At 44.6% G+C, this 204,998-nt stretch overlaps 3 protein-coding genes across 5 annotated transcripts; 2 read left to right on the top strand and 1 right to left on the bottom strand.

Annotated features, from left to right (window-relative positions):
- The first annotated feature begins 3,441 nt into the window (after positions 1 to 3,441).
- On the top strand, positions 3,442 to 38,414 carry FBXO21 (F-box protein 21). 3 transcript variants are annotated; one of them, XR_008598099.1, is made up of 13 exons: positions 3,442 to 3,670; positions 11,615 to 11,750; positions 13,104 to 13,198; positions 17,973 to 18,094; positions 19,797 to 19,943; positions 20,624 to 20,763; positions 21,058 to 21,194; positions 23,696 to 23,872; positions 25,098 to 25,230; positions 27,550 to 27,740; positions 31,058 to 31,215; positions 33,935 to 34,246; positions 34,875 to 38,414. XR_008598099.1 is itself a non-coding variant. In XM_054996148.1 (12 exons), the coding sequence occupies exons 1-12, from the start codon at positions 3,444 to 3,446 to the stop codon at positions 34,111 to 34,113; spliced, it is 1,842 nt and encodes a 613-aa protein (XP_054852123.1). In that variant the 5' UTR covers positions 3,442 to 3,443; the 3' UTR covers positions 34,114 to 38,414. The 3 variants fall into 3 exon arrangements, 2 of the variants coding, with proteins under 2 accessions (XP_054852123.1, XP_054852124.1); XM_054996148.1 differs by having other exon boundaries at positions 33,935 to 38,414; XM_054996149.1 differs by having other exon boundaries at positions 3,583 to 3,644; positions 33,935 to 38,414.
- Positions 38,415 to 63,434: 25,020 nt separating this feature from the next.
- On the top strand, positions 63,435 to 103,399 carry TESC (tescalcin). Its single transcript, XM_054996151.1, has 8 exons — positions 63,435 to 63,705; positions 85,417 to 85,486; positions 96,761 to 96,841; positions 97,113 to 97,252; positions 98,364 to 98,425; positions 98,521 to 98,628; positions 101,730 to 101,777; positions 103,043 to 103,399. The coding sequence occupies exons 1-8, from the start codon at positions 63,648 to 63,650 to the stop codon at positions 103,118 to 103,120; spliced, it is 645 nt and encodes a 214-aa protein (XP_054852126.1). The 5' UTR covers positions 63,435 to 63,647; the 3' UTR covers positions 103,121 to 103,399.
- A 1,479-nt stretch (positions 103,400 to 104,878) lies between these two features.
- FBXW8 (F-box and WD repeat domain containing 8) lies at positions 104,879 to 201,531 on the bottom strand. The gene is made up of 11 exons (XM_054996150.1): positions 201,205 to 201,531; positions 196,751 to 196,855; positions 186,508 to 186,672; positions 185,248 to 185,336; positions 164,525 to 164,682; positions 147,108 to 147,304; positions 144,771 to 144,980; positions 122,127 to 122,254; positions 110,894 to 111,067; positions 108,919 to 109,035; positions 104,879 to 108,049 (listed from the first exon to the last, which is right to left on the bottom strand). Exons 1-11 carry the CDS (start codon positions 201,529 to 201,531, stop codon positions 107,905 to 107,907), a joined length of 1,815 nt encoding a protein of 604 aa, XP_054852125.1. The 3' UTR covers positions 104,879 to 107,904.
- Between the last annotated feature and the right edge of the window lie 3,467 nt (positions 201,532 to 204,998).

Below are 204,998 nucleotides of genomic sequence, written 5' to 3'. Positions count from 1 at the left end.
TATCAGATATGAAACCTCTGCATCGCTGCCATTCAGCTCTTCTGTACAACAGACAGGATTCTATGAATACAAATTTTGTGAGGAATTAATTAGAGTTGCCACTCTGGCTTGGGAAATTTCTGCAGATTTGAAGGGGCGGGTCCTGTGGAGGGCAGGGTTTGGGGAGGGGAAAGACCTCAGTGGGGTATATAATACTATAGACTTCACCCTCCAAAGCAGCCTTTTTTTTCAGGGGAACTGATCTTTGTAGTCTGAAGATTAATGGTTAATTCCAGGAGATCTCCAAGCACCTGAGGATGGCAACTCTAGAATTAATTGAAGGGTGTATAATCTGAGTAGTTTGGGAAATAGCGGGACAGAACTTTTTATTTTTCTGATCAGTTGGCAATCTTAATTCTGAGCAATATTTCTAAATGTGAAGTTCAGTGTCATAGCAGAGCAAGGATTTGAATCTGGTTTTCACTCATCCAGGGCCACTATACTGGCTCCTTATAACTGTGTGTGAGAGAGAAAGAGAGTGAGTGAGTGTGTGTATGAGAGAAAGAGTATTATACACTATTCACACTAAATAAATTCATTTCATCCTCCTACTGTTATGCACTCTCCAGAACTGGCAAGAAATTCCAGACGGGTTTGGTTTCCTTTCCATGTGCTGAAAACTTCTGGCATTCCCTGCCCCCAGTGTAATATTTGCTTAATTCACAAACTAGCAACAGACCCTGTTCTTTAAAAAGGGGCCCTAGAAAACGGAGTGCCAGAATGCTGGTCTTCCCGCCGCAGTAGCACCCCCCGGAGGAACGGGCCAGCTTGCGTGGCCTTCCCACCATGGCAGCACCCTCCAGAGGCCATACTGGCAACGACTCAGACGCACCAGGATAAAAAGCGAGTTGTCGCCAATAAGGCTTGCCTTTTATATACACTATTCACACTAAATAAATTCATTTCATCCTACTGTTATGCACTCTCCAGAAGTGGCAAGAAGTTCCAGAAGAATCAGGGTTTGGTTTCCCTTTGATACACTGAAGACTTCTGGCATCCCCACCCCACCACATGTAATATTTGCTTTATTTACAAATATAAAAATCGAGAACAGATGAAAATGCTCCTAAAAGGCCACAGAACTGGTATATGCCGCACATGTGATGCTGAAAAAGGGCAAGCCTGCATGCCAAGCTGATTCACAGGGACGGGCCACAGCTCAGTGGTAGAGCACGTCCTTGGCATGCAGAAGGTCCCTGGTTTAAACCCTAACATCTCTAAATAAAAGATCGGGTAGAAGGTGATGTGAAAAACTGCCAGTCTGGAAAAACAATACCAACCTTGCTAGATCAACGGCCTAAGTCAATATAAAGCAACTTCATGCAATCGCTCTCAGCTAACTCACAGTGCGATCTCTCGGTCTCCTCCATAGTTCAAAACCTCTATTTTTGAATTCATACTCAAGAGTGCAAGTGTGGAGTAGTGGTTAGAGCATCAGACTAAGAATAGAGAGATCCAGGTTCGAATCCCCATTCTGCCATAGAAGCTTTCTGGGTGATCTTGGGCCAGTCACACACTGCCTAACCTACCTCACAAGGCTGTTGTGAAAATAAAATAGGAGGCGAGGATAATGATGTAAGCTGTTTTGGATCCCCGTTGGAGACAAAGGTGAGATATACATGAGGCAAATAAATGCTGACATACCTGCCCTCCTTTCGGAGAAGAGGCATAAATGAACTAAAGAAATCTTCAAGGTTTCCTAAAAAAGGGATCAGGAGATCATCTCCTAACAACTAATTCCCATTGTAGAACCAGCAGCCATTAAAGAACATTAATGCTTTTTCAAGAGTCTGACTCTGGAGTGCCACTTGAAGAAAACCCAGAGCACCAGACCCATTTGCAGCTCTCAGACAGCAATTTTACAATATATTGGATGACATTCACTATGGTACCCAATGCCAAGCCTGAGAGAACTGTTAGATAAAAGCTGCTGATAAAAGCTGATAGTAGCCAAATAGTAATGCCGCTCCCCCCTCCCAATGCCAATTCCAAAGGAGTTCAAGGAGTGATAAGATGCAAAGAAGCAGGAAAAAGGATGGTGGAATATGCACTTTTTGATCAGTAGATGGCTGTCCCATTTACAAGCAGAATGTACACAAAGCTGTTCATTTACCACCAATGGATTTCTCAACGAAACTCTACAGGGTAGGAAGGCCAAAGGGCCATAATAAACCAAATAAAGCAAAGGTACGTTCAGGAGGAAAATAACTCTTCAGTTTGCATCCATCATATAAAAGGGAAAGTGAGGCAAGGACCAGGATGAGGCCTCCTCATACGGCTCTTTATGAATTTGGCAACAGACCCAACTTTACCATAGTTTCTGTTTCCAAAGTGCATCCTTGTCATTATCTTAGCAGAGTTACCCGAATTGTCACTTTCAGGCTTGCATTTCCTCTGAGTGAGTTCAGGGAAGCCCACCAACTGGATACCAAGGCAAAAGCCCTGCTTGGTTATCGACTACAATGGGTTCAGAGTGGTGAAGTGTTTAGTGTCAGAATTGTACTGGGGTGTCCTAGGTTCAAATCTCCATTCTACCATGAAATTCACTAGGTGACCTTGCCCGAGTTGCTTCCCTTCTCAGACTAATCCACCTCTCAGGTTATCATGAGGCTACTTTTTAAAGGATGCTTTTTAAAGGCCCAAGCTCGTAGAAGAAAAATCCAACCTCAAAAATGTAATTGATACACTGCTTCTGAACATGGAGGTTTTATCACGGTACCAGTGTTTGTTCTTCCTCCAGATTCTGCCCCCCCCCCAAAATCCTGCGAAGATTTGATAACCATTGTTTCATGCAGAAGTGAAGGGGTAACTTCCTTCCTTCCTTCAAGGAGCTCAGGGTGACTTACATGGATGAATGGGACTGTATTGTTCCTACCCCTCCTCTCACAGCAACCCTACGAGGTTAGATAATTCCTGGAGATCTGGAAGGTGAAACCTGGAGAAAGTGGGGTTTGGGGAGGGAAAGGACCTTGGCATGGCATAATTCCACAGAGTCCACCCCCCTAAAGTAGCCATTTTCTCCAGGTGACTTGATCTCTGTGGCCTGGAGTCCAGTTGTAATTCCGGGAGATCTCCAGTCACTATCTGGAGGCTGGCAACCCTAGCGGAGAGTGGTGCAAGATCATCTAGAGAATTTCATGCCAAAACAGAACATTTCAACCTAGGACAACCCCAAAGTCAGCCTCGTGGGCTTCTCCATCATCTCAGCTGTGATTTGTAGCCCTTTTTCCTTGCCCGACGCGCTAATCATCAGAACGCATTTAGTAGCCTGTTGTGCGCCTCTCGGAGAGAATGGCCCTTTTTAGACGCTCCCTTACACCCCCCCTCCCTCCTCCTGTGCGGCTGCGCCGGAGCCTGTCTTTTCGGAGACGCTCCCTGAGAGGTCACTCAGGTAAACAGCCAAGATGGCGGCGCCGTCGCCGGGCCAGGAGGGGGAGCCGGGCCTGGAGGCCGAGCGGGCGGCGCCGGCCCCGCTGATCCTGACGGCGCTGCCGGGGGAGCTGCTGGAGCTGATCGCCTACTGCGGGCCGCTGAGCGCCGCCGACGTGGGCCGCCTGGCCTGCACCTGCCGCCGCCTCAGGGAGGCCTGTCAGCCCCGCGGGAAGGTCTGGCGGGAGCAGTTCCGACGCAGGTGGGGGGGCCGGAGGGGGGCGGGGCCTGCGGCGAGGCGGGATGTGGGTTGCCAACCTCCAGGCGGAGGCTGGAGACCTCCCGGAATTGTAATTGATCTCCATGCCGCAGAAATCAACTCCCCCGGAGAACATGGCTGCTTTGGAGGGTAGACTCTATGGGATTACATCCGGCTAAGATCTTCTCCAGGCTTCACTCCCAAAATCTTCAGGAATTTCCCAGCCTGTAGCTGGCAAGCCCAAGGAAGGCTGACTGCCCAGAGCCACTTGAGACCGACCCCCGCAAGGGCCAAGCCCCGTCCAAAGTTCTTATTTATTAATGCATTTTTAAAGGTTGCTCTTCCTCCAAGAAATATCAAGGCGTGTAAGAGTTAAAGTGTCGGGCTAGGAGGACCCAGATTTTTAAAAAGCCAATTTGCCACAAAACCAGGGTTGCCAACCACCAGGCGGTGATCTCCGGACCACGGAGATCAGCTCGCCTGGAGAAAACGGCTGCTTTGGAGGGTAGACTCTATGGCATTATACTCTGCTGTGGTCCCTCTCCTCTCCAAACCTCACCCTCTTCAGACTCACTCCCCAAAATCTTAAGGAATTTCCCAACGTGGAGCTGGCAACCCTACATGAAACTTGCTTCGCGACCTTGGGTCAGTCATTCTTTTTCAGCCTAACCTACCTCAAAGTTAGTTTCAGGGAGGTAGCTATGTTTGTCTGCAGTAGAACAGCTGGATTTGTGTCCAGGGGCACCTTAGAGACCAACAAGGTTTTTAGTGCATAATCTCAAGAAGAGAACATTGACTCTCGAAAGCTTATACACTAACATTTTTGGTATCTGAAGAAGTGAGCTGTGACTCATAAAAGCTCATACCCTCCCACCAATTTTGTTAGTCTTATAGGCACTACTGGACTCTTGCTCTGTTCCACTGCTACAAACAAAGACGGCTACCCCATCTTGAACTAAAAATCTTGTGGGGTTCTAAGGTACCACTAGATTCAAATCCTGCTGTTCTACCTCATAGGGTTGTTGTGTGGATAACGTGGAGGAGATGAGAAGCAGGTACACCACTCTGAGCTCCTCAGAAGAAGGGCAAGATAAAAATGTACTCAAAGATAAAATGTCAGTTTCTCTCTATTGACCCTCCTAGCTCAGTGCTGTGATCTCTGACAGGCTGTGGTTTAAGTGGCAGTTGCAGGGATTGAGTTTGAGGCTTTCTGTATTGTAAGCATGTTCTCCCTGAAAGAAGGCCATGTATCTGAGCATGAACAGAGTGAGTGGGGGGAGAAGGACCCAGGTCTTAGGGCCCACAAGGAATTTCCACTGCCAGGGCTTTCTGCACCTGGGACCATGTGTAGTAGTAAATAGTAGTTTTTGTAAGGAAGATAGGGCTTCTGTGCATGAACAAAGTGAAGGGGCAGGGTTGCCAACTCACCAGAGAAAAACAACGTGAAACAAAGCTTTAAAAATTGATGTGGACTTTTTTTAAAAAAAGCACACTGATCCGTGGTATGAATCTTGGGCAGCAATCCTTTGCACACTTAGTTGGGAATAATTCCCATTGCCTTGAGTGTGATTGACTTCTGAATAAATACAAATAGGGATGGATTATACATTTTTTTTAAAAGGATACATATCACACCCTAGTGAGCTGATTCATTTAACCTAAAAATTACTGCTTTTCTTAATTGGTTCTCAAAATATGTTTATGTGAATATAAATAGATGGCAAATGCTATCTTATATAGCAAGTTCAATTGTTACTGTTGCCTCTCATGCTCTTCCAACGTTTTGGAAGCTGCCCAACATGGCCTACTTCTGACACCAACTTGTTCAATCTTGTCTACAAACTAGAGTCATGTACTTCAGGTAGTCATGTTACAGGCTGCTACTTCATCTTCATCTTCAAGGCCCAGGTTCAAATTCCAACTCTGCCATTGAAGCTTGCTGGGTCACCTTGGGTCAGTCACACACACTCATCCTAACCTACCTCACAGGGCTGTTGTGAGGATAAAATAGAGGAGTGGAGAATGATGTAAGTCGCTTTGGATCCCTGTTGGGGGGGAAGTGGGGTATAAATGAAGTAAAATAAATAAAAATAAAGTAGACCATTGCCTGTAAGCAGGATTGCTGTGACCCTGACCTGGATCTGACCTTGTCAGATCTCAGAAGCTAAGCAGGGTCGGCGTTGGTTAGTAATTGGATGGGAGACCTCCAGCAAAGACCAGGGTTGCAGAGGCAGGCAATGGCAAACCACCTGTTAGTCTCTTGCCATGAAACCCCCACCAGGAGTTGCCATAAGTCAACTCTGACTTTAGTGCACTCTCCACCACCTCTCCATGCTTGCTGTGATCATGTGCATGTGTTGCCTAAAAACAGAATACTTTCCTCCTGCAGAATTGTTGGTTTAATCATATGCAGCTTTATGCAAACCAATTCATTAAAACTCATATGATGAATTAACAAAGATTTCATTGTGTGATAGACCTAATTATACTATTAATAGAAACAGACTTAAACAAACCCCACAACGAAAGAGTGTCCCCATATTGTTTCTGTTCTTTTCCATCCTTCTGACACTCCCTCCCAGTAAACGTTGGATCATCTTGACCGGCAAGTCTCCTTTGGCACAACCATATGTGTCAGTAGCTCAGAAAGAAAGGATGGGAGAGCAGGGCAGGGCCCAGCTGTTGCGCAGCTGCCCAATTCCCCTGCTGGCTCCTGGTGATAAACTCTAAACAGCATCTCATTGTAAGTTGTGCTAACTCAAATTAATCTGACTCTTCTGTTACTTAACACTCGTGAATTGGCCAAACAATATGGCTTGTTCTTTGTTCAAAAGTAATAAAGCTAACCAGGTAACGTGTAGATAATCTTGTGCTATTTGAATTGCTGCTTAGCAGCCTTCCTGTCAAAAACCAAGTAGTAGGAATGAACTTATATGACTGTTTTCTTTTTGATTTCATGTATTGTAATAGGTTTACTTTATTTGAATTGGATACACCTATTTATATACTTGATGCAAAAATTAATGTCAAAAATACACTGATGTTAATGGGAAAATTTCAGAAGGAGGAAAAAGAAGCTGAGTTTCACCAGTTTCAAATGAAATTGAAATGGAAATGTTAGAATGTTTTCAGATTTTAGCTTCTCATTCCCCAAGAGAGCAATGCCTTCTTTTCATGTCATTGATAATAGTAGAAAAAATCTGTTTGGTTTTGTTCTAAGCCCAAGCCGCCTCTTTTATCTTTAGTAGCAGTACCTGTGGGATGGGAGATCAAAGGAGGACATTAAAGACCGGACCACAGTGGGATTAAATATGGAGTTGCCATAATCTCACTGAGCCAAAAAGTCAACTACAGCAAAGACAAAAAAATTAGGTTTTTTAAAACTAAAGGATAGCAGTACTTTGTACCTGTCCATACCCGCTTGCTTTCATCAGGTTTCATGCTGTTCCATTGCCACGATAGATGAATTTAGTTGCATACATGCAAACGTGGGCCAAATGACCTTCCATTTGGAAACTGGCTGCAACTGTTTGTTTTAGGGCAGTGAATAAAGAATAACCCCTCCAACTGTAATTGCAGTGGGGATTTTTAAGGCACTCTGCTGTAATTACTCAAGATGGAGTGTGGCCCAGAGTAACAGGGTCAATATCTCAATTTCTGCCAAAAGTTCAGTGATCAAAGAATCAGCTGCTTTTGGAAGGCAGGCATCTATTATCACCAGCCACAATAGTCCTCGCTGCTGAATCTGAACCTTTTAAAGATCCCAATTGGTTGCTGACCAGATAATGCCAACCCTTGAATTGGAAAGAAAGTCTGGGGGGAAAAAACACCCAGAGTTACAGTTTTCTGAACTGGTGAACTGTCCATTGTTCAGCCTCCTCTTTTGCAGGTGGGAGAGAATATTCTATTCCTTTGAACTGTTCAGTCTGAATTTTACAAGCCAACTGGCAGTTGGAGAAAACGCTACAACTTCTCTTCCTCTGCCAAGACATGGACACAGCCAGGTCGTAGATGAACTTCGCCTGTTCTGAATAACAGGCCAGGATCAGAAATTCGCATATATCTGTCCAGTCCTCTTATAGTTGCTGCTGTACGTGCTCGTATGAATGCCTGCAAGTTTTGCTTTTCTCCCAGTGGTGATACATTTTCATCCAAGTCCTGTCAACGGATTGGCACCCTGATCCAAAAAGTTCACACTGTTGCATTTGCTCACAACACCGTTAATGTGGCATTGCTGTGACATTGATGTGAGTTTCTGTGTTTATTCTGATGTAGTAGATGAAGCACCTCATACAGATCAGATGTTTGTTGAATGGTTTATTTGGGGGACTGAGAACTGGTCTACTTGTGCAGCAGAACAAGGTGGTAGAACCTTGAAGAGGTAAAACTGCACATCTGAAATTCCTTTTTTCAGTGACATAAAAATAGACTCCCTCCAAGTAAAAAAGCTAACTTATGTAGATGGGTTGTAGCTCAGTAAGACTCTGTAAAGGAGACATATACATTTCCTAAATAAATGAACTAGCTGAGCCCACGTCCTGCTGTATGTATTCCATTGTTACAGGGAGCTTTTTACACAGTGGAGCATTAAAGACAATGTGATGCCCCCCACCAGCAGTCTACCGTGGTACAATTCATTCTTCTACCTTACACTCTACTCTCTCACCATCACCTTTGTCCCCTGCATGTGTAGAGTAGGTGTCAGCTGCAAATTATGTCACTAATACTCAAAGGTGTAAGTTTAAATTTTGTTTGTATGCTCCGTGGTCATTAGAGGTAATTTAAGACTGCTTCCTGTTTTCATGCAATCTGGGGCTAATGTTCATGAAAGCAGAGGATGCAGTACATTTTCCTGCTCCATTTACCTAAATTTTGCAAACAAAATCTTACATGATGTTTTTAAAAAACTGGGTGGCAGGTGCCGTCGAAGAAGAGGCATCTCCCTTCTTTCACACAGGAGTGCCTCTTCTAAGATGCTATCTACGTGGCATAGGCAGGCATCATCTAAAGAAAAGTTTTTTTCTTTCAACGGCATTATTTTGCCATATGCATATACAGTTGATTGACTAGGATTTTGTGACAGTTCTACTTGTATAACATTGTACTCAAGCATTTATTCAGTTGATCTGAACTCAGGTTCCTGATTGCCCACTTCCTGGCCATTGACCAACCCTTCTTCCTTCATTATTGGGGACTCTTGGACCAAATTGGACATGAGGTCAAATGATTCATGAATGGATCTGCAGTTTTTAAAAAAGTAAATAGTAGTTTGGGGAACGATTCAAGTTGGTAGCCTGGTACAACGGGAAGGAGAACAAACATCTTCTCCCATTGCTACACTTCCCACCTCACTTGCCCTTCCAGAGATGGTTTTTGCCTCACAGGAGAAATAACCACTGCACTTTCACTGGGGGAGAGAATTAAAGTTAGGGAAAGGGAGCCAGGATGGTGGTGGCAAACCCTCTTCCACTCTGCTATAGCCTTACTCCCAATTATTCTGTCTGCCAGTGATGGCTTCTCTTTATACTTAACATGCAGGAGATACATTCCACAATCACAACTAGTTCATTGCTTCGTTTTCAAGGAATCTGCAGCAGGAAGCAGTGCCACACAGCCCTGCATATAAGATTTTGTATGCAAAACTCAGAAAAATGGGGCAGGAAAAGTAGCTGATTGAATCGCCTTCAGCTCTTTGTAAAAACATACCCTTAATGTGAGCAAATACCCTTAACGTGTAGCATGCACAAGTTCCTTGAACGCTTTGTGGCGGTGTATAATTTCTTAGACACACCAGTTAGTAGAAACTATGTGCGACTCAGGGAACCGAATGCTGCCTTTAAATGTCGTTTTTTAGCTCCTAGATATTCTGTGGAGCTGTGAAGCGGGGTCCAGCACCCCACTTTGGGGGCGCTTTTCCTCTCTGCCTCCAGTCTCTTACTGATAGTGTTCGTGGTGCTTTATCACCAATATAATTTCACATTGTAAATTGCCTCCTATTCCCGTTGTGCCAGAGAGGCAGTGCATAATGTCTTTAAATAAGGACCTTTGCTTTGTCCTTCATGTGCTGAAAGTACATTTAGTATGCTGTCGTTCAAGTGGTGACAAGCAAGGCCCAGATCCATACCTTGGATTAGTTCCAGTGTTAACGTTTTTGCTAAGGGAGGGAGCTTATAATTGCTCTCCAGGAGGCTTCTTCCCATCGACATTACATAGAGATTTCTTTCCAGAAATCCTTCTTTCTTTTGAATAGATAGGCAGGTGCACCATTAATCCTCCAGTGTCACAGAAGCTTCCAAGGCACCAGGGATACAGCAAGTACCAGTCCAGAATTGCAAGCCACTTTTGGATTATTTTTTTGTCCCTCATTTCCCTCGGAAATCAAAGATAGGTCTGGGTTCAGTGCCACAGAGAGCAGCTGTTGGCGCATCTCCCTGTGCCCGATGCGCATGGGAAACAGAGAACAAGCAGCTACCTCCTAGGTTTCCTGGCAGTGATGAATGGAAGGCCCTTGTCCCAGCTGTTACTTGTATTTTTTTCAAACTAGTGGCAGGGAAAGGGGCCTTTAGCCCTGACCAGCTGAGGATATTCCCTGGTGAGAGGAGGATAGCAGTCACGTGCATCCCTTGGCCACCATTGGTTTTGTGTGGCGAGTGGGATATTGTTCCTCCCACCCACACAATATTTTTCTGCAAGGGCAATGAGTCTCTGTCATCAGTACAGATACTGCCCTGTTCCGGTAGATGCACATACATCCTGCATGTACATGTATAATTTGTTTTTAAGAAGAGCCAATACACATTCACTTTGCAAATTTAACTGAGGATGAGTATGTGAATAAATATGGGATTTAGATCACCCATTAACCTACACATATATTGAACATAACATGAGTTACTCAGTGCATATATAAATTCAAGTGCATGCTGTACTTGGATTGTACATGTGTCCACTGTAACTTAAGAGCAGGGCTCTCTCATTTAGGTCCTAGCGACTTCTCCAAGTAGATGTCCTACAAAATATGTATGTGTGTCCCCTTTTCCTCAGTACATGGCAGCGATTTCTAACGGTCACATTTAGGTGGCGGCGTTTACCATTCTGCGCATTTGGATGTCTGAAAAGTTTGTCTGGGATTGTTAACTAGAAGACAATGTTGATGTTTGTCAAATTTTGGACAGCTGTAAAAATATATATATGCACAGTAATTTATTTTTAAAACGAAATTTACCTATAAAATAATTCAGAGTGTGCAAATGTATACATATTTATTTAGGAGTTAGTCCCATTCATCGCAGGATTGCATTGTTGGTCTTCTAAAACGTTGCAGCATTTTTCTACGTCACCTGTTTTCTTCCAGCTCATGTTATCAAATCACCTTTGCTTACCATTTCATGTATGTGTGAGAACTGGAAGTTGTAGCTCAGCTGTATATTTCTTTTATTCAAGAAGGAAAATGCATCAGATGTCTGTTCATTTGGGGGTGCCGGTGGATTTCTTTCGTTCTCCTCGGACTAATGTGAACGTTTCTAGCACACACGTGTCTGGATCACAGCAACCGTTTTTATCCCCCTTTTTCAAGATTTAAGGCTTTTCTCCATTTAGGGGAAGAAGAGGAAAACTGGGTGAATATATTTCAGCCTGATTGCACCTAAATGCCTTGCAGGTGTTTGGTCTAGCTAGAGAGTATTTGTTTGGTTTCTTGAAGAATTGCTTTGCTATAGTGCACGAAAACATATTTTTCTTATGTTGTTTATACAACATCAACAGCCAGTTCTGAAAATTTTCTTTTCTACTTTTAACACTTTTTAAAAATAGGGCAACAATTTGTCATTCCTCTATAAATTAATTATATGGAGGAGGAGTGGCTCCTGGGGTTTAGCAGCTTGTACACATTTTCATCAGCTGCAAAGACCCAAGTGCTAACTATTGTGTTTTGTCTTTTCTATGTAGGTGGCCATCGCTAATGAAATACTACAACCAGACAGAGAGTGTCAATTGGCTGGAAGAATATAAAGAACGGCACAAAGCTGGCTTGGAAGCAAGAAGAGTTGTAGCATCATTCTCCAAAAGATTCTTTACGGAGCAGGTAAGATTTCTTGTTTGTTCTGACCCTAACTCTGTGTGCCAATCTAGCCAGTTCGGTGTAGTGGTTAAGAGCACGGGACTCTAATCTGGAGAGCCGGGAGAGCCGGGTTTGATTCCCCATTCCTCCACTTGAAGCCAGCTGGGTGATCTTGGGCTAGTCACTGCTCCCTGGAGCTCTCTCAGCCCCACCCACCTTACAGGGTGTTTGTTGTGGGGATAGTAAACTACTCTGAGTGGGCATTAAGTTGTCCTGAAGGGTGGTATACAAATCAAATGTTATTATTAATGTTATTGTTATCTTGCTGAAGTGGTTTGGTCTTACTGTTTGCCTTTCCTTCTCCAGTTTCTTTGGAAGTTTGGTGTTTCTGTAGCTTGGGTCCAGTGGACTAACAGATTGAAAAGCTCAAATGTTATGGCAGGTCCCCCTTTTTGTCAATTCCACTGTCTACCTGTTCCTGCTATACCTTCCCCATGTCACATCCTGCAATATTCAAAAGGGTCCCCTGAGCCTCCGGAACAAGGGACAGTAGGAGGAGATGGAATGAGCTTGTATGTTGTATGAGGCAGTGTGTATAATGGTTAGACTACTGTGGAGACCTGAGTTCAAATTCCCATTCAACCATAAAGCACAGCCTTAGGGCAGTTGCTCTTTTTTGGCCTATCGTACTTCACAGGGTTGTTGTGAGAAGCCTTGATTTCGAATCCCCATAAATCTCATTTTGGGCCTGTCACTCTTTCTCTCCGCCCGTTCTATCCCAGAAGGTTGTTTTAAGCATACCATGGAGGAGAGGAGAAATGTGCATGCTACCCTTAAGTGCCTTAGAGGAAGGGTGAGGTTAAAATGTGAATAATAATAATAATATTGGAATCAAGCCTTTGTTTTCGGTATCAAGTGGGTATCGAAATTATTTCCGCAGATAGTGTTGACACAATCTGAGCTACGCTGCTGTTCATCAGAGGCTGTCCTTAAGAACAAAACTGCAAATTAACAAAATTATATATAAGTATGTCCTATTATATAGTACTGCGCATTTGATTGTATATTTTTAACAACAAATATTTTTGTCTAATCATTTTTAGTGTCGAGGGTAAATTTGTTCTTAAAGATGTCTCCTGAGGAGGAGAGACCCAGCACAAAATGAAGTTGCACTTCCTTGATGCTTTGTGTTGAAATTAACTCTGATTCTTACATCTTCTGTTGTTGCCCTTTAATAACATAGTTATGCTACATCTGAGCCAAAAGAGAGATGGGAGGTTTTTTAAAAAAATCATGTATAATAAACTGAGTTTGAAAATGTTCCTTCTGATACAGAGAACTCCTTAGCAGTGAGATAATGGTATATACTTTTTCCAGGTTCCCTGTGATGGCTTCAGCGACATTGAGACTCTGGAGTGCCCAAGCCACTTCTTTGAGGATGAACTGATGTCCATCCTCAATATGGAAGGAAGGTGAGGCTGAATCCAAAGAGCTAGAAAGAGGGGGCTGCGTTTTCACAGATGCGTCAGCATTTTCAGGGGTTTTGCTTTTGTTCACAAACATGTCCTTGAAACTATTAATTTGGCCATCTTGCTATATGTCTTTGCATAAACTTTGACTTGGGGCCGAACTACACATTACATCTGTCATGTGATCTCCACAGAGACTTGCAGCAGGATGCCAACTGTGAGTTTCCTATGGAAACTGAATTTAGAAGTGCTGCAAAGACTCCATTCCAGTTGAGACCATGGCATGGCGGGGAGTCAGGAGACCCCCCCCATACAGTTTTTCTGGCAGTCGCGCCAGGATGCATTATTTGCCCTGTTGGGGAGCTGCAAGTGCAAGTGTTCAGTGTACATATGGCCCCCTCATGATGTGAGAAATGGCACCTCCTAGAGCTGTTTTAGGTTGGGAACATGGTGAAGGTGGCAGGAACCACTTTTCTGTCTTGTACCGGGGTTCTGACTAGAATGGGGCCCCTGCATCACTTGGGTTAGGGATTGTAGGCTACATTACTATGTACGATCTGTTGTTTTAAATATACTCGTAATACATAATTTCTGCATTGCTGAATGTGTCATGTTTAAAAACTTATGCTTTGTTTCAGGTTTGTTTTTAGCTCTGTTTCAGATTTGTACAGTCCTCATCCTATTGCTCTTTATATCGGATGTCCCATCCTGTTGATTGTATTTAACTTAACACTTGGTTGGGTTTAGTTCTGTCGCCTCCCTACACCCCGTAGATATGTGCAGTGGTTCTGTTCAGACAGCAGCCTGACTAGCCCAGCTTAGCCTGAGCTCATCAGAGCTTGGAAGCTAAGCAGGGTCAGCCATGGTTAGTACTTTGATGGGCAATCACCAGGGTAGACTGGGGTTGCAGAGGAAAGCAATTGCAAACCATCTCTGCTCATCTCTTGCCTTGAACACCCTGTAGGTGGGGTCATGATGAGTCAATTGTGATTTGATGGCACATTATTCGTTATTAATATGTCCAGGGCTGCCAGTACCTATGTACTGGGTATTGGAATCATGTGTCCTTGCTCTTGCACTGAGTGCCAACTCTGTCAATTCCCTGAATCGGTCCTTGAATCAGTTCAGCCATGCCATTCAATAGTAGAAGAAAGAGTCTAGAAACTGTTGCTGCTGCTTTGTTGTGTTTTCCCCTGCCCCTGGCATGCATGAAACTGAGCATTATAGAGACACTTCACCACAAACTTAGACAATAGTGATGACGTGAGCCCCACATGACTACAGGAATGATGAGAGCAGAGTAGCAACTTTTACTTATAAACCTGGTTAGCAGCATATCCATACATGTAAGTGAATCATTTTTTGTAGCGAATATATTTTGCAAACTTCTTTTTCAGAGTGTAATACAGTGTTGTATGGCCTGCTTTTGTCATGTTTGTCTTATGCCATATTGTCTTACTCCAGATCTTTGTGTGAAAATGTTTACAGCTCCAGATACATCTTTCCTTGGAGACAGCAAAAAGAAACAATCTCTTTTTCTCCAGTCAACTCTAGTCTGACTCAAACAGGTGTAAAGTGACTAACATTCAAACGTCTTAGGAAGTACTCTTAATGCTGCTAGAGTGGGCGGATCCCTGACTGCAGAGAGCTTTTAGATTTCCAGTTGGCTGAAGCCAAGAGGAACTTTCCTGGCCATCTCGGCTAATTATGTTTTCACAAGGAGCATTTACTTTTAATGAGAAGTGTATTTCTCTGACACGTTGGCTCTCTGCTATTTTTATACCTGAAAATTCAACAAATAGAGTAATACGAAACAACTGTTTGAGGGAGTAAGAGGAGATGACTTTTCCTGCCTTAACCCCCCTCTTCATACATCATTTGATGTAAACCGTGATGAGACGATCTTGTCTGGGGAACATGCTTTCCTAGTCAGTTGTTTGGCTGGAACAAAGTTTGTGTTCGAAGGAGTGGCCTGGGACCCCAGGTCTCCACTGATTTGCAGAAAGTGGAGAGCTGTGGTTTGAAGCAGCGGACAGAAGGGAGGGGGCTAACACCTCCCCCCAATCAGTATTTCAGGTACATGTTTGGTACCTAGCAAGGAACTGTGGCTTCTAGGGGAAACAGGACTGACGGGTGAAAGCCCAGAGATTTTTTGACCTCCCAGATCCTCCTGCCTCTTCTGCCTCAAATCACCCCCTGCTCTCTGTCTTTGCAGCTGATTATCTGAGACTGAGAATTATGGATCTCTTGTGAATGTGTAGTTCTGCTCTTTATTGGTTTTAAATAAACATTTAAATAATGGTGTATGAGGATAGTCCTTTTTATTTTAAAGTCTTTGGCCTGGGGAGGCGGCTCTTGCGAAGCTTTTCATTTGGGCTAATGGGGCTGCTCTTAGACCATGCTGAGAAAGTTCTATAATGTTGCCTTGTATTTTGTCTTCAAACTTTGCTACAGCTGCAGCTTAACACATTGCGTTGATTAGGTTTCTGGTTAACGCCATTTGAGCCTTTGCATTGGCTTCACACATCCTTATTAAGCAGACGTGTATGCTAATTATCCCCTGATTACGCTACAATCTTTGCCATTCGCTTCATTAGACTAAATCACTTCCCTGGAAGATGTCCCGACAAAATATCTGTTCCTACTGAGCATCCTGATTGACTGTAGGATGAGGGATTGTGGGATTTGATTTGTTGGAGTGAATGGAAACCAATGCTCCCAATTTAAGGTGCTGGTTCTTACCTTTAAAGCCCATCACAGCCTGGGATCCTCGTATCTAATGGACCACATTTCCCATGCTCCAGTGACATTCCTTGGACGGTCTCCATACTTGCTATACACTCCTACAAATCAAGCCACTTCTTATTACCCTCAGCAAGGGTGTTATTGTTTATAGAAGCAACATTATGGAATGGTATGCCTGAAGGCATTATCACTTGCTGATCTTTTGTCCAGCATGTTAAAGTGTCCTGTTCTGGAGAGCATTTCTTGGGAGGCTGATGGAGTTGACAGGTGTTTGGTGGCGAGCTTATTGTGGGGAGGGGTTGAGAACATTCAGCTGTTGAAATTTTCTGTGTATATTGTTCAGCTGTTAGGATTGATTTTACTGTGTGACTGCAATATGGTGTTGCCTTGAGTGTTTGGATGAAGACTGGGTACAAAGATGTTAATAAATAATTACAAGTATAATAATTATTATGTAATTATTGTGGGTGGAAGAAAACTACATGGTGCGTCTGACCTAGCTAACACCACTTGGATATGTGGTCCTCCATCATCCATGCACAGTTGACTGGGGAAGTGGTGTGGCCATTATTTTCTGTGAGTCTTTCAGCTTCCATAGACTTCCAGTGCAAACTATCACTGGAATTGACTGTATACTCTGCCCATTAGGGACTGAAGATAGATAGAATGTCCTGCTTACTTACTGGCTGCCTAGTTCCCCAGTGGGCACTTCGTTGGAGATGGAAGAGGTACTCTCAGATGGAGTGATGGAGTCACCTAGACTAATCGTTCTTGAGGACTTCAACATTCATGCCAATGGTGCCTCACTGGGACCAGCCCTGGATTTTACAGCATCTGTAACTGTCTTCGGTCTCTCTTGAGAGGCGGTTTTGTGTAGTGGTTAAGAGCGGCAGGACTCTAATCTGGAGAACCAAGTTTGATTCCCCACTCCTCCACTTGAAGCCAACTGGGTGACCTTGGGTCAGTCACAGCTTCCTGGAGCTCTCTCAGCCCCACCCACCTTACAAGGTGTTCGTTGTGGGGATAATAACTGAGTGGGTGTTAAGATGCCCTGAAGGGCAGTATATAAATTGAATGTTGTTATTATTATTCAGATTGTGACAGGCCCAACACATTGAAGAAGTAACACCTTGGACTTTCCTTCAACTCAGTCTACCCCAGAAGATAGTCCCTTATCTTGATACAGGCTACCTAGCCACCTGGATTCATGCTACAGTAAAATTGAGACTAGACTATTGCAATGCACTCTACATAGGACTCTCCTGGAAGTCAATCAAGAGACTCTAGCTGGTGCAGCACGCAGCAACTCGACTGTTACCAGGAGTCAGATAGAGCCTGCATATTTCTACCATTCTGCAATCACTCCATTGGTTGCCCATCAGGTACCAGGCTCAATTTAAGATACTGGCTATTACGTACAAAGACCTTCATGGCCTTGGTCCCCCATCTGCCTGTCCCCCTGAGCTCCATCACAATAGGAGCACACAAGGCCTCATCTTTGCAGGGCTTCTGCTGGTGATGCCCTGCAAATGGGTAAAAGCAACAGTTGCCAATACACAGGCATTCTCTGTTTTAACTCCCTTACCTTATGGAATAGCCTGTCTGTTGAGGTCCAGAAGGATCCCACCCTCCTGGCTTTCTTCAGACTATGCAAAATCCAGTTATTCAAGAGAGCTTTTTACACAGGAAACAGGGCTGTACTGTAACAAAAATGATTCAGAAAAAAGTTTGGGATAAAGGGTTAGGGACTGTAGACTGTACCACTGTTAATAGTTCATACTATTGTTTAATGTGTCATGTTAATATATATACTTTGCTCAACCACTGTTTCTGATCACTGGTTGGTACTAGATTTTTACAAGTCAGATCCTATTGCGATGTGTATTGGATGTCCCATCCTTTTGATTGTATTGACTCATCTCGAATTAGATGTTTTTACAAAAGTTAATCCGGAATTTTCAGTCTGCATCTTTTCATTCTTCCTAATGTTTTCAAGGGATTCTTAATTCCAATATTTCTCTGTACTTTGTAGGAAAGGCCTGACATGGAAGTACTATGCAAAGAAAATTCTCTACTTCCTGCGGCAACAAAATATTTTAAAGAAACTGAAGGTATATCTTCAACACCCAGCAGATGAACAGACTTTCTTGGAAGGTTAGTAGTAACCTAAAGGAGATAAGTAAAACAAAGAATAAGCAGGGAACCTTTGTATGTGGAAGCTTGGCTGGGGATGTATCTTATATCTGGGTCTAAGTAAAATGCATTTCATTAAGCCCTTTATTGAAGGCTTGGCCGCCCGTGTGTGTTCATTTTTAATAGAAAACCCCCAAATTGTTTCTTTGCCCTTTGTTCTCACATATTGCTGATGAAATAATTGCCTTATTTTCTTACCATCTGATAGTGATGCCAAGGTTGATACTCTAGTATAAGCCCATTTATTTCAGTGGGATTAAAATGAAGAAAGTTGACATGGAATTGCACTGTAAATGTTCTGTCTGTGTAAAAGAAGTAAATTGTTGTTTACAAGCTCATGCAATGCAGTACCAACAACTGCTTTGAACAAATGAAGTCTCTCTGGAAGGGGATACCTTTTGGATCTGGGTGGGCACTGAATGGAAAGGGGACCAGTGAGCCTTTTCCTGCCAGCTGCTTGCCTGTGTTTGGAACCTTCAGAAGAGGGGGGGGGGGAGTGGGAAGATGATTCGGTATGAGAAAATGGCCCATGAAGCACCTCTGCTGTGCCTCCATTCAAACTGGCTCCTTCTCAGCAGGCGTTTCTTTAGTAAAAATGGCTTCTGGGGCTTCCTTTCATGGATTTGGACAGAACATATTGATTTCTTTTTTTAATTGAATGTTAAATTGCAGCTTGTTAAGGAGCTGAAAGACACAGGAGTGACCAAATAGCGAGAGAGAAAGGAACGGGAGAAAACTGTTGGATTTTAAGGAACTATTTTATTTAGTGAAATTGTATCCCGCACATCCTCTGAGAAGCCCAAGGAGGTACACAAGATTCTCTCCCTTCCTCCATTTTACCCTTACAGCTGCTCCCACCTGAACTAGATTAAGCAGAGAGAGAAAGTGTGTGTGTGTGCACGCGCACACGCAACTGCCCCAAGGTTATCTAGGAAGCTTCCATGTCAAGCAGAGATTTGAACCTAGGTCTCCCACATCCTAGTCTAATGCTCTAAGCCAGAGGCCCCGTAATGTGGTGCTTGTGGGGACAGTTGTACCCACTGACAACTCTTCTGGTGCCTGCCAAGCGTTTTTAGAAAGTGGGTGGGGCTTTTGCAAAACATAACTTCAGATTGGCCACTGAAGTATTGATTGGCTGTTCAGATTTTTTAAAACATTGCTTTGGCAGAAACTGCTTTCGCAGCACAAAGATCTTTTCTGTGTGACCCAAAGTAAACTGTAGCAGCGCTTTTGTAGCTCGCGTCATTTCCTGGAGCAGCTGTTTTGTGGCAACCATATTGTTGCTGTGCCCGCCACACTGTGTCAGAGTTCCAAGTGTGCCCACAGGCTCAAAAAGGTTGGGGACCCCTGCTCTTAACCACTACAACACTGGCACTCATGATAGGTAGCTGGTGGTTAAATAAAGGGTACACCCTTTTCCGGAGAAGAATTTGCATCTGAGAATAGAGAGAAAAGAAAATATCCAGTGCCTTTTAAAGGGATGAGATGGTCAGGAGAACAAAATCTTCAGTATTTATCCATATTGCACTTACAATATCAAAACTAATAATGCAGGTATCTTTTTGGCATGCTAAAGTAAGAGTCTTATTGGAAAGCATTCCGAATGGATGTGGCATTTTAAAAAGCCCAAATCACATTCTTTGTGCCTTCTGCCTTTTTCTAGGTGCTGTATTAATTGATCAATATTGTAACCCTTTGTTGGACATTTGCCTAGAGACTGTCCAGGCCCAGGTTGATGATATTGCTTCTAAAGTTCGTAAATTTCTGAAATCTAAAAACCCTAGGCATCCCAGCGTGACCTCAAAAACAGGTATCTTCTTTATTGTCTCTTCCCTGCTAGAGCTAGGTGTTACACTGGTAACGTACTGAGGACTTTTATGATGATAATGTTGAACCCCCTTGTAGCAATTGATTGAGATGCTTTAACATCACAGATAGGGTAGAGAAGGCAGATGGGTTTCTGACTGCCATTGGCTGAGCTGCTCTGATCCCAAAGAGGAAATCCAAAAACAAGAGAGGCACCTTCAATTCAAGCAGAAGGCTAGCAAGAGTGGAAAACCACAGACAAAGGCAAACAATAAAGTCAAATATAATATATTATGTCTCTTGTATAAGTAAACTACAATAAGTTGTAGCTGCCTCAATGGGCAAACCAGAATTAAAAATCAGGGTCTGTGTAAATTGTGATGCAGCAAGACATCTGAAGTGACAAACCATAATTTGGCAGCTGCAGTTATAACCATTGCTCTGCTTTCAGATGGTTCTGTAGTACAGTAATGGGAGCATGCCTTTGTGGGTAGATGCAGCTTCAAAGCCCGGTTCTCCCATTCTGTGTTTGGAATCTTGAATCCTGTTTTGGATTCCAAACTATCATGGACACAAACTGTGACTTGATGTGAATTCTGATTTGGGACAGTGTGAGTAGAGAGTCGGTTTCTTATAAAATAAAAGATGATGCTTGGGTTTTGTATTTTTAATGTGATATTTCAGGAGAAGTCTCTCAGGAAGTCTCTCAGGTGGAACTTCAGAGGCAGGTTCTGGATGCCATGAACTACGTCTTGTATGAACAATTGAAATACAAAGGGAACGAGGTGGATTATTACAATTCTCTGAATTCATACATTCGCCAGGTAAGAAGATACCTGCTGAATAAATCTCACTAAAGAAAAGAACTTCCCTTTTAACTTGTTTTCCTGTACGAAGGCACTGCATGTGCCAGCTGGGGCCAATGTCGTAAAAAGGCAGATTGCTGTCATCTGTTCTGTGATAGCTTTCTGCATATATGCTAGTGGGTCTCCGATGATCTTAAAAACAGAGTCTGTTTTTTTTTTTGCGTGACTGTAAACTGTTTTCCCCTTTTAAAATCCCAGATCAGAGAGCCGATGACTTCTAAGCGGCTCATTGTTCTAAGCTTCTCTTTTCAGGTTTTGATCCATCGGACTGGAATCCCAATCAGCTTGTCTGTGCTTTATTTGACGATTGCCAGGCAGTTGGGAGTCAGGTTGGAGCCTGTCAACTTTCCCAGTCACTTTTTGCTCAGATGGTGCCAAGGGACAGAAGGGTAAGCTTTTAAAGTTCCTGCTCTCCGGAGCTATTTTATCCCCCCCCCCCCCCCCCCCGCCTGGAAGCTGTTCTCTAAGCTGGCAAGAGAGCGAGAACAGCAGCTATCACAGGCAGCAAAATGTTTCAACATCTCATGTTGCTGCTTTCTAGTTCCCCACTGCCAAATGATGAAGTAATGGTTAAGTTCCCCCTTCCTCCTCTCCCCCTCCCCCTCCCCCAAACAAAAGAAAGATGATTCCGTTCGATTGAAATATCCTGCTATTTGCCATATTGAAGCTGGTCATCAATAACATTGCAGGGTGATCTCGTTAGCTGCTGGAGAGTCAGCCAACACAGGCATAAAAGGTTATAAATTCACTCGGAGAGGGCTCTGTTGGTGTTGCAAGATTGCAAGAGGACAGCTGTCTGTAATGAATAGCAGCAGATTTGCGGAGAGTAAAATATAATGGCATTTGCTCATAGACCCCTCTTGACTCTTCATAATTTTTATAGATTTTTTCTTCTTTTTTTAAAAAAACACAAACGGCTTCATTGCACTCTTTTGTGTAAAATAATTGCTGGTGACTGACATTCGCACGTAAAGTGCCCATCCATTTTCTGAATTGGCCATTGAGGGCCTTCTAAATGACATGATTAGCCAGGGCTGGTCAACAGTCTGAAGGACCTAATTAAGGGATGGCTTCAGTGATGTCATTCAAATCTGGGAACCTCGAATGCAGTGCAGCCACGTATTGACCGGCAGGCATTGTGTTGCAGTCCCACACTAAAACGGTTTACATTTTTGCCACATTTTGCACCAAAAAAAAAAAAGCAGGATCCCACAATTGAACACGGAGTGATCAGCCCAAAGTCACCAAACGAGGTTCGTAGTTGAGCAGTGTCTCTCTGATCCCAGTCCAGTATTCTAGCAACTATATCACAGTAACTCTATTTTACTTAGATGTTTCAGTATTTGGATCTGGCCTTTCTTCAGTACAGCACTCAAAAGAGCTACCATGATATCCTCAACATTTTAACAATATAAAGTGCTAAAACTTAATACAAATAACTAATTATTACTATAGCTCTGTAACAGGGTCTAGGGGAAAGGACATGATAAACCCGCCTTCCTGTCAAGACTTGCAGACGGAGGCCATTGTCTACAGCTCTTTTTTAGGACTTGCCTCCCACTGGCCTCTCTTTCCTTCTCAGTTTCTCGTGTTTCCTCTAGCATCACCCACCTCTCTCCCCCATGCCTTTTAAACCTTGGGTGCTTCCACCCCACCACTTCTTCCCTTCTTGCTTGGGGTCGTGTGGTCCAGGCACATTGTCACCACTAGCCCAGCTCCACCCCCAACTCTGAGACTTGGCAGAACTGGACAGTCATATCCTGCACCAGCCAGCCATGTCCCTGTGCTGGCTGCCATTTCATTGGAGTAGTGCTCCTCTGTCCCTTCACCATGTCCATGCCCTAATGCCTCCAGCTGTTTAAATCTCCACCGTGGCCACCACCTCACAGGCACGTTAGAAATCAAACACGTTTATTGCAGCATATGTTTTCATTGCTCTCTCAGTCATATACATACATTTGTCCCAGTGGGTGGGTGCATATACCCACTTAGTCATAACCAGTCTCTGTCTCTAGTTTAAGTTTCCTTGTGGAGTTACATCTGAAGGGTGGAAAACCTTGCATGCTACTCTGAGTTCCTTTGGAGAAGGGCAGATTAAAAACGTAATAGATATATATCCTGAGAACAGGGAAATGGGGGAAGAGAGAGGTGTCAACATAAGAAAGTTTATTTCAAGACCTGCTATGCAAGATGTTTCAAATCTCCACTCTGCTATGGAACCTCACTGGGTGAGCCTGAGCCAGTCTCTCAGCCTCACCTACCTCACAGGGTAGTTTTTGTGAGGATGAAATGGATGAGGGGACAACACTATTGGGAGCCACTTGAGGATCCCATAGGCGAGATAAGCAGGATATAAATAAATAAATCTCCAAGTTGAACCATCTCAACCTTTCTCTGCTGACCCTTTGAGAGTGATTACCAGTCAGAGGAAAATAGGCTCTCGAAGGCTTATGCTACAATAAAGTTGGTTAGTCCTAAAGGTGCTACTGGACTCTTTGCTATTTTGCTACTGCAGACTAACACGACTAACTCCTCTGGATCTATGCCAGTCAGAGGATCTGTACTGATCTAGAACGACCGACTAGTGTTGCCATCAGGCCTGGAGAAAAGTGTCTTGTCCATTTAATAGATGTTTTATCTGTGGAAATGGGCAGCTGAAGCTTTTCATAGTATGGAGGTAAATCACATCACCTGTTAAAGAAGCTTTTATTAAGAGGACAGGACATTTTTTTTTCTCTAGGCACTCTGCAACCATCCAGCACGGTGGCTTCATCTGCTTTCGTGATCTTGAATCCCACTGTTGTGTAAAAAATGCTTCCTTAGATTGTAGGTTAAGTTACGCTTTGTGAAGTCCTGTCCTTAGCTCCAGTTTTGTTGGTTGTTTATTCAGAAGCACGAACATCTTTGACTACACTTACATAGATGCTTTTGGAAAGGGAAAGCAGCTAACGGTGAAAGAATGTGAGTACCTGATTGGACACCATGTAACAGAGGAGTTCTATGGTGTGGCAACGGCAAAGGAAGTGTTGCAGCGAATGGTGGGCAATTTGCTGAACATTGGAAAACGGTAAGAGTCCCCAAGGTGCCAGGTGAGGCCCTAGTATCTCTAGTTAGGTATTGGAATCAGAATAAGGCAAGGTGGACCTGAAGTCTGATTCAGCCTAACCCATTTTAGCTGTACTGGCCTCATCTACACAAGTGGCAGAATCTTCTTGCAGCCACCACAGAATTTTTCTTCAAGATTACTAAGGACTGCTGAAGATTCCATTGTGGGGGCAGGGGGTGCCTCCTTTCTCCCTTTTTAAGGCTAGGAGAAGCAACATACACAGTCTCTTAGGGTTGCATTAATGCTCATGTTTCATCCAAAAGGGGTGCCAGGGGAACTCTTTGCCTCTTCTGGGAGAAGCAACTGCAATAGAGCCCGTAGCACTCTTTCCCAGGCTGGGAAGGGCTTTGAAATACTATCAGTGCTGCTCCCAGGCATTCAGTTAAGATTACTTTGTTTCTCTCTGTCCTAGAAAATGAACCTTAAAGGGCTGGGCGGAGGAGCTGTGCAGCACCTTTGTGCCCATTGGGGCAGCATGGAGTAGAGGGCATGTACTGAGGCCCGTATCCACTGAGATAGTAAAGCTGTGAGCGAAAAAAGCTGCACTTCTTCAGACAGCAGAGGGAGCTCACGTGATTGGATGCTTCCATGTGGAAAAAAATAAATCCCTGGGAGCATTCATGCATGACAGCCCCCAGCTGCTGCCTGAAGGCCTCAGGGAAGGTGTGTGATACATCCACCTTGCTGAAGCTAAGCAGGTCTTGGTCTGGCCAGGTGTCTGGATGTGATCTCCTGGGAATCCTGTATAAGCCAACTTGAGTTCCACAGTGGAAGAAAAGCAAGGTCCATGCATGCATGTATAAATAAGTATGTCCCAGGCTACAGGTCAGAGAACTGCTCCTAGGATAGAGGGGATAGGTGAAGTTTAAGCATTGGAACTTTTGGTGGCTCAGGACTGTTGCTAAGGGGCTGATCTGGCAACATCAGAATTTTGTGCACTTACGGAGGTTGTGACATCTTCTTTGCAACCCAGAGGATTATCCAGAGAGACAGTCACGTGTGTGCTGTTTTTTGCCAAGCATTTGCTGGTGCTTCCTTTTGTGAATGAAAACAGAGAATCTTCGTGGAAACTGTTACCAGCAAAATATTTTTTTCCTCATGTGTTTGTTGGAATGTAGTGTCTAAAAGGCGTGGTAATGAACATAAATGAAATGGTTAACCTGAACGTGAATGTTTCTGTTGATAGGGAAAGCACTGATCAGTCTTATCAGCTCTTGAGAGACTCATTGGATCTGTACCTGGCCATGTATCCAGACAATGTGCAGCATCTCATGCTCCAAGCAAGACTGTACTTCCACCTGGGAATCTGGCCAGAAAAGGTACTTTAGCTTGTACATCTTCATTCATGTCAATTTATCCTAAGGGCCAAGAATAGGCTGTAGTTCATATATAAGGATGAGATTAATTCTTCTACCCAAAGGGCTCACTGGCTTGCCTCACATCCATGGATTGATGCTACGTGCAGGAACCTAGACGGAGCTCCAGATCACCACCACATGATAATGAATTACTTCCTGGCTTGTACCAATCCCTAGTTAGTTGTTGTATGTAAGCAGAGAAAGCATGGTGTGCACTTGCCCTGCAGAGAAGGATGGCAGACTGTGGTTTGTTTCTAGTTTACAGTCATTGTTTGCAGGGCAAGCACACACCATAACGACCACCAACTAAGGTTTGCCACAAATCAGGAAATAAGGTAGCTGATGGTGCTCAGGGGGACAAGAGATTGCAGGATCCCAAAATTCCTTCCTGGTTTTTTCTCTTCATGCCAAGCCATGGTTTGGTGTTACCGCTGAGCCAAGCCACAAGCTTCGCCTCCCAATACTTACCTTTTCTCTGAGGAGCTTAAGCCATGTCTGACTCGATTCTTTAGCATACTCCGCACCCTAGTAACAATCTAAAAAAAATGCATCATGTTGCAGTCAGCTTATGGCAACCCCATAGGGTTTTCAAGGCAAGAGATGTTCATAGGCTGTTTGTCATTGCCTGCCACCGTGTAGCAACCTTAGACTTCTGCAGTGATCCAAATAATAACTGATGCTATTCTTGGTTAACTTCTGAGATCTGATGAGATCATTGTAGCCTGGACTATCGAGATCAGGGCAGTATCAACCTAGTACTTCACTTATTGATAATAGCCCTGGTTCTCTGGGCCAGCATTTTCTGTTCTCAAAAGGGAATGATAGCCTTGCTCTGCCCATTTTCCAGAGGAGCAAGAGCTGAAAAGCAACCCTATTCTGCAGTATACTCTATTGCAACAGAGCTATCAGTAAAAGCGAGGGAGTATTCTCATGGACTTTGTAGAAAGTAATGCCCAATAAACCCCTTAACATTCAGAAACTGGCAAGACTAGAAGTTTTGGAGGGCACCTAGACTACAGAGGTCAGTTTCCCTGGAGGAATTGGCAGATTCACTCTATGGTATACCACAGAATCTGTGATAAAAAGAAGTCTTAGGGGGACATCACATTCCTGCTGTGCTGCTTCCCCCCCCCCTACATACCACACCCAAACCTTCAGGAATTTCTCAAGCCACCTCTACAACTTCCCCCTATGCCAAATACAATGCATAAGGGAGCAAGCGTGGCAAAAGAGCTGAATTGTTTCAGTTTCACTGGCACTATCTGTTAACAGAAGTATAGAGTTCGTGGCTAGCCTCTTTCATGAGCAAAGAGCAGCAAATATAAAGTTAAGAATGGGGCAACTACAAATAAAGGGGCTCCACACATCTCACACTCTTTTCACAAGACTTCAGAAGGACAGAGAATCTGGAACACTGCCTTTTACATCAGTTTCTGATGATACTTTCAATAGGCTCCACCCACATTACACAGGACTTCTCTTGACTAGTAGATGGTGCTCATATTAAAATCATTCATTCATTTATAACCTGCCAGCCTTCCCAATGGTGATCCAGGGGAGCTACTCTGTTCTCCATTTTCATCCTCTCAATAATCCTGTGAGGTGGGTTAGGTTAAGAATGCATAACTAGCCCAAGGTCACCCAGCAAACTTCTACGGTAGAGTGGGGATTTGAATTTGAGTCTCCCAGGCTCTAGTCCAACATTCTGGCATGGACAAGTGACCAAACCCAGTCACAAAATAAGATGCTCTATGAAGACATAACATAGTTGATACCATTCTTTCTCTCTTTGTTTAAAAACGGCCATTTGTCATTACAGAACTGGATTCACAGAGCCTGGCTAATACATAATCTTCCATTTTATAGCAAAGGAGTCTGTGGATGGGTCTAGAACTGAGAGAGCTTTTTAATGTTCATAAATATTTCTCCTGTTAAGTATCTGCAGAGAAAGAGGATATTCCCATCTACACATGGCTGATATTGATCTCTGAAGTGTAATGAACACACTTTAAAAGTGGTTGTAAAATTATGGGAAGCTGTAAGTAATCTGAATCAATAATCTAGGATTAATTGGCTTGGCTTGTTCGAAAAAAGGGACGGGGGAGGAGAGAAGATAAACTGTTGGATTAGATTCCAGTCAAGCCTGCAATACGTCTCTGGTTTAAAGTGCTACTACAGAACAAAGGTCTTCCTGGTTGGAACAGGGCACAGTCAGGTGAGTTTTTGATTGGTTGACAGCTATTTATAACAGTACCTTATTTTTGCTTTCTTGTACCAAAGGTCCTGGACATTTTGCAACACATCCAAGCATTGGACCCTTCCCAGCATGGGGCGGTGGGCTATTTAGTCCAGCATACACTGGAACACATTGAACGCCGGAAAGAGGAAACAGGTCCTGATGTGAAGCTCCACTCAGATGAGAAGCACAAAGATGTCTGCTATTCTGTTGGCCTGGTTATGAAGCACAAGAGGTGAATCCGTCTCATTCTTCTCATTCCCCCAGCTTTTTGCACCATTCACAGCAATCGATTGCCGAATGCAGAGGTGATGTGCATAAGCAAATTTATTTATTTATTTAATGTCATTTATAGTCCACCTTTCTCACTGAGACTCAAGGTAGATTACACAGTTTGAGATTAGTACAATCAGTATCAAGGACATTTCAATACAATATCAAGGACATTTCCATAAACAATGCCATAGGGTAAATAGATACAAGTTTAAAAGACATAGTATTAGCAAAAACCCAATATAGAGTAGAAAAAATACTGAAGCAGAACATAATTCTACGACTAACATTAGACAACATGGAGCACTGGTAGTACATAGGAGTTCATATTTAAAGCAGCAGATAATATGTAAGGCAATATAGTGATGAAGTCTATGGTCCCTAACACATTAGTGAAGCATCTGAGACCCCCTCCCTACAATACAGCCCTCCCATTTGCGTAAAAAGCCTTTTTGAATAGTTTGGTTTTGCATCGTTTACGAAAAGCTGAGAAAATGGGGGCTCTTCTGACTTCCTCAGGCAGGTCATTCCACAGGATAGGGGCCACCACAGAGAAAGCCCGTGTACACACTGCTGCTGACTTCACCCGTGTGCAGCCTGGCACCTGCAGGAGACCCTGTTCAGATGAGCAAAGCTGCCATGGAGGAACATAGGGAGGGAGGCAGTCCCATAGGTATGCTGGACCAAAACTGTGAAGAACTTTGTATGTATTAACTGATACCTTGAACTGAGCACAGTAACTGGTGGGTAGCCAATGGAGCGACTGTAGGATGGGAGTGATGCTCCTACTTGCTCCTGATAACAGTCAAGCTGCAGCATTTTGCACTAATTGGAGCCTCCTAGTTAACTTAGATGGGAGACCTATGTATAGAGCATTACAGTAGTCAAGTCTTGATGTTACCATAGCATGGATCCAAGTGACCAGGTCAGCCACTTCTTAGGTGAGTAATATTGTGGTGTTCTCTTTGTACTGCTTTTATGTTATTCAAATGGAGCGTTTTACTTTGCCGCTTTTGAGTTTTTCCTGTTTTACTGTCTATCTACTGCTATTAATATTCATTTTAATTCTATCACTTAGCTTGATATGTCTGTGTTTTTAAAGATTATTGTAAGCCATCTTAGATTATTTTTGTAGCAGTAAGGTGAGCTCTAAATTAAATGAATAAATTAAATAAGATGATACTCTTTGAGAGGGCCTTGAATTTATAAGCAGTGTGGTCGTAATTGGCCAGCTGCCATGTTCTTGGCTTGAGTGAAGGTTTTATATTGTATCTGATATTGCTGGCTTCCTTGTTATCTTGTCAGCTGGCTGCTGGATTTTTTATATAAATAGATATAAGAGGGAGAGAGTATGTGTGCATCTGTGTTAAGGCTGTTATTTTGTACTGTATGTGGGGTGATTTTTCTGATAGCTGTGTATTATCTAGAACTCTTCTAATCCACCCTGGGAATGTGTATTATGATGGAAGGTTGGGATGGAAATGGTTTTGATAAACAGTAAGCGGTTTCAGGCCCAGTTCCTTGACTAGAACTGCCCTGTGGCCTGATGTCAGCTCAAGCTCAGTGGCTTCTCTGTGGATTCAGCTCACACGTTTTCCCACATTAGGGGTTCACTAATCTAGGGGTGCATATTCATAAAAGGAATCCAGCCCTCAGGAATCACTGCTCTTCAACGCTCACCCTGCAGAAGTTTATGTCAAAAAGTACTGTGAGTCACTGCTGTTTGGATATTGTATTAGGAGCAAGTTTTCTGTAAGGTCTAACTAATTTCAAGAGATGAAAACTGCTCCATACAATCAAGTCTGGGCGAAATAAGCATAACTTAAGTAGATGAACATAAAGGATACCCTTCACTGTGATATGAACGTTATTTCAAAAACTAGCCTTGTTGGGTGGGGGGGAGATGACATTTTCATGGCAGTTTTCATCCATCTGTGCTCCATAAGGAGAGGGATAAAATTAACTCCCAGTTCTATTTCTGTGTTGACAACATTATTCTTAGTTGGTTTGGGACAAGAAATTTCAAACACTCTGTGGGTGGGACTCTCTGTGTAGTAGAAGGATGTTGTACAGCCTTATGTGCTACGGTCCACTCCCCCCGCTCCCGGACCATAAAAGCGAGAGAGCTACCATTATTTTTAACACACATACCTGCTTTAAAACCTCCCCCCACCCCCCCAAAAAACCCTAGACTCTCAGGAAAAGAGGTTTTAGCCCAGCCCATCCCCTGGTGTGCTAGTTTTATACTTGTAAGGAGATTTTCATTTGGGGGACCATTCACAAGTGCATTCTTCCATCTAGTCTGATGTGATACGATCCATTCTACCAACTCATTCTGCTGCATGTGTAGACAAACCTAAGAAGTACACATATCCACTGAAGTGCTCAATAGGTTTGGAAGCTGACCGTTTTGCTGTCGTGTCTGGTGCTGCAATGCATGTATGGTAGCTTCTCCAAGTCATCAAAGAGAATAGGCTAGCATATGCCCCAAAGTGACCATGCAATGAAACTGCTAACTACCATTTTCTCTCTAATACCATATGATTTCTTCAACCAATGATGTGGGTTTTCTGGGAAAATCTGAATTGGAAAAAAATTCAATTTGAATTTAAATATTTAATAACAACAACAACAACATTCGATTTATATACCACCCTTCAGGACAACTTAACGCCCACTCAGAGTGGTTTACAAAGTATGCCATTATTATCCCCACAACAAAACACCCTGTGAGGTGGGTGGGGCTGAGAGAGCTCTGAGAAGCTGTGACTTGCCCAAGGTCACCCAGCTGGCTTCAAGTGGAGCAGTGGGGAATCAAACCCGGCTCTCCAAATTAGAGTCCCGTGCTCTTAACCACTACACCAAACTGGCGACATGTTGGCAAAATTTAAGTAGTGTTGGCAGAAGAAGGCAAATACACCTCTTCTGGACCATTGACAAGCACTGGGGTTTGTTAAAGCTTCATTTCGCAGCATGATTGATTTTTAGCATAACAGTCCTGACAACTATAGTTAAACAGACTATATTTACATACATGGGGTGGAAAATTTTCAATAGAAAAATATAGCTGCAGAGTATTTTCTGGAAAAGCGACTGGCTCACATCATTGATTTCAACCCTTGGTGTTCTCAGTGCTGTCTTATTGCCTGTTGGGCAATAAGACAGCCGCAATCTCTTGATTTCATCCCCCAGCATGTGCGGCTGTCTTATTGCCCAACAGGGCTTCCAGTTCAGCTGTTGGTTGAACTTTGTGCTCTTTTTCTCTGCTCTTCAATTCAGATACGGCTACAACTGCGTGATCTACGGCTGGGACCCAGCCTGCATGATGGGGCATGAGTGGATTCGAAACATGAACGTCCATAGCTTGCCACACGGTCCCCACCAACCTTTCTATAATGTATTGGTGGAAGATGGATCTTGCCGATATGCTGCACAGGGTAAACACATGGCTTGTTTGATGTGCTCAGACATAAAAATAGGCTCAGACATGAGTTGTGTATGGTTGGGGTTTATGTTGTTGTTGATATTCCTTTCTCGCTGAGATGCAGGGTGGATTACACAGTGCAGGTGAAAATAGAATATAATGAATAGCTAGGACATTCACTGATCAAGGTACAATCTTTAGTCCTTAATTATCTTTAGTGACGGTGGGAATGGTTTAACTGAATTATTTTAGTGCTGCGCTGTATTTGTATTTTTAAATATTTATATTGTATTTATTGTGTTTTAACTGTAAATTTTAATGTGCATAAATGTAATCCACCCTGAGCCTGCCAATGTGGGGAGGGCGGAATAGAAATTGAAACAAACAAACGAATAAATACAATAATGAACAGCAGTTAGGACATTCAGTGAAAGAGGTACTATAGGGTGTGGAATCATAAAGCATAAAGCCAAGCACAGAGATGCTTGAGCCAAGAGATGTTTATCTCTACTTTCTCCTTATGTTACGCTATCTTTCTCTTGTACTTTGATCCACCTTTCCTCCTAAGAGTTCAGGGCAACTTACAGAGTTTTTTCCTCTCCCATTTTATCTTCACAACTCTTTGGGATAGAGAAGATGGCAGAGGGACCGGAGTCTAAAAAGATGGCTTGACTTGCTTCTGGTATCCTCTCCATGAGGAGAAGATAGGACTGTAACAGTATTTGCAGAATAAAAAGGGTGTGCGAGAATTACTTTCCACTTGAGGGTAGCGCAAGTTGTTGGTGGAAGCAGTTTTGTTTACCATTTTTTGTCCCCAGTTCTGAATTACATAGTCAGAATCCTGTCCTCAGAGAAACACAGTGTTGCCTGTGTTACAGAAACTGGGCAGAGCTTGCATCGGAATGGCCTCCTTTTAGGGGGCCCTGGAGGAAGCAGGCTGTTTCCAGTTCCTCTTGCAGAAACACCATTGTGCCTTGGTGGTACCTGTGGGTGGTGCTTCCTTGACCCATCAGTTTTAGATCCTCTTGGAAGTTAGAAATTTGTGCAAAGGGGTATTTATTTTTGGTAGTTTTCTCACTACGAATATCCTAACCACTCACTTGGAGACCGTTCTTACTAGCCGTGGGACCTTCCCTGCTTTTTCATGCCATTCTTATTTACTTTATTTATGCCCCACCTTTCTCCTTGATGGGGATCCAGAGTACCTTACATCACTCTCCTGTTCTCCATTTTATCCTTAACAACAACCCTATGAGGTAGGTTAGGCTGAGAGTATGAAAATGGACAAAGGTCAGCAAACTTCTGTGGGAGAGTGGGGACTTGAATTTGGGTCTTGTCAATCCTTGCCTGACACTATAACCACCACGCTGCAGTTCTCATTTGCTTACTCTTGGTACAGCTCATTTATGCTTAGACTGGTAAATGAAACTATTTACAAGTAGATACTAATACAGGAAAGCATTTGTTGAGCATGAATCCGCATATCTAGGTGCTCCAGGAAATCTCCTGTCCCCCACCCTTTGCTTCCATGCAAAAATACACCCTTTCCCAGGCTGGAGTGTGCGAAGAGGCAACAAAAATCCCACTGTCTGACATCCTATCATCCTCCCCTCCTGTGATTTTGTTTGCTGTCTGCTGGAGTACAGCCCTGTACAAGAAGGTGTAAACTTCACATCTTGAGTCTTAACTGCTAGGTGTTAAAATAACTCTTACGTGTGAAAATGTTCCATTTCTAGGCTGTTCTAACCAGAGTTTCTTCAGTGACAAGTGTACCATATTTCCTTTTTCTAAATAAATAGAGTGGGAGCAGATTAATCGTTTAGAAGTTAATTGTCATGCTGCCCACTTAGAGGGAGGGTGATAGAAATGTCTGACTTTCTATTAATAGGGGTGTCTTGAGGTTCCTACCTGTGTCTGTACACTATGGATCCTTTTTGTGTAGGACTCTCAGATGGGTTATGCATCAGTGGGGGGGGGAGGGTTTGAAGGGGGTAGCATAGAAAAAGCATATTTGTGTCTCACGGACCATAAACCTTATGTCGAGATCTCATTTTATAAGCTTTCAATGCGCGCTGTTTTGTACCAGGGAACCCCCCCATGCAGTAAGTCTTGCAGGTAGTTCATCCGTTTATGAGGTACTTGCCACGTGGCTTACAGCTGTAGGAGGATCCTGGGCAGTGAATAGTCCGTGTAACATTCCTTACACACTTGTGCTCTTTGCTCAGTAAAGTTCTTCAGCAGCAGTGCACTCTGCTGCTTTCAAGCCAGCTCTCTTTTGCTCATCCGGGAGCATTAATAAGTGGCAAGATAGTATGGTTTCCTCTGCTGTCTTGCCATTTTGTGAGTCTTTATTTTGTGTATTGTGGTTTCACTGCTGCTGGATCAGCAATTGCAGTTCTGTGGTGCAGCATGCAGCTTGTAAATAGCAGCTCCATGGAGCAGTGGCAGCACATGTAACAAAAGGGTGCATTTTCCCCCTCCACCTGCTAGTGGAACCCCTGCACGGCTCCTGTTTACAAAGCAAAAAGCACAGTTATGAGTGGCTCTTCCCAGTATCTCTGCACCTTCCTCTAGCTAGGCCTTCACAGAGCCAGGTTCTCTCTGGTGTGTGGATGCTGTACTTCTTGAGTGCCCTGAATACTGAATGGCGGTGGAATCTCTGAATAGCATCAGACATCAGCCATTTCTTCTCAGTATATCACAGGTACAATCATTCTTTCCGCTTTTTGTAGAGAACCTGGAATATAACACAGAGCCTGGCGAAATCTCTCACCCAGACGTCGGCCGCTACTTTATGGAGTTTGCTGGCACATACTACGTGGCAAACACAGAGTTGGAGATCCGATACCCTGAGGATACGGAGCTTACGTGTGCAACTGTCCAAAAGACATACAGCGAGAATAAAGAATGAGCTTCTGATCTTTTTTCCAAGGGCAGAAGGATACCTTCACACAAAAATGCCATGTGAATGGCAGTGCAGGAAGCTGGTTTCCATAGCTGTTCTCTGGCCTAAGGAGGAACTGCACTTTGGTTTGTAACTAGAGGTGAAGCATCTCTTCTGTAACTACTCAGTTGTATCACAGCAACACAAATGAATGGATGTGGGTTGCATGAATTGCCTGGACAGGATATCACTTGTCCAGAATTGTTGTTGCCATACAAAAAAATTCTAGCCACTTTCATCAAGTCCGGCTCTTGTTCTTGACTTCTGGGGTATAGCCTGGAGACTAAAAATGCCCACCCTTGATTACATTTGTGCTATGCTAATGGTCTGAGTTTTGCACATTGTAGTCAACATCCCTTTGAAATAACACAACCTCTTCCCAAACCGATTTTTTCCCATTTCTTTGATCCTTACTGTAGCCAGCAGTCCAGTGCCAAAGTCTTGGAAATGATGCTGAAACTTTCTTGCCCAGAGACCTTGAATATATGTTAAGGTCTGCTGAGTGGAATTCTTCCTGATGTATCAAATGAACAGCATAATCTCCTTGTGTACAGGAAGTTCATAGGGAACAGGAAGTTACATCAAGTTTCCTGTTCCCTGTGGGGTTTTTCGGTCCGAATTTTGTTGTTTTTTGATTGCCAGCAAGATGTATTGATGATGCCATGTTTGTGATCAGATTATATGTTTAAACCCTTCTCTCCATTTCCCCCTTTTTCTTTATCTCTTAGGTCTTTTTTGCAGAAATTCCATGGTAAGATGCAAACCAGATATTCCTCTCTTCTGTCTGCCATGATCTACTCAAAAGAGAAATGTTTTCTGCTATGACTTTAACAATGCAATCCTAAACAGATTTATACCCTTCTAATCCCGCAGTGGATTTAGAAGAATGTAACTGAGTAGCAGACTTGGTTGTTAAAACTGAACTCCGGTTTCTGTCTGATCCAAACATTGTTCTTGGGCAGAAGAAACTGTTAATCTCTGAAGTTTGCAATATTAGAGACTGCTAAACAAATCTGGGTGAAGTTACAGGAATGGGATCTGGGCATGCAGGGGAAAAAATGGCTGCTGATGCCCTCTGTTTTATTGGGCATCTTAAACATATCACGCAATCATGTGGAACAGTAATTTCGAAATTAGCCTCTGTAAACAGGCAGCAGCAGTGTTCACTGGATTATCTGCTTAATGCCAGTGTAGGTAAGTTATAATTATCACGTTATAAAAATAAAAGTGATAAACATGTTCAGTTTCGAATAACACTGTTAATAGCAGTGAAACCGGTTTTTTTAGACTGACGATTTGCATGCCATATTTTCGTAATAATTAACAAGCACATTTCCTTGTGAGCATCTATGTATCTGCTGGGTGATATGAAGCAGATAACATAGAGGAACTGGTTCAGGCATGACATATCTCGTGTCTGCAAGTCATTCGACCCGTCCACCAAGTGACTGTGCACTTACTTGTACAGTCATAAAGTTTAGGTCACAGCAGTTTGGTCTGCAGCCCCCTTTTGAGATCACATAAAACTGGCAAAAAAGTTCATGCCATAACAGCTGACAACAACTGCCGAAATTTACATCAGTTTTACATACATGAACAAGTGACATATTGCTCAGATCAGCCCTGAGAAAGCCAAGGAAAGGGGAACTGAGGATGCAGATGGAAAAGGAGGGGGGAGAAATGCATCAGCTTGTACAGTAAATGTGCAACACAGTCCTGTGCATCTCTGTACTCAGAATAAAGTCACACTGTGGTCCGTAGAGCTTATTCCCTGGTAAATGTGCACAGAATTCTCCCTTCAGTCTGAATTTGAAAAGCCTCCACTGCAGAACATGAAATCCTATGCAATTTGTGGAACGTTGAGTATCCGAATCTCCTACTGTAAGAACTTCTAGCAATATTATAGCCTGGCCTCTCTGGTAGGAGGGATGCTGCTACCTGAGGACATGAGGGAACAGTCTGTCTGCCTCAAGCTTCAGTTTCTTGGGCTACAAATACAGCAGAATGAGATCATAAAGCACCGGTGATAAGACTGGGCTGCACCACATGAGCCATTGGGGGTGGGTGTTCGGATCCCTTGTGTTCAAAAGTTTTCTGCAAGTGGAAAGTTAGTCCAGCAAGAGACTAGGTTAGGCTTTTCTCCCTGATAAGCTTGTTTTCTTCATGCAGGTGGTTTTAATGTAGAGGAAGATCCCTCCAATGGTACTGCATTCTGTCACCTCATTCTTCTGTATGCATAATCCAGACCTTGTTTGCATTTGGGTCTTTAGTGGTGGAATGCCAGGCACTGATCTACAGCTCTTGCACTAGTCACGAGACTTCAATTCCAAGCTGCTTTCCCCCACTCCTCTCTGGGCTACTGGTAGTCTGATGATCTGCAGCCCCTTTCTCCCACGGTGCTCTTGGCGTCGTTTGCAATGCACTTAGAAGTCTTTAAATGAAAGGTGCTATATATGTATATGTACAGATATACACACATTACTATGATGCTTTAAAAATAGAATTTGTAAAGCCAATGTTCATTATGTGGTTTTGAACACAAAAAGAGCTATTTTAAGGAGAGTCTTGAGGATGGGGTCCTCCAACTCCCGAAGACATCTCTGGAATAAAATGTTTAATCTGTCACATTATGAACTCTATGTATTAACGCCGACTGTTTTGAAATCTGTTGTGTTTATTCAGAGACTTTGGCAGATACTCTGGCAGGGTTTCTTACAACTTAATCTACACCTGAGTCTCTTGGACATTTTATATGTTTTAATAGAATGATTTCTGGGCCTGCAGAGGCAAAAGAACTTAACTGTTTTTTCATTGTCCTGTAAAGCTCTGTTAATGACTGTTCTTTGCTAGCCTATAAGATTGGACCAACTGCGAGGTAATAACGAGTATGAGTGTTCCAAGTGAGTGCAGCGTACTTGGCTTTTGTGCTGTATATGTTGGACTTATGCACAATGCTTAATTTTCTTCTTTAAAGTCTTCAAGCCTCCCTGGAATACATCCCCTTATTTCAAGTTCTGATGCTTAATCAAAGATGGCTTGGAGGTTGCCTGATCATTCTCTGGGACAGGAAATGTGTACTTCTCATATGCCCAGAGGTTCTCTTTATTATTGCCGAGTGGTTCTGGGGCTGAGCCTTGGCATTAAGAGCAGGTTCTGGGACTGAGACCCGGAACAAATTAAGCCCTTAATTTTTACAGCGATGCCAATTTTCTTCCCTTTGTCCAATACAATGGCTGCAAATTGTTGAAACCTATGAATGACTAAAAGGCTTGATATTTGAGCCAAAATAATTAGAGAAAATAAAATCCCTGAGGGGTGAGACAAAGGGTCTAGCTACTCCACCATTTCTTGAAAGAATCCCAGCAGCCATAAGACAACCTATCAGAAACTGGCCAGTGATCTGCGAGGTTTACCATCTTCTCATCTCTGGTCTAATGTGCTTAAGTTTACTGATTAAAGATAAAAAAGCTTATATCCTGAAATAGGTTGTTGGTCTTTTAAGATACTACTGGATTCAAATTTCATTCTACTGCTACAGACTACCCAGTTGATAAGAACTTGAGAGCTGCTGGATCAGACCAAAGTTCTGTCTAGTCCAGCATCCCGTTTCTGTCAGTAGTGGCAAGCCGTATGCTTCTGGGAAACTCACAGGCAGAGCTCAGAAGTTTTAGATGGGTAATCATCTGCCTTTTAAATGTATTGATTCATTAAATTTCAATGAATTGGCATACTACCAAGTCATCAATACAGCCATGGTTTTAGGATACTGAAAGAAGGGTAAAATAATTACATAAGCAAGAAGAAAAGTCTTACTTTAAATATTTTCCATTCCCTATTGCATTTAAATACCTGAAGGACCATAGCATCCGAAAAACAGTCTCATCAGTTAACCTTCAACCTTTTCACCAAAATATTGGTTACTCTTGTCAGTTAAACCAATTGCACTTTGCAGCCCTGTTAAAAACATTTGCACTTGTAGCCCCCCAAAATTAGCATTGTGCATAAAATGGACTCTTCCTGCTGCCCTGCAGGCATTGGTTCTCAGATTGGTTTGGGACCCCAAAGCAGCTCACAATTCTCTAGCAAGTGAATTATGGGACAGAAGGACGGGGGAGGGGGAGCCATGAAAGCAGACTGTGGGAGAATTGATGGCAGATTTGGGTTTGCCTCTGTGTTATGTGCAAAATGGTCCTGAAACACTTCCTGTTGCTCAGCAATGCTACAGGTTTATAAATACTAAACTTGAAAATAAAACATGAACTTGTTCAATGGTAGTTGGTGTGGAAAACATGCCTTTGATGTTACAAGGGGAGAAAGTAGCATGGTGTTACTCTGCTAGCAGGTCTCAAAGTACAGAACGGTTCAGAAGTGGGTCCAACTTCAGAAAGCTGAAAACCGCTGTCCTGAGTGGTAGGCAGAGGGCATTAAGCCACGAGGCATTTCTTCTCTGGAAATGTCACTGAACATAATCTTTACAACATACTAAAAGTGTAATAAAACACTCATAATCCTAAATGTATATAAAAAAAAGAAAAGCTAGCTGTACTGAAACAGTAAATACAGTATCTGGTATCAATAAAAGTGGGAAACATATCAACAGTCGAGGGCATCAATAAATTAACCCTAAATGACAGCAAATAAAAACATTTCCTTGTGGCACCTAAAACTCAAAAGAGGAGGTGGTGGGCTGATGGGAATTCCACTGCTGAGGTGCCACCACTAAGAAGACCTGTCTGTGAAGAGTAGCACGCTAGGCAGGCCTTCTGACGAGATATTGATCATGTGCAGTAATCTCTGTGTTATGGTGGAAAATGAGCTGGGTAATTCTCCCATTCTTCAGTGTTTCCCAGAACTGCTTTAGGTTTCTTTATGTCACCTAAAGTGACCAGAAACTTTTTGTGGTAGTCAGAGGCCACATTTACTCTCCTTCTTCACAAGGGTATTGCTGTGAAGGGACCAAAGCAGCTTGTGCTGGGTTGAATCGTAAGTAAGGAGTGCGCGCGTGCGCGCACACACACACACACACACTACCACTACCACTCCATATCTCAGGGTTTTCAGCAAAACAAATCTCAGTGGGAAGCCTTGCTTTTGGAAGCACAGAGTGTAGGACACACAAAACTGTTCTGAGAATGCAGTTACTCCAGACGATGTAGTTTTGCGTGGCTAACGTTGTGACAAATGACAAAAGTTAGATGACTTGGTGAAGGTGCTTATCCAAGAACAATGAGAACTGCTTTTATTCCAACGCCGAAAAAAATGCATGAATTCTCTTTTGGTCTAGGTAGTACTTTTATGCTAATGATCGCTGGATTGGGGCAATGGCCCCTGTGCAACTAGTGTGTAAGTGGTGGGGGATCCTGAGTAATGAATTAGAACAGTGGATTTTCCGACTCTTTCTTCAGCAATGATTCATTTTGGCCATATGGGTGAAAGGCACTTTTTTGTTCCTGGACTGTATCAGCAGGGAAAGCTCATTTGTTTAAAAAAAGCAGTTTTAAACATCTACTGTTCATGTTCTTTATGAAAGCTTACTGAATACCAGTTAATCGTGACTTGTGACCTGGCTAAAAATATCTAGCTTTGGTTCTGAAGAATTCCAGCTACGCCTGCAGCTGTGAACCTAAACGTACCAGCCAAATGCCTCTCCTGGAAGGGGGAGTTATATGTCCCTCGTGGAATGGGGGTTGTATTTGGCCTTTGCAATAATACCAACAATAGCATTCGATTTATATACCGCCCTTCAGGATGACTTAACACCCATTCAGAGCGGTTTACAAAGCATGTTAGGCCAAGTCATAATACTGGCTTGCCAGAACTATAATGTTTTAAGGATCACTGGGGTAGCATTTACATGCTGAGTGTTATTCAAAACCAGGAGCATGACAGTGGGAGGCCAGTACAGAAAACACTTGTGGAGTATACAGACCTACAAAGTTGCCATATGCAGGTTCAAAACATCTCGCTTGCTTAATCTGACTGGTAGCAATTTGCCAAGGTCACAGGTAGAGAAAGATCCTTCCCAACCTGTCTGTCTGTGATCTCTGAGCTAGAAATGCCAGGAATTTCTCCTTCCATCTTGCTACAGAGAGTTTGGGGCTGGGCAACATTGGTTAAAGAAATAGACTGAAAAACAGGAGACGGACAGCAGCTAAATGACAAGAGGGTCCATATGTAGTGCATTGTGGTACATGAGGTTAAGAATGCATGAATGATACAAGCTACATTCTCGTTCAGCGAAAGGGCCATAGATCCTTCTCTCCAGAAAGAGTTCTTGAAAGACACTCTTGGCCAGTAAATATAGAGAATTCCTTAAGGAAGACATTATTTAATTCTTTCTAGTATTCCTCAGTGGGGTGTGAGGATAGATGCAGGGAGGGGCCTTTTCTCTAGTGCACATGTATATTAACGGCCTGCACAAGTGCACTAAAATACTACAGCCTTCCATTTTACACACTTCAAATCTTGAAGCGTATTTTATACCATTGGTAGTATATTGTAAGGCAATTGAATTTTTCTAGTGTACTTTTAACACACACAACAAACCCCTGGCTTTTATATTGGGGCTGGGGAGACTGTGGTTGTACAGGTACGCCATTTTACATTCTTTTTCCTTACACGATATAGCTGTGAACGTTTTCATTTCACCCATTTTCATTGCTTTTGTTCCATGAGGTTTATAGACAATTGACACAAAAATAATGTTTGGAAATGTATGCATCTAACGAAGGGGAAATATGCAAGAGGAAACAAAAATGCCATCACCAGGTTCTTTTTGCACAAGGGAGAAATGAGAACCGAATGGGGAATTCAAATCAAAACAAAATCAGCTTGCGAAATGAAGCAGTATCTCTATGGGCAAGGGGTTATTGCAAAGTTAAAGATACAATAGACCAACTTCAGAAAGTTAAAAATACAATAAAACCTTCAGAAAACTAACCATGGTCAAGGGAGAGGTCTTGGTCTGTGATTGGCATTCGTGTTATTAAACGTGTCCCTGTTTTTATCTGTAAATTATTTAAGCATATGGACCAAAAGCTTCCTTTTAGGTCTTCTGTACAGAATTCTAAAGAGAGGAATAATAGGTAGTATTTATTTCTCCAGTCAGTGGAAAACTGGGGGGTTGTTTATCATCCAGTGTCTAGCTGTGTTTGTCTGCCCATAAAGTGATCATTTTGTCTAATTGTTACTGTCTAGGTAAGAGTACGATACGCTTGACTTGTCCCGATCGGTTTTGGAGGACAATTACAAGGCTTTCAGAAACAGCTTGGATGGGCAAAATGTGCTTTTGTCGGGACTTTGAAGGATATTTAAGGGTGCGACTCGCTGTGATTAGCCAGAGGCTGATGGTCTGCAGTCATGAACTAATCAAAGCAAGCATTTAGGCGAAAGAGAGAAGCGGGGAGGGAGAGGTGGATACTCCTTTTCAGTTCAAAATAGAGTGCCATCATTTTCCAAACCATAGAGCCCAGGGAGTGCCTTATTCTGCTAAGCATTGTGCTTGGCCTCAAAGCAACCAAGGTTGTGTGTGTCCGCCTTTTTTCACAGTTGTGTCAGTTTCAACTTTTATAAATGACCTGTTTCCCCCTTTTTAGGTTTGGCATGCCTGATCATTTATAGGAGAGGTTTGATGTTAGGTCTTTTGGTTGCTTCCTTATTTCACCTTGAAATGCCCGTCGTTTGATTCCCACCCATCTTCAGGATGGGGGAAAGGCTGAAATGTTTTCCTCCAGTTTAAGGGGGAAGTACAGTTACAACAGCAAGGATTGGCTTGGCCCAATATGAGTAGCTTGCCTGTAAATCTTTTCCCGACTTTCTTCATTTACTTATTTTATACCCCACTTTTCTCTCCAGTGGGGATACATACCAGCTTACATAATCCTCCTCTCCATTTGATCTGATGAAGGGAGCTTCATTCTTGGAAGCTTCTCCCCTGAAGCTCGTGTTGGTCTTGAAGGTGCTACTGAGCTCAGATCTTGGTGTTCTACTGCAGACCAATACGGCTACTCGCCTGTCTTCATGGTGTGTTCTGGGCTGACTCTCAAAGCACGTGCTTCACTGCTTAAGAAACTGGAGAACAGCTGCCTGTAAAAGTAGACAGTACTGACCCTGATATCTGCTCTTATACAAACCATCTTCATAAGATGATGCAAACACAGAGATGCGCAGTGGCTTACTTGAGAGCTGGTAGGGAAATGGCCAGGAACAAAGGGCTTTAAGATGTGGCTTTCTGTATGGATTGGACTCTGTGCTTTTCTGCCCCTGCCCCACTCTGGAACATGGTGTGATACACTTTTTTGTTTTGCATTTCTAACCCCTCAAAAAGAATGCATTGACACAAGAATTCCTCATGCTCTAGGAAAAGAATGTTTGGAGAATTCTTGGGAAAGGGTGGGGGGGGGGAGATATTCTTCCTCTGCCCTTAGATGGTCAGAATGCCATGGACTGGGCCTCCTATCCCTGTGGACCAAGAACCGAGCAGATGGAGGGTTGCAATAGGAAGGGGAGAAGGGGGTGATGCAGTCCTTCCTGCATCTTCCATCCGTGGAATAGTTTCAACTGCAGTATGCTGAAGCTCTAATCTAGGCCGGCCCTGGAACATAAAATTTGCAATTAAAAAGGTACTTGGCGCTACCCACAAGGCCTTTTCCTTTATCAGATGTTTGCGAGGAACGGCACAACCACTCCGGTGATCCCTGTGGGGCAGAATATGCAACGCTTGAATGTTCAGACAAGCCTTTTGCAGGAACACCTTGAAACATAATGCAGCATGGAAATGAGGCACCAGGGAACTAAGAGCAAAATGCCCTTGAAGGATGCAACAGCTGGCTGGAGGCCTGAACTGGAGGTTCTGAGGTTCTTAAAACCCTCTTTAACCCTGTGGTGGATCAGGTGGTTGGGACTGTTAAAGCAGGAAGCCGGTCTCTCTCAAAGGGGAGGAAGTCACTGCAATAGGGCAGGGAAATGGCGGCAGTGCGGGTAGGACTGAAAATCCCCCTGTCCCACCCACACTACAGTCAATCACGCTTTGCTGAGATCTCTTCCAAAATTTCGTGGCAAAGCTGGTTTGGGAAAGATCAGCAAAGAGCCAGGGAAGCCCCAGGAGGAACATGAATGCAATGCACCATGATGCGGTGGGGAAATGGAGGGAAAAACTACTTCCCATCCCAACAGCATCAACCCTGGGGGCAAATCACCCATGGGGAAACAGCCTAAACAGCACAGGAGTCTCCAATCGGTAGCTCACCTGCTGTTGCAGAGTCACTATGTATCCCCTAGCCTAGAACACCCAAGAAAAAATGACAAAAAACTCTGCTCTAGGATTTTTTTGAACTTGTATTTCACAGAATTTTTTCTCTGTGCTGCTTAGCTGAGAGCTGTGTTCCAGGTGTTCTTCCTAATCCTTGGTCTGTTTCTAGGACAAAATAAAATTTGGTAACATATGTGCTGGGGGCGAAGAGCCCCGTGGCGCTGAATGGTAAGCTACAGTACTGCAGTCCAAATTCTGCTCACAACCTGAGTTCGATCCCAGCAAAAGCTGGGTTCAGGTAGGTGGCTCAAGGTTAACTCAGCCTTCCATCCTTCTGAGGTTGGTAAAATGAGTACCCAGTTTCCTGGGGGTAAAGTGTAGATGACTGCGAAGGCAATGGCAAACCACCCTGTAAAAAGTCTGCCAAGAAAACATCGTGATGCAATGTCCCCCCATGGGTCAGTAATGACTCGTGCTTGCACTGGTGCACTACCTTTACCTTTACCTATGTTATGTGCTGGGGGTATTTTTTATGCTGCCAAAGTAGCTCTCATTAAAGAAATCGTTGATGACCCCTGTCATAGGAGGTTTGGTGTGAGGGAGGGGCTGCCTCATTCCTACCCCTCATACTCTTTTCCGGTTGAAAATCTCCCTCATCACGCTCTTCCTTCTGCTGGGGAGACCTTATGGTGTGATGAAAGGACACTTCGCCAAAATATCAGGGTAAAAATTTTCTACTTCACTTTGTGAATATTGGGTTTACACTCCATGAATGCTCAGGAATTAAGCTCAAACTGCTCTGACAGGTAGTATGGTTTTAAAAAAAAAACCCAGCTTGTCATGAAAGAGCTGGTCAAAAGAAAAAGCTCGTCAATTCCTTTCAGTTTTCAAGCTAAAGAAACCAGCAACAAGGCAATTCATGCAAACCCAGAACGGAAAAAAGAGACCAGATTCTGGCCCCCGGTCTCATTGGCAATGGAGAAGTCTGTTCCTTTTCCCGCTCTTGGTATATTTTTACAACTATGCCAAAGAAGCTCTCCATTTTAAAAGGGAGCCAGTGTTCTTTGAGATTCAGTTGGGGAGAAGCAGCCATTCAACAGAAACGTGTCACAGAGCGGTCATACATAGGCACATGGTACAAAGAGAGATGGCCAGGCCAGAGGGAAGGTAACTGAGATGATCGAAGTCTGAGCAATAAACCTGGAACTGTTAAGTTATTTATGTGTATCTCTTTAGCATCACAGAGCTAAGTTGTAGATTTAGGGAAAGAGGATATGTGCTTACACTTGCTTGATTTCTTCCTTTGCCCAGAATGCTGTCCTCTTTGCTTGTCAACTGCATGTTTTGATTCCTTGTGTATCAGTTGTGTATTACATTCTTCAAGATAAAAAATTATTCTTCCTGGAACTTTTTTGGTCCCTTCCCCCTCAAAAAAAGTCTCATGTCTTGGCTACCGCTTATAAGAGAAGTAGGGTGTGATTGTTTACCTAAGAATACTTCTACTTTGGCTGAATAAAGAAGATTTGGTGTCACTCACAGAGTCTTATCAGCTGACAGACTGCAGTTTTAATTCTAGCAGGCTGGTGGCAGCAGAGAGTAAACCCTATTTAATAATAATAATAACATTCGATTTATATACCGCCCTTCAGGACAACTTAAATGCCCACTCAGAGCGGTTTACAAAGTATGTTACTATTACCCCCACAACAAAACACCCTATGAGGTGGGTGGGGCTGAGAGAGCTCCAGAGAACTGTGACTAGCCCAAGGTCACCCAGCTGGCTTCAAGTGGAGGAGCCGGGAATCCAACCCGGCTCTCCAGATTAGAGTCCCGCACTCTTAACCACTACACCAAACTGGCTCTTATTTGAGAATAAGTAAGAGCCAAACTACAAGTGACAGCCACCACGGGTCCAAAACAGCGATGGGGGCTGTTTTGGCATCTGACAAAGAGCGTGGTTGTGGGGAGCAAGAGCTTCTGAGACTTTTGAGAGTTGTATGTGAAGAGGGGAGCTCTGACTCTCGAAAGCTTATACCCTGAAAATCTTGTTGGTCTCTCAGGTGCCACTGGACTCAAATCCTGCTGTTCTTTTGTAGACGAGTGCAGCTATTTAGCTGAAACTGGAAACAAAAAATACACTACCCTACATCCTGGGCTAGTCCTTGATCTGTAAGCCTGTAGAGTCTCAGGTTGCAAGCTATGGGCTCAAAGCAAGGGCCAAGAGCTCTTGACCTTCAGCTCATACCTTAGCGATGCCCAGATTCAGGGCTTTTTTTCAGCCAGAATGCAGTGGAATGGAGTTCCGGCACCTCTTGAAAATGGTCACATGGCTGGTGGCTCCACCCTCTGATCTCCAGACAGAGGGGAGTTTAGATTGCCCTCTGCGCTGTGTGCTGTGCACGGAGGGTGATCTAAACTCCCCTCTGTCTGGAGATCAGGGAGCAGGGCCACCAGCCATGTGACCTTTTTCGCTGAGGACGATTTAAACTTTAAAAAACTCCCCCCTTGTTCCAGCTGACCTAAAGTGATGTCATTGCGCGGTCCTGGACGTGTGTGTGCACTTTGTGCGTGCATATGTGGTACCAGGAGCACCACCTCCCACTAGGATTTGCCCCCTGTGCTGGCAACCCATTGAGTTCTACCACCTCTTCCCCCTCCCCCCAAAAGCCCTGCCCAGATTAAATACCTGCAAACAGAGGAGGAACAGAAGCTAGGTTCAGCTTACATTCAGCTGCCATAAAGAGATTTCCTACCATCCTCCCCTGATCAAGAGGGATAACAAATATTTCAATGAAGAAGCAAGCCATTCCCCTCGCCCAGTGTGTTGAGATGGCTGGATGAGGATCTGGGAGACCTGGGTTTGAATTTCCACTCCGCCATGGAAACTCACGGGGTGACCTTGGAGCAGTTGCACACGCTTAGCCTCATCGATCTCACAGAGTTGTTGTGGGGGTAAAATGGAGAAGGGGAGAAGGATGTAAGCCACTTTGGGTTCCCATTGGGGAGAAAGGCAACATATAAGTGAAGCAAATAACCAAAAAAAAACCCCAAATCCTGGGCTGTGATTTAAAGGTTTTCCAATCATGGCCCAGCAGTTTTATTTTGTAAAACAAAATCCTGGGGGGAAATCTCAGAACCATATATATTTTTATTATGTAGATCAGCCTTTCTAGCTCTTTCAAAGCCTAACTTTATATAAGGATGTTACTGAAGTCTGCGAACACACATTTGGACACAAAGATCCCAGGTTCTTTCTTCTTGGGAGGAAACAGCAGGTGAGGAATCCCTATTTGTGCAGTATCTCTGTCCCAAAATCTCACACACACCCACAAAGGAGAATACGTTCCTGCATTTTTAAAAAATGCATTCTGGCTGCAAATAAACTGGTAAAGGGTTCCGGTCAAATGTATTTTCCTGCTCGATTCACAGTTTTGTATTTGTGCTCGTGCAGAAGGGGTGTCTAATTATAGTAAAAAGCAACACAAGGAAGTAAGCATGGAGCAAGTGTCTGTAGAGAGATAAGATAAAGACTCCCCCAAAGGGAAGAAGCCGGCATCAGGATGCAGGGGGTGAAAGATTGTTTGCATGTCCTGACGGATCAAGACAGCAACATATTTTTACACTCCTTCCCCATCAAAACATCACCAGACGAGCTGTCATTAAATGCAGCTTACCAGACATGTTATCTTTTTTCTTTTTTTAAATCTGCCTATCATGCTGTTAAGGATGGCAAGTGGGTACATTCCTTTGCAGGCGGGCTTGCGTGTTTGTTACGATGTCATTAATTTTCTTATTACTAGTCTGGGGGTGTTGTTGTGAGCAGGGTAGCTTTTAAAATATGCTGTTTTGGTACCAGGGAGGTGAGGGAAGGAAATTATATGGGTGCAAAATTAATGCAAAACATTGACACAGGCAGGGCTTTTTTCTGGGAAAAGAGGTGGTGGAACTCAGGACCGCACAATGACGTCACTTTGGGTCAGCTGGAACAAGGGGGGAGTTTTTAAAAGTTTAAATCACCCTTGGCGAAAATGGTCACATGACCGGTGGCCCCACCCACTGATCTCCAGACAGAGGGGAGTTTAGATCACCCTCCGCACCACGCATGGAGGACGATCTAAACTCCCCTCTGTCTGGAGAACAGGGGGTGGGGCCACCGGCCATGTGACCATTTTCAAGAGGTGCCGGAACTCCTTTCCACCTCGTTTCTGCTGAAAAAAAGCCCTGGACACAGGTATCCAAAAACTGAGCAGTGTTTGGGTTTCTTGTGTCCCACAAGATGCCTCTCCCAGGGCCCATTTGTCTATTATCTGTGATGCCTTTATCAATTTAGATTAGGGATGGCCAGCTGGAACACGACTCCTGAAGCAAATTTATCTGACCTCTACCAGCCCTATCAAATGTGATATTGATTGATTGATTGTATCCTGGCCTATCCAAGGAACTCCAAGGGTAATAGGAGCCTTTGTAACAACTCCCTGAGCTGCAGTCAAACTTTTTGCGTGCATAGTTTAGCTCTGCATTTTGAGGCTGAGAGATGCCTTAAAGGAGACGTTAATTAACTTATGGAATTCACTGCTGTAAGACGTAACAATGACCACTAAATTGTGGAGACTGCCGTCAAGTCATAGCTGACTTATGGCAACCCTTGGTGGGGTTTTCAAGGCAAGAGACTAACAGAGGTGGTTCGCCATTGCCTGCCTCTGCAACCCTGGCCTTCATTGGAGGGCTCTCATCCAATTTTTAACCTAGGTCGACCCTCCTTAGTTTCTGAGATCTGACAAGATCAGGCTTACCCAGGCTATCCAGTTCACGAGGCCACTAACTTAGACAGCTTTACAAGAGGACTAGACACATTCATTGAGGATATGCCCACCATTGCCGTTGTGTTTTAATAGTTGTTTTGCAAGTTACTCCATCCTATTGGGAAGACCCAGGGCTTTTTTTCAGCAGGAACGCGGTGGAATGGAGTTTCCGGCACCTCTTGAAAATGGTCACATGGCCGGTGGCCCCGCCCCAGCGGCACGGAGGGCAATCTAAACTCCCCTCTGTCTGGAGATCAGGGGGCAGAGCCACCGGCCATCTGACCATTTTCACTGAGAGCGATTTAAACTTTAACCCCCCCTTGTTCCAGCTGACCCAAAGTGACGTCATTGTGCAGTCCTGAGTTCCACCACTGAGTTCTACCACCTCTTTTCCCAGAAAAAAAGCCCTGGGAATACCACAGTCTGTTGCTGAACAGACTAAGCCCCTTTTAACTGGAGGTGAAAGCAGAGTAGGAAGAAAGAAGAAGTATGGAGGAGTAAGTAGGTCAGGGGCTTCAAGGACACAAAACTGGCTGTTAAGAACTCTGCCTTGTGTTGTCACCTTGACTGCCTTGGCTATGAGCCACGATAACTAAAAGGAACCTCCTTGTTTGGAGGTAGTGTACTTCTGAATAACAGCTGATGGAGAGGGGAAACTAGCAGGAGAAGACTTGGGTTTTGATGCCCCTTCCACGGGCATCTGATTGGCCACTGCTGGAAATACGATGCTGGAGGAGATGAAACTTTTCTGGCCTGATTCAGCAGTGCACTTGTGTATGCAAGATAGTGACTATGAGAATGCAACAGCTGGAACTGTCCAGATGTTGTTGTACATTCCCTATTTCCCTGAGGGGTCAAGTTCTATGGGCACTGCTAAAAGGTTCACAATGCAATCTTAAGTACGTTTATTTAGACGTTTCTCTCTGCTTAATGGATGGCGCTTGCTGCCAGGTAAATGTGCATAGAAATGCAGCCTTCATTTTCTCTGAATGAGAGGGCAATGGTGATTTATAGTGCCTTTATAATACCACTTTTATTTGCAAATACACAAGCAGAGCACAGTGGAGACCAATGAACGTCTTCATCAGGTCTGCCCAAAGGACGCAACTGCATCCCAAAGATGCTCCAGTCCGGTCACTGCTGGCTCTTCTCGGATTTTTTAATCCCAAAATGCAAACTGGCTGTTTCTCATATATTCCTGCAGAGCCTGAGTCACAGATTTCCACCCTAGCGGTTGAACTGCACATTTATGAAAATCATCCATTGTAATTCAGAACCGTTTTTGTCAAGTTTCTGAGCCTGAGCGCCTTAAGTGAAATCATACAGATTCGGAATAATTTAGGCTCTTCTTAATACAGCCACAGATGCTGACTCATTTTCGCAAGGCAGATTGCTAGTTAATCGTTTTGAGTGGATGCTGCATTTCCATCAGCGAATAGTTAGGAAATGGTCTCCTGCCAGTTGAGATCTCTCTGAGTTTGTGATGAGAGATCTGTAAAAGCATGGGAAAGGAGACGTGAAGGACTTCTATCCAGGGCCCTGGAAGAGCTGCCACCTGTCCGGATACACCAATGGTCTACCTCAGTAGAGGGCAGCTTCATGAGTTTAAAATGCAACTCACTTTTTGGAGAGAGTCCATGGCTCAGTGGCAGAGCATCTTCATTGCATGCGGGAGGTCCCAGGTTCAATCCCTGGTATGTCCAGTTAAGAGGATAAGATAGTAGTCATAGTGGATGAACGAATCCTGCATTACAGAGCAGTTATACCTCAAAGATGCTTTGGCCAGCTCACAGTTGTTTGTCATCTTCTTAGTAGATGACAACCCCCCTGCAACAATATGGAGGAGGCAGGAGAGTGAGCCAAAAACCCAACAACAGATTGTCACGTTTGTAGCAGGCAGTCAGATAATGTGAAGTGTTTGTAGCTGGAGTTAGCTGGAATGTGCAGACTTAGTGTCGGGAGTCTGCCCAAGTTGTTTTCTGGTGGCATCTTATGACTGTGTTTGGAGCACCAGTTTGCTTCCATGTATTCTGCCAGATTATCTGTAAATAGAGCAAATATATATATATATATATATATATATATATATATATATATATATATATATATATATATATATATATTTTAAAGCATCAGTCCTCTCTAACCCACGCAAAACTAAAAGTAGGGGGTCCACACTACTGGAACTTCTCACTTTAGAAAGAAGCGTTCTCACCAGAATATCACAAAAGAACAAAAGCAGAGAGAATTTGGATTGCCTTGGACTGTCAAGTGTCCATTTATGGCTGGTCCCAAATATGGTCTCTAGCTGCCCTATAGTCTCTTTCGAACTCCCTCTGCAAACCTGAATGACTATTTATCAACTTCCACATCAGCTTTTGTTTTACAGCTTTAAATAAACTTTATTAAAACAGAGAAAATTGTAAAATAACATCTTAAAAACAACATACATCAGAAGTTAGGAATCAAAACATTGAAAGATGCTAAATCTTAAAGTATACACAAGAATTACTAAGCAATTAAAGAACAAAGGATCAAACTAAATTTATAATCATGGATAGAACTACAACATCAGCTTTTAAAACCACAAGTTGTGAAGGAAGAGGAATTAGAGGCAATTGCCCCGGGTCTCACTAACTGGGGAGGGGGCACAATGACACAAATTATGGTCAAGAATTCTGAGGTCAAGTCTGTCCTCACCTGACTTCTCTATAGAATATTTGTATTTTTAAAAGTTAATACCTTTCTTGGAGCAAATGGAGGTACATCCATTATCAGAGCCTGGTTATGGTTTGGCATGTCAACGAACTATGAAGGTTGCTGAGCCAGAAGGAGGCCTTGGTGGAGCAATCCTAGAGGATTTTAGATTTAGATTTTCCCACAAGATCTTAATGTGCTTCTGTATTAAATTCTGATTGGTTTTTTTTTTTTAAGATTACATGCATAATCTGAGCCACGCACACACCCCAATTTAGAAGAAAAATGACATTAAAACAAAGGCCAGTAGGAAGGAAGATGCAAAGAAACGAATATTCTCTGAGCATGTGTAGAGTGCTTTGCTCCTTCCACTGATTAAACAGACCTGCCACCACCCATTCAGATTAGCTCAAAGGTTCTTTCGGAGCAAAAAGATCTGGCTACTGATGTTTCAAATGTGCCTAATTTTCCCCATCCCACTCATGTGCTTAACAGATTGTAAAACTATGTAGAAGAACAAAATTTCCTTCCACTTCCTCCCCCCTTTCCCCATCTTGCACTTGCCTCGCCAGTGATCAAAATGGGATGCAGGCTGGGTGCATCTTGTCTAAAAGAGGATTTTTATTGCTCAGCAACACTGATCTTTTCCCTCGCTATTCTTTTTGTAATTTGGTGTACAATGACTGCATTGTTTCTGCAATCCGTTTCTTTTGACACGAGCGAACTTGGCGGATGTTCAAATACAGCAGCAGCAGCAGTTGAAGAAAGGAAAGCTACTGCTATGCCCCAGTCAGTATGTGTGTGGTCATCATTATAGATCCTTTCTGGCACTGTTTGTTGGCGTTGTACCATAGAGAAGTTCACCTTATTCATTCCTAAACATGTTACATTGATGCTAAATTATTATTACAATTATTCCATGTGAATATAAATTGGGGTAAAATGCTGCTCCTCGACTGGAAAGTTTGGGAGAAGCTGGCTGTTGTGTTTGTAGGAAGGGGTGTGTCGAAAGGCGATCACATCATCTGTATGGTACAGGCAAAAAAAGGTGGTGTGTATAGTGCTGTGTTTTTCAGCAGCAGAAGTGCACTATAGCAGGATACTTCACACTGGCATTACTGCACTTTTGTTTTACAACATCCTGGTTTATTAACATGCACAGTGCTTTCTGCAGTAGCCGTTGCTGCGCCATCATTTAAAGGACCCAGGAGTGAGCGAGCTCAATGCTTGGTTACTCTTAGCATGCACCACTGTTTTGTTCAGGATGTTTCCGACAGTTGGGAGTGAGTGGAATAAATTGTTCCTAGCCAAACACTGAAGTCTCAATTGTGTTTGTCTTGCTCTCCTGACACAGGGTCCCTGTGAGCTGGGCTAACCTATGCAAAATATAGAGTGCATAACCGGATTTGAAAGCGTTGTTCAAATACAAAAAGAATGACAGATGTGAATGAAAGGGGCAATAACCTTTTTTTCCAGATTCCAAGAGGCCCTGGAGGCGAATGTTCGTTTGAGCAGCCCTCACTTCCTTCCCACTGTCAATGTCACTGTGTCCTCAGCTGGCAAAAAGATCCAGGTGCTTATATAATCCTTTGGCGGGGGGATAAAGATTTGACACCAGAATTTATCACAGCATAACATTAAAATTTTGTGGCTCAACAACAGACAAATAAATATATCATTGGCTTAACTTGCAGAATGCAGCACTTGTTCTGCCCAGGGCTTTTTTTCTGGGAAAAGAGGTGGTGGAACTCAGTGGGTTGCAGCCAGTGGGTTGCAGCCATTTTCTCCAGGGGAACTAATCTCTGTTGCCTGGAGATCAGTTGTAATTCTGGGAGATCTCCAGCCATCACCTGGAGGCTGGCAAGTCTACTGGCAGCCCTAGACTGGGCTAGTCATTCTCAACTTGACCTGCTTCTCAGTCACAGAGTGATTGTGGGAAGGAGAAAATGGGATCCTTCTATCTACATATACCTCCCTGAATTCCTGAGAGGAATAAAAATGTGAGGACAAAATTGTGTTAACATGGGGACAGAAAAATGATCAGATTTGTAAGCAGGGCTCATTTCGAGGGGGAACACACAGGAACGCAGTTCCGACAGTTTCTCAAAGAGGTCACATGTCAGGTAGCCCCGCCCACCTGATTCTCGGCCATTTTGGGTCTGTTTCAGCCTGGATTGGGGCCAAAACAGCCCGGAGCGGGCCTCTGATGGGTGGTGGATCACTCTCCCACTCAGCAGCAGCCCAATTCTGACCATTTTGGGTCCCATTTCAGCCATTTTCAGCCCCTTTTTGCCATTTTGGGCCCAATTTCGGCCCTGAATGGCCAGGATTGGGTCCAAAACAGCCAGAATAGGTGATGTCAAGGGGTGTGGCATATGCAAATCAGTTATACTAATGGCACACTTGCGGTGATGGCAAGAGGCATGGCATATGCTAATGCGTTGTGCTAATGAGTTGTGCTAATCAGTTCCTCCAGCTCTTTTTCTACAAAAGGACCCGTTTGTAAGGTATTGCACATCCAGCGTGCTATAGAAATGGTTAATAATATGAGAAGAAGCTTTTGCTATGCATTTCAAGTCTTATTCTGAAGACAGATGCCAGCAGATGCATTACCCTGAAGCACTGAGTTCTCCAAGCGTTTGTAATTAGTTTCTTGGCTGATGGAAAACCCTATCTGGAATTATAAAGCCATACCTTCAGTAGGGAATTCTACATTTTAGAGTAATTTTACAAGGGCAAACCAGCTGTAAATCAAGATGAATGACTTGTTGAGAAGATGACTGTTGTTTTGGTTTTAACGTATTTAAATGTTTTAATCCTTGTACTAATTACATTATTGTAACCCACTCTGAGCCCGCTTGTGGGCTAAAAATCAAATAAATAAATAAATGCCGCTAATTCAAATCATGCTTTTCTCCATAAAACCCTCTGGTGGAACTTTGGCCAGAGAAGCTTGCTGAGTGACTGTGGGCCAGCTATACTCACTCAGCCTAACCTACCTCGCTGGATTGTTGTGAGGAAAAATGGAGGAGAACGATGTAAGCTGTGTTGGTCCCCATTGGGCAGAAAAGCGGGGTATAAATGAAGTAAATTTTTTAAAAAACTTCTTGGTCCCTCTTACCACAACTATAAATGCAATCCTTAACAGAGTTGTTCCCTTCTAAATCGATTGCAATCAATAGACTTTGAATGATGTAATTGTTTAAGGTTGCACTGTAAACCTGAGAATGCAGAACATGAATGTTTGCATCTCTTTCCATTGATTTTTCTGTTTTTCCGGCATAGTGGTTTGTCAGACTGGATCTAGGAGACCCAGGTCTGAACCCTCCATTTATCCCTAATGCTCGCCGAGCAATCTTGGACTCATTCACAGCCATTTTGTTGTGGTGAGGATAAACTGGAGAAGGGCAGAATGATGATGTTAGCTGCTTTGGGGTGGGGGGGGACAGAGGAGTATAAATATATCTGAATAAATTCTTGTTAGGACTATGCCAACTCTGAGTTGGGTAATTCCTGGAGATTGGGAGGTGGTGCCTGGAGAAGGAAGGGTTTGGGCAGAGGAGGGACCTCAGTAAGGTATGATGTTTTCTCCATGGGAACTGATCTCTGTGTAGGGTTGCCAACTCCATGTTGGAAAATTCCTGCAGATTTTGGGGCAAAGTCAGGGTTTGGGGAGGGGAGGGACCTCAGCAGCATAGAATACCATAAAGTCTACCCTCAAAAGCAGCCATTTTCTCCAGGGGAACTGATCTTTAGGACCTAGAGAACAGGTGTAATTCCAGAAGATCTCCAGCTACCTCATGGAGGCTGGCAACCCTATCTCTGTGGCCTGGAGGTCACTTCTAGTTCTGGAAGATCTCCAGGCCCCACATGGAGGTTGGGCACCCTAATTGTTGTCACCTTCCTCGCAGGGTTTGGGGAGAGGGGGCTAGGCAGACACCCACTTTTCAGGGTTTGGGGAGAGGGGGCTAGGCAGACACCCACTTTTCTGGAGGAAGGGGCAAAGCACAGCTCTTTCAGGTTCCTCTTTGCCCCGTCCATACTAGTAGGCTTCAAGGAGCAATCAGTTTAAAAGATCAGGAAAGACCCAATCCCAAATCCAGACTTTACTCCCAGCAGCAAATGGCAAATTGCTATGGTTGTCAACCCCTAGGTGGGGCCTGGAAATCTCCTGGATTTATTAAAGATGACCCTGGAAAAATGGCAGCTTTGGAGGGTGGGCTCTGTGGCATTATACCCTACTGAGTCCCTCCCAACCCTGACCTTCCCAAGTGTTACCCACAAATATACAGGAACTGGGGAGCCAGTTTGGTGTAGTGGTTAAGAGCACGGGACTCTAATCTGGAGAGCCGGGTTTGATTCCCCACTCCTCCACGAAGCTAGCTGGGTGACCTTGGGCAAGTCACAGTTCTCTGGAGCTCTCTCAGCCCCACCCACCTCACAGGGTGATTGTTGTGGGGTAATAATAACACTTTGTAAACCACTCTGAGTGGGCATTAAGTTGCCCTGAAGGGCGGTATATAAATAGAATGTTATTATGTAAATAGAATGTTATTATTATTATTATTTCTAGTCCAGATTTGCAAACCTAGAAACTGCCCATTTCCCAGAAGCTCCACTGATGTTGCCAGGGTCTCTTGGGGTGATCTCTCATTCCTAGTAAGATTGAATGGGCCAAGCACTTCTAGCTTGTGTGTGTGTGTGGGGGGGGGGCCTCAATAGACGCTCCCCCCACCCCTATGCTGGCCCTGCTTCTTTGTTCCCATTTTGGACTGTAAGCTATTCAAGGCAAGAATCTATCTTCTGCTCTGTAAAGTGCCATTCATTCACATGAATGGCAGTATAAATAATACATACTCTAACTATTCTCTTCTTTTTGGGGGATATGGCATTTGAATCCTTCTATTAAACAGTATTAAATTAAGCATTTGAAATGTTTGGAAATCTCATTTAAAATTGTTCTCTCCCCTCCCCCTCAAAGTATTTACAGTATTCTTCATGGTCCCCTGCAACTGATCACCTTGAATTTTTAGCAAACAAGATTATAGCCTTATCATTTTAATGGGCCTTTTAAGATGATATTCTTAAATTGATCTGTTATATGAAATGAGGATTTACCTGGAAATTCATAGTTCATATTGATGAGCTGTTGATTTAGTTACTGTAATGTTTCTAAAAATATTTAAGCTATACTTCTTTTGTTTGTTTTCTACTGGATGGTGTGTATCTGTGCATGAATTGTGAGTTAAGAGCTGCTTTGTCACACAATGCAAAATTCATCCGTGGAACTCACTGCCTCGGGATGTAGCAATGGCTGCTAGCGTAGATGGCTTTAAGAAAGGATTAGACAAATTTGCCAATCAACGGGTAGTGGGTATGATGGCTAAATAGAATCTCCATGTTCAGAGGCAGTGCCTGTGCATACCAATTGCTGGGGGGGGGGCAGCAAAAGAGTGAGACGGGGGCTTCCGTGCCTTGCTTATAGGGGTTCCAGGAGGTGTCTAGTCAGCCAGTGTGGGCCATCCATTAAAATTAATGGCAGAGGTAGGAGCTGAACCTGGATCTCCTAGACGTAAATATAACTCTCTCTGTTATGGATGATATAACGTAAATGACTTGGCCTTTTAGGGGAGAGTCTGATTTGAAGAACAGCAAGGACGACGACGTTCTCAACCACTCCCAGGGCTTTTTTTCAGTGGGAACACAGTGGAACAGAGTTCTGGCACCTCTTAAATATGGTCACATGGCCGGTGGTTTGGAGATCAGGGGGTAGGGCCACCGGCCATGTGACCATTTTCACTGAGGGCAATTTAAACTTTAAAAAACTCCCCCCTTGTTCCAGCTGACCCAAAGTGACGTCATTGTGCGGTCTTGAGTTCCACCACCTCTTTTCCCAGAAAAAAAGCCCTCACCCCTCCAATGCATCCCTTGCTGCCTTCTGTAGCAATAAATGGCATTTGGGTTAAGACTTCAGTCTTAGTTTTTGGTGGCAACGAAGCTGAGTTTGAAGTCTTCTGCATTAGCAACAGTATGTACCAGAATTTTCTCTAAACTGCCAGGCAGAAGGCCAACAAATTAATCACAAAGGAAGAGTTCTTGGCAGTGGAGGTTTGATCATCTGCTCCTTACTTAAAGCTCCTCTAAATGATGTTCACACTTCCCAATGAAAGCAGTGAGAGAGCTGGGAGAGGGTAAAGAGAGCAGAGCAGCCGTCCAACAGAAGGGGGGATGCATCCCAAATGGAGGGATACCACCTCTAAAATAAGCACCCCAGCTTCTTCTGCTTTTTCAGATGTCAGGAGGGCAACACTCGCTTTCATTTATACCCTCCCTTTCTGCCCTCATCAGGGCCACCAACCCAGTTATCAGATTAAAAAACCAATGTTTATAACAACATTTTTTAAAAACCATTAAATGCAAACAAAAACACACCATTCAAACCAAGTTAAAACACACATACAATACAATAAAATACACATACATAAAAACAACAATTGAAAACAGGGAAGAAAGGAGGGAACACTGAGGCAACACCAAACAAAACAAAACAAAAACTCTTTACCCATTAATGGAAGAGGGCAATAGAAAAGGACAGATGGCTCTCCCTGGGGAGACAGTTTTGGGGCCACCACTGACAAGGCTCTCTCAAGGTTGCCACCTGCCTGATCTCAGAAGGAGAGCACTCATGAGGCACAGCCTCTAAAGATGACCATAGCGGTTGGGTTGGTTCATAAGGGAGTAGGTGGTCCTTCAGATACGCTGGTCCCAAGCCTTATAGGGCTTGAAATGGCAGCACCAGCATCTTACATTGTGCCTGGAAACAAACTGAGAGCCTGTGTAGATGGACTAAGACTGAAATGACTAGTCCCTACAGCTAGAGTTGCCAGGTCCCCTCACACAACTGAATTTTTCCACAGGACCTCATATATGGGGGAAGAGCTGAGCAGAGAAAGGTTATAGCAAGTTACTACAAATAATTTGCAAGGAACCACCTTCAACAGCACAGCTGCAATCAACTAGGGTTGCCAACCTCATGGTGATGCCTGGAGATCTTCCCAAACTACAGCTAATCTATAACAACAACAACAACATTCGATTTATATACCACCCTTCAGGACAACTTAATGCCCACTCAGAGTGGTTTACAAAGTATGCCATTATTATTCCCACAACAATAATCATCCTGTGAGGTGGGTGGGGCTGAGAGAGCTCCTAGAAGCTGTGACTGACCCAAGGACACCTAGCTGACTTCAAGCAGAGGAGTGAGGAATCAAACCCGGTTCTCCAGATTAGAGTTCTGCGCTCTTAACCACTACACCAAACTGGCTCTCACCCTGATTTTTTTCTAAGGATCACCAAGTGGCATACCTGGCTCGTTCTTTTATCCTCACAACAACCCAGTGAGGTAGGTAAGACTGAATGACCCAGGATCACAAAATGAGCTTTGTGTCTAAGTGGGAGTTTGAACTTGAATCATCCTGGACTCAAATCTGCATACCACACTAAAAGTCAACCATGAGTCAACAGGAATCTAACACTGTGGGGGCTACTTGGCATTATGGCTTATGAGTGTTTCCTTGTGTTTGGCTGCAGCATTTGAGTCCGGTGGCACCATAAAGACCAATAAGATTTTCAGGGTATGAGCTTTTGAGCATCAGCAGTCCCTTCTTGTTTGGCTGTTGACTCATTTTTTTGGTTTTGTTTTGAATGTCAACTTAGGTAAAATATGTATGCTTATATATGGATGCCCCAGGTGAGCCTGATCTCGTCAGACCTCAGAAGCTAAGCAGGGTCGGTCTTGGTTAGTAATTGGATGGGAGACCTGCAACGAAGACCAGGGTGCAGAGGCAGGCAATGGCAAACCACCTCTGTTAGTCTCTTGCCATGAAAACCCCATCAGGGGTCACCATTAGTCAGCTATGACTTGAGGGTACTCTCTGTTCCACTCCATATGGGATTGATTTCTATGGAGTATGCCAGTGTTCTGCACTACTATTTTGTGAATCAGAACTAGAGTGATCAGATTTTTTAACATAAAAGTTTAGTTTAACACATTTGACGGTTTATTGGCTGAGAAATTCAGGATTTCGCTTTGAACCTGGAACAGGCAAGTAGATAACCTTCAACCTCTCTCTTAGAGATTGAGGGTTATGCCCTGCAAAGATTGAATGCATTCCGTTAGCAAGCAGCTCTGTAGTGTTGCCAATCTCCAGGTGGTACCTGGAGATCTCCTAGAATTATGACTATCTTCAAATGATAGAGGTCAGTTCCTCTGGAGAAAATGGCTGTTTTGGAAGGCGGTGTTTGTGGCATTATAACCTACTGAGCTCCAACCCCTCCCCAAACCCTGCCTTCCCTAGGCTTCAGACCCCAAACTCCAGGAATTCCCCAGCCCAGAGTTGGCAACCCTAGTTAATGTATTATTTTAAGTCCGTCAAAGGGGTTTTGATTTCCATGTGGCTGTTTGAAGAAATGCCCCCCCTCACAGGCGAGTCTAGGGTTGCCAGCCTCCAGGCAGAAGCTGGAGATCTCCCAGAATTACAACTGATCTTCAGGCAACAGAGATGAGTTGCCATGGAAATAATGGCTGCTTTGGAGGGTGGAATTTTTGCAATTATACTCTGCTGAGGTCTCTCCCCTTCCCAAGCCCTGTCTTCTCCAGGCTTCACCCCAAATCTCCAGGAATTTCCCAACCCAGAGTTGGCAACCCTAGATGAGTCCCAGGGACCACCAGAAGAGAGACCCAGGGATTGTCACTGGGAAACAGGGACAGCTGGAGTGTGCCCACTTTCATTTTCACGAGTGGATTGTTTGTTTTGTTATTCGAGAACTGAAGTTACTGTCAGTTATTCCTGCCTAATGAGGCCTGGGAGTCTTTCTGCCGTGTCTCATCAGGCGTAATCCGATTTAGACATCAGCAACCCACCCAAGGCGGCCAGTTTGCACAATCAAAGTGCAATGGAGAATGGGGCCCAGAGGCTCTGCCCTGGGGAGTTTAGGCTGCGTATGAGGGAGTCTGGCCTGCAAATGAGGTCTGGCTGGCCTGGAGCTTGCCAGCGCTCTCAGCAAAGAGTACATCTGCAGGACTTAAAAAAAAAAATAGAGAGAAGACTAACCAGTGAAGGAACAGAAATCAACAGCTAGCCAGGACAGAAGTCACTTGTAGGTGTTTCTTGATTTCTGGATAATTTTGTATCACCCAAATAACGTATTCGCTCTTCTGAATGTCAGCTTTAAAAAATTGCTTATTTGTTGTTAAAGATAATAAGAATTGTCAATATACTATTTTTTAAAGTGTGTTCTTTCTGGTTCCACTTGTGATTAATAATCCTTCTGGGAGTGCAGAGCTTGTGATCCATGTGCACCATCAAGTGTGAGCATGAAGGGAACAATTCTTCCTCGTTTGTCCCCCAGTAACTAGTATTCACCGGTCACTGTCTCTGAAAACAGAGATTCCATTTAGCAACCATGGTTCCTGTTAATAGATGGCTAATCCCATTTTCTAGCCCTCTAAACCAGTGGTTGTCCTGACCTGGATAGCCCAGACAAGCCCAATCTTGTCAAATCTCAGAAGCTAAGCAGAATCAGCCTTGGTTAGTAATTGGATGGGAGACCTCTAATGAAGACCAGGGTTGCAGAGGCAGGTGATGGCAAACCACCTCTGTTAGTCTCTTGCCATGAAAATCCAACTGGAGTCATCATACGTCAACTATGATAGCACTCTCCACCCCCACCAAACCAGTGGTTATTGCCACCATCTTGTGGCAGTGAGTTCCATGAGTCAACACTGTGTTTTGTGTGCAGAAATGCATTCTTTTGATCTCACTTCATTTAGTGACCCATCAAGTTCTAATATTAAACTGCCTGGTATACCTCAAGTCCCAGGTCCAGCACCTCACCTTGAGGAGTCTGGTCTTCCAGCCGAGGCCCACATCTGGTTGTCCTGATGACTTGCTCCTGAAGTGATGTAGTACCCACATAGTGTAGTGGTGAGACCGTCAGGCTAGGGTCCGAGAGATCCAAATAGGAATCCCAACTCTGCCAGAGAAGCTTGCTGGTTGACTTTGGGGCAGTCGCACACACCAGCCTAACCTACTTCACAGGGCTGTTCTGAGGATAACACGGTGGGGAGAAGAATGATGTCATTCACTGAGAATAAAGGTGGGGTATAAATGAAGTAACTAAAACAAAATAAATCTTGTGATTTCCCAGTTCCAATGGAGAAAACCTCAAGGTGCTCTCCCCCCGCACCTCCGTTTGGCATACCACAGCAAAAATTGTGTGTGCGTACACTGCTCTCTTGTGCATATTCAGCCTTTTTTTAAAGAAAAAGACAAACCAAACATCAGCCATCAGCCCACAGTCCCAAGAAGCACCTGTGCAGTGGAAGTGCGAAATAAGCAATTTGGGGATCATGAAAGATAGCAAGAGATTTTTTTTTTTTAAAAAAAGTGCAGCAAACTGCACTAGAAGGAGAAACAAAAAGGGAGTTTTGGCTGCTCCTTAAAAGGATAAGGGATCCATTGTGGCAGACAAATTCTTCTACCATAACTAGTCTTTATGGTGCTACAAAATTCATTTTTTGTTTTTGCTGAAGCGCCCTTCCAGCTGCCTGCACTGCAAGACACGTGGAACAGTGTTATCAGGCAGATCTGCGCATGGTATGGGGAGGCCAGTATGGTCCATTGTGACTGGCAGTGACTCAGTCTCCAGGGTTCCAGGCAAGAGGTCTTTCTCATCAGCTATCACTGCTTTTAACTGGAGATGCCAGAAGTTGAACCTGGAGCCTTCTGTATGCAAGACAGATGATCTACCAATGAGCCACAGCCCCACCCCTATCCTACCCTCTTTTAAAGCCACACAAATGTTTATCAGAGATAGTCCCTATTTCCTGGTTTCTGTCCCTAGGAAATTATGTACTTCTCTCCCACCCTGCCCTCTGAAGCGCTCTGGAAAAAAGACAGGATTCAAATGTGATGATTAATTCATAATGAGCATCAAAGAGAACACAACACAATGCTTCTTGTTCTGTGAATTAATGGAGGGATCTTTCCTTTGCAGCAGGTGACAATATTTTAACCTGGCAAATATTATGAATGCACTTATTTTTAAAATACTTTCTAGAAATCTTCTCACATTCATCAGTTCTTTTGCCTCTCAGGTGTTGAAGGCCAGCGTGATACTTTTCTTGCTGTTGTAACAGGTTCCCTTGGCAGTCGTAGACTGGAACAGGAAGAGAGTGTTGCGTTGCCAGGTGGCTAGGATGTGTTAATGAGGCATGGAATTCAGTATAGGTTCCTAAATAAGGTTTCTGTTAACATGGAGACAAAAAAAAAAAAGGTTGTGCTTCTCCTTTAAGCAGATCAGGGTCCAAGCTTCAGGCTTCCACAGAGTTCTTCATCAAAGTCCTAAGCAAAGTTACACCTTTCTAAGCCCATTGACTTCAATAGATTTAGAATGATGTAAATCTGTTTAGGACAGCACAGTTAATCTGAAGATGACTATTACCTGTTTTGGTTAATACATTAAGACATTACATTACATTAAGACAGTAAATGTGCAAAAAAGATCTTGGCTTGCACACTCTTTGGAGCAACCTGATGCACCTAGAATGGCTTAAATTTCGACCAAACTACATGCTAGAGGGGACTGTTTATTGGAAAAGAAAAAGAAAATAACAATATATAAAAGAAAAAATCATTAATATTATACTAAATATTTTATATTCAACATTTTAAAATATCCATTTTCTAATTAGCCGGCTTCCATAAAAACTATTCTTAATTTTTCTTAATTACCAGCTATGTAGTCAAAAACCACTTTCCATTTTTACTATAATTCTTAAAACTGGTCTGTTATGCATATAAGAAGTTAACAGGGGTGTAATCAGACTGTTAATTTGACCAGATTGGTTTGTGTGTGTGTGTTTGTGAGAGAGAGAATCTGAACTGGAGATATGGCATTGGATAAAGTTTTTTTTAAAATTCTCTCTGCTGTTCCCTGATCAGAAATCTCGCCAGTTGCTTTAATACACCGTGAACTTCATGCCTTAACTAAGTCTAATCCACTCCAAGTGTGCAACAATTTGCCGACAGAGGTGTTCTTATATCCACTTTTTCTCCTCCATCCACCTCTTTTGCCTGATGAAGAGTTCAGTCCGATTCAAAAGCTTACACACTAACAATGTCTATTCGTTTTGATCCATCCTCTAGCTTCCAAGGTACTCGAGAGCAGCGTACCTGCCTCCCCCACCACCCAATTTTGCTCTTACAGCTCCCCTGTAAAGTAAGTTCAGCTGGCCCAAGGTCACCCAATGAGCTTCTCAGCTGAGTGTGGTGAACTGAGCCCCGATCTTTCAGGTCCTAGTTGACACTCTAACCACTACAGCACACTGCCTTTCCAGCCGTGACCCTGTTGGGCGGTTCTACTAAAAGGCGCTCAACATGGAGGACTCTTGGACCCCGAGGGAGCCTTTCTCTTCTCTCCCTATGTATATTCTAATGAGCGGCTCTTCTGCTTCCTCAAGATTTAAACTCAGCCGCTGCGCTGAAGTCTGCCTGGCGCTGCTGAGCCGGCACCTGCCCGGCCCGCGCTGCTCGCCATCACTTCGCAGGCTCCTGTATGCGGACAGCCCTGCAGCCCCCTCCTGCTCCTAACTTGCCCGCCCTGCTGCCGGCCACCCCTGCCTCTTCCAGGCCCTGACCCTCCAGGCTGGCTTTTGTCCAAGCGGCATCTCCGGTTTTGCAGAGGGGATGGGCTCTTCCCACTCCATGTCGGAGGAGATCCAGGAGCTGGCGGACAAGACCGGCTGTGAGTACCCCCAGTCGTTGCTTCCACCCTCTTTGCGTTTGGCTTTCGGGGGGATCTTTCCCAGACTTGGCCTGGTTTGTGCGGGCTCTCTCTGCCCGGCTTGAGATGCCTGCTCTGGGTCAGAAGAATGGGGCAAGACAAGCTTGGGAAACTCTGGTTTTATCTGTGTTGCTCTTTCTTTTGGCAGTTGAATGGAAGCTTTTGCAATGTTGTCAGCGTTGCTGACGGCAAAGTGATGACATTCAACTCCCCAGTTGGAGGAAGGAAGTTTAGAGACGAGGCTGCCCGTTGTGTTAACCTTTCTGCCCACAGATCTGTGGTTCCAGCCTTCCAGGGCTTCTTGGTTTGCATGCCAGCGCAGAAGTCTTGGACTGACTTGGTTTTACCTGAGCGATGGACCTTTGCAAGCCGTCTACTTTCTAGAAGAAAAAAAAAATCCAGCTGCCAACCTTTTGTCTACTCTGGTACTTAGTAACTGTGTTAAAAGCACTTCGTGTACATTAGTGTGTTGTAATCCTTAGGATAACCCTGCATGGTAGGTCAGTAGAGTGGTCACCGTTTTGCAGAGGAAGGGGAGTTTGAAGCTTACTTAGCTATCACGTTTCTATCAGGCCTTTCTTCAAGAGTTTGTCTTTCATCTTCTCCTCACAACAACCCTGTGAGGTAGGTTAGGCTGAGGGAACGAACTGCTTTCCAACTTCAGTTTGGGTAATTCCTGGAGATTTGGGGGTGTATTTGGGGGAAGGAACTCAGCAGGTATATACTGCTATGCAGTATGCCCTCCAAAGCTCCAGGGAAACTGATTTATGTTGTCTGGAGAGTGACTGTAATTCCATGAGAACTCCAGGCTCCACCTTGAGTTTGGTAACCCTAAACTGGACCCAGGTCACCTAGTCAGCTTAATGGTGGAGGGGAGATTTAAATCTGGGTCTTCTCCTGTCCTACACTACAGCACATTTTCTCTCCAATTTATGCCTAGTAAATTCAGTGTAGAGAAAAGAGCTGAACCGAGGACCCCTAGGTCTGCAGTTCATCTCTCCAAAGTATTCTTCTAAAGCAGTTGTCCCGAACCACATGAAAGAGCCTACAACCATTGGGCCACATAGCCCAGGGCTCTCTGCTGTGGCTGGCAGCAGCTGTCCAGTAGAGAAAGGTCTTTCCTCACACCTGCTACTGGTCATCCTTGACTAGGAGAGTCCCAGCAGTGCACCTGTGGCCTTCTGGTGGCAAAGCAGGTGGTCTCCAAACAGAATGTGCAATGGAGGTGAGGCAAATAGGAGAAATCTGGATTCTTAATTAGTTATATTCCACACTTGTGGCTGTAGCTCTTGAAGTAGCTACCCAACATAAAACAAACATGAATTAAAATATGGTGCAAATAGAATCCCAAAACTCATGAAGTCAGCATTATGATCAAACAAGAATATCAGAACTCAAGGCCATTCTCAAACTAAAATATAAGCTGTGTTTTGGAACAGCAGTAGCCAATAGAAAGCCAGCATAGTGTAGGGATTAGCCTATGGGACTGGTCTCTGCCATGGAAACTCACAGGGTGATCTTTGGCCACTCAATCACAAGGTTGTTGTTGTGGAGATAAAGTGGAGGATAGGATGTTGTGTAAGCCACATTGAGTGCCTATTGGGGAGAAAAGCAATGTCTAGTACAAATGTCTAAATAGTCAGAGGCAGGGCTTTGTTTCAGCAGGAATGCAGTGGAACGGAGTTCCGGCACCTCTTGAAAATGGTCACATGGCCGGTGGCCCCGCCCCCTGATCTGCAGACAGAGGGGAGTTGAGATTCTAAACTCCCCTCTGCCTGGAGATCAGGGGGCGGGGCCACCGGCCATGTGACCATTTTCACCAAGGGCGATTTAAACTTGTTCCAGCTGACCCAAAGTGATGCCATTGTGTGGTCCTGAGTTTCACCACCTCTTTTCCCAGAAAAAAAGCCCTGGTCAGAGGAGAGGAAAACACCTGGTGGATCATTGTAGGGAGGGACTTTCACAGTTGAGGTGCCACAGTGGAAAAGGCCCTGTCTCTGGTGTTTGTCTGCTTTGCATCTGTAAGGGAGGGCATGCAGAGTGCGGGTTTATAGGCTGAAGTTCCATGATGGGCCGATTTGTACAGGAGTCTGTGGTCGTTAAAGAACTCTGGTCCTAAACCCTTGAGGGCTTTGTAGTGATAACCCAGCATTTAAAAGTTATGGACACAACTAGTAAAGAGTCCAGTAGCACCTTTAAGACTAACCAACTATTGTAGCATAAGCTTTCGAGAACCACAGCTCTCTTCGTCAGACTACTGGACTCTTTACTATTTTGTAACTATAGACTAACACAGCTAACTCCTCTGGACACAAATAGTGTAATTTTTAAAAACATTTTAAGCATTGGCAGGATATATTCCCTGTAATCCTTACCAGCCAACATACTTGCAGTTGAATTTTGTACAAGTAGAAAGTTCAGGAGTAGTTTTCAAAGAGAGCAGGGTAAGTCCATACCCCAATGTTAACTATTTTTCTCTTTTTCTTGTATAAGTAAACAGTTGCTGGTGAGGGCAAAACCCTGATCCTGGAAATGTGTGACTCAGTACTCACTGATTGGGATTTTCCAAGGGGCTGTGTGTGTGTGCATGTACACACACATACAAATGCATGTGTACACACACAAGCCTCTCCACCCCCTTCTTTCCCATAAAGCATACTGGTATGTGAGCCTCAGTGATTTTATCTTGCCTTTCCTCTTCTGTAAAATGGAGATAAAACATTCTTCCAGTGGGAGGACTATGAACCTTAAATATTATCTGCAAAAATGGAGCGGAGGTCAAGCAACTGGACATGTATCAGAGTTTAGCACGGGGCTGTCTAATTTCTTTTAATAGCCGAAGCAATTTCCATTTACTGGAACAACCCTTTTGTGTGATAGCAGATGTTGGAGCTTTGCTGCTAGGCTCTCGCTGGTGTTTGTTTAATATTATCAGCTGCCCCCAAAGATGCCAAACAGATAATGTAGGAAAATAGACCACAGTTTCCTACCCTCCAGTGAAATCTAGCTTGGGAGCCTCCTGTGTTGACAGAGTACCGGACTCAAAATGGGGAGATCTGGATCCAAATCCTTGTTGAACTACAAAGCTAATTGGGTGCCTAGGACTAGGTACGATTTTTCCAGCTTGTTCTACCTTGTAGGGTTGTTGTTGCATATCCTCCTGGCATCTAAATTAGCAGATGATGGGTTTGTGCTACTGATCAACATGAGAAAGGACAGCCATTTTTGTGATTGCTAGGATTACCAGCTCTAGGTTGGAAAATTCCTGGAGATTTGGGGAGAGGATGGTTTGTGGAAAGGAGGGACCTTCACAGGGTATAATGCCATAGAGTTCATCATCCAAAGCAACCATTTTCTCCAGGGGAACTGATCTCTGTAGTCTAGAGAGCCAGTTTGGTGAAGTGGTTAAGAGCAGCAGGATTAATCTAGAGAACCAGGTTTGATTCCCCACTCCTCCACTTGAAGCCAACTGGGCGACCTTGGGTCAGTCACAGCTTCTAGGAGCTCTCTCAGCCTCACCCACCTCATAGCGTGATTATTGTTGTGGGAATAATAATGACATACTTTGTAAACTGCTCCGAGTGGGCATTAAGTTGTCCTGAAGGGCAGAATATAAATCAAATGTTGCTGTTGTTATTATAGATCAGTTGTAGTTTGGGAAGATCTCCAGGCAGCACCATGAGGTTGGCAACCCTAGTTGATTGCAGCTGTGCCGTTGAAGGTGGTTTCTTGCAAATTATATGTAGTAACCTGCTATAAACTTTCTCTGCTCAGCTGTTCCCCCATATATGAGGTCCTATGGAAAAATTCAGTTGTGTGAACTGCCCGTAACAATTGCGAATAGTTGAGGTTTGGCTAATAAGCTGTTTCAAATCTGGTGACAAAGTCCACAGAAGTTAGACTGTACTTATCTACAGCCCTGCCAGAAAAAGTGTGTAGCCTTGCTCCTTAAGTATGGCTGGAGGTTTGTTATTTGTGTTTTTTATTAACAGAGTTTTTAAAAGAACATGTAACAAAGATTTTTTTAAAAAAAATAACTAAAATTACAGGGTTAGAAAGTACAGTTAAGAAGAGCTTGCAAATACAGGTTCCTGCATTTTAGCAACCTGCTCAGTAATTAGATCAGTCCAGAGTGAATTATGTTGCTATGATTACATGACCCAAAAGTTTCCATTTACCAAAAAAAAAGGGGGGGGGGAAGGGAACTGCAGCGGCTTAGTGGAAGAATACCTCCTTTGCATGCAGAAGGTCTTAAGTTCACTTTCTGGCATCCCTCACTCAAGGATCTCAGGTAACAGGTGCTCGGGGAGATCTTTCTCTGCTTGACAACCTGGAGAGTTGCCGCCAGCCACAGCCAATACCTCTGAGCTAGATACACCCCTGATCCGACTCAGTGTAAGGCATGCGGATGGATGCCTTCTTGTGTAAGAGAAATCTGGTTTGGGCTGATGGGACATTTTGAGTAGGGTTTGGGGTGGGTTGCGTTTCTTATCCCAAAGTGGCTTGTCAGCAATATCTGACTATTGGTTCCTAAACCTTCACATACAGAGGTGGCCCTATGGTTGCCAAATCCAGGTTGGGAAATTTGTGGAGATTTGTGGGGTGGAGCCTGGAGATGGCAGGTTTCGGGGAGGGTCCTCAGAATGGTATAATGCCATAAAGTCCACCTTCCAAGGCAGCCATTTTCTACGGGAGAACTGATCTTTGTTGCACGGAGATCAGTTGTAATTTCAGGAGATCTCCAGCTGCCACCTGGAGACAGGTAACTCTGGCCCACCCACTAGGCAGCCTCGGGGAATTGCCTAGGGGGCCAGAGGGGCAAGCTGTGGGTGCCAGTGGTGATGTGGCAATCTCAAGCACTGCCTGTGGCCCCAGTGCTGTGCTGTGCTGGGGGGCTGCTTGCCAGGCCTTCCCTCCTTAACCCCTATGAAGAAAGTAGGGAAGGAGAAAGATCAGGCCGCCTCAAGTTCTGAGACTGCTGCTTCGGGGCTTCCCACCTATTTAAACTGTAGCAGGTTGGTGCCACCTTCTCTCCCTTGCCCAAGTCCATGCACCATACCACTCAGTGTGTGCCCAGGTATGTGTGTGGGGGCTCAGGGTGTGCCCACGTCCACGCACGCCTGGCTTGGCCCATGGAGGCTTGTCTCTGGGGTTGCATGTCCAGACCAAGGAGGGAGGAGGTTGCCTGGCTAGCAGCCGGTCTAGGATGCTGAAGCCTGACCCCATCCCTGTAAAACAGCGAAGGGCAGTTTCCACTTCTTTATATCTCTATCTCCATCTGCACAGTTTCAAGAAGTGAGAGGAAAAAGAGGGTTTGCATGGAGGGGATATGTGCTGACTGGGGTAGAATTTGGCCCACGGGCTTTCAGTTGTTGATCTGTAATGTACTATTTATTTATGGGCTTCATTTATGTGTCTGTCTTTTTTGGGTGAGACTCATGCTGTTCAAAGGCAGTGCAATAAAAACAGTATAATACATACAAATCCTGCCTCAACTGGATTACAAATTTAGAGGGGGGGAAACGGCAGTATAATCCATACCATAAGCGAGGTGTCATATATGACTTATATGACCACTGAAGCCAGGATTACAAAAATCGGAAAGCAACATTAAAAACAACAGTATGCAGCAAACAGGGCAATGAAACAGGTTTACAAGGTTGGTGAGCTGTGCAGAAAAAACTGTGCCTGCGATAAAACTAGAACACAAAGTTAGAAAACAATGTACTAAAATGGTATAAAATATACAATGAACCATGCAATGGAAATTGCCTAATTATTTGTTTTCCTGCAGACATTAAAACCACAAGCATCTTCCCTTTATCAAAATGCCCTCCTGAACAATTTTGTTTCTCACATTCTGCAGAAGTGTAGGTTAGGCAGTCAGCCAAACTGTGAGCAGTTGCTAAGGTTGCCAACTTCAGATTGGGAAATTCCTGGAGATTTGTGGGAGGGTCCTGGTGGGGGTGAACTTTGGGGAGAGACCTCAGTGGAGTATAATGCCATAGCATCCACCTCCACAGCAGCCATTTCCTCCAGGAGAACTGGACTCTGCAGTCTAGAGAACTCGTGGAAAACTCCAGGCCTTCACCTGGAGGTTGGCAATGCTATGGACCCTAGCCTGTGTGTCTTGCTCTAACCAATAAGATCATAATCTGCAAGCAGGGGGTTGTCTTATATGACTCATGTGGTTCAGCACTTAGTTAAGAGTTTGTGATTGTGATAAATAATCATGTGTGGCGACGCTCTGCACGAGCACCCACTTTCTCTCTGAATGTGGCAGTGGCTGAAAAAAGTGCCGTAGCTCAGTGAGATTAACCACATGCAGAAGGTTGCAGGTTTGTTCCTTAAAGCATCTCGGGCAGTAGCAGTGACATGGAGATCTGTTCAAAGTTCCTGCCGAGCCACTGCCAGTTGAAGAAGACAGTCTTCAGCGAGAGGCAGCAACTTTTTACATTTAAAGAGCCCAACAGTCAAGAGTTCAGAGCAAGAGATCCATGGAGAGCCAGTATAAGAAAACCCGTTTTCATAACCAGAACGTATACAGCTGTGTGTTACTGATGATTGATACATTGATTCATGCAGTCCAAATACTGCTTGTTGCAAGTCCTTTATTAGGAAGAGGCTGACACAAGTCTCACAATATGTTATAAATATACACAGGAGCACAACGTGCAATTGTTTCAGCGCATGGTTTGTAATGTACATATGGTTCACACTTGAATGACTGGCAACTGTTCGCCTCTGTTGTTTCCCTTTCTTTAAAAATAGAAAAGAGTGCAGTAGCACCTTTAAGACTAACCAACTTTATTGTAGCATAAGCTTTCGAGAACCACAGCTCTCACAGATGCATCTGATGAAGAGAACTGTAGTTCTCGAAAGCGTATGCTACAATAAAGTTGGTTAGTCTTAAAGGTGCTACTGGACTCTTTTCTGTTTTGCTACTACAGACTAACACGGCTAACCCCTTTCTATAAAGGATCTCTCAGAAGCCTTTTGATCTCATAAAAATCTTTTCTGCTATTCCCTTCTCTCATTCCTGTTATTTTAGCATCCCACTTACCATTCTAAGAGAAGAACTTAACATGCAGATTTCTTTTTCAAGAGCCGTATTTGGTTCCACACTGAGCCACCTTTGGCTTTAGAGCCATGGGTTGCTGGCCGCACAGAGTTGCCGGCAGACTCCTTATAGTTCTGCTTCATTAGTCAACATATGTTGGTGATGGCCTTAAAACCAAAAGGGTTCTCTCCTGTACTTACTGCTCTGTTTCTTTTTGAGGTTAATCCTTGTTTATTAGGGGGAAGAGAAGTTAGAAATGACTTTTTAGGTTTTGTCTGCTGGTAAGAAGTGCTGTGTGTGTTTGAGCTACCTAAATAGCATTTAATTATAAAGCCCTTCCTGCTGGGTGCCTTGCTTCCCCAGGAGCTGAAATCAAGCTGAAGAGGAACACATTAGCCACCCCCCTTCTTTCTTTCTCTAGAGAGGACTGGCTAATTGCCAGTAAGCTTGGCAAGTGGGACATGTGTTATATTTTCATCTGTTTTTCTGGCTCTACTAGGTTTGTATGCATGACCAGCAAACCCACTGCTCGAGTGATGCGGAAGTCATGGAAAACAATAAACCATTAATCGAAAGATCATTATCAAAGAATGGGGGGGGGGGGGAGTTATGTATTGCTTGAGTAGGAACGATAGGGTTGCTGGCTCCAAGTTGGGAAATTCCTGGAGATCTAGGGGGTGAAACCTGGAGAAAGTGGTGTTTGGGGAGGGAAAGGACCTTGGCATGGCATAATTCCATAGAGTCCATCCCCCAAAGTAGCCGTTTTCTCCAAGTGAACTGATCTCCGTGGCCTGGAGACCAGTTGTAATTCCAGGAGATCTCCAGGCACTACCTGGAGGCAAACCCTGAGGAACGAAGGCTCCTGAGGCCCACAAGACTATTGGTCTTTTGTGCTGGTAACGGCCAATCATAACTGTTGCCTTATAGTCCAATCACTGTGCCGCAAGTAATTACTTTGTATATAGTTCATGCAAATGAAGGATTCTAGCTGCTCACTTTGTACTGGTTGTTGTTGTTAAAAAGAGGGTGTGGTTTTTGTAAGTATAAATTAGTTACTGTTGAGCCTGTCTGCAGTCTGTCTGCTTCCAGTTTCTATAAAGATGTTTGCTATAATAAAGAGCTGTTAATCTCAATATATAATAGAGAGTTAAAAGTCATCCCTGAAATGTTTTTTTTCTGGCATGCATTACATCTGGTCAAAAGCCTGAAGTCCTGCCTTGTAGCCCCTGCAGAACATCTGTTTTCCATGCCAGATGTTCAAGGTTCAGTCCCCAGCATCTCCAGTTAAAAGGATCATATAGCAGACCCCCTACCTGGACACTCAGAGAATTGCTTCTAGAATTGACAGTATTGTAGTATAGTGGGTAGAGCCTATTTAAACCGAAGGACACCCAAACTCAAATCTATGTTTGCCTGTGAAGTTCACTGGCTGATCTTGGGCCAGTAAGTCTCAAGTTTATCTACCACCACAGGGTTGTTGTGAGGATAAAATTAAGAACCCCTGAGTGTACTGGAAGAAGGATAAAAATGAGATCGAATTCCTAGCTAGATGGATCAGTGATTGTGCTCATTATATAGGCAGAGTCTGGTTACTTCCATGTGCCACAAGATAGTCCCCAGTTTAGGGACCTCAGGTGCAAAACTGGGCAAAACACCCTGGAGACCTACTGCTAGTCATAGTAGCCAGCATTGGGCTAGGATGGACCAATGGTCCAATTCTGGATACGGGAGCTTCATTTGGAACCTGCCAAACCTATTTACCAGAGGTGTGTACACACTATGAGTATGATTCCCTGGGAAAAAAATCACTTGCTTCCAGTCTCAGAAGGGAACCAGAAGTTGTTACGGCAACACTCAGTAATCCAACAGGGAGCTTGTTGCCATAGCTGGGACTTGAATGAAATGTTCCCAGTGAGCTGAAGATGTTCAGAACCTGTCCTTCTTTCTCTCAGGTGCTGTTCTGAGGACACACTTGACCCTTTCCTTCTTTAAAAATGGGTTGGCTCAGCTTTCTTTCTTTCTTCCTTCCCTCCCTCCTTCCTTTTAATCCCTTTCCTTCAAGAACAAAACATGTTTTGCTGAGATAAAGTGATGCTGGTTGCAACACAAAGACACCCGGGGAAAGGCTCTTAAATAGCAAGTTCTCTCTTGGTTGGATTTTTTTTCTTCACGCTTTTCCAGGCTACCAAGCTATCTTCATTTTTGGAATAAACATGCTTTACAATTTGCATGTTCATGATGAGAAAAAAATCCTTATGCATATTCTTGATGGAAAGAACTCATAAGTATGCTTTCACCTCCTGGGGCGGCAGCCACACAGCGAGAATTCTCTGTTTTGCATTTCCCTGGGCTAGCAACTAGAGATAGCTTAGGCAAGCCTGATCTCATGAGATCTTAGAAGCTAAGCAGGGTTGGCCTTGGTTAGTAATTGGATGGGAGACCTCCAAAGAAGTCCAGTCCAGGGTTGCAGAGCCAGGCAATGACAAGCTTCCTCTGTTTGTCTCTTGCCTTGAAAACTTCACCGGTGTGTGTGTGTGTGTCACTGTAAGTCAGCTAAGTCTTTATGGCACTTTCCACCTCCACCACCAGGAACTAGGGTGACTCTTCATAGGATCGCACTGCTACTTTGTGTGCCAGGTAAAGGCTGTTGTATGGTGTCTAGTTAAGAGATTACTATCCTTAATACATCATTGATGATCATGTGATGTTTCTAGAGCAAGCTGCAGACAGTTTTGAGAACTAGAGAATGTTCTTTTATTTATTTACATTATTTATAGTCTGCCTTTCTCACTGACACTCAAGGCGGATTACACATTGTAATTCAATACGATAAACAATACACTTAGCTATAGTGGCTGGTGGCTCCTAGCAAGGATGCAGTCCACATTCTGATCTGCAGGCTCAGAAACAGAAGCTTATGGCATAGATTGCAAAGTCTGGGTTCTAGCAGCTGTCTAGAAGGGAGAGCCTTGGAGGGTTCCTTCCAAGTCTTTGCTTTACAGACCATCTGGGCTGTTAGTTGCTTCCTGTCTTCCCTAACCACTCCCCAAAGAGACGGATTTCACACTAAGTTTCGTAAGCCTTCAGTGCTCACTCCTGATAAGGAAATAGACTTCTGGTAAAAATAGGAAGCCACCATTGATGGCGGTTCTCTCTGGTTGAGAATGGCATCTTCTTATCTTTTGTAGTCTCTCTGACTCAAATTTCTGCATGTTCTGTATTGGAAGTGAAAGTGAAAAACCAATTCCTTTTTAGACCAGAGGTACCAATAAGGACTGCGGTGTCTATCTCTGTATCCAAATCTTAGTCTTTGTAGCTGTCTGGAGAAAGCAAAACCTACCCTTTTATGCATTGCATTATGGGACTGGACTCTGGAAGTAAATGTAAGGACTATTTTAACAACGAGGGAAGGTAAGTAGGGCAATCAATTGTCTGATATTTCAAAGTTAGCTAAAAGCTAAGTGGCCCTGCTGGATAGAATCTTAATTATATATATATTAAAATAGCATTCATGCCAGGGTTTTTTTTTCCTGCATGCCCAAATTCTTGCACTGACTAAGGCTTACTTAATAATAATTGTTGGCAGGGCTTTTTTTCAGCTGGAACGCGGTGGAACGGAGTTACGGAACCTCTGTGACCATTTTGAAGAGGTGCCAGAACTCTGTTCCACTGTGTTCCCACTGAAAAAAGCCCTGGAGCAGATGATACGAAAGACCACTGCTTGAGGCCCTGGAAAAGCTACTGCCAATCCAAGTAGACCATACTGACCTGAACAGACCAATGACTTGACTTGCCAGAAGGACGTTTCATGACCTCAAGCCCTTAATTAAGGCTGAACTAAGGACCTTAGACGTCTTTTACTTAGCGATATCATGTATCTGGTCTTCTCTTGGGTTCACTAAGGCCCAAAGTAAATGTGATGATTTTGAATGAGCCGGGCCAGGTTCCATGGGAGGGTGGGGGGATGTTGCAGTTTGTAACGCTGTGTTGGTGGAGGAACTGGGGCAATCACAATGGGGGATGGTGGTCTAGGAGCAAGAGAGGGTGGAGCTCAGCTGCTCGGTTGGAAATGGGAGAAACCATGTTAGTACCTAATCGGTGTCTCCTTTTTTTAAACTGTGTTATTCAAACAATTGTGCCAAGTAATGGCTTAATGAGTTTAATCGCTCTTGCTGAGTCAGTTTGGATGTATAGGCATACTATGGGGAAATACCTTGAAATGTCAGAATTCCCAGATATCTATGTGAGACAGGATGAGCCTCCTAAGGAACAGGATGTCCTACTGCAGTGCAAATATATAAACAGGAGCTCTGCGTTTAGAGCTTAATGAAGGGCAAATTGGGCTACAGCTGGAGACGGCTGTGCTTTGCGCATATGGAGTCTCTGCTAGCCTCGCTTTCTGTTCGATTGAAATGCTGGGGAAATGGAGACTGGAGCCTCTGTTGCTTTCCCTTGATGTCTGGTTCTAGATGCCAATGCAGGGAGGGAAATTTGAGGAACTCGGAGAGGAGAATGGGCAGAGAGGGTGGGTCGGTTTTGATAAGGCTTATACTGCAAATAATGAATGGCTTTGCGATGGCTCTTCTTCTCCCCTCCCTTTGGTTAAATGTGATATCTCAAGCTCTCCCCAAATTGTGGCCCCCAGTGAAACAGTGCGATCCTGTGGAGAGTTACTCCAGTCTAAGCCCATTGTCTTCAATGGGCTTAGACTGGAGTAACTCTCCATAGGATTGCACTGTAATTGGCATAAAGGAGCAGCTCAGCAAAGAGTTAAATTCTGGCAACACTCAACCCTGAAAAGCGGATCTTGTTCCCTGCTGCAGGCTTGCTGAGACAGTTGGCCACAGACATTCAAATTCCACAGTACACATCCCCACCTTCTTTAGCTGTAAGAGTTATATTTATTTATTTAGTGCATCTTTAAAAAGATATTCTTCCTGTAATTAGCAATGGGTGATATACATTGTTCCCCCGTCCTGTCTTATTTTCACAACAACCCTGTGAAGCAGGGCTAGCCTAAAAAGCCCTAGATGACCCAGTAAGTTTAATGGTGGAGGAAGTGGAATTTGAACCCTGATCCTAGTTCAGAACTTTAACCATTACACCACACTGGGCCAAACTAAACAGAAGAAGGAGGGAGATTTGGATAAGGGCCTTACCTCTGGGGATAGGGCTAATACTTTCTTCCCCCTTTTTCCTGATCTCTTTCTGTTAAACCTTCCTTTCCCCAGCATCATGGCACCAATCCAATCCAGGTCTCCTCCTTTCTCCACTGCTGTTCTTTGCCCTTCTCCCCCATATCCAGAACCAGTGTGGTGTGATTGTCATAGTGTCAGGCTTAGAGCTAAACTACAAGAGACAAATTACACAAGGATGCTCACATGAAGGGAGTTGCGATGTTAACTGGTAAGCTGAGTTTTAAAAGAGACGGGAAGGCTCTGTCAATTTCCCCTCTCTACAGAGTCAGCAAAGATCGCTCCTCAGAGGGTTTTTAAATTTCCTCTTCACCTCCTAGAAGGGGAGGTGAAACTGACAGAGCCTTTGGGAGACAAAGAGGAAATTAACAAACCCTTTGAGCAGTGATCTCCCTGGCTCTGTAGAGAGGGGAAATTGACTTTGAAAACTCAGCTTCCCAGCTAATATTGCGACTCCCTTCGCGTGCACGTAGGACCTGGGAGACCCAGGGTCAACTCTTCTCTGTGTCATGGAAGCTAACTGGGTGACCTTGAGGCAGCTCCAGGGTTCCTAGAGGTTTTGAAGATGGAATCTGGGGAGGGCGGGGTTTGGGGAGGGCAGAACTTCAGCAAGGTATGAGGCTGTAGAGTCCACCCTCAAAGCAGCCATTTTCTTCAGGGGAATTGATCTCTGTGATCTGGAGGTCAGTTGTAATTCCTGGAGCTCTTCATCCACCATCTGGAGGTTGGCAGTCCTATTGGACCAAACATTGTCATGTAGCCTTGCCGGCCTCACAGGTTTGCTGTTTTAGGATAAACTGGAGAAGGGAAGAACAATGTTGTAAGCAGCTTCAGGTCGCATTTGAGGAGAAAAGCAGGGAATAGATATCTAAATAAATACATCCGATAAAATCTTGTAACACCCCATCTCCAAATTCTTGATGATTCCATCTCATGCACATAGTTATAAAATGATACATTCTCTTTTATTTATTATTTATTTAATTCAATTTATATTCCGCCCTCCTTGCATCAGCAGGCTCAGGGCGGATTACAATCAGTATAGTAATTTAAAATGCATATAACTTTAAAACCACATAAATATTTAAAACACAAAGCAGCAGACTTCTCCAATAACCACCACCCAACCATCTCCAAAGTATTTAACAGGCTAGGGGGATAGGGGGGTATGTTTTCCTCTAGTCGGCTGGTGGGGAGGCCCAACCAGCGTCAACCATACACCTGGCAGAGGGATAACAAATCTGGTTGGGCCCTAGTCTCTTTAGACAGAGCGTTCCACCAGATTGGAGCCAGGATCAAAAAGACCGTGGCCCTGGTTGACGCTAGGCTGGCCTCACTGAGGCCAGGGACCATTAACAACTGTTACACCGGTCCCAGTCTGCATAGGGCTTTATAGGTTAATACCAAAACCTTGAATCTGATCCGGTACTCCACCAGTAACCAATGCAGCTGGCTGCTGCTGGCGCCAGGGTTTCTGGCGCCTGCAGCCAGCACCCCCCCACGCACGCGTGCACAGCGCGCACGTGCCATGGACTGCGTGATCACATCATCACACGATGATGTCATCACGCAGCGCAAGCTGGGAGCATTGGCCGGCGGATGGCTGGGGTGGTGGGCGGAGGCTGCTCCGCTCTCCAAACGCCGCCCCGGCAGCGGCTTGTGGCTGCTGTGCCTGGCTGGGGGCGTGTGGTGGCGGCGGCACGGGGCTGGCTGGCTGCAGCAGCTGCGGCCCAGCCACACCAGCTTCACGGCGTGCGCCTCCGCCCCTGACACCCCCTCTGGTGCCCCTCCAGTGCCCTCACGCCGAGGCCACCGCCTACCTGCCCTCAATGGCCGTGCCGGCCTTGCAGCTGGTGCAATACCGGTGTAACATGTTTATTTCTGTATTGTCATAGATAAGACCTGCCTTGGGTCTTCCTTGAGACTCCATATTCCCCGTCAGGTGTACCCACTTCCTCCTTCTATACTTGCATCCTTCACATGTGCAGTTCTTGTCTCTGAATTCCACCATCTTCTGTAGTTTGGCCCGCAGAATCTGGCCCGTTATCAAATTATGCAATTATTTTCAAAGGCAAAGCAAAACATTGATACCCCTCTTTTATTTTTAACTCCCAAGTAGGATTAATTTGTTGCTGTAATTACCAAGCAATAGAGGGGTGGCAACTGAGGGCTTGTATAGAATGCCCCCGATCACTCTCCTCTGAGCTCTCTCCCTCTCTGTTTATTTCTAAGTATGTAGGAGAAACAGCCTGTGTGAACATGGGGTTTTCTCTTCTCCCATAAGGACGAGATACTTGTGTTTTTAAATGCCAGACATCTCCAGCCGTTTTCACACTGCTTACCGGCCACGGAACATCGTGCCAATCTCCCGGAATGACAGCATCTTCCTGCTGCAATTTCGCGATTTCGTGCCTGGACGACTGTTGTTGCTCTGGGAGCTTGGCACGATGTTCCGTGGCCGCCGGTAAGCAGTGTGAAAACAGCCTCAGGTTCTTGTGAATTGCAACATATTCCATGTTGCTTCCATGTGGGGATTAATGACATAATTGTGGCAACAGAGCTTTCTAGCTTCCTTCATTCCTTGTGCAATCCAGGTGCCTTCCTCAGCATCCTCGGATGAATGCTCGTTCAGTGGCAGGGTACCACGGAGGGAACAGTCTGGCTGGCAAAGGTTACGCTTCCTACTGGAGAGGTCTTTCTGAGGAAAGTGTTTTTCCTCTCTGGTAAACAGCTTCGGTACAAGTTTCCCTGCCTGTCTTGTCATAGCCCCCTCCAGATGGAGGGCAGATGGTTGGAACGGATGGCAGCTTTGCAGGCGTAGAGAAGGAAGCAGCGGGAGGTGATTGCCGTGTTCCTGCGTGTGGTGGAAAGCAAGCAACCCCTTCCCTTCCCCTATGCTGTTTGTTCTTAGAATTAGTTAAAAAGAAAACTTTATTCACTGCTTTGCCATTTTGAACCTCTGAGGCGGCTCACAGAATCCATGGAATCTCTGCTCATAAGCATTAAAATAGAACAGGATCACACAGCCTTAAATGGTTTTAAAATAGAGACATAGCAATAAAAATATTCTTAGAAGCAGAAATCTTTAAAACTGCTGGAAATAAGAGGCTGGCAGTGAAAAACAGATTTTGTATTAAAATAGCAGCAGAATTTTTTTTAAAAAACTTGCAGAAGATTTAAACCTGCTTCAGGTGGTGTAGAATTTGTAATATGTTGAAAAGGGTGATTGATGGGGGGGGGCATCCCCTGGAAAGCTGTTTAAATGAGGCAAAGGCTCTGAGATCATGGCTTGTATTCTGTCTAGCCGTTCTGTTTGAACCCTTCCTCTGGTGTAAATAACCTCTTCTTCCAGTGGAAAATTCCTTGGCCTGGAGGAATTGTTCAGATTTGGCTGAGCAGTGTGCTAGGATACAAACTAGTAACTCTAAAAGGGTCTTTTTGCCCAGATTGCAAAGGTGCTAACGTTCACTTCCTTAACTAAAATGGAGAGAATGTTGGGTTGGGAACAGGGAGTTCTGGGTTCGAATTTTACCTGATCCACATAACTCAGCAGCTGTTTCAAGATCACCATCACTGGGACTTTGGTCTATACATGCAGAAGAATGAGGTGCTAGAATCCTGATGGGTACTGAGGACTGTATCCTACCAGATTACAGGTATGGGGTGAGGGGTTTTTGAGTGTGCCCCATGTGAAAAACTGAGTTAGCGTCTTGGGGAAGGAGGTTTAAGCTCAGCTTCCTCTGCTTTGCTGGTGTCCTGCTTACTTAGAGAGGATGTTTCGTTAACATATTTCAAAGGAGAATTAAAAACATTGCAGACCTGTATGTAATGATACAGTCATCTATACCACCTTAGAATTCAGCCACCTTATTTCTGTTGCATTGACTGCATTTGTAAATCAGGGCTTATAACTTAAGCTATCTGTCAGGGGTATAATGAGCACAAAATGCTAAGAGGTCACTGTGTACACATCATCAGCTGCTTAGAAGAAGCAACAGGAAAGGTTCTTCCCCGTTCTCAGATGGAAGTGTTGAGACTCAGAGAAACAAAATGATTTTACTTAAAGTTGTTCAGGAGTCTGGGGGCAAACCACAGATGCTGGTGAACCCCCAGAGTTTGTGTTTGGATGCCCTAACTAAACCTCAAAAAGCAGTTCTGCATGCCCATGTGATGTAGATCGGGCCTGTAGCCCTGGGAAAGGGAGGGGTTTTTGCTCTTTTCTCATGCCATTTTCCTGCTCATCTCCAGGAGTGAAAGGAGACAGGCACAGTATGAACACCTGTCTTTCTGCTTAGGACTTAAAACATCATAGGGGTTAGATTTCTTTTTGGGGAAACAGCATGGGGGGCTGGGAACACCCCCCCCTTGAAGCCACTTTTTTTGCAGCTAAGCTATACATGTTTTGGCCTTCCACTTCCAACAGCCACACCTACCCCCACCCCCGCCGCCCTTTGGAAAAACTCTGGCTCTCCAAAAAGGACAAGGTGATATCTTGCTAAACATTGGTGTTCCTGTTTTTAGCATTTATTCCCTGAAGTTTATAAGACTTTGTTTTTGAAGGGAAGCTGTCTAAAATTCCAGATGTTTTAAGTGATGCTGGTCCCTTCGTTTCTATGGTAATCATGATGTCAACCAGTGAGAATGTCAAAGGTCAGCTGATGTCAGGGAAGGTCTAGAAAGCAAAATGTAAGGACAGTTTCTTCTTCTTTTTTTGTAATTGTAAGAAGGAAGAACTCCCAGCCAGCTGAGCTGAGTGTTTAAAATAGCATTGCTGAATAAAGGTTGTGGAGTTAGAATCTAGACAGCTGTATTAGAGGAGCGTTTCCAGTTTTCCAGAAACAAATGGGAGTCACAGAATTGGGTAATGGGGATCACAGATTTCTTTCAAAGTTAACTTTCCATTGTGTTTTGCCCCAATTCAGAGTGGGCCTATGCGGGGAGAGGAGAGGGAGTTAACCCGATTTATGCACATTTCCCCCCCTGTGAAGTCTGTGGTGTGGGGGAAGGATTAGCAGGAGAAATAATGCAGAAGTTGAAAGGATAAAAGAGCTGGAGGTTTGAAATGCTGTGTGGGCTTCAAGATAGTTTGGAGTCCATAAGGCTGGCTCTTTGGTATTTCCCCCCCCTGCAACTGATGGATCCCTTCTGTTGCTTCTGGAAGAAGGTTAGCACTGTTTCTCCATCAAAATTATTTTAGCATCTTGGACCTCTGAGCATGTGCAGAATATTCTTTTGGGGGGCAAGTGCTTTTTAAGAACCTGAAGATAGTTTTTGTGTGCATGTATAAGGAAGGAAGCCTCTAAGGAAGTAGCTTAGGGCTTTTTAAAGCAATGAAATGGTAAGAAGCTTTTGAGTATTAGCAGAATGTCTTGTATCTTTGTAAAGTTAAAGGCCCTATCTGAAGGAGACCAATGAAATAATAAAAACTGAATTCTCAAGAGGTCCTGTTCTGCCAACCAAGGCCAGATTGAGACGTTCTGAGGCTCTAAACTGAGGCTCTAAACATTTAAGAAGCCCCGTAGCATTCTTCCCCACCCAAACTGGCAATTTAGTTTTTTTTAGTAATGTTTTTGTATTGAGAGTCCCCTCTTAACCTGAGACCCTAAAATGCAGTTTACTTAGCTTGTGCATAAATCCAGCTCTGCTGCCATGGCTGGTAAAAATTTGGCTAGGTGGTAGGGAGTGATCGGTTGTGTGGTAAACCTCAGGACAGTTTGGAGTCTTCTGTGTTTGTGTTATGTGTAGATAAGGGCATGAACTGGGAAAAAAACAAACCATGTGGTTCGTGGTTTGGCAAATGTCATGAACCATGAACTTTCACGAACCTGCCCCCGTTTCACAAACTGGTTTGTTTGGTTCGTGAAAATGTCACATCCAGGTCAGAAAATTGTCACTTCCGGGCCAGCAGAAGGTCACTTCCTGGCCAGCAGAAGGTCTGCAGGAAGTCCATCCCCTGTTGCCTAAGAAACTGATTGATCGGCACCAGGTTGTCTGTAGTGACGAACCAAAAACTGAACCAAATGAACCAGCCTAAAGTTCGTGGCAGTTCGTTAAAAATAGGATCTGACGAACTACTGGTTTGTGAACCACGAACTGGCCTGGTTCGTCATGAATTTTGGTTCGTGCCCATCTCTAGTTATGTGCCATCAACTGAGATTCAAAAAAGCTCTATACCAGCCCACAGGGTGGAGGCAGGAGCGAGAAAACAGAAGTAAAGCATCCAGAAGTGCTCTGGAAAAAAATTGGTCTACTTTTAAAACATGTATCCAGTTCCTTCTAAGCCATTACAAGATTATTACATCAAAATAACAATGTAATAAATACATTAAAGTGGAACAATCCCGGCTACAGTAGTCATTGGCCTGGATGCAAACCTGCCATGGCATATACAGAAATGCACTTCATTTGTGCAAGGGAGAGAGGGTGATTTTTTCACCATTTCTCCCCTCTCTTGGTAGCTCCCTATGCCATAGGGTTGCCAACTGTGGAAAGCATGGAGCTTTGGAGGCAGTGCTTATGGAGGGGAGAATTCGAGGAGGGATTTCTATTAGAATCAATGATATATCATAGAGTCTGTCCTCAGAAGCCACCATTTCTCCAGGGAAACTGATCTCTTTAGTCTGGAGAACTCCAGGCCTGGAGGTTGGCAGCCCTAGCCACATTCCATAAGTGCAACTCTGTTTGTGGCTTGTTGATGTGCATGGCTGCTGCAGTCTTGGGACATTAGAACACCGTCATGTGTTCCTCAATGCTCACACGACTTTTTAAAAATTCTCTTGTCAGCTTTTTAAAGATCTCCATTTGTAAGGGATTTCGAAAGGGTGTCTGTGAGATGCCGAGAGACTTCAAGTAGTAGCGTGCTCTTTATTCAGTCTGATCAGCTCTGCAAATGACCATTGTTGGAGAATCTGGGATTACCAGAGCGCCATTTTGAAGAGGAAGTGGGTCAAGGTCATAACCCCACAGAAATTAGCTTGCAAATCCTGTTGCAATAGCTACCAATTCCTTCCACACAGCTCTTTTTCCTCTGGGTTAGGATGTGTGAGGGCAAGGGGAAACCAATCCATAGTTACCAACGAGGACTGTCTGTAAGGGCCACCTAACATCTTGGAGCCAGAAACGGCAAGAGTTCTGTGTTCTCTGTCTGGGGTGACCCAGCTTCAAATTCGCAATCATGAAACTCACCTGGGCTAGTAAATAATATTTGTTCTGCATATGTTAGTCCATTGCAGCCATCATAAGCATGAGTTTTTTTAAAAAGGGAACTATTTTTTATTCTTGCATAAGTTTATCCATGAATATGAACACTAATAATTGTAATTGTCAATGGTCTCTGTACTTTTCTTCTTCACATTGGAATTTTGTCTAATTACATCTGACCCTGTAACTTCATACATATTATGGCCCTTTGACTCTGTTGTTTACAGGTTGTGTCCCCCCCACCATACCCTTGAATATGAATGTCTTCCCTAGTGAGGGTCCACTGAATGCATTTGATGACTTGGGCTCTAGTGAACAGAAACTTGCGTGCAATTAAACACTTGATCTTTAAGGTGCTGCAAGACTGCTGTTTATTTTGGGCCAGTTCCTCACTTTCAGTCAAATCTAACTTGCAGGCTTGTTCTGAGGATAAAAATAGAGGATGGGGAAACCATGCGCGGCCTCCTGTGCTTCTTGGGAAAAGGGCAGGATGAAAACAAGAGAGTTTGTCGTGCCAGTTCAGCTGGATGTTGGGAAATCAACTTCTGTGGGATTTTTCCAGCCTGTAGAGGAAGTGTTTTTGAGGCTTTCTACCCAATAGCATCCAAGAATGCCTAGTGTTGTGCTCGTGGTCCCGTAAAGATTTTCCATGGCATGCAGTAGAGCAGCATTCTTGTCTTGAATCAACTTTTGTCCTCCTAATATGTGTCAGTTATTTTCTCTAGCGGGCTTTAAACTGATGTTACAATCTTTAGGGCTACGGAGAGAAAAAAAGCTGCCAAGTCGTTCGCAGAACCAAGTGGTCCCGATTCCCAGATGGTGCACTTCTCCACTTGCTTTTTCAGAGGCAAGCATTAGCCTGAAATCTTTGCAACTGGGCAAGTTAAGTCACCCAAGCCACTCAGGGTGTGCTTGTTTTCTTTGCACTGATATAGTCAGACGCTCCCCTCTGTATTGGCAGAAGCCAGACTTGTATCTGCTACGGGCTGGTACATAACAAATACCACTAATATTGACGGAAGGAGTTATCAAGTGATCAGAGATGGATAAGGAACAGATTTTTTTTTTTGCTTGCATTGTGCACAGGCCAAGGAGGAAGAAAAAAGCAAACACAACCTCATCATTTTAGCATATAAGCTATTTGCACAATCTTGCTTATTTGGTTGACTGACTATAGCTAGAAATGAACTGATTTATATGGCAGTACAAGTTTGGGGTGTGGTGAGAGGGGCAGTTTCAGTTAGGTAGCCATGCTGGTCTGCAGTAGAAGAGCAGGATTTGAGACCAGTGGCACCTTAAGAGACCAACAAGGTTTTCAGGATGTAAGTTTTTGAGAGTCAAAACTCTCTTTTCAGTTAACAGAAGAATGTCCCTTGTTATGCCCAGGGCTTTAGGTGTGATTCTTTTTGCTTGCTGGAGAAGTTCAACTCAGAGTCTCTCTACACGAGATGCCTCAGTGCATGTTCATCAAGTGAAGAGAGATGCAATGTTAGCTAGGAAGGATAGTTTAAAAAGACAGAGCTGGCAGCAGGGCCGAGGCTTTGCTATACATTGGGGCTGTGTGAAGGGGCTGTGAAATGCCAGAAGGGAAACTTCAGTCTATTGTAACCTCTCCAGGTCTAAGTCTGGCTCTGGAAGGCAGCTCCAGCCCATTTCCATTCCTTGCTGCCACTCTGGTTGCGATCCTACACTTTTTAGGCAGGAGAGGTGAAGTTGACAGAGCCTTTGGGGAGGCGAAGATGAAATTGACAAACCTTCTGAGGAGCGACCTCCGCCAACTCTGTCTTTTAAAATTATGCTTCCCAGCTAACATTACATCTCCCTACACTTGAACATGTGCTGAGGTGTCTCACGTTCTTCAGGTGTCAGATGTCTAGAGAGACTCACAGTGACCAAAGAGAAACAATTGGTGTTCTGTGATCTGTTGCTTGCATTTCGGTTGTCACAAACAAACTACTTTACTCAGGCTGTGAAAGATCCAGGGTGGCTGGGGCCCTGGGTTTTTGCTCCAAAATCCAACCCCGATGGCACCGCAGTATGAAAAGTGGCCATTCTCCCATCACAAGATCCATGTCAATTTGAAAAGGGATAAATGAAAGTCTGTCTATGTGAGGAGTGAGAATCCACTTAGGGCTGGTTTTCCTCTTTAGAAGATTTGCAGTGCGATATTATGCAGAGTTACTTCAGTCTAAAGCCACGTCTTCCTTCTTTTGGTAGTCACTTCAGATCAAATCGAGCACCTCCACCGAAGATTCAAACAGCTAAGTGGGGATCAGCCGACCATCCGGTAGGATATTCCCTGTTCCTTTTCTTTCTGAAATGCTTTTTCTTGGGGAACATATCACATGTCCAGTATTACTTTGGAAATAATAATAATTTTGCCTTTACTTAGTGTCTTCAAGCGTTCATTATTTTGTTGTTGGAAAAGTCCTATATAACCTGTAATTTTGGATACAGATACGACTACCAGGTCCCCTTAAGCTCTTGTATCCCTATCTGAATACAGATAGGGCTACCAGGTCTCCTTGCGCTCCTGGCGGCAGGGAGGGGAGGACCTGGCACTTACCTCTGTGATCTTGTGCATGTGCAAAGTGCATGCACATTCCCAGCAGATGTGATGACGTCACTTCCGGAAGTGATGTCATTGCACCTTGTGGCAGGCAGGCTCCCACCCTTCACATGGGCCAAAATTGTCCAAAATTAGCCCGCGAAAGGCAGGAGCATGCCCACTGCCAGGCACGATAATGTCACCCAGCCAGGTGAGTGGCGTTGGGGGGGGCAGAGGCTGGGAACGGGGGATGCCCTGTCTCCACTGGGGGGACCAGCTGCCCTAGATACAGATCTTGTTCTATGTTGCAAAGTTCATCTAGGTTCCATTAATTTGACTGGCTGCATCTGTGGTTGCAGAACAGAGTAAGTTGGTTGCATGAAGCTGCAGCTGAATCAGGGGCAACTCCTGCCAAACAACAAAGATGAACACTGGGAGCTTTTTATCAGGAAGGAGCTGCAGAGCTTCAGAGGCCCTGCTCCATCCAACCTCTCACAGTTCTGATTTTCTTTGCAGAAGGTACTTAAGATGGGTTTCGAAGGGTCTCTCTAGACATGCAGGTTTTTAAAGAGTAGGGTCTGGGTTCCTCAGAACCAACTCGAATTTCCTCAGCCATACAACAGTTCACGTGCAAATGACTGTTTTAAAAAATGAGAGCCCAAATGACCTCAGAATGCCTCCGTGAGGGGGGGTTTCCCGCTCACCTCCCAAGCTGTGTCCTCATGCTATAATAGCATGGGGGGGGCGTTTCTCCCCCTGGTTTTGCTGTTCAATGTGCACAGAATACTTCACGTGGAACAGAAAAAATGGGGGAAAGCTCTCTTCCTTGCTATTGTGAAATGGAGAAACAGCTTGAGGGAGAGAGGTGAGCCCTCCCCCCCACCCTTGGAGGCATTCTGAGGCCATTTGGGCTCTCCTTTATTTTTTAACAGCCATTCCCCAAAGGTGCTGTGTGGCTGCAGGGAACTCATGTCTGGGAAACTGCCATGCATCAGGTAGGGTGAACCAACTTATGCTGCCACCACTCTGGGATTTAGGGTCCTTGGGAAGGCCCAGAGTACCCTTCCAAGCCTTCTGATCTCAATAGCTTGGCCAATAAACAGGCATGAGGACCCAGCAGAGTAACAACAAAAAAAGGATTTATTTACAAGGAGGTCAGTTAATATCAAACAAGCAAGCAAGCAAGCAAGGTGCATTAGCAACAATAGATGGGTGAAAGTAAAATAAACAAAAAAGCCCTAGCGTGTCCCTCTGTCTGCCAGGCCTGTCTTCTCACCCTACCTGGATGAGGGCCTCTCACCCTAGCAGAAACCCCCTCTGGCCTGCTCCCTGGGAGAAAGAACCCAGGCTTCCCCCCGCCCCCAGACTTATATAGCACTAGCCCCCTCTTTAAAAACCTACACTTCTAGCTTGGCCCTAAGAGATAAGCAGATGTCGCTGTTGCCTTACAGAGGAAGTTTTAAAAAACAGAGCCTGCATCCATTGTTTTTCTTGGCAGAACTGCACAGAGATGCCACTACATCACAGGTCCCAACTCTTTTGTGCCTTTAGGCACATCTGGAGTTCTGACAAAGGTTGTTGGGCATGACCACAAAATGGCTGCCACAGGAGGAACAACCACATGCACAGGGAAGCTCAGGTGCAGAGGAGAAGCGGGGTGATTAAAAATATACTGGGAAGGAAAGGTGAGAGAGAATAAAGCTAAGACTATGGTGGCAGCTACCTCTGAAACAAAACTATTATAATCCTCATAGCCAATCAGATCTTCAGTGGCAAATCAGAACCCAGTTGGGCAAAAGCCCGCTTGGACCCACCCACTTTCTTAAAACGCTTGTTGGGTGCCAAGAAAGGTGTTGCCAGGTGTCCTGGTGCCCATGAGCACTATGTTGGGAGGTCCTGCTCTACATTTGATATCTAAATAAGAGCACAAGCCCATTACTTTTGTATGCCAACAAAAGAATCAGTCCCATTTCTACCGGTCAGGTGCCAGCCAAGTCAAGAGCTCTAAAACTCAGACCCTTTTAGGCTTTGATTTAATTATCTTGTTACATACTCTCCATTTCCAAGTATTGGAGTGGTGCTACCGTGTTTAGTTTCACGTGGATACAAGACAGTGCTGGAGACATCGGGAGTCTCTCTGTCTCTGTTGTTGTTTTTATATAGCGGAGTTTGGTGGGTTCAGTATCCTCTTGCAGTGATCATTAGTGGCTGGTGAACCACATGGAGCTCTCTGACATACCACTCATGGCTTTTCTGGGCACTGTTCCCCAGTGTGGCACCTGCCCCATTTCCCAGGAAAGTGAGCAAGGCCATTACCCTGTAGGGCTTGTGGTTGGCAAGGAGTTCCCACCTTCAAACAGAGGAGACTGGAGGGTTGGTAAGCTGCAGGCCCCATGCTAGGAATGGGAGCAAAGGGCCTGTTCTCTCCAACACCTCCCCCGTTCTCTGCACACTTTGTACTCTCATTCCAGCATCTGGGTGGCGGTTGAGAGGAAAGCAAGCTGGCTGCAGAGAAGAGAGTAAAATCCACCCGCTGATCAGTCACCCAGGAGAAGAACAGGCTGGCCACAGTGGAGTGGTGCTGGCTTTAATCTCCATTCTCCAGACCAGCTTGCTCATCTGTGTGAGCTGTGGCAAACTCGTTCTCCTGCCTAAGCTGCTGTGTGTGTTGGGTGGGGTGGTGCACAGGACATACCACGGCCATGTGGTTCTTCTGACTGATGGTGGCTCCCCATGAACTACAGAGTAAGTACCACTGCTTTACAGGTAACACACTAGGGATCTCAGGTACCTGCCAATGGCGGGCAGCCTCCTGGCAGTTTGCCCGCTGGCAACCAGCAAAAGATTATAAGCTGCCTAGCGATCGCTGGCCACTGCCAGGCACCCTGGATACAAGCGTGGTGCGTGCACTCCCTTATTAAGCAGAATGTTGGTTTATTCTGTTTAAGAAATATGGCTTTGCTTTGGTGCAGACCAGAGTGGGGTGGGGCTTCTCCGAGGCCACTTCATGTGCAGTCATCTGGGGGAAGGCTGCCTGAAACCACCTCTGTACAGAAGTTGATGCAATGAATTCACAGAGGCATCCATCCACCCTGCCTGCACTGAACACATTTTAAATTCTGTGCTCAGTCCTATATCTGCACTAAGGAAAGTGGAATTCTGAGGCAGGCACACATACAGATCGAAAAGAAAACAAAGGGCGACCCCAGGTCCAAACTGAGAACACCAACAAACCAGGGAACCACAATTCTGGAAATTACTAATATATATTTTTCCAAAGTGCAAGGTGCAAAAGTGCTAAGTAAGTTTAACATGCATCATGAATACATTTACAAAATACAAAGTCCATCCAATAGAACATCAAAATCGTCATAATTTCAAAATCTCAAAGTCCATCCATTTATGAACTGAATCTTCACCGTCCGGAATATGTATGGAACTTTTAAAGTGCAAATGCTGGATATAATGAAAAAAGCCGGTGGGAGGGGAGACTTGTGCAAGTTGTTTGTTCTTTCACGGTCCAGAGTAGAAATAATTATTTAATAGACGCCGACGGGAGTTTGCAGGCAAAATGTTATTTACCCGTTTCGTGAGTGGAAAAAAAACTCACTTCATCCTGGGCATAAACATAATCAGACCGGAAACATATGCATAGACGCACAACACACTCCCCCACCGCTTGCAACAGAAAGATTCACGGAATCTTTCCATACATATTCCGGACGGTGAAGATTCAGTTCATAAATGGATGGACTTTGAGATTTTGAAATTATGACGATTTTGATGTTCTATTGGATGGACTTTGTATTTTGTAAATGTATTCATGATGCATGTTAAACTTACTTAGCACTTTTGCACCTTGCACTTTGGAAAAATATATATTAGTAATTTCCAGAATTGTGGTTCCCCGGTTTGTTGGTGTACACATACAGATCGGGCATAACTTATTTTGCGCAATCTATTTTTATTTTACTTCATTTATACCCCACCTGTTCTCCCCAATGGGGATCTAAAGCAGCTTACATCATTCTCCACTTAATCCTCACAACCACCACTGAGGTAGGTTAGGTTAAGAGGACGTGACTGGCCCAAATCACCCTGCGAGCTTCCATGGTAGAGTTCCAGACCCTAGTCCATCACTCTAGCCACTACACCACACTGGCTCTCTAATCTGCAGTTTTTACTATTTTGCCTAGTCTGGTTTTTGTATTCATGGGACAGACAAGGAAACTGAAGGCCCATCTCCAGTTGCTGGAAATCTTACTTGGACACATTTCAGCTTCTGAGATTTTAGGAACATATCTTTCAAGCCATAAGAGCTAAAAACTTGACGTCTTCAAACAAGGAGCAGGTAGGATTCCTGAGGAACTGAATTCTGTACCCGTGTCCATGAAGCATCTCAAGATGTGGTCATAATATGCAATGTTTCCATGTTGTAGCCAGGAAGTCCAGTACTTGACTCTCATCCCTCCGTGTGGCACAACCAGCATGCTCTGGAGGTTTCAACAACCAGCCTCTGTGTGATGGTCACAATAAGTAGACTGGCCCTGAGTCATGTCTGGCTCTTGTGATGTTCTTGGACTGGTGCAGCTGTTTTTCCAGCCAGATAATGTCTTGTTAAACAGTCTGCAGCTTCTGCCTGTTTTCTTCTAAATAAGATTTTGTTCTCTTAGGCGATGAGTTTCTTTGAGAGGCGGCTGTTGTAATGCAAACCCTAATAGCAATCTCCAAAGCACAGGCATTATCGATGCATATTTCACTCTGAGAGACGAGGCATCTTGGTTGATAGCATCTCTTTTTCCTGCTTACTCTAAAGTGGAAGCTATGTTTCTTAGGAATCCGTACTCTCTGTGTTAGCATGGGATTCCACCAGAGTAGAATTGCAAGATACTGAAAAAAAAGAGTCTGTGTAACAGAGGAAACTCTAGATGAACATCACAACAGCCAGTCTGTTCTGGAAAATGCACTTACCATGTTGATCCTCAACAACATGTTGAGTAACAAGCGTTGGGGAAACCATTGGAAGTAGCAGTTGCTGTGCTGAGTGCTGATTGGTTGGATTTCCATGAAATCATAGAGCACTGCTCCTCCTCACTGAATCAGTTTTGCAGCTTTAAGATAGGGATAATAATCAGGCAATGGACAGTTGTTTTTCAGTTGTATAATTAGTTGTACCTGTCATGCTTTAAACAAACACTTTAAAAAGTGCCCATTAGAGATATGGTGGAAGGGCCAGACCACAAGAAAATATGCTCAGTGGGAGAGCTCATGCTAATTATGCAGAAAGTCACAAGTTCAATCCCCCTCATTTGAAAGGATCAGGTAGTAAGTGATGTTAAAGACCTCTTCCTGAGACCCTGGGGAGCCACTGCCGGTCAGAGTAGGCACTTCTGACTTGATAGACCAGTGGGTTGACTCAGTAAAGGCAGCTTAATGCGTTCATTGTTTACATCTCAGATACTCTTCCTCCACTGATTTAAAAGCAAGGTGTTTTGTTCTTTTGGCTTTCTGTCAACATCTGTGCATGTACATGAATGTAAACCAGAGGTGATGTGTTTCCATTTCCTACTAGGGGCGTTGTTGATTTTTGCAGCCCCTTTCAATTATTTTGCCCATGCCTAATCCATTAATAGTTTTGTTTTCTTTTAACTCATTTTCCCCAACATCTCTTGTATTCCATCCTTTCTAAACGGAGTCCAGGGAGCTGTACACAATTCTTCCTTCCTTCCTTGTATCCTCACAACAACCCTGTAAGGGAGGTTAGGCTGAGTGATTGGCCCAGGGCCATCCAGTTTGTTATATAGTCAAGTGAAGACCAGAACCTAAATCTCTCTATCTGACACTCTAACCTCTATGCCAGACTGGCTTATTTTTGCATTGTTTTGGCATAGAAATAGTGTGTGATATCAGAATGGCAGTGAAGAAATGAAGAAATCAGGAACGCAACCATTGGAAAACGGGAAAAACAAAAAGACTTGCTGTTTCTTTGTTTTAAAAAGGGATTGAACAGATTCTTGAGGGATATTTTAGGAAGGGTTTTATTTCTTTCTCCCCCTTGTATATTGGATGTATTATACTGATTTTCTTATTGTTCTCTAATCACATGATCCAGTTTATTGGATGTATTAAATTTTCATTTCATCGTTCTCTATTTGTACAGTCCATTTTTATTGAATTATTTATTGTACGTATACTAGTCTTTAAAAAATAATTTTATAGGTCTGCAATGTGCCTTTCAGAGTCAATTAAAAAGGCAAATGATAAAGGAAATAAATAGGTCCATCAATAGAACTTCCATGTTTAGAGACAGTTACTCTCTGAATACTAAACCAGAGGTTAAAAATGGGGAAGTTTTGGTCTCCATGCTTGATTTGTAGGCTTTTGTGGGGGGGGGGGGGAGGGGGAGAGCTGGTTGGCCACTCTATGAAACAGGATGTTGCATTAGATGACCCAGGCTCGTTGCTGTTCTGTTCTATGACTGCATAGAAACACAAACAAAAAGAGCCTATTCATACATCCACTCTTAGAGATTTAATTTCTGGAGACCTTGGAAACTCTTTGTTGCCTTTCTTTCCTGCTATATACCAATTTTTTGCCCCCTGGGAGCATTCAAGGCTGCTTGTAATACATGGGGGGGAAATGATATAAAACCACATTGAACAGAAGCTGTGTAGTATATCAATTAAAAAAAATAAAAGGTTGCTTTACAAAGGCAATAATAAAAACTAAGCCAATACAATTCCATAATGTCCTTTCCTGCCCCCCCCCACTCCCTTAAAATGAATCCTTCCCATCCTAAGGGCTTGTTTGAACAGGACAGGTTTGGGCCAGTGCCTAAAAGATGCTAAAGACAGTACCAGGCAAATAACTCCTTGGGATGCAATGTTTATTGTCTTGGCCTTGCACTAGCCTTTGCAGTTACAGTAACCTTCAGTAATGAGTATTAATAGGGTCACCAGGTAGCTGGTTCTTTCCCAGAAGTCTGGTTTTTTATTGGACTGTCCAGGGGGGAAAGTGGTTAAAACACTGGACAGATATAAATGTCGGGTATTTTTGTGCATGGAGAAGGAGTGGCTGGCTGCTGGCCTGCCGAAGTTGGCATCAGTACCAGTAGGCCTTACTGCACCACCTCCGCCCAGTCTCCTGCACACCGACTTCTCAACTTTGTATCAAAAGACTTGACAGATTTTGAAAAAATTGTTTGAAGAATCTGACTACTTTTTTAAGTCCATGAAAGGTTTTTTAAATTGATTAATTGACTAATTGTTGCAGCTCTGTTCCCCAATTTTCTAGACATTCATCCCAATGACCAGGGCTTTTTTTCTGGGGAAAGAGGTGGTGGAACTCAGTGGGTTGCCCTTGGAGAAAATGGTCACATGGCTGGTGGCCCTGCCCCCTGATCTCCAGACAGAGGGGAGTTTAGATTGCCCTCTGTGCCGCTGGAGCAGCGCGGAGGGCAATCTAAGCTCCCCTCTGGAGATCAGGGGGCGGGGCCACCAGCCATGTGACCATTTTCAAGAGGTTCTGGAACTCCGTTCCACCATGTTCCTGATGAAAAAAAGCCCTGCCAATGACCCTCCTGAGCACTTTGGCCAATTTAACCACAACTTGTCTTTCCCCTTGCATCCAGATACTTACTGGAGGGTTGTTCCGGGGGCACTGCCTCTTTCTTAACCGCAACTTGGCAACTTCTCCTGTTTCGACACACAAACTCCTTTACTGCTGCAATCTTCCCTTTTCTCAGTTACACTCTTTGGGGCTTCTTAAATTCCTTGGCCAAGTTCTGACCTGGATCTGGGGTGGAGGTACTTGGACCCTAAATTCAGGGGTTTACATGTTACAGCAGGCATGGGCTGTAAAGTCAGAATGGCCCTGCTGCATGATCTATGGGCCTTGCACCACTAAGCAAGTCTACTCAGGCTTGGCTTTATTTGCTCCTGGCTGTCACCCCCGCCCCCCCCCCCCCCGGCAGTGGCCTACCAGAAAAGTTTTTTATAAGTTAGGTGGCCAGTCCACCCCCTTCCTGGTAAGTTACAGATGCTATATTCATTCAGAAATATGCTTGAGGGTTGTCTTGAGTGAACCAAGTATAACTTTATTCAGAGCAAGAAAAAAAAAACCACCCAAGGCCCAGCTGAGTCCTTCACAGCAGCTTTCTTACGATTCCGCACACGTTGGATAATGCACTTCCACTCCTCTTTAGAGATCATTTGGAACTGAATATTTCGTGTGTGAAACAAAAAATCCACTTCCAAACGATTGCTAAAGTGCATTGAAAGTGCATTATCCAACGTGTGTGGAATCAGCCAATCGCCAGCTTACCCAGAGGCCAATGTTCCAGAGTTGAGGAAGAATTGCTCCAGCCTCTGGTGCCCTGGAACTAGTACAGGATATGAAATGGACTTATGACTATTTCACCCAGGCCATGTGGGAACTTCAGAACTGTTGGGTTATTCTGTGGGGCTGCTTGCTAAAAGGGTATCAGCTCTCAGTCCTTCTAATCAAATGTAATGTACAATTAGCAGATGTAAAAAGTATTGTTACCATACTGTTCAAATCCAGCGATTCCATATACACCTAATTTTGTCACAAATACCTCTCCAATCCCATCTGGCCTGCAATACAATCAATATTGCACAAGCCATGTGAAAATAACAGCAGAAATGGTGACAGAATCCCAAATTAAAATTGCCAGATGACTTTTATCCCAGTCATCTTCAAAGTGTACCTAACTTTCCAAATGTTTTCCATAAACAGAAGAACAAGTTCAGTCTAGTGGTTAGACTAACTCTGGGGAAGCCCAGGTTCAAATTTCCTCCTTGGCACGCGTGGTCTTTGAACAGTCAGGCCCCCTCTGCCTAAACTACTTCCCTGGGCTGTTTTGTGGATAAAAATAGAAGGAAGGGGAAAAGAAGTATCAAACCACCCTGTGCTCTTTGGAGGAAAGACAAGATAATCACTGTGACGGGTCTGGATTTTAAGGCATTCTAGTAATTGGTATATTGGTTTCAAATCATGGCCCCAGACCGTTATCTCTGCATTATATTTAATTGCTGATCAGAATTATTTTCTCCACCTCCCCTCCTGCAGTGCCAGAATTGCAGGCTGACCTTTTCCAGGTGCTGGGGAATTGGAGTCACGCAGAGTCACAGCAGTGACCAAGTAGCATCGCTTAGTGGCAGAAGATGTCCTGCATGGATGGCAGGGGGGAGGCTGGTTACATCATTCTACCCTTCCTGGGATGAACAGCCCAGAGATGCCAGGCTAGCTGAAAAGAGGCGTTCAGTATCCTCCGTTTGGGTGGAATGCTTGCAGACCACAGCCTGTGGGTGCTGAGAAGCTTGAGCTCTAGGATTCAACCCCAGCCTGGAGAAAGTAGGGCTTGTTTAAGTCCAATTACAATCTGTTGGACAAGTTTGCTGCAATCAGCTTGAAGCTCTGTTAGCTCAACAGTGAGCAGTTGTACGACTTATACATAAAACAGAGTATCCCTCCCCAATGCCAGATAATTTTTTCCCAGTGCCATAAAACAAACCTAACTGTGATTATTTTAAAAGAGGAAAGGAACATTTAACAATAATCAACTTCTAGCTTCCCAAGCAGATGAACCCCATAGTAAACAATTATAAATATGTTTCATATAAGCAAATTTAATTAGATATATTGTCGAAGGCTTTCATGGCCGGAGAACATTAGTTGTTGAGAATTTTCCGGGCTGTATGGCCGTGGTCTTGGCATTGTAGTTCCTGACGTTTCGCCAGCAGCTGGGACTGGCATCTTCAGAGGTGTAGCACCGAAAGACAGAGATCTCTTAGTGTCAATGTGTGGAGAAGATGTTAGCAGGTAATTTATATCTACTCAGGAAGGTGGCTTTGGGCTGAGTCATCCTGTAAGAGTTTCCCAGGGTGTGGAATGCTAATGGGGGGAAGCTCTGTATCCTGAGGAGGTTCTTTTGCATATGGATTGGTGGTTGATATGCTAATGTTATCTGCAGGGCTATTATAAGATGTATTTTGTTAGTCTGGTGTTTTTCAGGACTGGAAACCATGCCCTGTTCATTCTTAAACTCTCTTCTTTCCTGTTGAAATTGTGCTTATGCTTTTGAATTTCAATGGCTTTGTCTTTCGGTGCTACACCTCTGAAGATGCCAGTCACAGCTGCTGGCGAAACGTCAGGAACTACAATGCCAAGACCACGGCCATACAGCCCGGAAAATCTACAGCAACTAAATTTAATTAGCTCAACAGCAGCAGACATAGGAAGCAGAATCCTGTTACTGGCCCAACTAGCCTAGCGTTACTGTTTCAGATAGAGAAAAGTCTTTACCAATACCCGGTACCTGAAAGTATTCCACTAAGCCATGGTCCCACGGGACAAAGACTCTTTTATCCGTCGCCCCCCCATAGATACCAAGCCTACAGAAGTTCCACTTTGAACACTAATTCCTTTAAATTATCCCCACCCCGCGAAGTGTTTCCTTTCTTGGGCCATGACCAAGCTCGTTTTGCATTCCCTTATTTTCAGTGGGAACATTAAGCTCTGCTTAATTTTTTCCTCGTTTGCCTGTGGCCTGCCTTATTTTCTCCTGAGTAAATCCCACCGTTAGAAGAGAGCAAGCGTGGCGTAGTGGTGTCAGACTATGAACTGAGAGGAGCATGTTTGAATCCTAACTTTGCCATGGAGCCTTGGTGGGCAGCTGTGGGCCAGTCACTCTTTCTCAGCCTTGCCTACCGAACAGGGGGGTTGTTGTGAGGATAAAACGGAGGAGGGGAGAATGATGATGTGCGCTGCCTTGGATCCCCACTGAGGAGAAAAGCCCGGCCATGAATACACACACACATTGGAATAAACAGGGCTGCTTCTGAAGAAATTGCATCCAAGAATGGTGCTTGTTGCCTCATATGGGTGTGTCATTGACAAGAGAGAACTTGTCCGCATGGCTTCTTCCCCTGAGCCTTCAACTTTATCTTTGCAAGCACTTCTCACTGTCTTTTGTACTTTCCTTTTCTATAGCAAAGAGAACTTCGATCGCATTCCTGATTTGGAGTTCAACCCACTTCGGGCCAAAATCGTCCAGGCCTTTTTTGACAAGAGGTAAAGGTGTGGGGGATTCACAGCACGGGCTCAGTGCTAGCTCCTGGTTTTGGAGGGCCTTTTGGCAGACTTCCCTCAGCGGTCGCCTTGTCCCTGTACACTCATTGACCCTTTCCCTCTTGGACACCCACCAGTTTAAACAGTTGTCTGGTGTAGAGATACCCTTCTTCTTCCACCTCTGAACGTATACAAATCTCAGTGCCATTTTCTGGGGAGTGTGTTTGCTGGCTCTGGCTCTCTCTCAGCCGCCTTGTCTTCTTGCTGCCTCTAGGAACCTTCGAGAGGCATCCGAAGGACTGGCTGATGAAATCAATTTTGAGGACTTCTTGACAATCATGTCCAATTTCAGACCCATTGAGATGAATATGGATGAAGAGCAGCTGGATCGCTGCCGCAAACAGAAGCTGAAATGTGAGTTGAAGGACCCTCATTTTCAGCCCCCGTACTTTATGATGTTTTAGCTGGACCTTTACCTGGAAAAGTCAATAATGCTTGGAAAAGTGGAAGGCAGGAGAAAAAGAGGAAGACCTAAAACAAGATGGCTTGACTCAATAAAAGAAGCCACGTCTTCCAGTTTGCAGGTCTGAGCAAGTCTGTGAATAATTGAATGTTTTGGAGGTCCTTCATTCATAGGGTTGCCATAGGTCAGACGTGACTTGACGGCACATAACGCACACACGGCTGGACCTAGCAAAAGTATGACCTGCCTGCTGCTTTTGAATATTTTTTTCCTGCAGGACTGTCATGTCTGCCTGTGATTTCTAGATCCTTAATGAGGCTGGGATGCACAATGCTTTGTTCAAGGTCAAACCCCTTTTACTCTGTGCAGTGGGCCAGATATGAATCTGGGAGGGTCTTCCCTCAGACTTCTGGGGCCCCTTTAAAAGATCCAGTTACAGGTCTCCTAATGTTTTGTCTCATTAGATGCTGGGTACTAACTTGCACCCAGCTTTATCCCACAAAACCTTCTGCTGCAATAAATGTGTTTTGTAAAAGACTCACTCTGCTTCCCCTCTGGAACCAACTTGCTGTTTGATACATGCTTGTGCACCAGTTTTGAGAGGATGTAAGTAAAGATTTTAATGTTCCTGTTGAGGTGCCGAGGATTGCTGTTTATGACTTAGGTTGTGAAAACAGTAAGATGTAATGTAATGTTAGCCTTTAAATTCAGATTTCCTTCTGAATAAAAATGCTTTATGTATTGTCGAAGGCTTTCACGGCCGGAGAACGATGGTTGTTGTGGGTTTTCCGGGCTGTATTGCTGTGGTCTTGGCATTGTAGTTCCTGACGTTTCGCCAGCAGCTGTGGCTGGCATCTTCAGAAGATGCCACCTCTGAAGATGCCAGCCACAGCTGCTGGCGAAACGTCAGGAACTACAATGCCAAGACCACGGCAATACAGCCCGGAAAACCCACAACAACCATCAAAAATGCTTTAGAGGGGACAAAATTAGGGGCTTCAGTCCTAAGCAAGGGGCTCTCCGTGACCCTTCCTGACCCTGCTGTCGTCTTTTATCTTCTAGTCCTCTTTCACATGTACGACGCGGACAGTGACGGGAAGATCACCCTGCAGGAATACCGAAAGGTAACGTATCGTATTTTCACCTCATCCTTTCCTAACTGCGCTTTGGTGAGCTGGGACCACCGCTCAGTACAACTTCCCTTGCTTCTCTCGGCCAGGTGGTGCAGGAGCTGCTCTCAGGGAACCCCCACCTGGATAAAGAGTCGGTGAGATCCATAGCTGATGGGGCCATGATGGAGGCTGCCAGCATCTGTGTGGGGCAAATGGTAAGAGGGAATGCAGCCGTGCGGGTTGGGTACCCCCTCTACAGCAGAGGATATCCCTGGTCCATTGTGTGTGCCCTATTGACCACTGTGCTTAAATCTCGGGATGTCAACCCCCGATTTTTCCCACTTTGCAGACTCTAAGATACTAACCTGCTAGTGGTCTTTGGTAGCTAAGGCAGGACTTGAAAGAAGGTGGGAGACTTGAGTTCACGATCAGGGAACCGGGTTGGGAACAGAATCCCTTCTTGGGTCGCAGTCATAAGAACATAAGAACATAAGCAAAGCCATGTTGGATCAGGCCAGTGGCCCATCCAGTCCAACATTCTGTCACACACAGTGGCTAGAAATCCAGTGCCATCTAAAGGACTGTCAGTGAGGCCAGGACACCAGAAGCCCTCCCACTGCCTTCCTTCCAGCACCAAGACAACAGAGCACCACCTCCCCACAAAGAGAATACCATCTATCTCCTGTGGCTAATAGCCACTGATGGACCTCTGCTCCATATATTTGTCCAGTCCCCTCTTGAAGCTGGCAATGCTTGTAGCTGCCACCACCTCCTGTGGCAACGAATTCCATGTGTTTATCACCCTTTGTGTAAAGTAGTATTTTCTTCTATCTGTTCTAACCCGACTGCTCAATAATTTCATAGAGTGCCCACGAGTTCTTGTATTGTGAGAAAGGGAGAAAAACACATCTTTCTCGACCTTCTCTAACCCGTGCATTATCTTGTAAACCTCTATCATGTCTCCCCTCAATCGTCTTTTCTCCAGGCTAAAGAGCCCCAAGCGCCTCAATCTTTCCTCATAGGGAAAGTGTTCCAACCCTTTAATCATTTTAGTTGCCCTTCTCTGTACTTTTTCCAGTGCTATGATATCTTTTTTAAGGTGTGGCGACCAGAACTGTACACAGTACTCCAAATGAGGCCTCACCATCGATTTATACAGAGGCATTATGATACCGGCTGATTTGTTTTCAATCCCTTTCCTAATAACCCCTAGCATAGCATTAGCTTTTTTTATGGCAGTCGCACACTGTGCTGACGTTTTTAGTGAGTTATCTATCATGACTCCAAGATCTCTCTCTTGGTCAGTCTCCGCCAGTTCAGACCCCATCAACTTGTATTTATATTTTGGATTTTTGGTTCCAATGTGCATTACTTTGCACTTGGCTACATTGAACCTCATTTGCCACATGGATGCCCACTCTTCTAGCCTCGACAGATCCCTTTGGAGTGCCTCACAATCCTCTCTGGCTTTCACCACCCTGAACAATTTCGTGTCATCTGCAAATTTAGCCACTTCACTGCTTAATCCCAATTCCAAATCATTAATAAACAAGTTAAAAAGCATTGGACCCAATACCGACCCCTGTGGCACCCCACTGCTCACCACCCTCCACTGTGAGAAGTGCCCGTTTATGCTCACTCTCTGTTTCCTATTAATTAGCCAGTTTTCGATCCACAAGAGGACTTGGCCCTTTATCCCATAGCTACTGAGCTTACTTAGGAGCCTTTGATGAGGAACTTTGTCAAAAGCTTTCTGGAAGTCAAGATAAACAATATCTATCGGGTCTCCCTTGTCCACTTGTTTGTTCACTCCCTCAAAGAACTCTAACAGATTGGTGAGACAAAATCTTCCCTTACAGAACCCATGCTGAGTTTTCCTCATCAGCTTTTGGTCATCAATGTGCCCACTAATTTTATTTTTGATAATAGTTTCCACCAACTTACCCGGTATTGACGTCAGGCTGACTGGCCTGTAATTTCCCGGATCTCCCCTGGAACCTTTTTTAAAGATGGGGACAACATTAGCTACCTTCCAGTCCTCAGGAACAGATGCAGAGTTTAATGACAGATTACATATTTTTGTGAGGAGATCTACAAGTTCACACTTGAGTTCTTTCAGAACTCTTGGATGTATGCCATCTGGGCCCGGTGATTTATCAGTTTTTAAATTATCTAGCAGTCGCATAACCTCCTCTCTCGTCACCTCAATGTGACTCAGGTCTTTCAAAACCCCTCCCAAAGTCAGTGCTTCCGGAGTGGGCATGCACTTCTTATCTTCCACAGTGAAGACAGAAGCAAAGAACGCATTCAGCTTCTCGGCCATTTCCCTATCACCCTTTAGTAATCCTTTTACGCCTTGGTCATCCAAGGGCCCCACGGCCTCCCTAGCTGGTTTCCTACTTCTAATATATTTAAAGAATTGTTTATTGTTTTTCTTTATGTTCTTTGCAATATGCTCCTCATATTCCCTTTTTGCCTGTCTGATCACAGACTTGCACTTTTTTTGCCACAGCTTATGCTCCTTTTTATCAACCTCACTCCGACTAGTTTTCCACTGCCTAAAAGAATCCTTTTTACCTTTTACAGCTTCTATTACATTGCTTGTTAACCATGCTGGCCTTTTCCTAAACCTATTTGTGCCTTTCCTAACCAGCGGTATATATTTAATTTGAGCTTCCAGGATTGTAGTTTGTAGTCAGTGTGTAGTCAGTGTGGTATAGAGAATGGCGGTGGATTTGTTGCAGGAAATATCTGTGCCTCCTATCCTTGGAGCAACAGTGGGATACAAATGTGATATGGTCTTACTTTGGGGGTCCATGGTTGGGGAGGAATGCAAGTCAATATGGTGTAGCAGAAATGTTGGCCCAAGAAGACTAAATGAGTCATGACTTGAACGAAGTAACAGTGACATACGCTCGTTCTGACCCATCTCATAGGGTTGTTGCCTGGATAAAATGGTGGTGGGGGGGGGGCGGAGTGGAGAACTATATACGCATCCCAAAGCTGCATGGAGAAAAGCTATGATTAAAAATGTAATAAATAAAAGCAGCCCAGTGCAAAAGAACAGCTGGGCTTACATCAAAGGGGAAGGGGGTGGGATTCAGAGCTCCACAGGCATCTCCCACCCCCCAAGAAATCTGAGACTTAAGGAAATGCAGACATTGCAGAGGCACTGGTTCAAGCACATACCCTTCCCATCTGTCACCTGGCCCTGATCCAAACTGGGACCTCCTTAGATGGGAGGTTCATTGCTTAGAAAATGATTTTTAATCAAACCGATCACTAAGAGGAATGCTGTCTTCTCTTCTCATTCCAGGAGCCAGACCAGGTATACGAGGGAATCACATTTGAAGACTTTCTAAAGGTTAGAACTGAGTGTCGTGTCTTTATCAGGTTGCGGAGCTGAACATCTGGCCGAGTAGTGCTGCACTAAAAAAGACATTGGGGTGGGTGGGTGTCAAGACACTGACCAGGCCTTCAGAGGGGGTCTAAGGGTCTGGCACATATTCAGTTGTTGAAAGTGTAGAAATTAAAATCTGTATAAAACATAATTGGATGAATTTACTACCTCGTCACAAGAACACTGAAAGGGCCCTGCTGGATCAAACCAGTGGTCCACCTACTCTGGCGTCTTGTTTCTTACAGCCAACCAGTTGCCCTGGGGGGCCAACAGAACAGGGCATAGAGGCAAAGGCCTCCCTCAGGTGCTGCATCCTAGCTCTGGTATGCCGAGGTTTAGATGCCCTTTAGTCCCCATGGCTAGAAGCCATTGATGGACCTTTCCTCTGTGAATCTGTCTAACCTCCTTTTAAAGCCATCTCTGCTTGTGGCTATTATTATGTCCGTTGGCAGGGAATTCCACAATTTAATTGCTCATTGAGTAAAGAAGTATTTCCTTTTGTCTGCCCAGAATCTATATTGCCCATTAACTTCATTGGGTGTCCTCGAGTGCTAGAGATATGGAAGGAGGAGGGGAAAGTTCTATCTACTTCCCCTGCTCCTTCTTAAATTTTTAGAAGACATGGATTGCAAAAGGAAAAAAAAGATGTCTTGGGGCTACGAAATACTATGTACATTGGTACTGAATATCCTACAGAGCTTTTCAGAGTGAAAACCCAGTGGCTGGGGTTGTAAATGGGTTGCATGCAACATTTTAAAGACATTTAGTGTGCTGTTTTAGAAAATGTGTAACTGCTCCTTCAGCACCACCCCTACTACTGTTGGTCAGTGATACAAATCGTATTTGTGTAATATGCAAAGATATTTACAGGTGTCTGTCTTGTTTGCTTTCACCACACAATCTTCCTACCCTTCGAACAACCCTTGTTTGTGGTGCCCAAGGGAACAGAAAACTTGGGGGGATATTCCTCTGCAGTGTAGATTGGAAGACGGTGAAAGAGAAATGTGCTGGGTTGGAATCCTGGAGGCAGAAAACAACTTCTGCTTTAGGAAGCTGCCACTGCTTTAGGGAACAGCGCCCAGGACTGCTGTAGACATTCATGACTGCGCTTCCTAATTGACCAGCACCAGATTATTTGCAACCCCTTTTAGGTTTTCTTTGGCTTCTGGCCCCCTCCCACCAGCTGCTGTGTAACTCCCAACCTGATCTCTTGCCCTCTCCAATCACAGATCTGGGAGGGAATTGACATCGAGACCAAGATGCACGTCCGCTTCCTCACCATGGAACCGATTCCAATTTGCCACTAACCAAAGAGAAGTTGTGATGTAGGTGCCGGTGCCTTTGGAGCGACCTGGGACAAAATGTCTGGGGGTCGATACGGGTAGATGGGAGATTGGCCTCTCCCAGCGCTGCTGAGATACAGAAAAGTTGCTTGACACAAAAGTTTGTGCTGTTGGTTATGGGGGGGTGTAATTTTATTAGGCTGATACTAGCCTAGCTTTGCAGATATTCCCCTTTCCACCTCCTGATGTGTCCACATTTAAGATGTATCAGCAGCGCATAAAATAAAGTAGGATCGTTTTTAGTTCTTGGCAGTGGCTTGTTTATTCCTCCTGTGATCTCAGTCTCATCTTGCCTCACCAGCCTGTAACCACAGAGGGTCCTTGAAAACCCTTCGTGGCTTTGGACCGACATATGTGAAGTACTGTCCCTCCACATCTCTTCCCATATACCAACTGCAGTCTTTTGGTCGCTGCCTTCTGACTGATGCCCTGCTTATAACCAACAGTTTGAGTCTTATCCTTTACACCAATGTCTCCCATCTTCTGCAGTAGGCTCCTGGGGGGTGGGGGAGGGAATGGTCCTTAGACATTTTCAGGTGGCACTAAAAGGCCATTTTAGTTCTTAGGGCTTTTGATGGGGTTGGAGCTGTAGATTCTGCCTTGGGTGGTGGTGATTATGGGGTTTTATTGCATTACATATGGTTTTAATTTTCAATTGTAAGTTGCTGTGAACCACGAGGGCACGGTGGGCTATAGACATGTTAATTATTCTAGAAAATAGTAAAGTCTAATACGCCCTATGGCCCAATAGTGAGTGACACTCGGTTTACCAACTACGGATACTAATTGTCCACCTTTTCCTGTTGCTCAGGCTATGCAGGCCTATGGGGGGGGGCCACAACAAAATGTTGCAGACTGTGGAAACAGTTGTCTCCACAGTTGTCTTGGGCAGCCTTCCTTGTTCCTTCTCCCTTACCCACCCACCTGCTCTGGTTGGTTTCCACTCCCCAAGGCAGGCTTCTCTGGTACTCTTCCCCTGCTTCCAAAAGTCTTCCCCTCACCCCTGTCACCCAATGACTCTTAAGCTTCCTCCCTCCCTTTAGAAGTCCTTTACTCTCCCCCCCCGACACACCCTTACTTTTCCTCCCTCCTCCCCAGTCTTACTCTTCCTCCCTGCAAATACCCTCACACACCCCTGCCCCCCCCCCCCCGGCTCTCTCCCAAACACCCTTTCCCTTTCCCTACCTTTTAGAACACCCTTTCCCCTTCCCCTTCCCTACCTTTTCTCTGAGTGGCTCTCCTTGCTGCAGTGCTGGCCCTCCTCCCCAGGGTGGCTGGGCTCAGTGCTGGCCTTACTGGATCTGTGGGATCTTGCCATGCCCCAGCACTGGCCGGGAGTGGCAAGGCTTGGTGTACCCCAGCACTGCCTGGGCACACCAGGGAGTGGCACACGGGGCTCAGCCTGTGGCTTGGCATGCAGGGTGGCTTGTAGCCAGTGAGGTCAGGTCCTGGGGTGCTGCACAGCCATATTGGCTGGGCCTCTGGTGGATCACTGCAGCAGCAGCTGGGCTGTGGAGAAAGGTGAGGCCCAGTAGCCCAGATGGGCCTCAGTCCTCTGGCAGCAGACCATATTTGACCTGGCCATTTTTTACATCACATCAGCATTAGGTATATGATACTCTACTTGCCAAGTATCTTTCTGAAGAGAATGAATGAATGATACATTTACTGTTTGTGGCCAAAGGCCATTACAATCATACAGATATAACATATAAAATACTCTAGCATGTAAACATATGTACAAATATTAAAAAATTAAAATGATCTAGGCAGAAAATACCAGTCAGATAAAACCACTGCTGTCTCTGGACACAACTCTAGCCCGGATTTTCTTGGCTGCTAAGGCGAACAGAGAGAGGTTGTTCTGAGGTGGTGAGGAAGGATATTGACCAAACAGGGCGCTCTAACATGGCCCTTCCTGAAAATTCTAAACCGTGGGGAGAATTTAGAATAGGAGATCGCTTGCCTATCCGTTACGTGGAACACCCATTCCCGAATGTTAAAGCCAGCAACCGGGACACCCGGGGAGTCGTCACAGATGGAGTAACATCGAAGGATTTTATTATAGCTGGCTAGCTGTACAGCCTCATTTTTATGTATAATTTCATAGCATAACCTGTGCAATAGATTGGTATTGTTGTTATGCTCCTTCCTCCAGAATCTAAGCAGGGCTAGATGTACACGGGCTCTGACTGAGGGCAGGCCAAGCTCTGCTCGCATAAGAGCTGCAGGAGTACCCTTTGGTAAAGCTAAAATTCTCCTTAGGAAATGGTTTTGGAGAGATTCCAAAGCTGTAATTAAACAATCTTTCCAACCCCAGACCTCTACTCCATAAAGGAGCTGAGGAATAGCCTTGCTCAAATATATTTTCAGTGCTGGGTCTATTAGAAAACCTCCTTTTGTATAGTAAAATTTCAGAATGGCACCGATTGATCTAAGAACTGTAAATTTGGTTATTGTCAAATGCGCCCTCCAAGACAGAGTTTCACTAAAGGTAATCCCCAGGTATTTAAAGGTGCTGCACTGTTCTATGTTAGTTCCATCTATGGTCCGCTTGTACCTACGAGGTCTTTTGCTAGAAACCAAGACTTTTGTCTTGGCGCAATTGATGGTTAAGGCCTCTTCTTTGCAAAAGTCACCAAGTTTATGTAAAAGCCTTTTTAGGCTAACACGGGTAAGAGAGACCAGAACTGTATCATCAGCATATAAAATAACTGATATTTTCTGTAATCCTAAAGAGGGGGGGACAAATTCAGGGCCTGATAATGTCGGGATAATATCGTTTAGATATAAGTTAAAAAGTAAAGGGGCCAGGACACATCCCTCCCTGCTTTCCCCCTCTCAGAATTGGTATTGCCTCTGTTATCTTTCTGAAGTGTGTCTACTTAAGTTTTTGAACTATTACATTGTTATGCATTGCTTTGGCCAAGAGTTCTACTAATGCGCCACGGCCCATTACAGGAAAAGGCATGGACTTTTGTGCTGATGGGCTTGTTAATTTTGAAAGTCGCCTTATTTCCAGTGCTGTGTGAAAAAGAAATGACTTCTTGCCCCCTTCCTGTCTTCCACCTGGAACGGCTGCAGCTGAGCAAAGAGGAAGCAGAAGCCCAGCCTATGCTACTACAGATTCTCAGTGATAGTGTGGGGAGGGGAGAGAAAAAGAGACAAAAGCACTGCTTGTGCTTGCTGCTTTGTGTGCTTGCATTTTCAAAAATGCAATAGACAGGAGAGCAATAAACAAGAAAGCTGGGTATAAATGCCTACCTCAGGAGACTCTTTCAGTCAACCATCCAGGCTGGTTTTTCAAGATTTCATTCCATTTAAGCAGTGACGTGCTCAAGTTGCAAAATTCCACAGGGGCTTGGATGGACAGGAGGAAAGCAGGAAGGGGTGGGTGGGAAGGTAAGAATAACACAGGTGTCTTTCCTTTCATCCTAGGACTTAAAGCAAGGGGGGGAGGTTATTGCAGAAAATATGCATGGTAGGCAGAGGGCCAATTACCTCCACACACAAGTTCTGCAATTGAATTACATGTCTGAAAGCTAAGCTACGAGAGACGAATCACCCGAGGATGCGCATGTGAAGGGAGTTGCAATGTTAGCCGGGAAGCTGAGTTTTAAAAGAGATCGGATTTGTCAATTTCCCCTCTCTACAGAGCTAGCGAAGATGGCTCTTCAGAGGGTTTGCTAATTTCCTCTTTGCCTCTGAAGGCTCTGTCAGTTTCACCCACCCTTCTAGGAGGCTAAGAGGAAATAAACACTCCTGAGGAGTGATCTTTGCAGGCTTTGTAGAGAGGGGAAATGGAGAGAGCCTTCCAATCTCTTTTAAAACTCAGCTTCCCAGCTAACATTGCGACTCCCTTCACGGGAGCATCCTTGTGTAATTTGTCTCTTGTAGTTTAGCTCTGGGTGTGCTTCGGCGCCTGTAGAGGCCAGCTCAACTTGCTTCAATCACTACTAGTATTGGACATCTGAAGTACCAGAACTTAAAAAAAAATCTCACCCCGCACCAACAGGCAGTAAAGTGGCTTCCTTAGTTTGGGTTTCTAAGTATTAGGCCAGCACTGTAAGACTGCAGCCAGCTAAAGTAACAGCGAGCCTCCAGCCTCCCAGAGACTTCTGATGTGAAATGTCCAGTTTAAAGAAGGGTGCGGCTTTGAGATTCCTGAAGTGCAACTGACGCTTTAATGAAGGATGCTTTCTTACACAAGGATGTTCTCACTTAAACCTGTCTAGAAAAAAGGCTGCTTTTCACAGATTTGTCCTTGTGTGCCTTGATGAGAACTGTAGCCAGATTCACTCTTGAAGGTCTTTGTGAAAATTTGCTTTCCTGTGCTCTTAGCTCCTTTTTGCCTTTGCACGATTCCTTCCTTTGTGTTCCTCTCATCCCTGGCTTGGGGCTTCAACCCCCTTCTCTCCACTAAATAATCGATTCACAGCGTCTCCGTGAAACAAGGCCAGCCTCCCCGCCCGTCCAGTTTAGGACTGCTCCTCTTTCCTGCTTGGGGCCAGCCCCTCTGCGGACTCCACTGTGCTGGCCCAAGGCTCTGTATGCCTCACCTTCTCAGTCACCTGGCCGGTGCCTGTTGATTCTCCTCTTTTGGCCTCTTTCTTACTTGGGATATATTTCAGGGGTATTCAGCACCTCCTCTGTGGCCCATCTTCCCCAAATTCTGAATAAGACCTCAGCCCTGCAGCATGACTTTTCCTACTGATGGAGGATCAACTTTGAGTAGTACCCTCTGCTACCTAGATGTTGTCATAGGGGACAGTCAGCCCAATACTGTAGTTGTAACCAGTCCTTTCATTGTAAGATGAGCGGCAGATCGGAAGGATGCTCTCTGCAGCCAGCTGGTCTACTGAAAAATCGTAGGCGTAGATGATTCCTCGATGTCTGCCCAGAGATAGAGAGGGAGAAAAAGGCCCAAACTGTTAATGTGCCACAACATTTGTTCATTTATTTCTTGCTCTTCCTGCATGGAACTCAGAACAGCGTACCTTGATTCCCTCTCCTCCCTTTTATCCTCAAAACACCTTTGCGAAGGTTAGACCAAAAGGGAGTGACTGGCCCAAGGTTGCCCACCTCGCTTCACAGCGCAGTGGGGTTTTGAACGGGTCTCACTGAAGTCCTAATCCAGTACTGTAGCCACTACATTGGGCAGGCCGACTCATCTCAGATAAAACAAACTATTGTGTCCCTTACAAAAGGTGGAAAGATGTGCCCACGTTCAGGCCATCAGAGATCTCTGTCTTTTGGTGCTACACCTCTGAAGATGCCAGCCACAGCTGCTGGCGAAACGTCAGGAACTACAATGCCAAGACCACGGCAATACAGCCCGGAAAACCCACAACAACCATCGAAATGTAAACCTATTAAGGCCCAGGTGAGGAACACCAGGGATGTTGCGGGATGATGTGGCTCTTTCATTCAGCTAAACAAGGAGTTTCACTGGGGTCATTTTGCCTAGTGAGGGGATCATCTCTGAGTTGCCTCGCTGTGTATGAGCCGGATAAATCTGTATCTGAACCAGGCAATTATAAAGCTCAATGCCACTGCTATTTTTACTACTCAAACTACCAAAATTTACTATGTCTGCCTGCTTCAGGCAAGACTTTTAGTGAACTGCCATGCCTCTGTTGTCAAAGACTTCATCTACTACGTACTCCTCTTCTACCACGTACTCCTTTCCATGCCATCACCCCCTCGCCCTTCTAGATTCTTTCTCGTCTCACTCATGTCCCGGAGCACCCCAGTGGATTTACCTGCGGTGAGCTGTCAAGTCATCGTCCATGAGGCTGGCACCACGGGGCGTCCTTTCACTGGGAATATTAGCAGTGATCAGGCTATGGCTGTTGAACCAGATGTGGCGGACAGGGTGCCTGGAGAAGGGAGATGTGAGTTCTGGGGGTGTCTATGTGAACAGTTAAAATGTCTACACGCGACATGCAAGTGTGACAATTTACTCTCTAGTTCAACCCGAAGTATTAAAACTGATAACCATTCAAATCTATGGAGGTCCAGGGGAGGTTTGAAATTCTGGTGCTCTGTCGTATTTCAGGTTCTTCCTCTCAATCCGCGGAGCCCACTGAAGTGTGGGAGCAGAATGGGATTCTCCGCTTTCTTTGAGCTAAGTATTTCTTACCTGACTTAAAGCAAATGTCAAGAAAAGCTGCCTTTACTGCCACCCAGTGGAGTGTGGTTGGATTACAGCAGGACATTAGTGAGCTGGGCTTGCGAAGCAAAATATAGCTTTCTTTTCCATGCTTCTCCTACTGCCCCTCTGCCCCATTAACTCTGTGCCACCAAAAGCATAGAAACCTGCCGTCGACCAACGGCCTGACTCAGTACATCTAGTCCAGCACATCTGCTCTGACTTGCAGAAGGCTATGCTGCCCAGGATCCTTTTAACTCTGGAGACGCCAGAACAGTGTTGTTAAAAGGACGCACCGTCCGTGGTTCACGTAAATCTGGGCGAGAACTCTGACGTGACCACAAAACGAAGTTATCTCTTTGGCGTTCTCTTGCAGGAGAGGAAGAAGCTATTTAAAATCGAATCGGACAACTGGTCCCTTTTTTCTAACTCGGTATGGTCTGATCTGTTTGACCGCAGCTCTTTGAGATCTCAGGCAGAGAAAGCATCCTACACTCTCCAGGCAGGCTGTGAATAGACTCCTCTAGAGTAAGGCCCCAGGCCTAGCTGGCTAGACGGGAGAATACAGGCTGGAGCTGGAGCTGAAGGCAGGGGGCTTGGAGCACAGGGCTTGTACTTAGTGGACCAGCTGATCCAGCAATGCAGCCTTCCCAAGTCTCGGCCTAAATAAGCTGGGAGTTAATGTGGCTCAGCTGCACTAGCTGGCAGCTGTGGAGGCTCCTGAAGCTGAGCTGAGCCTTGGCCGCCCGGGATCCTGAGAAGCAGCACTACGCTCAGAGCCTTGTTCTGGTTCCAGGCTGGGACTGTGTGCTGCCAACCGGGCACGTCACCTCCTCTGTGCTAATGTGGCCTGAGGCCTTCTGCCAAGGCTGCTCTTGCAGAGTGGGAATGGGTTCTAGGGGCTATGGGCCCAGGTGCACATCCTGTCTGGCAGAGGCCTAGTGGTTATCACAGAGGCCGGTAGCAAAGGTTCATCTACAGGCTCTGGCAGGGTAGCTTCTGGTACTGCTGGAGTGTGGTTGGCAGGGGCCACTGCAGTGCCAGGCCCTCCCTGATCCCTCTGGCCCTCCTGGTTCCCTGGCCTGGGCTCCTCAGGCTCTTCCATGTCACAGTCACTGGGCTAGGCAACCCCTAATCCATGGGATCTATTTATTTATATCCCACTTTTCTCCCCAGTGGGGGGCATCAAGTGGCTTTTCCCTCTTCCATTTTATCCTCACAACAACCCTGTGAGGTAGGTTAGGCTGAAAGAATGTGACTGGCCCAAGGTCACCCTGCAGGTTTTCATGACAGAGTGGGGATTCGAACCTTGGTCTTCCTGGCCCTAATCAGACACTACACCACATTAGAGAAGGCAGGAATTGAACCTGGGATCTTTTGTATGCAGGCAGAGGTTATGCTTTAGCACTGAACCAGAAAGTCACAATTAGGCACACAAACTTAAAAGAAAAAAATTAAAATTCTAGTCTGACTGGGCAGACAGGCAGCATTTAAATCTTGTAAATGAATAGATTAGCAACACAAATCAGTAACTTGGTCAACCAGCAATATGAGGGCAGACACACTGCCTGAGCAGCTGACCTCACCTGGCATGCATTTCCCAGAGCTTGGTACCCATCCGCTGGTCCCACACACAGACCAGCCCGTCCTCTCCTCCGCTGACAACCTTCCAGTCGTCCATCTGCACAGCAGAGATGCCCAGTTGGTGGCCATAGAATGAGCAGACAGGATTGCTTCTGCGGAGGTCATACACTCTCACTCTAAAATGAGAACAATGAAGTAATTCATTCTTAAAGCCCATATGCGGGGCAGAGAGATTTTGCACAACACTTCTCTCACAATGTCCTGCTTTTCTCTCACAACAAGACAGCATTCCCCCTCCCACCCTTGCATGCTATGGCGAGATCTACTAGGGACCACATCTAAGATGTCTCTAGCTCTGGCAATGACGCCAACATCAATACAAGCTTCACACACTCAGGGTATGACTGGAAGGATCTTGCTGAAGCTACACAGGGGTGGGTCTGCTCAAGTTTCTAGGTGAGAGGCCTCTTGGGAACGCCACGTATGTCATGTTGAATTCAAGTGATGGAACGAAAAGTGGGATAGAAAAGTATTCAACAGTTGGTGCTTGGGGAAGGACGTGTGGTTTTAGAACCACGTTTGGCCATTTCTCAAGTCCACGTTGATTTTTCTGAAGGTGGGAGATTGATCCGCCTGTGAAGAAGCATGTCTTATCCCTACGCACACAAACCATGCTAGTGTATTCTATATTGCCGCATCACCTTTTGGTGCTGTAAACTTGTGATCAGCAACAAACACGAGCTCACGATGCTATCCAATACAGACAACCAGCCTGTCTAGCCTAGTAGGGTCTCTTCTGACTGGCAGCAGTGCCAAAGGTGCCAAGAAGAAGATTTTCTCAGCCTTGCTGCCAGAGAGATTTTAAAACACGAAACCTGGAAATGCGGAAGATTGAGCTCGGAACAGTCTGCTGCACACCAGAATTCTCATTTTGCCCTAAGTATGCGCTGAAAAGAGAGGTTGAAGCCTTCCTTTCAGTTCCTGAACCGTAGACAGAATAGGATGGGTTAATAAAGTAAGGGTGGATTTGGTATGCTGCCACAAGACAGTGGTGGTTAACTCCTGGAGTAAAGTACTTCTCTTTCAGAGGGTGTGCAAGGCCAACTCAGCAAGGGAGGAAATTAACCCTGCTCATTTTGATGCGCATGCACCTGCAGAGATCAAACGTTTTACTGCTGCAGGACACCACGGCTGTTTGAGAAGGTCCTCTTACGGTGCTGACATCAAGACGTCTCAAACAGGCACTTGAATAGAAAACCCAGTAATGAAATTAGAAGCCTGCCAATAGGCCCAATTCCAACCATATGTAATATATATATATATATATTTCCTAAGGTCCGATGCCAGAAGTTTTGTAATAAAGTGCAAGTACTTATTTCCAACGTGTGCGCCATCAAGCTGCACAGGGTTTTCAAGGCTTAGGGTGACCCCGTAGGGTTTTCAAGGCAAGGGACGAACAGAGGTGGTTTGTCATTGTCTGCCTCTGTGTAGCGATTCTGGACTTCCTCTGTGGTCTCCCATCCAAGCGCTAACCATGGTCGAACCTACTTAGCTTCCAAGAGATAATGAGACTGGGCTATCCAGTTCAGGGTATCTCCAACATAGGTGACTGGAAATATGCAGTCTCCCTACCCTGGTGCTCCCACCAAACAGAACACAGGTTGAGCCCTGCTGAGCCAGACCAAAGGTGCATCTAGTCCGGCTTCCTCTTTGCCACTTTCACAAGCCAAAAGCTTCCTGGAAGACAACGAGCACAGCATAAATGCAACAAACCATTTTGTATTGATTGTCCTCTGCTCCAGCAACTTGTATTCAGATGTATAATGCTTCTGAACATGTAGGTTCTATTTAGACTTCATGGCTGACAGTTGTTGGCTGACCTCTGTTCCCCTCCATGAATTTATCTAACCCTTTCGAAGCCATCTAAGCCAGCACTCACATCTTGAGGGCAGCGGATTCCATAAACTGATACGTTAAAACCCCGAACCCAGATCGTTAAAATCTCTCAAAGACTAACCTCATCATTTTGGGGTCTGACTCATAAGCTGTTAACCTCTTGGGCTTGGCGACTGAGCCTGTCTGTGTTATGAAAAGTCAATTGCTGCTTCTATCTGGATGGATGAGTCGGCTTTATCGAAAAGGGAAATCAATACATGATTTCATGCAATGTGCTGTTTCGAAAGCAGAGTGCCCTCCGAGGATTAATCACGAGCGTATTTGTAAATTACACTCAACAGGGCAAGAAGTCTCTGCGGACGCTATAACTCTACGGAGGAGTGCAGGATGCACAAAGTATTTCACTTTGTACAAAGAGCAACTCCATATTCTTAACAATAAGAACAGAATTGTTAGTTGAATTACAACTAACCCAGCTCAGAATTTTGCTCAAGTGATGGAAAGTCAGAGGTCACAGAGAAGCTCAGAAGTAGGACAATAAAGCAACACCCCCGCCTTCTTTGTTCATCACCTCCCCCGCCCCAACCTAGTACTCATCAGAACACTGCCTCTTAACATGGAGGCTCTTTTTATGGCTCATAGTCATCAACAGGCTAGTGATGAACAGTATAAAGTCTTTTTTCCAAACCCACCTGAGCTAGTGATCCTAGCTGACGCCATACTGAGTCTAATATTTGCCTCACTTTTGCCAGAAGCCAATCTAGAAGTTCACACAATTCAAACGATAGTTCTTACATTTAAGGCTCGAAGGAGCTTGGGCCTGGGGTGCTTGAAGGACTGCCTCCTCCACTACTGTCCAGCATTAAGATCCTCCTCGCAAGGCACGCGCTCTGTGCCCCCACCTACAAAGGTGAGACGGGTGGCAATGGGGAGAGGAGGCTTCCCAGGTGGTTCAGCCTCACCTTTGGAATGCCCACCCCCTCAAGCTTCCTCTGCTATTTTTATTTTACCCCATTTATACCCCTGCCCTTCTTCCCAACGGGGACCTAAAGCGGCTTCCGTCATTCTCCTCTCCTCCATTTTCCTCCTCACAATAATCCTGCGAGGTAATTAGGCTGAGTATGTGACTGAGCCAAGGTCTCCCAGCATGCTTCCATGGCAGAGTGGGGAATTGAACCCGGGTCGGCCAGATCCTAGTCCATCACTCTAGCCGCTACACCACACTGGCTTGCCACTCGCCTAGCCTCCAAAGGCAGAACAGGAGACAGCCTATTCTGAAGATCTCAACTGATGGATACACTTGCATGGGCGGGGTGGGGGGAGAGACTTTCCTTCAGACTCCTTTGGTCCCTCACAACCTCGTGTGGTCCTAGCAGGCTGACAGTGAGCGAGTGACCCAGCTTCACTCAGCAAGGTTTTCACATGCAGGGGTTCGATTTTAGGTTTTCAGAAGAGCACAGCTATTACACCTGATTTTTTTGTGAATTCCTTCCATCTGGGGCTCAAAAGTGGCTGCCGTATGCCTGCTCATTCAGCTACATCTGCAGCTTGTGCCGATTCACCCCCCCCCTCACCCCCCATTCTGACACGACTGTGCCCCCATCAAGAGTGGCGTACTAGCCAATGGACGTTGGGCAACATGCAAGAGGAAAGGAGAACCAACACATGAATCTGCCTAATATGGAGTCAGAAACTTGGATCTATCAAGGTCAGTATTGTCTACTCTGACTGGCAGCGGCTCAGAGGTCTTTCATATTACACAGTGGTGGTGGAAAGCACCATCAAGTCATAGCTGGTTTCCCATCCAAGGATGGCCCTGATGGGTAGCTGTGTTAGTCTGTCTGTAGCAGTGGAAAAGAACAAAAGTTCAGTAGCCCCTATAAGACTAACAAAATTAGTGGTAGGGTATGAGCTTTCATGAGCCACAGCTCACTTCTTCAGTATCTGTACTGGACTCTTGCCCTTTTCCATTACCTGAAGAAGTGAGCTGTGGCTCACAAAAGCTCATACCCTACCACTAATTTTGTTAGTCCTATAGAGGCTACTGGACTCTTGCTCTTTTCCACTCCAAGGATGACCCTGCTTAGCTTCCGAGATGTGATGAGATCAAGCTTGTCTGGCCTATCCAGGTCAGGGCACACTACATGGTACCAGAACCCTTTAACTGGAAATGTTGGGGACTGAACCTGGGAAGTTCTCCATGCAAAACAGCTGCGGTACCACTGAGCCACAGCACACCAGCTTCATGCCTATGTTTGTCCTAACTGTGCACACAGTGCCCATCTGAGTATATACAGTGAGGGGTGCAAGCTCGAGCTCTGAGAACGTTCAAAAAGCAGAACTTCTGATCATGCGGATGGAGGCTCCATGCCTAGATGCCGCACCCACATTGGGAAAATGTACCCAGGTGGCACATGGGGCTAACACACTCAATCCTGCTCTCCCCTTTACATGGGTTCATCCTGAATGCACACGTGCACAGTTTGTGTGTGGAAAGTAGAGGTGGAAGGCTCACCTGCTCACCCCTCCACTGCCCTCTACACATCCATCTCTCCATCACATTTTTATCCCACCCTTAAGAGATCAGGACGGTGTTCGCTCCCTCCTCCGTTTTATCCTGATATCCACTCTGTGAAGCTAGCCTGGTCCTTTTTTATGAAGGAAGCAAGTGCCACCTCTCTCTTTCAGATGCTGTTTTGGGCTCTTATGAAGGCTGAGTTTGGTGCTCAAGGATAGAAACCCATTTGCTCCAGGAAAGAAGAAATCTGATTGCTCCCCAGGCCAGCCATATAGAATGGAACCCCAGGACCATGTCCCATACAGTGCCCTCTTCAACTGGCACGATGTGGCGGCTTGAGAGGTACAAAGAGCCAGTACCGTGCAGCCTCTGGCCTTGCGGGGACCCGAGCCATACCAAACTCTTGCAACTGCTTGGGAAAGCCAGGAAAGAAGCAAGAGACTTTGTTCTGATCAGTCCCCCAGCCACAGGACAACCCACCTTTTTGCAGGGTGAGTCGCTATCACGTAGCAAAGCCTTGTGACGTCATTCATACGGAAGATGCATTAGCAGGTCCAGTGATTCCATAGGATGCCACACACACACAGACTGTGATCCTGGCTTTGGAAGGCAACTTCCTAATAACCTCAGCTTTCCTCTTAGCTGCGAAGATATACTTGAAAGGGAGCTGGCAAAACCTCAGAAGCCAGAGGGGTTGCTAAGTAACATTCTTAGCAGGTAGAGGAGAGAGAGGGCTGCTAGCAGAATTATGTAGAATAGCACATAACTGCAGAATATATTATGCAAAATAGGATCATACTGACTCACTGGGGGGGGGCATAGGTACTTCAGTTTGCATGTTTATTGGCATGATGTGAAGTGGCCCTTTGGGGAGGCACTACAGTGGTAACACAGGACATGCATGAACTTTTAAGTCCACCCCCCCCACCCCCCCCATTCATACAAGGGCAAGCGCAAGTCCCGGGACATTCAAAAATGGGACACTCACTAGCATCATCATACTTGTAAAACAGTGTCCAGGGAAGCAGAGCCCCCATCCCCCGGACTTACCTGGAAAGTCTCAATGGGAGGAGAGGGAGCTGAGACTGCCCCACCCTTGATGGCAGGCAAGCCCTCGGTGAGAGCAGAGGAGGGAGAGAGAAGCTGCAACAGGCAGCAGGAGACAACAGAACCGATGGAAAGTCATTCGGCTGGGGCAGCAGCTACAAAGCCTCAGGCGGCCCAGGGGCTGACAAGCAGCAGGCAGTTACCGGCAGGCACAGGAGCCCTACTGCCATCGGCCACCTGAGAGAGCGAGATGGGAGGTTCCCTGGCCAAGTGGACCCAGCTGCGACAGGTGTGGCAGGGCCCCACCAGCCCCACCCTACAACAGCCGCCCAATTGGGCGGCAGAGCAGGAAGGGAGGGAGAAAGGCTGGCCCAATGCCCCCCCCCATTGGAGAGGATTCCCTGTCAGCTCGTCTGGCAGGAGGAGTTGGGTGAGAGCTGGAGGAGAGGTGGGAGGTCAATCAGGGCGGCCCCTATAAACACAGAGGTGAGAGGGAAGGCTGATGAGAGAGAGCGCGAGAGAGGGAGGGGGAGAGGGGGGGAGAGAGAGGGAGAGAGAGGGGGGAGGGGAGAGAGAGAGGAAGGGAGGGGAGAGGGAGAGAGAGAGAGAGAGGCCAGCAGCACTGCGGGAGAGGGAACCAGGGTGCCCCTTCTCCCTTTCTGAGGCCTACCCTTCAAACAGCTGATGTGAGAGAGGGACCAACCTGGAGGGGGCATCTCTCCCACACTCAGATGCTTGGACCCCAGAGGCTGACAAACAGCCCATCATACTTATAAAATGACCCATAACGTGTCTGAAAAATAAATCTTGCAAAGCCAGATTGATTCAGAAGGGACATGTCCAGAGAAGAGGTTTTGGCATTACTGATCATGCAAATTTCACACTAGGCCAGTGGTGCAGGATCCAGTCCTTGTAAGAGCCCCTCGTTTGCAGGGGGCCTCTGATTCACTGGCAAAGCATGTCTGTTGTATCCAGAAAGTCCAAGGCTTGTTCTTTGGTATCTTCTGTTCAGGATCTCAGGTAATAGGAAAGACCTTTCTCTGCGCGAGACCCTGGAAAGCCGTGGATAATCAGACAGGACAGTATGGAGACAAGAGGAACCAGTGCTCTGACTGGTAGAGTTGCCAGACAAACAGTGGCAACCAGCGGGAAGTGGACGGCAGTGGGGGACATGAAAATACGTGGCATTCTGAGGCTGCAACATCACTTTTGGCATGACCCCAGAAGTGAGATTGCATCGGTGCAACACTCAAGGATTCCTTCAAAACACGAAGGGGAATCTTAAGTGTGTCGCACTGATGCAATGATCTGACTTCCGGAGTCACGCTGGAAGTGACATTGCCGCGTAGGAACGCTGCATATCATCCCCATTTCATCCCTGTCACTTTACTGAGCAGCAGTGGTCAACACATTCTCTACCTGTGGCTCTGTGACAGATCACATGCTTTGCATGCAGAAACTTGCTGATTCAACTTACAGCATACCCAGGAGAAGAGTCTCTGGCATTAGGTGTTGGGAAGAGATTTCTCTGTCTGAAAACACTGAGAGGCCAGTAATCAAACTGCTGATTTATCTGGCTTTGTTTTGAAAAGAATATATTCTTTTCAAAACAAAGCCAGATAAATCAGCAGTTTGATTACTGGCCTCTCAGTGTTTTCAGACAGAGAAATCTCTTCCCAACACCTAATGCCAGAGACTCTTCTATATATATATATATCCGCAATATATATTGCAATATATATATATATTGCAATCCGCATCTTTGATGTCCCCTGTCTAGATGCGCTAGATATGAGTCAGAGAGAGAATGTGCTCATGTGCACAGTACACAGAAGGAGTGGCTGAACATGTAGGAGATTAAAACTGCACAACACAAAAGAAAACACAACCCAGAGAGACAAACGGGAACCACCACAGAGGTCACTGGAAAAAAATCAAAAGCCCGCCAGCTAATCCTCAGGAAACGACCAGCAGCAGAAGCCGAACACCCGAGCGGATTGCAGCCTGCCGAGTAGGAAGTTTGCCATGCCAGAACTTTCATTGTTTAGGATTCCTGCTCCGATCCGGAGGCTGTTCCAAAAAAAGAGCTTCCCCCACTGCCTCCCCCTTTCCCCATCTCTAATGAAACTGCTCCATAGGAGCCTGCAAACAGCTCTATCCTGACAATTAAAACAAAAAGACGACAAAGACTCCGACCAGGCAGAATCCATCTGACAGGCTGGAACGGGGAAAGGAGCATGCTCGGGCTGGGGCTCTCCCAACACCTCTGAGTCACTTGTCAGAACATCCACAGATGGAGTAAACAAAGCCCGGCTCCCCTCTTTCTCTGACAAAGTGTGTGTGTGTGTGTGTGGGGGGGGGGGCTCAGCATAACCCTGTACTGGGCAAAAAAGCAGAATGCTTCCAAGCCTGGTCCCTGACAACAAGCCGCCTGGCGATCTGCCTGCCGGTGCCACGTATGGTAATCAGGCTGCTTTCCATTCAGCAAGCCCTGGCTTCAGCTTGGTGGTTTCATTAGTGAGGACCCGGCTTCCAGGCATCCATGCCCGGGGAAAACAAAGACACTCTTAAGTTCTTGTGAAAAGTCTTAAAAATCCAACAGCCTGTGCGCGGCTGCTGTCTGCGTTGCTTCAATTCTTCCACACTTCCAGGATCACAAGTGTAGAATTTAGTATCTGGTGCACAATGCAGGAGCCTGAGAAAATATTGGCATCTCTACCCTTCCCTCTAATACCGCTTTATTACTATTTTTCTAAAGTTTCTAGCCCTCATGTCTACAAAGAACAGTATATATAATATGTGAGCAATGCCCAATGAACTCTGAGAGTGAAAGTAAACATTCTGTGGGCAGCCACAACTTGTTTGCCTGATCCATGAATAGTGAGTATGTGGATTGCAGAGAACTTTTAAAAAAACCACCATGAAAACAAGTGTGCTGGGCACTAAAGCTTTCCAGCTCATCTTCCCTTTTCATGTTACCTTCTGTTGTTTGAAGCTTGCTTCTGGAATCGGACTTTGGCTGCGAGAAAAGTGATTTAAACTAACGGAGTACAGTAAGGTAAGAGGAGGGGTGGACAGACTGTAGTCCCTCCTCCTCAACCATGTGTCCTTTTTCATGTAACACAGACTACTGCTATATATATATATATATATATATATATATAAACGGAACAAACATGTGAATGGCTGCCCCTGTCACATCTATTTTGGCTCTTACAGAAGCAAGAGAAAAGCTGAGCAGGGCACCTGGCGTTCAAGGAACAGAGTACCCAGTGCTCCGCAGAGTTCCGTGCCCTTCTGTAGACCTTTCTGGCCTGAGGCAGAAGGCATCAGAAGGCCATCTCGGAAAGAAATAGCTTCGATCCTATACTGTCATGACTTAGAGGAGGGGCCACGGCTCAGTGGCAGAGCATCTGCTTGGCATGCAAAAAGCCCCAAGATCAATCCCAGCATCTCCAGTTAAAAGTATCGGGTAGTAGGTGATGGGAAAGACCTCTTCCTGAGACCCTAGTGTCAGTTTGAGTAGACAATACTGACCCTGATGGACCAATGGTCTGATGCAGTAGAAAGCGGCTTTGTGAGTCCACGTGTGACTTTTCAGAGAAAGGGTGGGGAAGGAGAAGGCATCATTCAGACATAAGCGGAACTATAGTGAATGATGGGTAGCTTCTGAAAGGAGGATTTGGCTCACAGATGATCATTCAAACCATGGTCTACCTCAACTAAGGCTGTTTTTCATTGCTTTCTCATCCCCCTCTCCCCCGGGAACACTGTTTAGCCTGCATTGTGGTTAAGGCACTGTCAGAGAACAAGTCAGGATACCTGCATGTGTCTGTCATATGAAACCAGAGTTAAGCTCAACAGTGGTTAATAAACCAATGTTAAACCATGAACTGAGATCCTGGCTTTAACATACCTTTGCTAACCACAGTTAGCAGAGTGGCTGTGTTTGGATGATCATGCTAAGAAAGGTTACTTTAAGTAAATCACTTCTTTAAACATACACCTTTAGGTGCAATCCTAAGAACACCTTCCTGGAAGTAAACCCCACTGACTAAAAACGGATTTACTTTTGAATAGATCTGCTTAGGATTTCTCTGCTAGCAACATAATGATCAAACTGACCAGGAAGAAATTGTGAAGATGAGTCAAATTCACTGCCGGAGCAAGGAGATCATATTCTGGCTCACAGATACAGGACAGGGAGGTGGGAATGAAATGATAGAATGGATTTGCCACTTCAGATTGCAGGTGGTCAGTTCCAACTGCAAAAGTTCCTTCATATTTAAAACTATTCAAGTCCATACTATTTATTCATATTTAAAACTATTCAAGTCCAAATAGAAAACTAGCCCTGAAGGAAAAAAAAAATTGTTTTCTGCTGTTTTTCTTTTTGCAATGTCTTTTAATGTGGGAGGGGGGCATTCCAAAATGTGACTCTCTGTTGCCCCCTGTCACCAATCTGAAGTTGTGAGCCTGCTCCATTCTCCTGCTTGCATGAACCAGGCATAGACTCAGATTTCTTGGATGCAATCACAGGGATATAAATGTGCTTATACTCTCTTTGCATCTCCCTTAGGTTGCGTGTTCATTGACAAAGAAGGGATTGTTTGACACACACGAGAAGAGTTTTTGCAAGCTGCCACCCTGGCGGATTTGAGGCTTGACTTTTGGCAGTAAAATGCCGTGCGATCTGATGCCTACACCACCAGTTCCACTGTCGCCTGCAATCTGATGTGCCAGTGTTCTTTTTCTTTTAAGGGAGGGTGGGAGGAGAAAAGGGAGCTGCTGGTCATTAGCCTTTTGCCTCCACCACCCACCTCTTTGGGGCAATACATAGGATCATTTCAATAAAGACCCCCCCATCTAAACACTGGACTCAAAGGGGTATTTTTAAGCACTTTAATCCTTTCACGCTGATGACTCCCAGCGCATTCACTTTTGCCAACAGACACCGAGCAGAAGTGGGGAGGGGGGAAATACGACTGGCCAAGCCAAAGAAATACAGAGAAGACTGTTAATCAGCTAAACAGAATCTGGAATCCATTCACATGGAAAAAAAACTTCCTTTTTTGTCACCTAAGGGACACTGCAGCCCCCGACACACAATCTTGTCACTGGTTGGCGAGTGGAACTATTTTGGCTGTGCAATTCCCTCCAACACGACACCCCCCCTCCCCCCCGGCAGGTTATTTTTCTTCTTTGGTATTGGGAAGTGAGGTTTTGTATGCCAAACTCATTTTGCGAGTGGCAGCAGGAAAGAGGAAGATATTCCAAGAGCCCTTGCTGGGCTGTACACCAACTGTGTCCACCAAATGGCTTTAAAAAAAAAAAAGAGGGAGAGATTCTTCCCATTGAGCTTTTTAAAAACAAAACAAAGCAGGGCGTGCTGTCCAACCATTACCTAATACTCTAGTTCTCAAAGTCTGCAAAGACTCAGCTTGCAGCATTTAGCACATTAGTGCACTGAGCAGGGGGCTGCCACAGGAGCTCCCCTTCTCCCACCTGAACTGTAGATAGGACAGGTGCAGCAATGCTGGTCACGATGGCTAAGGGAGACCTTCATGCTCAGAGGCAGTCTCTGTCTCTCTGAATAACAGTTGCTTGGGAGGGGGACAACACAATAGTGGGGGAACACTGAGCCTTTTTGTAGCTGATTGTGTGGGGGGGTGCTTCTTTAAGACATCCACAGTGGGAAACGAGATGCCAGACTAAATGGACCTTTGGGTCTGATCCACCTGGGATCTTCTGGTGCTTCTCCCACACAGACATACCTCCTGTCCATATTTCCAGTCACCAACATGAAAGGAGGGCTGTCCTGGAGGTTGACGCACGTGAAGTCACATAAGGAGCTGCCTAGCTGTGTGACACAACGTCCAGTTTCCAGGCGGTAGAGGAGGATCTGGAAGGCAAAAGAGGCCCCCCACCCCCAAGGGACAAGGTTAGCCAAGAGTGGGAACGAGAGCATCGCCTGGGAGTTGGAGCTGTACCACCGACATTCCCGCCAGGTGATCGTTTGCTGGCCTCCTCCACCCTTCAGTCTTTTTATTTTTTAATTAACAAATGGCACTGCTTTACATGAGTTCAGGAAAAGAATTCACATTATACATCCCAACTGAATTGGAATCTGTTCACTGAACACTGGAATATGAAATTTTCTTATCCTATACAACCATATGTACTGTTTTCCTTAACAGGAAAATGTTTTTTTCTAAGAACAGGGGCCCAATTACCTAGCTTGGTTTCTTCTGTTAGGAATCCTGGATAGAGCACTGTGTGTGCGTGTGTGTAAGCATAAAGATACAACCTTCTGCCTGGCAAGATCGGGAATACATATAAAGAGTCAATGGCTAACCTAGCTCTAAAGTGACTGAGTTATTCAGGGCTGCTTCAGTGTGTTCAGTCCACAAACTGGACATGAGAGACGGCTGCACAGTAGGCCTCTGCCCTCCACTTTTTCCAGCTGGGCTTCTACCTCTACTGCCCCATTGTTTCTTTGCTTCAGAGCGTAAGCATGAAAGCCTAGCACTTATTTCAGAGGGAGCTCCACGTACATTGCTCCAGTGTCCAAAGATGACAGCCACGGTGAATGGCCATGCAAGGAAGGGATAAACGTAGGTGAACCGTAAACCCCTGGCTCCAGAACTACGGGCTCCACAGGCAATGACTGCCATCGGATGCACATGCCAAACAAAGGCAAGTGAATGTTGCTGGACGGGAGTCCAGAGATCTTTCTGAACGCTGAATAATTCAACGAGCCCGAAATGCCTTAAGACGGCCTTCACCGTGACGTTTAGTTAAAGACCTTAGAGACTAGGAAGGCAGGGGGAGCAGCATCCATTTCGCAGGCGATTCTTTTCCACGTTACAAGTCCCTTAACGACCTTTACCGTCTCACCCCCTCGTTCGCTCTTTTAATAAGGCTGAGCAAATGGGACTTCATTTTCGCTGGTTGCTACAGAAGAGCCCGCTCAATTATTCATGGCCCTGCTCTCTCTTTTGTGCAGGCAACCCATTAGTCTAATTCCACCTCTTTGTGGCACAAGTTGGGCAACTTGTAGCCAGCGGCCTTTGACAGATGGGTGGGTGGGGGGTACCTGATGGAGGAACAGAAGGGAATGGACAGACTATGATCGCGGGAGGGGGACAGCAAACTTGTCAACTTGTTGAAATCTACCGACTAACACAAAATGGTCTCTTCCAGCACATACCTACAGCCACTCCAGCTGAGGCATTTGGTTGCTAAGAAGGCTATTTGGTAACCTTGTGGGGTTCAGGACCAAGATGGCCACCTGTTTGCTCCAAGTGCTTGGTGATTTTCAAGACACACGTAGAACAGCTAGGTTTGTACTTCCTAATACGAAACCATATTGAGTTACATCATTGGTTCATCTAGCCCAGCGGAATAGTAATATTTTATTTATTTATTTATAATATTTATTAGCCACCTTTCTATCTTACAGAACTCAAGGTGGCTTGCAATGTAAATAACACAACAAATATTTTAAAAAGACATAAAGCCACAATTTAAAATCACAATTTAAACTATCAACAAGTAAAAATTAACTAACCAACTGAATGCTGTCCTGAACAAAACCATGTTAGCTGCTTCCTAAAGATCAAGCATGAGGGCACTGGGTACATCTCTCTGGGAGACGCTATTTCATAATCATGGGGCTGCTACCAAAAAGGCCCTCTCTCGTGTACCCAACAAGCTGCTTTGGTTGATGAGACACTTAGGAAGGCCTCTCCCTACGATCCTAATTCTGGGCAAGAATGTATGAAAGAAGATGGTCCTTAAGATGGGAGAAGGGAGGAGCGCATGGGACAAGACAGTCCTTCGGTCTCAAACCATGTGACGTTTTAAAGGACAAAATCCACACCTTGAATTGGCTCCGGATCAGATCAGTAGACAGTGTAATTGCAGTAGTAATAGATCTGCAACATCTTTTTCTCCAACCTGCTATCCGAAACCCTTTTCACTGGAGTCTGTGCTCTGCTACTGAGCTCTGCTCCTTCCCTAAATTGTAAAACTGCCTTATACTAGTCAGTCCATGGCTTCAGCTGTGCCTGTAATGTTTACTCTAACTGGCAGCATCTGAGGCAAAAGCCAACCTGAGACTCTTTAAAGGGAGATGCTGGGGATTAAACCTGGCTGTTCTCCATGTGCCTTACCACTGAGCTAGAACCTAGTTCCCTAACATATGAAGCTGCCTTATACCTTTGGTACATTTCACTTAATATCATCTACTCTTGCCAGGACCAGGGCCGGCGGGCCTATTGAGGCCGGGTAGGCGGTGGCCGCAGGCGCGGGGTGCCGGAGGGAGCGCCGGAGGAGGCGCGGCGGGCAGGCGAGCACGCAACAAAGCGCCAGCCTCCTATCCCTCCCACCCCGCGCCGCTGCCGCCACCAGCACAAGCCCCTGGCCAGGCGCAGCCACCGCGGGCAGGCATCTGCAGCGGCGCAGGCAACCGAGCGGGAGAGCTCGGAGGCCGCCCACCGCAGCAATTGGGCCGGCGGCGGCGCGTGCGCTCCCGTGATGACGTCACGTGTGTCGTCATCACGCAGGCCGGTGTGCGCGCGCGCGCTTGTGGGGGCGCCCGGCCGGCCAGCCGCAAGCGTGGTAAACCCTTGAGCCGCCCCTGGCCAGGACCAGTTCTCCAAGATTTCAGATTTCACTCAGAGGGGTTTTTCTTTCTTTAAAAAAATGACTTGGACAAATTCATCGAGTCATTCATGAATGACTTTTACCATGACAGCTAAATGGAACCTCCACGCTTCATGGGAGTATATCCCACCCACCCCCACCCCCCAAGTACCAGATTTTGGGGACTAGCAACATAATGCCCAAATGTATAATAACAAAAATTAAAGAAGAAATATTGCTTAATATCATGCTAGTCCAAGCAACTAAAGCCAACCCACAACACTTAACAAATTAGTTAACGAAAAGTTGAAGGAACAGTTACGTTTTCCACTGGCAGCAAAAAGCATACAGGGAAAGAACAAATCTGATCTCTCAGCAAGGAGTTCTAAAGAGCAGGCACCATCTCTATAAAGACCTTGCTATATACTTTTTTTTGTTCTTCATCGAGTAAAGGGCAAAATATAAGACATGGAGTGGCACATATGGGAGAACCATGAGAAGGCCCAAAGCACAATGCTAAAAGGCATGGTTTGCGTGACAAGGACCCAGATTGCCTACCTCCAGACAAAAGGTCCCAGGTAGCTGGTGTGGGGGGATGCCCTTTCTCTGCCTGTGACTTTGGAAAGTTGCGACCAGCTAGAGGAGACAAATAATATTGAACCAAAAGGGCTGCTGGTCATCATATCTCCAAGGTGCTGCTTGAGCTGTATAAAGGACTCAGTCAGGACCTTCAGGGTCATTACCACAAAACAGGCAAAGCGGTTTTAAATATGGGTCATAACACTGTCTCCCACCCATTGGTTTGACAGTGTGTCTTATGAAACCCAAACTCAACCCAAACAACTGTTGATCTCCTTCCCCCCAAAAGCACTGCAAGCTCAGAGATTTAAGGGCGGCCCACTGCCCTCTATGAGGCCAGAGCGAGAGCGAGCGAGAGCGAGAGCGAGAGCGAGAGCGAGAGCGAGAGCGAGAGCGAGCGAGAGAGAGAGAGAGAGAAGGGTATGGCCAGCCTAGATTCAGCCCTAGCAGAGTTCACTCCCTCCAGCTTCTATCCACCACCACTAGGGCATTGCACTTAGGGCAGGAAGACTCAGGGACACCCTTTTATTGTTTTAAACATTTCTACTGAAACTGCCTTGAGAGCACCCATGCTGAAAAGAAGGATAAAAACACAAAGAAATAAGCAAGTTACAGTGGCAGCAGACACACCTTCTCTCAGTATTCACAATGGCAAAGTTTTGAGCTTTGTGACGGCAAATGAAAGAAACGGCTTAGTGCGGCTACCACAGAGCTGATACTCGGCCCCAGCATCATCCCGGTCCGCCTGGCTAGTAACAAATGCACAGTCAGCACATGAACACCAGCAGAGAGCGAGGGAGAGAGAGAAACAGCGAGAAGTGTATGCATTCGATAATAAATTTACAGATGAGCTAAGATTTGGAAGATCGGGGGGAGAATGGGAATCGGGGGATGAGAAAAGAGTAAATCTACACAGAAGAGCCAGTGGGTGGGGGGGGGAGGTGGGAAAGGAGGGAGGTGTGGAATAAAAAGAGGGGGGAAAACATAAAGCAGTTAATATGCATGAATAATGGATGCTTGATTTAAAAGCAGTTTACTCCAATATGATGTAATTTCTTGACAACCAGCCAGCCAGACTGAGAATCTTGCAACCTGCTGCCAGGGAGAAGTCAAGATGCAGCATGGGGAATGCGACCTCATCTAGGAACATGCAGAAAATTGACTTTCATGCCATCCCAGAGGTTACTTTCCATCACCGCTAGTGCAAGTACACATACAAGTTCTCTCTCAGGTACCAAACACACCTGCACAATGCTCAAAGATGCAGCCAGAGGAAACAGCTGAAGTGGTGCATGTTTCTAATGCCGCATCTACCAGCAGTGCAAAAATCCCTCTTCCAAGTACCTAATCTTGCCATATAAATTACTAGGGGAGGTTCTTTTTTTAAAAAAAAAAAAGGAAAGGAAAAGGAAAAAAATTGCTTCCTTTCAATGTTTTCTTTGAAGAGAAATTCAAAGCAATCGACTGAAAGCTGTCACCTCCAAGTAGAGCCAGACATCATGCAAGCAGACAGTGCCCGGGCCGCGGCAGCGAACCCTGCCAAAGCACCTGCAACCCCTGCTGTTTCTGCCACGGACCTTTCCTGAGTGTAGCCTGCCAATTTAGGAGAACTGCCAAACCCGACAAGGTTGGGATGTGGACAGATGTCTGCTGGAGGCAGGAAGGAGGTCACCCGACTCATTTAACCTGTGGACAAAGACAAACAGGAAAGGGAGTCTTTGCCCATCTACTAGGCACGGCGGTTGCTCTTTCATCAGGACAGGGTGGGAAAAAGAGGAAGAGTGAGAAATTCAAATTAAACTGGACAGAAATGCTAGATCTGTGAATGGACCTCAAGTATTTTTAAATTGTTTTTACAGCAGCTGGGGAGTGGGGGACTTCAACTGGGGCTGCTGCATGGGAACAGCCCCCCCAAAGCCCCAGAAGTTGGTGTTTGCCTCACTGAATGAAACTCGATGTGGGCAGCATGTGAGGTCAGGGAACAGCCACAGTAAGAAATAACACTTCTTCCCCTCATCCCATAAACCCAATCTGGATTACTTCTCCAGTTAGAGGAGTTTTGCTCACTGATTTTCCAGCTTCTCACCTGGTTTTACCCTAACACATGCAAACCAAGTTTAATACAATGTAAAAAAGAGGGGACTTTCATAAAGCTATAAACAGTGACCCTGAGCCTCAACATAGAACTCTACAGATCTAAATTTCATTTTGAAAAGAGAAGTTTTCAAGCCCTTACTGTCAACAAGAAAAGTTTTAATGCACAAGTAGCTGGAAACTGATAACTTAGAAATCAGAGATTCAGGTAATGTTTCCAAGAGGCATCACTCAGCAATGGCTCCCTGGTCCTTCTGTATCCACACTTATTAGAGGCTGCTATTCGGAGAGTCTAACCTTTCTAACAAGGTGCTTGAGGGGAGGATGTGCCAAATCTTTTCAAGCAACCAGAAAGCTTTACATTCTGCCAGTTGAATAAATTATGTTTATTAGGAAGGTGTGCGTTAAGCTCATGTCACCCAATGCACAATTCAGTCTGGATTGGTGAATATGTGAGAGACAAACAAAAAGGAGAGAGTCCCTTGTTAAAGCAAAACAACCAGAAGAACCTGACTAGTTCTAAGAGTCCCAACTAAATATACTTTTTTATTTTTAACAAATTGCAAGTGCTGTAAGTGCAAGAACTTATAACATTATATTACTACCATTTCAAATATAACAGATTCTCCTATGTAACCAATGCTATGAGTACAGTGACAGAAAATCACAATCCATCTGTATATTCAAGAAGTCTATTTGAATCTTAACACAAGGTGAGTATCCATGTCCAAAATTCAGAATGATAGCAGCTTGTTTCTTCTTCTCCTTTACAGGAAGAACATTCCTATGACCATAGGAAGATACTCACCAATGCTTGTTAGGATTTTGTTAAGAAGGAACGTGCAGTAAATAATTTGGCTTGAAAAAGCAATGCGAAGGGATATAACCAAGGCTGGTGTGCCCGTTACTGCCCAGGAGATTTTGCCTCCTCTGCTCTCCTCCTGGAATGTTCTGCCTGTAAAGGAGAAGAAAAAACAAGCTTCTGCCTGTAAAGGAGAAGAAAAAACAAGCTGCTATCATTCTGAATTTTGGACATGGATACTCACCTTGTGTTAAGATTCAAACAGACTTCTTGAATATACAGATGGATTGTGATTTTCTGTCACTGTACTCATAGCATTGGTTACATAGGAGAATCTGTTCTATTTGAAATGGTAGTAATATAATGTTATAAGTTCTTGCACTTACAGCACTTACACTTTGTTAAAAATAAAAAAAGTATATTTAGTTGGGTCTCTTATAACTAGTCAGGTTCTTCTGGTTGTTTTGAATATGTGAGAGAGACAATTACTTTCCAGGCGCTGACAAGATTGACAGGAAATATTGCAGGTGCTCTCAAAATGGCGGGAAATAAAAGCTGACCTGTTTTGCTTGAGTTGTTCGCACAATCCAGCATACCTCAGAGCTGGAGCTAGAACTCACCAGACCTATCCTGGTCCTTTCCCAGACAGGTGAGGGTATCTGCTGTGGACTAGGATTCTAAGGTCTGGGACACAATTCTATGCCATGGATGTAGCTGTCTGTTCTAGGGCAGAAGGCAGCCTGGAAGTACAACAGGATATGAAGAGGGCTGAGCAGAATTTTCATGGGCAAATATCTTTGACTCAAAAAAGGGAGTTCAGGAGACCCAAAATATTTTCCAAAAGACTACCTAAAATATCACCCATTTTTCAGCAATTGTTCCAGTCCACAGCTCCTCTAAGCAGCAGTTTAGGATTTTTTCCTTCTGGCAGTTCTCTGTATTGGCTATATGATCAAATATACCTTGATCTTGTAGGATGTGGATTTAATGAAAGAATTTTATGTACCTTTCTGTGCCTTTTACTTTTATTATGCACTAATACTATTATCAGGAGCTATTGTAGGATTTGTAATGCAACTTGCAAGAAGATGAGACTTGAAACAAATGACCAAAGAAGAATGTATGTTACAGATGTTAATCACTGTGAGAACTGAGATTTATCCATGTACGGCTTGCTATAAGGTAGAAGTGCACCTGTCAAACACCTGTTGTATGATTTGATACAGAAACCTCTTTGTAGAGCTGCTTATGCAAAATGTAGCAAGAGACCGAAAAGGGAGAAGAAACTGTTGCTGAGAGAGGAAAATCTATCTATGAGTTAATTAGATTAACAGAACCTTTCAAGGCTGACAGGAAACCACAAAGAGAAGAATGGATGCTGAATGTAACTTTGAGCACATTCCAGAGGAAGGGAGAATGCTCCCCTCCTACAGAACCCAGAGAAATCTTCTCTGATTGAAGCCCACAAAGCTGCCAAAAGCGACACTGGGCCTTCACTAGATTTGCTAAATGTTACACTGACCAAAGGAATGGATATGAATGAAAAGTCTATGAAAGAGATGTGTGGGAAAGGAAGGAAAATGTTCCCTTCTAGAGATAGACCAAGGACATATGAAATAAGAAATGAGTATTGGGTAATATTGTAATTGTGCTATTGACCTAAGTTGTTTCTTCCAATAAGGATACCCCTGGACATCTGTAGGATGAGAGGTGGCTGCCCACTTGAGCCAATGGGGGCCACTGTAGTTTCTGAGCCAATAGAAGAACAAATATTATAATTAATCAGAAGGTATTAATTGCTTTGCACCGCTATTGTAGCTCTGATGAGCATTGGGCATGAGGAGACCTTTTACTCTGTGTAACCATCTTTCCTCCATCATTTAATAAATGTTTATAAGTTTGCTTCATCCATGGGACTCCGCATCTGTCTCTTATAATGATTGGCTGAGGGACATTCGACGTACAAGCTGTGTACAACAATCTGAACAGCCCAGACTACCTCAGTCTCATCAGATCTCAGAAGCTAAACAGGGTTGACTCTGGTTAGTACTTGACTGGGAGATCACTAGGGAGCAGGCAATGTCAAACCACCTCTGTTAGTCTCTTGGCTTGAAAACCCTATAGGGTCACTGTAAGTCAACTGTGACTGGTCAGTACTTTACGCAAATACATATGATTAAGCCAGTCAGGAAGCACCTAACTAGCATTAAATAGCAGCATCACAACATAGCTGAATCACAGTTTTGTACCTAATGATATCACAAAAACAAGCTGAAGAGACGGCAGCGCTTCCTATTCTCAAAGCAGTATGACACTTTTGCCTCGTTTCACAGGATCTTGGAACGATTGACAAAAGGCAGTAAAGTACAGATCCAACAGTTGCCAGGTCTAGCCATGGAATCTTCTAGCTATCACAGAGAGGAAAGAAATGTTTTTTTCAACAGCATTCAGAGAAAGACAGAAAGTGTGCCAGGTGAGGGAGGGACTGAAAGAATGCAACCGTGCAAAAATGGCTAAATATAATGGTGAATTTTTTTTGGCAGAGGGGATGTTTTTATAGCCATCTTCAAGGCTGATCTGGTCCTACCTCCTCTAATGAAACGATTACCTAACCTTAAAATTATCCATGATGGGTAATTCCTCCAGACTCCAAAAAGAAAAGACAAGAAAGGAAATGGGCAACCTGTTTTATTATGTGCTGAGACACAAAAAGGTCTCTTGATGCAACCAATCTGAGCTTCTTGTGCTCAACACAAACTCATTGCCTCAGGCTCTTCCTTCAGTATCTCTGGTAAACAGCTGTTCTGAACAAAAACCTAGCACACTGGGTGTGCCTGTCACCAAGGGTGTAATTTTCAAAGTTCCTTTTTATTGTTCTGTAGGCAAAGAAATAAAATACTCTTGGCCTTGGAGAATACTCACTAAATAGCCCTAAATTCAAGCTGAAAGTGCCCTAGACTTGTGCCTAAAAGAGCCAGCACTATATATATTTATATGCAACCCGTCCTCCTAGCTTATGGTCCCTGTTAATATCAAGACTTGATGACTGTAATTCAATCTATACAGGTCTCCCCTCAAAGTCAACTTGGTGATTCTAGTTGGTGCAGAACACAGCAGATTGACTATTATAAGGATCTAGGTGGGCCGTGCATATTACTCCCGTTCTGCATTGTTCCATTGGCTGCCCATCAATTACTAGGCTCAATTCAAGATTTTGACGATCATGTAACAAAGCTCTTCGTGGCCTTGGTCCCTCTTATCTATGGGAACACCTCTCTCCCACCATGGCAGCTTTGCTCATCTGAACATGGTCTTCAGGCGCCACCCTGCAAATGGGCAAAATCAACAGCTGCTCATACACGTGCATTCTCTGTGGTGGCCCCAACTTATGGACCAGCCTATTTGAAGAGGTCAGGAAAGCTCTCACTCTCCTGGCTTTCCATAAACTGTGCAAAACTGAATTATTCAGGAGGGCTTTCTTACACAAGTAACTGGCCTGCACTATAAGGAAATGGTTCCTTCATTTCCTTTTCAGAGCTCCTATGGTCATATGACCTTGAGCAATAACTAATAGAACAATAAATTAATTTCTAAAGGAAAACATGCTAGATGGAAATTTAGCATCCAACAAGGTTATTGGATCACTATCTAGCATCAGATAGGGAGGAATCTCCTCCTGAAAATTATTAACTGGAGCAGAAGTTAAAAGAGGTGAAATCCAGCGATTCCTAAAAACAATAAAAAGAGGAAATCTCAATATTTTGTGGGATAAAGTATCAATTTTACCCTAACCACAGAACAAAGACTATCTGAATATGGAATATGGTGAAATCTACCATTCAGTACTTCAGAGGGGTTAGCATTCAATCAAGCTGTTAAATATCTTATTTAGGATGGTACTAAGGACTGGATAGGTAAGATACAAGAAATTGGTTCGAGCAAACTCTATGAGCCCGTATCACCATATTATTGTAATCAAGGTTGATAAGACAACTGCCTTACAAGAATGTTTTTGGTTGTGAGCCCCAACTGCTGTAACTTGGCATCAACAACCTTCATCCAAGAGGAATAGTAAACATCTTGTTTAAGAAAACACAGCAAACCTTCCATTAAGTAAATGGTTCAAAGAGATGCTTCGATAAAGGGATTGGACCATATTACTACTGTGCATTGTCTGTTACTGTCGCTATTTATGTAGTGTCAACTTGCTTACATTCTGTCCAATATAGTTTCAGCTCTGTACTAGATTTCTGCTTGCTTTCAAATTTCTGCGATTATACCCTATTGTGATGTTCGCTGACTGCCTCAAATGTTGACTGTATTAAATTACACTGCATAATCTGCATTGTCTCGGCAAGGAAGGCGGACTATATATAATGTAAATAAATCAAAGAAATAAATAAGCTCTTGAAATACATTGTATACAAAACAATTAAAAACAACAATTAAAAAAAATATACACTGGAAGAAGAGACAGGGAGGGAACGGCAGATGAACCAGGTAAGTCTGACGGCAGAAGACTATGATAAAGGCTGACTGTTATCACAGGATGAATGGAAAAGCTACCCTGTGATTTGCCTGCATTCGAACATGAATGTGGGCATTTCCAAGTGAAGGAATCTGCCAGCTCTACCTACTGGTTTCTTGTTCTTCAAATCTCTCTTCAAAGCCTGCCTTTTCCCAAAGCTTCACTCCTGGATCCTTTACAGAAGCCAACTCTTAATATGTGCAACAAAATTTGTAGATGTTCTTCTGTATTACCTCTCCCTTCATATTCCTGCCATCTCTATGCAGAATCTACATATAATTTTACATTGTGAGCTCCTTGGTGGTAAGGGATTGATTTCTTTTTTGTCTGTTAGTCTGTAAAGTGCCATGCACCGATAAGGGTCTACACAGGAACAGCTCTGGAGATCCTAGAATGCTCCCATTCGCCCACCAGTGTTGTTGTTGGAAAGCATTAGATGCAAAGGAGCTTGACAAAGAACTCCCCCTTCACCTAGTAAGAATTCATAAGACTCAACAGGCCTAGCACCATCTGTCAAGGGCGTGTTCCAAGGGTCACTTACCTCATCTCTGTGCCAACTATGTTACACTATGTTGGCACAGTATAAAAGGGGCTGAGGCAATAAAAAGAGAACTGTTCCACTCAAGACTGGCACAAGGCAAACACACACAGCCACCAGGAGAAAAATGATTGAGGTTCATCAAGCAAGCAGCCATGGACCAGATGCATACCTGTATGCTTACTAGGAGCACACCTGTAAGCAAATGGCTGGCACATGTATGCATGATTGTTTTATAACTGATAGATGGTGGGTGTCATGCCTGGGTAATCGTTTCCCATATTTCTGACAGTTGAGATTCTTGGAGGTATTTTTGATCAAAAATTGGAGGCACTCTTAATTCCTGCATCCCCCTCCTCAAAAGTTTTACTCTTATGAAGAGCCCACCACTCAAATGCCTTTCTGCAGGAGTCACTGGGCTTTCCACAGGAACAGAGAGCAGGGACTCACGCAGAGACCCAAAAGATGGGTTTTGCTATCTCTTTGACTCATTTAGTTACTACTCCTCCAATTCAATTCAATTCAGCAACATTCCAGTGCAGAACTACTTCGCCCATTCAGCAGAGGAAAGAAGTGAGGCCTGACCAATGCCTCATGCAGAGATGCAGGAAACAGGTGGGTACTCTAGGCTTGTAGGAATTTTTTAAAAATGTACTTTACACAGCACACTAGTGCGCTCTGGTGTACTTTCAAATAATTGACTCAGATGTATGATTAAATGAAGCTGCAAAGCCTTGAACACATTTTTTTGCTTCAATACTATCCTCTTTGAAACTAAACAGGCCATATTTGATATTTAAACAATCTTGGACCATATTGATACACTATTGTATGTGCAGTAATCTGTACAAAAATGAAGGGGGGGGGACTACAAAGGGGTCCAGAGATATATTGCCTCTGAACTGGAGGTTCCATTTAGCCATTATGGCTACATTAGGATAATTTACTGTCCAGGGTCTGAGCCCCAGCCCCCAGACTTGACAAGAGGGAACAGCAGGGGACAAAAGGGTGGCAGCAACCCCACCCCCCAAGCCGGCAACCAGGGCCAGAACCTACCTACTCCAGGGGGAAGGGGTAAAAGGCCAGAACCTCAGAGGGGTGGAGGGGGCAAGGAGAGACCAGCCAGTCCCACCTTCCAGGGGGAAGAAAGGAGGCTAAGCAGGCCAGAGGGAAAGGGCCACAGCAGGGGGAATGTGGGACCAGCAGCAGCAGCAGCAGCCCAAGCAGAGCCCTTACCTGGCAGGGAGAGGAAGCAGCCTCTACAGCCCAGAGCCACACCATGGCTAGAAGACAGCCGCCTGGCTCAGGAGTTGCTAGAAGCCAAGCCTCTCCAGGGGGGGCTGCCACAGGCATTCTGGGGGAGGAGATGGGTAGCCCCGCCCAGCATTGCTGAGCTGGCAGCGCAGAAGCTGGCTAAGGCAGCACCTCATGAGCAAGGCCAGGCAAGCCCAATAGCACGGAGGCTGGCTGTGGCAGCTCCTCATGAGCAAGGCCAGGCAAGCTCAATAGCACAGAGGCTGGCTGGGGCAGCTCCTCGTGAGCAAGGCCAAGGAGCCCTCAGCTGGGGATGGCTCGCACTCAACTCCACCCTACCAGCAAAGCAAAGGAGCCCAGGAGGGATTAGTGGTTGGAGGGAAACACCTGGAGGGACGCACAGCTGGGCCCGGTCAGGAGAAGGAACAAGCCTGGAAGGAGGGCGGGGCAGAGAGAGGAAACCCTATAAAGGGTGGCTGGGAAGAGCTCTGGGGTGGTGGGTGTGAGTGAGGAGTGATGATGTGGAGTGAGAGCAGTAGGATGCAAGGGTGGCGGCTTGGAGGAGAGTTCTGGAAGGAGGAGATGAAGGAGGACGCAGAGGGTAAGCAGGCCAGGTTGAGCAGGCCAGCGAGTGGACTGAGAGGGAGTCTGGGTGAGGTATACCGCCCCTCCTTCCACAGAGCAGGGTCCTGCAGAGTCCCTGGCCCCCCTGTGACGTCAGGAGCAGACCGCCCAGTGCCACGCCCAGCGGCAGCCGCGGCAAGCCCTGACATTTACATCTGAATATGTAATTATGGTTATGTCAGAATAAAAATTATCTGAATCTTTTTGGATCCTATTACACTTCTTAGCAGGGACTACAAACTCTAACTCCTAAAAAGTTACAAAAATTAAAGCACCCTCTTCCACTCATCCTATCAGGACCAATCACTGTTTCCCACTTTTCCAGTGCATCCATTGATCTTTAGGATATATTTAAGATGAAAATATAACATACTTTACTACGTGGGGGAAACTGTCACAGTATTTCATCTACAAGTATGGGGCCTTCACTGGCCTTCCCTTTGGAAACAAAAATATGCAAAACAGTAAAATTTGCAAAATAAATGATGTGCCTGTTTTATGCAGGTTGCAGAATTCAGTGGCTGCTTTTAAATTTTTTGCCACAAGATTTGCATTACCTAGGAATATCATTTAAGATTATGGAGTACATGGATCTCTGACAGCAGAAGCTGACTTCAAAGGGCAATGATAAAGACTGGAAAGCACTTGGAAATGGAAAAACTATCCAGTAATCACAAGCAGCCTCGTGACAGACCATCAGCTTTGTAAATGCTTCTCACTTGATCACAGTTGATATTTCCATTGGTATACCACTTAACTATGCTACATCCTTAGAGGCTGGGGATCTCTTGGGAAGGCAGAGAAGCGAGTTACTCATCTTATGTTGTTGCTCTTCATGCCTTGGTATGCACACCCTCTTTTTCCTTCCAACAGGCTGTAGATCAGGAGACCAAAGTAACTCGCTTGAGAAAGACCCTAACAAAAGTGGAAGGGAACGCTCTGCCTGCGGCTTCCGTTCTGCGAATGCGGACTAATCTCCTAATTTAGTTGTGTGAGGTCTTTGGTGAGCATTGGCAGATGGTCTTGAGCGGTGCATCAGCGTGTATTCTAATCAGGGAGATGGGGCCGAAGGAGTCCAGACGGCTGGGATGTGTTTGACAAGGACGCTGGCTTGCTTGGCATCACCGCACCGGCTGACATCACGCCGGAAACTAATTACTAATGTCTATTACGATAATTATTCCCCAGACGTGAAGGGACTTTGCATTGGTTGATTACTCTGGTCAGAAGCTGATGATCTATCGGTAGACAAGCCTTTTGATATCGGAGATGGATCGGTGTGTTTTGGCTATGTTTTTTTTGGGGGGGGGGGTGGAAGCTTCCGCTCGCTCAGCAGTCATACTGCATTTTGTGTTTTCTGGAGCCAAGAGTCTACAGACTGTTGGCAAAAAAGTAGCATATAAACTGGAGCACATTTAGACTACCTTAGGACTTTGCATCTTCAATATGATACAATCACAGAGCCTTTTCAAACTAAGGCTGTTTACCGAAGAATTTTTAGTTGCCTAATCCACCTTTTAACCAATTAGCCAGTTAATTAAATGTATTTGCATAATACTAGATCAACTGTAGACGCCTTTGGGAGGACTTAAAATTTAACTAAAGGCTACTATTTGTTGTCAAAAAGGAACATTCTAGTATTTTCTTTTTCATGCCCTATTACAGTAATATTGCCGTAACAGAACACTGTTTGGCATGTGCACCAAATCCCCAGGCCTACACCGCAGCACAATTTGCCTGGTTCAGTCGAAGCTGAAGATGCCCCGATCTGACATTATCAATAAGTGTCTCCAGGCCACAGATTGAACTAGAGCTGTGTGAAAAGGCCATGATGCCTCAGTTTAGGATTGGAGAGCTTGAAGATTGATCGGGCCAGTTCAGATCCTGAGAAGGAGAAAACAATGCCATGAATTGGAAGATGGCAAAGGATCTGAGCTGCCAGGAGTAATGCGTCCTAGCACTGCAGAGACCCAGCAGTACTGCCTGGAGAAACCTTAACCCTCCCTTCCCTGCCAGAGTGAGAACACAAGAGTGGAGGCTGTCTCACCCGACTCCCGAAAAGACAGCCTCCCCCACTCTTTAAGAAAGGGGGAAACAGACTGATAAGGGGTTGAATGACCGAGGCACAGGGCTCAGGCAGATAACTGTGAAATATATTTAATCCTCAGTTAAAAGAGGACAGGCCCCCTTAAACTCTGGCTTGGTTCACTCTTCTCTTTTTTCCTCTTTTGCCTCCTAGAACAAAACTGATATGATGTTCTCCTTCCCAGTCCAGACATGCATAGCTAGACACGTGAACCTTCTGACCCTTGGCTTGCAATCTGTGGCCTGCCAGTCAGTGGAGCTAGGAAAAGACCATGATATGATATATTGTCGAAGGCTTTCACGGCAGGAGCACGGCAGGAGAACATCTTTTCCACACTGTGACACTGAGAGATCTCTGTCTTTTGGTGCTACACCTCTGAAGATGCCAGCCACAGCTGCTGGCGAAACGTCAGGAACTACAATGCCAAGACCACGGCTATACAGCCCGGAAAATCCACAACGACCATGATATGGTTTAGTTTATTCTTTGATATTTTTTTCTGTTTATTTAGATTGTTTATTAAATTATATTTTGGCTTCTTTTTGCACTTTGGTCCCCCCTTGGGGAGAAAAACAGGATAAAAATCATTAATAAATAAATAAAAATTGGCACCCACCAACTAATCAATGAAAACTGTAGTTAACTAAAACTTTCGTTGCTTTGTCTATTGAACTTGATATGTTTATAGTTTACCCTTTCCAGCCTCCCCTTCTCTAATGGTTGAGATTTCATCAAAACATAAAAGCAAACCCAAAACATGAAATGTGAGACTTTCAAGCAAGCTGGATTCTGCACCCAGCATGGAATCACGCGTGCTTCTGCAGAATCACAGCATACACAAAACTCTACTGTTTTCACCACTGAGTAAATGACAGTAAGGAAAAAAAGCAACCTGGTGACAGAGCAGAGATGGGACTCAAACCCAAGTCCAATAGAGCCCTCTAGCCACCAAGCTCCATTTATTTCATGCCTTTCTGTGTGAAGCTGAGTGCAGAGAGGAACAGTTCCTGCTTCCCCAGAGCTGATCCCATCAGTGTGCTGTAAACGGCGTGCAAGAAGTCATAAGTTTAAGTCTTAGCTCAGTCATCTTACCATACTGGATGGTCTTGGCAAAACTCTTTCTTTCTTTCTCCCCAACCCACACAAACCTTAACACCTCCGTCTCTCTGCACAGGGCTGGTATCAGGTTAGGCAGCCACAAGGAAGATGTTCTTCACTGCCCTCCCCCCTCTAAATAAGACTGCCTCCCTAACCACTGGGGAGAAGGGAGCAGAGAACTATGCCTCTGCACTCTTTTCAGCTCCCCTCTGATGCTTGCAGGGCTTAAAGAAATGTGGAAGACTCATGCCCCGTTCTCTTCTCCGGCTCTCCGGTTAGCCCTCTGCTAGGTAAGGGGCCTCAGGAGAGGGCCAACAATGCTGACTGGGTAATAAAGGGATAACATCAGTCTATTTTACAGGTTGGATGTAAGTATTACCGAGATAACGCATGCAAAGTGCTGTGAGCACATACATTTATACAATCCTTTTTAAAAATTAAATGATATCATTCATTATGCAGAACGCAAGCCTGATGGGGACAGACTACATGGCTGCTATGGTCTGTGCAGTTCTGATCAATGCCCTTCATGTAGGATTTTTCTCCCTCCACAGGTAGAAGAACAAGCAGGTACTATATTATATTTGAATCTCTCACAAATGTCTTATTTTTAAAAGCCTAATAATAGTTTTGCTGGATCAGATTAAAGGCCGTTCTAAATTCAGCATTCTGTTTTAAAGCCATTTAAGCTATTAGCTACCACTACACCTCATGAACCCCTTGCTACTGGTGAAAACCAGTGTGGTATAGTGGTTAGAATGTCAGACTAGGATCTAGGAGACCTGGGTTTGAATCCCGACTCTACCATAGAAGTTTGCTGGGAGATCTTGGGCCGGTCACTCATTCTCAGCCTAACCTACCCTTCAGGACTGCTGTGAGGATAAAATGGAGAAAACATTGGAAAATCGCTTTGGGTCCCCAATGGGGAGAAAAGTAGGATATAAATGAAGTAAACAGATAAAACAATACATACTTTAAAAAAAAGACTTTTCACACTGGACTCTATTGGAAGTACAGATTTTTCTGTACATGTGTAGGGGGGAAAGCTCAGGGGAAAACCGAACTGAACCATTACACAGGAGCAGGAATGATTATCTTGGGCCATCTCCAATGACCGCCGCAGTTGTGAGCTCGGAGGCAAAGACAGACTTGAGCCCTAAAGTGAGAGGGTTGGAGGAGATGAACTTGCTGCTTTGCTTTTACCACGATCCTAGCAGCATCCCTAGGACTGGAGTTCAGGGACCTGGTTTTCCCCAAGTACATCCTTCAGGTCAGGCTGCACATGTGTTCTGGTAGTTTTGTGCTTCCCTGGCATATGGAGGCCCTGTTCAGATCAGGACAGTGGCACATGGGCAGAAAGAGCTTAGATCCACCGCCCCCCCCCCTTGTTCCCAACTTGAAATGGCCCCTGGGAACCACTATTTGTCTGCATGAGAGCCTGTTTGGTGTAGTGGTTAAGAGCAGCAGGAAGTTAATTCTCTCTCCTCTGCCTGAAGCCAATTGGATGACCTTGGGTCAGTCACAGCTCTCTCAGAGCTCTCTCAGTCCCAACCACCTCACAGGATGATTGTTGTGAGGATAATAACAACACACTTTGTAAACCGGTCTGAGTGGGTGTTAAGTTGTCCTAAAGTGTGGTATGTAAATCGAATGTTATTATTATTATTATTATTGAGTTGGCTACATGTTCATTTACCCAACAGAGCAGATAGCATCTCCCTGAGCAGGTTTAATCACCTCCATATGTACCATGGTCCTGAACCGAATTGAGCCTCTGTATGCCTGGGAAGCACGCAGCTTTCAGAACATGTCTGGGATCCGAGGCAGAGACATACCTCAGAAAAATGTAACATGTTGTTAGGCCCTTTGTTTACATTTACATCAAAGCAAAGAGGCAAATATGTGCTTTAAAAGATAAATGCACACAAACAATCGCATGTACACATTCTCCAATGACTGATCTTGGTTTTCTGTGGCGTACAACAGACAAACAAAAGAGAGGTTCCCCTGGTATCTGATATGAGAAACAAGAAGTGGACAAATCACAACCGAAGGGATAGGGGTAACCACAACCGAAGGGATAGGGGTAATGACTCAATATGTATCTATCCAAATATGAATGTATAAGTTTAGATGGTCAAAATAGCTCAAGTGTACAAGGTGACTAAGTGCTTACATAAATAACCATAATATATACTCTTAAAATTCATACAAAATCTGACAACATTCCAGTACACACAGTTGTAAACACATGCAAATGAACAGCAACAAATTCGAAATACATGTTCTCAGGGCTTTTTTTCAGGGGGAACGCAGTGGAACGGAGTTCCAGCACTTCCTGAAAATGGTCACATGGCTGGTGTCCCCGCCCCGATTTCCAGACAGAGAGGAGTTTAGACTGTCCTCCGCGCAACGGCACGGAGGGCAATCTAAACTCCCCTCTGTCTGAAGACTGGGGCAGGGCCACCGGCCATGTGACCATTCTCGCCAAGGGCGATTTAAACTTTAAAAAACTCCCTTGTTCCAGCTGACCCAAAGTGATGTCATTGTGCGGTCCTGAGTTCCACCACCCTCTTTTCCCAGAAAAAAAGCCCTGCATGTTCTACATTCACTGAACATCGGCCCTACACAAAATTAGTATTATTGTCTTGTTCAGTATAATAAAGAAGATGATTCTTTTTTTCCTTTTAGATGCGCTGTAGATGAACAGTTCAAATGAAGATAAGTCACAAATTACTGGTTTCTATGCAGTCTGTAAATAATAATGCTGTTTCTTCTTTTTCAGATCGGACCCTGTGATTCTGATCCGATCTGAAAAGGCTATTTTGACTATTTAAACTTAAAAATTCATATTTGGATAGATACTTGTTGAGTCATTTGCGGGGACTGGTTACCCCTATCCTTTTGGTTGTGGCTCGTCCGCTTCTTGTTTCTCATACATATGATGTGTGAAGCAAACCTGGGTGTTGCAGAAGAAGGCAGCCAAGGATCCTTCGGGTAGACAGGTTCTGCTGTTCTTAAGGCTGGCTTCTAAATTCCTCCAAGCACTCAACACTTCTAAATAAAGTGACACATTCAGTATGTGGGCCGCTCAGAGGAGCCTCATACTTTAAAAAAAGTATCTCAGAAAGCAGATAAGGCAAAGACAATATTCAAGGTCTGCTACAGAAAGGCAAAGAGTTCCCTCTAGAGGCCTACTGCTATACAAAAAAAGAGAAAGGCCTAACTCCATCCCCTGTGCCTCAGTGAGGCAAGGAGGTGCGTTCATCAATTAACAGTCCTGCTTCCCGGCGCATGAGGCTTCCTGGTGCTGCCCCCTTCCTCCCTGTCAGCATCTACAGCCAGAGCCGAGCTGAGCCGGCCGCCCCTTCAGTGGCTGCGGGCGGAGGTGGCACAGCTCAGCTCTCTCTGAGGTGGAGGAAGCCCCCAGCTCAGGGGCGCAAAGGCGACCCGAGAAGCACCCTGAGGCAGCCCCTGAACTTGCCAGCAGCGCTTCTCTCACAGAAGTCGGGCACAGGAGAAGCCGCCACCGCCACGTCCCAGCATCCAGCCAGCCAGCCAGCCAGGCAGGCAAGCAGGAGCCCGACTGGCTCTGCTGCCGCCCGGCCACTCAAGCCAGGTGGGCGCCGCATGGCCCTCTGGCTCTCAATCGCTTGTGAGTGTGCAAGCTGGCCAGCTGGCTGCCCCCCCCCCGTTATCCTGGCAGTGACTCCCCCGATGGAGCATGCTGAGAGCATGGCCTGTCAAAGGACAGTGCGGGCGGGTGAGCGGGATGGCCGGGGGCTCCTCCTGCCTCAAGCGAGCTGTGACGAGGGACAGCCCAGCAGGGGTCCTGCGAGGCTAGGCTGCGACCCCCCCCCCCACCGCCTGGCTGGTTCCAAAAATGGCAGGAGGCAACCTTGTGGGTTGCCAACTCCCGGTGGGGAGAAATCTAGGGGATTGGGGGAGGGAGCCTGGAGAGTCCGCCCTCCAAAGCAGCCTTTTACTCCAGGGGAAGAGATCTCTGTCAGCTAGAGACCTCCTATAACTCCAGAGCTCTAACCAGCACCTTGAGGTTGGGAAGCAGGGTGGCCAGCTCCAGGTGGGGAAATTCTGGGGGATCGGGGAGGGTGGCACCTGGATAGGGTGGCCATGGAGTCCGCCCTCCAAAGCAGCCCTCTACTCCAGGGGAAGGGATCTCTGTCAGCTGGAGACCAGTTGTAATTCCAGGAGATCTCCAGCCACCACCTTGAGGGTGGGAAGTAGGGTGGCCAGCTCCAGGTGGGGAAATTCTGGGGGAATCGGGGTGGGGGGGAGCCTGGAAAGGGTGGCCATGGAGTCCACCCTCCAAAGCTGCCCTTTACTCCAGGGGAAGGGATCTCTGTCAGCTGGAGTTCAGTTGAAACTCCAGGACATCTTCAGCCACCACCTTGAGGTTGGGAAGTAGGGTGGCCAGCTCCAGGTGGGGAAATTCTGGGGGATCGGGGGGGGGCAGCACCTGGATAGGGTGGCCATGGAGTCCGCCCTCCAAAGCAGCCCTTAACTCCAGGAGAAGGGATCTCTGTCAGCTGGAGACCAGTTGTAATTCCAGGAGAACTCTATTTACCACCTCGAGTTTGGGAAGTACGGTTGTCAGCTTCCAGGGCTGAAATGGGTGGCTGCTGGGTGCGCAAGCTCACCAGGGTGCTTGGCACCTCCCTGGCACTCCCCCCTGTGGTTGCCCATTCGGCTTCAACAGGCGCTGGGGAGGGAGCAATACAATGCCCAGCTGCCCTGCCCTCCCACTGCCCCAATCAGGGTGCTGGTGAGGTGGCAATACCCAGCTTGGCCACCCTGCCTCCCCCCCCCCCCGATTGGGGCACTGGGGAGGGGGCAATGCCATGCCCGGATGCTCTGCCCTCCCTCTGCCCTGATTGGGGTGCTGGTGAGGTGGCAATACCCGGCCCGGCGATCCTGCCTCCCCCCCCCCAATTGGGGCACTGGAGAGGGCACAATGCCAAGCCTGGCCACCCTGCCCTCCCCTGACCAGATCGAGGCATGGCCAAGGTGGCAATGCCTGGCCCGCCTGCTCTGCCCTTTCTAAAGCCCGTTGTATTCCCCCCCCCATGGGCTTTCTTGCTAGTATGTTATATTTAATTGCTTATGCTTATTTCAGCATGAGTTTCAGCTCTGTATTGGATTTCTGTTTTTTCCCGATATTTGCAAATTTGCATTTGCATACCCTACTGCATCATTTATGGAATGTCCCAGCTGTTGATTGTATTGACTATAAATAACATAAATAAATAAATATTCAGGGCCTCTATGTGGATGTACGGCCCTACCAACCTCCTTGATCTGCTGCCTGGCTCACAAACAGGGCTGTACATTGTGCAGCAGACCTTTACTCACAAGTATTCACCAGCTGGACTCTCACACAATCAAAACAAGTGGTCCACTATGTGATCTGCCTGGCTACAGTCTACACTGCGGACTTGCTCCTTCCTTTCCCCACAGTGGCTCAGCCCCCTCCACCCCTTCTTTCCCTCTCTTATGGATCTCATGCCTGCATCTGGGAGCTTTGGCAAGGTGGGGGATCTTCCTAGATCTAATCCTGAACTCTCTTATGCAGTCTGCCACTCTCCTGAAACAAATAAAAAATGAACTCTGGATGTGTCCAATCTGAATTCTAAGATCCCGGAGGAACTTTTAGTAAAATAAAATATAAAGCGGGCAAGTCACAGACTTATGAATGTAACCTCATGGCTGCAAACAGGTTGAGGGCTTTCAGAGACTTTTAAAAAGACACCAGAGAGGGACAGGTGCTGCTTGCTCCTTAGGAGAGGAGAATTTGTCTGAATTGCCTCCGCACGATTGTTAGGAAGATGGAGTGCAAAACTGTGTATTGTTATTTATACTGGTGCTCAATATAGACTCAAAGTGGCTTACACACTTTGAGTCTACATACAGAAAAACATATTGCACAAGAATGTAAATGCATGATATCCAACAACAGATCTAACTGCCATCAATAGACTAATTCATTGGTGGGGGAGAACAGGTGGTAACATCTCTGCTCCTACTGGAAACAGTCTCATCCTAGTACAACGGTACCCAACACTTACCAAAAAAAATCTTTCATGAAACAATAACCCTCAATGAGCCAGAGTTCCTCCATTTAAGTATTCTAGGAAACCCAATCCTTAAATACCTTGTTGGGCTCTTTGAGTAGCCAGCCGAAGCTGTTGACTCCAAATGCCGCTTCACTGGCGGAGACATCCAGACATGTGACAGGCTGGCCATAGACGGAATGCAGAACTTTGGTGGCTTCTCCTGCCTTCAAAAGGTAAACATCCTCCTTTGCAGTGGCTACCGTTACAGGACAGTCCGTAACTTGGGGGACCAGCTGAAGTGAGTTGACCTGCAGGAGTTCCAAAAGTTTCAGACACTGCAAGAGTTTGGACTTTGGCTATAGCCTTCCTGGCTCTTTCCTCATGTCCCCCAGAATTCAAAGACAACACATTCATGCACGTTCACGGCACTCCCGTGGGATACAGAAAGAATTATTTTATAAAAAAACCAAAACCAAAACTTAAATGATAAAAAAACCTCTTAAAGATTTGACAAAGGGTGTGCACACACAAAATCCTCCCATAAGAATGGAATGCTAGAAAAAATTCCATTTCCATCTGAAATCCTTGATGGAAGCAGAGGTGGGGAGAGGGGACATACAAATGGGTTAACTGGTTATTCAACCAATAACCAAGAAACAATCCCAGATAGGGTGGTGGCGATAGTGAGAAGTTTTCTCCCGCACCATACTGCACAAGTTGCACAGCACACCTTGAAGTATTCAGAGGGACCCGCCTCCCTATGGATCTACACTACGAGGCCTTGTGATCATGCTGGGCCCCCAGCTCCAAGCTCTCTGGCTCAACGTTTGGAGAGTGGTTTAGCAACCCCCACACATTTCCCATGTTGCACTGCTTTGGTTGGGGGTCTAGCCCATTTTCCTCCACCATCATCATTTCCTCCCTATGATCACTTTGGAGAAGGAATGCTTGCTTTAAAAAATATTATCTTAAAATATTCATATCCTGCTTTCTAGAAAGCCAAAGATCCAGAGGATTAAGCCGTGTTAGTCTGTAGTTGCAAAATAGTAGAAAGTCCAGTAGCACCTTTAAGACTAACCAACTTTATTGTAGCATAAGCTTTCAAGAACCACAGCTCTCTTTGTCAGATGCATCTGATGAAAAGAGCTGTGGTTCTTGAAAGCTTATGCTACAATAAGGTTGATTAGTGTTAAAGGTGCTACTGGACTCTCTACCAGGCACCCAACTTGAGGTCCTCATATGCCTTATCTACCTGATTTCCTCCCTCCTTTACTCTTTTCTCTATATTAAAACTTTATGCCAAGAGTGGCATTCCACCCCCAAAGCGTCCTTATCTGGACATTCTGTTGCCTTGTTCCCCCCCCCCCCCCACACACACACACTGGCCTCTCTTCCCATGTCTGTGTCCCAGGTTCTTTTGGCTAGGAGTTTTCCCTGTGGGAATGTACGGCAAATCAAAGATACAGGGCCAGCTAGACAGTGGTGCTAGAAGCTGGGAGGTGGATTCTACCCCTGTCCTACTACTCCACGGAGCAAAGCTTGAAGACTTCCTCCAACTTAAGTGGCTCTAATAGATGAGGGATGGGACAGGCTGCCCCCTCCACAAGAAATCTAAAGGGCATCTGTTCTCCCATTAACTTGAATGAGGTGTGATCCTCGAGGAGGTTCTCCAGGACAGACCCCATCAATGTGAACAGGAGTTGTGCCACAGCTCAGTTCTCCACTTGTGGTATGCTGTCAGGATCGCATAGGGTAATTTGTGGAGGTGTCATCAGGGGGAACAATTATGCTTCGAGGCAGAAAGCTGCATGTGATTACATCTGATCCTTCTCAAATGAATCATTTTACTTGCGTTGCAGGCTTCGTTTATTAATGATTAATTATATTGATTAACTGATTTGCAGAGCAGCACAATTTACTTAGCAGGTCCCTAATTTGAAATAGAGTAGTAGATGATCGCAGAAAACATTCCAGTTTGGATTAGCAGCTGACAGCCACAGGATTGATTCCAGCCTTGAGGGACGTCATCTCCCTCCCTCCCTCCCGCAAACTGCCCTTTCTGGATATCCCACGCATCTTTTGCTCTGCTGCACGTGAAGGAGGAGGGAAGTGCTACCTAGTTACCAGTCACAGAAAAGATCTGCCTCTCAACCCTTACCTCCTATTCAAAATGGCCAGCCAAAATGGCCAAACGGGGTGGAGAAGCAGAGAAACAGCACTTACATATAGCAGGTCGGCTACAAAACGTGGTCTATTACTCCTCCCCCTCCCATTTTGTCCTACCCAACCAAATCCCAACTGCATTAAAAAATGTCAGCGTACAGGAAAAAAAATTCCAGTTCAGCCACGAGGGCTAGAAACTTGTGCTTCATATTTGGTCCTTGACCACCATGGCGTAGGATGCAACATGTGCCAGGCACAGCGTAGAAACTCACCGGTTTCTGGATTTCAAAGTCTGCAACTGTCTCCCAGTACCCGTTGTCATTAGCGCTTTCCACTCTGATGTGGAAGGCGGACGCAGTTGCTACAGCAGCCCCTTCGGGGGAAAGGGCCATGGCTTGTATCTTTTGATTGTGCTGGTAATGATGAATGGGCTCTCGACCAATCATCAGGCTCCACACTTTGACCACTCCTGTATGTGGGAAAACAAAGAGAGAGAACAGAAATGTCTTACTTATGCTATTTAACACAAAATCAAGTTTGAAGTACAGCCAGTTCTGTTAAACCAAGATGGCTTTCACAAGAGTGTTCACTGGAACTCTAAACCACTCAATAAAATTGATTGGCAGTTACTTCAGGACAACAAAAAATTAACCTGGGGAACTTGCTGCCACAAGAAGTGGGGTATGACTACCACCACCCAGATCCAGATTAAACAAATAACAGCCCATTCTAGGTTCTGTCATGAAAACAGGTCAAGCAGCAGGGCCTTGCAGGCACCCTTCTCAAGGAATCCTCCTGTCAAAGAGTTTGAAAACATTATTTATTTAGCAGATTTATACCTTTTCTTTCCAAAATCTGCATGAGGCAGCTTATTCACAAGAACCTTTTAAAATCATAATAACATAACATTCAATTTATATACCACCCTTCAGGACAACTTAATTCCACACTCAGATTTACAAGATGTGTTATTATTATCCTTACAACAATCATCCTGTGAGGTGGGTGAGGCTGAGAGAGTACTGAAAGAGCTGTGACTGACCCAAGGTGACCCAGCTGGCTTCACGCGGAGGAGTGGGGAATCAAACCCGGTTCTCCAGATTAAAGTCCCACGGCTCTTAGGTTGTGATTGCTAGCCTTACTGTAATGGCTGCAATTGCTATTTTATAGTCTTAAGAAATTTAAGACTGCTGATTTATGATTATCATGTACACTGCTTTAGAAATGGGTGGAAATCGGCCTGTAAGTTTTAGTAAGTAACTAAACACACACAAAAGTTGGCTGAGAGGTTGCTATGCTTATATTTTAAAGGGATGTAAGCTGTATGGGATACTTATGAAATTCATGCCCACAATCATGAGAAGCAGCCGAACCTTTGCGCACAGATTGTTACAGAAGTTTGATTAATATTCCCAAGTTCCATGTGTCTTTTTACCATCAAAAGGTGAAAAAAAAGGAAATATCATACAGGCTATGAAAATTTACATATGAGTAGACCCCACAGAACAAGCAAGACTCATCCACTCCACCTTAGCAGTGTGAAAGAATGCATCTCGGGTGATTTGCAAACTTCCATATGCATAACTTCTGCTTGCAATATGCGATTGGCAGGCAGAGGTGAGATATTTTACACTAAGATCTTGTACTAAAAGGAGGGGGAAGAGCGAGAAGAAAAAAGATGGGGAAATTGCGGTTGGGGGGTGGGAAGCAAAAGAATAAAGGACAAGAAAGAAACTCTGTGTAACATCATTTATTGGGGCCAAAATGACACAAAACATCGTTCAAGTTTTTGAGCCCATTTAGAACTCTTTGTCAGACTAAATGTCACAAAAATTAAAAAATGAAAGAAGAAAAAAGTGTATTTTCGAGGTTAAGATATTTTAAAACATTTTAAAATAAAATCCAACCTGATGAATAGTTCTAGTGAAACTGAAAGCTTGCACAGTGTTATGTGTCATTTGGCTGGTCTTAATAAAAGGCATTATGGAGACTGTCTTCAAGAGATCTGGTCTTGTCAGCCTTTGGTGTTAGATGCTGACAGGCTCACAGTTTAATTGCTGTAGGTGTTAGATTACAGCACTTGCATTCTGGGAAAAAAAGTAGCAAAGAATGAAGAATAAAGAATAAAAGAATAAAGGAACAGCCTTGCAAATCACCAGGATCCGTATGCTTCCTAGGGCTGAATTCTTCTAGTGAGTCGAGATGCAAAACTAGAATAAAGACAGACTCACTTTTCCTTTAGCACACATTACTGCCGCAAAAGGAGCATCAAGCCTGAAACAGTGATGTTGTCAAGGCCATATTTTTGCCTGGATTCTATAGAAGCGCCGAATATTATATAGGCTACAGGGTTCATTCCTGAGAATCATTTTCAGATTGGAATAATCAAGCTTCTAGCCCTTATGGTTGCCATAGATAAAATGCCCGTTCGAAGACAAGCCAGAGGGGCAGATGAAGAAGATTTCATGTTCCTTGACCTCTTCCATGACTAGCAGGAACAGAACAAAAAGCTGTGAATAAACAAATGTAGGCATCTTTGCTCCATCTGCACATATATACAGGTCACAGGATTTCTTGGCACACAAGTTTATCTTAAATATCTAACACCAGGATATTCACCACCTTCCCCTAGGATGAAATGACATGTTCTGGTTGTTACAGAAATTACTGCCCTATGGCTCATTGCCCACCCTCGCTTCAGATAATATGTAGTCATCCAAAACTCATGACATATCAACATTGCATTGTGTTTCCCCATTCTTACAAGCAGCAGCCAATGAATTGGGGCTGGGGCAGAGAAATACAGTATGGTTTTGCATTAGTTACTAGGGGCCTAAGGAAGGCATTTAAAAACAACAACAACAACGTTCAATTTATATACCGCCCTTCAGGACAACTTAACGCCCAATCAGAGCAGTTTACAAAGTATGTTATTATTATCCCACAACAATCACTCTGTGAGGTAGGTGGACCTGAGAGAGCTCCGGAGAGCCGTGACTGACCCAATATCACCCAGCTGGCTTCAAGTGGGGGAGTGGGGAATCAAACCCAGTTCTCCAGATTAGAGTCCTGCCGCTCTTAACCACTACACCAAACTGGCTTCTACTAGGCTAATGATGTCATCAGCACTGTTCGAAGAGATACAATCTAATGCTCTGTTAGTTAATAGACACCTTACAGGTTCTTGGGTGTGATGGTGAATACAGAACACTACATTTTATAACAACAACTGCACTTATCTACCGCTCTTCTAGACAGATTAGTGCCCCAATCAGAACGGTGAACAAGGTTAGTATAACTATTATCCCCATAACACAGCTGGGGCTGAGGGGAGCAGCTTACCCAAGGTCACCTGCAAAGCTCATGGCAGTAGTGGGGTTTGAACCAGCAGAGTGCTGATTTGCAACCCAACCACTTAACCACTATGCTACAGCACAGGTAGTGGTTACAGTGTCAGACTAGGAGACCCAAGTTTGATGCTCTGTTCTGCCATAGAAGCTTGCTGGGTGATCTTCGGCCAACTACTCTCTCTCAGCCTATTCTGTCTCATAGAACTGCAGTGAGGACAAAATGAAGGAAGGAAGAATGATGTTGTAACACGCTTTAGGACCCCACTGGGGAGAAAAGCAGGGTGTAAATATATATAAACAAATGCTGACTCTGTGAACCTAGGCAGATAATGAGAGGAATGGCAGGAAGGCTTACATCAGTGCTTAGTTCTTGTGGCCCTTCTTACATGCCCAGGGTGTTTGGCCATCTTCTGGGCACAGAGCAAGGGTTCCTGGGGGTATGTGGGAGGGGGTGGTAGTTGTGAATTTCCTACATTGTGCAGGGGGTTGGACTAGATGACCCTAAAGGTTCCTTCCAGCCCTATGATTCTGTTCACTTTTTAATGATCCCTTAAGAGAAATTTCTCTCTGCATTGTTGTTCCTTCACTGGAAGGTGATCCAATTGAACCATAACATCTACAGCCATTTTTCTACCTATAGGATAAAAGTACTTGTAGTGGCAGCCAGAGTTGACATAAATATCTCCAGACCACAAACGTAAACCATGCAAGGTAATTTAGACTCACAAGTGAAAACCTTCTGCTTCCCTGGAAGGATGTCTTTATTCTGTACTTGTAAAATAATTTCACCAACTGTCTTGCATATAATATACATTATTTATTATTTGTGGCAATGACTGATGGCCATAAGCAATAAAGGATTACATATAAATGTAATGGAAGACAGAGAAGGCCCAAGACCGCTGTTTTGGCCAGCAGCCACAAGCTACTCATAATATTGTGTTTTCTTGCTCTCTTGCTATATTTTTATTCTACTTTTCAGCCACAACCGACTTCAGAAGAAGCTTGTGGAAATAAAAAACTGACACAAATGTCAATCAAAGGACTGGCTCCAGCCAGCTTTGTTGCTCAATCGTACCCAATACTCCTCTGCTACAGCCCCTTTCCCACATGGCTTTTAGCTGTGCAGATCCAATAATCCCCAGCATAGCCTTTTTGAGTGGGCAAAAGAGACCTCCTCCCTTCCTTTTCAAACAGCAAAAAAGCTGGTTGGATCCAACCCCAAATTTGCTCCTTGGGGAGGAAGTGGGGATGTCAGCTGAGCAAGAATCAGGTATAATGGTTGCTTCCTGCCCTCCTCCTGACAGCCCCATCAATGGAAGCTGGAAACTAGAGGAAAGGGTTCTTAGCTGGAGACAGAAACAAACAAAATAAAGGGGTGCCCGGCTGCTTCTTCCCTCCGACGGCCCTATCGATGGGCTCTTGTCCAGCAATGTATTCAGGTATAGTGGTGGGGTGCCTGGCTGCATTCTGCCCTCCCTCTTTTGTTCATAGATCCAGACGAGTTAGCCGTGTTAGTCTGTAGTCCCAAAATAGTAAGGAGTCCAGTAGCACCTTTAAGACTAACCAAATTTATTGTAGCACAAGCTTTTGAGAACAACAGTTCTCTTTGTCAGATGCATGGATGAAGAGAGCTGTGGTTCTCGAAAGCTTATGCTACAATAAAGTTGGTTAGTCTTAAAGGTGCTACTAGACTATTTACTATTTTCCCTCTTTTGTGTTACTCCGGCACAGAATTTCAATATAGATCAGATCTGGAAAAGCCATTTCTCCATCTGAACTGTGGAGCTGGTTCCTAAAAACCTGTATGAAGTCCCAACAGGAAGCCACGCAGCTTGCAGATGCGGCTCTTGCATCCCAAAGGAAGCTAAGAAAAAGTGTGACAATGAAACATTAAATAAGTGAATCTAAACGGATATTTATGTGCACTTTCGCAAAAAAAGAAAAATTATTTTGGTGCCTGGAAAGCACTGTTGTTCCGTGAAAGAACGCCAGCCATCTCAAGAGCTATCTGATGGCACTCCCTCCGAATATTTATGTTCCTCGTCCTGGGAGCAAAAATTGTAAGACAGAGCATTTTGGTTTTTATTAGCGATGCATATTTAAATTAATCTGCTATTTGCCTAAACAATTAGCCGCCTCTCTGAGTGCATGGAGCCAAAACTGCAATTAGGCTTCCATCAAAAAGCAGAAGTCCCAACTAAAACTGCCCCGGTGGAGTCATAAGGCACTCAGAGCAGAGTTTTCTAAATTTACTTCGAGCCATAGCAGTAATTATATTAATTGTTTGAAAGGTAAATAACAGCTAAACTGGTTTTGGAACAGGGGAGGGGGGGAGATAGAACAGCCAGCGCCAACTGCGGCACTCTGAAAACAAGTTAATGCTTTTAGAAGAGTTTTGTTACGGTACACTGAGGCCTGCTCTCCTGCAGGAAGCCTGTCACTTAAAATCCAGAATGCAAAATCCAAAAGGTGGAGACAGTGTGGTGTACCAGTTAAAGCGGGGATCTCCAACCTTCTTGAGTGTGTGAGCATCTTTGGAATTCCTACACAGAGTTATGGGCACAAACACAAAATGGCTGCCACAGGAGGAGGAGCCAACCACAGAGAGGAAGCCCACAAGGGAGAAAGGGGTAATTTTTAAAATTCACTGGAAAAAGTGGACTAGGAGAGAATAAGATCAATACTGTGGCAGCAGCTGCTGCTGAAACATTATTTTAATCTGCATAGCCAATCAGAAGCGCTGCTGGACAAGAACCCAGCATGGCCCCATGCACTTTCTAAAATCACCCATTAGGCAGCAGGAAAGGTGTCAGCAGATACGATGGAGCTTATGGGCGCCACGGTGGGGACTTCTGGTGTAGTGGCTAGAGTGCTTGATTAAGACCTGGAAGACCCAGACTGGAATCTTCTTCTACCACTGATAGGGTTGCTGGTCCCCTGGTGGGGAGAGAGGGATCCCCCACCCGCAGCCTCCTCCACCTGCCACCACTCACCTGGCCAGTGGGGGGGGGGGGGAGGCGCGGGAATGGGCCTCTCTGGGCATGTTCCCAGCACAGCATGACAACAAAGGCCCCAGGAACACTCCTGGGCTTTACACCAGGCCGATTTGGCTCTTTTGGGGACCCAAACTGGCCCCACGCAAAACCTGGAAGCACTTCTGAGGCAAAAGCAATGACCTCACTCCCGGACGCGACATCATCGTGTTGTGTCGAGTGCGCACATGCAAGGAGAAAGAAAAGGTAAATGTCGGGTCTCTGCCCCTCCCGCCAGAAGGGCAAAGGGACCTGGAAATTCTAGCCATGGAAGCTCACTGGGTGGCCTTGGACCTCCTGCTATCTCTCAGCCTAAACTTCCTCCCAGGTTTGTTGTTGCGAGGTTAATACGGAAGAGAGGAGAATACTGTTGTAAGCTGCTTTGGGTCCTCGTATGTAAAATAAATAAATATTATTTGTAAAGGGCTCGAACCTTTATGGGGCTCGAGGAGACAGGTCCCAGCCCTCAGAAGTGTGGTGGTGGAAAGTATGGTCAAGCCGTAGTTGACGTGGCAACCTCATAAGGTTTTCAAGGCAAGAGACGAACAGAGGTGGTTTGCCATTGCCTGCCTCTGCATAGCAATCCCGGACTTCTTTGGAGGTCTCCTGTCCAATTACTAACCAAGGCTGACCCTGCTTAGCTTCCAAGATAAAATGAGACTGGGCTTGCCTGGACTATCCAGGTCAGAGCCCCCAAGGAGCTTACAGGGAGACAGCAAAGGGAAAGGAAGATGGCAATTAACAGGCAAGAATATACATTCAGGAACAGGTATTTAGGCTTAAGTTTCAGCAGGGAAGGAGGGTGGTGCCAAAGATTTCACAGAGAACGTGGGAAGGAAGAGATGGCATCATACTTGTATTGTAGGACATAGTTCTAAGCATTAGTGGCAGCGAAGGAGAGTTATTTGAAGGAGGAAGGAGACCTTTGAATTACCGAAGGGGGTGGAGTTGACCATGTGAAGGGGTGTTCTGGGACAGGGTAACAAAAAGATGAGAGCCAGAGAGGTGTAGTGGTTAGAGTGCTGGACTACAGTCTGAAAGACCCAGATGCAAATCCCCATTTTGCCATGGACACTTGCTGGGTGATCTTGGACTACTCACACATACTCAGTTTAATCTATCTCATATGGTTGTTGCAAAGATTAAAATAAGGAGAGAATGATGCAAGCTGCTTTGGGTCCCCATTGAGCATAAATGAAGTAAATAAACAATACATAAAATATAAGAGGGCAAGACCATTGAGAGCCTTAGAAGTAAGGATGAGGCGTACTGGATCCAAGTATGGCCATTCGGTGTGTTATTTAAATGCATAACCCATGCAAAACAACTATGCATGTTGGGTTTGCACACCAGGCATCTGTGCCCCTTGCAGATATTGTACTGTCATACTAAGCAGAGCTTAAAATGGACCCAGAGCCAGTGCAATGTTGCACAGGGAAGCCTTTACCACCCTTATGTTTAAATCAAGCTTTAAAGAAATCGAAGCAGGTGCTAAACAAATATGTCTGGGATGGGAGATCTACAGTGTGGGTTCCATAATCAAAGAGGCCCTGTCTCTGGTAGCCCTCTTCCCACCCCGGCCTCTGAAAACAAGAGCCTTCTAGAACATGATCACAGATGATGATTTCAATGTTCTGGAAATTAAAGGAGGTAATTCAAGACCTATGCTGTGAAAAGCAGAGAGCCTTTCTGTGTCTATAGGTTATGAATCAGGATTAATATCAAACTGCCATATCATTCACAACACCGAAGTCTGGCAGAAAAGTAGAACAACAGACAAAATTAGGTGCTACAATCTCTGCTCTGAGGAGCATTCAGGGATTCAACTGTCCATTAACTTGTCGAGTCACAGGGAAAACACAAGGTTGGCTCCAGACTAACGCTGCGATTTCCATCAATTCCCCTTTCCCTCTCTGCACACTCCCATGTCATTCCTCCCATTCCCCTATTCCGCACAGCCCACCAGCAGCACCTCATGAAGGTCAGCAAGCCGCAGTTGGAGGGAAGAGACGAGAAAGTTCTGTTCTGCTGGTGAAAAATTTAAGCTTGGATCCAACCCAAGATCTTTCAATAACCATTCCTTGGGCACATGTAAAGGACGTGGCTTTTCAAAAGACGAGTGGAAGTCCATTTCTGTTGCCAAGGAGAAGCAGGCAGGCTGTTTCTTGCAGCAAGAGAAACACATACTAGTATCAAAGTTATATGGGTATAAAATACATTTTAGCATGGTTTAAATGCCTTCATTTTGTTTAGGCTCTCAGTCCCTGGAAGCCTGTCAGTGCTGCCTCATGCTTTGACTGCCCCTCTGCCTGTGGAAGCTGCGGTAGTGCAGCTGCTGAGAGGCTTCACTGTGCGCTCAAGAGATCCTCTGTTCAAATCTCAACTCTGCCACAAATTAAGTGGCTTTAAGCAAGCCATACTTTTCTCAGCCTTGGCCAATGTGGGGGCGACAGAAATGGCCTACCTTGCAGGCCTGTTGTAATGATTACTCTATTATTTCATTTTTATCCTGCTTTTCCTCTAAAGAGCTTGAGATAACGTACATGGTTCCCCTCCCCTTCCCACCCTGTGAGGTTGGCTGACGGAGAACATCTGCCTTCAGGTCATTCCGCAAGCTTCGTATCTCAGTTGGGATCTGTAACCAGGTGTCTCCAGTTGTAATCCAACCCTCTAACCCTTGTACCATTCTCGTTCTCAAAGTGACATGAAGCTCTTCAAACACTATATAAATGCTATTATCATCATATGTTTCAATGGGACTCGAATGGTAGGATGCTTTGAGTGAGAGCATCTATCCCTGGCAAGGAAGGCAGGTTGCCAATGTTCTCCGTGTACCCAGACTCCTTTCCGAGCATACTTGAGCCAACATGCTCACGTATAGTGGCTAAGACAGCAGCATCCTACCTGCTCCCAAGTAACCCTTACAAGAGTTCATGAAGAGTGCTTGCTGCCTTTGTTCACATGAGCACAATCACAAACAGGGGCAGTGTCTTCCTCTTGCATCCCCCACTGTGACACGAAAACTTTCCGTGGCGCAAATCAGAACTGAAGAGGGCAGTGGGTTAAAGCAAACAGTCCCCCCACAAAGCCGTGGCTGCGTGCCAGAGCCAGGCAAGCATGGAGCAGATGGAGCCCTGGCAAGGCCCCCACGGCCCCTGCATTAGCAGCATCTGCTCATTACCCAGAAACCCTTCCCCTGCTTTATCTAATGCTCGAGGAAAAGCATTTTGATTTGATTCATTTTGGTAAGGCAACGTGCAAGGCAATTAGCGGTTTACAAAAAAAAATCAAACTGGAAGGCTGCCAGCGCTGACAATGGGAAACAAGGCAGAAGAAATAGGAGGCCAGTGAGTTGGAATTCAAACATCACAACTGTGGATTCGGCTGCCAAATCTCGTTGGCCTCCCAGGTGTAGAAAGAAGGCGGACAGGGAGGAGCAGGATTGGCCCAGAAGGCTTCCCCTCATTTTCTCAGAGCATCTGATCCCCTCCCCACCACCCCATCCTACGTTTCATACTGGGACATTCGTAGCAAAACTGAGGTGCAAACGGCAAAGGAGGAAGAGGCCTCTTCTGGGGGATTTCAAGAAGCATAATGAGAGAAGGTACAGCAAGGGGCCACTGAAATGATTGGAAGCTCCTTCCTTATGGAATACATGTAAGAGTTTTGGAAGGGAAAAAAATCCAGGAAATTATGGAAGTGCATGAAAATGTTTATATAATTACAAACAGTGTGTGAAGTTGGAGAGAAAGAATATCTCTTTTATGCCAAAAACGCTCAAACTCTGAGCAGGGACAGATGTTACAAGATATGTGTGGCTGCCACCCCAAACAGCAGCTCCTTGTCTTTCTCCCCCACCTCTCATACGTGTAAAAAGCACATGATGTCATGGAACCATGAGTCTCCTCGGGAGACAAAATCTCTGGAAATTTTGAAGCCATGGAGGGAGGGGCTCCCATTTCTCTCTTCCCAAAATGGAAATTTTGGGAACATTAAAATATATTTTATATATTTATAGTCCGCCTTATTTACTGAGACTCAAAGTAGATTACACAATTTAAGTCAATACGATCAACAGCTGGGACATTCAATAAATAATGCAATGGGGTATTTCTAACTTAATATATAGTTTGAACTGGACATTACTAGAAGCTGTTAATGCAATGTTTTCTCATCAAACCTAGTTTACAATTTTAACAACACGAACCATTTATAACGAACCATTTTTAACTTAGCATGCAAAATTATACTGTTTGGCATACTTAATAGAAATTAAGTATGCCAAACAGTATAATTTTGCATGCTAAGTTAAAAATGGTTCGTTATAAATGGTTCGTGTTGTTAAATTAATAGAAATTAATAGAAATTAATAGAAATTTACAAGTATGTATGAAAGAAAGGTTGTGAATATACAAGGTGCAAACTGCTGCACCTTAGCACATACATCTTAAGTTTTTGTCATCTGAAAGGTAAAGGGGAAAGTGAAGCTGAAAAGAGGAAACTTTTTCTGTAAATAAAAGAAAATATTATTTGGACAAAAACATCTGTATATTGTCACAGTAGGTCTAGAGGCACATTTGGATATAGGAGTTAAACTTTGTTTTTATTTACTAAAATATTTATACCCTGCTTTTCCCTATGACCCACTGAATTCAGTATTGTTTCTGGTGGGCAGTCATGCCGGTCTGCAGTAGAAGAGCAAGGTGAGAGTGGCACCTTAAAGACCAACATTATTTCCAGGGCATAAACTTTCAAAAGTCAAGCTCTGTGTCTGACATAGGGAGCATGATTCTCGAAAGCTTATATCCTGGAAATCTTGTTCATCTTTAAGGTGCTACTGCACTCGTATCTTGAATTTAATACTGTTATCATCATTCACATAACATATGAACCGTGGATAAAATCAGGCTCATTTAAATTATGAACGTTTCTTTGAAACTATGGTGCATCTCTGTTCTATACACTAATAACTTGCATATATACTGGATATAGTATACACAAGAATGATCATTCTTTAATGTTGTAGATTCTGACATAAAATCTTTCTAATATGTATTTTGAGTGAATAATACCCTTTCTTAAAAAGCATTTCATTTGTACCAAAACAGGAAATAGTTCATAGGATATTTTCTGCCTAAAAATACTACAAAAATTGAAAAAATATGGTCCTTTGACCACTCTCACCCAACAGACCACCCTCACACAGTTTCCCTGATTATTTCCCCAGGACTTCACATCGCTAGTCTCACCAGCATACTACATAATAATGACAATGCTTAGCATATAGGGCTAGAGAGCATTCAAAACATTCCATATACACTAGCATGTTAAAAGCTTTATTAACACCTTTTAAGGTAGGTTAGTATTAGCCCCACTGCAGATAGGGAAAGGTTGCTTAAGACTACCTAGTGAGTTTGAGGCACCCAGTCAAACTGGGGGATTCCTGACTGCAGCTCAGGTCCCCTAGCCATGATTCATTGGGTGATACACACTTCAGGTCATGCCCCATTTTTACTCACTATATGGTGGTGGTGGCGGTGGTGGTGAGACACAAGACAGGAGGGCTTCTGGTTTTGATGGCAGTCAAACTAGTGACCCCTATGTTCACCACAAACAGAAAGCCCATAGGATGGTCCTCAGGCACACAACTTTCAACTTCTGGGTTCCTCCATGAAACAGACTGTCCCCAGAGGATCCTGCAAATGTTGCAAGGACCTTTGGGACAATCTCTCTTTTCATGATGGGAAGCAGAACCTGGTGGAGACAGTTTCACGAGTGCGTGATTCTCTTGCATTCTGTTTCCTTTGCTGCTGCCAGGCACTTCTTCTATTGGGGAAAGCGAGACTGACCCAGAGTTGCCAGCAAGTGATGGGCCATCTGATGGGCTATGGGCCCTGACAAGTGCCCAACCGTTTACTGAATTCATTATGTAGTTCTCCTTTCTCACCATGACTCAGGGTGGATTACACATGTAATACAAACAGTATAATACATAAAACAATACATTAAGACAGAGTCATAAATTTAGAGAACACAAAAATGATAGTATAATGCAACAAATAATGCAATAAAACAAGATTATGGAATCAGAGAACAATACAATAATTGTGTGAACGTCTTGTACAAGTCCTGTCTTTTTACCCTGTTTTTCAGCCCCAAAATTTGCCCTCGAATTATTTGATTATTTCGAAGATCATAGATTGGGGGGGGGGGGGATGCTGTTAGTGAGATGTAGATTCATGCATGAGGGTAGGAGTATATGGTTGCTTCTTTTCTTCTTCTTGGTCCCAGGAAAAGCAGTGGTAAACTGGGAGGTGGGGGCTCTCAGCTAGAACAAGATCCACACAAGATGGAGGGTATCATGGATGGTACTGTGTAATTATGGCTACAAATACTTCTAATATAGATTTCCTGACATTTTATCACTCCCCCCCTCCTCCTCCTCAACAGAAAGAAAAATGAGGCCTTCTCCATGACTTCAAAATTTCTTGAAGCATTCAGCTCCAGGATTTTACACACATTGTGCAGTACTGTTGAAGAAGGTAGAAGCAGAACCCGGGGGAAATCCCCAGGTGATCCCTAGAAATCTTTGCTCAGCTAGAAGACCCGTGAGGGTGACAAGACAGGCAGTGAAGGAGCAGAAGTTGTCTGCCTGTTCCTCTGCAGAGACGGCATGCCGAGGGCATCACGGCTTGTGCTCTGCCGAATTGGGGGGAAACGGTGTTATGACAATGACTTTGCTGAGAGAAGAGGAGCCCCGCGGTGCTACCACCTAATGGCACCAGATGGCTTCTCCACATCGGTCACACATACAACCCCATCCCCTCCCAAAGGAAGAGGGAGCCAAGGAAACAGTGTAAAATTCTCCCAAACGATAACTTGAAAAATTGATTTAATATGCTCTCTGCGCTGTAGATAGCTCGAGATTCCAACACCTTGATGTAGAAATGCGCATGACCACTGGTATGTATACAGAATTACCACATGTGAGAACTCCTCAAAGGCGGGACCAGTGTCAATAGGTTTACATGCAAGGACGCTTCCTTCATTGAAGAAGAAAGGATGCTTGTGGCTAACAATCAGCTGCAAGAGATTCAGGGCAGCTTGTGTCGCTGGTGTACTTGACCGAGCATTCAGCAGGGATTGAGGGAAGAGGTTAGTTACACAGCTCTGGATGCAACATAGAAGGAGACCTGTTATGTTATATGTTGTGTTATATGTTATATGTGATGTTAATTAGGCTTGTATCCCACCGTCCCTGCTTGCAGACTCAGCGCAGTTCACAACAAATGATTAGATACAAATACACAGATTTAAAATACACAGAAAAGAGATAAAACCCATCAATAAATACATAAACATGTGTCAACAATCATATTATATCATATCATATCTCATATATCATATCACAGGGCTGCATTAAAAACCATAAAAGCAAATAGCTGGAGATGGAAACGCTCAGCCTCCGGGCAGCACAGTGGGGGCATCAGCAATCCGAGGGCTGTATACTAGAGGGCCGTTGTCCTATTCTTCAAGCCTCTTTATACAGCACAGGTTTTTTTTAAAGGCACACACTCAACTTTTGAAACTGTGCACTTAAGGAGCAAGTGGGACAAACTCGGCGCATCCAAGGGAACAGGATCATAATGACCCCAAATGGTGAAAACTCTGGTTTAACAATGAGTGATTCCACACACATTGGATAATGCACTTCCAATCCTCTTTATAGATCATTTGGAACGGATTTTTTTTGTGTGCAGAACAAAAAATCCACCTCAAACGACTGATAAAGTGCATTGAAAGTGCATTATCCAATGTGTGTGGAATCAGCCAATAGCTACATTATAGCTTCATGGAAGAGGGGGGATCTGAACCTGGGCAGCTCAGATAAGGCAAGGGTGGATTCTAAACCAGACTGTCATCCAGGCTTAGAAATCCTACCTTTTGGTTGGGGGACAAGGATGGGTTAAATCAAGTTAATCTGCATGCCTAGATTTGCCAGGGCTAACTTCTCGCTGAGATTCTCCACATGAGGAAGTAGGGGGAAACAGTAAAGCATATGCACAAGCCTGACAAAAATACAGGTTTGTGCCTATGCCTACTGCATATACGGCTTAATGGGATATTTGAATGCAGCCATAGCATGTGCAATTTGTGGCCGCCAAAAGAGAATGTAGTAAAAAAAAATGCTTATAATTTAAGAGTTTTAAACATACACGAAGAAGAGTACTACTGGTCTATGCCAGCAGACTTTAAACCTTTTTAAAAACGGATTATAGAATTTACATGCATAGTCCCTCAGTATCAACCAGTAGGAAGATGCCATATACATAAATCATTTGACCCAAAAACATTGCAGATGAGTTCTTTGCAGTTTCAGCTAAGCTTCTCGGAACTGCAGCCAAAGACAAGAAATTAAAATTAATACACGTACTCCATTAAAGAGACTCGCAGAGTATCTGATTGCTTGGACAGTGCTTTGAAAAAACTGCTGGGTTCAGTTTTAACTAGAGATTCAGACAAGCCATTGGAAGAGCACAGCGGCTGGGAACAATGGAGTCATTACAGCCGCTGCAAATGTCAGACAGACAATGAAGAAGTTTATGAGCTAGAATCATTGTTTGTGCCCTACAGATCTGAGAGAGAGAGAGAGAGAGAGAGAGAGAGAGAGAGAAAGGGAAAAGAAGGACACCTCTCCCTTTCCAGAAAGCATTATATTATATAGCTGATCTATTTCAATTTAAGGCTACAAACAGTAACCCAACTGGTTTAAGGTTTTTATGCCCTTCCTAAAAAAAGTATTTGCAGACAATTCAGCTATCCTTTGCCTAATGTCATGCCTGTGCCTCAATAATTAACCGCTCTAGTATCTATCTCCTTTTGTTCGTATCTGGGGGAAAAAATCAAAGCATTAGAAATATTGGTATTCAATGGGACCACCTGGGACACATTTTGTATTTTTTCCTTAATAGTTTTTAAAGGGCAAAAAAAAAGGGGGGGGGGGAGAAGGGTGGATAGATCCTGGTCTGAGAAGACTGAAGGCTACTGCTGTAGACTAAGTGCAAATAATCACCTAGAAGCAACACTTACTCACAAATTCACATTTATATCTGTCTCAACAAGCCAGCTCTCTGGGTTCTGTCTGTAATAAATACACGTATTTTGTTGCATAGTAACAAATATTTATGCTTTACATTTAGTAATTTTAATATTTGGCCCAATGATTTGGATTTCTTTAACCTTCTTGGTTCTTAATTCAATTTTGTTTGGGTTAAGTTTTTCCTCCTCTCTTTTTGCCCTTTGTAGTTTCAAAGAGAAGAACCAACCACCTGCATTGACCTTCTGATGTTCTTAACCTTCACAGAAGAAGGGATCTGAATCCAGACAAGCACCGCTTCCTTCTTCAGGCCTGAATGGAAATCCCACTGCTTGTTTTGTACTAGATAGCATCAGCTTAAGAGGCCATCAAACAATGCCACTAGGAATTATGGCATGCTGTCCAAGACCTGAGCTCAGTGCAACAACACAGCTCCAGCACGAAAGCATTAGACAAACACACACACCCACAAAACCCCCAAACCAGAGTACATAGTAAGGCTTCTGCTCCTTTCTCAATTAAGATCAAACCTTGCTAAATGTAACAGGCTGCTAGCTAACTCCCATCTAAGATTCTCCTCCTTTGCCAGCAAGCAAGCAAGCAGAGGATGCTTAGATCAGAATAAAACAAAACAGAATATTTATTTATTTTATTTGACTTATACCCCTCCCTCCCCACGAATGGGCTCAGGAATAATAAAGACTTCATCTACCTTTCTGCCTTAAAATGTGGCAAAATGGAATAAACCTTTCATAAGCTAAAAGGATGTTGACATGGATGAAATCATCTTATTTATTTAACATATATACCATCTCTCCACCATATTTAGTGTTCAAAGTGGTTTACAGCATACATCTTGATTCACTGGTCTTGCTTTTGCCTTGGATTAAGAAGTCCAGGGGGTCAAAGAGAAGAATCTAAATCTACCTGGTTTTGGTGTAAAAAGCTTTTATAATTTCTCAACACAAGTACTGGGTCCGATGCCCTGACTGAGTATGGTCTCTTATAGTAGCCCTGGAATGAGTGATGTGGTTTCAAAATGTATTTCTGCCCCAGAATCACTGTGTCCTTCAGTAAGTCAAAAGCTCTTGACTGTTGCTCCAAAACTATAAAATAGAAATTAAAATGACCCAGCTGTGAAAACCCAAGTAACACCAGGTTCTAAACAACTTTATACATTAACACACATGGCAAATTTTATTGGTGGTGGTGGTGGAAAGTGACTTCAAGTCATAGCTGACTTATGGCGACCTCTGGTGGGATTTTCATGGCAAGAGAGTAACAGAGGTGGTTTGCCATTGCCTGCCTCTGCAAGCCCAGTCTTCGCTGGAGGTCTCCCATCCAATTACTAACCAAGGCTAATCCTGCTTAGCTTCCAAGATCTGATGAGACCAAGTTTGCCTGGGCTTTCCAGTTATAAAGAACTTTATATATTAACAAACATGGCATAAATTATTACAACAATGCATTTTGAAATGTCATCTTGAATACAGCTAAACAGATGGCCACATTACTTCTAGCAACCAAACATTGTTTTAAAAAGGCAAGCAAAGGGCTTCAAGATTTCACAGAAATTACCATATTCCTATCACAGTCAAATTTCAGTTCTTATAGCAACTCTGAGTTAGTATTTCTGGATTCACTGTATGTTTTGTTCCAAAGCAAAATCAGGGGGAGGGGAGAACCCCCCAAATATTTCCTTTGTAGAATGGCCCCTCTACCTTGCTTATCCACAGAGTCAACACAGATCAAAGCACCCCATACCCTCTAATTTGCTACATATTCTCTGTGCGCACAGAGGGTAAGATGACAGAAGGTGAGGGATTTGCATTCATCAGGCAGTATCCGGTTTATTCTTTGTCTCGCAAGTGTGCCTCACTGCATCTCAAGAAAAACCAGGCTGAAACAAATTGTTTGCTCAAGACAAGCTTGGCTGGGTCACAGCCTGGCACTGTTACCCCAAGCGGCAGCTCCAGGAGGAATTAAACAGCAGCTTTAATGGGTGTTGCGTTCCAAGGCCTCCTAATGCACCAAGGGTGACTGGCCAACTTTTCCACATAAAAGCGAGTGTGAGTGCACACACGTGTGTGTACAGAGAGGATTAGAGCTGCTCAAACCCAAAAAAGAAAAAAAACCTCACTCTGGGCACAGCTGCTTCATTTTCAAAAAGCTTTAAAAAATATTAGGAAAGAGTTGCTGTTACTTACCGTCGTTGTAAGCCGCCACTGCCAGCGAGTTGTTTATCCTCACAAAAGAGGCGTGTGGCCGAGGTCCAGGATCAGCCAAACCATGCTCTGGTTCTAGGACAGGGGCCGTGTAGTCCCAGGTGCGTGTGTCCCACAACTTCACGTCCCCTGACGTGTACCTGGAAGAGAAAGCAGAAACACTTTCCAAAAGCTTCAGGGGTGTTTTTTTGGGAGGAGGGGGGAAACCATGGAGAGATGCGATTATCTGGTCATAAAAGAAGTCAAGCCATTTGGTTTTGATCTGCTGCTTCTTCAATATATAAAAGAGGCCTCTTTGCAAACAAAGTCAGATTTTCCTTTCATTTATTCACACCAGTGGCTGTGCTCACATCCACTAAGGCAACACTATGTACATCTGTCAAGGAGATCAAGAAAGACACACAGATATTGTTCACACATGATTTATGGCCAGGAATATATTGCCGTTCTGTTTCCGCCCTACAAATCATGTCTCATGTGACGCTTCCCCATTATATTTTGATTTGCTTTCTAGAGAGTATTTATTAAATGAATACATAGACACACATATTGGTTTTTACCCACAAAGAGGCTTTTACAACATGTTTAAAACCAAAAACCAGAATCTTACTATAAGCCATTAAACAGACCAAAACAAAGAACAGCCAGCATAAAGAGGGAGAAACCTCAGAGCCCAGAAGACAGAGAAACTGTAAAAGTTCTCTGAAATAAATATTTTAACCCATCATCTGCAAGGATGAAAAGGACACATCCAAGAGGCTTTCGACAGAGGGAATCCTGCCACCTCAATGCTGCCACTGAAAAGGCTGCATCGCAGTAAGGCCTCTATAGAAGACCAAAGCATAAATTAATTAAATTGGTGAGTTCATATGAAAGAAGACTGCCCCTGAGGTAGCATCTCTCTCCCCTTCTATGATGGTAAGAGGAAAGTATGGATTACAACCTACTTTGGCAACATTCACACACTCGTCTTTAGAAAAGAGCACTCCATAATCCTGCTCCCACTTCCATTCATTCTTGATAACACGTGGCAATAAAGGGAAAGTTCAGGTCATAGCTATTCATCTGTACATAAATAAAGAATCTCAAAACAATACGATGAATGGCTGAAGTCAAAACTAGTATGTTTAGCACTGATAAAAACTTTATTCAGAAACTGGGGAAGGGGACATGTAAACATTTCACCAATAAGTAAAAGATAGCAGAAAGAACAATTCTTCCAGGGACTACCAAAAGAAGGAAAACAGATTTAGATCATGGGTGGGAGAAATGTAGATTATTATCCACTGTGAGGGACCACTAACTGATTTAAGGAGGACAACCAAACACCTTGCTAGTTACTGGCATTCTTACCACAAATGATTGACTAAGAGGATCTTGTAGATCTAGCAAAGCATTTCTTAGGCTCTTAAGCATAGGTGCCTATTCAGGATCATTTAACACAAATTAACAGTAAGATAAAGTTGAATATTTGCTCTAGATATAAATTGAAAACATGGCTGATCTATAGTGGAAATTCCAGTAGGGGAAGCAGTAGTCCCCCAACACTACAGAAGTCAACTGCTGCTCCTTTTAGATGACAGAAAGTGGCTTGCTTTGAGTTAAATCCTGCATCTCCCTGCAAGATCAGGGTCCCCAACTGGAGGGTTTCTTGAATACAGCCACATAAAACAAGCAGACATATTTGTACAGCCTTCACTAGGCTCAATGGAAAGGTCAAAGTGTCTTGCTGAGGAGATGGGATTCCCCAGTCAAGTAAACAGGCAATTTGGTGCAAGTTGTCAGCCAGGCTAAGGGGAAGAGGGAAGTGAGTAAGCCCAGGGACAAAGGGGAGGTTACAACAGGCCATGGAACAAGGCAAGATAGACTCTGGAAGCAACATTTGGCGAGTGTTTCAGCACATACAGATGGCAGGGAGAAGTATGAACAAGCTGCAGGATACTGAGTCAGGCCACTGGTACATCTAGCTCACTATTAGGTACACTGAGTGCTAGCGGCTCTCCAGAGTCAATGGCAGAAAAAGGACTTTCCCAACACCTGCCACACAACATGCTTTAATTTGGAAATGCCAGCATTTGAACCAGGAACCTTCTGCATGCACTATAAGTTGTGGGTCATTCCAGAGTTATGAGCCCTCCGCTAAGCAGTGCCTGGAAAACACCTGATTTACAAAAGAGAAAGGATCAGAGATTGGAGTCTGAGATTGCCTGCTGCAGGAAGCCCTACCACTTGGGTGGATTTTGGAAACATGAACATCTCTTCTCTAAGAGAAGCTTCAGATGTTACACTCCTAAGAGTATGAGTCACTCACACATGCTTTCGGGCAACATTCAAAGCAGAAAGGGGAGGGAAAAGATCTACATCCACCTGTAGGCATCTCCCTACAGGAGGAGATGCCAAAGTCACTGCTTCCAACATTATTCTTGAGCATGAAAAGGAGTCATGCTCCTCTCGAAAATACTTCTGGGCAATGTTTGAAGTTGCCCCCTAAGACTGATCATCATAGAACAAGCAGCTTTAAGAAAGGCTATTCAAAGGAAGATGAAAAGGCTGCAATTTGATAGGGTCACAGTGGTTTATGAAGCCCTCCTTCAAGGATAAAGACACAAGTAGTTGCTTGGTAGCAGGGTTTTACCAACGAGCAAAGTGGTCACTGAGATCTCCATGTGGTCAAAGAAAAGTGGTTAGTTTGTTGCTTCACCGATAAATGGTACAGCAATCAATCAAAAAGGGAGCACCACAGAACAGCGTCTGCCAACCTGAACGAGAAAGAAGCATAACATGTCTCTGACTGGATTCTTACATATTTTTGACTGCTGTTTGTGCACTCTGAGCCTTCCTTAAGGATGGGTCTCAGAGGAAACAGACAAGCACTAGAGCACTGACCGGGCTCAGCTAGGACTACTGGCACCATCCTGCCTTCCCCTCTGTTCGTGCTCCCTTCTCTCTCAGAACAAGGAGAAGTCCTGAGCTGCCATCCTTCCTGGTACCCAACTAGATGCCTTGGTCAGCCTCCAGCAGAACAACACAGCTGGGGAGAGGGATTCTGTTGCTAAGGTTGCCTTGGCCCCTGCTGCATCTCAAAGCTGTTTTCTAAAGGGAGATCTCACAGCTGACTTTTAAAAGGAAACAGTGACTAGCAGCAATCTCTCATGCTTCCAGCTTCAACTCAGCCAGCTTCCCTGGATGGAGAAAGCAACACCAAACAAAAACAAAGGACCTGCTTCAGCCAGGCCAGCTCCGTAGCAGGTGGAATGGAGCTTGGGCGCTGTCCGGAGGAAGTAGTGCTGAAGAGGCTGGGCGACATCCCGGGGATAAAAAACATTGGAAAGCTGCACACACAAAAAATTGACTGCCTAAGCCAAAATCAATCTGGGGAAATGGGAGGCTGATCTCTCTCCAGAGCCCCAGATGTCCTTATCATTGCCTAATGACAATTACACTCAGCCAATTAAGACTCAGCTATCACTGTTGCATTGTTAGTAAGCCTTTGGCCCCCAATGTTGATGGCTGTCTAATTAGCAGGCGTGCAAAGTACAACTGCAAGGAAGGCACACAAGCTGACAAACGCACACAAAAATAAGCTATCAATGCAGAGGATGCTCTCCTTTGATCCGTGGCACTACCACGGACATGCAGTGATCTTTTGCAAGTGTCTTACTGCTGGGAAGATAGTAAAGCAGATAAAAGTTGCCTTGTCCTTAGCTGACTGGGAAAAACAAGTAAGTCAGATAGTATAGAGACGAAGAATCCAACACAATATTACTGTGCCACCAGAGTGAAATAAGCAAACTGGTAGGCATTTCCTTAAAGTTCACACTTGCTGACAATCTGCAAAAAACTACAAGGGAGCTACAGAGATTCTAAAAGATCTCTAGAAATCCTACAGGAACTGATTGAAGAGACCTGTTAGCTTTAATGAAGAAAAAAAGTTATAATGGGGAGCAGGGCTTGCATGGGAAAAAGAACTAGTAGTAAATTGGAAATATTTGAAAGGATTTGGGGGACAGAAACTGTTCAGCCTCTTCACTGAGGAAGAGACCAAAAGCTAGCTACAGTTTGGATCCTTCAATTCTGCTAACAAGAAAGGCTTCTGTCAGTGGAAAGAGCATTCAGTGATGGGAAGCATTCCTTCTGCAGAAGGCTTCTACCTTTATCTGTCCCTGTCTTCAATATTTCTCTGGTAGGCTCTCCCCAAGAAAAGTCTAGCTGAGTTGTGAAGCGGCCATCACCAGTGAGGCCAGGCCTAGTTCGGCAGGTTCTGAATCTCCAGTGGTTGCCACCGCCAAGCCTATCCCCAGTGAGTCCTGCTCTATCAGGACACGGGACCTTTTTAAGTGCTATTTTGGTCTCTAAGGAGTCCAACTCAAGGCTTAGAAGGCTAAGCAACATTGTTTTGGTTGCCCAGCAACCTTCAATATGCCCACTGAGAGCTTAGTGGACATTTTTTCCCTTAAAGCTACAGGTGGTGTTCCTAATATTTGGGGGAGTTTTAATCCTCCAACTTTTTTTTTTTTAGATTTCTGAATGGATTTATTTCAGGTTTAGAGAGAAATTCCCTCCTATCTGTCCCTAGCTCCATTTTGCAGATCTTTATCCTATGGCCCAGTTCAGAGTTAGAGATATAATATGCTACTGCAACAATCAATTCAGTTCCTGAACAAACTGCCTTTCTTAAAATTGTTCTAGCTTAAAAGTGCTCTCCCGTACAGTTTTACACAAAGACTTCATTTTCTCCTCTTCTTTCCCCTTCTTTATCCACCTCCCAATCTCTCATTGATAGGTCACCTTTATCAGGGGAAAAAACAGATGACATCACCAGTTTCAGATAGGTCAGGTTACAAAATATATATGAGGGGGTAGAATTGCCTGACGTGACGAGTGTATTCACTCCTCTGCTACCTAGCGAAAAGAATCCTCTCAGGTGAAACCACAGAGAGAGACAAGAGAGCATGCTCTTTGCTCAAGCTCTCTTGCCTCTTGGCTTGCCCATTAAGCTATTGGTTTACGAAGAGCTTTCACCTCACTCACCCTCAGCCACGGCATTCCCTAGGCCCTCAAATTTACAGCAAATCACTTAATATTTTGATCCTAGATTTCATTGCTGGCATGAAATTAGCATCCTATTCAGTTTGAGATAGCAAATGGCACTATTCCCCCTTAAGGGAGGGGGCAGAAATATAACTATGTCAATGGGCTCTGCTGCCAAGCCCTTTGAACACCTTGATTATAGCTGCATATCTGATCTGCACAGCCTATGAAGAAATGTATTTAAATATAAACACTGAAACACTTCAGCTACCCCAACCCATGATTAACTGAATTATTATTAATTGCAGTCTGCTATCTATTTTGTTTTTTTATTATGGTTTTAGAACTTAAAATTATTTTGTATCATCCTTATTATTATTGCTACTAAGTTGTACAGCACCACCAGTGTACTTAGGTTACTTAAAAAGCCTTACTATTCAATCTTATATTCACCACCGTGCTTACATTAAGTATGCATGGGATTTCAGCCTCTGAGTGCACAAGACATGCCGTACAGAAAGCCTCTGCTTCCAAGGCCTTCATAATCTATCATATGATGATGCTGATTTCCCAGTTCTTTCATTTTTTTCCTTTTCTGTTCCCTTTCTCTTGTTCATTTGTTGTCCAACAATAAAAAAATAACGTAATTCAATAAACACAAAGCACTTGAAAGAGGAGGAGTACTTTGGGAGAAGCATTTTATTACTTAATTCCTAAACTGCATCCTAGAAGAAATAACTGACCTATTTCCTATTGCTTTATTTATAGTGTATTTCCTTGGGAACCTGGAGTAGGCTGCTGCCATAGTAAAACTTTGAAAGCTAGCAGACAGCCTGTGGTTTCTACGGGCCATGCGTCTGGTGGTTGTGTTTTGCAGTTTCAATTGGGTGGAGTGATCCTGGGTCCCATCAGTATGGTTGGGTTCATGATTTGCAATGCCAATCTATAACACGTACACTCTCCCATACGCACGACTATTTGCATAAAATTATATCCCATTATAAACATCAAAGGTGGCTTGAATCTCAGCAACAGTACAAAGAGATCACTCCAGCAGAAAAACCCACATAAGGAGTTAATGGAATAGCCCTATCTTCCCCAAGTAACTTTCTGTTTGCTCCAGAAATTATATCTGAAGAACGGAAGAGCCTTGCAAAACAAGATGTGCCACAGTGTAGGATGCTGCTGCAGCAGCAGAGGGTAATTAAGCAAAATTGTCTTCTCTTCTTTGCATCTGTAGAGGAGGATACAATTTTACTTGCTTTTCTTCCCCCCACACCCAAATCACTGCATTTTATTGCAAGGTTCTCCCAGAGCGAATTTTTGAGAAAAAGCACTAACTAGAGTTGCCAAGTTGATTTTGAGAGGAGACCTATACACAGTGCATTACAGTAGCCTATTCCTGATGTGACCATGGTGTGGATCCAGGTGGCCAGATAAACTTAGTCACGGGAGGGGGCCACCTTCCAGGCTAAACTAAATTGGGAGAAAGTATTTTTTGCATTTATTTGCTTCTCCAGTAATAATGCTGGGTCCAGTATAACCTCCAGGCTCTTGATTATTATGTCAGTACGGGTCAGCTGAGCCCCATCAAAAGTGGGAAGCATGATGTACTTCAAGACTTCAGGCTTCCCAACCAGCATTATAATAACAATAACAATTGTATTTGATTTATATACCGTCCTTCAGGGCAAATTAACACTCACTCAGAGCGGTTTACAAAGTATGTTACTATTATCCCACAACAATTACCCTCTCTTGTTGCACCCCAGCCCTGGCATTCAAAGGGTTACTGCCTCTGAACATGGAGGTTCCATTAAGTCGTTGTGGTTAGTGGCCATTGATGCACTCTCCCTCCAGGAATTTTCCACAACTCATTCACTGGCTCTGCTGGGTCACTGAGTCTCATAAGCTCATTACTCTTTGAAGAAGAGAAATTATTTTTTGTTTGATCCTAACCCACTGCCTATTAACTTCATTGGGTGTCTTAAGTTCTAATATGATGGAAGAGAAACTTCTCTCCACTTCCATCATCCATCCAAATAACAATAACAACAACATTCGATTTATATACCACCCTTCAGGACAACTTAACACCCACTCAGAACGGTTTATAAAGTGTGTTGTTATTATCCTCATGACTATCACCCTGTGAGGTGGGTGGGGCTGAGAGAGCTCTGAGAGAGCTGTGACGGACCCATGGTCACCCAGCTGGCTTCAAGTGGAACAGTGGAGAATCAAACCCAGTTCTCTAGATTAGAGTCCCGTCACTCTTAACCACTACACCAAACTGGCTCTCCATCTTGCCAGGGTTCAGTTTCAAGTTGTTCACTCTCAGCCATTTAACTACAGCAGTCACCAGTCAGACACTGTTTCTGCATCCCCAGGAGATGTGGATAAAGAGATGTAGATCTGGGTGTTGTAAGCATATTGATGGCATCCAATTCCAACACAACAAATGATTTCTCCTAAGGGATTTACATAGAGACTGAATAGCACGGGGGGATAAGACTGCACCCTGTGGAGCTCCACAGGATAAATTCCATATTAATGATAACTGGTCTCCAACAGCAACTCTTTGAGTCCAGTCCATAAGGAACAATTTAAACCAATCCAAGCACATCCCAATAGCTACTTCTGCATCCAAATGTTTCAACCAGATAGCACAGTATACTGTACCAAGGGCAGCCGATAAATCCAGTAGGAGCAACAAGGAGACATATCCTTTGTCTACATTCAGACAGAGATAATCAACGAAAGGAGTTTCTGTCCTGCATCCTGGCCGGAAGCCAGACTGAAAAGGGTCCAGAGCATGAGTTATCCCAGAAGACCTGGAGTTGGTCTGCCACTACTCTCAAAATCACCTCTCTGAGAACAGGCAAATTAAAGACAAGGTGATAACTGGCCACATCGGTTTTCTGTAGTGATGTTTTTTTCAGCAGGGGTCTGACCACTGACACTTTGAGTAGCCTAGGGAAGGTGCCATGAGCCAGCGATTGATTTATGATAGACGGCAATGACTTATTTATGTGATCCTTAAATGATCTCAGCAACAAGGATGGACGAAGATCCAGAGCACAAGTGGTAGGTAACTGTGTCAAACTGATCCATAAACAGATCAGACAATGTGTTGGATATTTCTTCCGCCTGATCCCGGTTACAACCAGCATCGACATCAGAGCGTATTAGAGAGATTTTGTTAGCAAAAACTTTGCAAAGGCAACACAACTAATTTCCTGTTCCTGAGATAATAAAGGCTCAGATTTAGAAGTCAGTAGATACTGAGATACCTTAAACAATTAGGATGAACCGGCTGAGGGAATGATAGAAGTAACGCTTCTTTGCTGTTGTCACTGCTGCTTCATACGTCTCCCAGTGACTTCTATAATATGCTCTGATAAATTCAGCACACATTGTTCTAGACATCTGCTGGGCCATTTAAGGTGATCCAGCTCCATGGTAAAACACAGGGTAGGGCTCCGCACCAAGGGCGGGAAAGGTCAACAAGGTACAGCCTTGATTGCTTCTAGGAGCTTCAAGTTCCAGGCTCCTACTGCTGCCTCAATAGAGCATGTTTTTGGAATCCTAGAATCCCCCAGTGCAGTAGAATCCATAAGTCTCTGTTGGTGGATCACTTTAATTGCCCCCCTCCACAAGACGTCAGAGCCACATTCACCCTTGCTTTGAGCAGATCGTTATCAGACCATGGGTCAGGCTGAATCTCTAATCCTCCAAACGAGACCATTCCTTAAAGATTCAGTGTGAAATATTTAATCCAAGGTGGACCTCTTTTATGTACTGGACCTGTCACAAAGTGAAGAAGGCCTAGAGCAGCCAAAGAAGCTATAAAATCCTCTTATGGCCATGTATTCTCAGCATGAATGTTGAAGTCCCCTGGAAAAGTCTACGAATCTCCTGCACCACACCCAAGAGCACCTCTATCATCTCAGACCAGATGCCAATGAAGAACTAGGCAGCCAGAAAACAAACAGTACGCCTACCTTATTCTTAGACGCCAACATAATGAACATATAATCAATGCCAGTGATACTTTACAGGAGTCTGTGAAAAGGTAAAGCTTCATGAAGAATGACAGCCACCTTGCCCTCCCATACAAGGCTGATTAAGAACTGCATAACCAGGTGAGGTTAATGGGGTCAGACAGACACCACATCATTTTCTTTCAACCAGGTTTCAGTTACACAAACCAGGTCAATTCTCTCTCCTCCAACAGTCTAGATGGGAGTTCAGTTTTTCCCCCCACTGATCTGGTATTACACAATCTTAAAGAGGAGGCAGAAGGAACAGGAGACCTTGCATAAGCTTCATTCGGGATGCTATGGAGATCAGATAAGAAGCAAGCAGTTTTGCCTAGTGATAGCCATATTTGAAAATTCCCACCCCCATATCTACCATCTGCACTGAAACAACACATTTATCAAACATGTTGTTCCAGGTAATCACATACCCCTAATGAAGTCCAAACCCCTGTGTTTGTGGTGTGCGTACTGCCTGTGGCATGCCTCCTGACTGCAGAGGAGCAAGCCCAGGATAGTGACTTACACAGCTGTGCAACAGGTAGCATCCTCAGAAGGCAAATCTTTCTGCTGTGTTGTCAGCATTGGGAGTGACTGAATGACCAAATCATACCCCACACGGACACAATAGAATTCTATGCTGGCAGTGGAAGCCGATTAAAAGGTGGGTAACGACAGAGCAGTAAATCATGCAGAGTGGCACTGGGCAGCCTCCTGTCTAGGTAGGTACTTAAATCTACTTAGACCTTAGCAGCAATTATTGCTTGAAATATCAGTGGGACCTTTCTGCTTCTGTCTGAATGCTAGCATGGTTCAATGGCTAAAGAGTCACAGTTGGGTAAGAGAAAGTCAGGTTCAATCCCAGTGGTTAGACTCAGGCAGGATGTCATGTCTCAGCCTTTACCTAATTCAGGAGATCTATGGTTAGAATATCTGCAGCTTTTTAAAGGGCGACAAGCAGCCACAACACTGTTTTCCCTGACTCGGCTGTTGCCTGAGGGGAGAAAAATGCTCATTCAGTACATACATCATCCTACAGCTGTGGAGCAAAGAAGGTCTAAGAGGCAACCCATATTCACCTTACAGAGATCTTGCAATGATTATTAATGTATTGGAAACGGTCTGAATACATGCTTTGTGCTGAACACCTTTAAAAGATGCGACTCGAAAACACACACGACTCTTACTCGATACCAATTAGCAGGCAATTTTGGATTTGCAGCCAGTGTTTAAATTAACATGCATAAAGAGATGGTGGGGATACTCAAGCCCACAATTCAGAAAGATTCATCTCGGCTAAGAAAAAAAAAGAGCTCCGACTGGCCGCTGTTCCCCGTCACCCAAACTGGGTGATGGCAAGATTGTGGGATTGATTGATGGCAACTCGAGCTGCAGGGCGAGAGTGGCAGCTATCGTCTCTCTCCTGTCTAAAGAGCCTCCCGCTGATGGCCTGACATCAGAGAATTCAATCTGGCAGGCGTGTGTTTATCAATAACACTTCACGCGGCGGTTACGATGCTTGTTTTCTGGGTCAGGCCTCGGATTCCTTTTCATTTGAGACGCCAGTGTTTGCGGTTACCTCACTCCCAATCAATGTTGTATACAACCATCCCCTTTCTACAATTACACATCTCAGGCAAGAGCTGCTTAAAGCGACAGCCGCCTCCGCCACGTGTGCCTCCGCTTCAAAACAATGCAAAGCCAGTCCCGGCTCAGAGAGAAGACACTTCAAAATGGAGCTTTTTTCCCCCAAGGACGCCGAGCATTGTAGAATGTGCAGGCAGCTTCCAAACAACTGGCAAAGGGGGAGGGGTGCTACATTGGTTCCTTTGTCAACTGCCATCTTGAGGGCTAAAACTCTCGTCTGCCTTAAACTGCCCAGTTTAAAGAGGCCATTTTGTCCTGCCATGACCCACTAAATCTCTCACCACTTGGGACTCTTCCACTGTCTTTCATCCTAACAAAGACATGGCTATTTTGGCACTTGAAAAGGCCCAGGGTGGCAGAAACAAGATCATCTGGGTCTGCTCTGCTGTGGGCCTCTTTTAAAAGGCAGAGTTCAGCTCTACAATAGTGTGGACTTGTGGATGCCATAGTGTCTAAACTGGCCCTTGGTCTAACTTACTTCCCAGTGCTGTTGTGTGGGCAAAACAGAGGCGAAATGGGAGCAAAAACACAGCCATTTTTCTTGCTAGCTTGAAATACAAAGCAGCTTTTGTGTGGCCTTGAGTGTAACTGTACAGCAGAGAAATGCTTGGCTAGCAAGACCAGAAGCAGAGCTGCTGTAGCACAGTGGTTAAGTGGTTTGGCTGTGAATCAGCACTCTACGGTTCGAATCCCGCTACTGCCATGAGCTCAGTTAGCGGCCTTGGGTAAGCTGCTCCTCTCAGCCCAGCTCCCCAGCTGTATTGTGAGAATAATAACAATACTAATTTGTTCACCAATCTGAGTAAGGCACTAATCTGTCTAGAAGAGCGGTATATGAGTGCAGTTATTATTATTATTAAGCAATAAACAACTACAAGTTGAAACCAGCTAGATAACATAGGGAAGTTTCACTTAGAGCTGAAAAAAGAGGAAGAGCCTTTTGTCTCAGCAAGAAGGTGGGATTTGTCTCAGAACGGAGCAAGGGGTATAAAAAGATCCTCCCCACTATTTTAGGGTGGCTCAGAGTGTTTTTACTTGCTTGAAACTCTGCAACCCTTTTATTTCTGGAATAAAATCTTCTCCTCTTCAAAGGTCTCCAAGACTTGGTGTAATCACCAGGTCACGAACCTTGCTATTTTTGCAACAGAACCATATATGCCACCCCAAGATCCTGGGAGAAAGGGCAGGATCAAAATACAAGAGAGATATATTACACCAAGTTTTTTAAAAAGACAGTAGACCATACTGACAACACTACAGCCTCATAATTCTTTGTTACCAGTACAACTTTTGAAATGTTGATATAAGATCTTGCTTGATATTAAGACAGTTAAGCGGTAATGTTTGGGAGGGGCAATGGCTCAGTGGGAGAATATCTACCTCTACACACAGAAAACCCCAGGTTCGGTCCCTGGCATTGCCAGTTCTGAAAAAATTATCTTGACCCGAAACCCTGGAGATCTGCTGCTGGTCAGAGGAGACAACTCTGACCTTGACAGACCAATGGCTTGACTCAGTCCAGGGCAGCGTTGTGTGTTTGTAAGTGTTAAATGCAGGGGTCATTTCATAGAAAAAGAGCTGGAGGAACTCATTAGCATATGCCACACCCTTTGCCATCACCAGAAGTGTGTCATTAGCTTAACTGATCTGCATATGCCACACCCCCTGACATCACCTATCCTGGCTGTTTTGGACCCAAGCCTGGCTATTCAGGGCCAAAATTGGGCCCAAGATGGCACAAAGGGGCTGAAAATGGCTGAAAAGGGGCCCAAAATGGTCAGGATCGGGCCACTGCTGAGTGGGAGAGTGATCCACCACCCATCAGAGGCCTGATCCGGGATGTTTCAGCCCCAATCCAGGCTGAAACCGGCCCAAAATGGCCGAGAGTCAGGTAGGCGGGGCCACCTGACATGTGACCTCTTTGGGGAACTGCTGGAACTGCATTCCTGTGGGCTCCCCCTCGGAATGAGCCCTGGTTAAATGTAAGGATACAATTATGTTGGTATTTAATTTTATTTTTAACGTGGAGTGCTATGGTCTAGTACGAAAAACAGAGCAAACTCCCACTTTGAAAAACAAATGGAAAAAAAGAGGCCAGTGCTGAATACAGCCCCCTCCCCCGCCCCGTTTCTATCAGGTAAATGTTTGTTTGAGCTCATTATTGTAGTAGGTTTGGGTGTTTGTTAAGACAACAAGGCAGATAACGTTTGCAATACACCCAGGGGCCTATTAAGTCATTTGGAAGTTCTAAAATTAGCCCAGAATTCTCTTGGCTGTTGCATACCTGCACACTTATTTCTCCTGCTTCTGTACAAAATCTGTGTTTCTAAAAACAATCTGTTACTGGCTCATTTTTATCTATTCCAGGTATCTCAGTTTTGGAGCTGATGGAGCTTCAACGCCAGCAACAACTCTTCACGGACAAGCCTCCCAGGGAGAATAAATGAGAAATAAAAGCCTTAGAAGGGTGTTAACCAAAGCTATCGGTGGGTAGAAGCTAAGATAATGGAACCTCCAGGTTCAGAGACAGTGTATCTTTAAACTGCAGATCACAGGGAAAGGCTGTTAACTTTCACACTGTGGGCTTCCTGGCACCATCTGGCCGGCTACTGGGGGAAACAAGACGATGAGTTAGATGGGACCTTTGATTGAACCCAGAAGAGCTCTTCTATACTTCTTAGGGATATTTTGTAAACTCTATTCTGGAGTCTCCTCTTGATGATCCAAAGCCTCCCCTGCTTCATTTGAGGTAGAAGACCTGCCACTACTATAGAGAATATTTACTGGTATGTATTTCTCTTAGATAGCTTTGGTGGTAGGGATTGAGTTAACAAAAATCATTAGCGCAGCCAGGTGCCACAGAGGCTGGGCTACCATATTTTCTTTACTTATTACATTTATGTTCGGCCCTCCCACCCAGGAGCTACGGGCAACATACCTTGTTTTCCCCTCCTTCGTTTTATCCTCCCAACCACCCAGGGAGGAGGGGCCATGACTCAGTGGTAGAGCATCTACCAGCATGCAGAATATCCCAGGATCAATCCCCAGCATCTCCAGACAAAAGGACCATGTCGTAGGTGATATGAAAGATCTCCCTCAGGGGTCCTGGAGAGCTGCTACCAGCCTGAGTAGACAACACTGACTTTGCTGGCCGAGGCTCTGACTCAATATGGCAGCTTCATGTGTTTAGGTCTGAAAGTGCCCGACTAGCCGTGGATCACCCAGTGAGCTTCAAGACATACTGGGGATTTGAACCTGGGTCTGTCAGGGTCTCATTTGACATTCTAACCGCTACACTTTATGTACCTTCAATAATTATGTCAACTATGTTTTGGCAGATCCAGCTCGTCAATCGGTGGTATGTGAAGCTGCACCTGGTGAAATTCTCAAGCATCAGGAGCCTTGACCCTGTCTACAACAGGTTTCCCCCTCCCCACTCAGAGTCTCATCAACAACCACATCTGGAGCAAAGCAGATTTCCCAGGTAACGAGTGGGGTGAACAATAGGCAGGTAAGGAGATTTTTCCCTTGGAGTTTGCAGAACTTCAGTCCAGCTGATCACACTGATCGGCAGCAGACGCCACACAGACAAAATACTAATTCACATAAAGCACAACCGACTTTTGGAATTTGCTGCTACGCAATGTATCAAAGACCACTAACTTAGATGGCTTTTAAAAGGCAACTAAAGAATCTCACAGAGGGTAGGTCCACCAATGGCTGCCAGCCATAATGCATAAATGGAACACCCATGGTTAGGGGCAGTATACCTTTGACTGCCAGCTGCCAGGGAGACAGCAGCTAAGGAAAGCTCTGGCCTCGGTGCCTTGCTTGTGAGCCTTCTGGGGGCTGCTGGTTCCCCACTGCAGCAGACAGAATGCTGGATTAGATGGGTCTGTGGTCCGATTCAGCAGGGCTCCTTTAACGGAGCTAAGTTGGAATCAGTCATTTGGAATTTTTTCCTCTCTGTAAATCACCTTATTGCAATGCACCTGCTCTCTCTTTATAGGACACTGGATTTTGGACTGAAACAGGACTGGCTCTCTGGTCACATCTGATTTTATGCATCCCACTGAATGCTGCCACACAACCCATTATGGATGAGAATTGGTTAATATCAGGGTTAGACTTCCAAGGCCAAAGTAAAGCACTCAGAATTCGCGGGGGCCAAGCAGTTGCTGAACAGCGCACAAAGCTCCCCACCAAGAGCCGATTCTCTTCCAAAATTAATACTTCATCACCAAGACTGAAGCAGCACTAACATTTGTGCTGCTCTGCAGTGGCAAAACACCTCAAGCTTCTGCCAACAATACCTGAGCAAGGCGAACAAACAGGATGTCAGGCTCGAAAACGAAGACAAAATTAAGGCCCTTGAAGAAGCACAGTCAATACCAACTTAGCTTTTAGTTGGAGACAATCAATTCTTGACATTTTATCCAGCAAAAAGAGAGAGAGAGAAAGAGAGAGAGAAAGAGAGAGAACTACTCTCCGAATTTACTTCAAGCAGCCTTCATCTCCGCCACTCAAAGAATCTGGCATTAATGGGGAAGGGGATATATCTTTTACAGACAATTGACTCTAATCCTACTCTACAAAAACGTATCATTAAAATGAAGTGTTGCCGTAAAATGCCATACATTGATTTATCACAGGACTGAGCCAATTTCACAGTCCCAATGACATCACCGCTTACTTCTATTCAATGCTGTGGCTTCTGAAGGGCCAAGAGGCTGAGAAAAATGGGGGTGGGGGGGGAGGGCTGGAATTCTGTCTCTCTCACACACAACCATGTTTCAATACACTATACGCCAAGCCAGGCCAGGCCAAGAAGATTAGTGATTATTGTGGAACATCCATTCTCAAAAAACTCCATGCTTTTAAATGTAGAAACAAGGTTAATAAGGTTCATGGCACTAGAAAGGCTGCAGGAATAAACCTTTTTCAACTCTGCATTGCAAATAACAGAGCCACAGCAAAGATAAATAGAAAGAGACTGGGTCTCCATGGGAGCACGGAAATATCCCCCATTTATTCAGAAACAGCAGCACAGGGGCTACAGCATGAACCCCAAGGACAAGCATAAAAAGACACCCAAGCATTGCTTTTTCTGCCACTGTGGCCACAAGCATTTCTCCAGTTAATCACGACAGTAATGAACAACAACTACCACCTCTCTATTAAAATAAGCGCAAATTAATTTATGGCTGGGGGGATGCATAATTAGAACCCCATTATTCAAATCCAAAGACGCACCATAGACCTCTGGGAAGAAAAGTATTTCTAATTCCACATAGTCAGGATCACTTTTTTTTCAGATGCCAGAAATAATGTAAGAAATAATGAAAATCCAAGGGGGCCAGCAACAGCCTATTCAGGGTGACTGGCGTTTTTCAGCCTCAACACAATATCAACGACAATGAATACTATTTTTAAAACGGCCAACTATAGCAAATACACACATTTCAAAACACCGATTGATTTATCAATCTGTTATTTTAGCGCCAATACATTTTTAATGAAAACAAACAGATCTGGATTCCTTCGGGATGCTATCTGGGTAAAAAGGCAGCATATAAACGTTTTAAATAAATATAGCAAATAGATATCACTCTTATTCAGTGCAATCCTGAGAACACTTTTCCTGAGAGTATGTCCACTTGAATAAAATGGGGCTTACTTCTGAGTAGATCAGGTTAGGCACACTCCATTCTCTTCATTTGCTGTCATTCCCAAGTTTTCCTTCCACTTTTAATGGCATCTCAGCCTCCTGAACAGGTCAAGCCACAACCACAGACCAAGCAGCTGGATGCAAACCAGTTTTATGTCTATGTAACAGGGACAGAACTGTCTTACTCCTTCCTCAGTTGTCTCATCAATCAGGTTGCCAACAACAACAACAACAGTGCACTTATCTAGACAAAGTAGTGGCCCACTCTGAGCAGTGAACAAAGTTAGTGTTATTATCACCCCCACAATACAGCTGGGGAGCTGGAACTGAGAGGAGTGACTTACCTAAGGCCACCTATTGAGCTCATAGCAGCATTTATTTATTTTTTATTTATTTATTTCAAATTTGTATTCCGCCCTCCCAACAAGTGGGCTCAGGGAGGATACCAACATATTAAAAATACAATTAAAATACAATTAAAATTCATATTCATTAAAAACAACACAGTAGTGGGATTTGAACCAGCTGAGTGTTGATTCGCAACTTAACCACCGTGCTACAGCAACTCTGGTGCAAACTTAAGTATGCTTGAAATAGCTCTCATTGTATGTGTGTTAAAGTCTCATTTTCATCTCTTACAAAACTGTTAGGAAGGCTTCACAACTTCTTCTCCCAGTATGATCATTTAATTAGGATCCTGTCCTTTTTCCAATGACCTCAGAGCAGCTTCCATGCTTCCAACCACCACCCAAATGCTAATCAGACTCAAACTTGCCAAGCTTCAGTGATTCAACTGCAAACTGATTTCTCCAGGATACATGCATACATCAAGACCCATTAATGCAAGGCAAGAATCCCACCCAAGAGAGGCTCAGAACAAAGACTCTGGACCCCCAGAACCTCCCTTAGTGTATGTGCAATTTGCATGGCTCTCCCACCCATCCATCTGCTTGCGAGATGCCTGACTGTTCTCCCTATACTGACAATATACCCCTATAACAACAGAGACACCATCCAAGGGAGGCCAGAACAACCTGCAATGAACGACATCAAGAACCACAAAATGTGCATCTGCAAAAGGACTTCTAGAACGACAATATATTGCTGCAAACCCAAACACGTGCAATTTACTTCAGAAGCTACTTTGTTTAGCTACTGGAAGGCTGTTAGACACTTGCTTGGATTTGGCAAGGTGGAAACAGATGGACTTGGTGTCACTCCCTTGCGCAACACAATAACTAGCACTTTCTTCCTCCGCATATAAACTAGTGGCCAAAATTGTGGAAACCTTTTGGGAAAAGTGTCTTTTTGAGGTTTGATGGCTCATAACTCCACTTTTTTGGGGAGTAATAACATAAAATTATATATCAATGGAAAGATAATTTAATCAAGAATGTAATGCAATAACTTTTATGAAGGAATTTTTTTTAGAACAGTAGTTATAAAGAAGAAAATTGAAACACACAGAAAAAATGAGTTATACAACAATTCTCACCATGTCAGTTAATACTTAGTTGGGTAACCTTTTGCTTTACTTACGGCCTTACAACGCCTTCCCATGCAGTGAACCAAGTTTTTTAGTTCTGCAGCTGTTATAATGTGAAACCACGATTGAGTTCTTGCTTCTGTTAATTGGGTTTTTTGCTGGGTTGCTTCTCACTAACCAGTTTCTTTAGTCGGCTCCATAGATTTTCGATGGGGTTAAGGTCTGGGCTATTCCCAGGCCATTCCAACAGTGGAATATGATTATCTTGAAACCACTTTTTGCACACAGCAGCAACATGACATGGAGCTGAATCTTGTTGAAATATAAATGCTTCGTTATCTTGGAAAATATCACGTGTGGAAGGCTTCAGTTTGGGCTCAAGTATTTCATTTATGTATTATTGGGCATTTATATTGCCATTTATCACGCAAATTCTTTTGATGTCATACAACCCCATATCGTAACACTAACTGGGTGTTTCACGGTAGGTGTAATGCAATCAGGATGCAAATCTTCTCCGATTCTTCTTCTCACGCATTTGATGCCATCACTACCAAACAGGGAGATTTTGGTCTCATCACTCCAAATAACAGTCCCATTGTTCCGCTGTCCAGTTAACATGGGTTTTAGCCCAGTTTAATCTTTTCAACCTTTGTTTGAGAGATAATGTTTTTTTCAAGGAATTCTAGCATTAAGACCAAATTCCTCAAGGCTGCGCTGAACAGTCCTTGCACTCAACTTCACATTGAATTGCGCCATTTTGTTCTGTATACACCCCGATGATTTTCTTCTATCACCTAGGCTCAGTCTCTCAATTCTTCTATCATCCTTTGCTTGTGTGTACCTTTTCCTGCCTTTACCAGTCTGGTTTTGTAGTGACTGAGTTGCCTTATACCTCTTCAAAAATTTAGAAATGCCAACTTAAGTTTCCACCAATTTTTCTTCTAATTTCTTCATAACTGTAGCCTTGTTCACTTAATAGTACCTTTTTACAGCACTTTCTGGGTGACCAGTCAACTCTTTGTGCCATTTCTTTAATTTTATTATGTTTTACAAGCTCACTAAATGAAAGAACACAAACCGTATCAACCTAAGCAAGTTGTGCTTCCTTTTCCTGGTTATTTGGCTATAAAATTTGACAGAATACAGATAACTGAGCAAACTGTGTGGCATTACATTCTTGATTAAATTATCTTTCCATTGATATATAATTTTATGGCATTACTCCCCCCAAAAGTGGTGTTATGAGCCATCAAACCTCAAAAATGCACTTTTCCCAAAAGGTTTCCACAATTTTGGCCACGAGTGTAATCTAGTGCTCTGAAATGGGTTGTACAAAACCTTGCACAATGGAAACACGGAGAGCGATATAACATTTGACTTAGTACAAATGGCTACTGCAGTGGGTTTTCTTTCTGTTTGCACAAGAGCTCTAATGTGGAAATTCCGTGCTGGATCCAACCCATTAAGTAGTCGAAGCCTCTGGATTTCTCTCAGTCCAGAGCTTACAAGCTTTTCAGAGGCTCTAGGAAGAGCCAGTGTGGTGTACTGGTTAAAATGTCAGAATAGGATTTGGGAGGCCCAGGTTCAGATTCCCACCCTGGCACAGAAGCTCACTGGGTGACCTTGGACTAATCACTCTCTCAGCCTAACCCACCACACAATGCAGTTGTTGTAAGGTTCAAATGCAGGAGGGGAGAACACTGTTGTAAGCCACTTTGGGTCACCAATCAGAAAAAAGTAGGGTATAAATATAAAAGAAAAAAATGATTGCTGACAAACTCATATTCTGAAGCCCAAATTTCAGCATTTGCAAAAAGATCTCTCAAAATTTTCTTTCAGTGGCCAAGGTTCAGCTCAGACAGATCTAGGACTTCTATGTATATTGTAATTTCATTTACTAGATCTACTCTGAATTTTGCTATTTTTATTTATTTCTAAGCAACATTTCCATGTGAAAAAACCCTCAAAATGAGTAAGAACTCCTATCAGTAATTGTAAAGAAACCTGTAAGAACTAGTAACAGACAGCAGCAGTAATTAAACAATTTTAAAGAAATTATAGAAAAGAGTCCAGTAGCACCTTTAAGACTTTACTGTAGCATAAGAATCACAGTTCTCTTCGTCGGATGCATCTGATGATGTGAGCTGTGGTTCTCGAAAGCTTATGCTACAATAAAGTTAGTTAGTCTTAAAGGTGCTACTGGACTCTTTTCTATTTTGCTACTACAGACTAACACAGCTAACTCCTCTGGATCTAAAGAAATTATATAATCAAATGCTGAAGAAAACCAAATCTATGTGAATTTGAGAGCTAAATGATAACTGAGGGTTCCAAATTAACATTTCTGCTGAAGGCATTCCACAACCAAGGTGCCACCGCAGAGAAGTCCTTGCCTTAGTCATCATCTGCCTGACCTCCAGCAACTTTGGCACTAATGATCTTATAGGTGAGTGCACATCGGAGAAGCTGGGCCTTCAGATATCATGGTCCCAAACCTTTTGGTCCTTTATAGGTCAAAACCAGAACTTTCAACATTACTCAGAAATATAGGCTGGGAGAAGCTATAAGGTACCAAAGACTTTGGGGCAGACTTGACATCTAAATATATTCCTACTTTATCTAAGAATCCGGTCTGGGATTCCTCTGCAGAAACCAAGTCCAGCCCAACCTGCCATGGAACTTTGGTTGAAAGTTCTCTTCCCCACACAGCCTCAATTAGGCTGTCAGTTCACTTCAGTTTACTGTCTCGCCCACAAGCCATCAGAGTATCCAATTAGGCTGTCAGTGGGAGACAGGAAAAGATGCTCTCAACAGATAAGTACCATATGCTTACCCAGCAATAGCCACTCCGTCGCAAGAATGTACATCACACAGAACTTTCCCAAGTTCGTACTGCAGCTGGCTCACAGCCCCAATGCGATTCTGCAGAGAAATCCAGAGTAGCAGGATTAGTTCAGTCCAGTCATCCGTTTTTAATTCATTCCAAATATTTCTACACCACCTCTCCTTCCACCAAGACAACTTCCATGTAAAAATAAATCAATGCATGGATGAAATGTAAAACAGAGCAGATTAAAATTAATTTTAGGATGAGAAACAAGTCAGTAATTGTATTCCAGCTAAAGACTTGGGGGACAGAACAGCTTTCATCCTGTTGCTGGAGTGGGTGCCAAGAAAATATGGGGGTGTGCCATGATTAAGGTAATGCAAGACACTGCAGTCAGTTAGACTCCAGAAGTATGGGTACTGGGAACAGAATGTCAGCTAATGATAGTGCACGGGCAGGAGGACCTTCAGTGGTCTTGGGTGTCCTACCACCACTGCCCCTTGGAGATGGGAAGTTCCACAGAGCTAGCAGGAAATGTAAAATGTAAAAGACCCATTGTTCTCACCTCTTCGTACTGCACTGGATAATATGGGACATGGGACACTAGTGACTCAACAGTTTAGAGTTTGCATGTATCCCCAGAATGAACTAGAGTGGTAAGAAAGTAATAAACTACTTGGACGAGGCAACTGTCACTCATGCCCTTGTACAGCTATACTATTCACTGAGCTGCCAACTGCCCCCAGGCAATCCGCAAAGCAACAGGCATCTCCGAACACAGCTCTCTAATGCTTTATAGCACTGCATTCTCTCTCTTTCGTAAAGTGGATGAGACCAAAAATCCACCTTCTCCAACCTCTTTTTTTCAACAGTGGCCAGCCAGACACTTCCTGGAAGCCCACAAGAAGGGCATAAAGGAAACAGCTCCCCTGTGTTGTTTGCTCATCAGCAACCAGTACTCAGAGGTATATTACCTTTTAACCTGGAAGTTCTATTTTGCTTCTATCCTCTTTCTATACATACGATATAGAAGTTGTAGAGAATTTGTATCAGCATCTGAGAGTGGCCATCGGAATCAGTAGTAAGGCACCCTTGTAACTATGATGAAGTGAGTGGTGGGGTTCACTAGGTATTACCAAGGGGGTCCCAGATAAACAGACATTTTTGTGTAACTTGTGGATCCAAACATAGGAGCTACACAGTTTGCATTATGGTTATGACTGGGTACCAAGCGGGCTGGGCTGGGGGGAAATTCCACAAAGATACCTTCCAGTTAGTTCTTAAAGCCTTCTCCTTCTCACGGCATTCAAGGAGAGTCATTTTCCAGCAAGGAGAGTCAGAGATCTGACTGTCCGGCATGAAGCCTTCCTGTTGGCATAACTGAAACCAAAGGACTTGGTCTTCTGCAAGTATTTTCCAGGCTTTGCTCACCTAAAATGAAAAAAAGAAAGAAAAAGGTATTGTTGAGTCAACTTTGTCACATTGCCACAATCCATCTCCATTTCCACATGTAAATTTTGCTACAGGATGAAACACCTGCAAACCGCTCCCCGCATCCCAGTGATGCATCTTTTTTAAAAATTAAGAGTTTTATATAATTAGAAACAAACCTAAAAATACTACAATTACACTCATGCTAATAGACAAAAACAACATACAAAAACATACATAATACAAAAACAAGAAAAATAATCTAAACTAAAAGGTTTCCGATTTTCTCAAAAACACATCATATGTCAAATCTACACTTTCTCTAGGTAATGATTAAAAGCTCTCTTTCTTCTAATGTCAAAATACACAGTGATGTATCTTCTGAAGTATCAGGCACAGAAGAGAATAGTCAAGACTGAATTTCAGTTTAAACATTCAGCTCATCTTTTCCTCCTAACGTCTAAAATATTTGGAACATCATTTTCCAACTGCAGAAGCAAAATCGGCTTGACACCAAACATAAAAAGGGTTATTTCCATTCCTTCCCATCAACCCTCTATAGTACTTTACTCCAGTTAAGGGATTTTGATAGGACTGTCTCCTTACATTTTGTTTACATTTGAGTATATCTACATATTACCATGTTCTCAATACAGATGTCTTTTCAAGATCTTGAAGGAAACACAAGCCAGTGAGCTTCAATCTCAAGAAGCCATTGCTTAACCTTAGAAGAACATCTTCAATATTTCATTTCGCACCCTGTTATGGAAAGATTCCAGAACCCTAAAAGGAGCTCTGCCAGATCAGACCAATAATCTATCCAGTCCAGCATCCTTTTTCCAGCAATGGCCAGCCGGAAGTCTCCAAGAAGCACACATGAAGGATACAGCCATCCCTGCAGCAGTCTGCCTCCCCCCCACCCCGCCACCATTGGCAGTCAGAGTTTCCATTCACCCATTACGGCTAACAGCCATTGATGGCCCTATCTTTCATGCACTCAGCTAACGCTTCTTAAAGCTATCTGAACCAGTTGCCAATACCAAACCTTCTGGCAGCAAAGTCTGTAAAATTAATAGTGGGGAGACGTATCTTTCCTTTGCCCTGAATCCTCTGCTTATCAATGTCACTTAGTAAATCCCAGCTTCTAGTATTAAAGGAGAATGAAGCTCCCACCTACTTTCTTCACAAACAAAACAGCCTCAAAAATTAAGCAAGTGTGCTCTTAAGGGTCAACTACACCAAGCAGCCAGCAAAGATTTACTTGAGTAAACCGATCAAACCCTCTTAGAACAAGACCTATGCAAAGTGGAACATAGAACCTAACATTTGTATCCACATCCACTCACCGCATTTGACATGCAAAGTTTTGTTTGCTTGTTGTAAACATTATTTTAAAATCTCAACGATTGTTGTATTTCTCATTATTGCATCAATGAAAACAAAAGGGCAACCAGAACTTCCTCAGGACCAGCCACTTGTCCAGATTAGTCAATATAACAGCCCAAGCAAAGTAAAAGCCCAGACCGTTACAGGACCACCCTCCAGATAAGGGGGAAGCCTTGCATGGCTTTGAACATACTTGTGCTTCAGGAGTTATGGCCTTCATGATTCGGCAAACCCATCTGAAAATCCAGTTGGCAGCTTCTGCTAAGCACTTTGACATTTTGGAGACGGAAAGCACAGTGCCCTGAGGCTAGAATCCAAGGACAACTGGAGGTAGGAAAAGCCTACAGCCTCCCTTCATTCTGCCCCCAGAGCAAATCCTGGCGTGGCCTCAATGACCACCCGGTGTAATTATGCTGCAGCCACCTTTTGGTTCTCTCTTTCGGAATGCCCTGTAACACAGAGATAAGAACATAAAAGCTCTCCTGAATCAGACCAAAAGCCCCAGCATTCTGTTTCCAACAGTGGCCAACCAGATGCTGCTTGGAAGCTCACAAACAGCTTTCCCTCATTTGTCTCCAGCATCTGAAACTGAGTGGTATCCTGCCACTGCACACGCAACACAGAGGCAGTGCTTCCCCCCCCAAAAGAACAATACACATCCTTGGCCCCTTGAAACAGATTGCATTATGGGTAGATGCCCAGGAATGGGTGTGGCAGGCACTTACAGCAGCATGTGTCTATTCCCAGTGTCTACCCATAACGCATCTTGACTGATGGGTACAAGAATGCATGCTGTTTACTGGGTGAGGGGGACGGGACTGAACTGTTCTATGTAGCTGGGACTGGTATGCAAATCTGAAAACCTGTTCACCTGCAAACACAACTTGGCAACTACAATCAAATCTACTACTACAATAAGCAGACTTCCAAATAAGAGGCACAGAAGGGTTCTCACTTCCCTCCTGCACCAACTGTCCACACTTGCTTTGCCTTCCAGTCACTCTGCTCATGTGTAGACCAGGCCTGAATTATCCTTCAATTGCTATTATTTTAAAGAGGTGCATTTAAGCTATTCTCCATCATCAGACTAGAGGCCAAACTGGGTGGTTCAGGAAAGCCAGAAAGTTTTTATCCAGTTTTACATCTTATTTCAGAAAGGAACTTCTTAATGCTGCAAAAATCTATTCATTCACACCTAAAACCATTTTATTTTTATTTTAAAAAATACCAGCATAAACCAAGAAGCAGCTGCCTTACAAGATCAAAAGGAGAATCTCCTCCACTCCTGGTTTTTTAGTTGGAGCAATGAAGCTCCTGAACTAAACAGACAAGTAAATACAATGAACCTTTGCCAGCTCTTCATAGTTACAAACCAGAGGAGGGGGTGAGGTGGTGGTGAAGAGAGACATCCAAGACTTGCCAAGGTAAAGAGCATCTACAGAAAAGTTGCCAATTCTGACTTAAAGTGGTTCTTTACAAATAAAGAAATCCCTGAATGTATTTTAAAGAGGTTCCAAAAGTTTCTTTCAACATTCATGATTTCCCCCCCAAAAAATTATCCCACTGTGATTTTAATCAGATTACTTCTAGCCCTGTTGGCTTCCAAACATGGATTTTCCAAAAGGGGCTCTAAACCAAGACACCCCCATCCCTTAATGCACCAGAAACTGGCACAGCCAAGGCCAGTAAAAGCTACACCGAGCGGGGCTCAGCTGCAAGAAACCGCTAATAAAAGCGTCTCAAGCACTCTGCTTTACAGCGCCACTGTGAACAGCTCCATTAACACACACACAGACACACACATGCACACAAACATTTGGCCTCAGCCCAAATTTACGATCTCTGCATGAGTTAAGCATACAGGTGAGCAACTGAATGCCAAAAGATTTCAAAAGCAACCCTCTCCCCTAAAGAAAAAAAAAAGATGGCACCTACAGCTTTAGTTGTACTGACAACAGAGCACTTGCCCTATAGCGGAAGGCTAATGAAAGCAAGCTGAAATGCTCAAATGCACATTCAGAAAAAAATCAATAGGAACAGTTGTTATTTTTCAGGCGGCTACTTAAGTTTACTGATAGCAAATCATATTTCAATAGCAGCCAAACTCCAAGGAGATCTAGGTGGCATACAGTCTTACAGTGGCTGGTCTCCTTTCTCCAGGGTCGGGGACAGAAGGTGGCGCTCGGGGGAGATCTATCGCCCCGTCACCCTTTGGTGTGCGGGGTTCCCCAAGGGGCGATACTCTCCCCGATGTTATTTAACATCTATATGCGCCCCCTCGCCCAGTTGGTGCGGAGGTTTGGGCTGGGTTGTCATCAATACGCGGATGACACCCAACTTTTTCTGTTGATGGACGGCCGGCCAGACACGGCCCCAGACAATCTGGCCAGAGCTTTGGAGGCTGTGACGGCATGGTTGAAACAGAGCAGGCTGAAATTGAACCCAGTGAAGACGGAGGTCCTGCAGCTGGGACGGGGGCTGCCAGATGTTGGGATCCAGCTCCCTGCCCTGGATGGGACACCACTGGCAACTTTGCCAGTGGTAAAGAGTCTGGGTGTGTTCCTGGATGCCTCCCTATCGATGGAGGCCCAGGTCACGGCGGTTGCCAAGTCTGCATTTTTCCATCTTCGTCAGATCAGGCAACTTGCCCCCTACCTGACGCCCCAGGACCTGGCTACAGTGACCCATGCGACGGTCACCTCCAGGCTAGATTACTGTAACTCACTCTACGCTGGGCTACCCCTGGGCCTGATCCGGAAACTACAACTGGTCCAGAATGCGGCGGCACGGGTCCTGACTGGTATACCTTACCAGTCACACATCACACCTGTCCTGCGCCAGCTGCACTGGCTTCCAGTTGAATTCCGAATCAGGTTCAAAGTGTTGGTTCTTACCTTTAAAGCCCTGAGTGGGTTGGGACGGCATATCTTCGGGACCGCCTCTCCCTGTACGTTCCCCGGAGATCGCTCCGATTAGCGAATAAATATTTACTTGTGGTCCCCGGCCCTAAGGAAGCCCGCCTCGCTTCAACCAGGGCCAGGGCCTTTTCAGTCCTGGCCCCAGCCTGGTGGAACGCTCTGTCAATGGAAACCCGGGCCCAGCGGGACATATTATCGTTCCGCCGGGCCTGTAAGACAGAGCTGTTCCGCCAGGCGTTTGGTGATTGAAGGGGGCGGTGCCATGTCGGCCTCCCACCTTTGGGGTGGGGAAGGTTCTCCCCACCACTGCACCTTGTTAATTTGTTTTATTATTTGTATATTGATTTTAGTTTGTTTTTATCAATTTTAACTGTTCACCGCCCAGAGCCCCTGGGAATGGGCGGTATATAAATTGAATAAATAAATAAATAAATAAATAATAAATACGGAGGGTTGGTGGTAGAAAATGCCTTCAAGTCACAGCGGACTTATGGCGACCTCCGCTAGGGCTTTTGAAGCACGAGACTGACAGATGGTTTGCCACTGCCTGCCTCTGTAACCCTGGTCTTCTTTGAAGGTCTCCCATCCAATTGCTAATCAAGATTAATCCTGCTTAGCTTCTGAGATCTAATGAGACAGGCTTCGCTTGGGCTACCTAGGTCAGGGCTACGTATGGTTACCTTTCAACAATTGAATCCTGACAGGTATGTTAGGCTGAAAATGACTGATCCCAGGTCATCCAGTAAGTTTTATGGCTGAGTGGGAATTCTAACCAGGCTCTCCAGTCAAAGCCCAGTACTCTATCCACCACACAACACTGGCTATCAGGCTAAGCATGTTGAGTAGGGAGAAGATGGAATTTTTTTTGTTGCTTTTCTTCCTTCTTTCATTATCATTCTTTCATTTGTTCAGTTAAAACCTTCCTGACCCATCATTCCTTTTTAAAAGTGAGTATTATTTGTAAAAATTAAGCCAGTCTAAAAAGCACAATAGTACATTTAGATTAAATGGAAATAATAAAAGCAGTCAAGTGTCAAAGGTACAGGAGAACAAAAATGGCTCATCCCAGCATCTAGAAGGCAAGAGAATTAGTGCCGTATGGGCATCTCTGGAAAGGACACTGCAGAGTAAGGGTGCCACAACACAAGAGGCCCCGTCTCTGGTCACCACCATCTAACCTTAGAAGGAAGAGGCATTGTGAGCTGGGCCTCTGACAAGGACCCCAGGAAACAGGCAGATTTGTATCGGAGGAAGCGAGCCTTCAGACAGACGTGAACATCGGAAGCTGCCTTATACCGAGTCCTATTATTGGCCATTTGAGCAAATACCCTTTAGAAACTTTGGCAGAGATTTCCCCCCCCTCTACACTAAATACCAGAGAACCTTTTACTGGAAACTCTAGGAACGGAGAACCCACTTCATGCAAGTATGTGCTCTGCCGAGATACAACCCCTCCTGTCAAATACATCCCAAGATATGTCCCAGCATCAAATAAATAACTTTTTAATTTATTCATACCCTGCCTTTCCAAACATCTGAGGTGGCCAGCACCAAGGTCAAACAGCACAAGGATTAAAGCAGATTAAAACCAAGAGTTTTTTTTAAAAAAAACCCAACAGACTGTCAAACAAAACTTTTACATATACAGTTATATTAAGACAGCCTCAAGCCTAAAGGCTAATACAAGCATTCTGAACTGGACTCAGAACAAGCTGTTTCACATTACAGTTTTTGCATAGTTTTATTTCCCTTCTCGATCATGTTCTGCTCAAGTTGATCGGCATTCAGTCACAAATGCTCATCCGGACTGCTGTGTTCCTCCAAGGTGCAAAGGACCACATGCTTGGTTCTCCCTTCTCCATTTTGTCCTCACAAACATCTCTATGAAATATGTGAAAGAGAACAAGGTCATCCAATAATCTTTATTTCCAAGGAGGGATCTGAACATGGATCTTTCTAGTCTTACAGAGTAATCCTAAAACTGGAGTGACTGTTTAGGATTGTACCGTCAGCGTGACACTCTAACCATTTCGCATTTCAAACCTGATTAAGACTTCTATCCAGGGGTCATTTCGTAGAAAAAGAGCTGCAGAAACTCATTAGCATAACTCATTAGCATATGCCACGCCCCTTGACATCACCAGAAATGTGTTATTAGCATAACTGATTTGCATATGTCACACCCCCTGACTTCACCTATCCTGGCTGTTTTGGACCCAATCCTGGCCATTCAGGGCCAAAATGGGCCCAAAATGGCAAGAGGGGGCTGAAAATGGCTGAAAAGGGGCCCAAAATGGTCAGAACTGGGCCGCTGCTGAGCAGGAGCGATCCACCCCCTGTCAGAGGACCGATCCTGGCCATATTGGGCCCAATCCAGGCCAAAACAGGCCAAAAATCAGGTGGGCGGGGCCACCTGACATGTGACCTCTTTGGAGAACTACCGGAACTGCGTTCCTGCTTTTCCCCTCAAAATGAGCCCTGCTTCTATCTCAACTGGGTGATCAAGACCGTGTGCATTCTCTCTCCTCCCCTCACCACCCTGTATTCAAGTTCTGTCTTCCATAAATTAATCGTACTATAGCACAGAGACATGCCCCTAAGCCATAGAGATTTCAGCAGGTGCTCCCATCGTCTTTCAGATATTGATATTGGGAAGCCAATAGCAAATTCTCCGCTGGTCAAGCTCTCTTCATCAGATCCCTCCATGCATCTGACAAAGAGAGCTGTGGTTCTCAAAAGCTTATGCTACAAATAAGTTGGTTAGTCTTAAAGGTGCTACTGGACTCTTTACCAGTATAACATGCAATTCTGCCTTAAGTAACCTTTAAAGGAGAACGTCTTTCTCAGCAGCAAGAGCCGTTTGAATCTCAACATTTACAGAATCTCAGGTGGACTGTGAATTAGTTCTAACAGCAGAGTATAAATGGAGTAAAATAAAATAAATAGGGGGGAAAGTCTACAAGACAGTTGCAAGACAGGGCTAATCCTGCTGGTTTATATGGTATGAGCGATCTTGCAATGTTTAAACGTAATAGAACTGTCCCCTCACCCCACGTTTTATAAAAGTTACAAGAAAACAAAACAGAACTGCAGGGGGGGAGTCACGGGAGTCACGGTAAAGTTATACTTCTCCAAGCAGTTTTGCATAGTGATTTCATCTCGAGCAGCTCCACAGTCAAGCTATTTTGCTGTCAGCCAGTTACCCATTTGGCAGCAAGATGTTAAGGAAACAGACTCTCTCTCTCTCAAGGCACTCACATCGCTCATGATGCCAGTTCCGCTAACCGGTGCAATTTCACCAACTCCCAAAGTGCTCTGCCGCTAGTAATAATAATAAAAAAACCCTCTTACACAATAGCATTGAAAAGCAACGGGGCATTCCATTTAACAGAAGAGGTCTTCCTTCATTCAAAATCAAAAGCACCAAGAGAAAAATGAAAAAGGTCTTTATTTTTATTACGCTGTTTTTTACTTGATCACTCTAAAAGCAGACTAAAAGCTTTGGCTATCCATCTCATTCCAAAAGCCTTGTAAAACCCTGGAACTTTGCTAAGATTTTTGCTGCCTCTGAATATCCAGGGACTGTTTCTAAAGAACCCTTTCAGAATACCATATTTGCCTATAGCCAAACACAGAGGATAAAGCTGTTCCAAAAATGAAGAAGAAAGCATCACAATGGACCAATAAAGGTGTGAAAGGCAGCCAAAAGCATTGCTGCTCTCTACAGGGAATTCATTAGTCTAACCTGTAAGCCATTCACTAGGCAATATAGCTCCCATATTAATACAATACTGAACTGATTTCAGCTTCTCAAATAGTTTAAGGTAGAGGTAGCTGTATTGATCTGATGAGCAAGGTTCGAGTTCAGTAGCACCTTAAAGACTAACAAGAGTTTCTAGAGTATAAATTTTTGAGAGTCAAACTCCCTTCATCAGGTACAAAACATATCTGACAAAGAGAGCTCAACTCTTGAAAGCTTATACCCTGAAAACTCTTGTTGGTCTTTAAGTCACGACTGGACCTGAACCTTGATCAGCTTCTCAGAGGAAAATAAATAATGAGCACCTCTAGTTAACTCTTACTTTATTCCTGCTTTCTCTTACACCACAGATACACAGACAAGGAACAATAAGAGATATATACATACCCACAGAACCTTCAGTTAAAAGATCTCAGGTAATAGATGATAGGGAAAAACTTCCTTTGTCATAGATTTTGGAGAGCTGTTGCCAGTCATGCTGAACAATACTGAGCTCCATGGCCAATGGTTCAACTCCACACAAGGCAGCTTCATATATATATGTTCCAACCCAGGGTTCAACAAATCCCAGGCACCAGGTCACCTAGTCACCCTGGTGCCTAGAAATTTCATTGTCGCACTTGGTACTTTTGACAATGATTTTATTGTAGAATCTCCTAGCAGCTCCCAGTGGAAGTACAAAGCATATTTATCATACTGCATCAGAATGTATTGTTGTGTAAAACAAAAATAAATACGCATGGAATTCTTGGCACTGTATTTATTACATTTATATGTAAACTTAACTTTATACTGTTCAGTGGTGGTGGAAGAACTCATTTCTTAACCAGTTGCTTTCTATACTAGCTCCAGAACTCAAGCAATAATGGAATTATGAGAAATTGAGGGAAGTTAGGCTAGGATTATAGGGTAGCTTTTTGCTGTGGTGATGACAACATTTGATTTAAAAGTGTTGTGATTTTTCTATGACATTTTTGTAATGGCTTTAAAAAAATTACAAGAAACTGTGATGGAGTTAGGATTACATTCTGTGGTAGGGTAATAACTAGAAGATATGGTGATTAAAATATTAAATCCTGAGGGCTGGAAAGCAAGTCTGGCTAGCTCCTGGAGCTAAAGAAAATTTGTCAAACCCAAGACAACATGGTCTGATGCAAAAATATAATACTGGCTCACTTCAATCTATGCTTTGCAAATCAGGATCCAGTCTTAGGGGAATGCATTTCCTTCCCTTTCCAGAATGAACTCCTGCTCTTGAGTTAACCATGGTTAGAGATACATATGCAGGGATGACTGATGCTCATCATGCTCCCTCATAACCACAGTTTGCAAACCGACATCAAATGCTTTCAAATTCTGGTTTAAGAAGGAACCCTACTTATAAATATGGCACTTTAATTCTTTATGCTGACCTGGAGGTGGCAAGAGAAGTGACTCCAGAGAAAGGGGAAAGAGCATGTACACCTTGGATGGCTCTTGATCTACAAAGCATGTGCAAGCTAACAAGATGTCTGCACAAGACCTTTCACTTCCTTCCTTAAGTTCCAGTAGCAAAACAGCCATCTTTACAGCAGGCATGGAAAAGTATGAAGCAATACTGGCAATGCACACATCCCGGAAAGATACACTGCCCCTGTCAACAGAGACTAGGATACTCCAAAGGTTTTGGCACAGGCTGATGTGAAGATAAAATGGAGAAGGGAAGAGCCATGTATGTCACTCTGAGCTCCTTAGATAACAATTAGGATAAGAACAAGTACATACAACCAAGTGCTCCAAAACAGAACGCTGCTATGCAGGCAACTTGAAGAAGATACCAAAGGCAAACTGGTGCTCCCCTGACCCAGTGGAACAATCTCATTCCCTCTCACACCAGACCATGCACATTCAGCCACCTACAGCGAGAGAAAACTCCACCCCTGCAACAATTTTAAATAAATTGACTGAGAAGCAAGACACATTGAATGCAATGCAAATTACCTCCAAGCTGAAGGAAGAGCCAAGCAAAACCTACCTGAGCACATCTTCCCAGCTCCGTCCTACTAAGGAACCAAAAGATTTTTAATGCCAGTTCATAAGGCAGCTGAACATCAAAGAAGGGAACTTCATTTATTTCATTCTGAAAAGAGGCAGTAAGGAAAACAGAGATGGTCAGACTTCTGGTGATGGAGCTTAGTAGCACAATATTTTACTTAGTCCACATTCCATCTTACAGTAGAAGCAAAGAGGGTAGGGTGATACAGTCATTAAAGTGAATAGCAAGACTGCAGAGCTCAGAGTTCAAATTCTGTTCTGCAATGAAGTGCCTTGCGTGATCTCAGTACTGGCACTTTGTGTCTGGTTAAAGATTCACAATTCTGGGGAACATCTTTGTCTGTCTGAAATCTGGGAGGGCCACTGCCAGAGGCAAATATCAGTACTGAATTAAATGGACCAATGGCCTCTCTGTGTTAGATCAACTTTATTTATTTTACTTCATTTATAGCGTGCCTTTCTCTCTTAGATTTAATATAGATTACAAAATATAGAAAACAATCCAGACTGCATAAAATACCCAACAAACAGTGCAAGGGGAATAGGACAGCTCCCTCAAAATCCTGTCTAATGCATGACATACGATAATGCAGGAAGTAGGTTACAAAGGCAGAAGACAATGCCAAAAAAGCAATATGAAACAATTACATTATCCCAGTAACATCAAGTTATCACATGGAATGAGAACAGTCTAGATAGCCCAGACAAGCTTAGTATATGCCTGCTCCATTTGTGCATAAAGTACATTGGGCGTATGGTCTAACAGCATAGAGTGACTCCAGTTTAAGCCCAAGGAAAGCCCAGTCAGGAAGATGAGCAGAAAACAGGGGACTAAGAAATTGCTTTCCCTATAGATGATGTGACCGGGGATAATACCCTCTCCATCCCTATAAAGGGCCATAAATCAGAACATCCTATTACTTTAACACAATGTGCAGGTCTAAGAAGGAAAGAATCTTTAACATGACAGTCAGCCCTCTTTTTACTTCTGTTTAGGACTCTGTGCGGCACAAGATCTGCCATCAGAACACAGAGTGCATAAACAAAATGAAGAAAGCCGTCTTGTTAACCTAGCCCCAGCTTTTCTTGAGCATCTGATGGACAGGATCCAAAACACAAAACACCGCCAACCTCTCCTTGGAGACACACATTTACACGCCACTGCACTAATGGAGCTCTTGTTCCATAAATGGATTAATTTACAGCCATCAGAAATTTAATCTGTGTCTTTTTTTTTAAAAAAAAGTGTAATTAACTAGAATGAAGAGTAACAAGCTTCTCCTAATCTTCGCATAAATTAGAGCTTTATATAGTGGCCACAACAGAAATACATACCGCAAATCTTTTAAACTCCTTGAGACAGACAATTACAAAGATTATTTTCAGTCTACTTAATTTATACAATGCATTGGCCTTTTGACTGAAAGTTTCTTCCAACGAAAGCAGATTCAAACAGGAAAGGTACCTAGGGCTTGTGCATACACTATATGTATTTTTCTCCCAACCAACTTTATTCACACGAACATACAATCACATGTGAACTTGTCATAAGTCTATTCTCATGACCAAGGATACTGGAACACAAGCTTCTGCATTCATGGTAATTACTGCCAGCGATATCCATAGTCGCACGGTTAGCATATACTGTTTGTCCGCATGAGTGTATGCCTGAGGAAAACAGATTAAACATATGGAGGAAAATAAAATAGCAGGAACTAGCTTGTGGACATGCACTTTTATGTGACATTAGTATTATACTCCACCTTTCAATGGTGTGATGTATTGCGTAGTGTCAGACTCAGGGCTTTTTTTCAGCTGGAACGCGGTGGAACGGAGTTCTGGCGCCTCTTGGAAATGGTCACATGACCGGTGGCCCCGCCCCCTGATCTTCAGACAGAGAGGAGTGCGGAGGGCAATCTAAACTCCCCTCTGTCTGGAGATCAGGGGGCGGGGCCACCAGTCATGTGACCATTTTCGCCAAGGGTGAAACAAACTTTAAAAAACTCCCCCCCTTGTTCCAGCTGACCCAAAGTTTTGTGTGGTCCTGGGAGTGTACGCACACTTTGTGCATGCGCATGTGGTACCAGGGGCACCACCTCCCGTCATGGGTTGCCCCCTGTGCTGGCAACCCACTGAATTCCACCACCTCTTTTCCCAGAAAAAAAGCCCTGGTCAGACTACAATCTGTGAGACTCAGATTCAAACACCCACTCTGCCATGGAAGCTTGCTGGCTGACCCTTGAGCCATTCACATACTCTTAGCCTAACCTATGTTACAGGGTTGCTGTAAGGATAAAATGGGGGAGAGGAGAACAATGCAAGCCACTTTGGGTCCCCACTGGGGTGGGTGGGTGGGTTATAAATGAAGTAAATAAATTTTTAAAATAAGGAACTGGGGCAGTCTGCAAATAATCAACAAAAAAGTTAAAACCTATTGTTCTGAAACTACAAAAATACAAAGATCAGCAGAGATTGAGCCCAATAAGCAATAGAAATATTGGACGAATTTAAAAAAAAAATAAAGCAAGCATAAATATTACCATGAGACTAAGTGAGGTCTCTGAAAAAGGACAGTTTTCACTAGGCAGTAAAATATCACTGAGGAAGGAAAAAGACAAATCATCTTGGGTGCACAGCCACCCACCAAATGTCAGTGGACATGGGCATACAGTGAAGAGCTCTAAGGACAACCATTTACATCCAAGGACAACCACTTACAACCTTTTAAACATTACAGAGCAGTCTTAACATAGCAAAAGGGTTCAAGAGTAAAGAGATTCACCTGGCACTGCCTGATTCTAAGAATAGCCACTATAGGTGTTCAACTAATGTAGCAAGCTTAACATTAGGGACAGTATCTGAGCTTAACTTTGGGGTTTTGCATACCAATATCCTTTGACATTTTACTGGTAGATGTACAGATATAGGAGGGGGGGGAATTAAAAAAAATGAACTTTTTCAGTTTTTTTCCCTCCTGAGGAATTTTTTTTTTTGCGCTTAGGTGCTCCAAACAGAATCATTAGAAATTTCAGGGAGCACTAAAAAAACACTTATGAAAAATCTCTAGAATGAGTGAAAAGCTTTTTAAAGACAAGGTTTTACTCACTGAAAATGTTTAGTATGAATGTTTTTGTTTAAGACAAGTTAAAGAATCAGAGAATGATAATTCTATCCATAATTACTCTGCTGTAATGTGTATGAGGAGGATAATACTATTGAAGAGTTACATATTTTCATTGTTATAAAATTTAATTCAACTGCACATTTATTCTGTTAGTTGTATTTTGACACGATGAAATTGCCTCTAATCAAATAATACATTCTCTTTTATTGGCTACAAAATTTGTGTTTCCTATTTTCAATGTTTTATTTTTTTTCCTACCTCCAATATGGCAAAAGCTAAGAAAGAAGGCAAGACTGGATGAAGCACTTCGCAAAGAAACCAGAGACAATCACAGATAAGGCTGTTTCCTTGCTGCTATAAACTGTACCTGCGTGCACAGTCCAAACAACCAGCATTCCAAACTGGCCAACAGAGACTAAGAATGTACAAGATGAACTGCTGGATCATACCAGCAGGTGATCTAGTTCAGCACATTGTTTCACAGTGGCCAATCAGTTGCCCTGGAAATCCAACAAACAGAGCATAGAGGCCTTTCCCCTGATACTCCCTCATAGCACTGGCATTCTGAAGTTGACTGCCTCTGGATGAGGAGGTTCTATTTAATCATCATGGATATGATGATTAATTAGAATGGATAGAAATAGAGGATGAGCCTCTCCTCCATTAACCTACCTAATCTCCCTTTAACAGTCATCTACACGAAGAGTAATCTTTACATGCACTGGCAGGTATTGAGAAAAGGGGAGGGCCAGAAGGAACACTTTTAAACTGTTGTGAGCCATTTATAACGGCATAAGTGTTGTGAGACACTTATGACGGCAAAGCAGGCTCCAGAGCTAAAAAATCTTACATTGTGCCTGCTGGTCTGGTCACAGTATGTTTCCTGTGCTTAATGAAGTGGGCTGCATTCTAGGAGAGTCAACCTGCCCAACTTTTAAGCTCCACAACAGTCATGGACATTTTTGACTCCACATGCCTAATGCAGTTATTCTGCTGGGATTTATTCTACTTCTTTAGGGGAAAAAATTAGACTTGATGGTTGCTGAGAGGGAGAAGGCAATATAATTTGTAGCTAAGGAGGCTCCCAGCTCGAGAATGGGAAACTCTTGGAAGATTATGAGAGTGGAGCCTGGAGGATGCAAGATTTGTGGACGGGATAAGCCTCAGTGGGGTATAGCGCCACCTCCAAAGCAGCCATTTTCTCCAGGGGAACTGATCCCTGTAGACGGGAGGTAGCTGTAATTCCGGGAGATCTCCAGACACCACCTAGAGGTTGGCAACTCTAATACCATCCCATTCCTTTCCCATACCAAGTCCCGGATGAGCTGTCCCAGAAAGTCTTCTTTTCCTCCTCCAGGGGCCTCCTGGACGCAGTCGGGCTCGGGCGCAAGATGCAGCTCAGCGGCCCACTTGCAGGGTTTCGCCGTGCGCTTACAGGGCTCGGCGTCCGGTTCTCCACAAGGGATCCCCCCGCAGCCTCCCCAGCCACTCACAGGCTCCGGGGCCGCCCCTTCGGGCTCGGGCTGCAGCCGAGGCCTCTTCCGCTCCGGGCAGGCATCCCTGGAGCTCCTCCGACTCCGAACCAATTCTCCTCGCCAGCGGCGACGAAAAGCCTCCAGCTCCAAAGCTCCCTCCATGATGGTAACCCAACAAAACCCGGATGGACGGTATCGGCCGCTTCCTGCTTGCCGTCCGTCACGATTGTAGTCCGACCGAAAACAACGGCCGTCGCTCGAAGGTTCCGCATCAGAAGGTGCCCACGTCAGCCTATTGACGAGACCTTGAGGTGGGCTTGCCAACTTCCAGGTTGTGGCTGGAGATCTCCTGGAATGACAAGTGATCTCCAGTCGACAGAGGTCAGTTACTCTAGAGCAAATGGATTCTCTAGAGGGTGGACTTTATCGCATTATACCTTGTTGAGGCCCCTCCCCAAACTCGGTCCTCTTCAGTCTCCACCCTCAAAATCTCCAGGAATTCTCAACCTGGAGCTGGCAAGCCTTCCTTGAGGAAGACCCCTAGCGCTCAAAGTTTAAAATTATTATTGTCACCGTTAAGGGTAATAACAATAACAATAACAATTTGGTTAATAATATGGACATTTAAAGATTTCTCTTAAAGATGCAGTTGTTTTTGCTGCAACAGATTTACAGTGCAATCCTTTGCAGCTGGGTTTAGACAGGAACTGGGCTTAGACCCTTCATATGCAACCTTGAACAGAACAACAGGATTTAAGTCCACCGGCACCTTAGAGACCAAGTTTTTCAGGGTGTAAGATTTTGAGAGTCGGATCGCCCTGCTTCAGATAGTATCTGAATGCTTACACGAAAAAGGAAACTAACAGTGCAATCCTAAAAAGAGTTATTCCGGTCTAAACCCATTCATTTCAATGGACTTAGACTGAAGTCTTTTTTTAGGATTTCACTGTTAGTGTGGTATCTGAAGAAGGGAGCTTTGACTCTACAAAACCTTATACCCTGAAAATCTTGTTGGTCTCTGAGGTGCCGCTGGACTCAGATTCTGCTGTTCCACTGCAGACCAACACGACTGTCTACCTGAAACGACTTTAAACAGAGTTACCCTTCTAAGCCCATCAGTTTCAATTAGGTTTGCCAACATCCAGGTGGGGCCTGGAGTCTTCCGGAATTACAAGTCATCTCCAGGCTTCATAGATCAGTTCCCCTGGAAAAAAATAGCTACGTTGAAAGATTGACTCAATGGCATTATACCCCACGGAAGTCTCTCCCCAGCTCCTCTTCGCAGGCTCCACCCCCAAATCTCCAGTAATTTCCCAACCTGAAACTGGTAACTCTAATTTCAATGGCGACAGAAGGTTTACTTTGTATGGGATTGCACTGTAACTTTTTTGCACTTTGTAACTTTATTACACTTTTAGTTGGGAGCAAATTCAGTAAAAACTACTTCCAAATAAGCAGGCATGGGATTAGGCTGCCTGACAGATGTCCACTCTGGAATAATGATCATAACGGTACCAATTTTTTTAAAAAAAAATTAGGATAGTGTTTGGTATGGTGTGGGGGTGAGCGCGATGAACATCAGCCAGACACACCTAAATTTATAACTTCCCTCAGACATGAAGATCTTTGGGTCACTTTCTTTCAGCCCAACTGATCTCACAAAGTTGCAGTCAGGATAAAATTGGAAGAGTAAACCTTATGTAATGCCAATATTTTAAAATAGTTAACAGAGATAGCTGGTATTACAGTGTGCAGACCAATTCTATGTATGTGGAAGTCTATCCCACTGATTCTCACATACATATATCCATTTATAAATGCAAAATGTACTAAGTAAATAATACTCTTGGTGGTTGGCAATCAAGTGTGTGAACTGACATAATTTAAATCAAACATTGTATGATGTATAAGGGGTATTATTTTGTTTATAAGGGGCTTTTATTTCACTTGCAGGGCAATCCTGAGTGAGTGGAGTTACACTCTTCTCAGCACTGAAATTGATGGGCTTTGTAGGGTGTAACTTTGCTTAAGATGACACTGGTAGAATATCTGAATTCTATCCATGGTGAGTGCTACTTTCCTTGACTCTTTTCTTCTAGTTTGTACCCTTTTGGTGGCAAGGTAGCATTTTGGTAGTAGCATTTAAAGATTTGGTATTGGTAGCATTTAAAGCATTTAAAGATTTGATGGTTGATAATAAAAAGATAATATCTATTTGTATTTCTGCAAGTTTCTTCATGAGGTTATTTATTTATTTACAAATTTTATACCCCTCCTTTCTGCCTCATTGGGGCCACCAATGCAGTTAACAATTCAAAACCGAGCATAAAAACACATTATAAAAATAAAATACCAGCACAATCCTAAGGGGAGGGTGCACAGGGAACTAAGTGGTATACCAGCATATCTCTGAGATACACTGGAGGTGTCCTGGTGCTGCTATGCCAGTCCTAGCCACTACCGCAGCCCCACTGTGGCCATCAACTAGTGGACTACTGATATAAACTCCTGTGCCAGTGCAGGAAGAGAGAGATCCAGGAGTATGGCTAGAGTTAGTTGGCTTGCTAAGTCACTCCAGCCCAGGAACATCCTCCAACTGGCATCAAGTTATGCCATCAAAAAACATGGCATAGCTGATAGCCCAAGTGTCCCCCCACACACACACACACCACAAGCATGGCCCTGCTCAAAAGCCCTGCTGGGGCACACAATCCCAACTACAACCACAACCAATTCCTCCCCAGTAGTGGACAAACTCTCCCTCGCACTAAATCACAGCCCCTGCCCACACAATATAACCCCCAGCCAGGGTGCCCCATAAGTCAAGAGGTAGGGCACACAGCATGGGACTCTGTCTCAGAGCTCTCTGCTGTGCGCACTTACAGCACTTTGGTGGTGGGAGAGTGGGCACTTAGCACCATGCTGGCAAACAAAGTCCTTACTGTGTGGCTGACATATCTCATTTTTGAACCCTAACAGGTTCCCGCTCCCCAGAGACTCAACTTGAAAGGGCAATCATGTACTGACAGGTAAACGGGGTGGGAATCCAGCTGCCTTAGCCTGGGATTCTGTACCTGTACCCCATTCCCCTTCACAAGGCCAGGTACTGCCCCAGCATTGCCGTCTCCTGCAACCTAGGCCGATAGTAAGTTCATGTGAGGGTGACCCAAACCTGCCTCTACCGGCAACATGCCCCACGTCATGCAATAGGGCATACTCCTGGGGAATTGTCCCTGAGAGAGCTGCCTGTTTTGGATGCATGGGAGCTTCTGCCATGGATGTAGCAGAGGGGAGGTGGTGGAGTAGCAACCTGGCCAACTTGTGGGGGCATAATATCAGCTGTGGGGCATTTGCCTGCCTCTCGTCTCTCCCCATGCATGGGGGGATCAAAGCAGGGGCCCTGCCCATGCTATCCTAGTCCCTTTCCACTAAGTCTGTGCAATATTCTCTTCCTGACCACCTGTGACTGATGGTGACATCAGGGTGCAGTTGGGGTGTCTAGTACCTGGTGGCATGCCTTGTTGGAACCTCCCCTCTTGGACAAATGGTAACGATGTTGGTCCTGGGTATGTGAGGGGCGGAGGCTGTATGTTCAAGGCCAGCCCTGTGTCTTTTTGTCTTTCTGTGTT

Source organism: Eublepharis macularius, chromosome 13 (genome assembly GCF_028583425.1).
Source record: "Eublepharis macularius isolate TG4126 chromosome 13, MPM_Emac_v1.0, whole genome shotgun sequence".
Classification (NCBI taxonomy): Eukaryota; Metazoa; Chordata; class Lepidosauria; order Squamata; family Eublepharidae; genus Eublepharis; species Eublepharis macularius.
The sequence above is the reverse complement of the archived record's forward strand: the minus strand, read 5'-3'. Positions and strand labels throughout refer to the sequence as shown.

What these genes read in the sequence shown, in the direction of transcription:
- TESC (XM_054996151.1), top strand. Translation starts at nt 63,648, where the DNA reads ATGGGCTCTTCCCACTCCATGTCGGAGGAGATCCAGGAGCTGGCGGAC. An exon ending in GCTGGCGGACAAGACCGGCT is followed by an intron (nt 63,706 to 85,416) that starts GTGAGTACCCCC and finishes TTCTTTTGGTAG; the next exon opens with TCACTTCAGATCAAATCGAG. An exon ending in CATTTGAAGACTTTCTAAAG is followed by an intron (nt 101,778 to 103,042) that starts GTTAGAACTGAG and finishes CTCCAATCACAG; the next exon opens with ATCTGGGAGGGAATTGACAT.
- FBXW8 (XM_054996150.1), bottom strand. Translation starts at nt 201,531, where the DNA reads ATGGAGGGAGCTTTGGAGCTGGAGGCTTTTCGTCGCCGCTGGCGAGGA. An exon ending in AGCTGGGAAGATGTGCTCAG is followed by an intron (nt 186,673 to 196,750) that starts GTAGGTTTTGCT and finishes TTTTCATTTTAG; the next exon opens with GTGAGCAAAGCCTGGAAAAT. An exon ending in AGTGGCGGCTTACAACGACG is followed by an intron (nt 147,305 to 164,524) that starts GTAAGTAACAGC and finishes TCCCACATACAG; the next exon opens with GAGTGGTCAAAGTGTGGAGC.
- FBXO21 (XM_054996148.1), top strand. Translation starts at nt 3,444, where the DNA reads ATGGCGGCGCCGTCGCCGGGCCAGGAGGGGGAGCCGGGCCTGGAGGCC. An exon ending in ATCCTCAATATGGAAGGAAG is followed by an intron (nt 13,199 to 17,972) that starts GTGAGGCTGAAT and finishes TGTACTTTGTAG; the next exon opens with GAAAGGCCTGACATGGAAGT. An exon ending in TGAATTCATACATTCGCCAG is followed by an intron (nt 20,764 to 21,057) that starts GTAAGAAGATAC and finishes TTCTCTTTTCAG; the next exon opens with GTTTTGATCCATCGGACTGG.